Below are 288,358 nucleotides of genomic sequence, written 5' to 3'. Positions count from 1 at the left end.
CAACTTTATCTGTTTGGCCACCATATTCCTCATCACCACAAGCATCAGTGGAACAAAGCAGACGGCCATTCACAGTTTCTAGTCAGGATTGAATTCTTAGCATTCCCCCGTTTGAAAAAAAAAGTGGAGCAACACCTGCGCATAACTTGTTCTGAGAGGTAAAACCTGACAGGTCACGTTGAGACGACGTAACTATGGGAACATGCGGAGTGATGAAACAAGAACAAAAAGTGCAAACATCTTTCCATTCCTTGTTCAATGTGACAATCAGTGTGCTACATCTCTCCCTGCTTTTTACACACACACACACACACACACACACACACACACACACACACACAAACAGATGAGTGCAAGAAGAGCTGCCCATTCATTAGGCACAATTTCACTGCTAATTTTAGGTGAGGCAACATCACATTTGCATGGTGGGTTTTGCATTGCAAATGTGAGATTCTGAGCGTACATCGCTCAAATGTCAGCATTCTTTACTCCTTCAGTATTTGTCTGTTTGCACAGGCTGGGATACAGTGACACACTTCTCTGTGTCAACAGCACAAAGGTAGTAGACTGAAATTAAACACAGCAGCCGAACACAGACAAGAGGAGCTCATATCCTAGGTCACACCTGAATACTCTTTTTCAAAACGTGTTTGTGAAAGCCGAGTTAAAAGTGTCTGAGCTGGGGGATATTCTGAGCTTCCGCTGCTTTCCAAACAATGCCTGTGTCGGACACCCCTCCCTGTCTGCCTTCCTACTGAGACACAATAAAATGTCCCTCTCATTCTTTGTGGTTTGGCCACAATAATTTAACTCAACATTAAAACACTAAAGTACCCAGATGTTTGATTCTGGGAATCAAAATTGAAATACCTTTGAGAGAAGTGATCTCATTTTGGATAGACCTGGGGCTGTCCATGGTCACTTTTTGGCCTCCTTGTGAAGAATGATGATAATGAATGCTGATGTTGACGCTTCAGTATTATTGCCTCCCTCCTGTGTGGCTGAAGTGATGACACAACTGGTGCCTAAGTCGATTCCTGTGTCTCAAGTGTTCGTACGTCTTTGGTCACTTTCCTCCTCTCTCTGCCACTGCAGGTCTGCTGACCAGGACGCTGCTCTGTTTTGGTCCCTGTGATACACCATGTGCACACACACACACACTCACTCACAGTCACTAACACACACCCACAAACATGTCGTGTGTGTGCAGGCATCAGCACAGTGCAAAGCTCCTCCCTTGTCCCCTCCTATTCTTCCTCTGCCTCCTCTTTCACCTCAAACTGGCTTTTCATTCAGTAACAGCAACACAAACACAGTCAGTCACTTAGTTAGACAGCTACCTGCTTTGCTTTTCATGAACCAGCCAATCAGGAAACTGTAGTAGAGTAGATTACCCAAAAAAATCAATCAACTGTTTCATTGAGGCTGACATTAAAAGGGATACTGTTGAGAGCACATATACACAGAAAGCAGATTTGTTGAGCTAAAGACATAGAAAAAGTACATGTTTTGAGTGTGTGTGTGTGTGTGTGTGTGTGTGTGTACTATACATGCAGAGAAACAGAATCCCCTCACCACACCCTGATCCCTGCAGTAATTCCCAGGATGAGCCTGCTGCTTATGCAGAACAACCACAAGCATGCGAGGAGATATAACAACTCTCTCTCTAAATCCTAACCAAACTAGCTTAGTGCTGATTACACATTTACCAGTTGTGAGGATCTGAAACACATCCCTGAGAGAAACCACGGTTTTTCTGTGACAGTAGCTGATACAAGAGCATATTGAAGCAATCGCACAAAGAATCAATGTTCAGTACTCATTTCCTGCAGCATTGATACATGAGTACCAGATGCGCTTTCTCGCTCTCTCTTATTGTTAATGTTTACTACAGTTATTCTGTTCTTTTCTGCTACTAACCAAGAAAAGAAAAGCCACTGTAGTCACGTTATATCCTTGTTGTATTTATGTTTTAACAAAAAAAAGTAGGGCTAGCTCGTGATGCGATTAAGGTCTGTAATTAATGCATTTACTTTTTTAATTGTGTTATTCGCCAACTGACATTCACGTACTTAAAAGGCTGTGCTGGGTTGACTTTTAAAGTTAGAGTGAGGATACTGATATAACATGAAAGTTAAAGACCTAAAGAACCCAGCGATACCAACCATGTCATGGTATCTTGTCAGTAAGGGGGCGTAAAAACGCTCCAAAGTAAGGCGTTCAGAGACGGAGATGCAGGTACTGCACCGCACTGTCTTGGTCAAGAAGGAGCTGAGCCAAAAGGCAAAGCTCTTGACTTAAGCTTTATGGTCATGTGCTTTGGATTTTAACTGAAAGAATAAGATGGTAGATAGAAGCGGGCCCTCCGTTGGGTTTCTGAGCTCAGCCTTAGAGCTAAGGTGAAGAGCTCAGACTTCTGAAGGGAGCTCAGAGTAGAGCCACTGCTCACTAGTGTCAAAAGGAGCCAGGTGAGGTGGTTCAAGCATCTGATCAAGATGCCTCCAGGCACCTCCTGTTAGAGGTTATCCGGGCATGTCCAACTTGTAGGAGGGCCCAGGGTAGAACCAGAACACACTGTAGGAATTATATATCTTGACTGGACTGGACTGGACTGGACTGTACTGAAGAGACAGACGGACACTAGCTGCATTAACTAATTTATACATTTTATGATGTAACAAAGTGCTCACTATCCCAGTTTTTACTAGTTCCAGCAGTCAATGGATTTTTGTTGAAAATAGGACATCGTTCTGCCAAGATTGCTCTATCTTTTCCAAAATCTTCCAGTGTCAATACCAACCAAACAATTCATAGAATGGGATATGATGATATCCAGGTATTTATGGCAGGGGAAAAAACCCAGGATCAGGTTTAAGACCTTACAACTAAGTAAAGAGAGGGGGGGTATGGGTCTCCCCTCCTTAAGAGAATATTACCTAGCAGCACAGTTGAGGCCATTGATCTGCTTATGTACCCCAGATTATTCAGCACGTTGGAAAGAAGTTGAAAATGCCTTACTAGAAGGGATTCCTATTGAAGCTACTATTGCAGATAATGAACTTTTAAATAAACAATTGAACATAAGCAACCCTTGGTTAAATATATTATTGAGAACCTGGCAGGAAATTGTTAAAACTTGTAATTTAAATGACTCAATTAAACTACTGCGATGGTGTGCTTATGACACTGACTTTATTCCAAACAGATCTGATGGCGGATTTAAAAAATGGGCTGCTAAAGGCCTAACAAATTATTACTCATATACTAAGGAGGGGACATTCCATAGTTTTGAATTCTTAAAGAAGAGATACAATCTTGAGCAAAAGGATTTCTATAGATATCTTCAAGTTAGAAACTATTTTAACCAGAATCTGAGACCAAATGTAGGTAAAGTAGAATCAGGAATTCTGAAAATTCTTTTGTCAGTATCAGAATCTCCGTGTACTAAGATTATCTCTAAACTATATAAAGATGTACTCCATCCCAAATCAGGAAATACGTGGTATATAAAAGAAAAGTGGGAAAAAGAAGGCAATTTGATTATAACAGAGGATGCTTGGGAAGGAATATGTCTCATACAATGGACTTCAACTTGCTCGACTACTTGGCGTGAATTCTGTTGGAAAAACGTTGTTAGGTTTTTTATTACACCTTTACAAAAGAGACATGGGGGAGGGGGTTCCAGCTGCTGGAGACAATGTGGGATGGACGACGCCAATCATTCTCATGTTTTCTGGAACTGCCCAGTCATTGTTCCTTATTGGCAGGAAATCCACAAACACATTAACAATATATTTGGAGTCAATATTCCTTTTATTATGAATACAGTTTATATGGGAGATATTCAATTTGACGGATGGAGAATTAACGATAAAAAGTTGGTTCCAATTCTCCTGGCTGGAAGCAAAAAAGTTATTACGAGAAATTGGCTCAAACCCCACTTACCCACTATAGATGAATGGATAGACATTATTTATGAAATTTACATAATGGAGCGGCTATCATATTCCCTTCAAGTCCAGAAAGATAGATTTTACAAAATTTGGAGCAAATGGACTGAGTATATTAAACCTATAAGACCAGATTTCTCTTAAATTATTGGAAAAGGTCAGGCAAACAGTGTTGTATTGACCTAGGTAATTTTTTGTGACCTTTAACCTGAACCTTTTTATTTTGTTATATGGATGTACTGATATTTTGTTTCTATACCTCTCCAATGTGAAGGCCTCCCGTGTTCATGTAAATAATTCACATTTAATGTTTACATAAAGGCTCAAAAACATCTGAAAGAGCAATATGGAGATATACTCAGTTGATCTGTGACTACTTATTTGATAATGTCATTGTATACATATGTTTTATGCTGAGTATCTTACGTGATTATGACATTGCAATTTGAAAATGCTCTTTCTAAATAAAAAATTAAAGAAAATAGGACATCGGTAAACAAAGAAAAGTATCTGTGGAAACAAGCACCAGCAGGAGCAGCAGCTCTGATATACAGGAAGCCTCCAGAGGCATCTCAGACATGCTCATTCAGTAAAGAGCTAATAAAGAGCCTAATGTACCATACCTACATAAACACTGCGGTTGTTTGTCTATTGTGATACAATCCTAGACTAAAGGGGAATAATAAGACATTTTCATATCTGTAGGTATGCTAAAATATATTACAAAAGTGCTTCCTCAACTCGAGGGACCCCTGACTCCTCTTGTGCTCAGTCAAAATATTCACAACAAAAAAGATGACAGCCATACCTGCTGTTATTTCTTAAAGGAGTCTGCCAATTTATTGTGCTCAGTGAGACATGTAGAGCTACATCAGACGAATGAATAACTCTCAGATGAGAATCATTTCTATCAGCGTTTGTTGGCCAAATCACAAATGTGGTTCAAAGCCAACTTATGTGATGCACTGAAAGCATGAATTATTTCCTACAATCTGCTAAAAAGCTTTTGATGTGGGAATGAAACACCAACTGAGAGACGAACTTGGCTCCGTCAACAAACAATCAGTGCCCAGTGTGAACAAATCCAAATATGTCCTCAATAAACTCCTTCCTTTGTGCCGACTGGCTGACTGACTTACACTGTGAGTATGAACATTAAACAGTGATCATCCCCATCATCACCAAGGAAGCCCTGCATTTTACCCAGCAGCACCGGCTGCGGTCAAAGCCACAGGAAATGGATTAGAGTGTACCAAATCAAAATCTAACAAAATAAATGATGGCGAATCAATCCGGCCTCTCATAGATGGTTAGCCTCCGCCTCGGCTCAGACAGCAGGCGGCCTTGTTGCAGAGCCATTATTTAATTCAGCTCTTACATGGCCTCTTGTACATAATAAAGGACGTCTGGCGGAAAAGGACTGACACATTTTTGGCAGCAGGGAAAATGAAAGTCTAGCTGCTCTGCACAGTCAAGGAGAATTCAATCGTGTGTGTGTGTGTGTGTGTGTGTGTGTGTGTGTGTGTGTGTGTGTGTGTGTGTGGGGTGCAGCTTGTGGTGGCCGTCTCTTGAGTACTTCTTGGGAATTTGCTATACAAGAGACGATACTTATACAACAGAATAACACACACACACACACACACACACACACACACACACACACACACACACACACACACACACACACACACACACACACACTTGCAGAAGGACCCAGCTGTGTGTTTTGTGTGCTGAAGTGTTTGTCTGCTTGCTTTGGCTGACATCAGAAGCTCTCTGGACCTCCGCCCGTCTCTCTCTCTCTTTCCATGCCCGACTCTCGTCACTGTGACATGTTCCATTACGGACGGCCAGACAATGCGACCAAGAAAATTAATATCTGTAATTACTTAATAACAACAGACAGTAGAATTATGCACAGACGGATCCTTGTGAATTGGTTAGTTGCTGCAGAAATAGCTAAATCATATATTACATAACTGTTATATACCTGCTTCAGCAAAATGATTACAGTTTAACAATCAATAAAGACTAAGTGATAATGTGAAAGATGAATGGACGTATGAACTGACTGCTGTGTAAATGCAGTCTTACTCCATAACCTGTATGCATCTGCAGAATCACCATTGTATGTGTCTGACTGGAAAAACAGCAACCCAATAACTACTACGCAGAAACCGACTCTCTGACCAGCAGGTTTTAATGTTGTGTCGCTGTCAGTGGTGTTCGCTAATGTTACGGGTTCTTGGATTGAAATAACAGATTAAGAATCTAAATTTATCCAAAGTCCCACTAGGAATGAAACAAGAAAGCCAACAAAACAGCTACCACAAAACGGGCAGGAAACCATGCAGACATTTGCTTATTTCAGCTAATGGTATAGTGATGTTATGAACAAATATGGATGTAACACTGATATTGCTATCAGTAAGAATTATGATTAATGTGGGCTGTAATCTACCTACATTTTAGCTATGCATCTTAAACAAAACTCAGTTATCTTAACAAACAAATGAGAAGGCCTAAATTCTGCTGGATAAAGCACCACTGAAAACGCAAAACAAGGCGTTTCACATCACCTGGCAGATTTTTGATCACACCACAGGCTGAGTGTTTCCAGCAAGGCCAAAAACCATGAAGCTGTGCACATTCCCGCCACTGCAGCGACATAGAGCTGGTTGAAAAAAAGTTAATGAAAACTGGAATTAAATGTTTTTATTTTTTCTTAAAATTACCATTTAACATGACAAACATTATCATGATCATACGTCATAAAACTTAATTTAAAAAAAGTGCTAGTTGATGGTGCATGTACCTCTATTTTTTTTGCAGGTGTTTTTATTAATGACAATTAGTGAACACAAGTGTGTGACGCACCCACACTCAAAAGCTGGTAAACTCAGCTACTGTGTGTACTTTAGTTTGAATAGAAATGTCAGTGAGCATTAAGTCACCTGAAAAGAGAAAATGACTCACTCATCAAATTAGGAAATAAGCAATATGCATCTGTGAGTGTTATTCGCCAACATGACTCATGTTTATGTATTTAGTAATTAACTGATTCTGCAGAGCTGTGGCAGATTTGCCAACACTGTGTGCGTTAATACACTGCCTGCAGCGGGATATTCAATCACAGATAATGCCTCTAATTACAAGAGTAAAATCCTCAGTTAGAGGGATGACTGGAAATCTAATACTGAGACTTAATAGCTGGATGCAATAAGAAGCTGTGAGTAAGCTGTGTCTGATGTGGAGCCAGAGGGAGGTCTGGTTGTAGATTTTAGTCAAATTTCCCCCAGTTGCCCTCTGTTGCAGATTTATTACATAATATGCAAAAATACAGAAATATTGTCATCTCTAAATATTGTCTAAATAAATACGTAGTTTGGCTTAAACTAATGCTAACATGGCAATATATGCACCAGGATGTAACATGTTTTTCACTTTTGACCTGTGTTTGACATTTGGATTGCGCAAAGATTGTCCTCCGTCATCCTTTTCAAATATTTTACAGAGATGTAAAACAAATCTCAGGATGGCAGATGCTCTTATGGTTACATACTGTAACAAACACAGCTCACAATGTCAAACACTAACTCTCCAGCTGCTCGAGGTTACAGGGATGAAACCCTTCAGCCACTAGCAACGTTTCATAACCGGGTCTTAAGAGGCATGAGAGTTATGAGGAGCAGAGCTTTTGTCATGCTAGTCCGGGCTGAGCCGGAGGTATTTGCTTCTGTGCAGTTTGTAAGTCCAGCTCAGACTTATAGCAGGATCCTGCCAATCTACACAAGAGTTTATTAGCAGCAGACAGCCTGTAAATTGCTGAGGTTTATTTGTAAAGGCCTGCTATGGAAATCTTCTCTCAACCTCTTACAGACAGTCAAAGCTGGCTTTTGCTGCGTTTGTGATGAGTATCAGTGCGGAGCATGCCAGCTAGATTACTGCCTATCCTCCACTTTATTACCTTTTTCAGAAATGTCAGAGAAAGAGCTAAGTGTGTGTGTGTGTGTGTGTGTGTGTGTGTGTGTGTGTGTGTGTGTGTGTGTGTGTGTGTGTTTGTGTGTGTGGTTATTTGACATTATGTGTAACTAGCAGTAAAAAAGAAGCTATACGACCATCTGTTGCCATGTTACCAGAGATGTACACTTTAAAGTACTCCGTGGATATTTTGACCATGGAGAACTATGGAGCAATCTTTATAAGAACGACTGAGATTGCCTCAAGTCAAGCTTTTTTTAGGTGGGCGTTTTTTTGCTATTGACATGCAGCCTAGGTTTTTTCCCCACTGTACTGAACTTGCACTGAACCGTGACTCCTTAACAGGAATATTACCTGGTTCGTGACTTTTGTGTACAGACACACCCCAAATATTTAAGGACTACACATCATAGAGCATGAAAGTAATCAATGTTGCCTCTAAAATATTTTTTTTGTTGATTCATATATTGTTCCCTGTCACTGAGCAGCTGCAGATTGGTGCCACAAGGCGCTGTATTTAAAACAGAATTGGTGATTCTTTGATACAGTCACAGACTAAATGCCTGGCAGCCAATGATAATTATCAAAAAAACAAATCAAACCCTATCACATAGATGGGACATTCCGTCCTTAATGTAGCAGTAAAAGTGAATTTAACCCCCATAAATGAAGTTTGCTGTTTCTGTGTTAAAAAAGTAGCACAATTTTCTTTAGGATAAAGCTGCATTTTTTTCTCCATGCTTAAGCATAAGTGTTACATTTGGCTACAAACATAAAATCTTATTATTGTGTTGAATTTAGTAGCCATGTGTTGCTACCCTGTACCACTGCTGTTGAAAATGCACAGCTGATGAGTGTAAACAAATGCTCGCCTCCCTTGTGTTCCTTGTCAACCAAAGCGGCGGAGACTGTGTGTGAAATGATACAAACTGGCTTAAAGGGTTTGCAACATTTCCAAACTCTCTCTATTATTGTTCTGCACACTGCACTAACTGTTCTTTTTGGTACTTTTCACCTACAAGTGTTTCATAGCCCTGCTGGCTCTCTCCTCTGTCGACATCAGACTGGTAGCCCTGCTGTGGACATCCAGACAAAACATTCCATCTGTCTGAGGTCACGCAGCCCCTCAAATCTCCGGCCCAATGTACCGGCTTACAGGCCTGGGCAGCAGTCAGCGGGAGAGCAGCCTCTGCACCAACAGAGACAGTCTCTGTGTTAGCCTGTGATAGAATAATTAAGCCAATGGATGCTGAATACAACAGATCGCAGCCTGTCACACGAGGATGTGGTGTAATGTGAAGAGAAAGTGTTGCTTTTTCGTCACACAAGCCAAGTTTACATTGTTTCAGCTTCCACTGAATTTACTTATCTCATAGTTTATTAAATGATCACTTTCAACAGTTCCATGTGTTGTTCATGTAAACAACGCTTAACCCTTTTAAATCTGGATCAGCATCACATTTCGTGCGCTGCATTCAGATCCCTTCGACAAGTATTTAAACCTTTGAACACTAAGTAAATTAGTGTTCTTCCATAAAACATAGAAAAAGGCAATAAGCAATTTAGCAAGAAATGTCCGGCAAATTGCAAGAAAATATAAGATTAAGAAATTGATTTTTTTTTAAAGAACCAGGGAAAAAATTCCAGATGACTACATTTTTAATTATCATAACTACAAATTTAAAAAACTTTTTAAGCAGAGTTTTTTTTCCTCAGGTCATTTCTTTACTTTCTTTTGGATTCTAGTTTTTTGGGGGTATTTTTTTTTTTTCTTTTTTCTTTTGTTTTTTGCTAATTTTTGGGTAAGTTTGTTGCCTTCCTTCAAAGTATTGAAAGAAATCATGCTCTTTTGCCCTGGAATCCTGAGCAAATTGTCTTTATATCTTTCAAAAAAATGGGGCGAAGGCAATACACAATGGAGGGAGATCCACAATTATCAAGAAATTAGTAAAAAGTACAAGAAAATAACTAGATATTAGTTAACAAAAAAAGGGAAACACAATAAATTAAAAAGAACGTTAAAAGAAAAACAGGGAAATATGCTTGAAAATTTAATTACTTTTGTAACAAAATGTTTAAAAATGTAATTATGATTATTATACATATAAAGTTTTTTCCCTTACTTTTTTTTTCACCTTGTCATTTTCCCTACCTTTTAAAAAATATTTTTTTAAAATTCACAAATTTCTTGCAATTTTTTTTTTCTCCCTAAGTAACTCATCGCCTTTTTTCCACATGTTTTTGGAAGAAATCGCAACATGTTTCTAAGCTTTAAATACTTGTGAAAGGCATCTGTAAGCAGCACAAAAAGGTGATGTCACTCCAGGTTTCAAAGGGTTAAAAAGAATGTCTCCATGTTGACGGGCAAACATGCAGCTGTTGAAAACTTGACTCATTTTCTTACCAGACTGATAAACGCTGGTGAGAATTTCTGGGAATTAAGACAGAAGGGAAACAAGGCATGGAGCAAATGACCCCTGCAATTTTCCTCCCATGCTCCACCCTGCGGGCCTAAGACCAGGTCCCATGGGGGCTTTCAAGTTGTGTGAGGTCCCTGCCTATAAAGAGCCTCCCGTTTTCAAATTTGGATGAATTACAACACAGAGGCGGTAGACACTGGAAGCATCTGCTCCAAGTCACATCCTATTTGCAGAAAAGGAGGGTGTAATTTAGAGTTTTCTGCAGTGGGCAAGGAGCAAAGCCGAGGCCCCAGAGGCCCCCCACCCCACCCACGCTCTGACTCATTGGCTTAAACTCAGAATTGGTTGGAGCTGGACCAAGAACATCACTGGAGAGATGCTGTCATTTCAGCTTTATTTAGACTCGGCTACTGAGAGAGAGGAGGCTAATCCACACTTTGATTAAAAGATGATCTAGGAATCCCCGAAACTGCACTTAAAACTGACCTGCTATTAAATGGAATAAAGTAGTCATCTATTTTAGCTGCCATTCTGGATGGCCTGGAAGTCAGCTCAAAGCTTTTTATCATCCCCAAAAGGTTTTCCTTAAAAGTCCATTCATCTGCTTTTGTGATTGTCAGATCTGTTGTTATGAGGACAATGATCCACTAGGGGCTGTGCTTACCCTGTAAAGCCCAAATAAGCCCAGCCAGTATGAGGAGAGGTGAGAAAAGGTGTAAACAAATTAGATATTATGATCCTCCCAGTACTTCAAGAAATAAAATCATGAACAATGTATGAAAACTAAATGCTTAATAATGTCTTATTTAAATCACCGTACTCCCAAGAGCAGTGGTAAATGTTAGATCAGCTGAACATTAACGGAGGAAAATCCATCAATAATGGATAGCACACTTAGTAAAATGCATACTTAATAAAAGAAACCCACTTCCTTCTTCCATCAGCCCGCTGAGCTTGTGCAGGGAGTCAGAGGCAGAAAGCTCCAGGGAGCAGGGAGCTGGATGCTCACATAATGCTGGAAACACTGTGTTTGCCAAGCACTGCCTCCCATGGGCCTTAAGGGAAAGAACACGGAGCTGGCAGTGTGTGTGTAAAACAAACAAACAGTTGGATGGAAAAGCGTGACACTGCTGTGGGCTTTCATCACCATTCAAACCAGTCAGATTTTATTGGCAGGGCGCGCCACTGGTGCTTAGTTTACTGTTGTCGGCACAGCAGGGAAGATGTCACGATTGGCTAAGAGGCAGATTCTGAAATTTGTAATACTGCTTCTGGGAAGAGAACCAACTGGGAGATGCCTCATGAGCATGTATGTATGATTGTGTTCTATCTGAATTAGGGGCCGACAGATTATCGGCCATGCCAATTATCAGGGGCCAATATTTGGCATTTTGCTGATTATCTGTGTTTTATTTAAATGATTGCAGATGAAAATTAATTATTTAAAACGTGCAAAGAAAGTGTCAGCATGGGAGAGACCTTTACTTTGCTGTATATGATGTTAGAAGTTTCAAGTTTGATTAAGCATTTGCTAAACAAAGTTTTGTATAGGAGCGGATTCTCTTCCAAATTCTACATTGACAGAAATATTTTCATTTTTATTGTAAATGCATATCAGTTCCAAATATTGGTCAGTAATATTGGTCTTCTTAAAAGACCCTGAAAAACTAATATTATTTGAATCCCTATTTATCCCTATTTTTCCCTATTTATTTTCACTAAGATTTTTGTGGATGCATAATGAAGATGAGATGAGATTTTCATTTTTATTGTAAATGCATATCGGTTCTTCAATGTCTGTTATCTGTCTCATTAACTTATAATAATCTCTATCGGTATCAGCCCTGAAAAAACAATACTGGTCAACCCCTAATCTAAATGACAGCTTTGATAAAAGTGAAACGGAGTCAAGTGATCTATATAATACCTAATTACATACTCTAACATCACTATATTTTCAGCAAATCTTTGATTATTTAAATCTTTTAACGTTTATATAAAAGCAATATTTGCACATAAATTGGCAAAATAATAATATACTTAGGACCATCTTTTTGCCATCAGGGCCCCTTGGCTTTGGAACGACCTGCCAAAGGAGATACGACTCGCAGAATCAGTGACTTCTTTTAGATCACTTCTTAAAATCCATTTTTATAGACTTGCTTTGATGTGATGTTGTCTTTTTATTTCTTTTATTTCCTTTTGTTTATTTGTATTTGTTTTACCTATCTGATTCATGTTTTATTCATTTTATTTCCTTTTATGTGTGCTTTTATTGCTTTTATTGCTTTTGTTAGCTTTGGTCTGTTGTTATTATGTTATACTGACATTATTTGTCCTGGATTTTGTATTATTTGTCCTTTTGTTTTAATTTGATCCTAACTCCACCCTAGTTTCATCTCACTTGTGCTCACTGTTTGACTGTTTGACTTTCCTTTGTTGTATTGACTTTAATATTTCCTGATTCTGTTTTTGCTTTGTTTGTCAAAGCACATTATTATCTTTGTTTTTAAAAGTGCTATATAAATAAAGTTATTAATTCATATTAATCTTTCTATGGCAATGCTCCCGCCACAATATAGCCATCTGTGACTTAAAATGAATGTGAGCCTAGGGCAAAAAGTCAGGGGGCAATGGCCCATTCCCTACTTCCTATACTTTCGGTGTCCTTGCTTGGACCACATCCATGTTTATTTGATCATTTTGATCTCAGCTACTGTGAGACCTGTGAAGTATTGTGACTGCATCTTGTCATCACAAGTTAATAAAATCTGTCCACAAATACACTGTAAGACCTTTAAACACTGAGAAAATACTCACAACAGCCTCTAAGATAATTGATAGCCACAGCTTTATGTCAGTTTACGACCATAGAAGACTAAGAACAGTAGAAAATATTCCCACTTGAGAGGGTGGAATCAGTGAACTTGTGCAGTTAAAAAAATAGTCAAAGGATTTATTCCTCATTGAAATAGCTTTGGTAAAAGAAATCTTCATCATAGCGTTGAGGTGTCATGTTATTGAATTAGCATAGATTGTTTTGAAGGCCAAACATAAAACCTCTCCAGCAGTAAAGAGGCCAACCCTGAGAACAGGCCTCCCTTCTCACCTTACACAAATCCCTTCATCTGAACAGACTGCTGCTGAGCGTGCAATAAACCACATACCTGATCAATGCTAAGAGGGGGAAACACTGACACCCTCCTCTCTTTTATGTTTGTGTTTTTCCTTCCTCTTAATTTCTGCTTAGAATCTCTTATTTCATTTTCATTTCAGCACTCTGTCTCCCTACTTCCTGTCTTTCCTCGCTCCCACACTCTCTGAGTGCCTCATCATCTTTTTCTGTCTCTGTTATGCATGACGGGGGGTTTCTTGGGCGCCGCTCTGGCTACTGGCAGCTCTGCTCAGCTCCCTGGATGGGTGGTGAGACTTGTCCTACGTGTCTGACAGATTTAAATTGATTCTTTCACAGACCTTTCAGCCTTCCCAAAATTGACACTGATGTGTGTCTCTGGTCAAATGCCTCCTACCAAAAGACACATGACATAATTAAGCCACTGACTTCACATCTCTTTAATGGCTCTGGTACAATTCAGCAGACATTTCTGTGTCTAAAGGCCCTTTCACACAGAGATTTCTCAGCAGGGCTGCTACTTAGTCCCTTCCACTTTTGCATTTTTACACAGAACCAAACAACAACACAAACATGCCACTCGTGTGAGATTTTAGACAGCATGTCGGCATGGCGGAAGCAAAAGAGGCCAACATGTTCTCATCCAAAGTCCATGTTATAGACTTCTGGGTCTTCATATTATGCTGTTACTATCCCTCTGTGTCTGCTGATTACATTCGAGGATACCGCAACTCTGAGATGTCAGCATAAATACATGGTAGGATTACACTGCACGTGGTTATGTTTAGGCAACAAAAGCACATAGCAACCAACAATGGGATGTCAACAAACGCACATGCTGGCCGTCACTTCAACATAGACCTCAAACTGGCACTGTAAGTACCATTGCTACTGTCTCAAAGGCGAGACAACTCTGTACTCCAGTTTCACGACTGAACCTTTATTACAAAAAGGTGAGGTGACATAGTGGTGCGATATTCCTGCCATGAATAGGCAAAGTTAAAGAGGCTATAGTTAGGCAACTAACTTCATATGTCTTTAATTGCTATAGTACAACTCAGCAGGCATTTGGGTCTCATTAGATTCAAATCATGACTAGAGAGAAATTAGGCACTTTTTTGGCCAAGGCTCAGTAGCAGGGCTGTCACTTTTAACCAAAATCTTATTGTTCAACCAAAAATAAAATTTGGTCCGTAATTATCATTTCAAATTAGAAATTCCTAGTGTAAACTCTAGGTTATTAACTCCAATCTGCCCACATATGATATACTGTACCTCTGTAGTTGTAGTTCAGCAGTGCAACATTGACCATGGCACAACTTTAGGTAAAGTTTCCACGTCAACTGAGAGAGTAAATGTCATATCATATTCACGACGATCAGTCCTGGCCTTCAGCTGCGAATTCATGGAATGAATGTAAACTCCAAAGATGAGTGAAGTGTACCAGAGGTCACAGCATTCCTACCCCCTCATGTAAGCTTCTGCAGCTCTGCTACACATCAAGAGCGTGTGGACTGCCTTAAGTGTGATAACAGCTGTAACAACTTAGTGAGCAAAAGGTAAAAATGACACGCTTGTTTTAGTCCACACAAAATGCACTTTTCAATCCTTGAGGAGATGAAAGGCTGCTGGAGTGTGCTCTTTTCTTTATTTCCCGACAAAACACAGTTTGACTGTGTCAAAGTGCAGCTACAGCCACTACAGGAAGGCCAGAATTAGCAGCGATTTGAACTTTGAGATAAGAAAACAAACAACATGCAGTTTTTTTTTTTTTTTCCAGGGGTTGGTGTTTGACCTGTGGTTAAAGAGAGAATGGACACACCCCTTGGAGACCCTGCCGGTCAATAGACACACGAATGCACGAGAGGTTATGTTTAGTTTTACAGCAGTCTGTCATCTCAGAAGCGGCTTTATTTATGAAACAAATCATGCCGTTATGTAAGTTTGCATAAGCCTTTTTGGTGAAACCCAGGAGGCAGCCAAACCATTTAGGGTAGTTTTTAACTAACTGCGTCAAGAGAACATCTCTGTGGAAGGTATTTGAAGCTGCTAATAAGCTGTACTCCTCCGTCTTTGGTTTCTCTGACCAAAAGAGATTAAGTGATCTGCTAACGGAGGAGAATGTAACAAGTTATTCCTTGTGGCATGTTTGTAGTCAGCGAGGGTGTGTGTGGAAAGAGCGCTGAGAAACTTCATGTCGAATGTCAGTGTGTTTGCGTGAGTGTGCACGTGGGGCGCATTCCCCCCGTTGTCAGCTGTGTGAGGTGACCTGCTGTGACATTCCCGGCCTGTGTGGTGACTGTCACAGCGGCTCCAGTTGCCCTGAATACCACTGAGCAGCAATAAACTCATTGCCTGTTGGTCGGGAAATGACAGGGCTGACTAAGAAATAAGGTGCGCTCTCATACATCACTGCCTGGTAATACACATTACCAAGCATCAGGTCATGTGTGAAGGGGTGTTTCCATTAATACTCACTTCGTAATAACCCTTAAGTCTATTGAAGTCTTGTTGGCAACAAAAAGGAAATGTTTCCACTTGCTCTGGCTTCCAAAATCTGGACGGTTTTCAATGGGAATAAAATTACTCCAGCTATCAAAAAGTTTTTGTCTTCCCTCAACAAAGTGCTCCTTCACAGTGGACACAGACATTTCTATTAACTCAAACCCCAGTGAAACAGATGGTACTTGACAATTACTGTCAGAGTATGTCAAACAGCTGGCACACTGTCAGCTTTCACAGAATTCTGTCCTCATTAGTCTGTTTTCTTTCAAACGGTCTATGAATATTGGTCGATGTTTACACTTGTTAACTGTATTCTGGGGCTTCTGTTATAAAGTGTAACAGGGACTCTCTACCCTGTGTCACCATTTCACAAAATAAAGAAAATGGAACAGAGCTGAATTCAGGGTCAGTTTAAACACATGTGAAAACAGAAAATGGTGACAAAACAGCTTTTAATTAACATTAAACGTTCCATTTCAATTTCTCAATCCAAATATCAACAAGGAGGGTTTTCCAGAAGAAAAGACCAGACATCTGTCATTGTGAGGTGAAAATAGCACATGCAGTGACTACATTTAAGACATTCCAATACCTATAATAAGAAATAAGGATGTTTTTAGACCCGGGCAAGACTTGCATAAACTCAGCGTAAACTACATGTAAGAAAGATTGAAGAGATTAACTCTCTCTCTGTAAACCAGCAAAGACTCTACAAAGTCATTTTATTTTAGGAAATACACTTTACACAAGCTTAAACTATGTCCCTGCCTGCCCCCCCCCCCCCAAGTGTTTTTATTCCCAGCTGAAAATGCAAGGCGCTTGGAGCCCTTGAGAGTGCTCGAGTCTGAGAAGCTTTGGTTGCGTCTGGTTGCTATGATACTGAATATCTGCGGAAGCAAAAAATGTTGGCGCGTTGTGGAATATTTGCTCTGGATGAAGGACGACTGAAGCCTTAGGGAGTGCCGGCCCCAAGAACTACTGAGATAAAGTTTTTTTTTAATTGAATTGAACAGTATACCTCCCTTCATCCTCATATCTGCCTTTGTTTTTCATGCACACAAACACAACTGTATTCATGCACATTAGCAGGCCCCTCAGTCCAGTTTTAATATCATTTGAGAGGGGAGGGCTGGGAAATGAGGGGGAGGGAATGTTCTACAAGCCAGTGACTCCTCTGCTTTTCAAAAGACCTTTCCACTTACAGTAGTATGGCGAAGCAATGGTATGCATGTGTGTGCGCGCGCACGCGTGCGTATGCATATGCATGCGTGCGTGCATGCGTGCGTGCGTGTTAAGCTGTAGTATGCGGGGATGTTTTTTGTTTTCGCCATTACATTTTTCAAAGCCCATTGAAGCCTTAAAGCTACAATCTCAGACTAATAGTGGACTTAATAAAGCACCAGAGCCCTGCCCAGCAGTACAAAGCAGCGGAGACACAGAGAGTCTTTTGTCAGACACAACCCAGGTGTTAGAACCTCAATTTTTTTCCACACAAATGTGTTTTCCACTCTTTTTCCCACTCAAGCCACAAAGCCATGTGTTTCAGCCCCTTGTAAAACTCAGGGAGAGACTCCGCAGGGCTCCTGGTTTCTGTGAAAAAAATGTTTAAAAAAGAGCAGCAGTGAGGCTCCAGGCTTAAGTCCAACCCTGACAAGCTGCAAACTGAAAGGTCTGGTGCTCCGATGTGATGCATGAAGGCCTAATGAACTGACAGCTGCCACTCAATGTGCTAGTTAAGCAGTTATTTTGCAGTTTCAAAGCAAACAAGACGTCAGATTAAATAGGATCATCAGCGCTGTTGGTCGCAGACTCCATCATCCACAGGAGTGCTGCGCAGCATGACGCAGTGAGACAGCAGACACACATCTGTCTGACTCAGCAGTGTCACACATCCAGGCAGGAGCATGACACTGAAAGGTGGAGCAGAGTTGAAATGGGTTTAACCATATGTGTGTGTGTGGTCTGTATACATTAGCATCACATTAACTTGTGAAGGTTGAACATGAAGGTGTATTTAAGTGAGTAGGTCTTAATTTCATATGTTTTACAGTTCAACACGAGAAGTACAGAAGAGGAAAAAAAAATAGCAAAAATACTGCAATGTTGTACATCCTTGAGCCTGTGTTATGCACATCAGTGTTTCCATTATGAATGATGTGACATTCTAGAAACAGCTTTAGCCAAGAAATACTTCACCTTACTGTGATAATAACAAAATGTTAGATAGAATGGGGATTGGAGTTAGAGCTACAGTTGGTAACTTTTATGAAAATAACTGTCATATTTGCTGAAACTGTCACAATATTCTAGAAGAAGTACATGAGACAGTTAATCCATGAAAAACATAATGCCAGCCCTCCTCTTTCCATTGCATCTGATGGCATTCACTAGAATCTATCGAGACGCACCAAAAACAACCAGTCAGTGCATTGCTTATTTCTTGCCTCAAATGTTTACAGGTACATATTTTAGTGCTGTAAAATGAAAAAGTTTGTGATCTGACTGTCAAGCACGGCGATAAAAAACTGATAGTGAAACTAATAATTTTGCAGGGGTTTAAAGTGTATCAACTGACACTTTTTTTACAATGTAAGTCTTTAGGACAAAGTCTTTTTTGGCCCAATGGGCAAAAATTGCCTTTAAAGCCCAGCACACTTCCTGTGGGGCCTGCACTGCCCACTGGCCAGACCAATTTTCATTTTACAGCTAAATAGTACACTAAAATATGTTTTTTAAAACAATGTGAGGTAAGAAATAGGCAATGCAGTGATGTAGTGTCAGAATCTTTACATGATTGACAGTTGAAAAGTGGGTAGAGGAATACTTTAATAATTAAAGTATTTTTAGTAATTTTTTTCACAGATTGTGTCTCTCGTAGTGCTGTGTAGATATGACAGTTTAAGCGAATACGATAAAAGTTATGTTTTACAGAAGCTACCAACTACAGCTTTTAATCCATGTTCAAAAAATGCATTTGAAGCTTTCATTTTAAGTTTTCCCAATCTTAGCAGCAGGAAAAGCATACACAAGAGAAAAAGAAATGTTGACGGCACATTGAATATTTAAAGCTCCAAAAGTGTGTAATTCATGCAACATTTCGACCTACTGTCGCCGTGCTTCGACAGGTCTTCCTTTTTCCTTTTCCTTTGCCAAGAAACAGAACTGTTTCAGACAGGTTATCAAAAGCACTGTATTTGGAAGTCCAACCGAAAATAAACAAACCCAAATTTTGGTAATAAACCCTTATTGCACAGAGAAACTGCGTATACCCAACTACAACAAGACCTTAGCTATTAACAGGGTGTGTGGAATGTTAAAATTAGCCACAAGGGTGACTATGGAAATATTACCAAAGTTGTACAAAATGTTGATTACCCATCAATTGATTATTCACTTCCAATCAGCAGAAAGACAAAGTCCCTAGCAAGTACATTTCCTTTTAGGAGATGTTTTTGGTTTACAGACACAGCATCTCTGTACTGTTTTATGTATCTCAGTATATTACATGGTGTACTCCACAACATCAAACCTCGCTCCCTGTCTCTTGTAAACATTCTTTCCTTTTCTTCACCTCCTTTCTCTCTCTCTCTCTCTCTCTCTCTCTTACATTTCTCCGCTCACACACTAAGACATAAAGCACCAGAGATTCTGGCATAAAAGAACTGCAGCTTCTGTTCTCTAAAATTGCTGAGTGTTTGACAGGAAGGCCGACAGATTTGGGGAGCATCCCTCCGGAGCTTCTCTCTCTGCCATAAAAGGCTCTGAAGGAATCCCAGCATGGCCGCCGTGCTTATCAAGCCCTGCCCCAAAGTAACCTTTGACCTCAGCTGTGTGTCAGTGCTGATCTATCCCAGGCAGCAGGATGCTGACACACATGAAAAAATAAAATAAAATCACAGAGAAAAAAAGAAAAAAGGAACAACCTACTGTCTCTTTGGCTATACGAATGTGTCATTTCTCCCAGTAAAGCAGCAGCAGACCTAAAGGGACAAAGCTAAGCACTTTCTGACCCACACACACTGAGACACACCCTGCACGAGCTCAATGTGGTGCTTCATTTCAGTTGGCGTATTGAACAGAAATATAATAACAGAAAAGTTCCATTACGGAGACTTTCCTGTTTGGTTTGCATGGCGGGTAACTGGCAGCTTAAGCTCTGAAAGGGCACCGTTTGGCTGTGCTCAAATTTGGGAAAAATGTCCGAAAATGTCATGACTGAATGAAGACATACACACACGCCAAATTCACTGATTTTACACCAACGACCTACTTTCCATGAGGGTTTCACCTGGCACTGGCGTCTGTGTGTAGCTGACCTCAGTATGAATTCAGCACTTTGTGTTTGTAGTAGTAGTGGCCAGACTGGGCTCCAGCAAAAGAACAGCTTACTACAGTGGGAGAGGGAAAATAAACGGCACAAATTTAATTGATTTTACTGGCACTAAAGGCCGTGTGTAACGGTCATCATATTTATTTCAGGTTTCAGGTTCTTTTTTAAGCTATGTCATGTGTACAGTATGTGGTACACATTTTGTTCACAGGCTATATTTTTGTTAGCTGAGCAAGCTGCAACAGACTAAATAACTTGATAATTACAGGGTTCCCCCACACTGCTGCCACAAAGAGATTTCCTATTTTTAGAGCTAGACTGTACATGAGCAGCACTGTTGGAATATATGCACCATTATTGGTTATTGATTGCACCACACTCGCGGAGTGCAGAGCAGACTCTAAGCACAGAGGGAGTAGCAAGATTTCAGTCGCATGAAAGTGAAACTTAACTGTTCGTTCTGCTGGGTTTAAACTGCCTCTCGTTTAACTCGCCTCTACAGCTGCTGCTTCAGTCCATCAATCCAATGTGATCAGCTCTGAATGAATCAAATTAATCATCCACCTTGCGACTTACAAAGTGCTGCTGAGGAAAAATAGAGATCTCTACCTGTGCTACGTTGATGGACTCATTCAGATTTATAGAGGGTAGACAGCATGAAACAAAAGGATACACATGCATTTAAAATAAAGAAAAATAGAAAACTAAAGCGTTTTAGAATAGTATGTAGTATGCTATACCAGCCCCCTGTTGTGAGCTACCGCAACACATAGACTCTACCTCTGTGGGAAACATTAAACTGACATAAGCTCAAAGCTCACCGAGTCACTGTAATGGTTGTTGATTCTCAGTCTTATTCAGCTTATTGTTGTTGGAAAAAAATCCTGCATTACCTGGCACTTAATGGAGATGCAAATTCAGTTAAGAGCAGTCTGCCTACAAGTAGCCTTGTAGGCAGACTGCTCTTCAGCTGGGGTGCATAGACCCAAATGCAATTCTGCTATGAGACAGGTTAGATGTACAGTAAGTGATGACCAACCTGCTCTCATTTCCAGGTCATCAAATACAGACACGTAGACACGCCCCTCTGCATCTCATAGCAATGAACAGAAAACCCATCAGTTCATCTATGTGACGCACAGCTGAATCACCACGATTGATGTCACTGCGTGACGACCAAATGAAAACTGCGTAATTTTATATTAAAACAACACTGACTTTTGGTTTCACACAGGACATGAACAGTGGTTTTCTGGGTGAAAGTCTGGTTTCATTTGCCCCACCCACCTCACTTCCCTTCTTTGGAGCTCTTAATACCACTTTGGTTGCTCTCAGTGTCAAGTATTGCCACAGGTGGGTTTACATTTGAGTAAGTTAAAACCCCGTTGTGTCTCAGGGTGCCTTTGGTGTCAATGTCATACACAGAGGGGAGTGACAAAACGATGGTATTTGACGCCCTGAAAAAAAGAACAGACTAAGATGACCCTCAGATTCTTCTACTCTTTATTGTTGTAAATGCCCTTCACAATGCAATAAATCATAAGGTATACTATAAAACTTATGTGTAACTATTTGTGGTTTCCTCTGAAATTGTGAATTATGTGATGTGTAACTTTTTATAATCTTACATGAGTAGTAAGAGCGAGAGAATGGGCACTGTGTGTTTGACATCAAACTGAAACATAAACTAGATAACGAAATCCATTTACAAGAGCCAAAACATCTCTTTTTGAAAGTAGTAAGTAATATCTAGGCCTTACCAAACAACTTGAGTGCATTCACCTCTTGTTGTTGGGGGTTAAGTGCTTTTCTCAAGAGTGCCTCCCAAATTGTTCTCTCTGACCTCTCTATTAACACTTTTCAACCTGTGGCAGGCAGCCAACATAAAACTCAGAGAAATACACGGGAAAAGACAAGAAAAAGAAAAGCTCCACAAGTCATACTGTCACTGCTCAGGAACCAAACATCACCTTTCTAATTGATATTATTTTTCACGGGAACAGGAAATGAAAAGAGCTCACTGGCATTGGTGCCAAGTTCTGACCAGTCACAAGTGTGTGTGTGATGGGAAAACCCAACCTGTCGGTGACTCACACACTCGGCAGCTTTAAACAGACACACACTGGACAGCAGGTTTTAAAATATATATTACTTACACCCACATGCTCAAATGTCTCTCAGCTTTTTCAAGAGTTCACTCATTCACAAATCTGTGTCATGAATCACTTCCCACACCACTTCTCACCTCAGACAACACATACTGCAAATACAATCCACTGCAGTCACTCATACAGATAGCTACACTGTATATGTCTTTTGGACTAAAAGGTAGAATGATGATAGAAGCCTTCAAAATCATTAATCAAGTGATCATCACAGTTTCTATTCTTGTCGTACACTGGACTGCAGTTTGTTTTATCCACATCAAAGCTAGACTTAGCTTAATAATTCACAAATGTTTGATTTTTTTTTTTTTTTGAGCCAAGATGAAACTGGAATTTAAATTACCCATAGCAGACAATTAAGCTCGCCAAAAATAACCATTTAATTGGCCAGCTGAACATGGCCACGTCTATATTTAGGGGTTATTTTAAGCCTTGCGGGGCATAGGATGGGGCCTTGCAGGACACACACCGGGGCGAAATATGGATTCCAGAAGTGGCTGTGCACCCTCAGCAGTCCACCCGACATGAACAGGGCAATCCCCCGCTCAGACCGCCCAGCAACATCGGCATCAGCTGCTATCACAAACTGCATTAGAGGACACTGGGAAGGCAGCCAAGCCTTTACCATCTAGCCTGCTACAATTTAGAGCAGGCAATGAGACAGCAGTGAGTAACATTAGAAAGAGCAGACTGACTGATTGACTATAATTGTATTCAACCCCTTTGGAAAAATATCAAGCCCATTTTTCAAATCAACCCTGGTATTTAAGTTCCAGGTTTTGCTGGTTTTTTTTCAATCTTGAAACTGTTATATCAAATATCTTGCTATTAAGAAATCAAAACCTTACCACTTTAAATTGCGTACATTAATATAGCATTTATAACAAATGACAAGCATAATTAAAGCCTCCAGAGCTGAGTAAGGCAAAGAATCTTCTTTGTCTACAACTAAGCAAGCTAAGCCATGCTCACAGGTTAAGTGAGGCTATACTAGGCACAGTAGTGCTTTTAACTAAATGCTAACATTAGCATACTACTGTAGTATGCTCCAAATAACAATGTTAATTTATGTTAAGCAACAATAATGTTGACAATTTTCATCAACTCAGTTTAATGTGTTAGCATGCTAACATTTGATAATTAGCACTAATTACAGCTGAGGATGATGAGAAGTTTTTGGTCACAAAAAATAAATACAGTATTGGACAAATCAAAAGTTTGACCTGATGATGGAGCCATTAAAAGTCAAGGGATTGCGTACATGAATGTACTGTATGTACAAAATTTCACAGCAATCTGTCTAACACTTGTGAAGAAATAACCAAAACCTCATTGTGGTGCTAAGGAAAAGTCCAAGGATCATCAGGTTCATGGCAATCCAGAAAGTGTGCTAATGCTCCCTTGTGTTTCCTTGCTGCAGATAGCCTTGCTTGCTCATGCTTCCACGCCTCATTTACACCACCTGTCTGCCTGCTTGCCGCCTGCCTGTCCCGCTCTGGCTTTTGGAAATTGTTTGTTAGAACAGAGGACACCATTACCACTTGGAGGACACCACCAGAGCTCACTGCCACTCTCCATTCACCACTGGATCCCGGACACGTCAGCCCCGCCCCTTGCACCTTTGCACTGTATATATTATTATCCACATCAAATGACGTGATCTTTGACTTTTGTGTGGTGTCTTGCATTTGGGTCCTGTGTTCCTCTGAGTCGTTCCCTAACAATGACATCATTAAAAGAGTGCCAGGCAAAGCTAAAACAAAGGAAAACAATGGAAAAATAATGACGAGCACACTTGGGAATGGAAATGGAGTTTTGAACGACTAATATCACAGCTATGTGAATTCTGGTAACAGCCATGTGTGCTTACATAAGTGCGTTAAAACCATCCAGAAATGACAAAGAGAGCTTGCAGTGGGCTATGTAATGAAGGTAGGCCATGAGCGTAGGTTATTAATGTTTTCGCTGAATCCCTTTCTATTAGTCCCATTTGCCTTTAATCAATATACCATCTTTTCCATAAGTTTTAAACTTTTTTGCGATGTATTTAAGGATTTTTTTTTTAACTTTGGGCGCAAAAACTGAAAATGCACATAAAAAGGAGTGGATGGAAATGCACCTATTGCTTCCCTAAATGCATGCTGATATCAGCTGATATCTAAAGAAATGTAAACATACAGTGACATCACAGAGGAGTGATGGGTAAGAAGTAAGACCCTCTTTGCCACAGGTCAGCAATGGCACTTAAAAGAAATATAGAAGCACCAACTATCCCAATAAGAGGACAGCCACTTTCCCTACAAGTTAAAGTAGGCTGGGAGCACCCTGATAGGCAAACATCCACACCTGGAAGATGTGTCCTGTATCTCGAAGGCTTCAGTGATAACATAAGCAAATGATTTCTTTGCAAGGCAGCATGTTGAAGATACCAGCCAGCTTTCTAACGTCCAGTAAAGGTTTTACATATTATCAGATTGTAATTGTAGCCTGTCAAGTACCTGTACAGGAGCTATCTGAAGGCAGGAATATTGGAGCGTTCATTATAAAATGGATGATCTTTAAACTAAAAACAAAAAAATATTAGTCTTTGTATCTGAACTAGTATGTAGGACTTGTGATTTTTCAAATAATCTCTTGGTAGGGAAAATGATGGACTGATCAGCCTTAATCTGTCTTTGTCTCAGGACAAACCAGGGCAATGTGTGGAGACCATGGACAAGGACAGGTATTTAGGACAGCGTGGTTATAATCTGCAAGGACGAAGAAGAAGTGCCTTGAGAATGTTTATGAACCAAATACTTTCCATTGTGAAGCATAGGTATATCCAGGCACACATAACCTATACAACTGTACTGCATGCAGCAATAATGGTGCACACGGAGTCCTTCAGAGTCCCAACAGTAAGAACAAGGTTATTGGGTTCAGTCTGCCTACAGTGTCACACATTCTGCAGAAATGCAGCCCATTTAGAGGGAGTCTGCAGTATAAACCAATATTCTTTTAAAAATGACAAAGAGTAAAAAGTCAAAGACAGCTCTCTGATTGGCTGTGTCATCAGTGTGCCTTAATAAGGAGAGCCGGACCTCTGCGGAGCTCAGACGCTGTTGAGGAAGGAACACAGAAGAACGTCTGGAACATAAACACCTGCCACAGAGCCGGCTCCTGCTTCCCATTACCTCCTGGTACAGAAACAGCACCACAAACACAAAGATCACAAGACACACAACCAGGACACTTCTAGCAAATTAATTCCCATGTTTTATCAACATTTATGTCACAGTTCCAATTAGCTTGATTGCAAATAGCTCAAGAACACGTTGGAAGTCAGTTTCCTCAGTCTTACAATATCAGTCTTAATACAACTGCCAAAAATCCTTAAACCTTTCACGATATTTGCACCTGATAACAGCGCCTTCCTCCTATTTTGTGTCACAAAGCACTCTACCTTGTGTTCTTTGTGTTTCATACTGAATCTAACCCAATGACACACAATGCAGAGCTCAGTAGAGGCTGCCTATTTGGCAATGGCGCTGTTTGTTTACATAATAAAAGTGACATCTAAAATCAATGCACTCGTGCTCTACAGATGTAAAATGCACGACAGTCTTTGAAAAAAAGTGTAAGACTTCCACACAAATAGACCTGCTGAGGAAGAAAAACATGCAAACATGCTGATACACAGAAAACAAGCTATGTGATTCAGCACAAACCCGGTTGGATTCTCACAACACAGGGGGGAGAAGAAAAAAGAAATCTGGGGCAATATTTATAGAGGAGCTCTCCCTCTTCCTGGTGATCTGTTGGAACATAACGGATGAAACATGCAGGAAAAACATCAAGCGGGAGGAAATGTGAGAGAATACCAACACATGACATGCAGACATAAAAAAACAAAACTTTGAAATGAAAGCACCATGAGGATGCTGCGGGCAAAGTGAAACTGGGCAAAGAGATGTGTTTGGGAAAGACTAGCTCTGATTTGGATTTGCTTTCGCTTGAACTTCATCCTCCACATCGCCATCTTTCTCTGATTAATTCCCCACCACATGAAGATTTCCAAAAAAAGTAAAGTATGTCAAATAATCCAACGAAGGCATTCCGGGCTGCCCACTTGAGCAGATAAAGGGATAAAGGGGATCAAATGAGATGAATATTTGGGAAGAAAGCTCCCTGGGCTGTATTAATGAATTTCGCCGTTGCTCGGCAGCACCTGTTAACGTCCTCTGTTGTGACTGGATCGGGGATAACAATCAGCAGAGCGCTGAGAGTTTAAACTAAAGCCCTCTCTTAGTCTCACAGAGGTCAGAGGTCGGTGGCATGGAGTTTGTTGCTACGGTCACATATCAAAGTGAAGCACTCCTGTAAATCCAGCTTGCGGCAGAGAGGCAGCGTGGAAGAGTGACAGCGAGCATGTGCGCCAATCAATAAAACACTCAGCAGTCAGAGATGCTGCTGCTCTGTTACACACACACACACACACACACACAGACACACACACACACACACACAGAAACCAGTGTGATCAAAGACAAGGCAAGGTGCATATGCAAACAGTCACATGCTTGCACCTGTGCAGAGTCAATAACACCAAAAATAGACACGAATACACTCCTCTCCCTACAAACACGCACAGACACCTCGTCCATCATCACATGTAGTTGAGCAGTCACTGTCACCACTGTAATGTAAGGCTTCCCACCTTTGTACTTCTCTCTGACGTTTTCATAAGCCTGGATGAAGTCCTGCTCCTCGGCGTTCGGAGGCAGGTAGGCGGGCTCGTACATGGCCATGCTGGCTGGCACCCCTCTTCTTCTTCTTCTTCTTCTTCTCCTCCTCCTCCTCCTGTCTCGGCTTCTTCCTCTTCCTTCTAGGTCAGCTCTCAGTGTCTCGGAGCGTCTGGATGTGTGAGGCAGCCCTGCCTGTGCTGTCCTCTGTCTGCTCTCTCAGCTGTGTGTGAACCCGCCACAGCTCCCAACTTCATTCCACAGCCCGACACCCCCCCCCACCCCCTCCTCTCCTCCATACCCTCCCATAGCCTGGCTCAGAAACACTAATATAAATGTCAGGCCCCTCCTCTTAAAGATACACAGACTTGGACCAGCAGGCACCACACACTCACTGCTTGCTGCTTGCCAAGCACAAACACGGAGCAGCGAGGAGAGCGGGGCAGCAGCATAAGGCTCTCTGGTAATACTACAACTGAATTAGACTGTGATGGATGGCAAGCAGATTGTAGGAGACCACTGAAGCACAGATACACTTCTCTTACTGTCAGAGCGATGTTCAAATTCAATTTTCCTGTAAAACTCAAGGGTGATATGTATTGCACAATGCATTTGTTGTATCAACTTCTGACCATAAATCTATAGAAAAGCGTGCAAGCCTTGTGAAATGACAGCAGTCCAGCATTTACAAATCGAAGTAGACACCACAGGCATTTGCAGACTTTGATTAGGCTCTATACTCAATGCTTTGGTTATCAGTCAGTTGAACAGGTGTGCAGAGTATATTTCATCATCCTGTGTGTCTGATAAATTTTCAATCAAAACTGTGCTGCCAAGTTTAGTCTTCTACTGTTAGATTTTGCCCATATTTCAGCAGCATAATCCACCATTAATCTTGTATCTGATAGTTTCCAATGGTACACAGTAGGATTTTCATACATGTTCAAGTTACTAACATCCAGAATAAGTTGGCCTCGGTAGTTTTTCCGTGTGCAGTCAAAGAGCAGGTATTTTTTTGATATGTTAAAGCAGCTTTTTTTAAATAAATTATTTTATGTTTCTTTATTTATGCCACTGTTACTTGTTTGAGGGCTTCTGAATGTTTAAATCGTGCTGATTTTGGACAATTAATTTCTCACATTCAGAAGAGCTAGAAAAATACTGATCGAAATGAAGCTTGTGGCAAATATATTTGCCACATACAATTTCACCTCTGCACAGGGTTTTTATGGTTTTGTGGTTTTCGTGATCTATGGCAGATATTCACATTGTATCGTAATGCTCCTACTCCAGTAAGTAGAAGCTGTTTTTTTGTTTGTTTGTTTGTTTGTTTTTTATGTTCAACTTAAACTGCTACACCACCAAAATACTTGATGTGTGCATTGTGCCGATGTATTATCAAAGTAAATAAACGTATCGGATTGGGACTCAGTATCGAAAGATATTCAGTATCATATTGATTTGATCGGGATCTGGGGCAAAAAAACTTGTTCAGGACATCCCTAGTGGCTTTAATGTTGCAACAGCTGGAAATGTTCTCACCTCATGAGTCTGGTTGTGAATGTGGTGCTGAAGACACCAGTTGTAAAAGGAACCACAATAGCTGTTTTGCGTATTTTGACAGATGTTTATATTTCTGTCCATCTCTGTGTCTGTGGACAAATTTTGTCAATGTGATCACGTTGCTTCAGTGCAAGATAGATACACAAAACTTAAGCGGTGCACAGTTGAGATCATAATGATGGTCGAGTTTGAAGACGAGTGTGGTCTGAGAGAAGGCACCAGAAGTAGGGAAGGGGCCACTGTCCCCCCAACACACACACTTTACACCCCTGGCCAACATTCACTTCAAGTCACAGATATCTGTATATTGGCTGGAGTGATCTAGTGTCTATAGTACCAATCTGTTTTTGTTTGACTTAGTTTCCTTGTTTCAGTTTAGTGTTTATTGTTTAAAAATGTTTAGTTTCATTTTTATTGGTTTCAATATTAGTGGTCCAGGGGAAAATTTAAGAAGCTCAAAATAAGTATTACAATACACATACACACAACACTTTGTGAAAGCAACTGATTCATAGTCATGGAGACATTCCAGTCTGTATCCACACACAACTATGACTCATGCTTGTTTTGTTGACACATTTGACAAAATTGACAAAATCTAACACTAAAGATATTTCCTGTATATTTTTTATTCTATTTTTGTGAATTTTATACATACACACTATCGTTTCATTTTTTTTCAAAGTCTAGTTTTTATTTTCATTTCAGGGAGCAAAAGTATTTATTTTTTCACACCTACTTTGAGTTTTATATTTAGTTTTAGTTAACTATAATAACATTGTCTCTGAACTGTAATTTTATTAGTTTCCAGCAAGCTTTATTAAAAATACATTAGCCTTCCCCTGCTGGTGGTATTTGCAATAGTTTGTAAATGGGAAATCTGTCTATTATTTTTGTTTTTATTTTTCCTCATTAAGGTTTTTGGGGAATTGTTCCTACCCTAAGTGAAGGTCTAAGGACAGACGGTGTTATATGTTATACTGTAAAGCCCCTTCAGGAAAATTTGGGAATTGTGATATGGTATATTGATAAACAAATAAAACTGACTTGACAATTATTTTGACATTACTAAAAATGTAAAAAAAACACATTGTTTCTGTGAAAATAATATCACCAAAGTAGAACCTTCTGCATAACCTTCATAAATTAAACCAGGGAAAACTCAGTCATTCCTTATCATATCAAAAATATGGGACCTTACGAGTTATTGTTAAAAATTGCCTTTGTTTAATCACATTTAATAAGGAAGCAGCCGGGCGCTACAGGAAGTAATCTTATAACAGAGAAGAGGTCCACCCTGTTTGTGGCGCAGTGACAAACTCCAGCTGGTAGCTGTTATGTTTCGGCCAGTCACAGACAAGGAGTTGATGCCTGCAGCGCCGTGAATGCATTCAAAGTGCAGATATGCCCTTGACATCCACCGGGAACATCAACTGTTGTAGTGGCCACTGAATATTCAGCAGATGTCCTGACCAGCCACCCTGATGACAGTCCAGACTAAAATACATTTTGAGGAAAAAAAAACAACTGCCAGGCAGCCACACGTGCCAGGACTTTTTAATTAAATGTAGCTGCTTGATTGTTACATAACAAATTTGAAGTTGTGGCATTAAAAATTATTAATAAGCGATGTTGGCAAATAGACACGGGATCATGTCAACTAACGGAAACATACTTAACATCTGAAGCCAGCTACACTGTGTGGAATCTAAAAAATGATGTCTTGTTGGGGAGTTTTATGACAGCATGCCTCATAAAAAAGGAGGACGATATCATCCTGCACTGTTTCCATGCTGCTTTGTGTAGGAGTCTGCTGTAGCACAATATCAGAGACCTGATGTAGGAAAAAGGAAAATCCCTGCAGCTCAGCCCGATTAGCAGACATTTCTTTGGCCAAGGCCAAACTGACATCAGCCAGGACTCTTTCCTGAGAGGAAACACGATAAGTCCACTCCAAACTATCTGTTGCTGCTGCTGCAGAAGTGAGAGAGTGTGCATGTGTGTGTGTGTGTGTGTGTGTGTGTGTGTGTGTGTGTGTGTGTGTGTGCGCGCGTGTCTGTATCTTTGCAATCACTCAAACAGGAAATTTTACTAGCAGAGACAGAGTTGGGCACGCACGCCAGCATGTTTTCTTAATAGCAAAGTTAAGACACAGTTTGGTTTAAAAAAAATAATGATTAAAAAAAAACAAATTTCCAGACATTACTTTATTGTTTTGATTACACTAGGTATTTAGCTATCCTGCCAATATTGGTTAATGTTGTTTATGTTTTGTTGATTATTTTGTATATATTAAGCAGCATTAAGCAGCACATATTCTAATATGCAATTTAATGAACTCAGCAATTATGCACTATATTCCTATTCATTTACATTATCCTTTACAAAGACACAGTGCATGTCCACAATAAAACACTTGGACTTTTCAGAACACCTACTCACCAGAACAGAGTGGGTGGCTGCTGGCTTGGGTGGTATCAAGGTATTATGGTATATCCAGGCTCACAGGAAAGCCGCTCAGCCTTGCAGACAATTTTTCCCAGTGGCCACTTCTCCCCATAATTCTCCCCATAGACCACCATTATGAAAGAGATGTCTGTAAAACTGTTGACAGAACACCCTGAACTGCAAACAGGGTCATTTATGAATCGTTCTTCTGATTCTGAATTTTTAAGCCATCGTGGTTTTATATTTGTAAACTCAAGCTGAGAAAAGTGATTTTAAAAATCTGTGACGTCATCGCAATGCAACATCTATGAGCTGTGCTGAAACTCCACTTCAAGTGGAAGGCACACTACTACGCATACAGTCAGCCAAATACTGCAGAAGTAAACCTGCAGCTAGAAAACCTTTTATAGCATATAACCCAGGCAAATCCGCTGGAATAAATAAATGAATAAATAATAAAAAGGCCCCATATTTGGGAGGTATATATTATTAAAATATAGGTTTATAGTAGTATTTAGAAATCATAAAGGTATACTTTTAAATACTGTCAACTGTCAAAAATACAGGTGCTCCTCTTTCTTTTACACAGATAGGGAAATTAAGTACTGAGGCAATATAGTGCACAACATGTACCACCAGGGATCATTCTCTACTGGTGGAACCACCAACAGAGCAGAGAAAGATGGCGACTGCAAGCGATGGGGATAACGTTACAGGTTTAGTTAGTTAGTTACATTACAGGTAAGTACTGCCACATTTAACTTTCTCTTCAGACGACCTCAATTACAAAGTAGTTTATTATCAACATGTGTTATTCCAACACTCTCCTTTTAGCCCACTAATATGTTGGTATCCGTGACAACAATTCTAGGCTAATTGCATATTAGAAACACAGCATCGTAGGCGAGACAACTCATTATATAACAGTGCTGTTTTTTTTGTTGTTGTTTATTACACAAACAACATCTTATACCATACACCCCGGTGAAATCACAGGACGGTTTGAAAACCTTAATACTGCACAAGCTTAGCAGCTTCACAAATAAGCATCCTTAAAAGCCCATGGGCATATGGACAGATTAATATGCAGTCAACACAACCTCCTCCTGAGGCAGCATCAAACAGCTAAACGCTTACACATTCACTGAAATAGGGAGTGGCACGACAGAAAAATGACATCATCACGTTGATTCCTGCTTCTGACAGATAAAACTGCCCAGAAAAAGAGGCCAGCAGCAGGCAAAGTGAATGCACTCGTCATCTGTCATAGACTGCAAGCAAAACATGATGAAATATAATGTGTAGTTTGGCATGAGGCCATATTCACACAGTGTCCAAGGAGTGTGACATCAATAGTTTCTACTGGCTGATACATGTTGTGGAAGCCAAGTGAGGACATTTAAAACTAAATGTTTAGCACTTCACCCACTATTAACACTCACTGACACTGAAGCTTATATGTTCCTCGACACACACAGTGGTGACACTTAAGAGATACTTAAATTTCTTACAGGGTACTTAGTGGGTCATTCTAGCATGGTGTCCACTCCTAAATAGCTGGACCACCAAATCTGGCCTCAGGACATCTGTTTACTTAGTTGAGCTGTGACTCTAAAAGGCTTGTGATCTGAATGGCTATGGGCAAACATGTGGGGGTGTAACTGAGGGTACGTTTCCCACATCTCATTCAGCAATACTCGACAGGTGCATATAGGGGCTAAAGATCCTGGCAACTATTCTTTAGCTTGCTACCACAAGCTTTCCACATTAGAGGATCTGAATATGCTGATACGTTTCCATGTATGAACCCCTAAATATGTGTGTAAGTGCACTCCTGCCTCATGTATACATGCAGGCTATGTGTGTGTGCATTTGCACTTCATCTGACACTCTGCTTGTGCATGGTCCAAGGGGACCAATGGAACACAACAACCACAGCTGTGAAATGATTGCTTTTTGCTATACATTTTGTGTAGCACACATGTAAAACAGAGGATGTGTTAGTCACTTAGATGTTAACATTACAGATACATCAAGGCAATTGTTTGGCCAATTTCAAATTCCGATTTTTTTAAAAGTCTGACCTGCCGATTCCAATTTGGGCTTTCTCCTCTATAAGAACTATTATTGACAGCATACACAAATATATTTGGAACTTTCCTGCATGTACTTCATGCTGACACTTTCTTTGCATGCAGTACAGACTGCCTTCCCTAACGCTGATTGAGTGAAGTACGCACACTTTTTCATGAATTCATTTAATCGGCGATCATTAAGATAAAATGCCAATACGGATAATCTGCAAAACGCCAAATATCGGCCCCGATAATCAGCCAGGCCAATAATCTGTCAAACCCTAAAATAAATGTTCATAACCATTACAGTTTTATCCAAAACTGACCAACTGTTCGACGTCATTGCCCATCAAACTGAAAATCAGCAAATTCCGGTCACCAGCTGATCAATCAGTGCATTTCTAGTTAATATTGCTTTAACCTTCTCATTAAGATTTCTTTGTCTTATATAAGAATCGTGCAATTGATTGGACTCATTATAATGTAATTTAACATGTTTTTTGTTTTTAAATATTTCTTCCCTACAATACTGTACACTACATAAGCTTTTTCCTCATAACTACATTATAGTTAATACATTTGGAAAGTTATAAAATTTGAACCTACAATTTATGTGAATAATATATTACCCTTTAAAGATATTACACTTTCAATCTATGAATAGGTCCATTTTTGCAACATTCAGTCCATTCATTGCATTTCCAGGTGTTTAAAGAAGCTGCAATTCACAGCTGGCCAGTAAACAGTCTGGCTCTCTGTTTTTCCAGGTGAGTTTCCTTCTGTTTGATATTCAAGTAGGGCCGACTCATGAGACAAGAGCAGATAAATCATTATTATTATTATTATTAAGGCTTTTTTCACACCACCCTGTTCTGAGGAAAAGTTGCCAGTCTTCACAAATCACAGCACATCTTTTATACTCTAGCGTCAGGGGGATTACTGAAGCACTGCTCACCGCTGATGGAAAAAGCCATGGGGGAAAAACAAAACCTTGTGTACACAAATACACACCAGAGTGTACGCACACATGCAAGCACACACACACACAGGCAGGAGTTTAATACTGGCCAACAGCTAGACTGATAGTCTGGCTTCGCAAGATGACAAACCTCTCAACAAGTGTGACGGCTGTTGTTATGAGGGAATTTAAAGCCGGCACAGACCAAAACAGGCCTTTTTTGATGTTGATGGAATGGAAATTATTTTGTCAGCAGAGACATGGTTTGAAAGTCAAGAAAATCTCTCAGTGATTCTTTGCTTCCCTGTGCTTTCACCTTTCCTTGCTATAAATTAGATTCATTTTGATCTAAACTCATGGCCAAATTATGAGACAATGGGTCTCTGGGCACAGATGGGCAAAGGGCCCCACTTCTTCTCCTACAAAGTTGCAGAGGTTTTGCATCTTTTTGTGGTTTTCTGTCTCTTTGTAGTTGTTTTTGCAGTCATTTCGTGTCTCTTTGTGGTCGTTTTGTGTCTCTGTGTGGTTGTTTTGCCATTTTAGTAGTTATTTTGTGTCTCTTTGCAGTTTATTCATATATCTTCTGGGTCGTTCTGTCTCTTTGTGTTCATTTTGTGTCTCTTTGAGGTAATTTTGCATCACTTTGTGTTTGTTTTGTGTTTTTTTTGTGTCTCTTTGTGGCTGTTTTGTAGTTATTTTGTCTCTCTTTGTGTTAATTTTAGTGACATATTGCAAGTCAAAGCCAGAGGGCCCCCAGACACTTTAGGGTCCTGTGTCTGTGCCAGGCAGGCCCGTTATTATATAAGTAATCCATCCATGGCTACACTGAATCTATGCCATGAACAAAAACAGACATTAGACTATAATTTTGACAAATGATTGCTGCTTGTTTTCAGTGTTTCAGCAGTGAAAGGACCTAATTCAAGACATCTCACCTCTTTCTTTCTTCTTTGTCATTGCATCAACTGATTATAACCAGTTTTTAGGCATGATACAGGTCCCTGTCAGTCAGCAGGGCTGGGGCTGCTCTGGCATAGTGCAATAATGTTGCAATGTTGCTGTAATAACAGCAAAATAACAGTCAGGGCAAGCATAGAAACAGGCCTGGCTCCCTCTTCTGGATATCCCAAACAGTGTCTTACTTAAACACACTGATATATACTGATGTTTTTTTCTGCCTTCTTGGCCTGGATCTGCCCTTTTTGCTGTGGCTCATTTACAGAGTTTCAAACTGATGCTGAGGGTCAGCATTCCTTCTCTGCTGCTGCTGCTGCTGCATATAATGGGCAAGACACAAAGGTCAAATCTGCCAAAAAGGAAGAAATAAAGCTGTTCTGTCTGATAGACTGCTTCAACAAGCATAAAACTTTTTGTCTGCTGAAATGAGGCAGAGCACTGAAGGCAAAGCAGCACAAAGAATACACTGTGTAGTCGATGCTATCTGAGACGGGTGTGAGAAATGAGACACATTTTCCAGAAGCTGTGATGACTCTCCAGGAACACTTTAAGGCTACGGCCTCTTTAACAGAAAGTGCCATCTAGTGGACAAAAGGGTTGTTGCTGTCTGAAATGTGTTACCTGCATAGAGTTTGATTTATGCTTAGTTGACATTTAAACCCTGTAACACCTGGATCAACATTACTTTTCTTGTGCTGCATTTTATATTGCTTAAACCTGAGAAAATTGGCTTTATTTCTGTCAAAAACATGGAATAAAAAATAATGAGTTAACTTAACTTAAAAAAAAAAGATCTGCAAACTGCAAAAAAAAAAAAAAAAAAAAAGTAAGGTGACAAGAAAATGACCTGAAAATTCACAGTGGGTAGGGGGGGATCATTAGATATTGTCAAAAATTAGTGAAATATGTCTAGAAAACTATATTTATAATTTTCTAAATTATACATTTAAAATTATGCTATGGAAAAAAAGAAAAAAAAGTATTTATTTGTTAGTACTCGTCTGGCATCATGTTCTTTTTTTGCTGGTTTGTTTGTTGTTGTTTTTCAACTTTTTTTTCTTATTTTCAGAAAATTCTGTTACAACTTGTACTAATTTCTTACAAATATTTGGGCAATTTCTTGTTAAGTTGCTCTGTGCTTCTTCCCCATGTTTTTGAAAGAAATCAAGCCAATTTGCTCAGGTTTCAAAGGGTTAATAAACTATTGTAGCTAAACTGCAGCTGAGATCCAAGAATAGGTAAAAGGCCAGAGTTTGTAAAAACATCATAATCCCAACACTTAGTTTACACAAGACATGTCTTAAACCTGAGAAATCTGATTAGAATCACAGAGGCTTTCAAACTGTAGGCACATCACATCAGCAGAGCAAAATGCAACCCATAATATGATAAAATGCCAATGTATCCAGCTCTAATGCTTCCATTAAATGTGCTTTACTGCACCATTATGAAAGCCGCCGAGAGCATGAGTCCTATGACTGTCTGTGGTACTACTGGTGTAGATGAAGATTTACACATTTGAAGGGGCATTTTTGTTCTGCTCCTGTCACAGTGTAAACTGATAACATGGAGAACAGACAGTGTGTGACTACAATAATTCCCCCATACAGCCTGTAATATACAAGCTACAGTACAGCTGCGATACTTAGAGCTCTGTTCATCTGATTATTTCCACCGTAAATCTCCGCTTACGCCACAGTGTGTGAGAGAGTCCCTGTGTGGCAGCATCTCTGTCAGATCATAGCCTCCTCATGATGAATTATTGAGGAGTACTTTGCAAGGAATTTGGAAGTTTAAGTACAGCTCCAGGCCAACACTGGAACACACACACATGCACACTCACTGACTGTGAGATTGACTGTCAATATTTGTTAAATAAAATTAAATCTCACATAAGTATTAAGTATTTTAACCCTTTGAAACCTGATGATAAGATTTTTTAAAAAGTAGGGAATAATGTCCAGAAAACCACATCCACAATCATTATAATGGCATATTTAACATTATGTTACAGAAAAAAAAAAACTTTTTTTTTTTTCATTTTTGGCAAATTTTTCAGGTAATTTACTTGTTAGTTTTTGTTTTTTACTTGTTTTTTCTCTTATTTTCAGGTGATTTTCTTATTTTTCTAAACTAATGTCTCGTTTATTTTGGGCCACGTGTTGTTAAGTTGCTCATTACTTTCTCCTTGTGTTTTTCAAAGAAATCAAACCAATTTGCTCAGGGGTCAAAGGGTTAAACTAATAGCACAATTAAAACCAAAAGGCGTATGAAATTTCCAATTTTACAACAACCTTTGAAATTTGTATGGCTGCTGCCTGATAACTACAATGACGACAAAAGAAAATCATCTATAACATTTTTATTAAATCGTAGATTGTGTTATATTGTGCATTATCCATTATCCAGGGCTTTATGAAGCCCTGTAGAAGTATAGGCAAACTCTATTTAAAATACGTCTGAACAATTACTTTAATATAATCACCTGAAATTCAAAATTGTGGTCAAACTAATCAGAAAAAGTCTGTCTACTGCAAATGAAAAAAACTTTCATAAATCCTTTAGTGGCTGCAGAGCGAGCTGTGATGAGGTCTGATAAATTACCTTAACTGATGTCACTTAAGTCAGAGTCAGTTTGGGGCTAAAGAAAAATAAGTTAATAATAAGTTACATGCAGTGTTAATCTGTGTAATACTTTCACAATCACGACCCAGCAGATGATTTTATCTCACGTCACAGGTGAAGACTTTAATATTATTCATGGAATTGACATTTTACACAACACTGGTTGATGTGCTGCTGTGGTAACTGTATTACTTCATGAATAATGACTCTTCGTGAGAGATAATGAAACCTATCATAAATTCCCATATTCTGCAAGACATGATTATCACTGGGAGGGTGATGACAATGTTCTTTTTTATATTTTGACATAATATGATATTTTCAGGTTGCACTTTTCAATGAACTCATGCTATTTTAATGAATGATACCACGATGAACACAGGCATCAGTCAGTTCGTAACTTAATGGTGAAGGCAGGCAGCTCTGTTCTCATGCATGTTGGAAGAATATGTTGACTTGATGGGTGAAAACATTTTGCAAACCACTACTAAAGATAAATAAGGCCATGGATGAGATCCGAATAACCAATCAAACCATACCAACCACATGAACAATATTTTAGTAAAATGGAAAACATATTAGGTGACACCGTTTTCACACAGTCCAGATGTGTTTTTGGTGTCTGGTGATATCCAGAGAGAGTTACAGCCTTATTTGCTATGCTGTGGTAAAATTACATTAACCTCATTGCTTTTTAGTGGTGGCAGAAGCCTTTGTGGTGGAGATTTCAAAACCAAGATAAATACTATAGACCGTCTTGCGATGGGATTACTCCAGCCACGATACAGCAATTCACGACTTAAAGCAAATGTCAGCCAGGGCCCGAATGTGAGCGCCCTTGTTTGGACCACTCCCATCTTCGAACATGTATCTCTACGATACATTTTTAAAATTTCGGGACTGTATGTCATGCGGTTGCTACGTTATCACATTGACAAAACACATAGACTCACAAGGTGAAAACAACACCAGCTGTCATGAAGTGTTGTGGCTGGTAACAAGTGAACGTAGTTTTGTGATAATTCTTTTTTGTTTTGTAAAATGGGTTAACAGCCCTTTTAAAGATCTGTGTATCATACCCCACAAGCGAAGGTCAAACAGTTCTATCAACAGTCAACCACAAAATGTGAAGGTAAAGTGTCTAACCTCAAAATGAGATATGTTGCAGAGCATGGTGCCAGTTCTTGGGTCTCATCCTTGAGCCACACTGTGGACAGTAAATCCTCCCAGCAACCAGTCTGACAGCTGACTGACTGGAGAACTTTAAACTCAATCCACTGGTTTGTGATTGGGAGGCCACATGATATCAGCAGCAATTATGCAACTGAACAATTTTGCATCACCTACATTTTCTTAATGACATATGTAATGCACAAGAGAGAAGAGACAGCAGGGATTTCTTTTAAAAAATAATTAGTGCAGTACTTAGTACTTCACCATACAAGCTTTAATGGTTACACTGGTGGGCCAGTCCATTCCTCATGTCATTCTCAATGGAGTCTCCTCATTTCTATTTACAACTTCCTAATGTCACTGCTGGGTAATAAGATCCGATGGTATGTAATAGCTTAACACCAGATCTTAACAAGCTCGCAGTCTCATTTCCCAAGGTCTGTTCTCACAAGTGATTAGAAACATGCTAAGCTGCTTTAACGGGTAATTAGACAGAAAGATGTAATTTAAAAACTAATTTCCTCATCTGCAAAGTTGAGAATAGTCATGAATTTCAAAAGTGGCTGACAAGACACAAAAGAGAACACATGTCCAGCAAAGTCTTAGCTCAAGTCATAGAGTTGTGTTAAATACTTTTTCAAATTTTTTACCATTTCTACCACTTATTCACTTTCTTGCATAGAGTAAAAATAACAAGGTGTATAAAGACTAATTTATGTCAGACTATTTCTTGGCAATAAGCAGTATCTTCCTTGAGTCCCTGCTGTCTGCCTGGCAACCTCCCAGTGACAAAAAGACTCGAGGAAGACTATATGCTCGTCCAAGAAAAAGTCCAGCACATAACTTCTCATAAAACCACAAATCGCCATTTTTAAATGTTGTATTTTAACAGATTAAACGATATAAAGCATGCTAGACAGTGAACTATAGAAGTAATAGTAGGTGCATTCTGGCCTTGCTCAAACTGCCAGCCAAAATCCGTTTTTTGGCATATCTAGATTGTACCCAGATTTTTTTTTAGAAAGCCTGGACCGCATAAAACCACATTACATGCCATTTTTGCAAACTGGATTCAAACCACATTTGGAGGTTGTTTGAAATGTTATTCCCACTAGATTGCTAAAGAGGCGTCTCAGTCCGGCCGTTGATGTTATGTATTTATTTATGTGTTTTCCAAAACAGCAGCTAGAACAAAGAAACAAAGTCCATTCCATCATTTCACATGCTGCTTCTAACAATAATCGATAAATGACACAACTGGTGGGTTCCTCACCCACATGAAGATCTAATGCTTCTAAAGTACCAGAGACACAGTCTATTGCTGCCTCAGGCAGGTTATCAATAACGAGAACTGTGCACAGTCCACTTCTGATAGCCCCTCTAGCACATGCTCATCTATATACAGTCAGGGATTCTGCAGCAGCCAGTTCATCAGTCAGCAGAGCCCACAACAAAAGCTCAGCCTCACCCATGGGTGCTGACACAGCCTGACCTGGCCTTCTGGTGGATAGAGGAAGAGCAGTGCAGGATGTGGACGCAGGCCTATTGTAGGTGCTAAAGTTATCCAAACTTCCTCTTAGCCAGGCAGGAGCACAGCATTCTAAAACAAAACTCCATCAAAGACTTGCTGTGCTAGAAATGGCACATTAAAAATTTGTACTGTACTGTACATTTCATTTTTGCACTGATAAAGACACCATACAAAGACATACAGACTGTTGTGTCCATGATGGCGACACCATTTCAATATGACTTCAAAGACATTTTTGAATTTATGTAATGCAAGTGATACTAATATACTCCATATGTTTGAAAAGCATAGATTATCTAATAATATCATTCTGCTAAGTTAAGCTCTACTGTGTTAGAGACACTGCATTGCAATGTGGTGAGGTATAGGTCATTACACAGACCGTTAATTGCATTGACACCATGATAACAGTTATATCACTCAGGGGTGATTTCAGATATCAAATGACTGGTGTACTATCATATTGTTGCCTCAATCACATTGTGTTATAGTGGTGGCACTCATAATTACATATAATGAGGAATGATTATGACTTGGAATTTCTAATAAACTGATGTTGCAGTCAGTTGTCAGTGCGTGAGGTCTTCACTGGACTGTGTAAATGTACCTAACACTTGGCCTCAGGCAATCAGCACATCACAGCAATGGCACTGCTAAAAGTAGTTTAAATAAATAATGTGTTTCCAGTATCCCCACAGTTGAACTGGACAGGATCCCAGTCTATTGTTTGAGCAAAAAGAACCACACCTTATACTTGGAAAACTACTGTCTCTTGCCGCTGTCCCTGCATTAATGTGTAAAGTGTACAGTATATCCTGTTCAGCTGGCAAAAGGCATTTAAGTCTTCAGGGGAAACAAATACCTTACATATACTCTGTTTTTCTTTCCTTTTTGAGTACAGAATCACTCACAAGGTTAATTGTTCCTTAGTGACCTGACATTTAAAGGTGCACCAGACAAGTAAAGGCTGCTTAAAATGCATAGTAGGGCTACAAAAGAAAAGAGCCTTCCTCCATACCACTAACACAACCGCATGTGATCGTGTCCTCAGCCTCCTCTACCATCAGACTTTATAAATGTCCCTTAAGCTATTTTCAAATACTGAAGTCCACAACTTCTCACGGCCATTTCAAGACACAGAAAGTGCATTTACACCAAAAAATAAGCACAAACTAGTACAAATTTGTTACCTGTGGAATTCAGTTGTCAATATCTCAAACGGAGCTCTCTTCCAATTGATGTCATGTTGTATGACAAGTTCTACCCTGAATGCAAACAGCAAGATTCCCACAGAGGACAATGGCCCTTAATTGAGCTTTCAATTGCTTTCCAAAAGTCAACATTATGAATAATGTTCTTTGAGAGCAGTGTGGTTTCCACTACCATCACAGTAGACAAAACCCACTGATGCATGGATGAAATAAGTTTTACAATACACTCCACATTATTGCTGTAGTGACTTGCTTCCTTTTTTTTCTTGAAAGCACTCATTCTCGTTTCCCAGCTGTTGTCCCCATGTAGAGTAAACAAAAACTAGAATTACCACTTCAAGGTTATATGCCACCGTGCACGAGTCAAGTTTCAATTACAGTTTACATCAATGTCTGTCCAAAAGCTACAAATTCTAAAACATGGACACCTCACACGCAGATCTATACAACAGCAGTTTCAAGTTGGGCACTAAAGAGTAGTGTCACAAATTCAGGTCACAGGGACCTTGACCTTTGACCACCAAAATCTAAACAGTTCATCTCTGAGTCAAAGTGAATGATTTTGCCAAATTTTCTAGAAATATTTCATGCATGAGAATGAGACAGATAGGGTGACCTTGACCTTTGACCTATGACCACCAAAATCTGGTCAGTTTATTATTAAGTTTAAGTGGACATTTGTCTCTAATTTGAAGAAATTCCTTAAAAGTATACCTGAGATATCACGTTAATGAGAATGGGACAGACAATCCAAATCCATATTGTCTCCAGCCACTATCTGCTTCGACCAGTCTTTAAAGGTAACTAAAGTAAACTTCAGCATCACCGAGTTCATGTACGCACTGTATCACACGTGACAGTAACACTGCAGTTGTTAAAGAGAATCCTACCTGCTATACGAATGACAGCCCTCTCTGCTGGATCCAGGACGTCCCCTGAGGCTGACTTGGAGCGTTTGACCCTCTGGTGTTTGGACAGGTTCCAGGGCAGAGTGTCTCCAGGACAGGGGACACTGCTCCTCTCTCCATAGCTTTCCTCCAGTGGGGTTCGATCCCTGCGTCTGTCTTTACGGGTTGCCATCACCTTCCTGAGGAGATTAAAAGACAGAGTTTGAGAAAAGCTGGTGCAGTAACAGTTGTGGTTATTTCCCTGGTTATCATATAATACACAGTAGTTTAAAACCTTGAAATATTCATCATAAGGGTGTCTCTGAAATCAGTCAACCACTGACTCCTTAATCTAATAGCCAAGAACCAAGTTGTTAAAGAGAGACACCCAGCAGCCAGGGCCAGCCTGTGTCAGGTGTCTCCTGTGTGCTGTGACCTCACTCCTGTACTGTTTGACTGCCTTTGAAATGTAAGTTGAGATAAAACTCAAAACACTTTGTGTAAGATCATCATAAAATGCAAAATGTAGGGTGAGACACACAATGTGCTGTGGTGCATGAAGATGCCATGCAGGGTGAGGCTCCATGACTGTGATAACAGCACTGTATAGACCATCACCTGTTCATGCAAAATACAAAAGATGATTGCACCTTAATGGCATATTTTGCTCTTCATATGTGGACTTTGAACAAGAGATGAGAGACGAAAGTGAAACATTTCTAGAAAGGATCATTCTACTGATTGAGCATTGCACTTTAATGACACATATACAATAGCATGACCGTATTCTCATTAAAAATGATTTTCTTCTCGAATAAATCATTCTGGTAATATTAGGATTTTGTTCTCAGAATCTGGCCCTAATACTACTGTTGTACCTCAGCACCAGCCAATGCTGGCTGACTCAAGTGACATGACTTGAGGCAATTCAACCAGTTTTGGAGCCATAAAAATGTTTTATCCATTTCAAGTATGAAGTACTACTTCTCAATACCTCGGATATGTAAAATTTGGTGGAGTTCCCCTTTAAGTTAACACTACATAACAGTGCTTTTACAGAACATTGCTGACAGCCCCTCACTATGCAGTCGGTGTAGTTTTATTTGCTCTGTCTTTGACCTTTGCCCTTAGATTAAATAGTTACCAGGAACATGCACCGTCAGTTACTGTATAAATAGTGACAGAGCAGAATGGAAATTATCTGTGAAATACCACAACTCACTGCACATGACATCATACCCATCCTTCTCTACATTAATGCGTGGCACAGTACATTGTGTAGAGTGATAAGGGGAAATAAATCCTCAATAGAAATGTAAGAATTTGCCAGTAAAATCCAACAATGGCTGAAATCAAGGTAAGTGCCACAACAACAGTTTGCATGACCAAGAACCGTTGCAGGTTTGTGAAAATATGTGCAGACACCATGATTTATAACTGCCCAGGGTAACATACACATACACATACACACACACACACACACACACACCCATGCTTAGAGAAAGTACAGCCTAAGTTGCATTCATAAACCTGTGCAAGTCAACACAGAGTAGTTGCATGAGTCATCATAAATCTCATCTGTATATCTGCCAAATAAGACTGAATAGGTGTTTCCTAAAGGGCCCTCTGAGGTGACACTTTCTGTCACCTCATGACACAAACACTTAACTTTCTGTCAGCAGAAATATTTCAAGAAAACTCTGGAAGTGTGCTTTGACTTAAAGGTCCAGTGTGTAGGATTTAGTGGCATTTAGCTGTGGGGTTGCAGAACTGAGACTTCTCCCCTGTAGAAGAATGACAGTTGCTGATGCGAAAACATATATACCCCAATCTAGAGCTCCATGCGCCCGAGAGAATAAGAATTTATGTGTGGCAGGAAGGGGACGGGGGGAGCTTATCATGGGAGGAGTTTGTGTTGCGGTGTAGATACAGCTGATCACATGGATGAAAGGATGGATGAGAGGCGTAATTAAAAATTACATTTTACTTTCATTGCACCTGACATACTGCTGCTCCACGTGTGCAAAGAGTCCGCTCTGATCTCCGAGAGTGTGGTGCACATGACTAATAGAAAAGTGTAAATATTCAAATCATGCACCTAATTAACAGTGCACCTCCAAAATTATAAAAACAATTCATGGCAGCAGATGATTTAATCGTGGGATGTGTGAGAAACCCTGAGAGCCAGTGTTTGATTAGTCCATTCTTGGTGACTGTAGAACAACATGGCGGAGATATATTATTGATTATGTGCGTAGATATAAACAGCTCATTCTAAGGTAAAACAATTCATCAACAATTATTTTCAGGTGATTATCAACTAATAAAAACATAGTTATAAATATTATACAGCATATCATTTCTGTCATAGATACCCCTAAATCCTAAACACTTGACCTTTAAGTTCAACATTGATGACTTGGATAGCTTATTGACTAATTTCAGTAAAGAAACATTTCTTTTGATGTTGTTATGACAGTGACACACCCACTGCCAGCTATTACAGTAGGTGATAGCACAGCTGTAACATGCCACAGCTGACCTGAGTTCAGAGTACAGTTATCATGCTCTAAATGCAAATATTTTGGCAGTCCAGCAAGCACTGGGTCATGATGTCATTATAAAACAGTAACCACGTTCTCAGCAAATAATATGATCTGTTAGTTCATTTGTTTCCATCCCAACATAGGAAATATTGTCTCTGGAGAATATGTGTACACTGTTTACATGAAAAAAAGTCCTATTGCCATGCCTTATACTGCATTACAGACCACACACAGAAATAAATGGCCAGTGCTGTAGGATTACAGTAAAAGCCGGTCCACTAATTGGCTCATAAATTATATAAAGACAGAGTCTGAGATCTCATAATTACTAGTACTGTGGGCCCTCATCTAAGCCCTCTGTGGTAAGATTAAGTTGTTGTCATGTTGCTGACAGCATGAAATTGTGGCAGTTATCTGCATATTTATGAATCGCAATATGAGTGGCAGCTTCAGTTTGATTGGAACAGATTATGATCAAATGGAACGTTTTATTGAGGATTTTGGTGCAACTGATCTCTGCGTGATTATGCCAGACACCTTCAGGACTCGAGGAACCTGCACCACTGGCCTGATGCAATGGCAACAAACACACTACAATATGATGACTCAGTGAGACAAGTTAACACTAGACTCCTGTCTCTATAACCTACCAGTTTTTCCTGAACCCAAACCAATGCACACACACACGGCAGCAGTAGTGACAGTGTGTATCAGTGTGTATCGCCTTACCTTACTGCTGTGCCGGATCAGTGCGTAAAAGCCCGTCAAACAGCCATGAATGCATGTGGCGGTGCTTCAGTCTGTGTCCTCCTGCAGGTTATCGCTAGCCAAAACAAATAAAGTCGCAGACAGCCCGTGTGTGTGTGGTAGCGCACTGCATGTGTGTGCCGGTAATGTTGAGATAGCCACTCCTTTTACAGGAGGCAGGGCTGGAGGAGGCTGGAGGAGGCTGGAGAGACGACCCGCCGTGCAGTATCCGCAGTCATCTGTAGTGTTTCTCTGGCTCTACCCGCACTTTCTCATCTAACCTCCGTCTCTGGCGACACGAATTTAAAGGTCCGTACAATCATTCATGCATTCGGCGACTGACACCCCCCACAAAACTGCAAAATGCTGCTTCTAATCTTCATTATTGCAGAAACATAAGGAAGCAGGCGTCCTTGCTCCGCATCGCAGACCTGCTGTAGAGCTGCTGAACCGATCGAGAGCAATTAACGGCATTCCGCCACCTGCAGGGACTGGTGCTGCGGTGAAAAGCTGCATGACTCGCTGTTCGATTAGTTTGCCTGGGTGTCCCGGGATGAGCATCTCTGTGTCTGCAGAGCTTTCTCAGGGAGTTGTTGAAAAAATTAATTTTGTTGTCTTAGGTTGTGATGATGTTTGGATTAGTCTATGTATATAATATATACTGTATGTATGTATGTATGTATGTATGTGAGTGTGTGTGTGTGTGTGTGTGTGTGTGTGTGTGTGTATGTGTACAAAACCAAACAACAAATGCTACAAATGGGGTGTCTGGTGACTCAGTGGATAGAGTGGGTCCCCCATGTACAGAGGCTGTGTCCTCACTGCAGCAGCCACAGGTTCGATTCCGGCCTCTGCTCTTTGCTGCATTTATGTCAAGCTACCTAGCAGATTATAAAATAATGAAAATCAGTCCCACCTTCATCAGCTTCAACATTAAAATGAACACCCCATAAATGCACCAATAGATGTATCTATAATGAAATAAATATTCTTTCTGAAAAGGGCCTCCAGACTATTCTATACTTTGATGCTACTTTGATTTGTAATTTTTGGTAAGTACAAATTTAAACACGACTTTTACTTGTAACAGAGTATTTCTATACCTTGATATTGCTACTTTTACTAAAGTACAAGATCTGAGTACTTCCTCCCACACTGGGATCCAGTCACTGTCACTTTTCACCATTTTTGTACATTTGGTAACATTTGTTAGGTACAACCAATATGGACGCATAATGGGCAAATCTTTATGGCAAAAGTCCAACAGAAAATTTTACATTCAAGTTATATGGTAATGATCTCCTCAGGGACCCACCTCAAGGACAGCATGTACTATGAGCAGCCCTGAGTCAGCATTTCTTGCTCCTTTATGCTGTGTAATGTTCAACCAATCAGATTAGCAATTGCAAATAGTTTGGACAAATGGAAAATAAATTGCAGGGCTACAAAACCTTTGTATAAGTTCAAGGTGGCGTGAGAACTCAAAAAACATAAAATGAATTTGATATATCTCTGGTTCTCAAGATCATTTTAGCTTTTTAATGCAAACGCTTTACCATCTTCAGGCCATGCAAGTCATTCAAAAAATGATCAAAGAAAAAAAATACAATCTGTGACAAAGAGTCATGACAGACATTGCTTTCTTTGAAAGGGTCAAATGCCAAAAAGGTTGGGATCCACTGTTTAAGTATATAGAGTATGTCCTACATAAAAAAATATACCTTGCTAGAAATAACATGTGCAAGTAGTCCAGCAATTGATATTTGACTAGTTTTTTGTAGTATCATGTTGCTGTTGAGATTTTGTATTCACTGATGAAATACTGCATTGTATCATATTCAGGTTCTTTGAATAAATAGGGTTATAATTTATAGATTTCTGCAGCATAGAAGCAAAGGACAGTGAATCTAACAAGGACCATTAGTGCAGCATAATAGAACAAGCACAAAGAACAAGTCTAGACATATTCAAACCCCAGTGCAGAGGTCACGTAATATATCTGCTAAGTGAAACTTCTTTTTTTTTTGATGTTTTCAAACAGCTTAATTGCAGATATCTCAAATGCTGTCAGTGAATGTCTGCACTATAAAAAGTGCCTGTCCCAAACATACATCACTGTGATAAACTGTTAAAAAGCCAAACACTCCCTACTTAAAACACTAAGTTAAACCGTCAAAACGATGTTATACCTTACTGCAGCATTACAGTATTTCATCTTAAAACAGCACTGCAGTTAAGGGTGGAGAACATAATGATACACTGTACTTGGGTTTAATTTGTGGTACTCACTTGAGTATTTACATTTTGTGTTACGTACTTCGCTACACTTCAGAGGAAATATTATACTTTTTTCATTCGCTACATTTATTTGATAACTATAGTTACTTGTTAATTTTCAGATTAAGATTTTGCATCCAATAAAATCACGGCTGATGATCTTATAAATTGCAATTTTAAACATTATAACAGTGATGCCAACCCTTGCTTGGTTTGTGTCCCCTCCAAAAAAGCACTGTCTTATTAGGGGCCCCTTGTCACATTTTAGATGTCTATAAATTGTTAGCAGTACCTCCAAACAGACAATTCTTCTCAAAACTTCTCACATTGTTTTGTTTTGTTTTTGTTGGGTTTTTTTGAAGCCCAAAGAATCAAACTGTCCAATATTGTATAAAAAAGCAAAACTTCAGTCCAAAAACCCAAATTTGAGTTGCAGAAATTGCGATGCTTTGAGGTGGCCAACCCTTACTAGGGGACGATAAAACTACCTTACTTTATATAAAGTACCACTCAAAGCTATAAACCAGCTAAATATAAATTGCAAACATACTGATGCATCCTTTGGTAACAATGCAGTAAGGCATTTACAATAATAATCAGTCATAGGGAATATTCTTTAGTAGTAGTAGCATCCTTTTGATACTTGAAGTACATTTGCTAATAATACTTCTGCGCTACTCAAGTTGAATGCAGAAACTGTAATGGGGTATTTTTTCATAGACCTTTACTTGGTAAAAGATCTGAATACTTCTTCCTCCCCTGGTGCCCTCAGGACGTGTTGTTGGTGTACCCGATCACCTCTGCTTGCCAAGGAGAACTCAATTATCTTGTCAGTGACAAATGTCTCACTGTCCCCTCACGGCCAGATGTGTACAGCTCAGTACATGTACCAGACAGTCAGTGACCTGGAAAGGGCAGTTGTGCTGTTGCCTAGAATGATGTGGTGCGGGAGAAGGGATAAATTATATCAACGTACACAATCAACTGTCTAGAAACTTAAAACTGCATTAATTTATGGGATAGTTTTTTTTTTGTTGTCAAAATTTTTAATGTAATAGAGGATCTTTGAGGCCATGCACTACACCAGCTATTTACTGAATGGGCATATTGGGGAGGTTATAATTCTAGAAACAGAAGTGATATGAATCTGGAGGGAAATAGATTGTAACAATAAGAGGATTAGGACAGACATTAAACACTAAACGAGTGCATTTGAGAGATAAAAAGATGTTTCCCATCTTCAAAAGATGACCTTGACTTGCTCACAGCAAAGAGGCTCACTATTTTTTTTTTTTTTTTGCAAGAGTTCCTATCTCAAAGACTCTGCAGCTTAAGATGCCTAACAAAATCCCATTATTGTACAAAGGGTCTAACTTTGCTTGACAAGCTGAAAAATGTGTGGCTCTGTGAGTGTAACAGTTGAATAATGGAATGAAATAATAACCTACTCTCTAAAGCAGTACCACGAAATACCTGGATAAGTGTTGCAAACTGACACCATGTGTGAGGTTAAAACTTTTTTTTAAGGCCTTAAAAGAAAAGTACTCTGTATAAAATAACTGTATAAAATTTAAAAAAAATTAACCCCTAGGGACTGCTTTAATATTACAGAGACTCATATTGCTCTGTGCACAAACTGTGGTTTTCAAAATCAAGCTTTCATAAAATATTCTAAGTATTCTAAGTTACTTTTTGTAACAAACATCAATCCTTATCATAAGCATCAAATATTCATTACTTTTCAGAATTTTATCCCATTGAATGTCAGCTTTTTGTCGATAGATATTTTTAGATGAAATAAAAAGAACTGTTTTCAATATACTACATGAAATGGTGATTTTTATTTTATTTCTTTTAATCATTATTTTCCCATTATCGCAGTCTGCAATATGTCAGTGATTTTGCAGCAGCATTGACTGATTGATTGATTGCTGTGTATGTTGTGGGACACAATCTAAAGCAGTAGATTCCAACTGGTGGGTCGCAGGTGCATTCTAGTATAGTGTATAGTATAGTACAGCAAATTTCTAGCACAGAGCTTTTATTTTGAAGTGCTATATCTGTTTATTCTTTCAATATGTTTTATTTCATTGTGTTCTAAGGCCAAAATGTTGTTTACATTTTGTAAAGCTGAATGCATGGTAATTTATAATATGTGCACCTTGAACTAATGACTAAGGAGAAATATGGACTCCGTGACTGGATCAGTTGGGAACTACTGATCTAAAGCATTATATTATTATATTATTATATTATATATTATATTATACATCGTTGTGCATATTGCTGTAATATTACTGTAGTAAGTGTAATGTAATAAGCTGTAATATATATTTTAACACATGATTATTCTGGAAATCTTACTAGAAACTTAAGCTATGTTTCTTGTTAGGAAACTTCCAGTGTCTCTGTGATCCAGTAACATTTCTTACTCCCCTGTTTGGGGTTTCCTAGCTACCTTTCAGATCCGCTCACTCATTCTGCCAAGTTTGAAGTCTTTATTTGGCCTGTAACTTTCACTTCTTGCCAAAACAACAACAGTACTATTAGGTTGTGCCTTCCATTAGTTTACTGTTTGTGTCTCTGCATTAATTAGTCTTGCACTTACTGTTCTGTGTCTGTGTGGACAAAAGCCAGCCAGCAAAGGATTTTAAGGGAAATGCAAACACCGACAGACCAAAGTTTCTAAAAATATTTACACATACTTTTTTTGCAATGCATTGTCTTTAACATCAAATACATGCATTATTTCTGGGCTTGTTTTCATTTTGTTTTACTTGTTTTGTTTTGTTTTGTTTTGTTTTGTTTTGTTTTTTTTGGGGGGGGGGCAGTGTTTTGTTTGTTAGTTTGTTTGTTTTATTTCCTTTACACTTGTTTACTTGTGGATATTGCATATTTTGTCCTCCAATGGTACAGAATTACGTTAATCAAAACTTCAAATCAAATTAAAATACAGAAAACATGTTCACTAATTTTCAGACTGGTGCGACAACCCGCAAATTATTTTAAAAGATAAGAAAAAAATGAGAAATAAAATTAACTTTGTCAAAACTAACTAGAAAAAAAACTATAAACATGAAAGAAAAAAAACACAGTAAGAGTACAATCCCTAAAAGGGATTTAAGGGTATAAATTGGCAGATATTGAATAAAATATAATAACTATCTTTTCCTTACTGTGTTATGTGTCATGTTTTTGTTACTTTTGAATGAACAGTTTATATTTACATAGGGTGTGGGTCCTAAACCTGGAGATCGCCATGTGGTGCCATCATGTTTCTACAGTAGCCCAGAACAGACAAGCCAAACAGTGGTTCTAGATAGGGCCTTTGGTTTTGCATTTTTCCCATCAGCCACTATAGTTAGCAGTGTCTGGCAGCATCAGATAAACACTGAATTTTTAACATAAAACTACTTCATTCTGGGTTTTTACTTGTTTAAATCACCGGGTCTGCTTGTTTTGGCGAGGAAGAGGCCCCTGCAAAAAAATCAGCTCCCAGTAAAAACCTCCTGAACATCTGGATCTTGAGTTATCAGAAGAGAAAAAAAAAGGTAAGCACACATTAGCAGGTGCTGGGCTAACGGCTCATCTCCAACATGCCAAACAGCATCAGAGAAATACAGATTTGTAATGTGAAACTGCATTATTCAGTGTTTTCACTGGTTTGACTCACCGGGTCCATTCGTTTTGGAAAGGAAGAGACCTCTGTGGAAAATCCGGCTCTTGATACAAATCTCCTGAACGTCTGTGACATGCTAAACAGAGTAAGAGAAACACTGATTCGTAACATTAAAGTGCTTGATTTTGTGTTTTTACTGGTTAAATCACTGGGTCCATTTGCTTTGTTTTTGTTTTGTTGTTGTAGTATATAACAAAATCTGCCAAACAATTCACCATCAACAGATCTGGCTACATCTACAAGAAATGGAAATCTTTAAACACCCTCAAAAAATAAACCACCCATCCATTTTCTGTAACCGCTTGTCCTGTAAGGGTTGTGGGGGGGCTGGAGCCAATCCCAGCTGTCATCAGGCGGAAGGCGGGGTACGCAGGGCTGACACATATAGACAGACAACCATACACGCTCACAGTCACACCTAAGGGCAAATTAGAGTCACCAATCAACCTGTGCTGCATGTCTGTGGACTGTGGGAGGAAGCCAGAGACCCTGGAGAGAACCCACGCAGACACGGGGAGAACATGCAAACTTTGGTCCACGGACTGAACCCCAGTCCAACCGGGTTTTGAACCAGGGACCCTCTTGCTGTGAGGCAACCGTGCTAACCACAATGCCACCGTGCTGCCCTAAAATAAACCATCTAATCTAAAAAAAAAAAGTCAATTGAATTGATCAATAAATGGTACAAGATTTCTTTGTGCGGTCCCATATTGATCCCATATATACAGCATACTACTCGTCTGGACATAGCTTACATGCCTCTGTGTTCCTGCTGGTGACTCTGACCCCAAAATAGCTCAGTGGTGTCCCCCACCCCCATACTAGCTTTCAGAGTGCTGCATCATCATACAGTCCAGTGCTGAACAGGGAATGCTGGGACAGGAGCCAACTGAAGTCACACAGACGAGGTTGAGTCCCTCAGAATGAGCTGACCTGACCTCCACTGCCCGATTCAAACAACATATTTAATATGAATGTCTAAATCTACTTTCTGTTGCTCACGGTGGAAGATTTGGAAGGGTTGGGGATCGTGTGGGCGCATACTAAGTAGGCTGGAGGGAAGAAAACAGACAGCACCAGTTGACCTCTGTGATGCTGACATTGTCTGTGTTCCTATGCAAACACCCTAACACACATTCACCTGCAGCAGCCATGGATTATTACTAAACCAACACTGCCCTCCAGTGGAATTATTACAATTATTTCCTCAAATTCTATTAAAAAGTGGGATTGGGTTCAAGGCAGGTCATGTATTATTCCACATGAGAACCGTCTTATTAAAGCAATTGGAAGAAACTTTGTTTTATCCACAAAGCCTCAGACATAACATTCACCACATCAATAAAGATCATCCCATCCCTCAAGCACTTAACATTCACCAGGCATCTACTTCCTTACCCAACGGAAATACCACCTTAGCCACCGGGAGCCTTTTTCTGTTTAAAGCATCATAAGACTCGTATTTTTTTTCATGTGTTTGTGTGATGGAAGGCACATATTTTCAGAGAGCGATCACGCCAATAAAGCCAAAAAGTAATGACGGAAATCTGGAACGCTACGGGAAACGTTATGTTCACTCTATATGATTTACATAAACAATAAATGGAAAGACTGAACGCTCCTCTCCGCAATGAGTCACTTTTGGAGCACACTGCATCATGGGAGAGTCTGTGCATGGCAATGAGAGGGCAGCAGAGCGCTTTGAGATATGTTTGCATTAACGTTTGACTGTGTATCAACAATATTAAAGTGGATATATAATGTGATTATTACTAACCGCCAAACACACTCGCGCACACACAGTCACACCACACAGGCATGCAGGATGCAACGCTGGGCCAGGCGTGCACGCATGATCCACACACATGGGCCCTACTACTACACCCACGAGTCCACACACACACACACACACACACACACACACACACACACACACACACACGAGTCGAGTGCGAAACCACATATACACACACAGGAGCACTCGCTCGCCATAAACCACATTCATACACACACGCACACTTCTGCAGTGCATACCTCCCCACTATTGGTCCAGACCCAGACACCGCATGCCAGTGCACCTCGCTCCCTGAGCCGCAGGCCGCAGGAGGAGAAGAAGAAACAGATGGGTACCAGCTGTTTGGATGAGAGCCTCGGGTACACAGCTACTGTATTGCAACCCACACACACACACACACACACACACACGCATGCATGAACACAAACTCATTCAAGTTGTTTAACTGTGCCCCTGCCTATACTGCTTCTAGTGTTTACTCACACAGCATTTACAGGTGATGCTTTGTCAGTGCTCTGTTAAACAAGTGTAGATGTGAGTTGCCAACCTGAAATTCAAAAGCAACTACTGCAGATTTACTGGTGTTTAAATGCTACACAGAGCAACTTTAACCCTTTGAAACTTGAGTTAATTGATGTTATTTCTTGAGGAGAGAATGGGGAAAAGGCTATGAGCAAGAACTTAGTTATAAAAGTTACAATAAGAGTACCTTAAAATGAGCACAAAAAAGTCAAAACAAACAAGAAAATGGCCCAAAAAGTGCTAAATATTTAAAATATATATGTGTACTTTTTCCCTGTAACGTAATTTTAAATATCTAATTCTAATGATTGTAAACATGTATGAATTTTTCCCTATTTTTTGATAATAGTCCTGCCCTTTTACAAAACCAATTTTCAGTAATTAAGTAAGTAAAAATAGTTTCAATCATTTTCTTGTCACATTACACTGATTTTACACAATTTGTGGCAAATGTGACATTTTTGCAGAGTTAGTTATTGCCTCTTTCCACATGTTCTTGTAAGAAACCAAACCAATCTAGTTTCAAAGGGTTAAAGAGGATATACTGCGCAGTCAGGAGTGTTTGTACAGGGAAATGATTCTGGCTCTCGACCTAAGCAAGCACACTTTATTTAAGACAAGAAAAAAGAAGACAAAAGATAAAGAGAAGAAACTGTACAAAACAAACATGTATGTTAAAGTCACAATGTCAAGAAAAATCCAAAGAAAGCAAAGGGGTTTTGAGATATGCACTGATATGGCTTCTCTGAGACGAGCACATTGCATTCTAAATGAAAGAATAACTATGAGGTTAAAGTGCTGACTTTGAATGTGTTCGCATCCATATTAAACAGAGTAGGAATGGTACAAGGCAACCAAAGAGGTTTTCAGAGCAAAATGTTGAATGCTCTTGACTTGCCGTGTCAGTCACCCCACTGAACATGTGTTTCACTCTCTAAAGAAAAGACAGAATGTGAAAAGTCCCTAAAACAAGAGTGCTGCACGGCAGGCCTGGCAAGGAAGATACTGAAGTTTCTGCTCGTGTCTGTGGTTCACAGACTTCAAAGAGTTTGTAACCAAATATTAAAGCTGCACCACATGATATTTTCATTTTAACAATTGGCCAAATGACTACTCACTCTCTGGTGGTGACAATCTCACAGAGAATTATCACGACTGCAGGTCTCCTCAGCTGCACGGACAGGTTTAGCATCTCCTAGCTCTTTGTTTTGGATTAAAAACATGCAACTTTGCTGTTTTGGTTCACTCTCGCCACATCTCACCTCATCAGTATAGTTTCCAGCAACAGCAGATTTTGTCAGCAAAAGCTCTGATAAACTCACTGTATGCTACCTGTCCTGCACCAAACCGCAGACAGGCAAAGCTAGCACCTAGTTGGTTAACATAATGAAGCACCCAGCAAGCAGGGAACTTTCCCACAACATTGACTAACGCTACCTACAAGTTGCAATGTTTCAAAGAAAACATTTTGATCTAATGTTTAAAGAACATTTTAAGGATGTTTATCATATCAAATAATGTCCCTATAAGGTTAAATTCTGACTAAGGTGTAACGTTATAACAGCAACATTATGAGGATGTTTTGGTAATGTTTGAGATGTGATAGATCATCGAGTCTTGTTTTATAAAACATTCCCACAATGTTACATGAGAACAAAGGAAGAAACATTTCAAATCAACATTCATAACATGTTATTGAGGACTGAGATAATGAATCTTTATGAAAATGTAATGTGACATGTTAACATTAAAAAACAACATTTGTACCATTTCTTGATGTTTATAGAGAATGTTAGCCCAACTTTAACAAGAGCACTTTGGGAACTAAAAGAAAACTTGCTGCTGAAAATATTTCTTAAACACCACATTGGTTGCACTGAACCATTCTCAGAATGTTTTAAGAAACAGAAATTGCTAGCTGGGGCATTTACCAGCTAAACGGACACAATTTTCCTTCAGAAGTTGGTGCTGATCAAAACAGAGCTAAAAAGGAAATGAATATTGGCACATCAAAATTAAAGTTAAAGTTGCTTCCCAACTGCTGAATGTAACCTTTTGCGAAGACATTTACCATTTAAACTTTATAACACTGTATTCACATGGATTAAGGCAGAGGGTAGTCGGCATTTCGACTCTCATCATTTTAGTGGAGAAGAGCAGGATTGTAAATTAGGTGAGGCCAGGAGGAGTACTGTGAGATGCCATTGCTGTCCGGTGTTAAAATGTTTTGTAAGTTTTTGCCATCCTCCGCAATGGAATTTACTAACTGAGGTCGGGTAGCTTACCCGCACAAGGTGAAAACATGGGTGATCTGAACAATTACTGGATATTACTACAATAATGACATTAATACTAGACTGGAAATAATATTATATGCTTTTTTTATTCCAGTCTTTGTAAGAGAAATATGTCACTATAGTAATATATTGTCATGCTTGTTTCATTTTGCAGTAATCCTGCCATCCCATTGGACTGTTTGTGTGTTACTCCCATGCCGTCCAGAGAGTGTTGTCTGTCCACTATGTACTGTCTACCTAAATCCATTTGACTCCAGCATAAAGCAATAATGTGTGGTGTTTACAGCTTGTTCCACTGTCCCCAAGTGTAAAAGAAAAAGAAAAATGCTTTAAATAAGATGACCTCAATTGTTTACTGTCCAAAACCAACAGTCCACTAAAATTGAGATTATGTATAATAGGGGCTACATTTCACCAGTAAAACCAATTTGATGTAAACATCCCGAAACGGAGCCTTAAAGTTGGCACTCCAATGTCTTAAGTCACTTTTTAAGGCAACACTGCAAAAAAAACAAAATGTGTCTCTGTGCTACGTGCACTGTATAATGCAGCAATGTCATACTGGACAGCAGGTGTATATTGAAAAAGTATCACTTTGGAACAATATATTGAGAGATTTAGAGATTTTTTTAAAGAAGTTATAACATTTATGTTTCAGACTACTGAATTTATCCTCAGAGGTTGTTTTTCTCAACAACTGTGACCACCGTTTCCCAAATAGATGTCAAGTTAACCATCTACAGCAAGGCCATGGTGGATGCTGTTGATCCTTCAGGATTCTTTCTTTCTTTGTGTTTCCTCCCCGAACCCAACAATTTCTGACCCGACCTCAGCTATCAACTTTCTTCCTATGAGTCAGTCGAGGTGGTGACTCCTTCAGCTCATTACAACATGACTTACTGAAACCAAAACTCTCCCTCTAATGCATGAAATGCATGTTTCCTCCGCCTGATGCCATTAGTTACAGCCAGTGGTTGTTCCCTCTTATTACACTCACTTTGAACACAATCTGTCTCATTAAATAAAAAGCACAGCATTGTGTGAAGTACAGTAAAAGCGAGGGCTTAATTCATCAGTATTTGAGGGCTGCTGTGACAGTCCTGCCACTACAAACGTGACATTAAACATCACAGAGCGCCATCTGCGCAGCTTACCGGCATCCTGGAGCAACACTCGCTAACTGCAGCGGCTATTGAACACTGTGCAGAAAAAGACATGACAAATGGAAATGGTATTGTGTGTATGGTTGACCACGGCCGTCCTGTGATTTCCAGCTTCGGCGCTGATGTGGTCTGGCCAGTGTGGGTTTAGAGGGCAGACCGGAGCAACGGTTAGGCTGGTTCGGGATCTTTTTCCCTCTTGAAGCCAACAGGATGTCTTTAATGAACCACAGTGTGTTTGAACTGTCGCATCTTACCATACTGCAGTCCAGCCCTCATCGCTGGCGTGCACAACATGAAAAGGAAGTGAAATAAGACACAAAGTGAAGATGTATCAAATCCAGGAAACGCCGTCTCCGAGACAAAGACCACAAATCAAATGTTGGCCATAACAGACGGGAACGTCTTTGGGTAGCGTATTGTGGAGGTCTCAAGTGACTGGGGCAGCCCTGCTCTTGTTGTGTCCAGGCAAGTGTTTTTTACTTCCCTGCCGCAAACGTCTTCATGTCAGACTTGATGTGACCTCAGAATGAGATTGCAGCCAGTGTTTTTGATTCATTTCTTAGGGTTTTTTTAGGGGAACACTTTTGTTTACCACAGGTTCCACAGTTGACCCTTGCTTGAGTTGTGAGTGAGTTTACCTGTTCTGTCCACAAGATGGTGTTGCTGGTGTGTCATATAACCGGCTCGGCTGCGGTGCCAGCTATTGTGTGCAGCAACAAAGAGAAAACAAGCTCACATCATTATCACGATATCTGCAAACTGTGGTGATGGTTCAGTAACTGTGAGTGTTGATATGCCGCATATTGTTTCAATTACTCCAAACTGTTGTTCCAGACCATGCCATAGGAAAATGCTCAAAATACTCCATGTTTGATCTTGTGGGCTCTTGTGAAACTGGAAATGAATGGTGATTAACTATAATGATGATCATCATGGTGAAAGGTTTTGTGCCACAGGTTATTTGACTGTGTGAGCCAGTCGGCCTAAAAAAGGAAAGCCCCTTAAAACTCTTACAGTTTGCGAGGAATATTGCACGTGGACTTCAAGAACCACATTGTAGGCGCTGAAACAAGTCAGCAAATAAACTTGTATTTAATTGAAAAATGCCAACCCAAATTCCATAAGCGCGACAAAGTTGTTTTCCGTTCCACGTCGCATGGCAGTTGGAAACAAATAGAGTCAGTTTAGGTCTCAGTTTTATTTGTGTGCGTGTGTGGTGTTGTAGTGGGAGGCTTTGTAGTGTTGAGTGAGAAAAAAAAAGGATATGGCTATGATTAAAGTAGGCACTAAAGCAAAGGTGGTAATTGGGATCATAAACACTCACTTTTCCATTTACCCCTCTAATGACGCGTTCCTGTTTATTCTGAGCAGCCGATTCATCCGAAAAACAGCATCCACTCTGAGCTGGTCTCGAGTGTTTAGCACCATTCAGATCTGCTTATATGATGGCGTCAGCATGATGAAGGATGTCAACAAATACAGAGAGTACAGGACTCGACAAAAACAGGCATACAGTAGAGTGAAAACGCATCACACACTGATTTGAGGGTAATGTTATTGTACTGAGGCCACTGCTAACTGATATGATGGGCCAGTTTGTACATTTTATATGAAAAGAATATAAGGATTAAGAGAAAGAACAATAAACTGTCATATATGCCATCTTTCCATCCAAATTCAGTGCAAATTTTAAACAAAGTTCCAGAAAATTTGAAAAAGACTATAGGCATAAATGCATGTGTCCATCACCTGCTGTCATTTAAATATTATGAGTTGAACACTCCAGGAGAAACACTTGATAGCGCTAATTCTTCAGTCGAGCACCATGAAACCAGAAAATAAGAAAATAATATTAAATGATATAATCATGTAATGTGCCCATTTTGAAAACATGATGTATATATGGTATTTATGCATGTTTCACTCATGAGGGCATCTCCTCATCGGTCTACACAGATCTGGAATTTTTGTCTGTTGCAGTGGAGCGAAAGCTTAAGTGGACATATAATTTGTTTCATGTAGGCTATGATTTACTCACTAAGTAAATTTCCATTTGCACCATACTTTTTGTTTTTTTTGCTTTTATCCTTACACCAACTTGTCTACCTACTTAAGTTCTACTTTTTTTAAGGAATTTTCAGTTTCCACTTTTTTACACATTAATTCAAAATGTGTATAAAGAAAACATACAAAGCAGGTGGATGGATACACATGTATAGAGAAATTAAGCCCCAGAGTTTGGGATGAAGTGCCTCTACCCTGGAAATTCAAAGGACTCCTAGAAGGTGATCGGAGGTTAAGATCAGTAAATCCCGAAGACGGAAACTTTTTTGGTGTATTTGCTAAGCAGGCAGTTCTCACTGGACTGGATAAGCACCATCTTGGGGTGCAGTATCCAGATCTAATACTACATCAATGGCTAAGGCAACATTCATATTACAGGGTTTAATGCCCGATTATTTCCTCAGATACAATCTGTTTGCCTTTGACAGTTCACATTCATGTTTGAATTGACATATATCTGACACCAATGAGAACTGATCTCTGCCCTCAATTGCCTCAAATGTAACCTATAGCTTCGCACATCTGGGCATTTGAACAACAACACAAAGCATCATATTTGCAAGCCAGGAAAAAATGAATGGCATTGCAGAGGAAGGAGCAAAAGAATCAGATTTAGGCCAAAGGTGCTTGTAGTGTGAACATAGCCGAAGACATGCCCAGTCACTCCTTCATGCTGCAGGGATCTCTAAATACTTTGTACCAAAATATCAAGATTTAGACCTTAATCCATCAACAACACTACTAAATAATAACCATATAAACTGGTTTACTGTTTTATATAAAAAGTCTGGCCTTTCCTCCTTTCTCAATATAAAACATGTACTAAGTATTTTAAGTTTTGATGGGGACACACTCCACAGCCTTCATGGATCAATGCTAAAACAGATTGTGACAACGTGCACTGCAGGAGGGAGTCAGCCTGCCGTTCATACACAAAAACCTGTGTTACACCCTCTGTTTAAGCCCAATTCAATTACGCTCTGATTCAGAACTGCATCAGTTTCTTGTAATCCGGCATACCTGCTTCCAGGTATAACTGGCCTTAAAATAGTCAAATTCAACTATATCAAGTTCCAGAGGACATAACCTCACTGCGTTTACATGATACACACTGCTCTATTGTTAAATAGACTTAAATCAACTTGAAACATACATCTCTCTCAAGAGAGCCCTGTCAGTGTAGAACTGTGCAGGGCAGAACAGCAAGCAAAATTGGCGTTACATCACTGTTGTAGAAAATGGCAATAAAAATGGACGTTTAATCACAGGATAATATTAAGAATAATTACTTTTTGGCAGGGTAAGGTCAGTTTTAATCGCAGCTTTTACAAACTGCCACCCCGGAAGCTGTTTAACAAAACTGAGAGGCACAAATGTACTCAAAAAGTGAATCTAAATATTATAAAACCAGAATTACTGCCACTCAATGTTATGTCTCCATACACCAGTCAAGTTACATGCACACTTTACATCTATGTTGGTGAAAAAATGGTTGCTTCAAAAACATCTTCCCCCCAGGAGCACAGATGATCGATACAATCAACACAATTTCAAGTTTGGCACCCAAAGTTACTGTCACCAGTTCAATATACAACCAAATGTCTCCCCTTCCAGTGCTGAGATCTAGTGTTTCAGTCATGGCTAGAAAAGTGTTTTTGCATAACATTTAATGTGAAGTTGACTTCTGACCTCTTAAATACAAAATGTCATTACTTCATCATTATATCCTAGTAGACATTTGTGTTAAACTTCAGCATATGAATTCTTGAGTCATGACCAAAAACATGTTTTATGCAGTCACGGTGACCTTGACCTTTGAGTTTCACCCATCAAATTCTAATCAGTTCATTATTAAAGCCAAGTAAATGTTTGTGCAAATTTGAGGAAACTCCCTCAACGGCTTCCTAAGATATATTACGCTCATGAGGATTAGACAGACGCAAGGTCACTGTGACCTTAACCTTTGACCACAGAATTCTAATCAGTTTATTGTTAAGACTAGATGAATGTTTTCACCAAATCTGAAGAAATTCCCTTGAGGTATTCTTTAGATATCATGTTCATGAGAATGAGATGGACGCGAGGTCACAGTGACCTTATCCTTTGACCTATGACCACCAAAACTGAATTAGCTCATCCTTGAGTCCAAGTAAACTTTTGTGTTAATTTGAGCAATTTTCCTGAAGGCTTTCTTGAAATATAATGTTCACAAGAATGGAATAAGAGCAAGATCACAGTGAACTTGACCTTTGATCACCAAATTCTAATCAGCTTATTGCTGAGTCCAAATTGACGTTTGCGCAAAGTTTTAAAAAAAAAAACCTCAGTCAAGGCGCTCGTAGGACATGTTCACAAGAATGAGACAAACAAGGTCACAGTGACCATTTGACCTACGACCACCAAAATCTAATCACTTCATCTTTGAGTTCAGTGGGATGTTTGTGCTAAATTTGAAGAAATTTCCTCAAGGTGTTCTTAGGATATTGCATTCACAGGAATGGGACAGATGTACAGACAACCTAAAAACATATTATCTCCAGCCACAGCTATTGCTGGTGTATCTGCAAGTGATGGATCTTTAGTTTTAGCCTTTCACATGCAAAACATACTCACAGCTTACTAGAAGATGTAATGTCTTTAGTCTTTGGGAAACTGTGATCATAAAACACTATTTTATAGTGGTTGAGATAGGGGAAAGTAAAACTAAAGCTTTGGGGATCATGACAGGGTCAGACCTAATTCTTGGCTAAACAGCCATTTTTCACCTAGTTTCCTGCAATTAATTAACCTTGCAAATGGGACTCAAATTGCTCTCAGGTTGTGTCTTTATAGAGGTAGTCATCACTGGAGGACAGAGCTGTCATACATGTTTTACTGCCGATCTGGGCTCTGCCAGGCTATCTTAGTGGTGGCTGCTGTAATGCAGGCTGTCAGACAGGAGAGATATTAAGCCAAAGTAACTGGCCGCTCATAATCGTAAATATCAGGAGGGAAATTTCACTGTTACTTTAGTATGTGAGAACACACGATGTCACAGAGTCCAAAAAATTATATGCAGCTCATCAGCTTCGGGTGTATTTTCACTGGTTTGACAGATGCTTTATTACAACTGGAAGTGTTTAACTAAATATTACGCCTGCCCTCTGGCTGCTTAGATTAGGATCTGTTTAACATTCTTTGCTTTCCCTTTAAAACGAAACATATATCTATTAGACCATCTGCATTTCCAGTTCAACCCCTGCTTTTAAACCTGATTCTTTTCGACTTTGCCGCTCACCCAGTACAAGGAACGTTAATTTATCGTAATCCTTTGAAGAGGGGACCTGGAGGAAGCTTGCCCAGTCAGTGTGTTCCCTTTGCCTTTCCAAGTCCAAATGCCATGTGGCATGTTTGACATAGCGAATGAAAGGAATAACGCAGGTTGTCAGGTAAGAAAGAGCCAGGCTGTGAGGCCACAGCAATCAGGAAAACTTGGTCCGGCACTAGGCATGACTTCAAAAAAATACCTCCAGTCCTACTTTTAAAAGCATTAGTCCAGGGCAAATTAAAAAGTAGAGTGCAATTAAAAGAAATCACTGTGTAAATGTTAGCATGTGGAAGTTTTTCTTTTCCTTTTCCCTTTCCCCCCCTTTCCTCGTAGCTGAACAAAGAATGCCCCAGAGGCAGAGCTGCGCAGCTGCCGAATATTACTACACCCATGTGTTTTAAATAAGACCCCATTATAATCAAAATCATAAAAAAGGTAATGTGGCTCTCTTAAACATTTAAATTTGAGTTAACCAATGTAGAGTTCAAGCCTTTGTGAGCATTTTTGTAGTTCCTAATTGAATCTTTGGAAGAAACAGATTAAGCAGCCATCAAAGACGCCATTATTTGTAACAAATATATTGCTCTATTGAAAGCATTTAAAGACATAGTACATGTGATTACAAGTTCTAGTCAATCAATCAATCAAATCTTTATTTGTATGGCACTTTTCATACAAAGAGTAACACAAAGTGCCTAACAGAGATTAAAAACAATAACAGAAATGAAAAACATCAAAGAAAATCAAGAAAAATACAGACAGCCTGACCCTCCCACCCCCACATATACATACACAACAAAACACACACATTCATGTAGATATTCCCACACATATTCGCAAAGGCACCCGAACACCCCCCCTTACCACCCACACACACGCACACATACACCAACACACACCAACTGTTACTAAAGAGACATGGCTAGAGAGACATGGCTAGGCACTGAGACCTGAGGCGAGGGAGAAGCTACCTTTGGGGGCCAACCTCACTGAGAGAGGTCACAGTCCAGCACCGCCGGGGCGCCGCCACAGAGACCATCCCAACCCGGGCGGACAGGAGTGCCCGCACCAAGATGCCGAGCCCTCTAGCCACCCGGGCCGAAACAGTCCACGGTACAGCACCCCCAATGGTGGACCAGAGACCACTCCCAGTCCAGTAGGCCCCGATGAGGAAACACTGGAGCTAAAAACTAACACAATAAAATAAGGTACAGAACATAAAAGCTAAGAACGTAAGGGACTAAAACAGTAAAATAAGACAAAGAATACAAGTGCACAGTAAAATAGTTTAAAGATTATAACAGCTAATAAATAAATAAATAAATAAATGGGAGACTAAAACAGTGGAATAAGATAAAATAAAAAAGTAGAATAAATAAATAAATAAATAAATAAATAGTTAGTTAGTTAGTTAGTTAGTTAAAAGCCTGATTGAAAAGATGGGTCTTGAGCCTCTTTTTAAAAACCTCAACACTGTCTGTGATCCTGAGGTTCTCCGGGAGGCTGTTCCACAGACGGGGGCCATAGTAACTGAAAGCCGCCTCCCCATTTCTTTTAGAGCTAACTTGTGGTATGGTTAAAAGGCCAGTGCCGGAGGACCTCAGGGTCCGCGAGGGTTGATAAGGTAAAAGCAGCTCAGTTAGGTAAGAAGGCCCAAGACCTTTGAGACACTTAAAAACAAGTAAAAGAACCTTAAAATCAATCCTGAAACGCACCGGGAGCTAATGAAGCGATTTTAAAACCGGTGTAATGTGCTCCCGCCCTCTGGTCCTCGTCAGCACTCGTGCGGCTGAGTTCTGCAATAGTTGTAAATTGGAAATGCTCTTTTTGGGAAGACCAGAGAGCAGGGCATTAAAATAATCTAGACGACAAGAGATAAAAGCATGCATCAGTACCTCCGTGCTGGCCTGAGAGAGAAACGGGCGGACTCTGGCTATGTTCTTTAGATGATAAAAACCAATTTTTGTTGTGTTTTTGATGTGTGGGATAAAAGTGAGCTCAGAGTCAAAAATCACACCCAGATTTGTTACAGATTGTGATGTTCTAAAAGCCTGTAACTTTGGTAAAAGTCTCTCTTTCTGGCCTTCAAGACCGATGACTAAAACCTCTGTTTTGTCCTGGTTGAGCTGTAGGAAATTTGCTGCCATCCATGACTTTATGTCTGAAATGCAGTTAAAAAGGGCATCAATAGGCCCTGTGTCATCAGGACACACAGCGATGTACAGTTGAGTATCGTCAGCATAACTCTGACAGCTGATGCCGTGACTCCTGATGACGTCCCCAAGGGAAGCATGTACAGATTAAAAGAGTTGGGCCTAAAATTGACCCTTGGGGAACCCCACACTTTATCTCATGGATTCCTGAGGAACATGTATCCATACTTACAAAGAAGTGTCGATCTGTGAGGTAGGAGTCAAACCAGTTCAGAACAGTACCAGAGAGGCCGACCAGGTTCCTCAGTCTATTTAATAAAATGTGATGGTCTACTGTATCGAAGGCGGCGGTTAGATCCAGTAGTACCAAGACAGTGAGTTTATGGTTATCTAAGTTGAGCCTGATGTCATTTAAAATCTTTACAAGGGCCGTCTCGGTACTGTGATTCATCCTAAAACCAGACTGACACCTCTCTAAAATGTTATTTGTGATTAAAAAGTCATTTACTTGGTTAAACACAAGTTTTTCTAAGATTAAAAATTAAAAATGATAAGTTCGATACAGGCCGATAATTATTAAAAATGTTAGGATCTAAATTGCTCTTTTTCAGAAGGGGCTTCACCACCGCCGTTTTAAAGGAGGTGGGGAAGACACCCGTCTGAAGAGAGCAATTCACCATGTATAACAATTGTTCCTCAAAGAATGCATGAAACGTTTTAAAAAATGGAGTGGGAATTGGGTCTAAGAGGCAGGTTGTGGGCTTTACTTGGGAGAAAACTCGACCAAGTGTCCTCGCATCTACCAGGGCAAAACTCTCCAGTGTTTCCTCCGGTAAAATCAATGATCTGGGTGAGTCAACACTTAAAATCTGATGCGGTAAAAGACTTGATCTGATGTCATTGATTTTACTTCTGAAGTGGTCTGCAAAATCCTCACAAAGGGCGTCACTTGGTATCTTGGAGGGTCTATTAAAGTCCTGTAAACATGTTGTGGTTGCCCTTTTGACCAGATGATGCATCCAGGGAAATTTCTCTGTTATGCAAGGCTGGGAGAAAGAGTTTACAGAGAATATTGACAGATACAATCAGCTGCAGCAAAGTGAAAATGTGTGTGAGGTGGGTGTCATCTCCGCCTAAAATGAGAATTATAGAGAGTGTCCTAGTGACCTGTTGTAATCTTGTTATGGATTCCTGGGTTCAATATGGCTGCCAATCTTTGATGCAAGTGATGTCATCCCCCCAAACCGTCTCTTGTTTCGTGTTACTCCTCTGAATCCTCTAAATACGTATTTGCTGTTTAAAGTTAGTTGAATATAAACATTATTTCTAGGAGACAGGACTGCTTTACCGCCAAAAATCCTAAAAGTGGTTTAAATGTGTGAAGATTATTTTGCCATACTGCATATTTTCTGCAATACTCGAAAATCCATTGACAAAATACTATTGGCTCTTGTCAGTGAAACTGGGCCTTGTTAACTTCTGGGTTGGCCGAAAAAAAAAGAAGAAAAAAACCCTGTCATCCCTACATGACCTAATTGTTCGTTTAAATGATCTCACATGTCACTACTCAGCCAGTCAAATCTGTATTCTGGTAAGCATTGACATTGACAAGACATGACAGTCAAAGAAATAAGTGAGTTAAAGGAAAGTGTTCTTAAGAAAAAAAAAGACAGCGAAAACTGAGCTTTTAATTAGGAAAGACTCTACATGTTCAGCCTTACCAATGGCACGTCAAAACCAGTATGTCTCATCATATGTTCCAAGACAGTGGCAGTTATTAAACCTTCCAAACCTAAGCAAATCATCTTGATTTCTTTCAAAAACAAGAAGAAGAATAAGGCAATGACCAACTTGACAAGAAATTACCCCAAAATTGGCAAAAATAAGCAAAAGTTACAAAAAAATTACCTGAAAATTAGTAAAGACCAGAAAGTTAAAAAAAATAAACAAACAAGGAAATGACCTGAAAAAAGTTCTATATATATATATATATATATATATATATATATATATGTGTGTGTGTGTGTGTGTGTGTGTGTGTGTGTGTGTGTGTGTGTATTTATATGTGCATATATATTTATATATATTCTGTAACATATTTTAACATCACATATTTTAAATATAGAACTCTAACAATCGCTATTTTAAAAAAATAATTTTTGAATATTTCTTTCTCTGTAAGAATTTAACTTTTTTGTCCAGGTTTTAAAGGTTTAAACACTTGTGAAAAGCATCTGAATGCATAGCCACTCAAATCCACATTTCACACCAATCTATTAATTTGTGACATACTAGGTACAACACCAGTGAAATGGACTGGTGGCTGGTGGTCCAATCCAGAACTACTTACAAGCAACTGAGCAGGTAGGTAGTTGTTGGGGTGAGATCAGCTGTTACTAGATATTCAGAACTGTCTTTGTAAAATAAACAAAAATGAATAGATAAAAACATGAGAAATATCTAAAATACAAAACAGCTGACTCAGACAACCTGCAGTTGTCAGTGGAGCAGATATAAAGTGGATTTGAAGTGAATTCCTTTTCAAAGAAACCAGAGGACCAAATTGCGGATACATTCTGTGGGGCCTACTGGTCTGCAGAAGTCTGCTGTGCTCAACCCTTTAGTTAAAAGTCACCGAGGGTGTCGCCTCACACCAGGACAGATGAGTTTCCATGGGAGGAACGAAGATGTCTGGCCAAATCCACTTTTCCCCCTTATTAAAATGGATATTTCCGAGCTGTCAGAGGGTGAAGTCTGGGTTTTCAGAGACTCTCGCTGACAGTGGGCTTCCTTTCCCCATAGGTTCAATATCTCCTGTGGCTCTCCCTCCCACCGTGTGGTATAGCGGGTTCCCTATGGGTCCCGAGCCAACGCAGCTCTGGCAAGCTGTTCACTTTTCACTTAGCGGCACACACTAATTTACTGAGACTCTACACTGTTTTGGGTCCGCGGTGCATTTCCCACGTTCCAGCTGAGAAAATATATCATTAGTCCCTCATCGTGTAATGCTTGCCACGTTACGTTATAAAAGCTGGGTGTAAAGCGACATGGATAAAACAGGAGTGATTTCCAGCGTGCCTCATTTTGACCGCCTGCTTGGAATAAGTGGTGGGCGTTAAGGATTTGAAAAGGGGACAAGATGCGGTGTTGAAAAGGCCATTTTGCTTACTAAATACTCCTGGGTGGCTGGAAGACTAAGCATTTCCATTGCAAGCGTCTCCAACAACGTATTACAGCCATACGAGCGGGAGTCTTTACGAGCCTGCCTTGAAAGTTATATGGATTAATTAACTTTCCAGGCAAATTAAGATGCCATGCTAATTGTAGTCTAGGTGAGTTTAATGGGATCTAAACAGAAGATGGGTACCGCACAAACAAGCCCCCCACCCACCCCACCCCCCAACAGCAGTGAAATGTAAGTACAGTCACTCAAGTACTGTACTTGAATAGAAATTTGAGGTACTTGTATTTAACTTGAGTATTTTATTTTCATGCCACTTTGTACTTAAACCTCACTCATTACTTTACAAATTAAAAATCAAAATTTTGCTGAAAAACATAAGACTTTAATAGATGTTGATGTAGATGCTTTTTTGTAATAAATAAAATTATCAAATAATTTACACAAGTGCAGCTGCAACAATTAGTTGATTAATCAGTCGATTTACAGAAAACTGATTGCTAATTGTTTGGATAAACATTTAAGTTTAAGTTTTCATTTTTTATATATATAATTTAGAGGTTTTTGGGTGTTTTTTTCGCTATTTTTTGTTCATGGGGGGGGGCGGTTAAAAATAAAAAAATAGTAATTGTGAGGGTTTTCAAGCATTCTTTTTCTTCTAACAATTTTTAAGTGTGGTTTAAGGTTTAAGTGTGTTTTGTTTGTTCTTCTTTTTCTTCATTAGCTGCTTTTACTTTTAATACTTTAGGTATACTTTCCTGATTATACTTACTTTTATTTAAGTAACATTTTCAATAAAGGACTTTTACTTGTAACAGATAATTTTCACCATGTGGTATCAGTACTTTTACTTCCATAAAGGATCTGAATACTTCATCCACCACTGCCCCCACACATTAACTCTGCTGTAATTCTTAATAAAAGAATAAAGTTTGTTTACCACTCACTAGAGGCTCTCCAGATCTGTCGCTGACCTATGTCTTGCTCTGTCATTATGCACTGAGAGTGAGTGAAGACCCTTTTTTGGCACAACACCACACTTTTCTGGGTTCTTCACTTCACAAACATTTTTACAGGCGTGACAGGCTGCGACCGAGCGTGCCGCAACAGACAGCTCTGTCACCTCAAAACAACCACCCCGCAGGGCCACACTAGACGGCTAAATATATCACCTCCCAGGAAGCCGGGCAAAAAAGACTCTGTTGAGTCTGACTGGCTGTATCTTGTGGCTTAATTAACGAACACAGGACACAAATTAGAGGCTAGTGGAAGCTCTTTGACTGGATGCTTTGTAGGCTTTAACCACATGGCGACCGCAATGCAAATGGCCTCCTCATATCACTCATCAATGCCATACACCCAGTCACCCCGGTTTACTCTCTGTTAACTTACCTGCCTATCCGGAATTACCTACAAACCATCCTCTACACCCCCATCTGTCTATTTCCTTAATCACAAGTGCACAAGTCATTCATGTGGCAGCAATTTGGGACAGCCGACACCCAGTGGTGAATGTGCCTGACCCCATTTCTGCCCCCTCTATTCCTCCCTCCACATCCATCCTGACACAGTCTGTGAAGCCACATCTATCGCAGGAGCCTTTGGGGCCCTTACTGGCAGGCCCTGCCCATTAACGCTGGCTGCATCCACGAATTGGAGGTATTACAGGTTATGAAATGTTCTGGGCATGTATGTCACTTTAGCAATGAGCATGACAGTCCACTGTACTGTATTAACACATGAAACCTTTTAAACATTTTGAAGATCTATAATCCTATTTAAACAGCCTTAATATGCCGTTCGAAAGGCTCTACCAGACTTAGAATGTTATGTTAGTTGAATTAGATCCAACAGTTAAATATGATTATTTGACGATGCAGGGTTTGTTTTTTTATAAAGTTTTATAATTTGAACAAGACATTTAGTGTACCTGCAGTATTCATGTAATATAGTAAACAAGTGAATGTGCCCACGATGGATTGCAAATGCACAACATTTTTTTGCACACACTAAATATCAAACAAAAGCCAGAGACTGTGCAGTATGAACCTGCTGTGAGCTGTAAATTCACCACTTTTTCATCCTATGGTGCGGTCTCTCGCTCCCTCCGAGCCACTGCATTACTTTTGAAATTGATGCTACACAATCAGAGAAAAAAGAGAAAAAGGATGCTTTTGCTGAAAATGTAGTAAACCTACAACTACCAGAATGCACTGCGCTGCACTCAATAAAAATTTCCGCAGATGGGTGATGTAATGCAAACTCAATATGTGCCACAATGGTGGCCAGCTGGCAAGAACCAATCTCACATTACAGTTAACCCTTTGAAATCACTTTTCTCATGCTGATTTCAGACGCCTTACACAAGTTTTTAAGCCTCTGAATCCTAAGCCAACTGGAGCATTTCCTTTCAAAAACATGGGCAAAAAATGTAAGGAGCAACTTAATTTAAAAAAATAATAATAATTGCAAAAATTTAAATTAGGAGATTCAAAAAAGTGCTTTTTAAAAAACTAAGGAAAAATATCTAGGAAAAAATGTCTAAATGAAAAAAGGAAAAAGATTTGACCAAGTCTTGCTTGCCTTGTTTGTTTGTTTATTTTTTCTTTTATTAACTAATTTTCAGGTCTTTTTCTTGTACTTTTTTTTTCCAATTTCTTGCTAATTTTTCTATCTTTATTTTTCTTTGTTTTTCTTTTTTTTCTTCCCATGTTTTTGAAAGAAATCAAGCCAATATGCTCATGTTTCAAAGGGTTAAACAATAAGCTAAAACATGTTTCTGAAAACATTTTAAGTGAGAAAAAGGCAGCTCCATTTAGATTAGATCAGCACTGCTTAGTTTACCATTTGATCGGATTATGGTCCCAGTTTGAGAGACAAAACGGGGGGGGGGGGATTATTTTGATAAAAAACTAGTTAAAAATCAGCAAAGTATCCCTTTAATTTAACCAGTCTGTTATTCATATCTTGAGTGGAAAAGGATAAAAAGAGCTTACATTAAGCCAAAGTCCATTGATGCATTTATTACATCCTCATATTAGGAAATAGAGAAGCAGTTTAACTTTTTCTGGCGTCCACAGTAGCAGAATGCACGTTTTGTTAGTGCAATGGCTCCTGTTAAATTGTTTCATTGCCACAGAAAAGCAGTGCCCTTTGACTCTGCGCAGAAGACATCATCCGCTTACAAGCTCTCACAATAAAACCCCTGCGCGCCGTAATAAGCACCGCTTTGTTTCAAATACATCCAAGTGAAAACATTTATTGGACTAATTACAATGCTCTCCCATTGGATTTTCTTCCTGCGTTACACATGCTTTGGCAAAGTTCCCAGTATTGTGTCAGAAAAATTCACTGACTGCGGTGCAAGCTGCCATTCATGAAGAGGCAAAGAAGGAGGGGAAAGCACAGGACTGATTTTGAGGGAATATGTCAAGATCAAGGGCACCAGAACTTAAAGTTGCACAAGAAGATTACCTGTGGTGTGAAGGAACAGAAATGAAGTGGGAAAGGGAGACAAAAAATGGACAGAGGTGAAGACAGAAGGCAGCTGAGACAGGGACAGATGGGGTCAGTGCCCTGGACTGACAGCAGAGAGGAATATTGATCTGCATGATGACGTGAATCTGACTGTTGTGTTAAGCCAACAGTAGCTTTATTGAGCCAAAATACTGGCAGGCAGGCTAAATGTTTAAGAGACAAACACTTATGAACACACAGTTTAAAACAAGTAAGCTTGGAAAATCCAGACCTACACTGCAAATATTTTTAAATAGAAAAAATAATGGATGTAACCAGGGTTTGTCACACTCATCAGTAAAAGAAAAAAGTTTTGTGTCAATTTAAATCATATAATATCATATATTTTTTATATGATCTACATAACTTACAAAACCAAAATGCAAATAAATATATGGACTGAATATTTAAATCCTTTAACTCTTTAAAGTTTCTCTTCTTTAAAGTTTTTGTGTGCTGCTTTCAGATCCCATTCACAAGTATTATGCCCTTTGAACCCTGAGCAAAGTGGTGTGATTTATTTCAAAAACATGGGGAAAAAAGGCAATGAGACACTTGGTAAAAAAAAAAAATAAATAAATAAAAGTATATCCAGAAATTATAAGAAATTTGTAGATTTGGGGGGGTGGGGTGGGGGGGGGGGTTGTCATCAGGGTGATTCATGTGGTTTAACTGCTGGTTCTTCTGTGTTACGCAAAACTGAAATTGCTGAAATTTCCTCTGTTGATCATTTGTAATTGCACCCTTTACACTGAGCAGTTTTTCAACACAGATTCTCATTCAATGGAGGATTTTCTGTACAGGTCAAAGAAATGCAGTCATCCACACCTGGACCAATACAGTCTTACAGTCTTCATCAGTTTTTTTTTTCTGCAGGTAAAAATACATTGTAATAGTTAAATTTCACTAATTTCACACAAAAGTTCACTGCTGATTTGATGCTGTAAAACAAACAATGTGGCCAAAGGTCAAAAGCTGGAAAATTTCCATTTCCATTCATTCAAGGGATAATACAAAGCCCATTACTGGAAGCAGGTAAGTTCTGTGTGTGATGAAGCAATAATGGCCCCCGGGGAGTATAAATACCAACTCTTTTTACGCACTGAACCATTAGACATAAAGAAGATCTGACAGACAGAGTTACCAACAGATCTGCTCAGCAACTGAACCACTTCTACCCGTGACATGGGCACATGCGCCAGCAAGTTAACAAAAAAATGAAACAGAGAGAAAAAGGAAATGTTCAAGTATTTCTACAGATATTTCAGTTTAGCAAGGCATTTGACATCAATGCATCTCTAAAAACACATCTGTTACACAACAATGATTGAGAGAGTCATAAGGCACCCACTCACACACAAATGCACAGGCACACACTGACACACACTAAGAATACTTAATCATTATACGTGCAGGTACTCACAAACACTATCATTAAAAGGGAACTAGTATGATATGGGTTAGATTTTGTTTTTTTGTTTGTTTGTTTGTTTTTTAAGAAAAAGAAGAAAATAAACATATAATGGGAATTAAACAAGTGTTGAAAATAATGGGCATTTTGACTTTTATGGCAAAAGGAAATATTGAATTTCCTTAAAATATACTTCATTTGACAGTATGGATAAAGATCAAAAGCAGAAAAATTTCCATTTCTATTGTCAGCATTAGTCAGTTGTGATGCAAAGCCCATTACTGACAGCAGGTCTGCCTGTGATGAAGCAACAGTGGCCCCACTGAGTATAAATACCCTGAGATTTTACACACTCAACCATCACACAGACAGAGGACCTAACAAGAGTCACCAAGAGATCTGCTCACCAACTGAACCACTTCTGCTCTCCTAAGATGAAGACATTCAGTGTTGCAGTTGCAGTGGCCATCATGCTCGCCTTCATCTGCACTCAGGAGAGCTCTGCCTTACCCCTCACTGGAGTAAGAAAATTATTTTTTTTTTTGCTTTCTGGTTATTAGTGTTTTGTGAAAACACTTAGATGACGTTCCTCAACATTCAATATTCATCCACAGTTAGAAGAGCTGGAGCAGCCAGTGAACAATAACAACGGTGACCTTCCAGATGCTGATCATCCACTGAGTCGAGTGAAAAGGGGGAAGGTATATTAAGTTAACTGACTGAATTTAGCCAAACATCATGAGCCAATTCTGTCAGAGAACAAACAGAACGAGAGATAATCTTGAAGATCATCACTTCATATCTCTTGTCTTTCACTCAGATTCCAGGGGGGCCTATCTGCTTTCCTTACTGCTACCCAACTGGTGACGGAGTCGAGTGCGGTGTCCGCTGCATTTTCCAGTAACAGACTTCCACGACAACTGCTTACTATGAATTTGTTGTGCTTTTTCTCTTAAAGCAATTTCCACATTTTCAATTGTACATGTGCTTCTTGAAAATCAGAAGATGTTACTGCATTTGGTCATGCTGGAGTTCATATGTTCAGTGATGTGATTCCATCATTGAATATCTGCAGATACCACAGTGTTTTATGACAATAAACTTTTATTTTACCTATATTTAATGTGTAAATGTCTTCTTTTACCAATGTACACAATGAACAAACAGATTTATTAACATAACGTATAATTTGACTAGTTAAATCTGATGTCTACTAAGAGAGTGACCTTGCGTTTAACTGTGTCAAATGCATCTCCTGCTGTAAGTATTTATGTTACACATAAAGCAGAATACTAAGTCATTTTTCAGGACATTTTTGGACATATGTATCTACAACTTTGGCGTGTTTACAGGATTTTAGGATGCTTCTAGGATATGATATTGTTTCTGGGATGTGGGGATATTTCTAAGACTTGTATAGATAGATGTATATAGATGTAAAGAATTTTAGGACATTCCCATGATTTAAGGACATTCCTCAGATTTGAGGACATTTCTAGTATTTTAGGATGTTTTGGATTTTGGGACATTGCTAGGACTTTAGCACATTTCTAGGATTTTAGGATGTTTCTGGTATTTGGGGACATTGCTAGGATTTTAGGATATTCCCTCAATTTTAGGACGTTCAAGAATTTTTGGACATTTCTTGGATTTTATCACGTTTCTAGAATTTTAAGATGTTGCTAAGACTTCAGGACATCTAGGACTTTAGGATGTTTCTAGGCTTTTGGGACATTCCTCAGACTTCAGCACATTTCTTGGATTTAAGGATATTTCCATGAATTGCTTTTCATGAGAGCAACTCCTAAACTCATGGCTTCGTCCTATCCTGTCTTAGACTTCATATCTTAACTCAAGAAATGGTAAGCTGTAAATTGGATTTTTCATTTTGCAATTATTCGGTCATGCTTGTATCTGTGTTTGTAATGAATACAGAATAATTCCTTCATTGGAGTTTAACTACTGGTAGGCCACTCGAGATGGACAAGCCATAATGTCAACAGCTCTCACTCGTCACTTACTAGCTAACTTGCAACCATGGACAAAAATAGATGGGAATTCAATTAGCTATGATGACTTGGAGGCAGTAATTGTGTCAGTGGAGGAAAGGAAACCCCATCTTCTCAGGAACATTAATTTTCAACTATGTGAATGGATCCAAATTGATTTATTAAGTTAATTACTGAAATTTAAAGTGTTGTTGTTTGGTTTGAGTTGCCAACTAATAATTATATTTTGGTGTTCATGTTGTTCTCCAACCACCTTTGTCGCCACAGGCACATTTTTGACAGTTATTTTGAATTTAAGACAGAGTTCATGCTATCCTCACTGAGGATTCCTGGGAAATACCAAAGTTAGGACAGTTGTGAAAGAGCTAAATGTGCTTTCCTGAGACGAAATGGGCATTTTACCTAAATGCAAACATGTTCTTTCTGCAACCATGTGCTGCGTATGCAAGTGTGTGTGATTAACACAAAGTGACCTGAAGTGAACACTCATTTGTTACACAATAATGACTGAGACAGTCGTAAGACACCCATACACACATTTTCACAAAAATGCACAGAAACACACTGACACACATTTCGATACTTATTCATTATATATAGGTACTCACAAACACTATCATTAACAGACTGCTAGTATAAACAGATTTTATATGGCTAAGATTTTTAATAAGTGAAAAAGAAACAGAAGAAAATGAAAACAAATAATGAGAACAGAGAAAAACAAGCATTAACTCCAGCTTAAAATATTGTTGATCTGTTGTGGAACAATTGATATGGCCAAAGGTCAAAAGCAGAAAAATCCCCTTTTTTCCCAGCATCAGTCAGTTGTGATGCAAAGCCCATTACTGGAGGCAGGTATGTGTGTGCTGCCCGTGATGAAGCAACAGTGGCCCCACTGAGTATAAATACCCTGAGATTTTACACACTCAACCATCACACAGACAGAGGACCTAACAAGAGTCACCAAGAGATCTGCTCACCAACTGAACCACTTCTGCTCTCCTAAGATGAAGACATTCAGTGTTGCAGTTGCAGTGGCCGTCATGCTCGCCTTCATCTGCACTCAGGAGAGCTCTGCCTTACCCCTCGCTGGAGTAAGAAAATTACTTCAAAATCATCTCTTTTGCTTATTATTTGTAATTGGTGGTTGTAAAACTGCGATGTCATTTCTAAATATTCCAAATTTCTCAACAGGTAGAAGAGCTGGAGCAGCCAGTAAACAATGACAATGGTGACAATCCAGTTGCTGATCATCAAGAGTGGCCAATGGAAATGGGGAATGTAAGTTCAATTAACTGACTGAATTAAGCCAACCACCATGAACCACCAAAAACAGTGTGAGATAATGCTGAAGATGAGCACTTCATGTCTCTTGTCTTTCACACAGAGGCAGTTTAACATCAGAGAGAAGCGGTCTCCTGTTAAATGCACTCCTTACTGCTACCCGACTGGTGACGGCGTCTTCTGTGGTGTCCGCTGCGACTTCTGCTGTTGACCTCCTCAACAACCACCTAACATTACAATGTTACACTTTTTCCTCTTACAGCTAGTTCACTATTTTACTACTTGCTTTACCGGCTCTTGCAAACCAGAAGATGTGACTGAATTTGGTCACGCTGTAGTTCATATATGCTCAGTAATGTGATAGTATCCTAAATATCTGCAGATACTACAGTGTATTATAACAATAAACTTTTTTTACTCATATTTAACGTGTGAACCGTTTGTTTTACAATGAAAATGCACAACTAAAAAACAGTTCATCATGGCATGATGTATAATTTGTCTTCTAAAATGTTCCACATTTATCTTGCATAAAAAAAGAGTACTACTTTTAAAAGGTTCTGTGCACACTGAACCAAGATGAGATAACTGGGCATCATGCATGAATGTTTTCTTGCAGGTATTTCTGCCACACTATGATACACTGAAGAAACAAAATGGCAAAAGGACAACAGCAGAAAATGCTGGTAAACAACTAAACATCTTCTCTGCTGAGATAAAAATATTCAGCGTTGCAGATGCTGTGGCTGTCGCTCTCGCATACACTTGCACTCAGAAGAGCTCTGCCCTACCCCTCACTGGAGTTAAAATATGACTTTCATTTTTTCTTTGGCTTTTAGGTTCAGTTTGAGTGATTTTATCAAAACACTAAGATGTGGTTCCTAAAAGCACTCAGTTCTCAAATATTTGACTGCATCATCCATGCACTAAGAATCAGATACTGCAGAGCACTTTGTCCATATCTTTTGCATCAGTGAAAAAATACATTGTGTTGTATTTTTATCGTCACAACATGTTGGAGCAGTATTTAATGAAGGACTCAACCCACTCTCACCTTTAATTGTGAACCGGAAATGCTGCAGTTTAACAAAAGCAGCTCAAATTGTGGCATTCCTATGTTCCTCCTCTTCCCTATACTTTTTGATTGTCCGACGTCAGCTCATGTGACTTTCAAGTTTCTCTCTGCTGAAAAAAAAAAAACAATAACAAAAACAAAACAAAAAAGTAGGGCATTCCTTCTATTTTCAGTGGAAAATGCAGTATTGTATCCTCATGTCTTGCCAGAAAATGTTTGAAAAATTACATTTTCTATCACTGTTATGGTCTGTATGGTTGCTGAAATAGCATTTTTAAAGGGCACTATGCCACAATTTTAAGATCAGATAAGTGTCCTTAGCAACCACCATAGCAATGATAGAAAATGTAATATTTAAAAAATTTCTTAGCCAGGCCTGATAAAACTGTCTTAGAAAAAAAAAAAGGATCATACACATTCAATAAGTGAAGACAGGGAAAACAAAATTTACACTTCTCACTAGAAGTTTTATCCAAATGCAATTTAATGTTGACACCATATTAGAATACAACATTTTCCACTGAAAGTAGTGGCAATGTACCCCTCAACCCCCATTTTTTTGTTTTCCCCAGAGAGAAAGTTGACAGTCATGTGAGCTGATCTAGGTCAATAAAAAGGATAGGGAAGAGAAACGAGGGAATGCCACAGTTTTTGAGCCATGTTTGTGAAACTGCAATATTTTGCTGCTTGGACAAACGCAGGTTTTACACAATTTGACATGAGACTGAATTGTTTAATAGCAGGGTAGTTAGGTTGGAGATGTTGCATATGATTTAATAAGAATGAACGCATTGCTCACTGTGATTTAGATTTCCTGCACGTGCACAAGGTATTTTTCAAATTAAAGACTGCGTTAGACACAATTAAAGAATCCTTATAAATAAACTGACTCTTTTTGGCGCTGTACGTCACCTGGTTTTTCAGTGGGGCTGCAATGAGATTTTCACCATACAATAACTGTCTCAGGAAATGTCACAGTTTTACAACATAATATATATATATATATTTTTTATCAGCTTATTCATCATTTACATTAATGGAAGTATAAAATTAAAAAATAACTACAAGCAAAATAAAGGTAAATTCTCCGACCAGTTGCATTTTCTCTGGAGTACTGTAAATAAGCAAATGTACACAGTATCATAACCGTGACTTTTCAGACCAGGGTATACGTTGAAACTGGCATACCACTGCAATACTCCTCATTAAAGAAAAAAAGGCTTGTACTATCATGGGTTTCAAAGATACAAAAATATATATGATCATCTTATAGTGGCAAGCCCTAGGCTCATGGCTGTCCTATCCTATCTTGGACCTTTTATCTTATCTAAACGTAACAAATCCTTACAATATGCTGACTGTAAATGTGATACCTTAATTGGCACTGTCCTGTCATGCCTGTGTCCATGTACAGAGTGTACACAGACTGTCTGTGTCTTTGATTACAATGTACTGGTAGGCTGTTCAAGATGGACAAGCCATTACATCAACCTTTGTTCAGGGAGTTTTCTAGTCAGTTATTTGAATTTATTCACGATAATTAACTGATTTAAAGTATTGAAATTCAAAGCATTATCATATGGTTTGAGTAGCCTTTTAATCATTATACTGTATTTCTGTGTTTCTGTTATCCTGCATATTTTGAATTCAGGACATGACATTCCCGGCCTTGGAAATCCCCCAGTTAGGTCAGTTGTGCAATAGCTTAAATCTATCCTAGGATAAGATAGGGTTTCTTTCCAAAATACCGTTATCAGAAACATGTTTTTGTCGTATGGAAAATCCTAAATGTCGTCCTTAACTGAGAAAAGATTTCAGACTTAGAAAGTTTTATCCACTCTTTCTCCTCTTGTTGCATATGCATACATAGGTTCACACATGCACACATAGGTGTATGTGTGTGTGTTGTTAATGGTCTTAGGAGAAAACCAAGTGATTTGTAATGAAACAAACATCCTCTTTTTTTCTTGTTCCTTTGTATTTACACATAAGATACAATGCATAATTTGCAAAGGAATGTTAAGGAGAATTACAGAAATGGAGTACATACTATTTGTACGTATCTGTCAATAACTTAAATAACAAAAAATAAAAACAAAAAAATGCATAGTTCATCCCAGAAAACACCCATCTGTTACACAATAATGACTGAGGCAGTTATATCACACAAACTCACACACATGCACAGACACATGCGTGGAGGGGATCACCAACACCATCATTAGCAGAATGAATGTAAACTCTTTTGAAAATGAGCAATAAACACAAATGATAGAAACAAACAAACAATAGTCATAATGCCTCTTTTACGGGTATGACAAGGGAAAATACTGAAAACTAAAATTTGGTTGATTTGCTGTTGTGGAACAATTGATATGGCCAAAGGTCAAAAGCAGAAAAATTCCCACTTTTTCCCAGCATCAGTCAGTTGTGATGCAAAGCCCATTACTGGAGGCAGGTATGTGTGTGCTGCCCGTGATGAAGCAACAGTGGCCCCACTGAGTATAAATACCCTGAGATTTTACACACTCAACCATCACACAGACAGAGGACCTAACAAGAGTCACCAAGAGATCTGCTCACCAACTGAACCACTTCTGCTCTCCTAAGATGAAGACATTCAGTGTTGCAGTTGCAGTGGCCGTCATGCTCGCCTTCATCTGCACTCAGGAGAGCTCTGCCTTACCCCTCGCTGGAGTAAGAAAATTACTTCAAAATCATCTCTTTTGCTTATTATTTGTAATTGGTGGTTGTAAAACTGCTATGTCATTTCTAAATATTCCAAATTTCTCAACAGGTAGAAGAGCTGGAGCAGCCAGTAAACAATGACAATGGTGACAATCCAGTTGCTGATCATCAAGAGTGGCCAATGGAAATGGGGAATGTAAGTTCAATTAACTGACTGAATTAAGCCAACCACCATGAACCACCAAAAACAGTGTGAGATAATGCTGAAGATGAGCACTTCATGTCTCTTGTCTTTCACACAGAGGCAGTTTAACATCAGAGAGAAGCGGTCTCCTGTTAAATGCACTCCTTACTGCTACCCGACTGGTGACGGCGTCTTCTGTGGTGTCCGCTGCGACTTCTGCTGTTGACCTCCTCAACAACCACCTAACATTACAATGTTACACTTTTTCCTCTTACAGCTAGTTCACTATTTTACTACTTGCTTTACCGGCTCTTGCAAACCAGAAGATGTGACTGAATTTGGTCACGCTGTAGTTCATATATGCTCAGTAATGTGATAGTATCCTAAATATCTGCAGATACTACAGTGTATTATAACAATAAACTTTTTTTACTCATATTTAACGTGTGAACTGTTTGTTTTACAATGAAAATACACAACTGAAAAACAATTCATCATGGCATGATGTATAGTTTGTCTTCTAAAATGTTCCACATTTATCTTGCATAAAAAAAGAGTACTACTTTTAAAAGGTTCTGTGCACACTGAACCAAGATGAGATAACTGGGCATCATGCATGAATGTTTTCTTGCAGGTATTTCTGCCACACTATGATACACTGAAGAAACAAAATGGCAAAAGGACAACAGCAGAAAATGCTGGTAAACAACTAAACATCTTTTCTGCTGAGATAAAAATATTCAGTGTTGCAGATGCTGTGGCTGTCGCTCTCGCATACATTTGCACTCAGAAGAGCTCTGCCCTACCCCTCACTGGAGTTAAAATATGACTTTCATTTTTTCTTTGGCTTTTAGGTTCAGTTTGAGTGATTTTATCAAAACACTAAGATGTGGTTCCTAAAAGCACTCAGTGCTCAAATATTTGACTGCATCATCCATGCACTAAGAATCAGATACTGCAGAGCACTTTGTCCATATCTTTTGCATAAGTGAAAAAATACATTGTGTTGTATTTTTATCACCACAACATGTTGGAGCAGTATTTAATGAAGGACTCAACCCACTCTCACCTTTAATTGTGAACCGGAAATGCTGCAGTTTAACAAAAGCAGCTCAAATTGTGGCATTCCTATGTTCCTCCTCTTCCCTATACTTTTTGATTGTCCGACGTCAGCTCATGTGACTTTCAAGTTTCTCTCTGCTGAAAAAAAAAAAACAATAACAAAAACAAAACAAAAAAGTAGGGCATTCCTTCTATTTTCAGTGGAAAATGCAGTATTGTATCCTCATGTCTTGCCAGAAAATGTTTGAAATATTACATTTTCTATCACTGTTATGGTCTGTATGGGTGCTGAAATAACATTTTTAAAGGGCACTATGCCACAATTTTAAGATCAGATAAGTGTCCTTAGCAACCACCATAGCAATGATAGAAAATGTAATATTTACAAAATTTCTTAGCCAGGCCTGATAAAACTGTCTTAGAAAAAAGGATCATACACATTCAATAAGTGAAGACGGGGAAAACAAAATTTACACTTCTCACTAGAAGTGTTATCCAAATGCAATTTAATGTTGACACCATATTAGAATACAACATTTTCCACTGAAAGTAGTGGCAATGTACCCCTCAACCCCCATTTTTGGTTTTCCCCAGAGAGAAAGTTGACAGTCATGTGAGCTGATCTAGGTCAATAAAAAGGATAGGGAAGAGAAACAAGGGAATGCCACAGTTTTTGAGCCATGTTTGTGAAACTGCAATGTTTTGCTGCGTGGACAAACGCAGGTTTTACACAATTTGACATGAGACTGAATTGTTTAATAGCAGGGTAGTTAGGTTGGAGATGTTGCATATGATTTAATAAGAATGAACGCATTGCTCACTGTGATTTAGATTTCCTGCACGTGCACAAGGTATTTTTCAAATTAAAGACTGCGTTAGACACAATTAAAGAATCCTTATAAATAAACTGACTCTTTTTGGCGCTGTACGTCACCTGGTTTTTCAGTGGGGCTGCAATGAGATTTTCACCATACAATAACTGTCTCAGGAAATGTCAGTTTTACAACATAATATATATATATATTTTTTATCAGCTTATTCATCATTTACATTAATGGAAGTATAAAATTAAAAAATAACTACAAGCAAAATAAAGGTAAATTCTCCGACCAGTTGCATTTTCTCTGGAGTACTGTAAATAAGCAAATGTACACAGTATCATAACCGTGACTTTTCAGACCAGGGTATACGTTGAAACTGGCATACCACTGCAATACTCCTCATTAAAGAAAAAAAGGCTTGTACTATCATGGGTTTCAAAGATACAAAAATATATATGATCATCTTATAGTGGCAAGCCCTAGGCTCATGGCTGTCCAATCCTATCTTAGACCTTTTATCTTATCTAAACGTAACAAATCCTTACAATATGCTGACTGTAAATGTGATACCTTAATTGGCACTGTCCTGTCATGCCTGTGTCCATGTACAGAGTGTACACAGACTGTCTGTGTCTTTGATTACAATGTACTGGTAGGCTGTTCAAGATGGACAAGCCATTACATCAACCTTTGTTCAGGGAGTTTTCTAGTCAGTTATTTGAATTTATTCACGATAATTAACTGATTTAAAGTATTGAAATTCAAAGCATTATCATATGGTTTGAGTAGCCTTTTAATCATTATACTGTATTTCTGTGTTTCTGTTATCCTGCTTCTTCATTGCCATTGCCATACAGACACATTTTGGCAGTCATTTTGAATTCAGGACATGACATTCCCGGCCTTGGAAATCCCCCAGTTAGGTCAGTTGTGCAATAGCTTAAATCTATCCTAGGATAAGATAGGGTTTCTTTCCAAAATACCGTTATCAGAAACATGTTTTTGTCGTATGGAAAATCCTAAATGTCGTCCTTAACTGAGAAAAGATTTCAGACTTAGAAAGTTTTATCCACTCTTTCTCCTCTTGTTGCATATGCATACATAGGTTCACACATGCACACATAGGTGTATGTGTGTGTGTTGTTAATGGTCTTAGGAGAAAACCAAGTGATTTGTAATGAAACAAACATCCTCTTTTTTTCTTGTTCCTTTGTATTTACACATAAGATACAATGCATAATTTGCAAAGGAATGTTAAGGAGAATTACAGCAATGGAGTACATACTATTTGTATGTATCTGTCACTAACTTACAAAAAACAAAAACAAAAAAATGCATAGTTCATCCCAGAAAACACCCATCTGTTACACAATAATGACTGAGGCAGTTATATCACACAAACTCGCACACATGCACAGACACATGCGCGGAGGGGATCACCAACACCATCATTAGCAGAATGAATGTAAACTCTTTTGAAAATGAGCAATAAACACAAATGATAGAAACAAACAAACAATAGTCATAATGCCTCTTTTACGGGTATGACAAGGGAAAATACTGAAAACTAAAATTTGGTTGACCTGTTGTGGAACAATTGATATGGCCAAAGGTCAAAAGCAGAAAAATTCCCACTTTTTCCCAGCATCAGTCAGTTGTGATGCAAAGCCCATTACTGGAGGCAGGTATGTGTGTGCTGCCCGTGATGAAGCAACAGTGGCCCCACTGAGTATAAATACCCTGAGATTTTACACACTCAACCATCACACAGACAGAGGACCTAACAAGAGTCACCAAGAGATCTGCTCACCAACTGAACCACTTCTGCTCTCCTAAGATGAAGACATTCAGTGTTGCAGTTGCAGTGGCCGTCATGCTCGCCTTCATCTGCACTCAGGAGAGCTCTGCCTTACCCCTCGCTGGAGTAAGAAAATTACTTCAAAATCATCTCTTTTGCTTATTATTTGTAATTGGTGGTTGTAAAACTGCTATGTCATTTCTAAATATTCCAAATTTCTCAACAGGTAGAAGAGCTGGAGCAGCCAGTAAACAATGACAATGGTGACAATCCAGTTGCTGATCATCAAGAGTGGCCAATGGAAATGGGGAATGTAAGTTCAATTAACTGACTGAATTAAGCCAACCACCATGAACCACCAAAAACAGTGTGAGATAATGCTGAAGATGAGCACTTCATGTCTCTTGTCTTTCACACAGAGGCAGTTTAACATCAGAGAGAAGCGGTCTCCTGTTAAATGCACTCCTTACTGCTACCCGACTGGTGACGGCGTCTTCTGTGGTGTCCGCTGCGACTTCTGCTGTTGACCTCCTCAACAACCACCTAACATTACAATGTTACACTTTTTCCTCTTACAGCTAGTTCACTATTTTACTACTTGCTTTACCGGCTCTTGCAAACCAGAAGATGTGACTGAATTTGGTCACGCTGTAGTTCATATATGCTCAGTAATGTGATAGTATCCTAAATATCTGCAGATACTACAGTGTATTATAACAATAAACTTTTTTTACTCATATTTAACGTGTGAACTGTTTGTTTTACAATGAAAATACACAACTGAAAAACAATTCATCATGGCATGATGTATAGTTTGTCTTCTAAAATGTTCCACATTTATCTTGCATAAAAAAAGAGTACTACTTTTAAAAGTACACAGCAAACTGAACCGAGATGAGATAATTGGGCATCATGCACGAATGTTTTCTTGCAGGTATTTCTGCCACACTATGATATACTGAACAAACAAAATGGCAAAAGGACAACAGCAGAAAATGCTGGTAAACAACTAAACATCTTTTCTGCTGAGATAAAAATATTCAGTGTTGCAGATGCTGTGGCTGTCGCTCTCGCATACATTTGCACTCAGAAGAGCTCTGCCCTACCCCTCACTGGAGTTAAAATATGACTTTCATTTTTTCTTTGGCTTTTAGGTTCAGTTTGAGTGATTTTATCAAAACACTAAGATGTGGTTCCTAAAAGCACTCAGTGCTCAAATATTTGACTGCATCATCCATGCACTAAGAATCAGATACTGCAGAGCACTTTGTCCATATCTTTTGCATAAGTGAAAAAATACATTGTGTTGTATTTTTATCACCACAACATGTTGGAGCAGTATTTAATGAAGGACTCAACCCACTCTCACCTTTAATTGTGAACCGGAAATGCTGCAGTTTAACAAAAGCAGCTCAAATTGTGGCATTCCTATGTTCCTCCTCTTCCCTATACTTTTTGATTGTCCGACGTCAGCTCATGTGACTTTCAAGTTTCTCTCTGCTGAAAAAAAAAAAACAATAACAAAAACAAAACAAAAAAGTAGGGCATTCCTTCTATTTTCAGTGGAAAATGCAGTATTGTATCCTCATGTCTTGCCAGAAAATGTTTGAAATATTACATTTTCTATCACTGTTATGGTCTGTATGGTTGCTGAAATAGCATTTTTAAAGGGCACTATGCCACAATTTTAAGATCAGATAAGTGTCCTTAGCAACCACCATAGCAATGATAGAAAATGTAATATTTACAAAATTTCTTAGCCAGGCCTGATAAAACTGTCTTAGAAAAAAAAAAGGATCATACACATTCAATAAGTGAAGACGGGGAAAACAAAATTTACACTTCTCACTAGAAGTGTTATCCAAATGCAATTTAATGTTGACACCATATTAGAATACAACATTTTCCACTGAAAGTAGTGGCAATGTACCCCTCAACCCCCATTTTTGGTTTTCCCCAGAGAGAAAGTTGACAGTCATGTGAGCTGATCTAGGTCAATAAAAAGGATAGGGAAGAGAAACAAGGGAATGCCACAGTTTTTGAGCCATGTTTGTGAAACTGCAATGTTTTGCTGCGTGGACAAACGCAGGTTTTACACAATTTGACATGAGACTGAATTGTTTAATAGCAGGGTAGTTAGGTTGGAGATGTTGCATATGATTTAATAAGAATGAACGCATTGCTCACTGTGATTTAGATTTCCTGCACGTGCACAAGGTATTTTTCAAATTAAAGACTGCGTTAGACACAATTAAAGAATCCTTATAAATAAACTGACTCTTTTTGGCGCTGTACGTCACCTGGTTTTTCAGTGGGGCTGCAATGAGATTTTCACCATACAATAACTGTCTCAGGAAATGTCAGTTTTACAACATAATATATATATATATTTTTTATCAGCTTATTCATCATTTACATTAATGGAAGTATAAAATTAAAAAATAACTACAAGCAAAATAAAGGTAAATTCTCCGACCAGTTGCATTTTCTCTGGAGTACTGTAAATAAGCAAATGTACACAGTATCATAACCGTGACTTTTCAGACCAGGGTATACGTTGAAACTGGCATACCACTGCAATACTCCTCATTAAAGAAAAAAAGGCTTGTACTATCATGGGTTTCAAAGATACAAAAATATATATGATCATCTTATAGTGGCAAGCCCTAGGCTCATGGCTGTCCAATCCTATCTTAGACCTTTTATCTTATCTAAACGTAACAAATCCTTACAATATGCTGACTGTAAATGTGATACCTTAATTGGCACTGTCCTGTCATGCCTGTGTCCATGTACAGAGTGTACACAGACTGTCTGTGTCTTTGATTACAATGTACTGGTAGGCTGTTCAAGATGGACAAGCCATTACATCAACCTTTGTTCAGGGAGTTTTCTAGTCAGTTATTTGAATTTATTCACGATAATTAACTGATTTAAAGTATTGAAATTCAAAGCATTATCATATGGTTTGAGTAGCCTTTTAATCATTATACTGTATTTCTGTGTTTCTGTTATCCTGCATATTTTGAATTCAGGACATGACATTCCCGGCCTTGGAAATCCCCCAGTTAGGTCAGTTGTGCAATAGCTTAAGTCTATTCTAGGATAAGATAGGGTTTCTTTCCAAAATACCGTTATCAGAAACATGTTTTTGTCGTATGGAAAATCCTAAATGTCGTCCTTAACTGAGAAAAGATTTCAGATTTTTTCAGATTTTCAGATTTTTTCAGATTTCAGATTTCACTTTCTCCTCTTGTTGCATGTGCATACATAGGTTCACACATGCACACATAGGTGTATGTGTGTGTTGTTAATGGTCTTAGGAGAAAACCAAGTGATTTGTAATGAAACAAACATCCTCTTTTTTTCTTGTTCCTTTGTATTTACACATAAGATACAATGCATAATTTGCAAAGGAATGTTAAGGAGAATTACAGCAATGGAGTACATACTATTTGTATGTATCTGTCAATAACTTAAAATACAAAAAATAAAAATAAAAAAATTCATAGTTCATCCCAGAAAACACCCATCTGTTATACAATAATGACTGAGGCAGTTATATCACACAAATTTGCACACATGCACAGACACATGCGCGGAGGGGATCACCAACACCATCATTAGCAGAATGAATGTAAACTCTTTTGAAAATGAGCAATAAACACAAATGATAGAAACAAACAAACAATAGTCACAATGCCTCTTTTACGGGTATGACAAGGGAAAATACTGAAAACTAAAATTTGGTTGATTTGCTGTTGTGTAACACACAATACGACCAAAGGTCAAAAGCAGAAAAATTCCCATTTTTCCCAGCATCAGTCAGTTGTGATGCAAAGCCCATTACTGGAGGCAGGTATGTGTGTGCTGCCCGTGATGAAGCAACAGTGGCCCCACTGAGTATAAATACCCTGAGATTTTACACACTCAACCATCACACAGACAGAGGACCTAACAAGAGTCACCAAGAGATCTGCTCACTAACTGAACCACTTCTGCTCTCCTAAGATGAAGACATTCAGTGTTGCAGTTGCAGTGGCCGTCATGCTCGCCTTCATCTGCACTCAGGAGAGCTCTGCCTTACCCCTCGCTGGAGTAAGAACAATCATTTCTTTTGCTTTTTAGTTATTAGTGTTTTATGAAAACACTAAGATATCATTCCTAAACAATCAAAATCCATCCACAGGTACAGGAGCTGGAAGAGCCAGTGAACTATGACAATGGTGACCTTCCAGTTGCTGATCATCCACAGTGGCCAGTGGAAAAAGAGAAGGTATATTCAGTTAACTGAATGTATTTAGCCAAACACTATGAACCAGTTCTGTCTAAAGAACTAGGGAGCAAACAGAATGAGACACAATCTTGGAGACTCACGTCTCTTGTCTTTCACACAGACGCCTTTAAATACCAGAGAGAAGCGTGCACCTAAATGCACTCCTTACTGCTACCCAACAAAAGATGGTGTTATGTGCGGTGTCCGCTGCGACTTCTGAAGATTCCTGCAACCGGATTAGACTTCCACAAGAACCTTTTTTTTTTTTTTTTTTAAACACATTTTCCTTTTAAAGGACTTTTACAATAACTCTGTGGATGTTGCTGTATTTGGTCATTCTGTAGTTCATTTATGCTCAGTGATGTGGCTGCATCATTAAACATCTGCAAATACTACAGATTATTACACAATACAATAAACTATCATTGGACTTATATATAATGTGTGAACAAGTTCTTATAACAATGATGAATGACCTGACCTGTGTAAGCCCAGATAAGATGATTGTATTTAAAAAATTATTCATTTAAAATATGACTGCCTTTAATTTGCCAGGACGTGTCACAATGGTAAATCAAACTTAGAGACCCAATCAGAGATTGACCCAACTCCACAGTCACACTTTGCATTTGGTCAAAAAATGAAATAATCTGCTGGTAATATTATCAGCAAAAGAAAAAAAAATAAATGCTTATATTATCTTGTAGTACATAATACAGGCTTCCACTTCTTTAAAATTTAAGTGGATTGGAAAAACAGGAGATTGGATAAATAGGGCAGTGGGTCGTGGTCCAAAAGCAGCAGCAGTTCCATTCTGACTTTAACTGAACTGACTCATGAATGTGTCAAGTTTATAAAAAATGAATAAATAAACCTGGGAATGAGACTTAACATTCAACTATTCAAAAAAAACATACTGCACTTCTGAGTTATACTGAGAATTCAAATGCATTTTATTTTAATGGTCACTGATAAAATTAATTAATTAAAAAGTGCAAAGAAAGATTCAGCATGGGAGGAAATTTTGCTTTGTACAACCAAAGGGAGGTATTTTTATTATTTTATTTAAATTTTCACTTGACTTTAGAAGAAAAAAGTTGCTGAGAACTTGCTGTATTTGATGTTGAAGTTGTTGATTAAACATTTTCTAAAGGCATTTAAACAAAGTCTCATTAACTACTAATAATCAGTATCGATATAGGCCCTGAAAAACCAATATCGGTCCACCCTTACTTTAAATAGCCATTTAAAAAATGCTGAAGGTGATGCTCCCTTCTCATCTTAAAAAAATGCTACTCAGCTGTATATTGCAAAAGATGTGGAGCTATTCAGGATACTGTTTGCTGGCATCGAGAACTTAGTGCTGAACTAATGGTGACCCGAAAGGGTTATCGGTAAATGGGACAGAGTGACATTAAAAAAGGGATTTTGGTTATTGCCCTAGATATCTGGAAAGCCTGAAGTTACCAAACATTTAAATGGCCCGTGACATTATCAGTGTTACCTTTACTTTTTGGGAACAACCAGACAATGCTAAAAGTAAAAAAAATATAATATTTAGGTGATAATGTTTAGGTGTTTTTTGATGATTTGAATTGTTATCTATCCTTTCAGGCCCAGACATTGACCTATCAACAGTGGGTCACAAATGCCAACACATTAGTATTAGTATTGTAATAAGGTAGCTAAAGTTTAAAAAAAAAAAATCTGATTTCAGTACTTTTGCACTTTGTTGAAGGAGAGTTCACATAGTGCACACAAGGACAGAGTGTGTTTTAATTCCACATTGCATATATTGGAACTGTGTGTTCTGTTTACTGCTGATGTTAAAGACACTGGCCCCTAATCTTAACCTTAACCTTAACCTTAACACAGAGTAAACAGAGAACATCGAACATCCCATTACTTAGGAAATTCCGAAAACAACACCAGGAATCATCCAGGGAGTGATGCAAGCCCATGCCTGGAGGCAAGAAGGCTAAGTGCAGCTGGGGATGAAGCAACGGTGGCCTGACTTAGTATAAATAACAGCATGTTTCACAGACTCAGTCATCAGACAGGACACCAACTCAAAGAGCTGACAAGATTCACCAAAACATCTGAGGTTTAGATGCTCTGCACTTTAAGGACTTTTAACAACCAGTCAAACCCTAAGATCCTAAGATGAAGACACTCGGTGTTGCAGTGGCCATTGTGCTCACCTTTATTTGTATTCAGAAGAGCCTAGCTGTCCCAGTCACTGAAGTAAAAATTCAACTTGAACTTATTTCACAATATTATTATCTATGAGATTTTTTTTAAATGCTAAGACTAAATGTTCACATTTTTTAACAGGTGAAAGAGATAGAGGATCCAGTCGGCACTGACAATCCAGGTGCTGAATATGAAGAGACATCAGTGGAAACATGGATGGTACCTTCTAATGACTGAATAAAAAAAAATCATTTAACATGAGATAATTCTAATGTAAACTGCCCTGATAGTTATGTAAGACAGAATGGCAAAAAAATTATACTGGAGAACACCTGTCTTCTTTCTATGAGTATTTTTTTTAATTGTTAAGACTAAATGTTAACAATTTTTAAACAGGTGCAAGAGCTGGAGGAGCCAGTCGGCACTGACTATCCAGCTGCTGAATATGAAGAGACGTCAGTGGAAACATGGATGGTACGTTCTAATGACTGACTAAATTAAGTCCCTTAGTATGAGATAATTCTAATGTAAACTGCCCTGATACTTCTCACATAAGACAGGATGAAAAAATAAATGATGGAGAACACCTGTCTGCTTTTGTTTTCACAGATGCCATTTAACATCAGAGGGAAGCATCAGAGTGGCCCCATTAGATGCCGTTATTGCTGTGGCTGCTGCGTGCTCGGCGTCTGCGGCATGTGCTGCAAGTGAGGATTCTTTTTCCAGCTAGGGATTTAAACAGCGTTCGCTCAAATTGAACTTGTTTTTTTTTTTGTACTAAATTAAAAATCTGATGACAATGGCCTCTGTGATGTGACTGCATCATCAACCCATTCTACTGAATACTGTATCTGCAGTTGCTATTGTATATTATCAAATTCCTCCTTAATAAATAAACAAAAATATATGATCAAGATGGGTGACAAGTGTCCTGGATGAACTTAGGATAAAATATTACACATTACCTCGCTTTAGTTGTACGTATATAGTCAATAGGACATAGCTGTGACAACCAAGGAGAGAAAGCATAATGGGGGGAAATCCCATCCAGAAGTACGTGGCCATGAGCTGCCCTCTTCCTACTTTCTCTGATGGGTTAGCACAAGCTAACTCAGCAGCAGTAACTAACATTCAACACAGAGCCGTTAAACAGTCCCAACAATCTCACACCAGCACCAAAAGGGCTTGATTCTTGGGTAACCCATTGGGTAATGTTAGCCATGTGATGCTAGCAGTTATGCCTGTCACTTTGTGTCTGTCCCAGTGTCAAGTGTAGCACTAGCCACAAGCTAAACAGACAGAGAGGGGCAAAAAGGGGCTGAGTGGATCAATACTCTGTATGCAGTTTACAATGAATTGAGATATCACCCATTTTAAATAGTAAAATTTTGGTTGAAGTTGCAGGAATTGGACATAATTGCAAGACCCGGCAGAATTCACAGGCACTGGCTTAATTTATGTTAATTGTTGAGATTGAGACGTCGCAAAATCCCAGAGGGACTGAGATATGCTGCAACTCTTGCCACCATACAGGCCCAGATATACTGGGGTGTTAAGCAAGTCACATCCTCCATTGGCCTCTAACAAACAATTCCTCCAGAGGCAACTCCATTTTCCAAGGGTGGTCTGCTGTCCAAGTGCTAACCAGGCCCAGCCCAGCTCAGCTCTGCTGTGCTTTGCTTGTTATCCAGTACAATGAGGGGAGGTATGGCACATGGCCATGCATGCTATTGTGTTACTTTCAGCATGGCTGGATCACACCTCGCAATTATAATGACCACAAAGGTCAAATAAATGGTCCGGTGTTAACTCAGTGCAGAAATGATTAGGGAACACACAGGCTCAGATTGACTCTGTGACGGAGTTATGAATGGTGAAACAACATACAGAGAGGTCAACATATTGAAAGTGACAAGCGGAACAATGGCGAACCTGTGGTTGTTATTTAAACCTGTGTGATTACGATTTAATTGCCTCCACACACACAGAAGGGCATGTACACGCTGAAGGACACACATTTGCTTGCAGTCATACATGCACAGACTACCAGTGTGGAGCCTGGTAGACTCCTACGCTGATCCCACCCTCATGCAGCCTTGCAGGGGGCTGAGCGGCATGCCAGGCCTGCCTCGCGCCCAGACGGATGCCCGTTGCACGCCCCCATACCAACAGAGCTGCTGCCAAACCACACAAGGAGATAGTAAATGAGAGCAGAGATTTCTGTTCAGCTTCCTCACACACACTCACACGCACACCATGTGGTTTATTTTATCTGACTCATACCCACATGCACACTCACTAAACACAATGCATGCAGGCAGGCAGCAATTAGGGGCCTGTTCATCGGTGAAATACAGTATACAAGGTCTATAAATCTTCAAGCTAGCATTTTTTCAAGTGTACAAAGTGCTCAGGCGGTTAACTGGAGAATTTACAGGATGTTACTCTTGTGGAGATAAATGGAATTAGAAGCTAAGTAACAACAGGTAGTTTTAGAGTTTTTTGTTTTCTGGAGATATGTTAGCCACAAGACTGATGAGAAGGTGAACACATATGTCCTTTATTTGCCGTTTCACTACTAAACTAGAATTTGCAAAGCAGTCAGATTGCACTCATAAGTACGTGACAGCTTCAGTGCTTCAAATATGGATGTTGCTGCAAAGCTACAAAGTCTAAAAAAGGGATGCTTCACACACATCTTTAACCCGGCAACATAGAAGATCTATACAGTTTAAATACAGTTTAAAGATTAGTGTCACAAATCATTTCAGTATGTGACCAAATGTCTGCGCTGAATAATGGACATAAGAGTGTTTTTGGATAACATAATAATGTTCAAGTGACCTTTTACCCCTTGGCTATAAAATACCATAATGGGTTCTTTGGATATCATGTTTACTAGAATGCAGTGGTTGGGAATAGAGGATGGATAAGTCGAATGATAAATTGTCAGACAAGAAAGAGCGTGCTATAGTCTCATTCACTTGGTACACGCTTGTTTTGGTTAAAACCAAATATCTGTATTAACAGGACAAAAGTTCACAGGTAATCAATGTAATCCGCAATTTCGCTACTACTGTTTACTTATGTGGGCACTGTGCGACATGTTCTGTTGATGACACATCCTTGTTTATTATGGTTTTGAACCAAACTGGTGGAAATGCGGGCTGGTTCGCTATATAGGACCAAAGTTCCAGTGAAACCATTTGAGGACAGAGGTGATTTGGTGGAAAAGGGGTATACATATAAATATCTAACAGTGTGGAGTAGAGCTCTGGAATTGCTCTCTATTAATGTCCCCCTTGATTGGATGCCTGAGATTGGCAGGGATACTCTGAATGGTCTGAATGCTGCTTTAGTTTAGCATGATAACAAGCTAACTTTTGCTAATAAGCACCACACACAAAGCACAGCTTAGGCTAAAGTGAAAATCATTAGTTAGTGCTGAACTAATGGTGACTCTTGTCGGTCTAAATTAAAATTGAACTAATCAAAATGTTGACCTGTTGTGCTAAATGAAAAGTCAGAACCTAAGTTATTACAATTCATCCTGAGGGAAACATGCGTGTCTGTACCGAATCTCATGTCAATCCATCTAATAGTTGTCAAGACATTTCACTAAAAAAACACAAATGTCAATTACACACATGGCGCCAGAAGTAAAGTCCGGGGATCACCAACGTCATTAGGACACGTAATTTGGAAACCGTGATCTTTTGTGCAAAATTCCATGGCGATCCATCTGGTATTTGCTGGGACATTTAAGTCTGGACCAAAATACAAAATGTTTTACAGACTAATTTCTTTACAGTGAATGATGAATTGTGAGTAATGCTCCATATAAATATCTAACAGTGTGGAGTAGAGCTCTGGAATTGCTCTCTATTAATGTCCCCCTTGATTGGATCCAGAGGGTCACATTACATACAATATTGACTGTAATATCTCATTTGACTGCAATTGTTTCAGACTCTCCACCGACAGATTAGTCATCACTTTCCCCAGTTAATCACTTAAACCAGCAACAGCAGAGAGCAAAGTGTGAACCAGAGGCTCCACCGCAGGTCACACTCCAAAGCAAAGGCTGGGAGCCATTCATACAGACACACACAGACAGACACACACACACACACACACAAAATCAAGTCTGGGAACCACTGACATGAGGTCAAGACCTCCCCGACGGCAGAGTTGATTAAACACGTTTCTGCAACCCACACACTGCCCAATAAAACGTGTTGTGCTGAGGATGATGACTAGTGCTGAACACACTGGGAGCATCACTGGCTCCAGCCTTCCCAGAGAGCCCGGCCCAGCAAGTGAGGTACAACACCCTGCCACAGCGGCTCCACTTCCACCTACTCGCTGTGCCTTGAGGGAACAATCAACCTGGCTTCTTATGAGGGGGATAATGCCAGTTTGTACGTGCGTATATGTATGAATGAATATTCCCTCCACGGACCCTCCAAGTGGAGGCAAAGGTTGCTTCAGAACCATGGCGCTGCATAATCCAGCCTTGAACGAAGGCGGGGGGGAAGATAAACATTCCTGGACAATGAGACCCCTCCTTTACCCCCTGCCGTGCTCATACCCACTTAAAATCTGCTTACCCACAATGCAACACTTGGCTCAAGTGTATAGCCCCCCTGGAACCGGTGCAGTGCCACTACAGAATAACACAGCCGTGCTCGTAGAAGCCACAAGTGTCAGCTATGGCTCGGATACAACCCTTCTGGGCCCTTACTGAGCACATTATATCCAATTCAACTGGTCTTAATATACTTTAATAAGACCTGTTTTCGATTAATTCTCCCTTGAAACCGGTAGTAACACGGCTACTAGGCACATATAAAAATTGAATGAATGGAGCGAGGCTGCCAGAGAGTCAGAAGGGGGAAAATAGGAATCCTTGTGGATTTGTCCTCACCAGCTGGCTCTTGAGCCCAATATAATGGTTGTGCCCATGGCTCTCCGAGCACGAGCAAGAGGAAATATTTGCCCAGCCTGTAATGTGTTTAAGGTGCGCAGTATGAATCAGTTCAGGTCATAAAGCCCTTGCGTGTCACATCCTGAGAGGAAAGGACAGAGCTGCTCTGCTATATTCCCCTCAAGTGAACAGGGACAATGGCTTTGTGTTGCGTTTGGATCCCAACGTAGAAAAAAAAGCCAGAACGACAGGGGTTGAATGAGCCAAAAAAATACTTACAGCACCCATAGGAAACGCCACACCGGGTCGTTATAAAATGCCTGTCCGTTCCGTGCAACAGATGGTGATAAAAAATCCCATGTCCTCCCACTGCACCTGCTGTTATGAGTCCTAACCGCAGAAACACTACCACTGCAAGTGACTCATAAATATTCCCCCATTTGTCAAATCAAGCGCAGCACAGTGATATTAATGCGCAAGGTGACGATTAAGAACATTAATCTTTTTCACTTCCTGTCCAGCAGGTGAGGCAGATTTGGAGGGGGCTAAATGACTGCGATCGGCGTGTACTTCCTTCTAGCACAGCTCGGAAACCTTTTTTTTTTTTTTTTTTTCCCCGTTTCAAAAAACATTTCTGCAGAAAAGCAAATAACTGTCACAGACAGTTAGTTTTTATGGAAGACCATATTTATTTTTGGGATTAACTTGTTACCTAGCAACTCCGACTAAAGCCAAATCCGCACTGAGAGTTGACTTTGGATTGCATTTTTGCAATTAGGAGCGAGTTTAGTAATAAAAGTCACCCATTAATGCCACCATTTAGCGGGCTTGTACACACCATGATGGCTTACATATGGCAAACTTGCCCAAAATGTTAACATCGGCTTGTCCTTTGACACTGCTATGTTCCTGCTCGTTGCTGTTTCGGCCCCTGCCAAACACCATAGCTAACCCATATTAAGATTAATGATTCCAGATTTCCTTCAACTGCTAAGGGCAAGCGATGGCTCATTATACAGTTATTAAAAACTGCAAATTATTACAACATTTATTATCCCGGGCAATCTCATTTGCCCCACCAATGTCATAACTTCCATTTCTGCCATCTGCATTGGAACGAATGTGTCACATGTGCCACAACTACTGCAACTCACAGTCGGCTACAGTATGTGAATGTTGAGCAGAGGTCCCTGTGAGGTACACACAGTGCGCACAATAGATGCATTTACGTGTCATAACGACCTGCCTTAAAGCACAGATTGCTATCACTGATCTACACAGCGTACAGCCCGCTGGGTCATTTCCTGTTGGTGGTTTCACTTGTTGTGCCTTTGAAGCAAGCTTTAATAATAGGACCCAACAGAACTAATGAAAATGCTCTCTGTCAGATTAAAAGGGAGCTTCAGTCTCAGCCACCTAACCACAGTCAGAACAAACATTAAAACACACGCACGCGCACAGAGGCATGCGTGCACACATACAGTTCACAGAAGTGGTTTACACAGGGAGGACCAGCACTTCTGATGTGTGGATGGCTGCTAACCCTCTCAACAACACTGAGAATTCCATCGGCACTTCTGAAAGTACTCAGATCCTTTACTTAAGTAGAAGTACCAATGCCACGCTGTGAAAATACTCTGTTACAGGTAAAACTCCTGCATTGAAAGTGGTATGTAAGTAAACGTAGGTATAATCAGGAAAATGTACTCAATGTATTGTTAAAGTACCCATTCGAAAAAAAATTTTGAAGATACCCCCCAAAAACCTCAAAATAAGTAAATGACTTAAATGTTTATCAGAAATAGTTGCCAAATCTTCCAAACCACGCATACAACCAAAACAAATCTCAGAATTATTAGGAAAATAAAAAAAAAATTAAAAAGAAGGGAAAAAAATCCAAAAAGTCAAAATTAAAGAGGAAAGAAAGAAAAAAACACCCAAAACTTTAACTTAAAAAATGAAAGAAGGAAAACCACCCCAAAACTCAAAATCATAAAAAAAAGTATAAAAACTATGTGCACTGAAGACTGAATGTAACACCCTCCGAAAACCCAATTTTAAAAAAAGAAAAATACTTAAATGTTTCTCAAAATAGTTGGCAATTAATTTGGACAGATTGATTATTCAACTAATTGTTGCAGCTGTACTTGTATAAACAGTTTTGTAGTTTAATTTATAGCAATACATCATATTTAAAAACTTTCTTTATGCAAAAATCTTAATTTTTTAGAGTTACTAGAGCTTTTAGGTGAATGTAGTGAATTTTAAGGTGCAATATTTCCCTCTTAAATGTAATTGAGTAAAGTACAAAGTAGTCTGAAAAGAAAATACTCAAGTAAAGTATCAGCACCTCAAATTCATACTTAAGTAAAGTACTTGAGTATACGTAATAAGTTACATTCCTCCACTGACTATCAGTGTCCTGTTTCTCACAGGATGGTAGAAAAAAGAGACTTTATGTCAAAGGTTAGAGGTGAAGCAGAGTGGAGGTTTCTGGCACAACTTCACCAACTTCCAAGATGCATGGAGAGAGCTGCAGCAACTTTATATACTCTACTTTTAACAAAGTCGTTCCTCAAGCTACAAGTGTTGCTGGAGCTCTTTGAACTTTCATAGGTTAAAGGTGAGCAAAAATCAAGAGACCTTCAAAATATGTGATGTGATTCTCTTTGTATCCCTATTTTTCCACTGTAGACACTGCAATGTGTGCTGTAGTGGTGGTCTTGTGCTTAATGAATCCACTTCAGTGCAGTTCCTCTCCGTAAGCCTTTAGGTTTAATCCCTCAGTCTGGAGCAGTGATAGTCTGGCCCAGGGGATGACATCTGTGAATCGTTCATTAACTTGTAACCAGTAGCAGATGTCTTTAAAAACAACTCACAACATCTACGCCTTATTCCTTTCCCTGCAACAGTCATCTTGGTTTTGCTTCTTTCACTGGTGGGCCAAACTGGCTACACGAAGCCGTTTATTGACCTCACTTTAAAAAGAATATGCAGTTTTTATGACATACATTTATAGCAATATTAAGGCCCCAAACTTACAAAATGTGGTAAAACGTCATGAGACAAGTAAAAAATATAACTAAAGTAGGACTGTCAGCGTTGACGCATTATTTACAATGCGATTATGGTCCATACATAACATATATTGTTAAACTAGAAGACGTGAGGAATCCTGTGGTACCAAACATGCTAGTTTCCCAAAAAGAGGACTAAATAATGCTCCAAAGTCCAGCTAAATTTTGCCATTTCATAGGTTAAAAAAAAGTGATAATTGAATATAAAAGTATATAGAAAATGTATGCATTTATCAGAAAGCTTTACTTACTGGTTACGTCACACATTCAGATTTTTGCATGAAAAGCATGAGAAGGTTGTTTTAAATTTAACTACCCAAAAGTGTAAAAAAAAAAACAGATTTGGCAACTATTTTTGACAAATATTTAAATCGTTATCTTCTCTATTTTTGAGGTTTGGGGGTTTGTTTGTTAATCTCCTTTTAATACCTTAACTACATGTCCTGATTACACTTACTTACTTTAATGTACCATTTTACAAGCAGGACTTTTACTTGTAACAGAATATATTTACAGTGGTATTAGTACTTTTAAGTAAAGGATCTAAGTACTTCCTCTAACACTGGGTGTAGGCAAAAATGTGCGGGTATACTATATTAGCAAGGATTTCTGCTATGCAACATGCAAGCTTATTGGACATGCTCAGACACCTTAAAATGTTTTCTGTCTCTTGGCACTGCAATGACAAACTGTGAGGCAGACGGTTAAAAATTAACTGGCTGGATAAAATAATTATGAATGATGGTAAGTTACATTAAGCTAAGAGGAAAAATGCAAGAGCTTACATATACTGTATTGTGTATGTGTTTTTTTTTTACATTACATCTACATTTTGTAGATATTTGTGATTTAATGTCTTTTTCATAAGGTCACAATGTCTTGCTCACCAAATGCTTCAGCTAATGTTAGAAGAGTTTAAACAGTGCTGCTATGGATGTATAAGGTATGTAGGCAGACATGTCCAAAGTCTGGCCTGGGAGCCAACTGTGGCCCTCGAACCAATTTTAAATGGTCCTCAGATTGACTTACAAAATAAAATATACAGGCTGACCACACAATATTGGCTGCTCAAGCAGTATCACTGCATTTTTTTCCCTTTCACCTCACAATGGCAGGACTATAATACAATTTGCAGACATGCATCAAGTCAGAACTAAGCAGGCAGAGGTGATGACAGACAAAGAAAACAAGCAACAAGAAAAAACAACAACAAAAACAAAAACTCATTACCTAACAGCAGACATGTAGCAGACATTGCCTTCCATCATAGCAAAGAGAAGCAAAGTCATATCTGATGACTGACCCCTTTAGGTGCTGTGGAAAGTTCAATACTTTTTGTTACTGAACGATGTAAGAACCCATTTGATGTGATTTTTCACACACTGATTTTTCTAATCAGGCCCCACTTAACTACGTTCGGACACCCTGTATGTCAGCATTTAACATAACATGCACTGTGTAGTTTGACAACAGTTCACCCAGCTGTTGAGTTTAAGGTTTCTCATACAACATATCATTCAAAAGCTTGCTTCTTTCGATTCTTGCGATTCAATCAATTCAAAACATTTCAAGATGTAGTCACCACAGCCGGTGCTGTCAAGGCCTCTGTCAGACCAAAACAAACAGACAAACAAACAATTTCAGCTTACCTGTGCAGCCCCACTGGAATCCACCATTCGATAATATTCCCACAAAACGGTCCTGATACACGATATTAAGTCCAAACACATTCTTAGATCCAGAAATAGCCAGAGAGTGTTTTTGCATCCTTTTAAATCTTCTTAGATCCCCCAACTTGAAAATGCTCCTGTCTCAGGTGGGCCTAACTGTGTTGCTGAAGTCACTTTCAAAAACGGCAGCTGCACTCTGGGCTTTTGATTGACACCTCACCTGAACCAATAGGATCTCTCATGTCCTGTCCACAGCGAAAATAGCCAAAGAGATTCAGGCAATAGCAAACAGTTGTGCCAATGACTGACACTTCCTATAGCCAATGAACTGCTAGAGTGCCTCTTTTTTTTTTTTAAATCAAAATGGACCATTCTTTATAACTAATAAACAAATTATTTTATATTCTTGAGGGATATTTAGATATTTCTGTTTTTGTTAATTTGTTTTCAACCTCTTTATTTGGATAGCACCCAGACAAACCCTTAGAGAAATGTGTAAAATATTTAATATGTTTGGTATTATTATCTACTTTGAGCTTGGACTAGGTAGCTTCATGCTATGGTGTTTTGCAGCTAATAAGTCTAGGCTATTGTTATCTGCAGGCATCTGTTTTCAAGAGAATAAAGTAGTAGAAATCAAAAAATCTTCTACTGCAGTGTGTTTAATTTTTTTTGTTATTGAATGACAGTAGCACTGATAGTAATTCTAACTGGTGAGTGAACACTAATAAAATAGCCGGTGTTACCTTTTAAGAAAATACAAATATGTATTCCATGTGGTTTAAGCAGCTTTGAGTTTAGTTTGGGTATGCCTTGGATAGGCGTTTTGGTCAAATTGTACAAGAATGGTAAAATAGTTTGACAAAAGTTAGCTTTAGTTATCTTATTCCTTATTTTTGATGTAGTGCGTTAGATTTTTTTTTTCACAACATTTTGTCAGTTTTGGGACTCCATTGCAAGGTGGAAGTGTTAAGCTGTGAAAATGAATAGCCTCCTGTGTAAAATATGTCGTGCCACTTTGAACACCTGTGAAAGATGTTCAGGCACTTAAAACTGTTCCGTATTAGGCCTCAAGATGGACACGGAGCATATAAAGAGTGGGGTATTTCAACACTGACAGCCTCCCTATGGAAATATCATGTGTGATTTCAGGGGGGTTAACCAGAGCAGGAAGACTGTGGTCTGAGTCTCACAGGATGATATATATGTGACACAGCGTGATTCATCTGCTACTGTGCATCCATAAGCTGTCCGGCAGATTCTGCTTTTTTTTCCCCCTCTTTCGGGACAATGATTATACAGTGTGGATCTTGGGCTAAATTAGCCGTGACTTGCATTAAAACATTTTCTCTTTGCCTGTGTACCAGAGATTTAGGCCTAGAGGAGACTTTTTTAAAAATTTTTAATGTGTTTATTTGATGTTTTGAGAACCACAAAAGTGAATAAGTGCGACATGCATCACATAAAGAGGTGATCGAATGTGTGTGCGTGATGAAAGGCGAGTGCGGCAGCCAAATGCATGTTGTTGGAAATGAATGAGCCACCAACAGCATGCGCTGGTTTTGTACCGTTCATGAGAATACGTCATTGTGAATTACAAACCCTTAACAGTGCCGTCATGCTGTTAAGGCCCAATCGACCATATCCAATCCTTTGGCTGGAGGTAACACTCGTGTCATGCAGTGCGACATGATGGATTTTACAAATGTTTTTGAAATCACATAATTGTACACTGAAGTGAGACACGGAAACGGCAGTTTCAGAGTTTAGCCACATATATTATAGCCATAGACAATAATGAAGAGCTTCATCATACAGTCACATGAAATGTATTTTAATAAAACACAATGTACACATATGCAGTCCTATGACCATACATTTGCTGGATCCTAATCATTAAACCTAGAATATGTCAAAGCATAGTTTTGTCTTATTTTTTTAACTTCTTCTTTAAAACATTGAAATCAGTAGATGAGGTCAAATGAATGTAATACAACACTTTGCGCGACATCAGACAAAAACCTTTCTTCACGCGTTAAAGATATGCACTGCTATAAGGAACTCAAAGAATATTTCAGCATATAAGAGTAACAGTATGAGGCAAAAATTCTCACTGAACCAAAAAAAAAGTACAAAATAGAATTAATAAATAAATCAAATATATACCATATAAATGAAATAGCTATGTGGCGGCTATGTTTATTATTTGTTTTTAATCATTTTAATCTGTAGCTTGGTATTACAACCTTTTTATCTCTAAAACATTTAGAACGGTGAACAAGTCAATACTGAAAATACAGTAATAAGCTTTCATAATTAGATAAACTATATACACATGAGTCTGTTGCCATGCTAGTCGAACAACTAAATTTTTTTTTTATCCACACTATACAGTTAGAGCATAAAGCGGTCTGAACGTAAACAGTTTGTGCTGAGAATAAAATACTTTGCAACTATGCATGGTAATTTCTTTAATATTACTCTCAAAAATGTACATAACATAAAGGCCACACATGGGAACACTCCGTCTCCGTTCAGAGGGGGAGGTGAGGGAAGTTTTGACATAAATATAGGAACAAAAAACAGTCTCTTTCAGTTCAAGATGCCATTTTCTTGTCCATCAGCATCATTTGCTTCAGCCGAATCTCTTTTTATCTCTTCATCCTCCCTCTTTTGATTCATCCTCCCTGGTCCAACCCCCACCCACCCCCACCTATTCTGCGAGTTTAGCTTGCCAACTCCCTCACTACCTATCCCATCCACCTCCCTCTATCCGGCTCTCCCGCCTCCACAGTCTCTGGTTTGCCCCTCTGTCTTCCATCACCCTGCACAATTAATGACATTGTTAATGACAGGAAATGAGTTCAGTAATGCCAACTGTAAAGGTCCACAAGGCAAGGGGCGGGGCTAAGAGAACAGAGTCACCTGGCTGGCGCACTGCAGCAGGGGGCGGGGGAGAAGCAGCGGGAGGCAGAGGCATGAAGCATGTGTTAAGTGTGTTGATATCGTACGTTAGACTTTATTTTTTTTTTGTAGTGACGGACTTTGTGAGTCATGGTTGTGTCCAGGTCGGGTGGGGGGGGTGGGGAGGTGGAGGGGTTCATGATAGTCGTCGGTCAGAATATGGGTGCAGCGGCGGCTAGCAGCTTTGCGTTGGTTCTTTGTTCAATGGGAAGTCCGTAGTTTCAGTCCTCACTGGCTGGAACGAGCGGAGGCCAAGTGGTCGCTGTGCTGGTTCTGGGCCCGAAACCGCAGCCTCTGCTTGTTCTTCTTCTTTGGTTCTTTGGTTCGGTGCTTTCCCGAGCCACCTGGGAGTAAACAGAAAGAAAGAGAGAAATGGTGATTTCTTCAATCGGTACTGCACATTTGTTAGGTTCTCCAAGAAAAAGTCTTCCTGTGATTCAACTTCAGAACCTCATAACCTCAGACCCTCAGGAGCCCTGAAGGCCGCAGGTAGTCGGTGTGAAAATTACTTGTGGTAACTTCAATTAACTGTAAATCAGTCTGAAACACAACAAGAATAGAGACAGTAACTGCCCTGAGGTGACCGTTAAGCCCTGTCCTATGCCCCTTACCCCAACAGGTAAAAAGTAGGCAGCAGCATGGATGAAGGTTTGTAAAAACTTTATAGTGGTTCTCTCTATATATCTCATACTTAGTCAGTCTTTCTTTCAAACTCGTTGCAGACAAATCTGGATCGATGTTTTAGCACTGTTCAGGTGGAGATGGACAGTAAATTGTGTCGGTGTGTCATTGCACCTCGCCGGTTAAGGGGCTAAAATAACCGCGTTCACTCGTGTGTTGTTTTTCCACCAATGGGACCAGAGCTAGAGGCAATAAATACCTGTCACCAAGAAAAACTGAAGGGCATGTATATTGATGTATATTGAAACAAACTTGTTATATTAGGTGAGATTCTTTTTTTCAGCCACTGAGCTTTTTAGAAGAAATGCTGTGAAATGTTTGTGTTGCTAGCGCACACTATATATCCTTTGTTCTTTCAACATCGGGTTGTATTGTTAATGTGCTAACTGGCCAACTAGCATCTTGAATCTGAAGGGTTTCAGATTCTGGTTTCCCATTTTGAATGGCAAACACAGACTACCACTGCTTGCTGCTACGGAGAGTTATTTCCTCTCATGCAGGCGCAGAAAGTACGTGCTAGTTTGACATTGGCTGTAGTCTTTGCGGTGTGTTTAAGTGCAATTTTTTGGCCGAAACACAAGCAAAGTAAGGTAACACGACGAAACATTTATTGCCACTACTTCTTTAATGTTGGTTTAGTGTGTGCGGCTCTATAGGCAGACTGACGAGACGATCTGAAGCCTCCATACCATAGAAGAATCCAGAATGTCAACATTTATCAGGTATTTTATAAGTGAAAAGATCCATGCAATCCCACACAGCAAAACTGTTCCATCACATAACCTCATTGACCTGGCCTCACTATAAAGAGATTGTTGGCAACTGTTTGCTGCTGCAATAAGCATATTTGCTTTGAGTGCACCAGGGGCAGGGCTGTAGTAATAATAGTGGCTGCGCTCAGACTCAAAATTGGGAAAGTTTTTTAATATTGTGTTAAATTTGTACCTGATCATGTGGTCAGAATATGTCTTGCCAATCAAACCCCTACGGGATGATGCAACATATTGATGGGCGCTTCTCAAGCAACAGATTAATGACCTGTGAGCTCCACTTGTATTGATTTGACTTTAAAATGGCAGAATGTAAAAGCACAGCCATGAAACAGACTGCTGTGGAATGGATTATGTTGAACTCAACCTGCTTATTTTGGGCTGGAGTACGCAGGATTTGGGGCTCGTGCTTGGATTTGATTACACCATCCAAGAGTTGGGAAAATTTGAAAAAGGTGATGGAATAGGAAGATAACCACTTGGAAAAAAAATCTGATTTAACTACAAGTTTCTGAAAAGAATCAAAGTGCACTTCGAGTACTGATGGCTCAGGAGGATTCTGAAAAAGTTACATAAAGAACCTTATTACATATCAGGTCTTGGTTTGCGTTGATCGTCAGGACTGAACCTCAGTTTTAAACAAATGTCTGCTCAGCCCAACACTTTTCTCTGTCATTGCAATAGAAAGGGGAGATAAGTATGGGAAGTTGCATAACTCTCTTTCCAAGTTGGAAAGGTCCCCCTGCCCAAGGTTAATCCATCCCAGGTTTCACTGGGACGAGCAAGGCATGCTGGGAACTGACTTCCTGCTCTCATGGAAGCTTGTGCGGTGAAGGTTCTGCACCCACGGCTCTCTGTGACAGAGAAAACTCTGGCTACCGAACCGCAAGGCAACAATCTGGCTGCCAAGGCCACAAATAAGATAACGAGGTGTGTGTGCGAGATGTATGTGTGCGAAGGGGGGAGTGAGTGTGAGGGAATTTAAGGGAAAAGAAAATCTAATGGGGGGAAAAGTGGAGTAAGGCTTGGATGATGAGACACTATCTGGATCCTGATCTAGAACACAAAGAAACAAGCCATGCTATGGTTCGCTGAGGGGGGAAGCACGGGAAAACGCACCAAAAAAACAAGTCTCGTTGTTTCGTTGCCTGGTCCTGGATCCTATTACTGCACTTGTTGGAGCTTTTTCTCTCACGAAAAACAGGTAACGGTTTGCAAAATGCTGCATTATCTCTAACTGCCTTCTCATACATTCTGGCATCTCGGTGGCCTTTTAAGCACCCATACTAAAGACATATTTCCCATTGGGCTGCGCTGTGATTTGAAAATATTCACTCGTTTAAGCCGACACGCATGAGAAAGCGAGATATTGCTCTGCTAATAGGGTCTCCCAATGAATAATACAGATGCATGCAAACATCAAACCATCTCAGAGCTATTTCCTGCAATTAATCTAATCTTGTTATTTTGTGTCCCATTGCCAATCTGAGCCATGGCAATAAAGTTTCTCGCACACAGCTCCTAGTTAACATCACTCTTTGAAAACAACTTTCACATCTCTTCCATCAAAATCTCATGGCCCTCATTTTAAAAATTATTACTTTGGGGGACTTTGTACACTTGCTTAGCTGATGCCACTTTAGATTTGACTAACTGTATGATAATGTTTGTTAAAGTAAAGCTGGAGCTGAAAGGCATTTGGCCTATAGGTTCATTTTCCTAATTGCTCTTTAAAGAGGTAATTTTCATTCAAAACAGTGTTGCTAGGTGCCTGATAAACACGGCTTTCGGTGCAATCAACTCAAGATGAATTACTTTTGACGGCAATAAAGTACATGGTGCGGCATTAAACTCCCCGTTTGTAACAGGCAAAAGCCTTTGTGGGCCATTTCTTGGACGCAGGGGCGTCATTTAAAGTGAAAAAGCCTACATTTACAGCAATTGCTTGAAACACAAATACGTATGTGAGAGTTAAGTTAAAAAGTACTTTTCCTGGCTTGCTCAGAACTGGGCAGTAGATCTGTGATTCAAAGAGTGTTACACTCTATTTTACAGCGCTTACAACACAAACTGACATTCACACACTTATTCATACAAAAACTGCAGGAAAGAAACAAATTCAGCAACTGCATATGCAGACCGAGTTCAAGAGGTAAGCTATAAATTACAGATAGATTTTATAGGTTCACTGATATAGTCATCTTAAATTTATGGTTAAGTTTTTAAAACTTAGAAAACAAACATAGGCCAGTCCTATCACTTCCTTACTTTTTATGCTTTTTTTGCAGTAATTGCAAAACTGAACCACAAAAAACAAATAAATAAATGAATTTTAAAAAAAAGAAAAGACGGTACTGTTTATGTATTTTTTGCACCCAGGTGGGAATAGTCACAGTATTGTAACTATTTGGCTAGGCTATTTACACTTTATGGATTTTATGTGATTTGGTGAAAACTATTTAAGCTACATCTAAATCACATCTTCAAATCTTAAGTCATATATTAATCTGTTACATTGATTTCAATGTAAATATACAGTCTATGACATGGACAGACATTTGATCCTTATGGGCTATGAACTTTAGGCTATAATAAAACTAGTTGAAATGGACAAAAAAAAGCAGAAAGAAAATATTTTGTATTCCACAATTTCGAATATTCAATAAAGATTAAATGTAGAGTGCAAAATATATATTTTTAGGTATGTTTAATGATATTTAGGGGGTTAATAGTTTGCCAACCAGCCTGAAGTTTTCACTGCTTCTGTTGTTACTGCTATCAGTCCGTCTAGCACAGTTAGGAGCTTTCTAAGGCTCTTATTCTGGTTCCTGTGTTGTGCCCCAAGTTGATGACAGCTGTCAAGACAGCGTACAAGTCAAATTATCATGCTGCACACGCAATATATTAAAAACATTCTTTCTGAAAGAAAAATAAAGGAAAGTCTTTATAGCGGGAAACCAATAAGTACATTCAGCTGATGCCTGATGCTTTCCAGTCATCCCTTTTAAATCGTACACTTAGAAATCACCAGATTCTGGATATTGTAAAAATGCTGCATGTATTCTTACAGTATCCAGTGTACTGATAACATCCACTCCATATTATTTTGATCAAAGATAATGTTTTGCAGACACAGAATACATCCAATCAGACTCAATAGCAGTATTATGTGTTTCAAGCTTCAGCTCAAACTCCTCAAACTAACTAATAATACACTCACTGACACAACAATCTCAGACCATATTTTATAACCCAGTCTCAGTGCTGACAGCTAGAGGGCAACCAATCCCCACATAAGCCCCTTCCCCCAGCATCTGATACCAGAGAGATGGCCTATCATACCCAAGAACTCCTATTTAGCCTTTCCTCAGGGCACTACGCACTCTGAACAGCGAGCTTTCATCATCTCATATTTACGACCGATGTAATCACTTAAGCTGATTACCAGGGTTCACAGAGGAAACAGTTTAATTTGCCTGGAAAGAAATGATTAAGTCATCTCAATTGCTTTCAAAACCAAGAACAAATTCATAAATCTTCGAGCATGTTAAGATAATTTTGTCTTGGAAGGCACAGCAGGTTTCAAATCATTTACTGTCTTTGTTTTGCAACTGGCACAGTGAGGATCAAATCAAAAGAGCATGGCTTTTATCAGAAAATTATAATCCTTCTTTATACTTTTCTTTCCGTTCTGGCGGCATTTGCTATCACTCCGGCAAACCATAATTTCACCAATGTTTAGTTTTCCCTCATAGATACAATCTAGCCTCTGCCAGCTTGACATTTGTGTTTGAGTTTGAAATGAAAATTAAATCAAACAAACAAACAAAAATCTCAAGAGCAAATCAAAATGTTTTGTATTTCGGAATCAGAAGCAGAGCCTGCGGTGGGATGGTTGTTTACCGCTGTCAAAAGTGACCTTTGTGGAATTCTTTTATGTATCCGTGAGTGCGTGTGCCAGCACTTCTGAATGATACACATGCCCTTTATGCCTGTGCGTCAGTGATTGGGAGCTTCTATATCACCTATGTAAGCTTGAGAAATGCTTAGTGTCATTTCCAGTCTTTTTAGCTGCCAAACCAGTGAGCGAAGAAATATTAAACTCCTCTGCACGCACTGTGGTGGACGTTCCTCAATAACCTCTCAAAGCCAGCCGGGATTCTCCACTTTTTTCTTTTTCTTCTTCATCACTCTCCCCTTTTCTCCTCTTCGATGCTATTTGAGGCTCTCAGCAATAATCGAGACGAAGGCATGAAGGTCCAACTAAGAGTTAAGTGCTATTAGACGTATCATATTATTAGGCTCGCACTCCAGAATAATATCTCCTTGCGGAACGGCAATATGACTACTTGTCCAACTGATGCACTGAAAGATAATCAGTCAAATCCATATCCAGGGGGAAGAAAGCCAAAGCCAAAGCTCCCTTCATCTGTGTCAAAGCTAATATTTTTGTTTTGGAAAAGGGGACCAAACTCAAGAATATGCACAAGTTTACATGACAAAGAGTCTGTGTCATGCAACAGTTTCATTTTCTCTGAAATACGGCTTTTATCTACCTTTTTGTCAACGTGCATATTTTGAAAGACTGTCTTTTCTTTTTCTTTTCTTCTCCCTGAGGCTACAGTGGGGGTATGTATATGTTACCCTATAATCACAGAGGCCATGACCTGCTAAAAAAGAGCAATGTACCGACTGTCGGCACCGGCCAAGTGATTTCATCCACTAACGGCTCCGGCGGCAGCGCAGGAATCGAAGGCCTAATCTTATCTCCATTGCTTGCGGTTTGAGAAAAATCGATGGCTGACCTCGAGAAGGCATTAAGACATACGGTAAATGGGATCCTATACTGCTGAAAACTCTCCCTTTGCTCTCCTGTTACTCCATCCCTCCACTCGACGCAGACGGTCAATTAATAACTTTAGTTGTATAGGACAGGGAGGGGGGGAGTCAAACAGAAAAAAAAAAAATCCAAACAATTTTGAAGAAGATTCGGGTGGACTTAAGGAAGGTAAAGCCGGAATTTTTGGCGGCTCGTCTTTTTCATAAACAGGCCAAGCGGAGGCCATTATTTGTGAGGGAAGGAGAGAACTACTGGCGCCAGTGAGATTTGATTTCAGTGGCAGAAATTGGATTAGCAGCCATTAAGGGCCTCCTCACACATACATTTATAATGCTGTGAAGGGGAACGGATCTGAAGCCAGCCAGTGCTCTCTTTACTCACACACCGACAACTCCTCTGTCTGGGAAAAGGTTATGGACGCTGACACTGCCCTGTGGTGCTGCTGAACTTAGTTTTTAGTTGATTTATAGGTGGGACACAGTGGTGTGACCTCAAGTGACCAATAGTTCATTAAGGCGGAGGCCAGAGGTAGGCCAAAACTTCTAATAACACTTTGTGCTGTTGTCTGCCTGCAGGAAAACGCTGCACAAGGCTGATCTGACATTTGGAACACTGTAAAAAGACTAACTATTTGTTTTAACTTCAAAAAGTTAGTGTCAAGGCCGCCTAAAAAATGTAATTTGACTGAGTTTGAGAAGAATCATTACAAAATTACCTCAACTTGTCTTCTCAGATTCACTCAATTCAATTTCAAGGCAGTCTGGACACCAGCTTTTTTAGGTTAACTCTTTGAAACCTGGAGTGACATCACTTTTCTCATGCTGCTTTAAGACACCTTTCACTAGTATTTAAACCTTTGATCCTGGACCAAATTGGTGCAGATTTTTTTTCAGAAACATGGGGAAAAAGCTGATGAGCAACTTAGTAAGAAATGTTCCACAAATTGCAAGCAATTAGTAGATTTTGAAAATTATGTTTAAAAAGCTGAAAAAATGGCTTGAGAAAAGAGAAGAAAAAAGTGAGGGAAAACTATATTCATAATTATCATAATTACATATTTAAAATCATGTTACAAACTTGTCATCATTTTAAGCAGTATTTTCAGGCCTTTTTTTTCTTAGTTGTTTTGTTGGTGTATTTCAGGTGATTTTCTGTTTACTTTTTTACTTATTTTTTGCAGATTTTTGGGCTGATTTCTTTCATTTCTCATTGCCTTCTTTCTATGTTTTTGAGAGAACTCAGCTTTCAAAGGACAAAACAATTTGGTTTTTTTTACAGTGTAGATACAGATTAAATAAAAATTAAGTGCAAAAAGGAGGAATTTGTAACAAAGTGAAAAAAATACAATATTTGGGAGGAAAACTAGTGCGGCAGAGACACCAGATCATCAGATGTAGGAAAAAAGAAATCAGCCTTTTGACGGAAAGGACAATCATTTACAAGGAGCTCATCTTGCCAACCAACTGACAAGAGGCTCTCTGCACAGCGTCACTTAGCCCTAACAAGGTTACTCTGGATCACACTCTTTCATTCACTTTTTCATTCTTTCGTTCCCTTTTCCCCCCATGCTCTGCTTACTATCACCACGCTGCAAGGCGAGAATGATTTAAAACATACGCATTCCGATTTAAAAAGCTAATGTTGGGATTAGGCTGGTCATTATTTTCTCATCTATGACCCGGCGGAGGATCTGCACAGAGATTAAAAAAGCAGGTTAGCTCACTGCTCGGCTCTTTGATGCTTCGTCTCACTGACAATAAGTTAAAGCGAAAACCTGGCTCGGAGATTAACGTCTCTAAGCAGAGAAGTCCCGGCAAAACATGCATGACTGACACAGTGATTAATACGCCTGATGGTCAGTACAGACAGCGTGTTTTTTCCCCTCTGGAGAAGGTCGATCACACCAGCGAGAAGCAGCCACAACCAGCCCAGGGAGGCTACAGAACAGATGATGACCCTGCACTTTAGAGTTCTTCTCCATCAGTAGACTCAAAGTTCAAAGTCATGCTCTGCTGCATCTCACAATACTGGGACTCAAGCATTGTACTGCTGGGGTTACCACCTCTGGCCCGGGCGCTCAAAGGTAGGTTATCAAGCAAAAAGCTTCTATGACAGGTGTGAAATTAGGCCGATTTCCAAAAAAAGCTCAAAAAAGTACTCTTTCCAGAGCTATTTTCTCTACAACACCTTCACTTAAACACTCAGATGCTGTGTTTGAGAAACGTTGGAAAGTTATGAAATACTTCTTCCTACTGTAATGGGAAAAATTAAATGGTATAATCCATTAGGTCAGATTTCCAAGTTGGAAACTTGGGGCAGGATTTCTCAGGTTTCTGAGACGCACTTTGATGCTGGCATGTCAACATGACACTGTAATCCCTCAAAGACTCCTGGAGTTTGATATAGAGCGTTGCACTCTAGGAATATATTAAATCTCTTTAAACATCTGTGTGGCAAACTGTCTAGCCAGTTAATTGAAAAATGGAATCAATTACTCGTTATTCATTATCTACGTGTACATGCAGACTAATATTCCACAATTATATTATAATATCTGAATATGACAATATTACGAATTTGACGGGGGTCGTGTAAACAACCTATTCATTGTGGATATTCCGAATTGGACCTTTTCCGCATGTTGCATTGTCTGATAAGGACTTGTGGGATATTCTGATATTATTTGGATTTTTTTGGAGCATTCTTTGGATATGTATACCATACACTGAGAGTATGCATCCCAATTTGGGTTTTTACTGCAGTTTGTGACACACGGCCTCTTGGCTGTTTACGATCAGCTCAGTGCATTGTCATGAATGCCAGCTTGGCAACAGTTTGCAAGGCTGCGGTAGAGATTAGAGATGAACGGCCAAAAGGAACTGCAACATTTCTGGTTGAAAGTAGGATCACACCTACTTTTAAACATTATGAAAGACTTGGATATCAACAGGTTCCTCTGATATGCACAAATATCACAACACCAATGGGGGATGAAAGAGGGAGGCTGTGTTTGCACAGTCACACGATGAAGTCCACCACTGATGGAAAATTCCTGTTTGATGCAAAGAGGCAAAATAGGTCGAAGTGGCTCCAGCAGTTTCACTTTACAATTTTTTGATGTGATAAATGACAAAGTTGGGCACATTAATCAGAGTATGCACAGATGCATATAAACGGGAATATATTTTGGAATATTCATTTCCATTAGCCATGTAAACAGCTTAGTAAGTATATTGTCTTTTTTAGAATCAGGGCAGAAACTAGAAGATTTTGTGCATATTAACTTAGTCAGTGAAATGGTAATTACTTTGCATTACTGAAAAGTGCCTTTTACCAACTCCAAAGCCTTCAAACCATGCATCATGTCTTCTGAAGCACTTACTGACTATAAGCAGCAAGGACCTTAGCCTCTGTCACTGGTGGCACTTCGTTTCCAAGCAAAACCATACAAACAAACAGTATAGCTCCTATAAAATGGTATGGAACGTTGTCAGTGGTGTTGCGTTTGCAGCCACTCTGCTAAAAGTTTCTCGACACATTATTGGTAATAGGAATTCCAGATATTTCACACTCAGAATTACAAGTGAGAGGCTGACATTGATGTTTTTTTCCCCACTTGGCTGCTTGTAATTATGGTTTAAACCTAGCAGCTAGGGAAAACACAACACATATAAGACAACTTTGGAATTACTGGAAAGTGCATTCCTTTTTTTGTGCCTCTTTTGAGGAATTATTCATTCCCTACATCACATCACTGACAAAAAAAATATCACATCACTTTAATGCTTAACTAATAAATGCCTCGCCTCTTGACACTGCTGTGAAATTTAAAGTTGCACTTTTAGTACCTAGCTTATTACCAGTGCCAAAAATCACAACAGTAATGGTTGCAAGCAATATAGGATTTTACATGACCTATAGAAAATCTTAAAAGTGTCCACAGTTCTTCACTGGTTTTTCAATCCCGCATCAGTGCAACATAAAGAAGCAGTTATTCTTATAGCTTCTGCGACCTCCATTACTCTGGAAATTAAGAGGCTATACCAAACTAATCTTACAGCCCCCAACTTGCCACTTTTCAGACCTTGCTACTAGCTCAAACAACAGAAAAAAAAGGGTGGTCTTTACTGACAACATTTAGTTGTTAAATTGTTTTCATTGATGAACAGCTAAACATAAAGTTTACTTAAAAAAAAAACACTGTAAAGTGCGTTGACATTTGGTGGACACTTCACCACTGTAACATGACTGCTGCAGCACTATCTCTCTTGGCTGGGGGAAGTTTAAAAAAAGGGGCCCCACACAGGACCAGATGGTTTCTTACCAATCCATGTAAAGTTTATTAGTTTAAAGCTGCACTAGGCAAGATTTATATGGAAAAATACACCTGGCTTCTCAGCTTAAATTGAAATATGGGCATTGAAGTTGGAGTAGCATCTCAACGTTTTAGTGCCCTTTTTTCCTGATTTTTAGTAACAGACCTACACACACACAACATGTTTCCTATAAACGTCACATCAAAATAGAAATGTGTCTCTCCTAAACTGCAACAAGGGCTGGATGTCCTCATCCCAGTGGTAACGCGGTTTACCCATTACTTCTAAATGTCTGGTGGGGGTACCAGACACAGAGAGGGAGAAATTAGGTCTGAGGAGTTAAATGACGTTATATGGTTTTTGGGCTATGACACTCTGCCAACTGTTACGGTTTTCCCACTTCCGCTTGAAGCTGCCAAAATGTAACGACTTGTAGTTTAGCTTCAAAGCAGGAAATCTGTGCGCACGCTGTCGCCCCCTGCAGCAATGACAGCCTGCTGTTTACGTGACTCAGCCACTGCAAAACTCAGAAAATGTGCCAGCTAGTGAGGTTTGATACTCTCTCTTCATTATTCAGTTTTGAATTAGGCCGTATAACTGATCATTATCGACTTTTTTCCCCACTAAATGGAACCTTGCTTCATTGCAGTGGCTTCACACAGCCGATGGTGTCATGAGGGTAACGTCAGCAGCCAGGCAGCGAGCAGGCATCACCAGTGGCCCGCTGAGGCTGATGCGCCTTGTAACCGCAGGACTCAGAGAGAAGTGAGCAGCCCCCTCTGCGGTCTGCTATCTCCCGACTGACTCATCGACACATCTGGGCCTAAGTATATGGGGCTCTCCTGCCCCGTGGGCACTCGGATAAATGAGGGATAATTAGCTTTAGTTGACTTTAATGAATGGCTTAATGTTGTGTTTCATTTCTGATGAGAAAAATATAAAGCTCAGCACTTATCAAAGGGAGGCCCCTGTGCCGATGTTCCTGAAGGCTTGCCGCTGGTGTGGGTCTGTTTGTTTTTGTATTTGTTGTGTGCATGCGGGCGAGGCATGCTGAGCTGAAGATAGCTGCAGCATATGAGGGAGTGGTTTAAAAATGTGACCGCACATGTAAAGATCGGCAAACCTGCAGTATACAGCAGCAAATTCATCACTGGAGGAAGTTAGCACAGATGTGAACTCTGTTTGTCTTCACTTGAAGCTAGAAAAGGCCCACTCCACTTTGATTTCCTTCTATATCAAGATGAGGCCGCTATAGCAGCTTTGATCCGTCTCATAATCCCCACATGCTTTGATATGAAGCAGGAAGTGTCTCACGGAGTTATGATAGTCATTCATCTTAGTTTCCGATAAGTGTATTGCATTGAGCTGATGAAATTAATCATTTTCAACGGACACAAGATCCCGCATGGATTTATTTGTTCTATTCAATCTTTGATAACGGGCTGCTCTCGAGCTACTCCGATATAACTGTCATCTACATTTCTCCTCTTTACACTGATGCACTCACTTGCCGCAGCTCGATATAGTTCATTATCTTTGCAGTGCCGCTAAAAAGTAAAAGCTAATAAAAGCTGCACTTGGCAGATCACTTTAGTGTACTTTTACACACTCTACCTTTTCCTTTTTACAACAAATCTGCCTTGGCATCCTTTGACTAATAGAATAAAACACACTCAGTCCAGACAACCTCACCAATCTTCTGTCTGTGTAAACCAGCACCTCACCAGGATTAACTGTGCTCATCTAAAAGCACCCTCATACTCACAGTGGGCAGAAAAAGCACATCCTGCAACGGAGGTGACCTCTTTGCACCACTATTAAACAAATATTTGGAGTACTTGTTATTTATCTGAGGAGGTGAATCTGCATTTCCAGGATCTGGTGAGTGCAATGTAAGTCTGGGCCTCAGGTAAAGGCAGGGGGGTCAACCCCCAACGGAGGGGATTTACCTGGCTCGACCCCCCTCCCCTGAGCCTGTCTTCACAAACAATCCCTCTGCATTACAGCACCCCACCCCACTTCATGGAGAGGAATAAAATGGTTGTTAACACAGCCACGAGGGGGGCATGCAATAAGGTGCGCTAAGAGTAGGGGGCTTTCTGCATCCCTATGGGGCTATAAGGTGGAGGAGGGAGGGATAGGTGAGGGTTTCAACAAACAGTTTGTAAACACTGTTACCTACTGGCAGGTAGCACATGCCTGAAATGAAGTGAACACACACAACCCCTCCCCCCAAACACTGATCATCCAATAGTAGCCAGGAATTCAAACTAGGCATAGCAAACCCATCATTTTTTCTCTGTATGTACATCGACTGCACAGTTTGGATTAAACAGTGTCTGCCAGTTCTGCCGCTAAAGGGTGGTCAGAGGGGACACAGCCATTATTAGACAATTGCTATATATATATATATATATATATATATATATATATATATATATATATATATATATATATATATATATATATATATATATATATATATATATATATATACTGCACATATAGCCTGACCAGCTAACTATCTTACTATCTAGTGACCTAGCATTACTTCCAAGGCCAAGAATCATTACCTAACAAAATGATTTCATCTCTTCATGGCCAGAATATTCATTGTAAACTGCATATATGTCAGAGCAAAAAGCTTGACATAGCAACAATGTCTAAGGGGCGCAGGGACAGAACAAGATGACCATCTGTGATCCACACAGTCGCCATCTCCACCGTGCGCCATAAAACAATGAGTGTTCGTGCGTGAGTGTTTTTCAGGATGCATGTTCGTGTGGGTGCACACACTCCTCATTCTCTAATTCCACCTGGTCTGCATCCTCCTGGTCTCTGTGGGTCTGTAAGGGAACGGGGAAGGATATAGGAGGAAATTGTCCAGCATGATTCCCGCTTTATATCTCATTTCTGCACAAGTCCTTTTATCCGCCCTTCCCTCTACTGGGAAACCCCAGGAGGAAATCCCTCACATGGACGTGGAGCACAACTGTCCCAAAACAGGACCAGACCCTAACAAGCAGGGAGCCAAGCTAAGTCAGACGGGCTTAGACACTAAAACAGAGACAGGGGCCATCAGGATCATGCCGCAATCCCCGTGCAATGGCCAGTGATGAGGGAATCAAGTCTGGCCGGCGCTTTTTGTTTTCTTTGATTGTTTGACTAACTCTCGAAAGGCGCTGCTGCTCAGCCTCCTCTGATGATCCAACAGACTGCACATATTTTTTGATAAAAATAGTTCATTAGTTCACAGCGGAAGAGAGGGGGTTGGAGGGTGTGTTTGATGTGTTCACGGAGCTCCTGTTGCACAGGGGGAGAGAGGTAAAGCCAATTCAGGAAGGGCTTGATCCTCTCTAAGGCCTGTGCTGCATCAAACACTTGTCAAACACCAGGCGGACAGACAGCTGAGTGGCTCTGACAGATCTGATCACAGACACGGGCAATAAGAGTCATCGCTGCTCAGCTCCTCTATCCAGGCACCGCTCTCTCACTCTTGTCAATAATCTCCCTTCAACTCACTAAAACACAAACAGAGGGCTTTGGGGCATATGGCAGACATTTTCTTGTTGTTTTTAGCTGCGTATGATTACAGTGCAATTTCAACGGTCATTTCAGGGTCTCACCTCGCTGAGGAGAGGTTTGTGTACTCCAGAAGGCAGCAGCATCTGTCAGAGATGCAGCAGGGGAAGGAGAAAAGAATCAAATCAAAGGGATGCTTAAGCTCCCACTAATCCGAAAGAAATGTCTCAAGGCCTGTCAGGATCACGGTCCTGAACCTTGCCACCCAGCGGGAAGGAGCATTTATGTTTGAAAGGATTTGATATGGTACCTGGGACCGGGTTGAGTTTCATGACAACGACCACTCAATCATGTCTCGAGATTTTCCTCTGAGAGCCATCATGTTACATTTACTGCAAACTCCACATCATGGGTGTTTCTCACATAACATTCTGAAAATACAAGCCTTAATTTACAGTATTTTGTGCAATTATAAATGTTGAACAAAGCTGAAAGTTTTTGGCTTCAGTCTAAAATTTTTGACCTGCACCACTCGCATTTTGCACAGTCAGTTTTTTGTTGACCAAATCATAGTTGGAACAATACTATTTTTTTTTTAACTGGCGCTCAGTGATGTAACGTTAGTTCCTCATGATTCTCTCCTGCAACTTGATTGGATGTTGTCAGACTGGGTCAAAAGAAATGGATCTGGGAAACTTATTTGCTGTGAATGAATCATGTTAATGTCAGTTAGAAAAAGAAGGGAAATGGATTCATTTCTGGCACACTAAACAACTTACTTTTCATCTTTGGGCTTGGGGGAAGGTATCAAATATCTCAAAGTCAAAAGGCTGGAGTCCAAGCTAAAGCACGAATAACTGGTGTTAGAGTCCAAAATGAGTTGCAAGTTTGTTTTTTTTTAATTTTTTAATTTTGTCAGATCGAGTTTTAAGTTATCTGTTATGTGACTCCAGTCCACATCTCTGATAAATGTCTTGATGCACAGCTTCTGGCACTAGACCAGTGACTTTTCTTTCACCTCACAGAGAAGCAGTTTATAACTGCAGACAGACTTGTGTCTTTGCTGGCTTGTGATTTTGATGCAGTGAAAAAACATGTTAAGGTCACTAACTGGTGCTAATATTTTCTCCGTTCATCTGAAATTGTCAGGGTTCCCGCAGCTTAAGGCAAGTTAGATTTAAGACTTTTTAAGACTTTTTTAAATGCCACCTAGAATGAAATTTAAATTTTACAGTAGCCAAAACTGAAGGGCAATTTTGCCCAAATATTTATTGTAATATAAAACATGACTTTTTTTTGTCCTGTGAAAACCTTAGATTATCTATACCAAGTGTAAAAAAAAAAACTTTTTAGAATGGGACACATGTCGGACACGAACATATTAAATTATAATATTCTATTTGGGTTACCAATTGGAGTGGGAATATACGTATGACATTTTCTGGCTGGTTTGCTTGGCAATTTTGTGTTTTTCACTCTGCATGTGAGATCTCATTGCCTGGATTCCCGTCATGACAAGTTCAAGAGGAGGAATTTAAGAAATGATTGAACAAAGAAAAATTCCAATGCAAAATCAGGAAGAAAAAGATTTAGAAAATCCTACTTCTCATGTCCCAAAAGACTTTTGAAAGATTGATTTGAAACATTTTAATAACAATTAAGGCTTTATTTTTAGATGAATGAATTCAGTGCCTTATAAGACTTCTTAAGGATCCACAGGAACCCTGATTGTGAACCAGTGACATCACCTCAGTGTTAAGCTGTTTTTGCGCTGATGGGAGTACAGTGCTCTTCAACCTTGGTAAGTTTGTCCTGGCCTCTACTTACCACTATAATGCCACTGCTTTTAGTCTGCACCCTCCCCTGTATTTGTCACTGTTAATTCACACACACGCATAAAAACACCCAGACGTACACACAGCCAAAGGCCGGCAGGTCTATACTTGCTGCTTTGTTGTGTCTGCATGTCTGTGCACCGGGTCCACGACCTGGACATGAGTGGGTCAGAAGCCACAGCCTCTGTCTGAATCAGCAGCTGTAATTAAAAGCTGTGATGTCTCAATAAAGACGCCCGCCAGAGATGGAGAGAGAGAAGATAGGAAGGTGGAAAGAGGAGGAGAGGAGCAGTGACGAGAGGAGAGGGGCTTCTGGTGGCTGAGCCAGCGCAACTGTGCACCAGATGTTCTCAGGCTATCCCGTTCGGCTCCTTGCCTTCCTTCTCCTCTCCTCCAGCCAGACCACTGGAAAGGGAGGACTCCAGTGCACGCAGCGCTGCCTCGAACAATGCGCGCCACGCGAGCACATCCTCCTCTGTGGCATGCACATTGTTGCTCAGCTGGCTCTGCACTGTGATATGTGATACATGAGCGAGAGGGTGTCATTCGAGTGCGAGACAGGAAAGGAGAATGGAAACAGGGACGAGGAAGAGAGTAGATAATGTGGTGACTTGTTCTGCCTGTGAGGTCTGTTTTATTGTTTGGCGGTGTCTATTACACACTTTGGGTGCGTGAAATGTGTGTCTTAAAGTGTGAGTGCATCCTCGTCCTTCCTGGTGTGGTGGAGATGTAGAGATGAAAGTGTTTGCGGCCCACAGGAGAGCTGGCAGCAGGGTCAGACTAGAGGGGTTATTTAAATATGAGGTGAGAAACCTCGACACAGGGGTCTACTCCAACTTAAGGTCAGACGGCTATAGGAACTTGATGTATTTTAACCCTTTGAAACCTGGATCAACATCAGTTTTCTTGTGCTGCGCTCAGGAGCCGTTCACAAAGTATTTGACCATTTAAAGCCAAGTCAAAAAGTCAATGACATACTCTACGAGAACTGTCCCACAAATTGCAGGGAAATTAGTGAAAGGTGACAAGGAAATTACCTAAAAATAAGTTTTAAAAAAGAGGGGAGGATTACTAGAAAATTATCCAAAAATGTCCAGAAAACCATTATAAAAAAGTCTATATTCATAATCATTTCATGTTTAAAAATATGCTGAATGAAACTGAAGCTATTTAACCATTTGAAACCAAAGTCAAACAAATCAGTGACAAACTTGGCAAGAAATGTCCCACGAATTGCAAGAAATGAGTAAAAGGTGAAAAAAAACAAAAACAAACAAAAAAAACCAACAAATATTATCATTTAAAAAAAACCCATTTTATTCTTAAATAATTAGAATAAGTTTTTATGAAAAGTTTTTTAACTTGTTTGTGCTTATTTTTCAGGTAATTTTTTGGAACTTTTTTAACTTTGTTTTTTGGGGGGGGTCAAGTCAGTTTTCTCAGGTTTCAAAAGGTTAACTGGATTGATGCAGAAAACTGATAATATTGGGTGTATGTGATACAGTTAAATTTCACTGTTCCAAATGCTTCCAAGAAAGTGCAAAACTCAGTGTTTTCCTAGAATTTTATGCCTGTCAGGGTGGATGAACGTCTAAAAATTTGGATCATCACAGCACATTCCAAAATCCATACTAATGAAATGTTTTAAAGCAGGGCGAGCAGGTTTCATTACAGGTTTTACAGATTGCCACCCCTGAAGCTGCTCTGTAAAGTCCTTTAGCACCTCAATGTATTGATTTTCCTGGTTGGCCCTCTGATATAAAGAAATAATCATAGACTGTTCTCAGAGGCAAACCTCCATTTTATCACAAGTTGATGTCTCTGGCTGGTAGTCATATATTTTATAGAAGCCCAAAAAGAGGTCCATATATGAGTCCTACTTCAAAGATCTCATCACAAGCTGTTGCCATCCATCCCTGTAAAGACCCAGACCGTGTCTCGTCTGCTGTAAAAAACAATCACAGGGTGTATAACAGCACAAACTGCCCATCAAGGGAGCGTTCACCGAAGGCACGCTTTACAGCCCGGACCGTGTCATGGGCAATATCAGCCCATATACCACTCAGCGGGGGGAAATAGCTCCCGTTTGTGGGGCATGAGAACATGAAAACATTCCACTTCTTTACAGTATCTCCCTCTTCTTCTCCTCCTCCTCCTCCTTCTTCTTCCCCCCTCCAGTTTGCTACCACTTTGTTTGTTTGTGTACGTCTGTTTTTGATGGGGCTGTTGATGTCGGCCCCATATGCCTCATTTCCTCTGCCAGAACGACGACAACGGAAGCCTTGCAACCAACACAGCAGTGTTCCTCCTCTTTGAACAATATGTGCAGGCGGGTTTTCAAGCTGAAAAAAGATCCATTAAGGTCACGATTTCACAAAATGATGCAGAATGGAGTCACGGCTGAGCATAAAACATCAACTTTTGTCCATGTTTTGGTTGTTAAAAGGACATCTGAACATTATCAAAGTGCATATCTATGCCCGCCGGCTTGGATTTATTGGAATAGCGTTGCTGCCGATGCACACACAGCGAGTCAAACAAATAAGAGGACTGCTTCATCTAATGTGTGTACACGAGTCTACAAAAGGCAGCACAGCAAAACCACAACTCAACTGGGCCAAAGAGTGTGAAAAAAAAACAACACACCCTTCACTCACACCCCTCCTCTTTCTTCCTGCTTGGAAAAGACCAGATGACAATAATGTGGAGTACGGAGCCCCAGCGAGCACCGCTGACCCCTCCTCTTCCAGCCTCCCTCCTTCCATCCATCCCTCCACCCCCTGGTCTTTGAAAGGCCTCCACATGTTTATGGCTCATGCCTGTGGTATGACGATGGATTCTCCATATAAAAGCCAGCAGGATCATGGGGTGTTTCAAATATTGCTCTCTGAAGACAGTTGCTGACAAAATGACAGCAGCCATATTTATTTTGGTCAGAGTGCAGGGGCACTTAGTGGGAAGTTAATCAGAGACCCCCCCTCCTTTCTTTTTCTCCCCAAAGCTTCCAGCATAGTCCCCCTCCTTCCTGACCCCCTCCAATAAGGAATGTACCAAGGGCAGAGAAGTCTCACAGACTACTGGTAATGACTTTCTCCTCCGACAGAAGATTTAACGCTGCTAAACTGCGCGACAGGCAGAAAAATAAACCCGAAAGTTTGGTTTGAGGACATCAGTATAAAGCAAGTGTGGATTGCCTGTCCAGACATGGGCCTCGATAATCAATTTTCATCTGGTTAGGAGGAGATATGAAACATAAGTGTAAAGACGGAGGGGAGAAAAGAGAGAATAATCTACGGCAGAGATTTGCAAATATGTTATAGTTGAAACAGAACTTGTGTTAATTTGTGAGTGCGACCGCAGCGGTGACCATAACTGCCATTGGCATTGGGATGCTGGAGACCTGGCCAAGTCAATGACAGGTTGATGTGTCTTTCCTCTTCAGCCGTACTCAGTGCAAAGCTTCCAAAAGCCTCTCAGATTTGCAGTTTCACAGCCGCGTGAGGACATGTTCATTATGTCTCTGTTTGCAGCTGATTATTTTCTCATCATCACAACCACATTTCTGCAGCTTTTAATTAAATTAATGAACGATGCAAGCTTGCACGAAGTTGGTTGTCCCAGTCAGACGCCAACTCGGGCCCTGTGTCCTGAGCCAGGCCATCCATGCTGTCCAGAGGAGGCATGGTACTTCTGAGGCCTTCTCACCAGCTACTGTGTCAGCTCCTACAGAGCGGCCTTATTAAATGAAGATTAAGCTGTGGCTCCCCGAGTCACAACAGGCTGCGGTGTGAGGCACACATAATCACTATGACAGGTCGGCTGCCAATTAGTGCTCTCCTTCTGTCCTGGGAAAACGCTCCTCACTCTGCTCCCGCTGGCGGGAAGAACTGATCCGGATTGTCCATGATATTACCCAGGCCAGAGATCGCCGTTAATCACCACCCGTCATTCCTCTGTGGCAGAAATGAGAGCAGCACTTGTCATCTGTGCACCAGCTCTCTCTTGCAACAGTCCTGACTTCCCGTAGAGCACACCCGGAGAACATTAATTGGAATAATGAGATAAGTACATGAAGTAACAGAAGTGCAAACCTCTGTTCAAGACTCTTTTGGGTCAACATCAGAGTGGTGGCTCGAGCAGGGCTCGATTGTTGTTTGATTTGGACAAACTGCCCCGTGAGCTCTTCTGCTGAGACGAGGAGAACACGCTCCATCAATTAGCCTAAAGTTGAAAGCGTGCATCTGTTTGAGAAAAAAGCTGGCCCGATGGTAGAAGGCAATGCTGACAAAAACACATCCAGAAATGTGTTTGGATGTCGGCTTTCCAAGCCAAACGCAGGCCAGACTCAGATGTGATCACGCTGCCTGCGTAACTAAAACGCTCAGAAGTGAATGGCATCTTTCGCCAGAGCTTAAACCTCTTGGCTCAGTGAGTATAAACACCAAAATTGTGTGTCACACGCTCACACGCATGCACGCGCATTAACTGCTTGCTGGTACGCAAAGACTGCCAGAAACCGGAATCGTTTTGGTGTCCCGAGTAGTGTGCGTTACAGACAAGGCGGTTGAGCTTCCTCCAGAGCGGATTTGAGGCAATCACCGTTGCTCTGTGCATCGTTTTACAGGAGCAGAGACTTAGGCGCAGATGGTTTGCAGACGGTGAGGACCAGGAGGTCCACATCGCTGTGGATTTACCGCAGAACCACACTGGCTTCAGACAGAACCTGGCATAGATCCCACCAGCCAACCAAACCTTTCTTGGGTCTGGTCGATCAGGGGCAGATCTGGCTTCACTTTGGTCCCCTGCACCAGACTGTAGGTGCTTGTGCGGTAAATTAAACAACTGCCCGCCTCTTTGTCATGTCCAAGGCCTTAAATACAGACAAAGACCTCTCAGGGCCTTCAGATGTCACACTGCAGAGGAGTGATGAGGTGGTAAATTGAGTCTAGCTTGGTAAATCCTCCTTCTACATCCCGGCCACAGAACGTGTAACGAAACTTGTTTATCCAGGGTTTCAAATTGATGGCGGAGGGAATAGGCTGGGCATCATGGCTGCAAGAGGTAGTTATCACAGTTACAGTGCAAACACAAACTGCACACAAAAGTTATGACAGACAGTATTAGTGGTGGCTGGAGCCGAGCACTCAGATGACGGATGGGATGGAGGGCTTGGCCTTGATCAAGCCCTACAGCAGAAATGGTTTCTCTGGTTACACACACGGGAGATCAATACTCCCACAAAGGCCTGCAGCTGTCCAAGTACAGGTACATAATCCGATAGGCAAATATAATCATTATTTGCTCCATCTTTTTGTACTTCCTCTTTCCTTTTTCTTTCCATGAGATCAGTAGTGTGGCTGTGAGACTTCATGGGCTTTTAGAGTGTAAACTGAGCTGCATTGTTCTGGAAACCTTAATATGCTTTTGTTATCAGTTCCAAAATTTGCTAAGCTATAAATTTTTACTATTCCATAACTCCATATTGTAAAACTTCTGTTCTTGTTGAGGTTAACTCTGGGCTCCTGCACTACAAATGCCCCTGGAAATAATCTACTTTTACCTACAAATCAAGCAAGCAGAGCTGCACAAATGTCAGTCCTACCCGCTACCATTAAGACTTTTGCGCCGTCTGAGAATCTAAAAGCCGATTTGCGAAAACTGTCGGAAATTAGCCCGAGTTGCAATGGTGCGTTTGTGTTGGACTTTAGTCCCTCTTAAATCCCAAATCGGGGATTACGTTAAGAGTTTGGAGAGCTTTCACGTTTTAAGTTGTTTACACAAGATCTAATGTCGCTGGCAGAAGCAGCTGTTGTTCCAAGATTATAGTAGAGTGGGTGGGCGAGACAGAAAGAAAAAAATGCACAGATGGATTGATAGAGCAGAAAAAAAGCAATCAAACTTGTCACACACGTCACTTTGTAAACCAGTGAATCTAGTGACAGAGGCTGCTGGGAAATCTCTGTGGGGGATTCCTTAATGGCATCAATGTGGAACAGCTGGGCGCTGCAGCGTTATCGCTCTCCTCACCTTTCCTCTCCTCTCCTCCCATCAGCTCACAAGACAGAGTGGAGGCAGTCTGTCAATGGTGATAGCACTGGAGCAGCTATTAATAAAGTCTCTTTATTGTTTATAGCCTTGATCAGAGCAGGACTCCAGGGATCCGGAGGACAGAAGAGCATTTTACCGTCTCAGGGGTACAATGCTGGCACACACGCCAGCCAAGCCACCACGAGACAAGACTTTCTTATTCCACTAGAGATTGTCTAGCACATTTTCCATTATATCAAAACCATCTTCAACCTTTTGAAACCTGAGGAAATTGGCTTGCTTGCAGATTGCAATAAATAAATAAAAAGTTACAAGAAAATGACCTGAAAGTAAGCAACAAAATAAATAAAAATAAAACAATACAAAAAAAGACCTTAAGAAAGTGGTGAAAAATCATTATATATATATAGTATATACCTCTTTTGCCAAGTTGCCTTTTTCGTTTTTTGAAAAGAAATCAAACCAATTTTTACAGATTTCAGAGGTGTTAATGCTTTTAAAAAGTATCTGACCACAGCACAAGAAAACTGATGTTGATTCGGGAGTTAGAAGGTTAAACAGCTGGTAGAATTTTACAAAGATTTTTATCAACATTGCTTGAACGGTTTTCTAATCATCCGATGTTTTCGGAAGTAATGTGATTAATAACCATGGGAACACCAAATAAATAAAGCTGCAGCTGTTTAATCTCAATGCCAAAAACAAACACACAGGTTAAACTATTCAATATGGCGTCCTTCGTGCAACACAGCCAGTGGAAATGCACCAAATCTCAAGTTTATTTTGCCAAACTTCAAAAGTTTGCTTAAAATTAGCTTGACAGTTGGATGGAAAGCACCACCACATATTTTGTCTTTCCTCGCCATTTTGGGGGACAGCATAAGTTATCAGGACACTGCTGTCCTGGCAAACGCGGCCCAAGAACAGCAAATGAATCCCAGCAGTGCGAATGATATACAGTGTTTACACTGATCGGCAACTTGTACGGAACACATCAGACACGGTTTACACAACTCGTCATGTTTGCTGTGAGTGCCTCGCCTCTTGACATTATCTGGGCTTTATACTCTTTCTGCTCGTGTGTGTGTTTTACAGAGGGATTAGATCTCTGCCGACACAGAGGGGAAAAAGAAGAAGATCACTCGCGTCGTCCTTATGCGTCTCAGGCTAAGCTGGGAGACAGGGATCTTTCAGTGACGTCCAGTGTAATTGAAATACGTAGATATGTCGAAATGCAAGCCTGGGTGATCAGATTAGCATTTCCATAAATAGTGTATACCTACATGCTGTGTCCTCTTATTTCCTGTCTCCATTTAATCCACAGCATCTTTGCGGTCTGCAGTTATATAATCCTATGCTTATCCTAAACATTGGTGTCTGATGTCCCGTGAGAAGAGCTGATAAAAATGTCCATTTTTAGACTGTCTTAAGTTCCAGGTGATCATTACAAGCACTTCTTATATTTATATTTCCCTTTTGAATACAAAAAATCCATACATTGAGGTTGCACTTCTCTAATTTTAACATTTTATTTACAATACTGAAGTCCTGTTTTTTTAAAGGAACAGTTCATCCCCAAATCAAAAACTACATATCCTGCACTAATTAGCAGCCAACGCGAATTGCTATTTAATAATCTAGATTGTTTTGTGAGTTGCAGAGTGTTGGAAATATCGTCTGTTGAAATGTCTGCCTTCACTCGAATATAATGGAACTAGATGGCGGTCAGCCTCTGGTGCTCAAAGCACCAAAAAAAAAAAAAAAAAACACATTTAAAAAACTCAACAGCAATATCTCTCTTCATCTATTGCTAGTTTACGTGAACCACTGAGCTAGCTCATGTTACAGCTCACTGGGGATGGGACCTGATAAGATTTTATTGACATCAATGCCATCATCAATCTGTCCATCTGGTTCTTGAACAACACTCCCTTATTCATTTTTGATTAAAAAAAAGTCTATGTGTATAAAAAGTAAGTCTCCAAAGATTTTCAGCATCAATCCAACTGTTACATTATTATGCCTGCATGGCGCTATTGTTGTTATAACATAGGATATTTACACTTTTTAAGCAATGTGCTGCTTGTTTGGGAAGCTGTGGCAGCTTTGCTTAGAGTGTCAAATACATGGCATTCCTTGAATTTTAATGAATATTGTCAGAAAAGGTTTTTCAGAATTTTGTGGGTGTTTCCATCCTTACCTGAAATTATAACATTAAAGATAATACAAACAGTACCAGTGTCATCTTTCTTTGTAAAATGGAGACACACTTTAGACCATTTCTTTCTCTCCCCCATGACTCCTTCTTGTTGTAAGTTTCCAGCAGCGTAGATGCATGAGTTTCACATCGATGTTTTGTAATACACTACTGTCAGAATAAAATAAAATAAAATAAAATAAAATAAAATAAAATAAAGTAAAAACATGCTGGCATCCATCAAATAATATAAATAAGCTTGCATACGATTATGAATCAGACAATTTGGAACCAATTCTCAACTGAAACCAGCTCTCAGTTCCCATTGATACAACTCAGCTGGGGAAGACGCCATTAATGTTTACATCTCATGCTGTCACAAGCACGACCCTCTTGTCATAAGTAGATGCACTCCTTCTGCCTGAGGAGATTGGGTGTGGTTTGTTCAAAAAAAAAAAGTAATTCCACATGAAACTGCGGAAGGTTTGTGGATTATCTTGAGTCACTGGTATATTATTTTGGCACTTTAAGCACCACAAGCCGACATATCTATGACTGATATGTTCAACGCTCAGCAACTCACACCAAAACAATCTATACTGATAAATATTACATCAGGTAGATGGATGAATATTATTATTTGATTTAGGGGTAAACTGTCCCTTCATGTAGTATTAGGAAACTATAGCCTGCAAAGTCCTTCAAATGTGTATTCATTTAAAAGGTCACAAGGTTTTTCATTTTGAACTCAGCCATAGTTTTACCTCCACTTCCTGATCACTTGCATTTCAGAGGGTGGCCTCTCTCCCCATCGGACTATGCTTTATTATCACTCGTGGGAAGTGATTATTTTACAATGTCAGTCGGTCGCGCTCCCATGTGACGGCACTGGATCTCACTTGCGTTCGACTTCAGCAGCTTACATTTTTACATCGTATTTATTTGAACTGAAGAGTGTTGCCTTTCACTGGCTTTTGCCAAGTGGGATTTTTCACTAGCGGTCGAGCAGTGGGAAATTAACAACACATGCCTTAAGTCTGAAATTTACCTTTATTAAACAGGCCACCGCGGCACTTCTCGAGCCCGCAGAGCCCTAAGATGCACACGCAGTGACACGTTTACACACAGCTTATAACCACACAGCCGAGGCCGGAGGAACTGTGCTGAAAGATTTGCAATGGACAGTGGCAGGGAGTCTGCTGAAGATGAATGGTTCTGCTATGCACTCAACAACAACTTGACATCAGTGACTTCATGCTCGGGACAATTAACAGCAGTAACCAGGCGCAACAATGCCAAATTTTAATTAAAGGAGGTCATAAAGTTTGTTGGAAAAGGTCAAACAGACGTGGAGGAGTCATGAAGAGGTGCACGGGGGTTGGGGAGAATTTCCCTGACAAACAGGACAGGGCTTTAGGAACTAAATGTGCCATGGAATCACAGTTTCCAACCCAGAGAGCCTTGGTAGTGCTGAAATATGAGAAACTATCAGGGTTTATTTCAAGTTTATTTACTCTTTCACCACTTCACTAAATGATCCTCCCATCCAACAGTCCAGGCCAAAAATGGAGAAAAATCCTCGAGGTTAGAATATTTTCCTCCTTCTGTTAAACAATGTTTTTCTTTTTTGACAGCCTGAATGATATCTGCCACTGTAATTGCTTCCTTATTTGGTGAATTAAATATTTACACTTGGCCTATCCTAATCCAAAGTTTATGAGAGACGTAAAAGTGCATTAAGGGAAAAGACATTTATTTTAAAAGCACTGCTAACTGAGGCCATCACCCCCAAATGGTGTGTTTGGACCGTCTGAGAGAAATGGTTTACTTTTTGAAAAAAAATATTTCCCTTTGCTGTATTCACACAGAGAGAAATTCCAGATTTGACTTCTCATTTAATGGCCTGACATACATGCTGTGCACACCGCAAATATCTCTCGAGCTGACGGGAGGAAACAGAGACGGCCATTGAGGAAACCTGCAGTTCGTACTTTGAAGAATTCCACTGAGGAGAGGGGAAGGGAGATGGGAGAGTAGGGGGAAAAATATACCTCAGAAAAAGGGCTGGCTCAAACAAGTTCGCCGTGGAAAAATACTGATATTTCATGCATGGGGACGCCACCTCAAAAACACAGACGGTGAAAAAACAAGGCTGAGTGGAAGGTACGAGGGTTACATGAAACAGGTGGAACTGAGAGAGGGGAAGAGAGTTCTCCTATGGGACAAGTGGGCTGTTTTCTTTAATACTCAGTGTAAACTTTAAAGCGAACATGGATGAAGTTGGGACCGACTGACAGACTATCTCGCTCACACATGCCAACATATGGCGGTATCGCATCCTTACCTCTCCTGCAGTGCCTCATGGCCATTTTGCACATCCTGGACTCAGCGATGGTGGGACAAGGTATTGTGTCCTTGGGTGGTTTCTTTACAATGTGCCGCGTCCGGGTCTCCAGACCCCACTTATAGCCACAGGTTTTGTTTCTCCTGGTGCAGGCTCCCCATTCGCTCCACTGGCCCACCTCGCAGCCCTCTGCAGAGACACACAGTCTTCAGTTACATGCATACCAATGTAACCTGTTATTCTGAATTAGGGCTGTTAAATTAATAATTTTTTAATCATGATTAATTGCAGAATTTCAATAGTGAATCACATTTTTTATTCACATTTCCTATTTCATTATTTTGCATTACAAAACAGTTGTGAAGTTGATATTGACAAGGTATTCAGATATCTTAAAGTCGGAGGTCAAGGGGCCACTGTTTTTTCCATAGCCAAAATTTAGCCTTACTTTGGAGCATTATTCTTACTACTTGTTGAGAAGATGATATGACATGGTTGGTACCACTGGTACAGTCTTAAAAAATGGGAAATTTGGCCAACAATTATTACATTGAAAAAAGCATAAATGCGTTAGTTACAGACCTGAATCAAATCGCAATTAACACACTCATGCTGACAGTATTTCAGATATGACAAAATTCTGAATTTGATGCAGATCATATAAACAGTATATTCCGTTTAAATATTCCAAATTAGGCTGTTTTCCAAATTTGGCATTTTCCGATTAAAACATGATATGCCGGTGTTACTGAGGTTTTAGGGGCATTATTTGGACATGTATACAGCCAATTTGGAATGTGCATCTCAACAGGGGTTTTTACCGCAACTTGTGACACACGGCCTCCTGTCTGTTTACGGTCGGCTCTGTGCATTGTCATGGTTAAGTTGTACACCAAGTTGCCAACAATTTGCTAGGTGTGGGGTAGAGGTGCATTCAAATGAAAATCCCATATTTCTTGTCAGAAACACACCTGCTTTAAAACTTTATGAAAGACTTGGGTATCAACAGGTTTAGGATATGAAATATCACAAGGCAGACCTTTTTCGAAAGGGGAAAGAAGGAAAATGGGAGTCTAACACGTCTGTGGCCAGTGGAAAAATGTGAAAAAAATACAAATAAAATAAAAAAAAAAACATTTTGATGCAAAGAACAAAAATGAAAAGCATCTCTTCTCCATATTTTGACATGATAAACGACACGTAAAGGCACGTTAATCAGAGTATGCACAGCTGCATGTAAACATGAATGTTAGTGAAATATTTATTTTCATTAGCCATGTAAACATCTTAGTCGGAATATTGTCTTTTTCAGAATAAGAGCACAAACAGGACTATATTGTGCTCGTAAACATACTCAGTGATGTGCAGTGAAACCACGGCAGAGTGCAAAGACCCCGGGTCAAACTTAAATACAGGGCAAAGGAGCTTTACTGGGATGCTGTAACCTCTTTGTGTGTGGTCCCAGTTCAACTGCTTGCCCAAAATAAGCAGACCAGCTGAGAAGTTATAGAATACTGTTTTCAGGTAAAGCAAGGTTTTAAAGAAAAGCTTGTTTACTTTCTTGACACTTTTTTGCACATATTTGTGTTTGTTGGACGTACCTCCACACTCCATGGTGTCCTCCAGCGGGGCAAAGCCCTCGGGGCACTTATCAAAGCAACGCCCTTTGTGTAGGTAAAAGCCCGACTTGCACTTGGTGCAGAAGTCTTTGCTGAAGCAGGACTCGCAGTTCTCTATCCTGCACCCTGGAGAAAGGGGGAGAGAAAGAGGAGAGTCATCAGGGTCTGAGCAAAACCTCTCATCTGGTGTTGATCGAAAGCTAAGGGGTTTGGGGAAGGGGGGTTCTTGAAAGGATTATGCTGTCTCTCCCGCAAGAGAAAAAAAAATGCAGTCGATGCCCTGTGAATCATTTCTCTCAGGGCCTAAATGTATTTCAGAAAACTTGTTTGGCCTGACAGGTATTTTATTTTTCATCTTCCTGTTCTTGTTTAGTGTGAGCAAATCAACACAACAGCCGAGACAGCGAGGGATTATGTCACGGTGACTTCTTTCAACAAAATGCACCAATATTCAACAGTTTGAAAAGAAACAAACAAGGGCGTTTGTTTCGTTTCAACATTGGGGGACGACACTTATGAAACAGGGGGTTTGAAAAGTGTGTAAAATGCACCAAACAGTCCTTAAGGGTTAATTTGTTATGTTATCACGCTGCATAGCTCCAATCTGTGTCTGCATCCATAACTGAGAACTATTGGGAAGTCAGGTTTGCATTAAAGTGTAAATGATGGCTCATCATCATAGTGCTGGCCAGCTGTGCGGATCCTCAAAGTTCTGGCTTACGATATGAAAAGGGGGAGGTGGGTTAAGAAGGGGGACACATGGGGGAGCGGGGACAACAACATTTTCACACTGCCTTGCCAAACAAATGCTGATGTGTTTAGTCAGCAAACACAACAGCACACTTATCCTCCCACGCCACACCCTGCCGCTGTGCATGACACACAGCGCCGCACTTGCAAAAAGCGAGGCACGGCAATGTGTCATCAAGTTCTTACTCTGCAAATAGCCCGTCAGGCAGGGCCAAATTACAACAACCACACCAACAGGGCGACGCACAGGCCCACATGATTAGAAGGAGCCTCCCAGAGCTGGCTAATTTATGACGTTCCTCAGAAGCTCTGTGTGGCTGTGTTACCCAATAGACTTCCAATATATAACCTGCAGACACTGCTTGCAGAGGGCGTCCCAGGTAGGGTGTCATCTGCTCCTCTGATTGTGTCTCACACTTCTTCGCAACCATGCATTAGCCTCTGTGTGCATTTCTCGGTGCATAAACCTGCGTTACTGTGATTTTCCACATGTGAGAGCGACGGAGGCTGAGGGCTGCTCTTTTATCTGTGACCCTTACAGGGCCCGGGGAAGGGAAGGTTCTCACAATCACACCCCTTAATTACACCATCTCCAGCTAACCATCAGGCCTACTCCTCGACATTCCTCCAAAACGAGGGGGTCCCTCCCCGCTTTACTTTGAACCCTAAAGTATGGCCTCTGCCCACTCACTCTGGTCTCACGCTTTCCCGACCAGTCTAAACAAACCATGGACATGCACACACGAACATGCACAAACACACACATACCAATCAGATATGGCTTGAGATAGACCCGCTCTACAATGAGGCTGTACTGCACACTCATACACTGACCATAAATCACTGATCTCTTTGGTAATTTCCTGTGTTCTCGCATCGTTTTCACAACATAAATTCAATCATCTGATTTGATTTATCATATCTAGGTTTGTATTTTGCTCAATTTTTATCTCATATATCAACATATGTCTTGGATCTCCACAGTTACACGGAACTATAGAGATTTTGCTATGGAATACGTGATTCTATGAGAAGTTATAAATGCATTTTGCTGTCATTTTTTAAGCTCTCTGCCTCTCCTCTACTTCTTTTTTGTAAAACTGAATCAGTCAGATGTGATACAAGACAAACCCAATACAAGGAGCAGGCTAATAAATCACCGAGCTAATTGGAAAGCACAAAGCTGTCTTTTACCCTTCAAACTTCCCAGGCCTGTCATCACCTGAGAGACTTTTAGCTCCCAAAACAAAAAAATAAAAGAGTATGAGGGGGAACAAAAACATCTGGCAGTACTCTGAAACACTGTTGCGCAATGCTCAGTTATTGACAGTAAATAGGAGCGACGCAGATGTGTGAAATACTGTATTGTTGCAGCAGCAGTAGCGCTCTACAAGGTTTTTGATTAAAACATCACTGTCGTTTTGGCGCAACTGCTTGGAAATGTTTTCTAAATAGAAGATAAGTAATAGATGGATGAGGTGGATGACACATCAATGCGGCTCCATGGGAGTTAGAATGCAGGGAGGCAAAGCCGGAGAGGTCAGAGGTCATCACAGAGCACAGCGGGTAGGAAGGGATCACTATGACAGACATTTATCCCTGTGTCCAGTTATCTGGACACCGTTATCTGGGACAGCGTGGGCTATCTGTGACACTGGAGGAGCTCCCACAGCGATCAATAGCCGAGTCGGCAGTTGGGCAGCTCGTCCAGCAGCTCCAGAAACTGATACAAAGGGGGAGCGGGTTCATTCTGCCTGTAGGATTAACCTCTGGACCACCTTTAAAATCTTCATCTAGGTGCCTCAGGGAGACTAATGAGAAGTAATGAGGTCATCAGATCCCACTGAAGGCCCGGTGTTCTTGGGACTTAAACGTATTATCATCATTATCTGCCGGCCTGGTTCTGGCTGTGAGTTATATTATGAAGACAGGAGGAGAAGCCTTGTGTTTCAGCTCGGAGAGGAATTTCAAAAGCTGCGGGGAAAGTGGCCGAGTGCATGACATGGGTATCAACTCAGGTCACAAATTTGATGACTTTGGACTTAACACGAAAAAAAATCCAAAAGACCTGCAATTTGACTTGGATTGTAACACCAAAGACTCATAACTTAACTTGGACTTGAGCCCTTTGACCTTGAAATACTTGATACTTTCCCAAAAGCCAATTTGTGAAGAGAAAATTATAAATAATAATATAGTGTTTCCATTGTAAGATAAGTTATATACAAGAGGACAGAACAGAAACATACAGAGTGCTATATGCTATGAAAATGCAATGTCAGCACTACTTTTTATTTTTATCAGTTGCACTTGTTTGGTCTATATCGTTTTAACAACGTTGTCAACAAATAAATATAAAACTTTCATAATGTTTATAAATGTAATATGTACTTGCCCCTTCCTTAAAATGGCATTACATTCGGTGAAGAGTGCATTTCAACTTGCTTAAGACTCGAGAATCAAACTTTAGGACTTAGGACTCGAGTTTGGACTTCATTTGGGACCTGCCTGTCATTACTCGGGACTAGGATTTTACTGTCTTGACTTGGGCCATGACTCAGGACATTCCTGTCTTGAGTTGGGACTTGCCTGTCTTGACTTAGGCCATCACCCAGAACTTGCCTTTCTTGACTTGGGACTTGACTCAGTGCTTTCCTATTTTGAGATGGGACTTGACTCAGGACTTTTCTGTTTTGACTTGGGACTTGACTCAGGACTTTTCTGTTTTGACTTGGGACTTGACTCAGGACTTTTCTGTTTTGACTTGGGCCATGACTCAGGGCATTCCTGTCTTGACTTTGGACTTGACTCAAGACTTGCCTGTCTTTTCTTGGGACTTGACTGGGCGTTTTCCTGTCTCAACTAGGGACTTGATTCAGGACTTGCCTTTCCTAAAGTGGGACTTGACTTGGGACTTATTTGTCTCGTCTTGGGACTTGAGAACAAAAATATGAGCCATGCTTTTAACTTGCAAAACATTGACTTGGTCTCACCTTCTGTTCCTGATTTGAAGTGATGTTAACCAGATCCACGGTTCCCCGTATCTCTATTACACTCCTTTTGTTGTTTGTTTGACTTGACACTTGAATTTCATGTGGTTTGCATGTCAAGTGCATTAGGAGCCGGGAGATGAGTCACAGAGCGTCACTTGTGATCTAATGGCGCATGCTTGGCAGCAGCCGGTCCCTCCGCTGCGGTCTGGACAGGGAGCCCGCCGATTTTATCACGGACACTCAAAGCCTCAAGTCAGCTTCAGTCAACTGCTCTTCCCCCGCAGGCTGACAACACCATGTGTAATCACTCTATTTATTTACATGAATATTCACTGTGTCAAGAGAGGGTGCTAAATCATTTTGTGAAGATGGATGAATCTCTCGTGTTCCAGACGGGGTCTTTTATGTTATCTGAGCTGGAGGCGGGCTGCAAGACCACTCATCAGTCTACCAAGAGAGCCTCAGCCTCCTCCAGAAAGCTAACCAGACCCGATGTTGCGCAGCAGGAGTGTCCATGTCGTAAAAGGCCTGGCAGTGAGAGGGGGAAAACAAGCCCGATTTTTCCATCCTTTGCCTCCAAGCTGAGTCGAACAGCTCTGACCTACTCTCTAGGCTTCGGGTTTGGCTGACATGGAAGCTTTGGCTTGCTCGCTGCCACCCAGCCATGTCGTGGGGAGCTGTGGATGGCAGGAGTTCATGGCAAAGGCCAGAGCTGCCATGTTCCTCCCAGCTCCCTCAATGCTGTTTTTTCCACCTGGGTGCTCCTCCGTGCGCCAGCGTCGGGCTAGGTGAAGCAGAATTGGTGTTCCTGTCAATCAGCATCTCCCACAGAAAGCACAGCGATGACAGATGTGTCAGCGGCCCTCCTAGCTTCTTCACTCCAAGGAACACACTCTGTGATATACTGCTTTTGTATCTGCTCAGCCAGCACCAGCACCAGCACATGCACACACACACACACACACACACACACACACACACACACACACAAACACACACACACACACACAGCTCAAGCCTCAGACAGTGGTCAAGCACAGACAGCCCTTCCACTAACACTAGAGTACGCACAGTTACGCAGAGTTGTGAGAAATAACCCGATTCAACTCTGCGTCTGGCTGTAATGTCCTGGGAGCAGGGCTTGGTTTGGTGGGTCCATTGTATTGTCTGGCAGATGTGAGAGTGCAGTTAGTAAAGCTGTGATGATTAAATGTCCCTTGGTAAGGCTCAAAGGCCAAAAGCAACTGGTCTTTTTGTTGGTTAGACTGTGCAATGGAAATACCCACAAGCTCAGAATTAGAGCGAGAAAGAGAGAACTTGAATGAAAGACACGGAGAGAGGCTGCCAGCACTGCCAACTTAAGGTTGCAAAACCCACGTAAGTTCCTTTATACAGCCTCAGTACCAATTTGGCTGAGGCCCATCACGCATGGCTGTTATCCACCTCCAGCCCAACAAATTCCCATGATGTACTTTAACTCTAAAACGATCTTGGAAAAGGCACATCCAATCGCCTTCTACTTCCAGCCTTAATGTGATGTGACAAAGCAGCAAGAAAGACAACAATGGGATTTGGTCACATACTTCCTCAGTCCGAGAAATGCAGTAAAAAATAAATCACAATTGGCAACCAAAAAAAATTACCTCTGACAGAGGAGTCTCTAGTGGCACATTAGGCTGGCACTGACTGAGCTGTGATATTTAAACCACGCTTCCAGGATATTGGCAATCCCAGGCCTCCATCAGACTGGTGGCTGGCTGGCAGCGGACACAGCTGGGGTTTCTGTGTGTTTTTAAAGCCTGCTGCAGTGGGATAAGGCAACAGGGTTGGTGGCTAGAGTGTGTGTAGCAGTGGGGGGTCTGTAATACACCCCAAGGGAGGAAGTTTTGAATGCAGCCGTGCTCCCATGATGACCCTCTCAACACTTTCTCTTCTAAATGACAGCTTTGATAGTCGCCTTTCAGCTCATAATTCTTTCAGCCCGAGAGCTTCCTTGTGATACAAAATGACAGAATATGCTTTGGCTTGGGAATGTATGTTAAAACCGAGGTATTATGAAAGAGAGTAACCACATTCCCGCAGATTTGGCTGTACATAAAGCAGCACACTATGTGACCATTGCTACAAATCTTCCCCACAGAGCAGTGGGTTGACACCCTCAGACATTGGTGTGGGGCCTCTTCTGGGCGGCTGATAAGAACTCCTGTGGACAACACTGCAGTTACTGCATATGGTGTATGGCTCATATCAACATGTCCATTAGCTGTTGAAAGAAGTTCTTGCAAAGCAGAGACCCGGAAACATAATATATAGACATACAGGAAGGTATTATGCAACAGAAAGGCATAACTAACAAACCAACTACATCTCAGTAATAGTAGCTTACACTGTGTCTCCAATGCTTCGGGCCTCTCTGGAGTCCAGCTGAAGTGTAGCTGTAAATGGTCCCCCGGTTATGTTATGTTGCGGAAAGTATAGTTCCCATTGTTGTTGGCTCTAACTACGGTGTTATTTTCTCTGCAATGTAGGAGAAAAACCTCAGAACAGTGGACCTTAGACCCAATCCATAAGGACATGGGTATTTTTGCAAACAGAGCATTTAGTTTATACGTACTGGCCTTCTGTCCACACGCAAAGTGCGTCTTAGGTCACTAAATCAGCCTTTTAGGTTGAGGATGTTCAGAAATTGTTTTCAGTGCTGCTGTGTAGACAGGAAAAATGGGTGTTTTTGGCCTGTAACGGCAGAGTTCGTGGGGTTATCTCATTTGTAGGTGTCACAAATGAGGTGGCATTTCGTGCATTGGCAAAACAAAATAATGCTGGTTCTAACCTTGCCAACAGGTCTTTTTACATTTTTACACATAAGTGTGCAGTTACTTTTCCACTATATTGAGGAACAGAGGTGTCAGAGTGTGCCACGAAGGTCACTGCTCCAGGTAGCCATCCGATAATAGCTTTTTTTCACACTGTCAACATGGATTTTTAATTTCACATTGGACACAACAGTGTCCTTGACCTGTCCACCACCCTGACCTCCTCCCTGACTTTCTCACTTTTTATACTACCTATAAGGGTGCATAATTAACCACTTCCCATGTCGTGATATTGTTGAACCACAGAATTTGTATGTCCACCACTGCTAAGGATCCTAATTGAATTTCCATTGGCACTGTTCTCGTAGTGCTGGCATATCATTTCAACACCATACATGCCACCACCATATAATGAGTCATAAATGTCCAAGTTTATGACCAGGAAGTTGACTTATAATGAAGTCTGAACTATGACATTTAACTTTAACACATTACGACTGTCAAATATATTGCGAATATATCACAAAACTAATATTTTAGCCAAGAACTGATGATCTATCCAAAGTTGTCCAGTGCATGCTGAGATAAGCTGCAGCCCACCCATGGTGAAGAAGAGGAATACTGCAGAATACTTTCTAAATACTCTTTCAGAAGTGAACATCCAAATAACATATTTGCTCATGCTCATAAACAGATTGTTTCAGTCTAAAAACAGCAGAGTAAAAAGTGTTGGACAATTCATCACTCCTCTTCGCCTGTGGCTCTCTCCATCACATGCCTCGGGAGGCCCTTCAGAAATATTAAAAGTGAGGTTCCAGCCAGCGAGTGGCTGAATGTACAAGCTGCTTGCTTGTCTTGCTCTTGTTTTCCTTTACCCAGGCAGTCCACAAAAAATTCTTGAATGAGATAAGATCACACAGACAAACTCTGGTGTAATAATAAGCAGCTGCTCCCTAAGTGATTTCAGAGCCTGTGTTTAAAAAGCTCATGATAACAGAGACGTAATGCCATGTTCCAGGCCTCTTTGGAAGCCAGGAGCACCCGGCAGCCCCGACCATGTCGGCGGAGAACCCCCTTACCGTCACTCGTCCACTGTGCCTTTGAGCTCTTGCATACCAGTTGCCTGTGTCAACTCACAAGCAACATTCACTGACCCGACAATTAGCTTCCAACCCAATAAAATATCTGCTCATGGAGGTTGGATGTGAACTGTTTAGTGACATGCGGAGCACAGCTGAGAATGGGGGTCAAATAGGGAACTGGATTAGAGAGCAATGACTGAAGCAGCGATCACATCAAAGTAGGTCTTGCTCTAAGATCTGATGCTACGTGACAATACAAGATGTTGTTCTATGAGCAGTTTGTACGGAGAGGGATTCAGATTAACTTGCCGCAAATCAGGATCAGTTAAAGTCAAAACTCACCCAGCATGGGGATACAGCGGTTAGGATAGCGGGGTTAAAGATAAATTAAAAAAATGAGTTTTTAGCAAGATGTCTTTCTCTTTCAATTCTCTCAGTCTTGAAAATAGGGTGAAGTGACTGTTACTGGTTAAAACTGCAGGAGACAAAAAAATGATCTGTGCCCAAAGGACACAGAGATGCAAAATAGACCATATTTGTTATAATAGAATTTTGGTGTTTTATATATATATATATATATATATATATATATATATATATATATATATATATATATATATATAGATATAGATATAGATATATATACAGTGTCAATACCAAAAATCATCAACATCATGTAAATCAACAACATGTAATGGTTAACTTTTTCTCTATTTAATATGACTAAATATTGGAAATGGGAGTTTAACATGAATTTAGCTGAAATTTTTGAGGCATTTACTGACCATTAACAGGTAACTTAACATCAGTATCTGTAACATCTACGAGTCCCGTCCTCCCTGAGGAAGTGTGGGTTCATTCACCCTCCATCTCTGAACAAAACTACTGGCCTTTGGATTATTGCATAAAATAAACTCTGTAGTGAAACAGAAGTATAAACATGTTTTCCTCAGCAAGATAATCCTCACAAATGAACTCCAATTTTATGATTTTTGAAGCATAAATGCAAATAAAAAGCAAATGTTATGCCATAAACAAGGTACACCATTGTTGTATGACTTCAACATCACCAATACAAGGGCTGTAAACCAGTGTTCTTCATGATGATAATCTATAGTCTACCGTCTTTTTTTTAACATGTAAAAGCTTAAAAATTCACAAGTGGGGTATTTGCTGACGTATTTTATGTCATAGAGCAAACTGTGAAAGCCTCTTCAGCTTGTATGAACCACAGTCCTAATTTCAAGCATCAAACTAAAAACTTAATCAGAAAACTCCTTGAATGCAAGACCACAAGATTGTAAGGGCTAAAATGCTTGCCCATTTCCATGTTTAAGGACTCATTCATGCCCAACTCTATATACACTTCATCTCACTCCTGGTGAGACAGTTAAAAAGCTGACCCTCAAAATGTCAAGGTAACAGAGCTGTAATTGAGCTGTTACACATCTTCTAAATAATACAACTTGTAATTTTTAAAAAAGCATTAATTGTAGCATGTCACTAATCAATGCATTTCTATCCAACACTGATATAGAATCACAGCTTGTCCAACTTAATGTGAACATGCTTGTCAGATCAATCAATCTTCTGAAACCATCTAAGGTACCAGTATCTAAAGTTGGATGGTACACCTTTAAATTGCCTTTCATTTTCATAAACAAATGCAGCCAGTGGATGTACTTGCATCTAGGTTGGCAGTGACTGGCTGAGAAGATTTTTTTTTTCTTCCTGCGGTTCCTACATGTTCTGAATTATTGGGCCTAAAGGTCCGGACACCCTCCTCTGGGGCTTGCGTCTGTCAGGAGTTTGGCTCAGAGAACCAAATGAGTTCAAGTTCCTCTCTGTTTTCATATGAAACACTCAGCCAACACCTCAGGCTTCGTGTAAAGCTATAAAGGCTCTCTCTCTCTCTCTCTCTCTCTCTTCCAGCATATTCCATGTTAAAAAAAGGTTATGAGACCGGGGCGCTACATGCAGAGGAGAGGGAGACATTTCATTAATTGGATTTTAGAATTATTCTTTAACGAGAATCTTGAGAGCATATCAATACTGCACTGTTATTGTTTGGATTTTTTTTTTTAATGGTAAAACATAATTCAGAGTGTGTGAGACAGAATGGGTGGTCTTCTGAGGGAAAACAATATGTTCCACAAAAAAGTACGATAAAAAATAACATTTACTGCTTTGACTGCAGACCACAAGAGTAATATGTGCAACAATGAGACTATTATGAAGCTTTTAGCGAAAAAAAAAAAATATTGCTGAAACAATAACTAGAGTGAGAAAAGTTCATTTTGCCTACCTTGTGAATACATTACTGATCTTAAGGGCCAATGCTTTGTTTTTTCTTATCAAACGTTATTAATGCACAGTTGTTCGTGGAGGACAACTGTGCATTAATTAACGTTTGATAAGAACGGACACTTCAGTTGCGACTGGCTTTCTGTTTAAAGTCAAAAACTACTTTTGCTGCCAAGAAATTACACTGTCTGGTGGAAGTCTAAATCCACAAGCCCTTGCAGGCGAAAAACAAAAGAAGTTAGTTTCATGCCCTAATGCGAATATATAATCATCTTTGTAGTTCAGATGATATTGAATGACATGACCAAAAGGGCTGGTTTTTACATGTTGCCTTTAATGCAACAATACAAGTCTCTGGAGGAGGTTTGGCCGAATCTTCAGTGCATCTTGGTTGCATTTGCACCTGGATTTCATGCCTTTAAACATCCTCGTGACTGGTATTGTAGGTGTAAAGGGAGTGTTAAAGAGAAATGGGAAACAGCGCTCATTCAAGCATTGGAGTTCACCGTTAAATCCCGAGGGAGACGCTGCTAAGACGAGGCTTCACTACTTACATCCACCTGTGTGAACAGATGAGCCGTTCAAATCGCGAGGTATGTGTGTCTGGTCTGGATAATTGACAATAAATCATGTGTTGTGGGAAAAGGGGAAGTTGAGGGAGTGTGTATGTGTGTCTGGGGATGATGGGGTGTTAGGGGTGTTGGGAAAAGGAGGGGAAAGTCAGCGGTGTGGGAGATTGAGGAAGACTGGATGGGTTAAAAACTCGAGAAGACTTACTGGAGCACATGTTGAGTTCAGGGCTGCGCATGCCGTAGTATCCGGCTGGACAGTCGTGAAGACACTCCCCGTACTGCCTCATTCTCTCCCTCCGCAAAAACAGGAAGAGTTTGGGCTGGCAGTTTACACAGCCGTTGTCTCTGGAGCACACCGAGCAGCCTTTGCAGATGGGGTACGCTCCATAGCTAGCTGCAGGACAAACACAGAAGTAAAGGTGATTAATAAGATGGAAGCAAATGCGTAAAGGTGTCAGTATGTGTCAGCCGCAGTGCTTGTTGAATAGTCAGACAGTATCTAAAGCTTACTTCCCACACAATTTTTTTATGTCTGCTTCCTCCAACAATTTTTACAACTTTCTAAAATGACAATAAACACGTCTGCTCTATGCAGCAATTAGTCTGATGTTCAGACGTGAGACAACTGTCTTCAAATTTTTGTTTCAAGGCCTCTTTTTGCAATTCTCATAACACTATTTCTGTCAATGCCGTATAAATGAGTGCAATTTGAGTGCTGAGAAGCTAAAAGGTAAGACTGTCCAATGTGTATGCAGTTAGCTGCATTTCAATGATCATCATTGCTCACCTCCATGTCTCATTCCCTATAACAGCAGGATTCTCACCCTTTTGAATGTGGTTGCTCATCACAGCTTTACACACTTTTGACTTTTCACTTCTGACTTGCATGGTCGGACATCACACATCTTATAAATGAAGCATTGAGAACTCAAATAAGTTGACCTACAGCTAAAATATACAAGCTATCTGGCTTCTAACCTTCGCTAAGGCCCTGTACACAGTGGCAAATATGCTTTTCACTGGTTTCACAGAGACCAAAGATACCAAATCTCTTGGCAATGTGAGACAACACACAATGCTTACATTTCACACCTCAACACTACTCAATATTCATTTGGTTTCCACATTGACTTTATGAGTCAATAACCTTTCAATGAGCCACTGATGAGTTGATCATGAAAGCAACCAGTTATTGGCAAAAAGGTTTACAACAACTCAATGGACCCATCTCTAAATGATCTTTGGATTCTATCTATCTCTTACTCTGAGGAAATGTGATTGCCAGTGCCTAGTTTTGTGGTAAATGGAAATACAGAATTCACAAAAACTCCTTCTTAGGCTCATTTTCTTTTTCAAATTTCCTGGCAGTTTTTATGTTACCTGGTGTATGATGGTGACATATACCCAATTAGGGTCAGGGTAATGCTATCGTGTGCATGGCTCCGTCATGTGTCAAACATCTAACTTTGTTATACTTATGACCCGTGAGCCAAATATGGGTACTGGGTGGCCACTCAATCATTTTCTAATTCACCATTATTCACATTGAGAATCTGATTTGTTCTTTGAATGTAAATAAGGTGCTGGTGTTCATGAAAAAAACACAAATATGGACCTTGTTTATCAAAGAAGTGCAAGGGGAGGATCCTTTGGATATCTCGCCCAACAGAAGTCTGGGCTAAGCCCCTACTGTCCTCAAATCCTAGTTATGGTCTTGTATACACTTGACCTGTGCAGGGCTGCTGCATTTGAATTTGCGTCGTGACAAAGATGGACAGCAAACAGTAAAAGGTTAAAATGTGATGAATATTATGAACGTTTGAGTATTAATTGGCCCGTGGCCTTCTGTCATTTTGCAAATTAGCCTCTGTGCAGAGCAAATGAAGTATCCCTGGCTTAAGAGAAGCAATAGCAATATGAGGTCAGTACTATTGTTAATCTTTGCATCAGCCGCACTGGAAGGTCCTTCAAAAATGGTGGTTGAGAAAGCTGTTTATTCTGCTCTAGTAACAGAAAGCAGAATCCTCTTAGATCTTTGTATCATCCCTCATGTGTGGATGACCCTGACTTCACCCGATGACAGGGACAGGGTGAACTGGAGGCAACAGACTCAACTGTGGGAGGGCTGACCAGCAGAATACAAGCCGAGTACAAGAATAAAACCAAAACAACCATAATAGATATATCAGCAGGATATTCTCTAATTCATAGTAAATATGTCCAATTCAACAATTTGTCATTCATGCAAACTCTGGCTCCCCTCTCAACGTTCGAATCCTGATTGGTTATGAATGTGAATATTGCATTAATTCTGGTCAGAGCTGGCCTCCTGAACGATTGTGTTGAGACAGCCGATGAAAGCCCCCAAAACCGCAGTGGCTCTGGCCTCGGCTCGAGTTGCCTGCGGAAGACAAAGGAGCCAGTAACAAGACAGTCCATTCCACAATAAGTGACTTTCAATGTAAACTCCTTAGCGTCCCGTTTACAGGAAAATGTCCTTGGGCGAATCCAGTCTCTCCGAACGAGAGACACTTCAGCTGATCTAAGCCAAGTCTTAAATATCACAAGCAGGGACCGGGTAAGAGCGCCGCTCAAACTGAGCGACCTACCACAACGCTTCATAAAACACTTTGCAGCAAACTGGACAAACCCTGAGAGACAGAGCAAAGCATGCCTGTGTTACTGGCCGTGGATTCGCATATTAGATTTCGCCGAACAGATTCACTCAGACAAAAGTGAGCGCTAAGTGAGCCCAGTGCAAGCATCAGTTTGTAATCATGTGAAAATCAGTCAGCAAATGTCAGAATTATCTTTTTTCATTTCTTTTGTTGGTGTGCTGGGAGACGGCCTTTTGAGAGGTATGCTGGCTCTGCCAAACTACGCTCATTCTCCTGAAGCCGGGGTGGATGGAAGTAAGATTAAGTGCTAATCAGAATGTGTCTCCGATAGTCTTTAGGGATGAGGTTTACAGCGACACCCCATCGATCACAGCAGCGCCGGGAAGTGCGCTCCAAGCCTATTCATCACACAGACTGGTGATTGTTCATCTTCAGTCGGCACTTGCTCGGTAAGACATGAAGGAGAAAACTCAGAATTATGACTGGCCTTCGCTCTTCCAAATCTCAGATGGAAAACTGTGTACTATGTTCAATTGTCAATCCAATGTCTCAGATATTGTTATTTCTTATTGTAGTGGTGCCAATGCCGGTGGTCTCTCAATTTGGTACAACATCTATGGAGTCAGCTGGCTCTACTTGGTGGACACAGGTGCTGTTTACCAAATTTATAACTGGCTTAAGTTCAAAAGATCAAATATGCAGCTCTCTGTTTTTACTTTTTGATATAGTTTTAAAATCATATGTCTTACAGGAATATTTTAAATATTGTGCAGCCACTTACATCTTGATGTATGTTGTCTCTTTTCAAAAACAATCTTATAATGTAGCTGAAAACCTTAGTTTTTGGATTTACTTCCTCAGGTTTAGTCAACAGAAGAAGTTGGTTATCTTTAGAAAAAAAAACACATCACGGTTTGGCTTAAAATAAGCATGTTTGTAACTACTGTGACATAACGTATGGTATACTGCATGTGTGGTATACTACATGACACATCTCACGTAGTATACCACACATACTAACACACATGACATTTGGTTCTGCACAGGAAATGAACAGCAGCCTCCCAGATGCAAGTTCAGAGTTTATTTAACCCATTCATCTCCACTCCCACTTATCCTATTTCTTGATCTATACTATGGTAGTTTCCTGTGGCGTCAAAAAATGCTGCATTCTTTGCATCTCGTACCACTGCTAAAGGGCACTTCTGTGCATTGGAATGTGATGCAGAGGGACACTGATCAAGTGTCAGTATTTAATGACTTGGGAATGAGAATGGGTTGGTTTTCACACATATACAATTAAAATACTAACAATAAAACATGCTAAAACATAATAAATGCCACTTTAATTTTAACAAAACAAATAAAAAAAAAAAAAATAAATAACAGATGAAGCTGTATTAAGTGTTTCAGGTAACACAACAAATTGAATTTCTAATATATATATCTATATATATATATAATATAATATATATATAATATAATCTAATACATATATATAATAAATATATCTCGCATTTCATTCTGTCAATCCTTCCATTCAGTAAAACTAAACTGCACCATTAGACCAAACGTCATACTTAACCATATATTTCTGTGGAATATACAGACCGGATGTGTTTACAGCAAACTGACATTCACATTAACTTGGTCACATTTACTCCCTCTGCCCTCACCAGAGTTAAACACAACACTGACAGGAAGGGAAAGCTTACTTGGCAAAAGTAAAAAACTGTAAAGCTGGAAAGCTTATTTCTCCAGCCCGTTCTGAGCGAGCTCAGCTCAGTCACTATTAACAGAGTGTTAACAATACTATTCTCACACTAACAGAAAAAAAAAATCAGGGCCTGGGGTCTCCTTAGATCACTGGCCGATCAATCAGCAAAGAAATTATAGTCGCTGAAAAGTCTTCTCTTGACTCTGTCCTAAAAATCCATCTTGCTCTTTTGTTGTCAAACATTTGTTTTGCTGGTTGCTAATCTCGCAATGCGTGCTGATTGAGGGCAACATAATCACACGCGGGTTGAATGCAACAGATCCCACATCCTGGAATTAGCATACGGTTTCGGGGGAAAAAATGGGGGGGAAGGAAAGGCTGTGTACGATGCAGAGAAACTCTTTTGGTGCTGATCTTGGGAGATTAGTGTGTATGTGTCTGTGGAAAGGTTTGGAGGTTCAGGCCACAGGTATGTCAGGAAGGAGGCCACAATTCACAGTGTCTGGAGCAGTGCTGTCCAACTCACGTCCTACACTACCGGCATAATGTCTAGCGCACTTTACATCAATCTGTCGACTGCCAGCAGGTTTTAGCCATTCTTAAAGAAAACACTTATTCATATGAATCTGATTTTTGAGACTAGAAGAAATATAAAAGTAGCTCCGTTAGAGCTGAAGAAAAAAAGTATTTGGAAGAGCCTTGTCTTTTCTTCAGCGTGCTTCATTGGCATGAAAATTGAAAACAGTTTGCCAAAGCATGTAGCGGCAATGTTTTTAAGTGGCACTAAGGAAGAGAAAATCAAAGGGAAATGGGTTAAGTGTTAGTTCTGAAGTCTCTATAGATCATTGCAGCTTAACCTAATTTGGCAGGAACACGAAGCCGTATGTTTAGTGTGCAGGGGGATGTGTTCTGAGTTATGGATGTGGTTTTTATTTTGCAGATTGTGTCTTTCTCCTGTTCTCAAACAGCAAGCGCATTCAAACCCAGTCCATCCGAATGACGACCGTGTTTTGACACATGCTCGACTGCCCTCCATGGCTTCTCCTTTCCCCCACAAATCATATAATGCCTCAGCTCTTCTAACGTTTCTTCTGTCAATCACGTTGTAACCGAAGTGACCCAGACATATAGAAAAGCCACACAGAAAGTGGTCATTTTGAAATTATGGATACCCGGTTTACCATACATGTTTTTTAAAACAAGAGTGGAGCATACATGCCATTCAAAGTGCCAATAGCCGCGCACGATAAACCGACACCGTTTACGGTTTCAACCACAGAATACGTATTACGTGAAACAAAACAAATCCACAGTCCCCACTTCTGACAGCTAAGTGAAGATCCTCCTAAGCCTCAAGTATTATATTTACAAAAGCCAGGGCCCATATGAAAATCACTGAAGAAGCCTCTGCAAGAACTTTTAAATACAAAGATTTAATAAGAGCCTCAATGTGTCATGTTTACCAGGCAGAGGGCAGCTATAAAGCTGCTGCTCCCACATGAAGGATCCGTCATGTACTCTTCCACACGCACCACCTATATATTGTGGAAGATATACTGAGGATGATTTTGTGTAACACATAGAGAATGCATTTAACATTTCAAGGGAATCCCATTTTTCACTGGCATTAACAAAGGGAAATTTCCCTACTGTATGTGTTTAAAAAGAATACTTTGATATTTTGGGATCTGTGCTTATTAGCTTTCTTGACTAGAGATGATGAGAAGGTAAATCACGTGTCCGTGTGTAAATATGAAATTGCATCCAGCAGCCTGTTAGCTTAGCAAAAAATCTAGAAATGGGGTCTAGTCTGGCTCCTTACAAAAAAACAACTTACATAACAAAAAATATAAAATGTGTTTTTAGAGAGGTGCTTATACATTTTCATGCCATCTCATCAAATATTGCCGCTTGGTCAGTACCATCTGTCAGTTTACGCCTGCCAAATGCATTGCATGTTTTCAAAATGCACTTCTGTTTTCACAATAAATCTACATTTTCTGCAGTCTTTTCCTGAATAAATGTCTGTCTGTAAAACACCTCACATCCATATGGGAAGCAAACCATGGACTCCCTAGTGAAAGTCTGGGGTCTGTTGGACCCATCCACCTCCCACTCCCTCCCTTAAGACCTTCTATTTCCTTATATTACGTCGTCACTGGCAGCTTTTCATACTAACACCATCCTATAGCATATTAGACCACAACAAAAAGTGCCTTCCATCTGTGTTATAAACAGATGCTGACTGTATCTATGAGAGTAGTCTTGACCTTCCCTCTAACTTTAACTCTCAACAAAAAGGTGAATAACTATACTTCCCCAAATGTCAAACTCTTCCCAAACAAAAGTAAAGACCATTCCTTTATTTGGCCATCATCATCTTTGAAACTATTGTACCTGACAATTTGAAAAATCACAATTTCGGCCATAAAATCAACATTACATGGGGAAATGGCCTTGCAGACATTCATTGATAAATATCTAGCTTTTGCAGGTGAGGTTTTGGCCTTTCATTCATGTGAAACAGTCAGACTCACAACATGAAGAATGACGGCATGTTTGGAGCGTAGCACTTTCATTCTACAGCCGTAGGCTTGCTGGGAGGTTTGCTCTGAAACAGCTCAAGAGCAATTAGGGCCGCACTGAGATGCAGCAGAAACCCAAACTCTGTCTCAGGTACGTTTTTATGAGTCCAAAGCAAGCGTGACAGACTATGCTTGAGGCTGCCAAAAACCTCCACATATACAGGGGGTTCCACCCACGGCCGGCTCACTTCCTGCCTTCCACTCACCTACCGTTACCCATGAAATCATTCACATTGACCCATTCCAACTTTCTGCAACCCGAAACTCTAACAAGGCAAATTGCACATAATTTTTGTGTTTCTTTAAGAGTCCCGAACTTAACATTGAGAACAAGAAGACATTCTTACGTGGGGTTTCACTGATGTGGGCTCTTGTAAGCTGACTTTGATGAAAAAAAAGGACTTTACAGTCGGCGCTGCTGAAAACTGATACCTTGGAACCATTTTCAGCTCTTAAAATTTGACAATTTTATTAATGCTAAAAAATAACATAAAGAAAATGCATTAGAGTATTAGATGTATAGTGTAATATAAAGATCATTTATCATAGCCATTGTGTCAGTTGTGAACCATACAAACTGGACCATATCTGATTTTTAATAAAGGTTTAGTAGCATTTCCCTTATGTTTCCTGTTTTATGAACAAAATGGGATTCAATGCTATCAGATGTGGGAGTTTTACGGTCTACCATATATGAGAAATGTTTTAAAAGTGGTTACATGCCCTTTTCTTACCTTTCAGCTGTTCACTTCAAGCACAAACTTGTCAATTGAGCAGCTTCAGAGAGCACATAAGATATTTTCTTGAAGAGAAACTCCATCTTCTTATCACTTCTCTACCCTGCTACCAGAGGTGTGGACTCGAGTCACATGACTTGGACTCATGTCATAATTTCAGTGACTGACGAGAGTCAGCTTTACAAAATAAAAGACTTGCAACTTTACTTGGACTTCAACACCAATGACTCATGATTCAATGAGCCTTTTGCCTTAAAAATATTCGATACCTTCCCCCAAAGCCTGAAGCTTAAAAAGTATGTTATTTAAAAAGTGAGCCACAAATCGATTAATTTCCGTTTTTTTTCCAGAATCAGTTCACTTTAACGCTATTCCTTCCCAGCAAGTCAAAACTTAAAATGATACTACTGTGGGTAGTGTGTGTGGGTAGTGTGTGTAAATGAAGTGTGGTGAACTTCCCTCCATCTAACCCATGCCTGGAGGGAAACCCTGCTGGATGATGCAAAAAGGGTCACTCAACAGAGTTTTGGTGGCTCTCAGGCTGTTTCTCATACTACAGACTGTAATTCCACATTTTCGTATTGCCCGTCACTGGTGGCGCCACCCCGGACACAAAAAGTATAAAAGTTGATCAAGAGACAGACACACCCCTCTCTCTCTCAAACTCAGAGAAACTCAAATCAAACTGCAGAACTAGGCAATGCTGATAAAATATGAACCAAAATTCTGTCACTGTGCTGCCTATTTCTCGCCTCTGGTGTTTCTAGAAACATGTTTTAGCTCACTGTTAAACTGTCATTTCAGATCAATTGTTACCAGCTGGTTGCCATTGTTTCAAACAGATAAGTCTGCGTTACTTCAGCCTAAGTGAGAGCATTTATTGGTCCAGTGTGGTGAAGTGCATTCTGGTAGTTGGAGGGTTTTCTATCACTTGAGCAAAAGTGGTCATGTAGCATCAATTTCAAATGTATTTGCATCTTCCTATTGAAGTGACAGCCCAGTTTTTATGAAAAGACATTTTTTCTTGCTATGAAATACTTATTTCTTCTTCCTTTCTTCTTCTCTAATTTTATTCACATACAAGAAATACACGTTGGTTAACAAAAAAAATAACTGCATCATGCAAAATGTAGGGGTTGTAAATTACAGACTAACAAATGTTTTTAAACGAACAAGTACAAATTTTGACTTAGGACTTGCCTGTCTTGACTTTGGGCTAGAGTGCAAAATCTTGAGACTTCCTTGTGACATGCAAAACAATGACTTGGTCGCACGTCTCCCTGCTACAACTACTTTCACATTGATTATTAATTTTAATTGATATTGTTCCCCCCTAAAAACCAAAAGAGAGTGCAATGGCTCACCCATATACATATCCAAATTAGAAGTCAATTATAACAGGCACAGAGGTATATAAAAGATGCTTGTGATAATTTTTTATTAGACCCTATAATTAACATATAATTTTCAATTATGAAATAAAGCGTGAAAGGATAGGATGCATGCATGAGTCTTGATTAACCACTAAATTGATTTAAAAAATGCAGCAGACTTGACACAATATCATAACTCAGCAGTGAATTCCAAACCCAGCAATGGGAGGAGGACAAGAGCTTATATTAAAACACAACTGTTTCTATTCTCACAGTTCTGCTACATTTCTCCAAGGGCCCCTGGTATGTAAATCTAATAATGCAGCCTGTGAATGCAACTAACCAGCAGCCACACTGCCCATTGTTTGGAAAAAGCACTTACAGTAAAGTCTATGTGAGAAAGCTCATCAACAAACATGACAAAATACTGATTCACAACATCTATATTAATTGAAAATGTCCTACAGTGAAGAGGCAGCGATGGCAAACCTCAAGTTTTGGTGTTGCGAAGCAGCAGCAGGTCAAGAAGATTTGTGCTCTCATGTGGAAAGCATCACATCCACCAACAGAATTATACGTTTTCCCCGTGGCACTGAGAGAATTATTGTTTATTGTCCGCCTCCCTTGTTCCCCCTAAATGATGGTATAAGCTTACTGCTGCTCCACTTTAGAGGAAAAAGAGAAAGCTTGAGAGAGAGAAAGGGCACGTATGGGACAGAGCAGCACTGCAGTCACCGGCCGATGGGCGGCAGGCAGCACCATAAGAAGCAACAGGCGCTTTCTAGATCTCTGTTCAAAAACCACCAAACCATCCAGGCTTAAACTTTGTAGCTGTAAAATACAGGAGAGCCAACAGTGTCAACCCTTGCACTCAGAGTTCACCAGCCGTTGTACCGTCTCAACATTGTTCAAGCTCGTTAAAAGCTGGTACATGGAAAATGACATCAAACCGCCTGCTTTTCAGGCCCGTGACTTCATTTGTCATGGAACTGGAAGTTGCACTTAGCTTAGAAATTGTGGAGAAAAAACAGAAGGGGTAAGAGGGGGGTACTTTGGGCCTGTGCGCTGAAGGCACATTTCTGTTCCAATTTAGCAGAAAATATGTTGGACTTGCCTCCGACTCTTTTCCAGCTGGAAATAGTCAGGTTTTAGGATCTACGTTTTTTTCCCCCCAGTTTACTTTAACAGATCATACTGTAAGCACATGTTTATAATTTAGGACAGTCCTGCTGCTTATAATGATTTTGCAGCATGAGACTGAGCAAACACATTTGCTGTCAGACATATTAGCGCGGCCAAAGTGTTCCTGTGACACAGATCCACCCGGCGAGGCGGGCAGTGTACAGATTTGAACCTTCACTTGAAAGGGTGGTGGTTTATATAGTGAATGGGTAAAACAGGCAGCCGCGGTTCAAACAGGCAACTGGAAAATAGGGGGCCAATTTAAAGCTGCTTTTTAGTGCTCAATAAAACAGAAGCTCAAGGTAATTTATTTTGGTGTGATTCAACAGGTTCAGACACACACATGCAGGTGAGAAAACTACATTTGACTCATTGGATGACCACATCTCCATCATACAAAGTGCTTGTTGTTAAAAGAATACGTCAACATTTTGGGAAACACTCTGATTTCCTTTTTTGCTTAGAAACCAAGTTGCTTTACCAGTCTCTTTAAATGCAGAGTTTTAAACAAATTAAACAGTTAAGTTATATCCTATTGATCAGTGAGAATCAGAGGTGCTGGTAGGCAAATTTTATTTCTTAGTTTGGACAGAGCCATGCAAGTGCTTTATGCTAAGCTAAGTTAATTGGCTGCTGGCTCCAGCTAGGCTTTATATTTCCGTACAGATGTATGGAAATATACAGATATCAATGTCCTTGTCATAGACTGTATACTTATTATCTTATTGTTCTTATCTAACTCACAGCAAGAAATTGTATACATTTCCCAAAATGTCATCTTTAAAACAGCTACCACTGCAGATACAAATGACAATTATAAGAAAATGCTAAATGCTAAAATAGTGTTGAGTACTAGTAAGTACACTACTACTAGCTTACTTACTAGCTACATTGCTAAGCCATTGTAACAGCAGCAAAAGCAAACAAAAGTCATAAAGTCAGCAAAGTGACTCAAAGATGTTTCTTAGACAGCAATATTAACCTGAAGATTGCTAATATTAGCAACATAACAACCATACTAACCGAGTAAGGCTGCAACAACAAACTCCTTGAGTGCACTGAACTGAGCAACAAGCCTTTTACTGCTTGAACTAACTGTTAATTTGTGAGAAGTTTAACCCACAACAAAATTCTTTGTCATTTTACTAAAATGAAATCCATTCAAACAAGTGGTGAATGCACTTATTAGCTCCTTTGCCAGCACATGCAATAATTCATCACCACAAAATACCATCCATCCCCATCCAAGAAGCACTGGAACATCATTCAAAATTTTGTCGGCATAGTTTGAGAAAGACACTGAATCAGTAAGAAATTCTAAAAATGAGTAACCACCGTAACATTTTCACTTGCTGCTTTCTACTGTTTACTAACCTGTTCTCCAGTCCTTCCGTGACATTAAATGTGACATACCAGAAAAAAAACACACAACTGTAAGGCACACTCGTCTACAAAGCCATGTACACAGCTCTTATCACCAGTTTATCACCTACTTTTTAACCGGTTTTCCCACTTTTAAGAAATCTGAATACATGCGCTTAAGCTGATGGGAAAAGGGTATTCACTAACAAAACTATAGACGACTGTATATATCAGCAATCTGCAAAATGTCACCTGTACGGTGCAGGATAACCTCTGTTCTATGTTTCTGAACCTGCAGCCAGTCAAATAGAGACATTACCTTATTGAGTCAATCTGGAAACGCTCTGTGCACCTTTCACCCATCTGTCCAGCTGAACTCATCATGCCTCTCACCCCTGCACTCTTTCCAACTCTATATGAAGACCCTTGGTTAGTTCACTTCCTTATTAACATCTTTATGATGGATTATGACTTAAATCCCATGTCCTGGGTCAAATCCCACATCTGGATTCCCTGATGTGAAAGAGCCCTCATAATTCTGGTTTGAGGAAAATTAAAAATAAAAGGTGACCTAGCTGACCTAATCTCACGGTATGTTTTAAAGTCTTTCTGCCATATTGATGGACACTTGACACGATAGCACCCTTGACCATAGTAGACATGTGACCGCAATGGAAAGCTCCATGGTCACACAGGAGGGAAAAAACTGAGAGAATAACCTTGATGTGGTGGTCAAGTAAAAGCATTGCCTCTTCACTGTGGGTTGCGGTCCCATAAAATGTTTTACAGCTTAGTCGGGCCTTGAAGACAACGGAATATCTGTTCACAGTTGATGTCAACATAAGCTTAAACAATGCCTTAAAACAATGCCGACCAACATTAATCTTAAACTTTTGTTCCAGCGAAGGAAAAATCCATTCTAGTAGACGGTTTAAATACTTTTAAAAATAACTACGATGCTGCTTTATTTTTGATGGTGGATAGTGGCACAGCTAGTAAGTGGTTACATAAAAAATCATGTAAATGGCAACACTTTATCACAATATAGTGCATAAAACATCACGCATTTAGTGAGAGCTCCCCTTTACCTCTGCATGTACTAAAGGACTAAAACCAAAAACCTGTCTCTCTGATCACTGCTTTAATTTCTTCCCCTTTTATTTAAAATCATTGTGGCACTTCAGCATCTGCCTTTGAGTCTTTCATCAGTGATACTGCTTCAGACATGGTTGGTCAGCACAGGTGCAAAACGACTTCATGACACTCAGGAATGGAAGCACTATGGGAGTTCAATGACTCATGGAGATGGACTTTATCGCTCTCTGGGCAGGCACCAGAAGATAAGCATGTGGTTTATGTTTCTTGCCAGCTCTTTCTCTCTCGCCCATCTTTAGTGACTCTTTCAAAGAAAAAGGTTGATGTTCTTGTGAAACGCTGCAGTAAATTTCAATTCATCTTCACCGTTTCTCAGCAACTCGCAACATACCTACAGTGTTGTTCCATGAATGCAACATGATACAAGATCTGTATTTTAGCATTAAAATACAACTGCAAATAGAAATTGGCAGGTTCCAAACACCATAGCAACTATGGTTAAACTAAGTTCTAACACTTTGCAGATTTAGTCAATATGAAACTTATACATACACATATACAGACATTTGTTGGATTTCTGATAATTAGACATGATAAATAATAGTGTCTTTGCAAACTTGTGCCAAAACACATTGGCCTTAAACTGCAAAACTATATAGAGTATCATACATATTTTTACAGCTTTTGGCTGTGAGATTCCAGAGATGATGCACGCCATGCCACATTTGGAAATGATTAGTTCAACTGTCCAGAAGGTGTTTTCAAAATACAGTTCTGTCAGGAAATTCAAATTCAGAGAAATATAGGAATCCATCATGGCACAAATCTGTGCAACTGATTGAACTTATGCCTGCAATTGAAGAAAAATAAGAACTTCGTCTCAGTGACAAGGGAGTTTTCAACCATCTGACAAACTACAGAGGCAGTGTTAATGCTGTTCTTTGAAATTTAGCTGAAATGTTTTACTTTATTGTGAAATTTCTAAATATGTCAGTTTTTCATCCCACAGAATCTTTAAATTTGTGGGTAAAGTGTGCCTCACTTCAGAAAACAGAGGGCAGATAACACTAATGGATATTGACATGATTGTTTAGTCTTTGTTATTTCTCATATTAATCTGCCAAGTGCGGCAACAACACATCAGCCTGTAGCTACAAAACTCCATGGATTATCATAAATACTCTAACAGCTTTTAGTCGTGAGAGTCCAGAGATGCACGCCACATTTGGAAATGATTAGTTCATCTGTTTAGAAGGTGTTTGCAAAATAAAGTAGGTCTGTCAGGAAATTCAAATTCAGAGAATTCCAGAAATCTAACATAGCAAGCATTTTATGCAACTATGTGCAACTGATGGAGCTTGTCCCCGAAAATGACGAAAAAAGAAGTGGTCTGGACTATTTTGCAGCTATATCTTAAGGTTTTATATCGACTTTCTGAAGATAATCTTTGCATAAACCAGGGATCAAAATGAAATTACCTTAGTCAACATTATAGCAAGACACCAATAAAGTAAGAAAAACAAGACTTGCAAAAAACTATGGAGGCTGGAATACATTTAGCTGATTTTTTTTTCACTTTTGTAAGAAATTTCTGAATATTTCAAAGTTTTTCATCCTAATAAATTATTTAACTTGTGGGAAGAGTGTCACTGCAGAAGACAGAGAAACGTTAGCACAGATGGGTGTAAATACTGTAAATTAGTCTTTGTAATATCTCATATAAATCTGCCCGTAACACCTTATTTTTTCCCAAGTTTCCAGGTCTTAGTAGTAACCAATAAAATACAAACTGAAGATGAAGCACAAGAAGTAAGAAATGACCTCGAATAGAAAGACAAAAGTTTGGGCCTTTGAATATTTCAATATTTACACTCCCTCAAATCCACTCAAGCTGTGGAAGAAATGTGATTCCCCCCAACAGAAAAAGGGAAAGGGAAAAGAGAAAAAGGTGGGTGGAGGAAAAGGTGGAGTGGCTCCGATTAGCCCACATGTTGGTAATTTATCACACATAAACCTCACACCTAATTTTCACACCTGTAGCTCAACGTGCTGGAAGTCTAGTAATTCACTCACTCACTCACTCACTCACACACAGACGCCCACCACACCTCCCACACATACACACGCACACGCACACATGCTGCTATGTGGGAGCTGGCCGTGGGTTTTCCTCAGTGCGAGAGGAGAATGAGGACATCACAGGCAAGGACCAGTCAAGTTAGCGGGCATGCTTGGCATATTTTCACCCCATGTAGCATTGCTCTGTCTCTCCCACGCAAGCCCGTTTTTCACTCTCCTTTCCCCATTTGTCATCACCTTGACTAAACTCATCCCAGCTTCCAGCTCACACATCTGAGAAACAGAAGAGTTGGATGTGGATTTTTCATATTTTTGCCAGAAAGCACAACATACTGTAGCTGCAAAGCCAGATGGGAGATACTCATCCTTTGCTAAGTGTCACACAAAAAACAGATTGTAAACTAAAACACTATCAAATGTGAATAAAAAACAGTGTTTTATTACTTCCTGTCACAGACCGATGGCTGGAAAAAGAAAACAAATCATTCATTTACAATCATATCAGCAGAATGTATTTAAAGTTTCCAAAATAGAAATATTTTGCAGCAAAACTTTAATCATAGTAAGATCAAGAATTAATCAAGAATAGCAAATTCATGATATATTGTTATAATGGTGTCAAGGAGGGGCTATGTTTTATAATGTTAACGTAGCCTGTGCAGTAACCCTGCAGCATATTTTAGCAACTGATGTTGTTATTTTTGTTTTTTGTTTAATGTAAAATTGTGATCATAAAGTAACTAAAGCAGTAACTATTACTGTTAAATAAATGCAGCGGAGTAAAAGTTAATGTGAATGTAATTAAATAGAATTATTAGGTAGCAGAAAAAGGCAAGTACCTCAATTAAGTAAAATACTTGAGTAAATGTAATCAGTTACAGTCAACTGCAGACTGTTGAACAGTAAAACCTAAATGATGTAGCTTGTAGGCAGGTAATTTTAAGCTTTTACATTTGATAATGATACTTTCATGGGGGTTTTCTGGGTTTTCTTCTATTTTTTTTTTTCAAATAAATAGACAAACCGGGTAGTTAGTGCGAGCAAAGCAGCGCTACTTAAACAAACTTAAGTTTCATCATTGACATGTGATGTATGGGAAATACAAATCTCTTTATTAAAGCTGGAGACTAAACAATAAAAAAGGGAAAGGAAAAACAACTCACTATTAATATACCCTCTGCTGACTAACTGCCTCCATCTCCCTTTATACCGATCTCAAGCAGGACATCTGCTACAAAGTTCTACCTCATTAACCCTTTAACAAGATACAACCTCACAGCTCTCCTCGCCCACCGAGCACAACAGGGAGATGTGAGGTGATCGCCAGGGTCAAAAGTGGAGTGCACCACAGGGGACGGCAAAGACATGGTCTCACTTTCACACATGGTGCCTGCCACAAAAAAAAACAACAAAACCCTAAACATCAAAGCCTTATTTTTTCTCCCAAGAAAAACTGGGCTGGATCCAATATCTACATAACATGTCTCACAGGGAAAGAAGACAACTTATCTTGTTTTCTCCCCTAACTGAAATCTGTTTTCTACTAGAGGCACTGCCACAGCATTATTTAATCATTGTAGACTAGTATTTTTCAACCTGAGCTGTCATCAGCAAATATGTTGTTTCAGTTGTCTTTAAATGTGACCATATCTTGATTAGTAAGCATTATCCCAAAAGTGCAAGAGCACAAAGACTGCAGAGGGAAGTTCATCTGAGGTGTTCCACAGGCCTGTGATATACAGCTTGTGTTGTATCCAGATGAGAGCAACCACTCTCTTCTCTAGCAGGTGTCTGGATTACATCTGGCCACATGTTCTCACACCACCACCAAACTGCACCTGAATGGCTGGCACTGCCCGGGCTTCTTAAAAGGAATCGGCTTGTGTTGGCTCTAAAAGAGCCACGCTCAGCCCTACGAACTACGCATTTCTTTTTCTGCAGTGCCCTTTGAGGGAGAACTTGGAATAAATGCTTTCATAAAGTATGAGTGGCCTCCACAGGCCAAAATGGAGCACATAAAGCAAAATGACTGTGGTGCAAAGATAATTTCCTCTTAGTAAAAAGTACTATGTGTGCTTCTGGGTGTGGAAATGTCATCTGTTGCTGCAGAAAAAAAGGTGAGCTTTGGTATGCAAGTAAGCTACAATCTGACAAAGGTGTTAGATGTTGTATTAAAAGTAACTTTTGGATGAAGAAACAGAGACCTACGTCCAAAATCTGTGGGTGGCACGAGGACGCGAAGTGTATCATTACATGCAAGCAACAGATGCATGGAGCTGTACCTGTCTTGTGCCTACACGCCACAGTGTTTACTGCTACAAATGAGCAAGCAAATTGCGTTGTCATGTTTTGGCTGCTGTTACAACAAGCGCTGATGTGCCAAAGAGCTATGCAATAACTCAACCACAGGAGTTGTCTCCTCTTTTTTTAAAAACAATGTATTATATGCAATCTCTTATTCTGAAAAAGATAACCCTTTGACCTTTAAAGTTATGTAACCTCAGCTTAAGAATATACTGTTCTAGCCACTCATATGCATATGCATGTGTGCCCTCGTGCTGGTTGATGATGATAACCAGCCCCACGTTGTCCATTACACTTCTGCCCATTACTGCACCAAGGCAGTACCATCTCTGAAGCCATTAGCTGGTAAACACGTAAACTACATGTGACCCCTGTCTACAGATACCTATTAGTTATGGCTCCTGCTGGTGACAGCTGTTTACACAGTGAAGGCGGCTGCTCCTGAGACCTGGCCCCAGTCCAAATAAAATAATATCCAGTTAAGGAGAAGTCAGCCAAGATGTAATACAAGTGCATAACTAGAGTGGAGAAAAAAAGGAGCAAAAGAATTTGGGAAATGTTAATGGACTTCTTTTTCTTTTAAAGCTTTATGCTTTTTCTGTCTAGCATTTGTCTCTACCGCAGCCTTATTTCATTGTCTGGACCCTAAAACAAGATTAGTGAGAAGCCCTGATGGAGAAGGAAAAGTCAAAAGTAGTCACCACAATTGATGTCCTCTATGTCAGAGCGCAACGTAAAAATGTGATGATTACAAATTGACTTCCAGTCTTTGTTTTTACACTGTGAGTGTGTGTGTGTGTGTGTGTGTGTGTGTGTGTGTGTGTGTGTGTGTGTGCGTGTGTGTGTGTCTGTATGTCTATCCCAAGCTTGCATGGCGTGCAGCCAAAGCAAAGCATAAAAACATACATGGGCTTAAGTCAACACAGACGACTGCAAGACAAACAACAACAATGACCACAACCACACCACAACTGGCTCAGACATGTATATAATGTATAACAATGAACAGGACTGGACCCATTCTGGTGGACATCTGGCCCTGTGGTGGAGAAACCAAAATCAGCTGAAGAGAGCTGGTTGCAACTCAAATACTCTCAGTGACAAGTGAACTGAAAGCATCATCCCATGTGTTGGACTGAGCCGTGGCAAAAGTTCAAATCAGTAATTATATAAGGAGTGAAAGACTGCCAACCAATTACACCTGAGATATGTCATGTACAGTTTTAATTATAATACATTTCAATTAAAATGTGAAATGTTCCAGCTCAAACTCCTAGAAGACAAATCTCTTGTATTAACCTGCACATGGGTATCAGATTATTGCAATAAGTGTATGGCGACTGAGATCTAATTAGTAAGAAGGGCAAAGCCTTTGATTGACATTATTTTCACACTCATCAATGACCCCACTGCCCTACATGTATGCATCTGCATTTGTTGGTTCGTCACCCATTTCTTCAGATGTTTCCTTTAATTTGTCACCCATCTGTATTTTACTTATGCGACCCAACTGCAACAACCATGGAAGCAAATTGCAAGCTGTAATTGGACTGACAAGATGTTGGATCCACCCACAAAAGGCTAATTGTGTGAGGCGTCAGCGAGGACGCCATTCAGTCTGGCTGTACCCAGACTGTAAAAATCAAACGTTTTTGGTAGAAGTTGCAGATCTGAATAATTCAAACTTAAAGTTTCCTCTCCGGACACTGATTGAACCTCTAAGAACTCATCTCTGTTTATCAAAATGACATATTGAGAACTTTTTAATGGAAAAACTTCTAAATATGTCTTGTAATGGCTTAGATATAACTCTAAACTTTTCCCTCATTTAGTACGCACAGATCTATGAATATGCAAGTAACCCCACCCCCTAGCCATTCACCTGAAGCTTAGGTGTACCTGCTCAACCTTGACTTGCTCATCGAACATACAACTCTCTGCTTGTAGACGGTGACAAATAAAATGAGCATTTGGAGAGACTACATTATCAAAGAGCTACTAATTTGTTGCTAATTTTAGATAAATGTAGTTTCCGATCGCTTGACAAATTTAAATGAAAATTAAACTTAACTTGCAAAATAGCTAATACCCCTCATTTCGCCTCCGTGTTTTGGAAAGCCTGATCGTGCAAGTTGATGGAATTGGTTCCTTTGGTTTGTGATGTAAAAAAAACCCAAACAGGATATCTGAATATGCTTTACTAATTTGGTTATTTGAACACTGCAGTTCCAGGCAGAAATGCTAAGCCACAGTGTCGACTTATTAGTTTGCTCATGATATTTTCTTATTAAAAAAACCCACATGGACCTGTTAACAACATTATAACTTGATTTCAGGGTCTTTAAAGATTCTGTAATAAATACTTTTGGATGAACCATGGATCACTAGTGTGAAACCCACATACAGTTATCACAAAACTTCTGTTCCCCTCAGATCTACTGCGCTTCTTAGCATCTTTCACCTAAAGCTTTGGTTTTACGTCTTGCAACTTTGGTTACTGTTTTGGTTCAGTCTTACCACTCGCATTATTGGTGCCTGTAGACAAAAGCAAAATGCCACATATTTCCCTCAGGAGTTGATGAGACCAAGTCACAGCAAAAATTGATTAAAAAATGGATTTGCTTTTGTTACGTAGCCAAAAATACAATGCTAACATTGCTTCAAATCTGCTGGATTCATAAACAAGCAACTTTTTGCTCACAGGTTAGCCATAACAACTTTATAGGATGATAATATGTCAGTGTTGTGTTTAGCTTTTTTTCTACTGCCCCCAAATGACCAAGAAATTAGTGCAGGTTTAAACATCTCTAACATAAAACGCTGTTATTTGGGGCGAGGCTAATTTATCACTGCTTGACATCTAGGATGCAAGCAAGTTAGTTTGAAGTTATGGAAAGACAGATAGAGGCCCCGTCTTGTCACAGGTACAGCAGATGAAAATGAGCAACAGTTACTGTGGTGTGAGCTTGAAATGCTCTTCGCTGCCTTGAGGCAAGATATTATGCACTGTTCCATTACATGATTGATCTACAATCTTATTGCTTCGCTCTGATAACAGACAGATGTATGTCCCATTCAAGCCCTCCACTGTTCTGTGCATCCTCTCTTCCCATCCCATTGCTGCCTCTATTCTGACCGCATAAATCTTCAGGGGATGACCCTCTAAGACCTCTTTACATCTGACATGCACGCTACGTTGCCCTCCCTGTCCCCCCCCCCCACCACACTCTCTGTCTTCCCCTCTCTCCACAGAGGGAGTCAGAGAGACAATGAGCTCAACATCAGGGCCCAGTAATGACTCCCAGCCTTGTTCCTGATTAAAAACACACCGGGTGCTTCTGCACTCCGCAGGCAGCCATGAGGCCTTCCCCTCCTCACACCACAAGGGCCTGAGAGCAAGGAGATAGAGGAACAAGCCAGCCTCAACACAGCTCCATGCCCAAGAAAACAGAAAAAAATCCAGTGTAAGCCATACCCACTGTAGCATTCAAAGCTCTTGCCCTGACTAGTCCAGGCCTAATTCCACAAGCAAGTCTTCATTTAGTCTAAGGGTGCCCAATTACCATCATTAAGCCCAACCTCAGCCAAAACCATAACAAAACCATAACAGAGGCTGCCTGCAGTCCCTGGCTCGGATACATCACGGGTGGGGCTAAAATATGCTGTCACATATTTGCACGTTTTTCAAAGTGTGTTGGGTTTATCTTTCACACTTCTTCATCGTTATTTTGACAGAAAATAGGGAGAAAAACTCTGATCTGTAACTCGATGGACGCGTCAGTCAGTATGTGACAGTGGGGGCAGCTGCACTTTTACCTTTACCTCTCAATATCCATACTTGGGCCACCAAATTACAGGCAAGCTCCATAGAGACTCTTTATTGCATCTGACCAGCTCACTTCCTCTCCATACCAAAGGCATTGCATGCTGAGCTTTATTTTGATGTGGCATGTAAGCATAATTAGAGGTCCCATAAAAGCGGGGGGGGGGAGTCTTGTCCATCTGTCGAGTGTTAGAGGGTGGGCACGGGGGTAGTGATCAGAGCCCCATGGCTCGCTGCTGTTACAGCAGCCATTCCAACAGGCATTGATGCAAACAGTCTTTAGCGCCACACTACAGTCAGTGTGTGTGTTTGTTTCTGCACATGTCCGCGTATTTTCTCAAGGGGCCTCCTTGAGTTTCAGATTTCCAGGCCTTGCAGATCGATGCAAAGTAGGTACTATGTCGGCACGCACACAGAGGAACACACTGACATGGCAAACAAGAGCAGATACAGAGCGTGGCCTTTTACAGAAACGTTAGACATTAAACATCCTTCTAAGGGCTCCAGGATCCATGAATCTGTACGCCTATTTAGGGCAGGTGACTAATCATATTCATGGCCTGTTAAATAAACTCTGCATGAAAAAAGTTGTTTAAAGGGGCAGTTCAATCCAAAATCAAAAATTCATATTTTCCTAGTTAGCTGTAGTGCTGTTTATCAGTCTAGATTGTTATGGTGTGAGTTGTCGTGAGTTGGAGATATTTGCTGTGGAGATGTCTGTCTTCTCTCCAATATAATGGAACTCGATGGCACTCGGCTTGTGGCACTCAAAGCGGCAAAAACGTGCTTTTGAAAAACTCAAAAGCAATGTCTATCAAGAAATCATTGACCCGGTTACTGAAGATAATCTACAGACCTTGTTGTGAATGGTTTCATGTGGAACTGTTTTCTCTCTACCAAACTATGCCAACCAACTGTATCACTGCGCAAAAGAGTGTGTGCTCCTCCTGCTAGCTCATCTAGCACCACTGATGGCTAACGTTACAGCTTAGCAGAGGAGGACATCATTACCTAACTTCAACATCTTGCACTGTCACGTAGACCACATGAGTGGATGCTTGTTTCCTTCTGCGCAGTGATATGGTCGACAGGTGCAGTTCATCAGTAACAAAATAGGTCCCACTTGAAACTGCCCACAACAAGCTCTGCTGGATTATGTTGAGTAACCGGGTCATGATATCTGGAAAGATGCACTGATGTTGAGTTTTTCAAGTATATTTTTTGGTCAGTTATATAACAGAGAAGGCAGAAATCGCTACGGCTGATGTCTCCAACACTTGGCATCTCTCACAAAAAAGACCTCGATTAATAAATAGCACAACACGCAAGAGGAAAAATATATATTTTTGATTTGGGGGTGAACTGTCCCTTTAAAGGAAATGCAATTACTTTCTTGCCGAGAGTTAGATGAGTAGATGGATATCACTCTCACATACGGTAACCATGAAGCTAATGTCAGCATCTTGTTAGCTTAGCTTAGCATTAAGACTAGAAATGGGGAAAACAGCCAGCCTGGCTTCATCCTACCCACACTTGAATGAACATGTTGTTCACGGTTTTAAGGTAAATTATGTGTGGGACTATGTCTCAGCTTGGATCCGCAACTGCTTAGAGTCTCAACTGGTTGTCTCATAACTGCCAAGCAGTAGGCTTTTTTTTTTTTAGCATTAAATTAACAAGATGTAATGCTGAATTTGTGAACGTTGGGATGTGCAAGTAGATAGATTTTTTACACTTTTGATGGGGCCAGACAAGCTGTTTTTCCTACACTAAAAAGCTGCTGGCTTCAGCTTCATATATACCGCACAGACATGAGAGTTGTGTCGATGTTTTCATGTCAAATATTGGCAAAAACTGAATAAGTATATTTTCCAAAATGTCTGAGTTTGATTTACTTTATTTTGTAAACAGCAAAGGGGAAATTGTTCATTTTAACAATTCCCAAGATTAAATTCACTGGGGAAAAAACACAATGGATGCCTATTGTGCCCACATCATTACCTCTAAACAACTCTTCACTGAATTCTTTTAGAGGTGTGTATTAGTAATGTGAGAGGTAAGTAGTCTGGAAGTACATTTCAGAGTACGCCTGAGGGGCTCCATCTCCGGCTCTGGGCAGCTCTCCTACCTGTGAAGCTGCTTGTATGAGTCATTTTTTCAAAAAATGCTCCTTTTGTGTTGTTGTTTTATGTGTGGCACTCAGAAATGATTCCCACATTAGAATTTTTACGGCCCAATAAACTTGAGAGAATCGGACCAAATTGGCTGGTCATATTTAGTAGCTTTATAAGGAAACATATTAAGGTGTAATTGCTTTGGAGGAGCGCGCAATTGACGGAACGGGCATAGGTGAGGGTTACAAAATCGCCCTCGCACTCTGGAGGGACACTGCACTTTTTGTCTGGCTGTTCGGAGAGTTTCCAATCACCATGAGGAAATATGGAGCGTATTATAAGATTTTATATAATGCGTTTGTTTTATTTCACATTTCCGAAAAAGTGAAGTTTTACAGTGTGGTAAAATGTAGCTTGAAATAAAACCATCTGTTTGGCATTTAGTTTTGCCAGCGCATGGGATCCTCTGATGACAGTGATTGAGGGTGGAAGAGAAGATCCCCCTGTGTATTCCCCCCGAACCAAAAAAAAAAAGAAAAGGAGGGAATGAATGTTTCTTCGCTGTGATGTGATAGATTTAAGTGTGCAGAAGTGTTACAAAACAAGCTTTCCCATCTATGTGAAACCCTGAAACAAGGAGCAACACCCAAAGAGTTGATAGATGAGTATGAATCCAGTCTCCCAGCTCCTTGCATCATTCAGTTCACAAACCCGCTACATAAAAGGGGAAAAGGATTATTTCCCCAATTAAATTAATTCGGATTTTCAGATACAGAAAGACGGGAGAATAGATTGAGGGTAAAACAAAGAAAAAGTGAAATAGATCATTCCCACTTTGTCACGTGGTGCCCAAAAGAATCTCTCTCTGTGTCTCTCTCCACAGCAGAAAGTTCATGCCACTGCATGTTTTTTTCCTCTGCTGGGGTTTTTCAGCAGTGTAGCATGGCATGAGCGCACTGAGGAGCCTTTCACCGGCTTCATCTGATACCGCTGTGACTCGGAGCAGGAGCTGCGTTACAGGCCAGGATCGACATGCATGGGTTAGTAGGTCAAACAAGGAGCTAGTCTTTCGACAGAGTTCGGAGGCTGGGTCAGACTAATGTGATTTATCAATACAGCGCATAAGTGAATCATTGTCCTTAATGGCCGTGATAATCCCCGAGACAGACCGTGGATGTGATTGGTCGAGGAGTTGGGGGTGGTGGTTGTTCTGGATTTGATGTTTTCATTAGAGCATCGGCAACATGCACCTGCAGTGTGTATCTCCGTGTGCTCTTTTTCTCACACACACGCACTCAGATTTACACTTATGTATTCTTGGCTGATGGGGCCTGGGAGCGAAAAGACAGAGCTATGTTCCTTGACGCCGGAGCTCAGGCTCAGGTCAAGACTCGGCTCGCTATAATCCCTCTCAGGTGATGCTGTTCACATTCAGCCGTTTCCAGCTGATCTGCTTAAATATGCCTTCCTCATCCCCCCTGAAAAAGCCCCCGCTTCTCCTCAACCTTTTGCATCCTGTCAAACCTCAGATAACTTTTCCTCTGAGTGATGAGTAAAATAAACAAACTCCCTCTGTTTTAATGGAAGAAATAAAAGGCTCACATCACCTGGATTAGAGTGGCATCATGTGAGAAAGCCTTGTTAACAGACGTGCCATTGCGGGCGCTTTCTTTCACTTTTTCCAAAGAGTGGCGAAGGCTGGTTTAAAAGCAGCCTCTTGGAGCGTTCCCTCTCCTCCCCGTTAGGCACTTAATCAACGTATTATATTGCGCCGAAGCACCAGGTTCCAACATTAACACTTACACCCACAAACCTGGGACTTTGTGTGAGCTTTCAGCACGCTGAGGCCTGATTTCCAGAGCTTAGAAAAGAGGGGCCGCTGTGTTTGAATGACTTATCTGCACTCAAAAATGCTAAAATTCTTTAATTTATACAGCCCTGTAACTGCTTTTGACTTCACATTTCTAAATCATTTCTACACTAACACACCACAGAGTTAATTCACATGCTTCAAAGAAGTTCCCACACTCTTTTTTCATGGGATCCATTGTTGAATTACGACTATTTTCTTTCTGTTTTGGCGTAAAAAATCAGCCACACACACCCTTGTTGCAGACTGTCACGAGCGGTACAAAATGTCATGCATCTCTGACCTCACTTCCCCCACCCTGCTCGGCTCAGTGGTTTCATCCAATCACTTTTGTCTTTAAAAAACCAACTGCTGCTAAAGAACCAATTCACAAAGTCGAATATGACCTGAAACATGCTTGCTGCAAATTTCAAGGTATGACATGGAAGGGGTTAACGGTATCACATGGCAACTTTTCACCACTCCTGAGTGCTATTACCTATTCATTACCTGTTTAAACGTCTCAGGGCCCCTCTGTGTGGCTCTATTCCTTCAGGCAGCACTGGTACTCCAGCCGGATTTTATGTAGTCAGCAGGTGGCATCATTAGCCAGAGAATAAAAATGAAAAGTAATACCCTTGTGTCTAGCTATGATATCATAGGAGGACTCATTGGCATCATTTCCCCTGTTTCTAGTGGGGCAGGATAGGGGGTAAGGAGGTGTAAATTTAATATGTTTTGTCATCTGTTGGGGGAAAAAAATGTATATGCACAATTACCGCAGCCGAATGGGAGGTTAGGTCATGCCATGCAGAGAGTGAGCAAGACAAGATCAGCCCAGAAACCACACAAAGATCCCAATCTCGCCTCTACTCATACATTTCGAGTCATACCCAATGACTGCTTTTCTCCATTGACATCCCCTAATTATAATGGCCATCTCCATCCTTTTTACACCTCAGTTGCTCATGTGGCTGCAGACGTATAGTATACCAATGGCAAAACTTTTTCATGCATTTGTTAAATTGTGCAGGGTGTTTTGTTACCCATAAAACAGTTACGCCTGAGCAGGAGTGTGGCCCAAATTGAGTTTCTAACATATCGGGGTCTCAACACTCCTGAACGGTTTGGATAGCTCCCCCGTGCATGCCAGACATGCTGTGTGTATAAAGCTGTCACAGGAACCTTGAGGGTTAGAAAAATATTCAAGCATTTCTGGGCCTATTGGACAATGATCTCTTGCACATGCTTTTTTCAATATAACCGTGATAAATAAAGGAAGGAAGCAAATACCGAACACTTGGCCGGCTGCCACCGCCGCTTGCTAGAATGGCACTTTTGGCCTGAAGTGCTGCCCCCCTCCCACCAAACACACAGACTTTCAACAACACTGTAAGGGCAAAACCTGTACATATTTGCATGGGATTAGTTTGACAAGTGTAACATCCGCTCTGAGAGCTGGGGAGGGAATGTTGTGTAGCTTATAGTGCTCAGCCTAAAGCAGTTCTAGAGGTCAAATGTGTAAGTTAACCTCTTGATCTCATCCCCACTGGTTCGCACACCCTCCACCACTCCCCTTTCTCCTTCTTCTCTTTCTCTCACACGCCACACAGAGACAAATGTAAAGACTGGATTTTCTGCTTGACCATCCAAAATACCCTCCAGTTTCAAGCAGTTCCAGAAAAACATTGGTCATACTATAAAAAATGCATTCTATCTTGCGTATACTATCTACAGACACACAGTCCTCATAGGGAGAAACACACAGAGGAGCTGAAAAACGTGTGTGTGCCAGTACCCCGCAGTGATTGCCTGATTATTTGCAGATGGGCAGTGGAGGGGTTGCAGAGTGTGGAGGTTCCCCCTGGCACGCAGCGCATATGATTAAATCTGTGATTGCCTTACGATTTACAAGACCCCTTCTCTCCCGACTTTAGAGTTTCAGCTGTGTACTGCCATACTGTTTGCGCTACCACAAAAGACATTGTCCCCGTGCGTAATTCTCCTCCTCCTCTCATGGTCACCTCTGAAGTATCTTGGTAATGTGTTATGTCACAAGTCTCGACGGGGGCCACTTTACTAATCCCACTGTCTCCTCATTCATTCAGACTATAGAGTAGTATTTACAAAGGGGGGTGATCCCCTCCCTCCTCAACTCCCGCGCGCCTCCGCTGAGCGATTGTTATGCTGGTTTCCTACCAACTGTTCAAAGTGGTTATGAGATCAATTAAAACCAGCTTAAGGGGCTGGAGTGGAGATGTGCAATTCATAAGTCAGGGGAAGGGGTATCTATTCATTAAATAACTCCTAACAATACAAACCCCCTCCTCCCCTTCCCCTCCTTTAAGCCGCCAGCTCTATAGACCGACCCGCACCAGCAGCTTTTTAGCAGTTTCACGTGTAAATATTATATGGAGCTCTTTGTTGAGGGGGCACCATCGGAAAGTAGCGCTAATAGTGCGTTTGAAAACGTTGTGTTAAATATATTTAGAGATTAAAATGGCGCAAAGTGTTTTCTTATTAATTTTGGATACGCGTGGCCAATTTTGCGCACATTTTACGCATTAGCTACCGGCTCTTAAATCGTTGCATATTGTGGAAGATCATATTTTAAGATGGTAATAAATTACACCAGATGCCGCAGGACTAAATCTTTCAGTGTGAATTTGTGGAATTCTCCTGATTTACAATCTGGATCGGCTACTCTCACCTGTGCGCTTCAAAAGCCAAAACAGATTGTTATCAGTATTGGATGTCCTTTTTTTCTGACTTTCCGCCTGCTCTGTGCGCACACGCGGTCAACTGAACGTACGAGCAACCTTGTTTTGGACAGTTGCCTCCTTTGACCCACACAAACTCTTCAACCATCTGTTAAAGTCACCCCCTGGATGCTGCTCCAGGCTACAACCCTCCCGTCTTACCTCTTTTGTTTCTCCTCCAGCGGTGCGACGGCGCCTGACAGTTGCTGTACTCCATACAGTTCAATACGATCAGGGCAAAGGAGAAGAGTCGAAACTGCATCTGGACGGCGATCTGTTGTTCGGACTCCAGTAAAAAGGTGCCGGCGGGGGGCTCGAGATGAATTCTCTGACTTTGCAGTGTCCTCCTCCAGTTCTTTCAGTCGTTCCTCAAATGTGTCAAACATCAGACGAGATGCGACATGTTATCACGCCGCCGATTGGGATCATTTTATGAAGCGCGCTGCTGATCCTCCACTCACTGAAAAGTGTCCGCTTCTTGGTGCGCTGCGGAGGAGAATGACAAAAGGAGGTTACTGTGATAACAGTGTAATGAAATCAACACCTTCCTAAACAGTGATGCGTGGGCTGATAAAAAAATAACTCTGTGTGTTAATGTGTTGGAGCAATCACAGATGCGCGCTGCTCAAACGCCCCTTCCACAAAAAAATAAGCGCAGCCGTGCGTAATAGTCGCCAAGACGCTCCGTGAAATAACGTGTCAGTGTATACCTTGCATCAGATGGAGTGTAATTCCGCTCCGGTCCACTTTTTTTTAGGTTCCCTCTGAGTGCAAGTGCGGCTCGGGGACATGCAGCATCCCTCTTTTGTGTGAGAAACTTGTGTCTCCAAAAGAGAACAGAGGTCCGAGGAGGAGGAAAAACGGTGGTCGCGATGAAAAGCGGGGGGATTTCCTTTCCTCCTTCTCTTGAAAAGCTTTAAATTCCGTTTACCTGCGTTTCCTCGCTCGCGCTGGTCCTGTACGCGTCCTGGAGCGCAGCACAAACAGAACTCACATGTGTTGCTTTCTTTAAAAACGGAAAACGAGAGCCGGTAAGTGAGTGAGTATATGCGTATTGCGCGCTGTGCTGCTGAGGTTGAACGGTGGCTGACTCCAGAATGGTCCTGATGCTTGCTGCCTTTTTGCTCATATAGCCCTGTGCCGCTGTCACGTGTGGAGATTTCGAGTTTTGTGTTTCCCTTCTTATTTAAGATGTTGAAGATGACATTAAGTGTAGTCTCCCCCCACCTCTGCGCCCCCCTACGCGCGCGCACTCACCCACACTGGCCGGCACGAGGTTGCCTCTGGGTCCTAGTGAGCGCAAAACGCTGGAAAGGAAACATCCAGGGGGAAAAAAAAACTTCATGTAGTATATTTTTAAGGGATATGTGATTGCAAAAAGTTACTTTACTGTAGTCTACTTTAACATCCACATTCTTTTTTTTTTCCAATTTTTAAGGCAATTTCATTTTTCCCCTTTATGGATGTCTTCACATTAGTTCCAAATTAAAGTATCTCAATTGTAGATTGAAAAGTGTTGTGCGTAATTGCGCCAATCTATCTAATTTCTGCTTTCTTCCGCTGACGATAGAGCTATTGAATAATTAGAGGTTCGCCCCCCAAAAAAGCAATTATCTACATAATGTGGGCCCGCAAGTCAACCATCCCGTCACGCCTCTTTTATTGCGCACCCAGGACTGCCCTCCTTCCCTTCCCCCCTCCTCTCAAATTAATGATAATCGTTGGGGAGGCTGTAATTGTGGGACATGAATAAATCATTCAATAAATTCGGAGTTTTCCAGACTCCGGCTTCTCACACTGAGTGACCTACGCGACCTCATCAGCTGAGACATGTGAGACTGTCAATGGAGGCAGAGATTGTCCTTCAGTTATAGAAGCAACTTACCTTGTGAGGGGGGAGACAGGAGAGGGCTGGCAAGCATCCACGCCACGGTGACATTCAAACGCTGGCTGCTCGTCAATTACAAATCACAGAGGAGACGTGACAGTGACTCGGTGGACGTTGGTGACAGAGGCTTCTGGGACAAGAAACAGATTGCAAAAATGCATAAATATAAGCAGCTAAAAAAAAGACATTTCTGGCATTATTTTATCACTCTCCAAAATAACTGCTCCCTATCCTGATTAGAGTTCAAGTTGTGAATGCTCTACCCCCTTCAGCCACTAGGTGTGGCACTTAATCTTTTATTTCAGGAAATTATTTACATGTGGGAGTTATATTGCCCCTGTCAGGGATTGTACATCAGCCAAACTAGTGTGAAGTCAAGAAAAACAGACGTTAGACAAAAATATATAAGGATAATGTAGGATTCTGTGTAAAAATAAATAAATAAATAAATAAAAAGTGCCAAAGAAAACGTTTTTCCATAAAATCTGGTACCCTCACAGACCTCCCATCTTAATATTACAAAATGTCTTTTACACACTGGCTTTACACTTTAAACACCACCTTTAAACTGGTGAAACACATTTCTACCTTCAGGCAGTAACTCACTTAAACACACACAAGTTTCCATTTCGTCACTAGAACTGATTGAAAAAAATGTGTGTGGGGGAAAACCTCTAACAATACGTAAAGAGAAAAAAAAGGAGGAATCGTGGTCATTTCCTTGCCAAAACCTATAGTGACCTTTGTCCTGCCTTTGTTTATTTATTTATCCAGAGAGCAGTGACAGACATTGTGGTCAGGAGGGCTGTTAGCCGCAGGCAGTGCCTTTGGTTTGGATTCCGCTCTAAAAAAACATGTGAGAGTGCACGGTTAAGGTGAATGTGATAATTTAGGCCTCCGGCACTTTTTATTTTCATGATGTGTCATGGAGAAGGGGGCCGGTAAACCAATCACTTTATTCTCTCCATCCCTCCTCTCCTTTCCCTTTTCCTCACCTCCCTCCCCTCCTACTCAGTTGCAGTGCACATAAGTGGAGGTGACGTCAGCATTTGGATGGTCTGGCTCTGAGCCCTCAGTGCCATAACAGCAATGAGGGGAGCTGCTGTACACCCTGTCCATCACGCACTCAGGCTGCAATGGGCTTTAGCGTGGGCCAGTGTCACGGTTTGCTAGGTAAAAGAAAAACAAGTCCCAGGCCACAGTGGTCATCCCGAAGTCGCGAAAATGTCAAGCAGAGGACGAGAAAGAGGCAAAGTGGGAAAGTTCAAGTTATACTTAGCATCCCTCTATGTCTGTGGCTTCAAAATGTCCAGAAATAATCTAACATGACATTCACAAACAAAGCTGTAACCTTACAGCCCACATGGACAAATACAACTTTATTGTCACCAGAAGTCTGACTGACAAAAGTATCTCACCTCAAGATACATTTAGAAGCTGCTCTAGAGCTTGAATTAGGAAAAAAGGGGGGGATTTAAAGATCTATAATTCCAAAACAAACAAAACAAAGTCTCCATCTGTTGAAGATCATGTGATGGTGACAATGTTTTGTCACCTGCTAGTTAAGAATAAACAATAAACCTCACGCAACTTTAAACTCCTGTAGGCTTGAGAGGAGGCTGTAAAAAAAGTTGTTTTTGCTGTTGCAGTAAACGGAGGCTGTAAATCAGCTTGAATCCACAGCAGCAGCAATAGATTTTTAAGTTTATGGTCCTTAAAAAAATAGTTTCACAAAAAAAAAGAAAATCTGTGTATCATTTACTCCACCCATGTTATGCTGAATTTGTAAAGAAAACTGGTTTTCTTGCATGCCTCTATTGTAACTGATGAATCCAGAAACTGAGAATATTTTTAATGGTTTGAGGTCACAGGAACATGTTTAGCATTAGCAAAACTATATCAAAACATCTGTTCACAAACTTAACACAATTTGAATAGTCATTTCCAAGTCTTATTTATCCAGTAATATGCTTAGTACCTACCAAGCACATGCATTTTGGCTAAAACCTTGCTATTTCAAATACTTCTGCATTGACAATATCACGCATGGACAAGCGCTTGCCTTTGAATTTTGACTTCAAACACAGCTGCTTGTCCAGGCTTGCAAGCTGTATGCAGATGTACTCTTAACAGTAATGTTTTAGCGAAAATACGTCTGAAATACTGAGCATACGACTAGGTAAATGAGACCTGGATTTTACTGCACTGTTTTTAAACGTGGCCCCCTTTTAACCCAATTCATCAAGAACTTTCTTCTCGAGGATTCGTCATTCACTAAAGGCACACGATAAGTTTTCATCACAAATTCAATATAACGTGGGGTGAGTAACTGGTGGTGAGTAACCATTTATAATTTTGCAGCTGAAGTATTCCTTTAAATTCATCTAAAGGATCTGAGATAGTAAAATGAAGACATGCAATTCCTGATTTTCTCAATCAGCTTATAAACCATTGGGATCAAGATGAGCACAACATTTTTTGCCAAAGTTGGAAGAATTTTGATTGCTTCATATTAGAGATTTCTATTTTTAATGTCTTCTTTTCACTAAATTGAAGTGGGCGGAGCTTTGTTGAAAAAAAAGTATTGTCACAAACTTTGGTGAAACTATCAGGATTTAAACCAAGCAAGGGTTTTTAATGTTTAACTATCAATACCATAATTAATGTGCTCAACTCCTATATTTATTTACTATAGTTATAATTCATGTTAAAAAGAAACAAAAGATGCAAGACCAAGTTTTCAGGGGCTTTATGTAAATAGTATGGCCAGATTTCTTTTTTTTTTAATAATAAATAACATTTTATTCCTGAAAACACATTTAGTCAGCTCCACCGTTCAGACACGTTGCAGTTACCACCTTGAAGCGCTGCAGTTGGCAGCCGGCTCTGACTTATTATAGGTGAAAACAGAACAAATGGAAACAAAAACAGAGCAGTGCTAAATGACTGGAGCTTCATGCTCTCTGTCCGCAGATACAAACTAGGTTCATAAACCACCTGCATGTGAAACAGTATTGACAGACATAAAGCTTCATTACTTCTTAAAAGATGTTTATGGCTGAAGTTTTGGACATTTTTTGAAAACGATGTTAAAATTTGTCTTGTAGTCAGTTCAGTTTAAGGGCTAAAAAACTCTTAAAACCTTAAAAGTACAGAGAAAATACATTGTACTTCTATGATTTACCTGTTTGTTCTTGTCTAAACAAAACAATGATGCTTGTCTTTGTGGGCTGATATATCACCGAAGTGCACTAACAGGTGCACTTTCCAGACTTTTGAATTATCCTAATAAAGCAGGTGTATCTCTACATAAAATCCCTGTTTGGTAGTTAAATTAGACATAAGAGGAAAATTAGAGGCATGTGAAGGAATGAAAGCCTGTTAGTGATAGAGAGGGAGGGACAGAGATGCAGAGGACTGAGTTATGAGAAGGTCGAAAGCAGAGAAGAGCGGGGGTGGGGTGGGACATTAAAAAGATTGTGTCCGTCTGGCTAATGGTTCTTTATGGCTCTCTCATGTCCTCAGATGGGCAGAATGACTGGCAGAGAGTGTGACCACTGCTAACTGTACATCACCTCTGTTTGCCCCCTTCCAGCTGACGTCCCACTCAGCGAGACTGCCTGCCACGGCGCAGTGAACCGCTGAAACACCATAAAACCAACAGACTAAACAGCCATTCATCATTACCGCGCACACATGAGCTCTGCATCACACGCAGCAGTCTTAACTGTCCCACTCGGGTGACTCAATGCACACATTAAAACTTCATCAAGTATTACCGATACAAAAAAGTCTGACCACTCAAACCTCAACCGCCGTTTGTAATGTCCAGAAATAAGGCAATCATGGGTGAAAATGGTTTTGTTGGTCACTTTTTATTGAACTGGTGATGACTTGAACCAAGTGCAAAACAGCACTATGTTCCGTCAGATACAAGTGTGGAAAAAGGATGTAACACAATGAGTCGGATGGATCAGTCTTCCACGTGTGGCTAAAATCCAGTTTCCTGACCTGCCCAGTTTGGTGTCTGGAAGAAAAAAAAAGCGTGAAGAAAACGTCAAGTTAGACCATTTGTAGATCACTGAGACTGATCAAAACAACATTTTGTTGTTGATTGTGGGAAATGTGAAAAAGTAACATACATGTGCAAGCAGTTAAGCGCTGACGTTTTTGCTGAGAGCTGACAGGGACCCTGAGCAGCCGTCCCAGATGGTAGGCAGTAAATGTTCTCTATATGTAAGTGATTTGTAGCCTTGAGGACAGCAGGATGTAATGGTTCTCTGTGAGTTGTTTGCAGCCTCTTCTGTCTAATTACAAAAACTCCTTAATGAGGGAGGCCTTTGCTTTTTTTTTTATAGGACATGGTTATGGTAGCACTCCTGCTCCAGATATGCAAACAATAGGGAGGAGGGTAATTGAGCACATCAAAAGATAGCCATTTGAGAGCTGCGCGGTTAAAAAGTGAACATTTAACATGTCTGTTGAAACTCCCATGGTGATGTCAGGTGTCGGGGCCGATCAATCTCATTTGACAGACGTGCGTGTCTTCAAGGAGCGGGGAGTTCCAGTTCAGTGCGTGACATTCTGTATAGCTGTAGCACTTGAGCAGTCTACATACCACTAAAACACACAAGGTCAACATCAAAAACACTTAAATGGGATGACTGGACCCCGAGCCAGACATCTGCAACAGGTCCTAAGTGCAGTGAACTCCAGGCTTTAAGTAATGTTCACCAAAAGCTAGTGTGAGGGTCCACCTTATTTACGTTGCTGAGCTGAGTCACAGAGCTCAGGCATCGTTTTATGGTTGTTTGGAATCTACCTTGTCATTAGGCCTTTGAAGAGCCATGGAGGGATGAAAGCGTCAGCTCTGTTAAACTTGCTCTTACTGGCTTATTTCGTGTAAAGAGAGCTTTTGTTGATGGTTGTTCATCAACATTCTTTAGCCTTGTTCTTTTGAGCTGATCATTTGAGACACTTTGAACTGCGCTGAGCTCATGTTGACCTTCTAGCAGTCTGATTGGTTCAGGGAGGGATGGCTGCCTTCAGTGACAAGCAGGGAATGGTGGTTTACGTGCATTTGCATGTACAGTATGTGTTCGTCACCTCGTTCTTGGTGCTCTGGGCCTGCTTTTTCTCAATGTTCATGGCCAACATTTGGCTGCGGAACGACAGGCTCTTGGTCTTCTCAATCACTTGCTGGTAGGGTGATACAGCGTTGTTCCCCATGACCACGTGGCCCTAGAAATCCGGACAAAAAAGGACAACAGCTTCACATAAACAGTCAATAAGCCAATCACATTTGGTCTTGCAGACACACCATCCTGCAAAGACCAACCAGAGGCTGCTCAGGTCCTATTCACATCTATTGTAGGTACATCTAGATAATTCTATGTCATTCTGGAGGACTGGGCTATGATTTGCTGATTACAGAGAACTGTTGTGATGTGTATGCCAAAACATGCAGGTTCAACCTGGAGCCTCACAAAGGGGACCAAAGAAGGGTGAGATATTATGGTTACAATGTCCTTACAATCTACCCTTCAATTACAAAATCAGGACATAAATAATTCTTCTTCCCTCTGAAGTCACACAGGAGGAGCATCTAACAGGGCTATATGACTGTCACTGCTCCTCCCAATTTGCAAAGGGCTGTTTAAAAAGCTTTGATTAATTAGTTAAGTGCTGAGCCGATTGATTGAGGGCGAAGACAGAAGGTCTCACCAGTTTGGAGTCTATCTTTGCATCCAGCCTGGCATTGCGGATAAGATTGACGATCCATCTCTCAGCATCCTCCGGCGTCATGTTCAGCTTGTCTGCCAGCATGCTGTTGAGGAAATGGAGAGACATGAGGCTCTAACCAGGGTATAAGGCAACAGAAAAGGTAGGAAGGTGCTGAGCAGATTGTCCCGAAGATAAAGAGATCGCCTCAGGATGACTAACCTGGCAAAGGACTCGGTCTGTAACACTGCCGGCCTGGGAATAACTATATATGAGGATCACATATAATTAGGTAATCTTCCAATGTAGCAGATCAAAACCTGTCGTATACACTGAGCATGCATTAAAATTTTACTAATCCACTATATAGTCTTATGTTTTTTTTAACTGTATGGATGTCAATGTTTGTTCTTTTACTGAAAATACCTTGAGACATACCACATGGATTAGTGCAATTATTCTGTACAGCCATACATAGTTGCAAGACTATGTGTCCTAATGACTTTGTTGATTCCCCACTTTTTCCTATAGTGCCAGCACCAAATGCGAAATTTCAATCAGTCTTACACTTTGGTTTATGACTAAATACCTGCAAAACTTATCAGCCTCAGCTGTACTTTGGTGGTTTGGTGCTAATAAGCAAATGTTAGCATGCTAACACACAGATTATGGTGTACTCCATCTGTACTGCAAAGTCAGATCTGCAGAATTTTTGGACTCAGAAATTCAGAGAAACCTCACTCACGCTGACCTCAAAGTCCAAGCTGGCTGGTCCACGCAGAACCAGTAGTGAAAGCTGTGGTAATATACTGTTTATTAGCACTTCTGCCATACATACAGCCCTGTCCAAAGTCTATGATGTCTTGCTACGATGTTTGCATGTGCAAGATACAGTGTAATGTGTTGTTATCAACTGGTTTTGCTAACAATGGCTAACCTGGCTAGAATTGGTATTTCTAACAACCCCTTGGTTTTCTGCCTTGTTGTACTGGGACGTGGTCAACTCGGGTGTGACATCATTCCCAGTTCTGACCTCCGAGGTAAATTGAACGCATCATTAGTCCTTTACAAACAATGACTTCAATTAAACTTGGGCTGCTGCCTGAAAGTGTTAATGCATGTATGAAATATGTAATAGCACCAAATAACTCCCAGTCGACCGTACGCTATTTTATGATGGATGTTGCACATTAGTTGCCAAATGACTAAATGTCATTATTTTCATTTGACAGTGCTAATTAACGGCCACCATATTGTGCTCAGGCAAAAAGGTGTACAACATGAAACACACCCCAAAAACACTTCTAATGTTCCCCCACTAATGGAAGCTTGATTTACAGACTTGTACAAATAACTCAATTAGAAGTGCTGGGACTACCCCATGTTGTGAAGCTCTGTGGTTACTTATCCTTTTATATGTTTTTCTTGTACCTTAGTCAGGGACACACTCTCTTCCCACCTGGCTTCTAAAACTTGTCATGGTCAAACAGTTACTGTCCCTCAAAATAAAATCCAGGTTGGAGAGCGGCTTGCTCTTTGAAACAGCTAGACGTGGATGTGTCACAGTAGAGGGAGGGGTGGTACGAGGGTGGCTGGCATTCTTTGATCCAAAGCTTTCCCCACTGCAGCTGGCTTCCCTTGTGGCTTTCAAAATAACTAGACCTCCCCTCGATACCCCAATCTAGACCCCCTTCCCCCTACGTTTCCTGCCCCCTTCCTCCTGTCTGACCCACACCACCCTCCACGCCTACCGCATTTCATATAAGGGCCCCAATAAATATCCTCAACCCTTGTGTGCACTGCCCACAATTACTGCGGCAACCCTACCTCTCATTTAAAAAGCAAGACCTCTCCAACCCCTCAAAACCCTTACCAACACACATACCTAAAGAAATACTGTAGGTACAAATTTGTCATTGTGTACAGCCTGTGTCTGTGTATGTGTGTATGTGTGTGTGTGTGTGTGTGTGTGTGTGTGTGTGTGTGTGTGTGTGTGTGTGTGTTTGTACAAAATAATAGGGGTTATATAAAAACCATTTACTCTACTAATTATCACTTCCTGGTCCATTCATCACGTTTTGTGAGACTCCCTCAGTGAGTAAGCTCGAATCTGCCTAGACCACACCACTTCTCACGCCATAGTTCTGCAAACACACAACCCACCACCACCATTACTGAGCTGTCCCTCTTAGAGTCAGACTTATTCAAGACATTCTTTTGGGGAAAACTAATCTTTGGGATTGGTGATAATGTTAGTCTTACCTCAAGGTTTAAAAAAAAGACTACCACTGTCTAACCCATCAACGTTGGTCAAACGGTGGCAAAACCACATAAAGAGGGGAAGTGAAATGATGTCAGTGTCTGAGTGAGGCATTAAAAGCATAAACAACAAATAAAAGCATTACCTCAGTATAATGAGCTAAATAAGGTTTGGCCTCCAAGTGACAGTGCACATCTCTCAACACTTTCACCGCAGTGATGTGATGGAGGAGGTGGATAATGGGATAGAAAAAGCTCCAGTTGTGAGTTGATTCATAGTATCTCAGCTGCCCAGAGGATGGGAAAGGGATCCAGAGAGACTGATCAACCTGTCATTCACACCAACAAACTGTTAACGTAGCTCTGCTGGACAGCTGATTACACTTCAGCTCATCAAAACCTGGAGAAAATGATGCTTGACAATGAAATTGCTCCTATGGATCATTATTGGGAACCTAACAAGTTTGGAAAAGTGTCAGCTGTCTAATGACGCAAGTTTAGGTTGTGATGGATAACACATGTGGGCCATCACAGAGACACTACTAACATTGAGGATTTTAGTCTGCAGGCCTAAATGTTGCTAATGTGGAGTGAATTGAAGAATAGTGGCATATTGAAGAATAGCATATTGATAGCTGAAAGGAGGCCTATTCAGCTTTTACACATTTTGTGTTTTACAAACAATGATGGACATTCATATTAAACATCGCCCAAGTTTCAAATAATGAGGTAAATGTATGTAGAAGTAATTCCTGTCAGCAAAACCTCTTGTTTTCTACATTTCTGAATACTCTGGTTTTAACAGTCTTTTAGTCTGTCTGTCAGACAGAGTCAAAAAACGATGGCTTTTATAAGCCTCACAAATAAAGCATATATGTTTGTGTTATTATGTCCACGCCTTGTATTGTGCTCAACACACAGCAGCAGTAGTCAACACCTGTTAAGAGCACCACTCCTCCACACTCCCTTCCATTCAGACTCACCCTTCACTTATTTACCTAACAATCAAGTAATCTAAGGCAAATCTGAATGAAATTTGTTATTGGTTTCCATTTTACCCGTGAGATTAAGTGATTGCTGCGTAGCGGTACTGGGTGTTTTGTTTGGCAATTCAGTAAAGTGGGGGCACATGTCAGTCAAGTCCAGGTCAGATATGATGATCAAAACAAACATGATCTGGTTTCCTTGCCGGGGAGTTAAGCTAACCCCTAACCCCTCTAAACGTGATCTGTGTGGCAGCATAACAGGAACACAGAGTGCCCCAAAAGGCCCAGGGCCTTTGGCCTGTACCAGCCAAAGTCCTCTAATCTAATTTATAAAGGAAAGTCTGGCAATGTTTTCCTCCCAGGAAGGACATTTGTATATCAGAGGAGGGTTACTTTATCTCATTGCGCCTCTGAGAGGTGTACAGCAGCTACCCTTACTTAAACCTTGGGGTTAAAGTAGGAAAGAGGAGGAAAAAAAGAAAGAATGAAAAGAGAGAGAGCAGGGAATGCGTTGGACTTGTACAACCTACACTATTGACATCCTTTGGCCCTTAAGCCAAGCAGACAGCCTCTATGACTGGTTTTATTTTACACAACCATGATCCTGTTCCTTGGGGGAGAGGGGATCACTTTCATTTCGACCCCTTACTCACTGTGGCTCCTGAGCTTTCAACTTCAGGCTAAGGGACTCCTTTGGGTCTCAATACCAACCTCACACTTGAGGAGAGGGGTCAGGCACTCTGTTAAAGGAGAGAGGAGGATGGGGGTCCTTCTCAAAAGTGCCCCCCTTCTTAACATGGCTGGCCTAAAATGAATGCATTGTTAAGCACTAACATATGATAGTGTTTGGGCGACTCCAAGCCATTTGGAGCAACCTCGCTTTCGGCTTGGGGTAAAATTGATTTTTCGGGGAAACCGAAATGATCGTGTGGTCTTTTTAATGACTCAATTGTGAGGTGGAAAGATCTTCAGTGTTGCATCCAAATACACAAGACGCTGCTTCCAACTACGAGTGAGCTGTTGTGTACAAATACAATCTAGTGATGGGGGGGAGTCAAATGATCATGTGTCTGAAGCATTTACTCGAAATGTCAAAGGACAAGTGTGCATTTGAGGTCAAAGCAGGGTCTTGCCGCTAAAACGTTCATGGAAGGACGAGGGAAATAAACCCTGTAAATCAAACAAGGAAAACAAAGCTAAATTGGAAACACACACTCGGGACACTGAAAAGTCTAGACAAAAGGATGTGTGTGACTTCAATTATGAGAGCAGCCTGAATCACATTTTCACTGCCTACAGTAGGTTTTACATAAGGCTTTATTGCATAAAATAACTCAATTACGCCAACTTCTGGTCTACTTTTGTGTCCCAAGCTGTAGGCAAAAGGCGAGCTAAATATCTGTGAAACCATCATGGCCAACAGCTGTAAAAATGTCCTCATTAAAAACAGCCATCAAATTCATTTGCGTCCACGCTTGGGTGCAGAGGGCTTCTGGGTAGAGGACTAATGACTTGGAATTTGGGTGTCTTTCAAAAATAGACATGTTCTGTCCATCGTCACAACGCCACCAAAAATAAACAGAAATCCCTCACTGGTGCTGATATGTGTTCCTGATTCAGAAACCTCAACAGACAAGAGCAGAAGACACTGAAAAAAAAGGTGAAAAGTAGAAAAATCACCGTTCGACTTCCTCTTTCAGTGTTACCACTAACCTTTGTGGTCCTTAACAAGTAAATGGATCCAATTGCAGTAAGTCTGCCAAAAAGAACCAGGACTCCTAATCAATTCCAGACAATCTGCAACTGGAGATTTCGACAGGGCCTGATCATGTTCCACGGTTCAACCTTGACTACAGACCTCCACGGCTCTATATAACAGGCAATGCAATCATTTTCGTGTCAACGGGAGTAATTCATTCCCTCTTTCCACTGAGCATCATGTGTTTGTGGACCGTATTTGAAATGCAGACGTTCCTTCAAATCTTCAGCGTTCTCAGTCTGCCTGAGGGGCAGGATATTATGAATACAGCCTGCTGAAAGCAGTGGTAAATCTGCACTTTAAATTAGTGAGGAAAGTAAAAAGAGTAACAAATGCATTTCAAAATATCAGAGATTAGATGCAGCAATGAGAACAAATCCACTGTTAAAAAGACAGGGATTAATAGCTGAGGAGGGTGAACGCTCTGTTTTTATCTTTGTCACTCTCTAAAATTGATGTAAAGAAGCAGCCAAATCCTATAATCTCTCTTAATTGCAGACAATTACTATAATCTTTTTTTCTTTCCACTAATGCTCACTATAATTAGCATTGACTAAATTTCTTGGTTTTGGGGAGGCATCCAGGGTCAATTTAATTTTAATGTAACTAAACTGGAGTTTGAACTAAGAGTCAGTAGAGACTTACAAAACCCTCTGACCTCCCTTCACCCAAAGAAAAGGAGCTGAAAGGTTCCTGGGTCTAACAGCAGCTGGGAACGTCTTAACTCGTCTAAAACCCTGACCTCTACCTGAGAGAAAACTGTCCATGAATTGGCCCCGGACAGGTGGTCTTAAAAGTTTAGTGAGCAGAGCAACCTGTGGAGACCTGGAAGCACTTAAACCTCCGTATACTTAATCCTCAAGATGTGTGGGGTCAGCATGGCTGTGTGTGTGGAGGGCGCAATAAACACTTATCTGTGAGGAAAATTCCACTAATCACAAATCCTGTGCTCTTACTTCCTGTTTACAAAGTGCTTACAAAGTCTAGTGATAGCAAATAGGACTTCCTGTTAGTTTTAAGGGATGTGTGCCTTGATCTTGCTATGCAACATGATTTAAAGCAAATTCAGTGTCCCCATATAGCATCCCCAAAAAACAGAGGTTCAACTTCCAAATGTTAGTTTTACTTCAAGGGTTCCAATACATTTTCATGGACAAAATTTCAAAAAAATTCCCATGACTTTTCAAGGACCCCTAATAAAATTTACATTTTGGAAAAGCATGAACATTTATTACCTCCACATGTGAAATTTCAGTCCCAAGTCTGAAAAAGGGCATGGGCCCGAAATGTCACACGTGGAGGTAATAAATGTTCAATGGAGCATTATCTAGTGTGTGGACTCTATTTTTGTATTTTTGTATCTACTTTTTTTTCTGTCCAGCACCTAGTATTTTAGTGCTTTTGGATGTGCATGCTGCTAGACTTTTTTTCCTCATGGAAAATGAGAACCATGCCAGTTTTTCTTTTGTATAAAGCAACACATATTCTGTTTAAGTTAATTTGGATGACTTGACATCATATATCATGCAATGTGAATATTGCGGATCACATTGTTGATGCTGATACGATGTATCTTGCTTTAAGTCTACACATATTAAAGTCATGTCAACAGTTAACTTAAAAAAAAATAAAAAATTGCCATTATGTTACATTTAGGTGGAATGTTATTCCTGGAAAAATTACTATTAATTTCATTACACACAGCAAAATTCCATGACTTTTCCAAAACTTTCAATTCATTTTTATAATTGCATAAGTTTTCCAGGCCTGGAAATGAGATTGGGAATACGATGACTTTTCCAGGGTTTTCCATGAACACAGGAACCCAGTACTTAGTTTGTATTGCATTGTGTGACTAACCTGATGCTAATGCACTGGTGAATTCTGCAGAAGGTCTCAAAGATGAAGAGGCGGGCGTTCTCAATGAAGTCCTCCAGACAAGCAACCAGGAAGAAGTCATTCACAAGAACCTAACAGAGACAGTAAGCATGTTACATAAGAGCATTGTAAAAAAACTACACAAAGACCTGTTTCTGTGTAGTTATGGGTCTTCTTTAAAGTCTCTCTTACTACAGTCTGAGGTACAAGTGAGGCGAAACAGCTAAATATGTACATACATCAGAGGTTTGCTCAGACTCATTAGGACAATCAAGCTGAAACCTTCCGATTGAACAGCAATGGAGAGTCATGAGTGTAGCATTACAAGTTTCAATCGGTCAGCTTCTCTGAACTTTATGTCTCATTCAATTAAAGAGAATATTTATTCACTGAAACCAGATTCTGATCCAATTTTGATTAACAGTCAGAGTAAACAGGGAAGGGAGAGAGAACCATACTGGCTACATATACATTAACAGAAAGTCTGAAAAAGCAAAGAAAGCTCCCTGTAGAAGGTAGTAAATAATGCCCGGCCCTATAAGATGCTTCAAACAGAGGTTGAACAATTACCAATTACCATGTTTATCAGTATCATTGTAGTAGTGTAAAAATGTGCTGAAATGCTCAAAAAGTGTTGATAGACACACTGAAATAATTTGACAGAGGTTTTTTTTGTTGTTGCATAAAAATCAGCCTCTCTTTGAAATTCTTGCTCAAGTGCCTCTGCCACGGTAGATGAGGACAAGTAAAATAAGGTTGAAAAATCTTGGATTGAAGGTTTGGACTTTTGGCCAATGAACTGGACTCCAGTTTGACTTGAGTCACAACTCTGATGACTTCAGACTCAACTTGACAGAATCAAAAAAAAAGACTTGCAACTCAATTTGGACTTAAACACCAATGACCTCACTTCAACTAAAGTCTTTAGACTTGAAAATACTTGATACCTTCCACCAAACCCATAACCCATTAAAAAGTATGTTATTTAATTATTTTCCCTTAATTTCCTGAATCAACAAATGCTATTCATTGGAAAAAAATGACATCAAAAATCATTCCATTTGCTTACAAAAACTATGTAGTGGTAAACAAACGCAGTAACAGTATGCACAAAATGATGCAGAGAAACAAAACAACTTCCAGCAATTTTTTTTAAAGATTATTTTTGGGCTTTTAATGCCCTTATTTGATAGGACAGCGTAAGTGTGGAAGGGGAAGAGAGAGAGGGGGTGACATGCAGCAAAGGGCCATCGCTGGAATCGAACCCGTGGCTGCTGCGGCGAGGACACAGCCTCTGTACATTGGGCACCCGCTCTGCCCACTGAGCCACCAGGCGCAATACTTAGGACTCACGATTTGACTTGGGATTTGAATGCCAAGACTAGACTTATTTGTGACTGATGACATTTTCGAAATGTGATAATCACATCGGACGTAGATGGTGATTAAAATTTTAAACAGTAGTACTAATAATCAGGACTTTAATTGGGTTCATTGTTAAGATGGTAACCATTTCATCCCTAGCTTCGGGTCAACCACAAATCTTCAAATTCTTCAACCACCACATGATGACGTCAATACAGTAAGAACAGAGCTAACCACATAGGTGACCACATTGTGACTTATCACCAGTCATCTAGAGCGGTGGTTCAGTCTCAACTCCTCTGTGCCAGATTGCCAAATTTCATGGCCAAAGTAATCCAACTGCACCACCACCAGTTCAAATACACTCACAGATGAGAAGTTGTTTCAGCTGTCCACATACTGTATCACATGTGGCTTGTTACGGTAAGAAATACAGCCTTGCTCAGAAACTTTTACACTACTGCATATGGTCAATTCATCTACTGTAAATGTTCATGACCCAACAATGGCCCCAGAGGTATGACTGTGTGAAATGCTCCTATTTCTCACTGCTTGCTGCATTCCAACTCTCCATTTCACATCACAGACCTCCATCTTCAAAAGTTCTCCAAGAATTACCAGCACTTTGTTTGCTTAAACTTAGAAAGCTGCTATCTGCCCAAAGTTCTGCTTGAATAAATCCCAACTACATGGCGCTATCAGGCAATGCACATTTCAGCTATGACAACGCTTATCTAAGGCTGATAAACTTTGAACAGCTAAGTGCCCTAATTACTGTCATGTGGGATTCAAACCACAAAGCTTCAACAAATTTCGAAAGGGGCTTGAGGAGCCCTTTTATGCGCAATCTGAGGGCCTGACTATAGGTAGGCCTATACTTTTCAATCTTTGACATGCATGCATCCAACATCTGACAGTGATTCCAGATTTGGGTGGAGTGGGAAAGAAAAAGAAAAAGAACTGTACAGTCTGAACAGGACAATTTAAACCAAGCTATAACGATTTGAAAGCACTTGGCTCAAACTATTGTAGAGGGTACAGAGAACTGAAGACAAGAAAGCTGAAAACAATACCCTTATCTTGCCATTACAGCAATCAGTTAATAGATGGGTGCCACTCTTCTCAATGGCTCAAAATTGATGCATTACAAATGCTCATCAAGAGAAGAGTCCACCCCAATGGGGTATCCGTTTACCTCAGTCACTCCACGGTCTGTGAAACATCCCTTTACCTCTGAAATAATGCGTTTTAAAAGGCTTGCGTGTGAATTTCTGCAGGGGAAAAAAACTGCATCACTGACTTCAAACAGGACCATTTTGGGGAAAATGTTTGCAGACCATCACAGGTAATGCATTAAAGGTGCTGTTAAACATTTTTGGAACCACCCACCTCGCTAGACCTGCTTGTGAACTGAATGAGGTCAATAGAGGGCTTTTTGTGCCTACTGGACATGCTCTGATAAGACTGACAGGTAGGGCAGTGATAAAAGCACCTGGGATAATTTAGGCTCTGACCTGAGAGGTAGTTGGCTTTTGAGCATCTGTTTCAACCACAGTAGAGGCTTTTGTAAACAGAACCCTATGAAGTGAGGTCAAGACCAACCCAGAGAGTTCCTAAAAAGTGCGTGCAAGTGTTTAACAAGGTCTGTGATTGAGGGCGTGTGTCACGTCTTAGTTGAAATAGGATACAGCTCTAATAATGTTGATAGTACATGTCATCATTTGGAGATGGCCCCTGGAGGCCTTTGCACAGGAAAAATCTCATTTTCTCCTGGAACATGCTTTAGATTTTTTCTGACCATGAACAGATTTTTTTCTGAGGGTCTAACCGAGTAAAAACAAATCTGCCCAATTAAGTTGGGTTATAACTTCCTCATCTGTAAAATAGTGATTTGGGAAGCTGAAGACTCTTTGTATTAGCTTAAAAATAGGTTAAAACAAAACGGAACCGGCAGTAAACCGCTGACATGATTTATAAACATTTACTCCTGGGAAAGAGCCATTTGATCAGGCCAGATGTTTTTCATTTTGAAGGTTTATCGTCGAGAGGCAAAAGATGAAAAAGGGGCCAAATAACCCAGAGTTTTGCCTTTTATTCCTCTGCAGGTCCAAATTATCAAATCCACAGGGAAAACCAAATTACAGTGTGTCCGCAAAGATTGAACTAAGAGATGAAGTTACACAAAATATACATATAGCACCAGTTAGGACACCTGCTCACTGTTGAAATCCGGTTACTGTACACTGATTTTGCCCCCAGAATCTCACCAGCCCCTCAAAATAGCAAAACATGGTCTGCTGGACTTATGCCATCAACACATCATTTATCATTATGTTGTAATGGCATTCCTGTTATTGTGTCTACCTGATGTATCTAACTGAATGAAAATTGTAATGTAACACTTACATTGCAATATACCAAAACGTGTTGCAGAGCAAACCACGATGGCAGCACTGCAGAAGATTTATACAAAAAGAAACTACATTTACCGCCTTGCAGTTGTATGCCTCTGACAAGCAGTCAGTTTCCACTTGGTGTTTACATCCATGTGAGTCTAATCTCATATATAGCCTTGATAGTTGACAATGGACATCCAAGATTAGTGTCACCAATTAAGTATCAGACCAAATTTCTCCAATTATGTTAGTGTATTATGGCATTAAATAATGGCCAGAAAAGTGTTTTTGCAAAGCATTATGGTGTCACTTTGAAGTCGACCTAGGGGTTTAGATATAAAAAGTCATAATTTCCTAATTTTATCCTATTAGACATTTGTGTGAAATTTTGCCATAACTAAGGTATGAATTCTTGAGTTATGGCCAAAAATTTGTTTTGTGTGGTCACAGTTACCTTTGAACACCAAACTTTAATCAATAAACCATTGAATCCAACTGAAAATTTGTGCTAAATATTAAGGAAATTCTCTCAAAAAAGTGTTGCTGAGACAACTGTATTCATGAGAATGGGATGAAGGTAAAGGTCACAGTGACACTGACCTTTGACCACCAAAATCGAATCAGTTTATCATTGAGTGCTGGTGAACGTTTCTGCTACATTTGAAGGAATTTCCTCAAGGTGTTGTTGATACTTTGCGGTGACAAAAAATGGGACGAATGGATGGGTGGAAAATGCAAAAACATTATGCCTACAGCCACAGCTGTTGTGGAGCCAAAAAAAGGGGTTTTTGTTTTTGTTTTACACAACTGAAGATGAGACAAGTCTTGAAATTGTTTTACTGACACCCTAATCGACAACACAAATAAAATTGACCTTATACAGTGAAAGATTTATCTTCACATTGTCTAATGGTTTCAGACATGCCACATTTTCTTGATTGAGAAATAAAGACTCCATCACTTTAATTTTTCAATACTGAATCAAAGTCCAAAACAAGTTTTTCCTACCTTTTTCTCCTCTGTGCCTTGTATAATATCTCGTTTGAGGTCACTAACTTATCAAATCGCATCACACTGTTCACTGTGTGTTCAGCTTTGCAGGCAACATACAGAAAGGACTTTTACAGTACTATCACAAACCAAAATTGTAATAACTGCTCTAAATGGCGGTGCTATGACCAAGCTCCTTCTTGAAGCGAGTGTCTGCATGCCTCTGCGGAGACTTTTGCATATAAAGCTTTTACTGTTAACTACTTGCCTGATGGGTCAATTACAGGCCACGGTAAAATCTGACTGCAGCCTGAGTCATACAGTGTCCAAGAGGACCTCTATATCTGACAGCACGATACAAGGCACAGACTATCACTGTTCTGTCTGAACTGGACCCACGCACAAGTCCAGCAAATAGAAATGCTGTGATCAAGCCCAAGGTCAGACAGAGATCAGATGATTATGATGTTTACGACGTTACTCTGTGTGAAAGTTCAGAAGCCTGACCTGTAAATCTGAGGTCTTCAGAAGACTTTTGTATTGTTATGCAGTGGCACAACAAACCAAGGCCAACTGCTTCTCATAGTTTGGGAACAGGGGGTTGAAATGAATGTCGCTGAGGTTGCTGAAGTGGTTACTCACCGACTCACACTCCCTGAGTTTCTTCTGGGCACTGTCAAAGTCAAAGTTGACATACAGGCACTCCACAAACTCTGTGATTGGATCCTTGTAAGTGTAAGACTCCTGAAAATAGAAATACAGTTAAATCAAGTCTAAATTGTGTAAGATAAATAAAATACAGCAGACACACACTTCAACAAACATTGTGAGATGCACATGTGATTCTGGTTTCTTTTTTTCAGTCAAATAGCAATCACTAATGTCAGCATATACACATTCAGAAAATTCAACTTTGGTTTAAGACACTGACAATAATAACCATTTCATCAAACCATCCACCTGCTGGGCACAATAGCTAGAAAAACACATCAATTCACAGGAACTTGAGTGAAAACACATTCTGAACTCTGAGCAGTTCCCAAATCATGCTTGGAGACAGAGACCCAACCTGAGGCCACAGAGTAGATAGCACTGGGCACATGTTTTAGTGATTACCACAACCCACCAAGACAGTGCTTAGATCTTTAAAGTAGCTACTGTCATGGGTAGAAAAGGCATCGGTACACTGCGGTTGGTCACTGCACTACCATTCATCAGAAGTAATGGGTTCAAGGCTTTTCCAGCTTGGACCCAAACCCATAAACACTCACTGAGCTTAACTGGAAGCGTTAGCAATGCTATCGGGTTACATGGTCAGTAACTCATCCTCCAAAGTCTGTATAGTTTATGAGCAATGACCTAATACTGTAACTGTGTGCAATATGTAAACACCAACGGATGAAAATAAAAAGTGTGGTACCTGCTGGATGACCTTCACCAAATCCTTTAGGACCTGCCGGCGCTTGCGGACATCCTTGTTTGTAATGATCGCTGTGGTCAGGTAACGCAGGATGTGTGGGCACATCGTCTGGATAGCATTGAGGTATCTGGGATGAAGGAGGATAAAGGTAATCATTTATCAGACTGATGTTAGCAAAGACATGATCTTTACAAGGACACATAATATAACATTTTGGCTGCCTGTTGGGCTCCTGGCATTTAGAACAGAGGGAAAGCCTTTGGAGCTAAAACAGATAAATGTCCTAAAAGGACCCTCACTTCTGGACATGGGTCCCAGCTTTAAGCCGTCTCTTTCATTAGTGTCCTATGAGAGGGAGGAGGAAAAGGAAACCCTGGCACAAAGTTACAGATCAGTGAGCAGGGACCTGCCCAGTAGCTGAAATCAAATCCATCAGGGACTGATGTTTCAACCACAGGTCAACTGGCTAAGGGCTGAACACAAGAGACAGGACGCTGTTGCAGGCTGACTCTAATCCCACACCAACTCTGGAGACAGTGTTCTGTAGAAGCAGCATGTAAGGTCTGCACACACACACACAAACACACACCACTCTCCTTGTCAAGATAGCAATCAATCAACAGTAACTTTGTCGTAAGAACTGCTTATTGGTTTCTAAATATCCAGTAAGGTTGGGCCAGTGTGAAAATTTTCAAACCGGACCAAACTGGTTTACCTAATTTCCACGATTCCAAAGTCAGTCCTGAGTGGAACATAATGATACGGTGTCTCAACAGAAAAGCATCACAGAACACTGGAGCTCTCTGTCCACGCTGAATCTATAAAATATGCACCTCTGTTACTTCATGTAAACTAACAGTAGCTATCAGCTGTGCACTTGAGATCAGACCAGAGACGTGCACACTTAAAAGATGGATAAGAAGCCCACTTTCAATCTTCCTACGTTTGAATCGTTACTTTTTAAATCAGAAAACGCACATTTTATGTTGTGATATTTACAAGAAATTACATACAAGATAGCAGCAGAAAGTAATGTTAGCCAAACTTGTTCTTAGCGATGCTCATTCACTTTAGTAGAAACTTCATGGCAATCTCCTTCCAGCCAGCTGACACTGTGTTACGGTTTTTGTATTGAAAAACATAGATTGTGTAAAAATAATTCCTCATTGTTACTTCATGAATCAGTCGGTCCTCGTCCACTGTGCAAGCATCAGATATAAATAGAAACACAGTGTCCTATGAAAGTTCACCTCACAACAGCGCTTGCATCCAGTAAGGACAGCTCTTTTTTCTGCTTCAAATTCAAAATGTTGTCTTATTAGCCTACTTTTAATCTTTTTCAGAGAATAACTCCATGTCACCGTGGGTCCTATCATACCAAAAAGCCAACAAACAAACGTGCACTTCTCTCCCCCTGCTCCCCACTCTGCTGAAATTTGATTTTTCTCATGTTTGACACCATCAAACCAGTTTAAGCTTGTACACCAGATCAGACCAGCAAAACCGTAAATCAACCCAACTCTAATATCCATCTTTGAACTTCAAACCTCCACTCAACCCCAAACTGGCCAAATTACATCTGAAAAGAGGAAGTGGAGTGGGCCCTTTCAGGTCTCCTATAGTCGAGGCCAGAGGAACACATGGTGTTCAGAGAAAGAGTTTAATTAGCTGAAACAATTAAAGGGACAGGGGACCTGTGGCAGCAGTGATGTTGAGTCTAAAAACAGCAGTGGGCTGCTTGGCAAAGCTATCGTCATTCTGGTTTTAGGAGACCCCTCTCCCTCCCTTTGTAGCTGCCTGACTCCTGTAGACAACCGCAATGCTCCGCACTGTGTTCCTGATTAACTTACACCTACTCACTCTCCAGGGGGGGCTCCAATAGCAAGCAATCTTAAACGAGTCACTGTACCATATCTGGGGGACATTCACCCTACTCCACTTAGGGGACTTCATTTTTTCCTCTCTCATTTTTTTCACTTTTGAGGCAACCTGCGTCGCTGCACTGGTTTGCTGAAGATGCTACTGAGGCATGCAGCCAAGAAATCAAGTACGAGTTCAAATTTCCTCCATTCAAGGGGGGCTGTGGGAGAACACAGGAGACGGACAGGGGAACAAGGTCCCATTTCACGGACTGGAAAAGAAAGTCATGTCGAACAATTTCACGAGTGATACAGACAATCAAGCAACTCATGATATATTACAGCTGTAGCATCAACCCAGTTTGCACCTGCATCATAATTAGTTACCAAGCATTGTTTCCTCTAAAATCAGTGCAAATTCATTGTCTGTCAATAGTACACAAACAAGGCTTTGGCTTAACATGTGCTGACTGCAGGGGTAACAGAGGTCATCTGTGGAGCTGAAGGCCAGCCACTGGTCACCGACTTCAGCCAAAGGAAGTACTGGTCAAAAGATGGGAAACAAGAGCCAAGCCTCAGTGGGGAAAACATGAGGTTTCTCGACTGTGAAACTGCAAAGCACACAAAACTACCTCAGTTTGTCCACACAGATGGTTGGGTGAGCTTTTCATGAGTAATTATTGGGCAGGCCTCCTTAATCATCCACAATAAAATTAAAAACTGAGTAAAATTCGGGCAACCAGACATTCGAGTATGCTGTGTTGTGGTCGCCTGTCATACTGTCTGTGGAGCCCAATCATCTGTACAATTATACAAGCCTGCAATCAGAACAGGGGGAGGGAGCAAAGACATCAAAATAGGCGGTGCGCAAATTTTAACACAGTGTATAAAGTTTCCGATCTGCGATACACATGGCCTCGTTCTCGACTTGGAGAGTAAACAGACCGCATGAAAACACACACTTCTGAAACCACTTTAAAAATACCAGCGGGGTTCATGAAGAAGCCCACCACCCAAAAATGTCTTATTACCAAATGGGTTTCTCTGAAACAAGTTAAGGTTAGAAAATGACTGAACTTTTCTCCAAACCCTGTCAGAATCAAGAGTTAACTTTGTGCTTCACTATGTTTAATACAATAAAATTTTATATTAGCCCACAGAAAAAAAGAAAATTTGAAATATCAAAACCAAACACACTGTGTCTATCACACAGCACATCAGAAATACACAAACAAATCATTTTAATATAACAGCGCAACTGAAGGCAAAAACTTTTGTCACCAAAAGCCATTATAAAAACAAGAACACACAGTCTCCAAATTGCTCTAGGTTCTCTTGGAAGTATAACGTGGCAGGTTTTTGGTTGAATTTACCAAAACATAAACTAAAACGAACCACTGTAAGCCCATTTCCAGGCCTGTAAACTCCTGTGGGATGGAAAAAGGCAACGCTTCTTTGTGTTGCTGCTGCCGCTGGGCCAAATAAAGCTACAGCAGTTAAAAAAGAACTACACACAAACAAAATGTTTCAATGTAGATATCACCACATAAATTCTAGCTTGTTAATGCAGGTGATATTCCAAACAAAACTATTATTGTCTTTAAAAAAAACTCCCTAATTGTTGAAGAGTAAACAAGAATCCATGGTCTATTACATATGTTGACCCCAACCACAATGCCCCTGACTGTGGTAGCAGTTGCCACGGCAAGTATAAAAAACTGGGGGGTAACTGTAGCCCCAGTTTTTGCCTCTCACACACAGCCGCTGATGCTCTACCATCAGCAAGACTGTCAGACAACTCTAGAAATACATCGAAACGAACTCTTCCAATCAGTGCAGTTCTCAAGGGTGCATATTTTTCTTTTAAAACAGCAAATTTTGCCAAAAGGTGACGAGTTTGCAATTATGGATTTCACTGTATCTTAATGGGCAAACAGACCAAAGGTTCAAAGAGCTTTGCCTTTCCTGTTGCTCTTGTTTTGTGGAAATGGTTCTTATCTTTACAACTACTTCCTGCTATTCTTGCCAAAGTTTTGCAATTTCCTGGATGTAAAAGCAGGGGTTAAAACAGGAATTTAAATAAAGTACAAATGTTACTTACTGTGGCTGATACAAAAAGAGCTCAATGATGTTGTCTCTGCCCTTGGGGTGGTTGAAGAAGACAAAGAGAGACCAGTGAATGAGCCATGTCCTCTGCTGCAGAGACTGGAGAGGGGAGGTGACAGACTGGACAGGACAAAGACAGAAGTGCACATAGGAGAGAAGAAAAGGAAGGAAGGTAAGAAAGAAGCTAAAAAAGTCTCAATGTTTTATAACAGTTTTGTCACAGTCATATATAAGCTGCCCTATCCTCCAGTTAGGCACAGGAAAAAAATCAAGTGTTCCTGCCTTTAAATGGCCATCAATCAAATGCACTACCACTTCATGCTCAAACCCAAGTTCTTGAATAGTCAGACAAGAGTGTGTGGGTAAGGAGTAAGATGCCACAGCAGAGCTCTACTGAAAGTGAAATGTCAATATTAGAGTCTATGTAAGAGAATCTAAATGTGGTATCAAATTCTGAGAAGTGGGGCATTTACGTTGTTATCGATAGTCTCTCTCAGGCGGGTGAGGTCCTCCATGGCAGCCTCCCAGTTCTGCATCAGGATCTCAGAGGCCAGTTTGCCCCAAAGAGAGTTCAGGGCATTCCTGTCGGTAGCTGGGACCTTGGGAGCAGACATGGTACACTCTTAAAATCTGAAGAACACAACACCACAACATACAAAACAACAGTTTTTCCACATGTTCCTTACACAGGTTGGCGGACTGTTCGGTAACATCTGCATCCACACAGTGAGACTTAGCTTAAGCTTGCCACTACTTGGTTGGTTTCTGTGGCACTGCTGCGTAGTGCAGTCACTTTTCTTATTTATACTGGATAAATGGATTAAATTATGTCATCTTAAGGGAATGGAACTTGACAGAAAAAGAGAAATGGATCATGAAAGACTGTTTAGCTTCTAATAAAACCAAATTTGCTGCACTTTTAGATACTACAACCACTGCATTGCAGTTGACCATACAGTTTAATACTTTCAGATTACCACACTGAGTAAAGGCATATTTGGAGCATGTGTGTCACTAAGCTGTCTGAATAGTTTACTAGAACTCAAACATTGTGGTTGTGGTGGAGTTTACTTGATTGGGTAATGCTGAAGGTTCTCAAAACTTATGGTGTATCAGCAGTGACGCACTTGGAATCAATGTCTGTATCATAGGTGATTATTTTATAATATATATATGGTGGTGAGCCAATGCTAATTTGCCTCTGACCTGGGCCTTTTGTTGGGGAGCTCCAAAAACTGTTTGTGGGTGGAAAATCAGGGCTTAAGTCATGTAGTGTGAATTCAGCATAAAGAACAAGCTGGCCAAGTCAAGTCTCATTTAAGAATCTTAATTTGAGTAAAGTTTCTTGAAACTGCTTTGGGATCTGGTTATAGGTATTTGTCATTTTATTTTTATTTATCTTGTTGGCCAAATGATTGTAAATGAAAAAAAAAAAATCAATATATCGATTGATAATTAATATAACTAAATGCAGCTTTCGTGATTGATTAAAATCCTAAGAAATAAGGATCACCAAGAAATGTTCTGGGTTGGTTGTCAAACAGCTAAACATGACATTAACTAACCTGCTAAATAGTAGTGCCTCATAAATAAATGTGAGTACAATGTTTCCAGTGAGATTTGCTTTGTTCTTTTTTTGCAAACTTTACTCCACTTCAATCGAGAGCATGATAATTGCAATAATCTCCATCCATTTACCTTCAGTAACTCCGGACAACTCTGTCGTTATCACAAGGTAATTATGCTGAAATATGAACTGACGCTAACAAGACACATCTTTGTGAGGATAATCACTCTCAAAAATGTTGCAGGCTACTGTTTCTGATTTCCACAACAGACTAAAACAAACAGAAAAGAATCAGATAATGAAACACAGGTTGAGAATGCCTCTGAACCTCAGCAAGGCAATCACTGTGTAGTGGACACTGGACTACACCCTAGGGCTCATGGGAAACTCTGTGCCGCAGTAGTTCACGATAACACCGAACACCAGACGCAATGACATGAGTCAAGCAGGAAGTCAGGGTGGGTGTCTGCTGAGCGCCCAGAGAAATCTAGATCCTAACCACACACCCCCGTACACCGTCGGACAGCCGCTGAAGTGGACTGTGAGACACGACAGATGCACAAGCAGAGGAAACACTAAAAAAGATCAGGTATCCGCTGGAACCCCACAAATTGGTAAGATTATTCAGATATAGAGTAGTTTTTTTTTTTTTTTTTACAAAGAACACTCTGATAACATTTCAACTAACTGCCATAAAATGAGATGGTGGCAGGTAAAGGGGGAAATATTTGGAAAATCTCCTGTAGTATTTCCCCAAAGGAGAACACAGTAAGATGTGTCCGTCCATTCAGTAGAGCAGCGGAGTTTCTTTGATCACAGAGCAAGACTCGGGTCCATTATGAATGATTTTTTTTCAAGTGCAGAAGTCACAAGAAAGATCAGTATTGTAACAGCGAGAGAAAAACTTGGCACTGCTGCCAGAGTAAAGGTCAGCGTTTCATCTGTTGAAGTGTTTTGTTTTGTTTGTTATTTTTTTTCCCTCTCTTGGAAGTCCCTGCCTGCTACGTTTGGCTGACCTCCAGGTCATTATGGCAGCTTTCTACACACACACACACACACACACACACACACACACACACACACACACACACACACACACACACACACACACACACACACACACACACACACACACACACACACACACACACACACACACACACACACACAGAGTCTGGCTTTCACCAGTGGCCACGCTAGAAAAGTTTCAATACCTGGGTTTTTCCAGCAGTTACCTTAAGTTTCCATTGGTTTGTGAAATGGGCACATTTTCGCTGACTGACCAGCAACAATAAATTTACTGTGCTGGGGATCCGTCGGGATACTCAATCTTTATTCTTAACATTCAATCCCTGCATTAAGTGATGATATGAATAAGTTGCTCTTTTCGGGCTAGGCCACACTGTAACAAGACCTGAGGCATGGATTTTGCAAGGCTGGCTTCCTTCATTTAATTGACTGGGTTTCCCACGTTAAATGACTTTATGGAGCCTCACCTCTCCCATACGGGGGAGGGAGCGACAGACAAGGGGCCTGTGAGGATGGGAGGTCCACAAAACACCGAAAAGATGGGAGGGGGAGAGCGGTATACAGACTCCCACTAATGAAATCCATTTCTACCTTTTGCTCGACTAAAAAGCCCCTTGCATTGTCAAGAGTAAGCAACAGATATCTAGTTACAGAGCCTGATCTGCCTGGAACTCAAAATGAGGGGTATAACGATTTGAGGGGTAAAAAGAAAAAAGAAATCTGTGCTGGACTTCGAACAACATACCTCAATTAAAGCAATTTTGGTTTATTTAGACTGAGTTGCAAAGCCATAAACAACTGTTGTTGGAACAGTGAGACATATCCGTTGCAAGCTTTTGAAGACTTTTCTTAATGCCTTTTTTTGGTAGGGAGTGGAAGGGGAAAGCTTGGGCGAATTACCCGTCATCTTGTCTCGGATGCAACTCTTCCTTCTAGCACATCAGTGAAAAAGCCATCAAATGAAGTACCCAACTGCTTTGGGTTAAGAGGGTTGTTTGTAGCGAAGAGGGTTCATCATTGCTCGAAGTCACTGCCAAGTTTTTCAGGAGGGGACACTCCAGCATAGTGAATGTGCATGACTAGCCAGAGTCACTGACATCCGAAAGACAAGAGGCAAGGCAGTGCAGTATCAAATGCCAATTAGAATAGGAACAAAAGATGGTCTTAATGTTTTTCACTCTAATGAACAGACAAAATGTTGATCTTATTCTTGCCCATTCTTTCAGGGCTGGCTTTGGCACAAGTCCTTGCTTTACCGCAAAGCTAAATGCTGAACCAAAGACAAACAAAAGCAGGAGGACAAGTGAGTGACACTTGGAAACCACCGACTATGCAGACTGGTTCCACTGGTCATTATAGGACATTCAGTCGAGTTGAACTTACTAGCACTTGATGCAAGATAACACTGAAGGAGTCAAAACAGAGCTAAATTTCCACTGGAAGTTTGGTTTGATTTCCATTGGAACAGTAATCTAGGTCAACAGGGTGGAAGCTACACACTTGAAGATGCCCTACATGTGACCTTGAAGGCAGCTTCAGAGGAGGCAACAACTGACGCCACTCAGGCAGTTCTGCTTGCATAGCTAATGATGGAAACGCTGAGTTACAGAGATTTGTTGGTAATTGATTTCTCCCTAAGATCGGCACCTGCTAGAAACTTGTAGTGTGAAAGCAGGGCTGGGCAATTAATTGCATTACACTTTCAATTTTGGCTTCTAATTATTGTAATAACAAGATTATCAAGAAAAAACAACTATTCAATAATGCCCTCATTTTGTCTTGTGTTTAAAAAAAATCCAGACACCCCTTTCCTTTACAGAGGTGCACTGTTGCCTTCTCTAAAAACCACCACTCCCTCTATGCCAGGCTGTGTGATGTTAAGAACATATTAAGCTTAGATTTTTTTTTTTAAAGTTCAATAAATGCAAGATGTTTTAAAAGTCAATGAGCAATCATGTTAAATAATCATGATCTCAATACTGATCAAAATAGTTGTTATTATGATTTTTGCCATAATCAAGCAGCCCTATGTTAAAATATCTTGTATCTAAGTAGTGTCTTATAATGTTCACCACTCTGGAAATTATCACCTCAGTAGTATTATTGATTACTGTAAGGATGCTGCCTGGAATAGTCTACCTCTTTTTCTGTAATCAAAGAAAAGCCTGGAAGAAGGTAAAACTTTTAAGCTAAACATTCAAGGAACAATTGTTTAGAAACCTGAAAAAAAACTCAAAAAAATTAGGTAAAACGTCAAATTATTTGAAGTGATTGTGGCAAAACTCTTCTTATGGCCAAGGCGACTGAAAAGTTTTCATATCTTGTGAGAGGCAGCACAAAGTCCTTACAGTGAAGTTGCACCTAGCCCATTCACTGTCTAGTTCATCTTTCACTCATTTCTGAAGGCAAAGGGAGAGAAGCCACAAATGCCAGAACCACGGCAACAAGTCTCTTTGTTTATAGAGGAAATTGGGAGTGTGCATGTGCCCTTACAAGAATACTGCCAGTACTCTGTATGAACTGTAATTATCCTCCTCTGCAAAACATACTTTGGCGTTATTTGATTTTTATAAACATTTATCTTGAAAACTATTTAATCAAACTCTTTTTGCATACATTTTTCTTTTTCCTCTGGCTCATCATCTTAAATGTAGGAAAGACAGAGCCTCCTAATATAGACAGCCCTTTGTAAGTACATTTCATTTTTGCCCACCCCCACCCAAAATAATAAATGCACAGCGTCCTTGAAACACCTTGCAAAATTGTGTGTAGCCCTCTCAGTGCTAACTAAGAGACGTCTTGCATAACTTAAAAGCACGCCATAAGCTCAGAAGTCGTGACAAGGGACTCTCTGGCCACAGCACTCAAATCAATAAGCTGTCTACTGAGGCCCGCCCCGTGAGAAGACTACAGACAGATTATGCAGTCCACCACTGATCACTTGGCCCAGTAAAAGATCCTACTCAAGTCCTAGAGCAGCAGTCTCCCCCTAATATAAAAGACGTGCAGGGAATTGAATAGGCAATGACGTAAGCTTTTCACATTCAATTACTTCTAAGTGTTCTTTTCCTCTCCTATGCGAGCATTGGCCATCTGAGGAATTAAAGCAATCTGGCAAACATAATGTGATGTTCAATTTTAATATGTCAGAGAAATGCCTTAAGACAGTGTATAAATGGGGACAGTAAATACTACAGACACTCTGTTAAGTGAGGTAAGGTGTACAGTTATCAGTGAACATCATTTGTGATGTGAACCAGTGTTGAATGTCAATGACAAACGCTGAAAACTCACCAAGACGCGGAAGAAGTAGAGGTACTCTGCAGCACCAGAGTAGTTTCCACACTCGTACTGGAACTTGGCATATCTGTACAGCGTGTCCAAGTACTCCTGACGAAACTTCAAGAGGAATAGCAGAGTATCAATATCACTGACAGAGAAAATGTGAATCGTTGTCAAACAATACATATTTTTAAATCAAACATTGTGCTTGCTCTGTAATTTTATGCAGCTGTGGTGCCTGAAAATCCCAATTTTGTGTCATATCTATGGATTTTTCAGGGTAAAGGCCTTTTCACACCGAGGATAAAAAAAGTCCAGATCTGTTTATCATATGTAGGCTATGTGTTTGTGTACAAGGTTTAATGGTCAATTTACAACAGTCATCTTCTAACATCAGAGCTCAGGTGAGTTCTGAGGAAAGACATTCAGCTCATATGCTTAAATTATTGGCCATAACAATAATAATAAAATTAATTTTAACATAACACTGTCACTTATCCTATATGGTCAGTTTTTATGCCTTTCACAATGACGAGGCTCAATGTTAGACATGACACATATAATATCTGCAGCTTAACATCAGCTAATACACTTGAAAATTACTGATTATAACCTACATTATTTCAACAGCGAAATATCTTTGCCCCTCTTTTATCAGCCTCTCGCCATCACAAAAAGGTCGCTGCTGCACTTCTCCGAGTGATCTCATCATATTTGTTGTCTTTTTGGGGTGGAAATCACCAGACGCCCCACAATACAATTACATTACAATTAAGTCATGATACAGTATTAATGGGATTATTAATGTTTTGCAAAATGGTGAGTATAGCAATGACGTATATTGCAATATATTGCGATTTATTACCTTCTTCAACTGCAAATTATGTCCTAAAAAAGAAAACTTTGTAAACATCTGTTTTATCTAATAAGATCAAGTTTTCAATCTGTTTATTTTACTTTATCCTTTTTTTAGTGGACTGAAAAAGAAGCTCTACTGAGCTACAAAAAGTTTAATTTATGCTTGCAATATTAATAATTTATAAAATTTTTAAAAAATGTTACTTGGGGTCAATGTAATAATACAATACTGTTACGCAAAATAACGCATTTCTATGCTATATCAATAATTTCACCCCTATTGTCTTTATGATCTATTTTTAGTTGTCAAAGAGGACACTTTTCTGCAGGATCGATGTCCCAGAAAATCTTTTGATTGAGTGGACAAAAAGTCAGTTTATTGGTTGGGTTCTTTTTATTGGCAACCTAAACTCACAGAATTGAAACAGCTGAAGAAAAAAAAATCCTGCAGGATTTCAGATTTGGTGTGGATTTGCTCATAGGGATAGATGGGCTCAATTTTTTAAATTGCTTGCTTATGGTGTGAAAAGACCTTATGGGTGTTGTAATCAATCAATGTAACAATATTACATCTCAGTCATCTGGGCTAAATAAAATATCTTTTAGATCACCGTAACTAAATTGCACATCTAATTTTAATTCCATATTTATTTGGAGCAGTAACATGTTTTTTTTTCCTGCTGTGGTGGCACACCACTGCTAAATGAATATAGAGTAAACACTGCTGGAGCATATCAGTGGTATTTTGCCATGAATGGCAAGAGAATATTTAACTTTTGTAACAAATCTGCCAAGGAGTGGTCATGTGAACTAAATAAGAAATGCACATGTATATATAGGACTATCATTTCAAGCCTACTCCTCTTCCTATATTTAACTGTTCCTCCTGCTGTCCAGTATCTCACAGCAGAGTGCACTGACGTCAGGCCATTCACTAAGATTCAGTACAACTGTGACAGCCAGTGGCTGCTCCGGGCTGCTCAAGCCTTTCCCACAGCATGCAGAGGGGCCCTGAGTCTGGGCTGTGAGGAGGTACACTGAGGACAGCATGCAGGTCAGCGGGATACCGGAGTGGGAGGGGACCGATGGAGGGGAGGGTAAGAAGCCAAACATCACGGTAAATATAGAACCTCCGGCATTCTTGCGGCTCTATCCACGAGTCCCGAGCTACTCCGTTTATTCTTAACAATCCACCACAGAATGTAAATGTCCGCAGAATTTGTGCAAGCCATACAAACCCCGAAAATGAGTTAAGGGTTTTGGGAAGTAATTCTGCATTTCCCTGCTCGGCCTGCCCCTCCTACTTCGCCCCTAAAACAACCATGGGTTCACACAAGAGCCATGGGAAATGCAGTGGAGAAGTGAGATGTCAGCAGATCAGGCCAACTTACGTTATGTTTTTCTGCCAAATAGTCGAAGAGCATTCGTCCATCTCTGCAAAAAAAAACAGAAAAAGAAAGAAAGCAAGACAGTTCCTGCAGTTAGAGGCCATTTAACTTGAGTCGCCGTTTGGCTGACATCCTGGTGTTTGGAGTCCCATTCAGGTATATTTTTCCACTTCTGGTCTAAATCAAGAGCTGTACATAAATGAAGACCATTTCACTTTTAAAACAGTGTGATGGGCTGTTTATTACATTTGGTTTGGCTACTTTAAATCTATGCTAGCCATGTCTAACAAATTATGTCTGGTGAGGAAAGTAAATACTGATTTCTCAGCACAGCCTTTGAGTCTCTATGGCTTTTTTTTAAATGAAGGTATGCACTGGCTCCTCTAAACTGTTGTACCCCAACAATATTTTGTATCTTTGCCCGTAACCTAAAATCTTTCTAAAATGAAACTATGTGCGTTTCTCGGCTATGTCCACTTCTATGATGTGAATAAAGTAGTGTATATTTGCGGCCATATGCGTAAAGTGTGTTTGGTGAATCTCATTGTTCATTGCAATATCCTCAGAAACGCAATGAAGTGTAACAAACAAAATATGCTGTGGAGTGTCACCTGAAGAATGTTACCAGATAAGTCGGCTTAACAGGGGACATGAGGGGTCAGCAAACACCCCTCTTTAAACTAATGTTTTTGGGGGTCAGTGAGTATAGCGCTGGCAGAACTTGTCATGAGTTCTTTGTTTCCTCAGCAGTAGTTTGAGTCACTGGGTGGATAATTAATCTATTCCTTCACAACTGATCAGATCAATGAATGAGAGGAGCAGCTGCTGCAGAGGGAGTGAAAGCAAACGTTTAGACTTTACGACGCACTACTGCACCGTCTGTGCCCAGAGTATGCTCTGAATAACCAAATGGTATATATGTATTCCAATAGCAGTCCTAATGAACGGTCCAGCTCCAAAAATATCAAATCAATATGCGGCGGCAGATATTTAGATTGTGGCATGCTGCCAAAAAATAACTGAATACATTGGAAACCCTGAACTGATGCATTCTTTAAAGTAGAAACATTTTTTACCACATTTCCCCAGGTCGCACACTCATTTCACAAGACTGTTTAATAGCCTAAAAAAATTCAGAGGTGCACAACCAAGCAATGCAACAACTTTTAGAGTATTTGCACTCCATGCTAAAGGGGTGATTATGTCATTTTCTGGCACACAGGCCCTCACAGGGACACTGGAGTGAGCATAAACCTTACTTAACATAGGATGGTCTACATCAGCTCCTGGGTGACTTTTTTGGTGAAATGTCAGCCTGCTAGACATTAAGGGAACACAGATCCTGATGAGTTATCTGGGCCACTGGCTATAGCATCTATGTCAGTATAAAAATGTCTTTCTTTTTACTTTACTTTTAAACTCTGGGCAACAAACTCATGGGCAACAGAATATTATGCACACGATGTCTTAAAATTGATACAAAATCTTATATTTTGCTTTGCACTTGTTATGAGATTTAAATGAAAGTCAGCTGTTGAGCTGTCCAAGAGGCAACTGTTCCTGAAAAGTCTGCACAGCATTACTGCCACCTTCTGCACTGAAAAAGTCAAGGAGCCATCAGCAGCATGTTGACTTAAAAACCCCCAAAGTGGTTTTCATTGCTTAACAAGTCCAAATAAATGAGAATATAAATCATACATCACTCTAATGGTTATCATAATCCACAGTGTGTGTCTTATAATGACAGATTGTTTATAGATATGGTACTAGCATGATTTATTAGAATAGCTGGGCTTGGTTTCTGGCTTCAATAGTTGTCCAAATAAAGCCTGGTAAGGCATATAGGCCTATTAGCTAACTGTTCAATAAAAGTACTTAGACCATTAGGTTCTATTACCCTGTAAAATGCTTTGTAGATCTGTGAGTATTAACCCGACGGACAGGGCACTGGGGTTCAAATATCAACTCATTTCTCATTTCCAGCGCTGGATGATCCTCTAATGCAGAAATAATGTTTAAACGAGCAACTGCATCAAGCATAATTTAGGCCATAATGGTGGAATAAAACTGTTGCATGTCCTTTGGCTAGAGGGAGAATTCTTCATTGACCCCAGATGAGTTTCCTATTGTTTTACAAATCCAATGGTATGAAGAAAAAAATAATGTATAACTTAAGACAGACACATGATTCCTCATCCAAAAGGAAGAGTTCCTCCTTACTTCATCCTGACAGCAAACTAACAATAACACAGACATGTGCTAAGTCGATGTTGGTATTATCAGGCTTCAGATCTCACAAACAGTTCCTTTAAATCTATGTCTTAAATAAACACATGTCTACAGCCCAACTAAAACAATATAACAAAACAGTACAAACTGAAAAGAGATGGAGATGGAAAATGCTTTTGATTAACTGTACACACTCTCGCCAAGAAACAAAGGAAAGAATAAAGGCTGAATGTGACCAAACTATTTTAATCAGCGTAGACGACAAAGCAGTCTTAATAAAGTTAACCACAACATCTTGTGTCTGCCTCTTTTTACGTCTGTCTTTGCTGACTTTGCTCAGAGAAAGCCCTGCAAAGCCTTAATACATTTTTCATTCAAAATGCAGTTCCGTGGACTCTACAAAATCCCTCAGCAATGCTGCTGTGCCGTCTACTGTTTCAAATAACCGGTTTTACTAATCCGAGAATCACGGCAAGCAAAACCAGAAATAAATTTCACAACCTCACTAAAGCTAAATGCATAAAAATCTGTTTTAGGATAATAATTAAATCAAGTGAAGACAAAACTATTGATTTTTTAAAAAAAGGCTTTACCTGGTGGATTGCATCTGCCTTGTAGTCTCTGGGTCCTCAAACATCTTCACAATGGGTTCTGTCTCAGACTGCAGCTGCTTCAGCTGGGCCACAACCTCTGTCCTCTTTTCCCTGAGAGCTGACACAAGAAGGGTAAAGAAAGTCACTACTTACAGCAACACCATATACCAAGATGTACATGCACTGAAAATGCTATAAAAATTAGATTATTGCTAAATCAAATCTGAATGGAGTGAGTACTGCAGTGCAGTATCCCTTTCTGATTTCCATCAAGCAATATTAATATCTTCCTTGGTTTTGTGTGTTGTATTGCTTGAGAAATGAGGACGGGGAGTGTGTATCTACCCCTAGTCAACACTTACTTTGTGGAATTTCCTTCTCAGAAAAAAGGCTTCTGTACACATCCATGGCAAAATCCACCATGTTTGTGTCACTGAGGAGGTCCAGTTTTCCGTGAAGTAGCTCCTGCTCATTGTAGATCTTCAAAAACAGGGCAATAATGGAAAACAGAGATGAGAAGGGGTGTTCTTGAACAATATAATGATCTTATCATGAGGTTCAGATGGCAATAAAAAAAGCCTTCCCTAGACAAGTCAAAACTACTATAACCTATGATTTGTGTTGCCAATTGTGTTGCCAATTATTATTACACCAATAACAACGTTCATCTTAACTAACAAATGACAGCCACTGTCAGCCCATTACACTTAACATTTGGTCATCTGATACAGTAACAGATGTTAGCTTTCTGGTTTAACCTAAAGGGATGCTAGCCAACGCTAACGTTACTTTCAGGGAGCCTGATAGTGTCTGCTGTCCCTGGTAGTTGTATAAAGTGCTGTGAACATTGTACTTATGTTTTGTTGCAAATTGACCCTTTTTTTAGCTTCAAACTGTTAGCATCTCCCGCGAAAGCTCAGTTATGAGTTTCACTTCTCAGTATATATATGTAATGTATATATATATGTATAATGTTACCGAGCAGCAACACCGGTAACCTGTACAATGCTACCGTGTAAACTTATGTGGGCACAAGCGAACAACTGTCTGTATTACAACAGACCTACTAATCCTAGTTTAGAAAAGCCGCACATACATACAATAGAAACTAAAACAAGCGTGGCTGACTTGAATGTAAAGTTAATGATAATCAAAAGACGGCTTCCGATACTTTATTTTCAGAGTAAAATGATGCGGAATATTTTATATCATGTTTTCGTTTTACTAACTTCTATTTACATTACATTCATCGGTTTCATCACTAAAGCATCCCTCTGCAGATTCGTTTGTTCAGTTTTCCCCGACAGTTCCACGTTTTTGTCACAAGCGACATGTTGTTCTCGCTTTTATTGTGAAGTCAGGAAGCTACATTTGCCGCTCTTCTCTGGCTAATTGTGGCTACTTTACACAGCTACAGAAAATGTGACCAACTCCTCGGCTTACACGGCTTTTAAAACTGTCCACAAGTCGTAGATCGTTTCTTGAAACAACGAAAAAATGCACCGGAATGTTTACGTGAGAATATAGTTCGTACCTCTTTGACAGACAGGAACTCCAGTAAAGGAAAAACGAGATGACGGTCTAAAAAGTGGGCAATTTTGGTGGTGAGGTCGTATTCCGCCATCTTTGCACTGGGGAAAAGGAAGTGGGAGCGTGATGATGCAGCTTTCGACAGAGGAACTGACCAATCAGCGACGTTCTCAACATCCTCAATAAGAAATAGGCTACATGAAAAAGACTTATTAGGCTGATTTTACAGTGTTATTTTATCCTAAATCCATACATACTAGTATAATTTTGTAATCTGTATGAACTAAATAACTATAAGGCACTTTTTGTCACCCAGTATATAGATATAGACAGAAGGACATGCATTTAGATAGATAGACATATAGACAGAGAGACTGATAGATAGATAGAACACTTGTTGAGCTCTTGCACTGTGCAAGTTTATTTATTTAAATTATTTGTTAAATTAATTTTTAATTTAAATCTATTTATTTCCAGTATTTACTGTTAAGTTTTGTTATTTTTGGCTCAGTTTTCCCAAATGACAAATTCCATAGTTTCAAATCACTGTCTGATTCCAGTCATGTTTTTTTCATGTTGCAGGTCTTTATCTTAATGATAATATTATTAATAACCTAATAGTCTTCATTTCTTAATGACAATATATTTTTAAAATTTATTTCAATACAGTCATAAGTTCAGGAATGTAAAATTTGGGTGAGATGTTTTGTGAAGTATATATGACATATTATTTTGGGCTAACCTACATTTTAATGATTATTTGATACAATGGCTTAATTATCCAGTGCCCAGTTATGGAAAGGGGGGTTTTAGGGCCACTAACATTTTTATCCTTTTATTCTTGCACATGTATGGAAATAAAGATGCTTTTTGTGCTTAATTGGTTTCTCAGAAGGAGGCATGACTGTGACTTGTAAACCTTTCAAAATTCTCATAATTTCCTTGTGGTGTTGATACAGTGAAACATTTCATTTATAAAGTGGAATCCAAGTGAACGTTTTGTTGAATTTCAAAACATAGGCTTTCCTCCAGACACCACCAAAAATTTTTCTAAAAGCCTGTGTGCGACTGTGAATGACATCTTCATTGGACTAAAACCATTTGAGGGCAAATACAGTCATGATGAACCCCCACTCACGAGCGTGCTAAATTTGAATGAAAACAACCAGATCATTTCCAATCATTTGACTTTTCCACACGGTTAGAATGTCTTCACTGTGCATCTGAACCATCCTCTTTTCTCCTCCTCCTTCACTTCAGCAGCTGCCTCATAAAGGTGCCCATGTGTCGACCATACACAGCCGACAACAGCCAATATCAGCTACTAAATGGACCATTTCTAATAGGTTACTCTCCTACCGTGTTTTCTTGACAACCGCACGGCACTGTCTTGTGTCCTCACACAAGTCTTCCCTTGTTACCGCTGAAGTCTCACTCTTCCACTCCCACTTCTCCCTGCCGCCTGATGGCAGGTAGAAATGAGTCATAAACAGACACCACTCACCATGGCCAGTTACTGTTTTACTGGGTGCTTCTGACACAGTCAGCTCTGGCTCAGTGGCAGCTCCCCTAAAAAAAAAGGGAGAAAACACAGCGCTTACTCTGCTGAAGCCTCCTTTGTGTTGTCTGCCTAATTTCAGGAAAGGTTTTGCAGTAAAAAGAGTCACCTTTTGGTCACTCTGACAACTATAATTTAGGACTTTGTCTCTATTAGATCATTCATAGATTTATTCAAATAATTAAATCTCCAGACAGTTTGGCTGCCACCAAGTTGGCTTTATAAGGTCACAATGAAATACTTCCTCCTCTCCTGTTTTTTACTACAGTTTTCACTAATGTGAGCAGCCAGCAAACGCACTGTATGTGCATTTGTTCATTTCTTCTTGCTGTGTGCACAAGATTATTCTTTCACTTGTGCATTCCTGCTCAGCATTTGCTGGAAACATTTTTGTTTTAATTTTTGATTATTAAAAAGTTGTACTTCTTTTTTACTTTTGTGCGTTGCATTATCATGATATTTGATGTTTAAACCTCCTCCAGGATCCACTGACAGTTTTTATCTCAGTTTTCTTGACAAAGTTTTATAGTTAGGGACCGTGCAAAAGTTATTTGGGTGGAAGAGGGAGACATAAAAGGTGGAATGTACTGTATATTTCTTTCAAATGAAGGTAGGGTAGTTTGGGTAGGGGAGGATTTTTTATTTTATATTTTGCCCTAAATCAATAATGTATTTCAACCTGTTACATGGAATAAAAATACTTTTGAGTGCACCAATGCTCATATAGGTGTACAGCCACAATAAGCAAAGGACAACAGTTCTGTCTTGATATGAGACTTTTATTAATGTGCTAATGTCCCTCATTAGAAGTCTCAGTATATTATAGGAGCTACAAGAATATACGAATGTATAACAATAATATGAATAATATATTGAGATTCAAACTGGAGTGCATTTTTAAACAAGGAGATGGAGATTAGTGAGCGAAGCCATAACATCATTGTAAGTTTGTTAGCTGCCAGTTAGTTAGCCAGTGCAATGGTTAGCACAGGTGCTAGGGGCAAATATTTGTGAGTAGCAAAATACTTAAAAAATACTCCAGCAGCTCTACATGCACAAGTAACACAACATGAAAACCGACATTGTGCTCGGTGTAAACAAATTGTAAGGCAATATCAACAACCAAGGGGAGGGCCTTCAAAGGTTCAAGCCCCCTCACTACATCAATCATTTTTGTGCAGTCCCTTACCGAGCAGGAAAACCTCTATGTGTCCTTCCAACCTTTAGTGTAAAGTGATCATATCCCAATAATTTCTCCTCTGTGTAACATAAACACATGTACTACCATTTTCAGTGTAATATGAGTTGCACTTGATGTGCAGTGCAGGCAATAATACTTATTATTACACAATATTAAATTAGGAAACAGCGGGAAGAATCTTCACTGGTCCAGTCAAAGCCAATGAGTATTCTCAGATAGGTTGAACACCATAAGTTTAATCGAAAATGACAAGAAACCATGTATTTTAAACACTGATACGATGGCCAAAGTGCTTTGGTTTCTCTTATTTCAACTACACAGTCTTTATTTTTAAAAAAAGGTGCTTGGGAGGTGGTATTTTGGAAAAACTTGCATGCAGTTCTCTTCAGTTTCTTCTGATTTTGCTCTGTTTTCTTTCTTGACACCACACTGTTATTTTGCTGACAACATGCTTAAATAACAGACTTCCCTCTTTGAATATTCACCACGCAAAGACTTTCTCTGTATAGAATAGTGAGAGTATATTGTCTTTTTATTGAAAAAAAAAATATAAGTGTCAGATATGCAGGAGTGTGCCTGGAGTTTATATTTGCAAACCCGACAATCCTAGCCACTGAACACCATTGAGGCCTGAACTATGCGCAACCCATGTTTTTTAAAAGGTCCGGTGCCAGCTTGCTCATCCATCCCCTTAGAGAAAAGCAAAGCCAAACCCATGAATTGCAGAGAGTTGGGAAAATGGGCAAGGGGTGATTGAGAAAAACAATAAAACAATTCAGAGGGATGGATCCAGGCAATTTCCTGCTGGACACTCAGTAATATCTTGAGCATCAGCTCATATGATGCTCTCAGATACTGTCTCACGCTGACAAAACAAATGTAGGCTCCTTTTCTTTGACTTTATTAAATAGTTGTGGCCATCACACAACAGTGGGATCGATATGCATCATGTCTCCAGAGGAGACGTGCAATTTACCCATGTGGCACAGCAGTAGCAACTTCATTATTTAAATCCTCTGATGTGGCATTGTGATCTTTCTTGAAGAAAATGCTTTACTGCACGGCAAACAAGCTGTTGCACACAGACTAAAATGAAGAAGTTTATACAGTGAGATCAGTGGGAACAGGTTGAGTCTAGTTCCATCAAAGCTGTCGGGACATCTTTATTTTACAGCAAAAGTCCAATATTGGACCCCATACACACATGCACATTCATATTCAACCTCAACCCACTATCACCACAGCCACCCTTTTTTTTGCCATTTTGCACGAACTGTTGCATGGAGAAAAACCAAGCAACAATCTTAGAGGCTTAGAAATTAAGCCAACATGGAAGTAACAATAATTGCAGCTCCTAAAATGGCCACTTGATCCTAGCTCCATGAAGAGCCCACATTCTAAACTTCAGAGAATAAATAAACATGTTTACAGCCTAGTACAAAAAATGATTTTGGTCTCCTTCGCTAATTTCAGCATTCATTACATCTGTATGGGACTGAACTGCTGTATAGGTCACCTGTTTGCATTTTTTTTAAGTCCCAAAGTTACGCATCTTTAAGGGCGGGGCTTCTTGAGTGACAGGCTGTTTGTGAGATGTTGCTTCAGTCTGTGAGTCACATCCACCCTCACTCCTCCACAGCTCCACCCATTTAAATATAGTCACTTCTGCTTCCCATAACCAAGATGGGAATGTCCTGACAAACCAACCAACTACTGGACTGACCTAACAAAGCAACTAATAGAGTGACCTACAGAGCTGCTGGTTGCAGCTAAAAGTAAGACTATAGAGTCCCAATAATGACAACCCAGTTTATTATACTAAGCCTATACATTATTGTAGATGAAGTTAGTGCCTCAGAGCCAATATGTTTAATACTGCACATGGACAAGACTTTCAATGTTTTGTGAATTATAAATTTATGCAAAAAAACCCCAAAAAAAAACGGGTGTTGTTTTTTGAATTAAAGCCTACATACATGCCGTGTTGTATTGCTGTCTTTTGATTCTTCACAGTGCTTTACAGAGGTCAGCTTTTCCCCTTAAAACCAAAAGACCCTAATAGACACCCAATATAAAGATGAAATGTTCTCTCCTCTGCCTTGCGATATCTGTCACCGGAATTTCACCAATACAATGGAGGTATACAGAATTGATTTTGTGGTACACCATTAAAAAATATGAAATAAACATTTATAAAATTCAACAGCAAAATCTCTTTCCAGAAACAGTGCCATTGTTTCTCTAGACTCTCCACATCCACAGACCACAATGTTTTCATGACCAACCCCTAACTTCATTGGACAATTGCTCACTCCCTTCACAAATCCCAAATCAACCTCTGCAAACATGATATAACACGTTAGTGATCTTTTTTTAGGTGCTGGGCAGACTTTTTTTGTTTTGTTTTTACCTTCGAATAGAGCCAGAATAGCTGTGCTGCTAGGCTAAGCTAACCAGCTGCTGGCTGTAGCTTCATATTTAGCGTATAGATAGGGTGCTGTGGGAGTTGCTGGGAACAAATCATTAGTTACATTCACCCTGTCGGTTGGGTTGACTGAGAAGCACCTTGGCAGGAGGCGATTGCAACGTTGCACATTGCCAAGTCATAGTTATGTTCTAGAGCAGACCACCGTGAACTGTATCCACACAGAGGTTGAATCTGACAAACAACAATCAGTTTGCAGTAACTGTGCACAATTAGTTTGACATTTTGGGGAAGTACGCTCATTTGCTTTTTTGAGTTAGATGAGAAGATCGATACCACTCTCATATCCAGCCAGGGTAGTGAATGAAGAGGTTTGGGCTAAATGCTTATCAAAACTTTAAACAGTGGAGTAGAAATCCACCATTTCTGTCTCTGTAAATCAAAGCATGTGTGTGAAGGAGGAGCGGGTGCAGGCAGTGATGGCTTTGACCGTTCGATACAGGGATGCTGTCAGGAACACAGACACATTTCAGCATGCAAAACAGTTATCCATCATTCAACGTGTTTGTCTTGCAGAAAATACTACTCAGCCTTAATGGGATAAACTCAAAGGGCGCTGGAGTGATGGGCCAAATATTCCATGAAAAACCTCAGCTCTCCAGTTCCCTGAAAGCTTTCTTGGTCAACAAATGAATCCAAGAGAGGGAGAGGAGATGACACTGCCAAAGACACCCACCACTGGCCTCGTTCTAATATCTGTCAAAATATAAATCAATAAGACCTGAAGACAAATGACTCGCCGCTGGATGCTGCGAAGCCAAGCATCCCCGCTCTGAATCCGAATTCCAGCGTCTCATATGAATTTCAATGATTCTTTTGTAAACTTTTTAGATATGCATCACCTCGCTCGGAGTGCGTGTCAGGTTATAAATCAGCAGCCCACGCTCCTGATTCAGAGCCCAGTGCTGACTTCAGCATTGTCACACTCGATGGCAAGGGGATGAAGGTTATCGACCAGACCTATGGACCAGAAAACGATACAAACTTCCAGCGAGCACCCAGTGGCACCAAGCATGGCAGAACATCTGGGCAGCACATGTCTGCAGCACAGACAAGGAGCAACTTGTGCTCACACACATCGGCAATATCACAGAGGGCTCACAGGGGAGTCGATCAATATCTGACCCCTCTAATCCTTCCTCGGCGAGCTCTGCTCCCATGCTCGCTCCTCTCGTTATGCACAACTTCACTTTTCCTCTGCAATTTTCTTTGCAAACATGACATTACAGAGAACATGGCGCTATCTCCAAATTTGCGGTGAGCGAGCGTTCTTACCAGAAAAGAAAAGTGAAATCTGATAACTCTAGATTATTCTGTATAGTTACAGGCTTCCACTGCATGGGGAATGGGATTTGAATATTCCTCTTCCTGTGGATTTTAAATTTCTGTAATAATTGCTATTGTGTGTATTTATGTAGCTAAGTGGAGGCCTCGGACTAAAACCGCTCTTGAAATAATGGAAAGAAAGTTAGACCAGTGAACAATAGCCGCGACTTCTATGAATGTCAAACCTCAACTCAGACCCCCTGAGAGGTTGTAGAAGTGCTGTAGACTTCAAGTTGGAATCATGCAAAAAAAAAAAATACGGCTGGAATGAATGAACTTCACCAGCTGCCGCAACTTAGGATGGAGATGATGTGATTCTTGGATTGGAGGAGGAAAAAAATTTTAATATTTGGCTCGGAGGTGTCAAAATTGTCACGTCACTGCCAAATACTCTCATAGCAATCAAACTTTCTCTTTAATAAGACTGCATGAGGGTTATGTAAGATTAGGCTCCAATGTGGAGTCCTCCAATATGGCTTTTTTTTTTACTGTAATAAATTCCAGGAGGAGCAGAGGAATGTGCTCATGTGGAAATCAATTTATGGTCTCCAAAGCTTGTAAGGATGAGTATTTCTCATTCTAAATTACCATCACTTCTGGTGATGAATGTGGCCATCACCTTCAGCCTGTGCTGAAGTCTTCTGGAGGTAAACTCATGCATGGCGATGTTAAATCCTTGTTGGAATTTAATGAGAAAGGACGATTGGCTATTAAAACCAATCTAGCAACACATAATATACTACATGTGGTAATACTCCGATCCACAATAAGCAATCACGCTACTACACGGGGTGTCAGGGGAGCAATACATCCTACGCTTCGTACCATGTGAGTAATGTCAATTACCAGCGTGGTGCTGCTCTGACATGGGGCTGAATATTGTTCTTGGCACTGAAGCCAAGAGAGAGAAGAGCAGGAGAGTGAGGAAGCCTAATTGTGATGTGCCATAATTTCCCGCTCAGGGCCTCTCACTCAGGATATGGGTGAGGTCAAAGGTGCAATAGAGGGAGTCCATCAGAGGCAAAGCGTGCTGAAGTCATCTGTACAGAGTTATTCGCGGTGAGGTGAAAGCAACTTGGTCAGACAGGGGACCTAATCAGATTTCAAAGTAAACACGGTGCCGCCGGCTCCAGAAGGCTGAGTCCAAACATTGTTGCTAATTGCATCTGTCTTCATTTTCCGCAACTCACTGTACAACACCAATGAAAAAGAAATCTAGATGGAACAAGAACTATTTCGAAAACCGCAGAGAGCACCTCAAACTTACCTCAATTTTTAGTCCATAACTGTTCATTTTAGAGATTGCCAACTCTGATTGCTTCTGTCAGAAATCAAAATATAATGCCTGTGAAGTGTTTCTACTGGAATAATTTTTTTTTTCATACATGGAGACTGAAAAGGAAAATATATATATGCTTGTCCTGTGTGCCATATGTGGGGGCTTCCAGAGCATGGAAACCTACGTAAGCACCAGTCAAGTAGCACAATTTGGGTTTTCAGATGGCTGCAATTGATCTCCCATATTGTGACATTTCTGTTCAAGAGAGCAGCTCCAAGTTAAACAGGCGCCTTATGTCAAGAGGCTTTTTTCACCACCACCACATCCAGCTGCATCTCAAAGTTATAGACAGCTTGTTCACAGAGCGCTTTTACCATCCTGTCCTGAAATCCCAGGAGTCATGCTCGTTGCATGGTGTTTATTGCAGGTCACTGTTAGGGCCCTGGCCTTCAGTGGCACCTTGGCAGACAGGGGAAAGACCTCGAACCCAAAGGACAGTGTATGATTGTTTTAATGTGGTTTCTTTGGTATTTGGTGTTCCAGCAGAAACCCAACCACATATCAACTGACTGCCATGTGCAGACTTGAAAATTACAAGTGCACAGAGATCGCCAAAGCGGAGCGTAACTTAAACTGTACACAGTGTTATTGTTTGCATCCCTGACAGAGATGATGACATTTCATCGTCCCCTTGTGCACTTGCCCATTACTGATGATGCTGAGCTGTTTTAAATATCAGTGTCCTTGAGGGAAAAAAAAACAGCTCTCCTTGTTGTCCTTTCGGCAAAGTATGCATAACAGTAGGCTGTGTGCAGCGAGCGGCACTGGATATGACATCAGATCTCTGAAATGTCTCTGTAAGCAAGTTTGTGCTGAGTCCACATCAACAAGTGTGTAATGTGGTAAGAGAGAAGTGTGTAAGCGAGCATACACAGCCAGGGGATGAGATTCACAGAGGCTCCTGAGGGAAATCAGGATAAAATGGTAGATGTGCTTGGGAAGCACATTTCATATTTTCGGATGAAACTGATAGATTCTAGGCTCAGCCGACTGTCCTACCCAATACTTAGCAGGGGAGTTATATAAAAATGGAAATGGAGCATGAGAACGACATCATCTGGATTGTAAGTGTCTGCTGTTGCCTGTTAACCATCATGCTGCATGATGCTGACTGCTGAACAGTGCAAGTGTAGGTTAACAGTGTAGTGGAATCTCATTATGCCCTGTGCCTAAGCCAGAACATGTGCAACTTTGGCTTGAACGTCAAACTCACCAGTCTTAAAACCTGAACATGAAGTCACTGTTGATATAAATATGTAAGGTTTTTAAATTAGTGTCACATCTCATGAAATTAAAAAACAAAGTGCTTCTACTCAATAATTACATAACAACAACAACAACAACAACAACAACAACAACAATAATAATAATAATGATTATTATTATCATTATTGATGTGTAATAATTATTTGATTACTATTATATAATCATTAATTATATTATACAACTATTTATTATTAATTTCACATCCCATAACATTAAAAAACAAAGCACTTTTACTCAATAATTATATAATCATAATCATAAAATTACAACAACAACAATATGATGATGATAATAATAATAATAATAATAATAATAATAATAATAATAATAATAATAATAATAATAATAATAATAATAATAATATTTCAGTATATATTTTAGTTTATTATATTATATTTTATTATCAGCATCAGACACGCCTACAACTGACAAAACGTGACGTAGGCACGGCGTATGTTGTCAAAAAAGAAAAGATGGCGTCGGTGTCAGAACTGTACGATGTAGGCTGGGAAGGTAAGAAAAAAGATCAAATAGATTCTCCTCCAGCGCCCTTGAGACCGGTTTGTGTCTTTTTGAATACATGTGGTGATTTCTTGATATTTTTCTTGTGCGTGAAACCTACGATCGGTTGTCATTGTCTCAGACACGAGCAAGTCGGCGTATAGCTTATAGGAGTTAGCGAATGCTAGGTACCATGGATAGCTAATTTATCGGGTTAATCCACATAGAGGATCCATGCAGTATATACTAATGACGGAACTGTTCACGGTGTTGTAACAGCGTTTAATGTGAAGCAGAAGACGATGTCTTTGTACTTTCATATAACCTTAAAACGTCTGTAGCATGCTAGCTAGTATAACTAGACAGTCATTGCTTCGGCTAACGTCAGCTATAGCTACGTTGCAATAGAGTCCTGGCTCTGCAAGACACATATAGCGTAGTAATAATAACGTAATTGTATTGTTTGTGGCGTTTTATCATCTTGCGAGTGCACTAGTAGCACTAACATTGCCGTTGCGGTTTTGATCAGTAGATCCACTTGTCATCATTAATAAAGAAACGGTAATTTGATGAATTGATTGCAACCTGTCGCGTGTCTCATTAGCCCCAGTAACGTTAACCTCAGTCCCATCGTCCACACCGGTTGAAAACACGCTTAGGTAATAAAAATACACGTGACTACACATTTCAGTAAAGCTTAATATGTCTTGCTTTTCACGATTTCATTCCAAATGGTATATTGCACAGTCCCACGGTTAAAATACCAGTCTTGAGACGTTGTATTGAAAACTGTTGTTACTACAGATTACAGCTGTCTTTATGGTTAAAACTTTTGTTCACAGAGATGAGAGACAAGCTGCGTAAGTGGAGAGAAGATAACAGCAGAAACAGTGAACAGATTGTGGATGTTGGTGAGGAGCTCATCAGTGACCATGCATCTAAACTGGGAGATGACAGTAAGTGTGTTAATACAAAGAAATCATAATTTTACATCATTTCAGGGATTTCAGGGATTTTTTTTAACAAGCATACACTTACTATTTGGCCAACATAGATAGTGAGTTGTTATTTTCAAATGCACCATTTTAAATGAGATTTAAAACAAATTAAGAATGCTCTTTTCATGCACCAGTCTGTAGATGATTTAAATCATCAACAGGTGACTGTAAGCACATTGAAAAGGAGAAAGCAGTGGCCTGTTCTCTAGACTCTAGAAAGCAAGGGGAAAACACTCCTTTTTCATCGTAATATAACAGACAGCTTGTCATCATTTCCTTGTGGCATCATCATATAAAGAAATAAAAGATAAGTAGAGCCAGCAGGTCTGAGTAAAGTTTTAAAACATCTTTTTTAAAATGAGGATCTCCTGCTTTGTGGTATCAGAAACCACCGAATGTCCCTCTGTAAAAACAGTCAGGCTAATGTTATTGACTGTGGGTTCATCTGTACAACTTTGTGAGATGTGATTGATCTAAGTGGGTGATTTTCCCGCTAGCTAGATTTTTTTTTCTATCCTCTCTCTTGTGGTATATATTTTTCTTTTGGATAAATTTCTAAACAGGATCTTAGGTTTCCTGTGATGTGGAAAACACAGATAGACCAAATCATTGGCTGAAAACCAAAGTCCAGAAATACAAGATTGCTTCCATTAAACGGAAATTTAGGAGGTTTGAGGTGGAAAGTTAAAATACTTAACTTGGAAAAGCATCAATAGAATCAGGTGACTTAAGCCCTGTTCGCACGGGACTAGCATTACCTGGGGATCTCTGGTTATTTGTAATAATTGCAGAGTTTTGTCTGTCATCTTGATCCTGTGCAAATCTGCTGAGACTGCAATTTGTCAATTAAAAATTCCATTGCAAATGACTTGCCAAAGTTCGCCAAACACAGAGGTGGTGTGACAATATTAGTCCAGTGTGAATTTGCATCTTGGTGATTTTGGGTCATGTTCAGGCTTTCTGTTTCTTCTGCGCCTCATTTCTGCCTCTTTCCCGGTCAAGAATTATGGAGGCTCTGTTGGAAAATATAATTAAAAGTTTTGACAGCATTTTGGGTGCATCTCGCTACACCGCATGGAGACCCATTTGCAATAAAAGCAAGCTGAAATCCATCAGATGAGATGCATCTTGAAAGATGATGAGATCAATAACATGTAAAAATGTGTGGCAGAATTGGCTCTGGTCGTTAAACCCACATTTAAAAGAAAAAAGGGAGGTTAACATTGTACATCATAGCAAGTAGTGCTGGGGAGTGTTTCCGTGTTGCATAGAGAGGAGTTACAAATGACTGCCTATTTTATCTGGGAAATAATGTAAGTAAGTTTGAGTAAAATACAGACTTGACTTGTGTGCGCGAATGTGCATCACAAAACAAAGATGTGGTTGTGGATGGGGATAATTTCTAAGGTACATGAGGTCCCAGGGTAATACTAGACCCGTGCAATAGACCTTTAGGTGATGAGGAGGAAAATTCACAAAGAAGAAATAGCAATAAGATTAGAATATAACATTAAAATGTACTATATATACTACTATATTCCAGACATACTTTAAGCAGCGATACAATAATTTTAATAGTGTGAAACTTGCAGATAGCATAGTCCATTGCCTGGTATTGCACTGTGCAGTGTTGATTTTGTGAGATTTTATTCCAGAAGCGGTGGTGAATTTGACTTACATAAACATATCAAAGGTCACGCTCTCCCTTACAACAGCACTGTCCTGCTGCATTTCCCCGTAAAACTCTCCCTTTTCCCCTCATCATTATGATTCATACAGTCCTCAGAAGAGGCGGATAAACACTTAACATGCCATGGTTTTTATTGAAACCAGCTCTTAAATTGGCTGTGAAATGAGATGGCAATTATCAAAACAAGAGCTGGAGTCATTAAAGTCAAGAAAACTAGAGGCATTTGTTTGTTTTGGCATGACCTGCCAGTTTTAGGGTGGAGCTGGATTTTATTATTCTTTTCAATTAACATGGGGTGTTCATTTGGCTGAACATGTCCAGTTTGCTTGTCAGAGCTGTCTGTCTAACATGTTGTATTAATTCTATTAATTGGCTTCTGTAGCCAGGCTATTAGTCAGAATGTTATAATGTTACAGCTGACTGAGTGAAAAAACATTTTAATAAACTGTTTCATTTTTTATAGCTAACCACCCAGTGAAACATGTATAAGGAATGGTTGTGCTTGTTAATGATGGTGCTCAACATGCCGTGCTCTACAGGGATATAAACATAACTGCGGTCAAATGTTCAGACGTGATTGGTTTTATGTATCTACATATACATGTTTTTGACCATATTCAACCACACTGCACACAAAATTTCAATACATTTTAATAAACATTGAGCAGTAAACAAAGCAGAGGTGTTTAATATTGGTACGGTTGTTGATATGATTAACTACAACCAGTCTACAACTTAAAATACAAATCAGTATCACGGTAATTATGTCACAGAAGCAACACACTGTGTGCATGTAGCCCCTTTATATTAAATAGACAAGCTGCAGAGGTGTGCAAACATCATTTTTTTAAGAACTGACTATTGTGAGAGCCTTCTGGAGGATTCTAAAAAATATAATCACGCTTCAAAAATGACTAGCTAATTTTTATGATTCTCTTCGTGCTGAAAAGGGTCGGGATATTTTGAACCTTTGCGTAAACATATTGGGAATGCTTTAACATCACTCACTCATCTAATAATTGTTATATTGTGTTTACGTTAAAACTGATATTCACGTCTCTATTTTTAGTGAAAACAGACACATGTTGTTAACCCAACCGAATTTAGCTGTCGAAACTTGTTCTGGCATGCGAACTACAGAAGCTGTTAACACTGTCACACAACCCAGAGTGGGGGAAGAGAAACAGCATGGCATGTACAGAAATGTTAGTTCAGCTACTTTGGTTTCAAATAGCATCGCCAGGGTTTTTTAACAGTGTTTTCCTTTTAATAAAATGTAGCTTTGCTGTCATTTAAATGCTCAACCTGCGACTTTGTCCCCTGTTGTCCTCTGATACCTGTAAAGAACACCTTCACATGTTTCTGCTCTACTAATACACAGTGGAGAGAAGACATGTCATAATGAGGAAAATGAATTATGAGTGGGGGTGTAGGGTCAAACTTTTCAAACTTCAGTCTGAAATTGAGAACTGATCGTAACATAAAAACTTAGTTTCCTTGATAATGTTACCCCACATTTCCTCAAATGTAACACTATGACTGAAATTGAATTTGTAATTTACTACCAGCTCACTGCGGGGAAATGAATAACATGACTGTAAAGCCTTACACCAGGGCGTTTGCTTGAAATGATCCCGCATTCATGACTGTAGTTCTGTCCAAGTTTTAAATGAATGTATGGCTTTTGAACACTATCTTTAATGTATTCCATACAGAAAACAGTAAATGTAGCAGAACGTATTAAAGGGAATGGGAAAGTTCTTTGAATGAACTCTCAGGCTGCTGGTTCACATCATGGAAGCTTGTTTGTGTGAGCAGAAAACATGATGTGTAGCTGCTGGGGACAGCCTCGTAAGCTGGGACGTCAAGTGTACAGTTCAATATATCATTTTTTCATGTTACACCAGGCAGTGGAATGGAAAGGGCGTTAACACAGTCTTCTTTGTCCGTGTCTCTTCTGCCCAGTATGGATTATTTATGAGCAGGTGATGATTGCAGCGCTGGACTGCAGTCGGGATGACTTGGCTCTGGTAAGTTTTTACCGCTCTTCCTCACACGCCCTAAGAGCTTCAAAAGCCATCGTTCACTCTCTCACAGCCATTCCTACTTTGCAGCTACCCCCACCGCCATCTCTGCCAAATGTGAAAATCTGATTTTTATTTGGCCAAATAGTATTACTCTGTCTGTACTTTGGAAAAACAATTTGCTGAGAGTTGGAATTAGAGGGTGTAGCAAATGAGAGCAGGAGCATGCTTCAAGTGTTAGCTGAACTTGGCCATCATTTATGGAGTTCAGCTGCTCCCCCCGCCCCCCTCGGGATTTATTTGCCATCCTTAAGCTTAATGTCATGTTTCTGACTGCACGTTTTGAAATATTCATTGTGCTGAAGATGGTCAAATCTGCACAGGATTTAAAAAAAAAAAGACAAGAGATCATGGTTATTGAAACGGTTAATCTCCAATCAGTATGGATGCAACGACTCCCTTGGCAAAAAGAATGACTCACTGAGTACAGAAAAGGCAGAACTCAGTCATTGGAATTAGTTGTCTGTTGGCTATCCTTTCAGACCCGCTGCCAGACTTAAAAAAAAAAAGCAGAAGGACCAGCCTTCAGCTGATGGATAGTGCAAAGGACTCAGATCACGCTGCAGACAGATCTCATTGAGGATAATGCTGAATGTGATAATAAGCATTCCTCAGCTCCTTCACTACGGTGTGTTCAGACGCCCTGTGGCAGAGCACCCTCACTCCCCTTTTTATCGCGGCCAGTGTGGTTGCCTAAATGATTAAAAGAAATAAAATACACAGTAGGATTTTGTGCTGTCCCATACGAAAGATGACCAACGTGAAAGAAACATGGTGATTTCTTTGATCTCGGCTACAAAAGGGCGGTCCTGTGTCGCACAGTGAGAGAGGTTTTTGGATGGCCATTGTCACGGTTTTGCGATCAAACACAGCCTGGGATAAACTTCTGACGGTGTCAGAAATTTTGGACGACCTTCTCGCTGCGTGACTGCTGTTATGACCTACGTCTAAGCATGAAATGATGCACTGATCAGCACAACACCGCTAAATGCTACTAGATGCTAATACTTAGAGCTCTCGTTTGCAAAAGTGGCAGCCGCGACCACGTCCACATTCTCCTCCTCCTCTCCTTCAGACTTTATTCGACACACATAAATGGCATGATAGCGAGAGCTCGACTCATGTTTGTTTGCATTTTCGTCTAAACACTACAGTGGCGTAGATAACGACGCACGCTGACAACACTTTGTTCTTGTATTGATGTCGATGGACGTATGTCATAGCCTGCGATTCAGTAGGCGTTGTCTTCGGAATGACTTGCAAACATCAAACTTAATGAAAGTTAATTAGATCCACGACGCATAGTCTAACTGCACTAAACCTAAATCGCACAGTCTGTAGGAGGCTGAAGGCTGTGAAATTGGCCTTTTGACTCTGATCTTGAGTCAATGTATTCATTTTGTTTAGCTTAAACACAGGCAAAAAATCTGACATTTTCAAGACAGGTGGTTTGTATCTGTAGAGGTATGTGTGTGTGAGAGCAAGAGTGTAACATAAACTTAAGTTACAGCCAACTATAATTGGTCTCTCTCCTCTGCCCACATCCTTGCAGACCTGTCTACAGGAACTGAGGAAGCAGTTTCCAGATAGCCACAGAGTGAAGCGATTATCGGGCATGAGGCTGGAAGCTTTGGAAAGGTAAGCATCGGGCACCGAAAGCTCTACAGACAAAAAAAAAAAAAATCTCAGCCTCACTATTACGTGTGGTACTTTTGGAGGCTCGGGTCGAGAAACTGTTAGCAGATCCTAAGTGGTACAATGGTCTGGGTGTGTATTAAGTGCTGTGTGTGTGTGTGATGTGTGTGTGTGTGTGTGTGTGTGTGTGTGTGTAGGGTAGGTTGTGTTTGTGTTGGATCACCCAGCATTCCTTTTGGAGATGAGGGGAACGGAGAGAGGAAAGGTTCAGCGCTGTGTAGTCCTGTGGCCCTTTTAGCCTGAGTTAGGGATTCCCGGGAAGGAAGTGGTCGGATCCCAACTGTTATTCTGGGGGTCCCTCAATCTTCTCTGGTTTCTACTCCTCTGTTGTTTCCTTATTTTGTTACTCCTCATCTCTCTATTTTTCTCTCTCTTTGCCCTTCCTATTTTCATGCTCCATTTCTTGTCCTGTTCTGATCTCTGTACTGCGAGTATGTCTTGGCCCTGTAAATATTGACATGAGGCATTTGCGGGATCATACGGTATACCAGGGTATTTAAAAATCCTGACATTGTGATTTTTAAATACTGTCCCCTCTTCTTTGTATTAATTTCATACTGGGGAGGCTGTAATGAGGATGCTTGTGCACATCACATGCCCTGGAGGGTACGCCCGGGCCACAATGCATACGTGAGCAGTGTGTATTCACATTGTCCGCGTTTGTTTTTGCGGTGCTGGAAGACATGAAGAAATTGAATTGTATGTACTTAATTTCGAACATTCAAAAAAATAAATGAAATAATCTGCATATGAAAAAAAACACAGTATTGTTCATATATAACAGATTTTCAATCAGTAAAAATAGCTTCCGCCCAAGCCTAAGTTGCATGTCACCACAATCTCAGCGTTGTCACCCTCCCTGCAAAGCAATGCGTTTTATTTATGAATCGGCAGTTCATAAAAAAAAGTAAGCAGAATGAAGGGCGTGAGCAAGAAAGATAAACAGCGGGTATTTTAGTCTGTGCTGAGCTAAAGTAAGTGTAATTCAATCTGTTTACTCACAGTCCCCACCCAGATCACCATTACTGGTTTATCGGTTATGTCAGAGTTTATGTGATAATTGAGAGTGATTGCTTCGGCGCTGTCAGATTAAATAAACGACACACTGGGATCTAATTGGCAGCAGACAGAGCTCCACTTGAATGACACAGCTTCAAACAGCAAGGCCCCTCCCCCTCCACACACGCACACACGGTTCCTAAATAAATAAGGCAAATCAAAGTGGCTCGTGAGTGGTCGCCCGGTGCCATCTGAAATCTCCTAACGTGTGGCTGAGTAATAAAGTGAATGTGAGGGAAGCAGCAGCGCTGGAAGTGGGGCTTCTCAGTGCTAATGGGAACCAGAGTTGCTTCTGTCTGTTGCTGGCGGTGGGCGGGACAGTTTCTGATCACTGAGTCCTGTCTTTGGCTGCCGAAACATCAGCGTTGCAGTTTGCCCCTAATCGAAAAAAAAAGAAAAAAAAATACCAGAAATCATCCTTCAGCGCCTGATTTGACATGACAAGTGAAGTGAACATACCTCCTATTTCCAGATTTCTTTACCGTATGATTTGATATTTACAGCTCATAAATTTCCCCTTTAAACAGAATCATGTGGGCTCAGGCCAGCAGTTTGAGGCACGCTGTGTTGGATATTGTTGCTTATCAGGTTCACATGTGTGTTTTGTGGTTTTATGTACGGGCCAAGAGACAGACAACTGAACCAACAACTTAGCTGCAGATCTGGACGGATGTTAAAGCAGCAATTTGATTTTGTTTAAAGGTGAATCAAACTGGATACAATCAGAATGAAAATACAATATTCGAAACAGCGCTTTGTTTGTATTGATTTCATGAGTCACTGTGAACCGATATAAGCCTCTCGCAATGTCAGCCGTGTGACCGGCAACCTAAACTTAAGCGAGTGTTTATTTCTTTCTTTAGATCACCACTGATTTCTGTACAGTCTCACTGTAATCACAGGAACCTGCCATGCTGTATACAGAAACTTGATTACTTTGAACTGTGTTTGATTTCCCCACCACCTAATTTTACCCGACTGCGGACTGGGATTGGTTAAAAAACAAATTTGTATTCTTTTTTCTCTCTCTCGTTCTCTCTCTCTCTGAAGGTACGACGAGGCCAACAAGCACTACGATGCCATTCTCCAAGACGACCCCACCAATACGGTAAGACTGAGGAGTCGGGAAAGAAAGGGGAAAAATCCCTCAGCTTAGCATTCTACTTTGCTTCACTTTGTGGTCTCAGCTTTTTGGAAGGCTTTAAATCTGCCGAGGCACTTTGGTGTTAGCAGTGTGAGTTTGCTAAGTTAAACTCCCCTTGGCCTCTCTGACCTCAACCACAGAGCTCATCAGCCTTTCACCCACACAACTGAGAAGTGTTCAAGGGAGGGGGGGGGCTGGGTGGGTGGGTGATTCATGGTCTTAGTCAGTGGCAGACATGTTTGGTGGAAGTAAAACGTAAATAAAGGTCTGGCCTTTGAAGACGGTGATTTACAGCATCTTTCAGACCCCCATCCCGAACAAACGGGGCTGATCTCTTGTCCCACCTTCTCCATTGCCGTCAACGAGCTTCAGGTGCAAAGTCTGCTAATGTCAAAGCAGACAATGACCTTTCTGAAGCTCTGCTCTTGCTATCTTCTCAATTTCCTATTCATCTCTGTGAAATGACTTGCAGAAGCATGTCTAGCCCATGTCCTGCCAATCCCACACCACCAACCCAAAACATCATGTACCTGCTGTTAATTGTTTCCATAAGGATGTGTGGCCATGCGAGAAAATAAATCTTTTTAAGGGGTTTTTCAAAAGAAACCATGACCTTATTTATTTTGGCTAAACCCCTCACCCCTCACCCCAAAGATGTTCGACAAGTTTCATGTGCCATGCTTGACATATGGATCGCTTTAGATATATGAAACATATTCTCTCAGCTGGCAGAGTGCAGACACAGCACAGACATTTGTGCTTTGGATGCCATATGAGGTTATTCACATCATCGGTTGTCTGCCTTAAACAAATAGAAAACTACAAAAATAAAACTAATCTTGCTTTGATGCACACCACCCCACCTCCTCTAAGAAGCCTTTTTTACACAGAGATGGAGCAATAGGACTGCTATGAAGTCACATCTTTATGCTACCTTTGTATTTTCACACAGAACCAAACCAAACTATCAATGCACTCCAGTGATTTTAGACAGCATGCCGGCATTGTGGAATCAAAAGTGTCATCTGCCCCCAGTGTGACATAACATAGGCATGTGCAGCCATTTATAAATAATAACAATGGCACAACCTGGAAATAGCAATCATTTATCTCCTTTATTATATTGCAGTCAGTTTTGTCCTTGGCTTGTAGTAAGGAACTCCCGAATTTTAATGTTGTTCACGACCACAGTTCTCTGTCATTCAGGTAGCTTCTAACTTTTATTAGCTGCTTTTTAATACTCTATTTAATACTACATTGTTTCAGCGCTGTTAATACCTCCGTCCCCCTATTCCACAATTGCACCTTGTATGTAGACTGGCAAGGCTGTATAATGGTAGGAAGTTCTCCCCTTGAAGAGGCTTTGTAAATGGGGCAACAGTGACTGCTCCCTTGTCTTTATCTAGCCACAGCTGCTGCCTCCCACCTTCACTTTGTCAGGAACATCTCTGTTTATTTTCTGGTTTTGTTGCTGTTGGAAGTTTGCAAGTCAGATTGGCATGTCAGCCTTAAAAACAAGAGACAGGACTGTTTTCATGGGCTGCTCTCCTCACTTATATTTCAATTTAAAGAGCGGTTTGGGTCACGGGATATAATTTCTTTTACGGCAAGGGATACGCTGAATTTCACAACAAAAGTGTGCACTAGTCGTTAGAGTATTTTTGCCCAAATTATAACTGAAGTACAAATAGAATTTCTTTTGTAATTGGTAGCATACTGTAAGGGTATACGGTCCCAAAAATGATGCTGCCTGAATCAAAATACTACTGAACAAACAATGAATTACTGGCTGACTTCATTATAATTTCTCAGTCATGGCTCTTGCATCTCTGGCGACACAAATAACAAGCAGAAACATTTGCATGATGGTCTGCTTTCCTAATTTCTGCTGAAGTCTTGATCCATGTCTGACAAGGCAATAGCACAGGGAAGATTACAGTGAATACTTTGGGTAATATTGTCCGAGTTATGCTGTTCAATACAAGATTGGAATAAAAGCCATAAATCCCGTTATTTTCTTGTAACGCTGTCATTTTCATGTACAAAAAAGGGTGTTGTTCTAGCAAATTTTAGTTTAAGTAATTGGTGTGATCTGCAAAAAAAAAAAGCTTCACATTTAACCACTGTTTTGACAATGGGAGTTGCAGTTTCAGTGAATCCCAGGGCACCTCCCCGACATGGCACAGGTCCTCTGGGGATTGCAGGGACATCCTCGGAAAGGGAATGGTCGGTTTCCTGATCTCTGCATGCTGGATACTGCCACCCTAGCGAGTGAGGCTGTCAGTCATACCCGGGGCCGGGAATGGAACAAAACAGACAAATAGCTCTTCTGTGCATGGGATGTTAACCTTAAACCTCTTTCCCACAATCGTTGTGGGACTGACTTGGGCGTAGTGGTGGAGGGTGGAGCGGTGATACGATGGCATCGTTTAGGTCACCTGTCTTGGAGTGAGGGCTGTCTCCTCCCTGCATGTTCTCCAACATGCTCTTAAGAATCGGGCAGGGGACGGGCCTGAGAAATGGCGGAAAATTGGCGACCACAAGGAAGACTTGCGAGGCATCCCAGCATGCGAAGCAGAGATTGGAAACTGAGCTGTTGTAATTACAGGCTGTGGAATAGATGTGGTACCCATTAACCAAAATTGTTGAATCAACAAAAATTGCTCAAGGTTTTTTTGCCATGGCGGCGTCCAAAAAATGTTTCAAACTCTTAGCCCTTCCATTGCTTGCTATGTTCCAATACCTACAGCAATGATCTGGCAAAATTCTTGTCTGTGTGCGTAGATGCATTTTTTTTCCACCTTTTTATTTCTTCATGTGAGTATTTTCGATTATGCAGAACCCTCAACATTTGCGTACAAGGATTCACCAGTTTATTATTGTTTTTAACACTGAGTTGACTCAGTGATTGCATTAATATTGGATTCCAACGCTCTCATTTCACCCTAATTGTTCGATATAAAAAGCTAGTATTTCTTAAACAAGCCACTGAGGTCACATAGACGACTCCTGAGGTTGACCCGCAATCATATGCAATTACAGATTGATTGAAGGACAAGATTATACATGTTTGAGTCAAGTCTTTTGAAATTTAAGGCCCTAATTCAGAATTTTTTCGACCGCATGAATGTGAAGTATATCCACAAAATAACGTTGACTTGCAGTTAAAAAATATTATGTATTGATATAATATATTGATATATGAAAATACACACCTCTTTTGCTGTTATGTACAGATGTAAATAAACCATAAACAGCATTATGAAACATTAATATTTGTATAGACCTGCTCTATCACTTCCCATCCCCTTTTTTCCTCCATCTAATTTCACGTGTGTACAGTGCTAGGTGTGCCACCCTCGCTGTGATGTTTCTTATTATAAAGAAAGGTTGCGGTAGGTCGCAGCAAAGAGCCAGGGGTGATGTAAATAATCCAGTCCTCACTCCTGAGGTCTCCTCAGAGCGCTAATTAAAAAAGAATCACGACAACAGAGGGATCAGACCCACTGCCAGGTTTTTCTGGATCATTAGTTAGAGAAAGGAGGAGAGAGAGGAGTGGTTTGGAATTGCTTCTCGTTTAATAAAGTGCCGTGTGACTCTCTGGGCTACCAACTTCCATATGTTCCTTTGAGCCCCAAGTGGTTCTTTATCTGGAAAAGAAAAAAAAAAGCTGGGAGAGAAGAGAGGTGGGTGTGGTGATGGCGGGGAGCGCACAAGTGCAAAAATCCACATTCAACATGGCTGTAGTGTTTGTTTAATTTTTTTTCTGCTTCCCTTTTTTGGTATTGGATGAGGAGAGATCCCACATGCTTGTAATTTGGTCTGAAGTGAGTATAAATTCCTGAATCGCAGAGCTCTGGTGAAATGCACTGGATGTAAAATGGTGTGATCTTTGTTTTATACACGTAGGACATGCAGAGTAAGGGTTGACCTTTCACACTGTAAAATCTGAAAAGTTGATTTTACTTGTAAAAAAATTTGGAAAGCGATTGCGTTAAAAATTGTAAGTAAAAAACAAGTCTTAATTTATGCTTGCTTTTTATCTAATTGTTATGTTTACTTACATTTAATTATATGCACTTAATTTTGTGACGTTGTTGCAAGTTAAAAATGACAAATTTGATGAAATTGTAATGATTTAGAACAAAACTGGGACTCCGATGCAGAGAAAAGCACCAAACACCAGCCACAGTTTATCAAATCCAAATCTTTACTGAAGGAAGCAGAAATCATACATATGTAGGCAGAAAAGTACATTCAGGGAAATCACAGAAGTAAAAAAGTCAGAAACCAGGTGAGCGAACACAACGAAAAAAGGCTGGAGAGCATGAACACACCAGGCTGACATTGACAGTCTGGCAACTAAGTGGAAGACACACTGGGCTTTAAATACACAAGAGCTGATCACTGATGCACTGATGCACACAGATGAGTGAAATAAGACAGGTGAAACACATGAGGCTATCAAAAAAGCGGGAAAGCTCAGGAAGTAAAAGTAGCACTAAACACAATGAGAACACATTTCAAAATAAAACAGGAAGTGGACACAAACACATGAACAGAAACTTGACACAATATCACATAAACCCATCTTTCTTAGTTTTAGCAACCTCAGTAAACCAAGTTTACAGTGCTATATATATATCTGTATTCTGCTCGCAGATCTCTTAACTTCATCACTGGCAAAATCGTCTTTGTTGTGATCAAGTTAAGTCAGACTTAGAGAGAAATACATAATTTCACTTTCATTTTTAAGTTGCAAAAGCTTTTTTGTAAACTTAACACCTGTATATAAAGTAAACATAAGATTAATAGTCACGTTTACTTTAATTTTCCAAGATTATTTTAAGTAATAATAATTTGTAAGATTTTACAGTGCACTTTTCTTTTATAACTTCTTGACATTTTCCTCCATATGCCTTTAGACCACCCTGATACTAAAAGTACCTGCTTCTTGATATGTGACAGTGTGTTTGGGAATAACGTACGTTGTGGTGTGGGTAGAATTCTTTACTGTTGTTGTCAGAAACCTTCTTTGTTTTATCAAGATGTTGTACTGTTGCCTGCTCACTTTTTTTTCTCTCTCTGAGAGACTGAAATATTGCTTGTCAGTTGAGGCTGCAGCGTCTCTGCAGGTCCCTGTCCCGGCTTGATGGATAAGTGGATTTCTTGTGATGGCAGTGTCAGAAGGGGCCCAAATTTACAGCACCCTAGACATGACTCATGCACAACCCTCAATGGCTTTGGTTAGGAGAGCAAGAGAGGAAGCCCTACTCAATCAAGTGCCAGTCCATAAATAAAATAGGCTGTGGCAGGGCAGTGCGCTTCTAATGGAGCGGCAGCCTCCCGTTAGGGTTTTCACTTACTACCGAAAGCAGGAGGAGGAGGGGGGAGTCTGGGGGAAGTAAAACATTTGGAAAAGTCGCAGCAGCAGGAGTAATACTTTCTAATTCAGATTGATGAGAATCTAATCCACCTTAAGGTCACTTCAACATCAAAACGAAGCGGAAAGCAATTTTCAGCTGATGTAAGTTGGGCTGGTGCAGTGCTAGATGCGTGCCGTGCCGGCAGGAAGACAGGGGTTGGGGTTTGGGGGAGTGTGCCATTTTCCCCACTTGGTTAGAGGATGACTCACCGCTTTATCTCAGCCACTGAGCTCATTTCTACTCCCAAACACTGACTCATAATTTGTGTGTCCATCTCCTGTCGGACACGGCCACTAACTATCTCCAATTACGTCGTGATCGGCTTATATCGATTTAATGTCCCCATTTAGATATGAGTAAACTTGACAAACTTAACTGTCGAACGTGACTTTTGTCTGTTTATTTTCACGCCTGCAGTTGCAATACACCAAAGTGCTGATTCATCTTATAAAAATGATTCAGTCTCACAGCGAAACTTGGAACAGGATTGTGATGTACACACTTCAACTCACAACTCTTACACTCACTCATCCTCTCACCCCCCTCCAGACAAACACTCGAGGAGCTGAGCTCCTAATCCTGTTTACTCTCTGCTCCACAGGCAGCAAGGAAACGCAAGATCTCCATACTGAAGGCCCAGGGGAAGAGCGCTGAAGCCATCCGGGAGCTCAATGAGTATCTGGAGCAGTGAGTGTTTCTACAAGAGGGGGAAAGGGTCAGACACCCCCTCCTCCCCTAGCTTTTCATTTTAATTAAAAACGAAGTTTGCTTTCAATCGAGCTGGCACAACTGCATGAAATGCCAGCAAAGTCTGTCTCCTACCTTGACAGTTGGATGGCTGTCATTATTGTAATAGCTTATTTTACACGTACATTTTTACCTTGCTGTGTTACAAATGCATTCTCTGTTTCAAAATAACTGTTGTGATTTAATGTGTGTAACTATGTTTGAGGAAGATTATTTACTGTCATTTTGTGTTTACAGGTTTGTTGGGGACCAGGAGGCGTGGCACGAGTTATCAGAGCTCTACATCAACGAACACGAGTAAATGCATTTTTATAATTAAAGCAAAAATGTAATTTTAGTATTTGCTATTTTTTATGCACCGTAACATTTCTTTTATATCAGTTAGGCTAAATCTCAAGGATGATTTACTTTGCACAGAACACAAGAGCCGCATTTTCAGATTTAGCCCAAAAGAGTTATTCATCACCATAAACAAAGCTTGGCAAGTGTGATTTAAAAATGTTGTTATGAAGCTTTAAGAGCAGAATTTTGAAAAAGGCTGAGTCACCTTTTTATACTAATACATCCATTTAGGAGTGCTGCTAGATGTGACAGGAGGGCTACATTTTCTCCATTATGTACTTTTCTGCCTGCCTGCTCAAAACGCAGCTTTGAAGCAATAGCTCACAGTCTTTGCTGTGATGCTGTGACCCACCTTTGCCATTACAACCCATTTAAGTCAATAGACAATTCAAGCAAGACATTTCCACCAGTTGCAGTGGGTAAACTGAAAATTGATTTTAATACAGTTGGAAGACAAAATACGCTCCCTTTTTCATTACAAAGATGATCTAGTATGTATTGTTTGTATTTCAAAACAGCATCTTTGATGAATTGCTATGACAGGGCAGACATGGTACATATCTCGATGGAGTAGAAATATCAGAAAATGTATAATATAATATATATATATATATATATATATATATATATATATATATATATACACACACCTAGTGGACTGAAAAAGCACTTATATTGTTCTAGTAGGCTACCAAAAGTTGAATTTGAATTGGCAATTTTACAATTTACACAAACAAAATTGATCTCTGGCATCCGTGTAACGATACGATATTGCCACACAAAAAAACCTGCAATATTGCACTGTATTGATGTTGTATTTAATTCAAAAACACACTTTACGTAAGAAATAATTAAGCCAAAAAAGAAACATAAGTAATTTTCAACAAGTGCTTAAAAAGTTGGCATAGCATCACATTTTTTGCCACCAAGACGAACAAATTCACGTTCATGTCTGTTGCTTTTGGATGAACAGGCGATTGCTCCAAACATCCTGCATGGCCAAATAAATACTTTTTGAAGTGAGTACTTGAGGTGTATCTCCTGGGTGTTAAGTTGCTGTTTTAGGGTGAACGCTTCCTTAAATTACAGATGCTAATCATATAAGAAAGTGCCTCAGAAAGCAATGATCTGTTTCCAGTAAGGCCACCATATGTTGATGATGTATCTGTCAGTTTAAGAGAGCTTCACATCAGACTGATGGCTTGATCTCCAGAGGGCCGTTGGATGGCCACAATGGAAGGCGGTGAGATGCCTAACTCAGCCAGGGGTCTGAATGGAGCTCTGTCCATGTTTGTCACATAAGAGTAGTTTAATAGGATTTCAGTCTTAAGCCTCCTCTCCTACATATGAGAGTAAAAAGACTCCCCGGCCTCCTGCTGATATCTCAGTCGCCAAGGAGAACTGCCAGACAGACAGGAGCATTGTAAGAAAAAATTATTTTGTTTGTGTCATCTTTTATCCCTCCTTAATTGTCTGCGGCTCAGAAGTTAGTGAAGCAGTGTCTGTAGTTTGGTTTTATACTTGCATGTGTGTGTGTGTGTGTGTGTGTGACTCTTTGGCTGCTCGGTTGCTCTGGTACGAGGGCAGCGGCTGCAGGAATGTGCAGCACGGTGAGAAGGCTACTTATTGGATATTTCATGCTTTTGTCTGGGAGGCTTTATTGCTGTAGTAGCCAGAGGAAATCCAGGGGTGAGCGGATTATCTCCCAGCTTATCCCAACACTTCTAATATCACACCATTCACTCCCACAGCCCCTTATCTACAGGCGTGTCAATTTCTTTTCTTTGTTTTCTTTATTTTGGGTTACAAACTCCCCGTTTCCCCTCCTCCTCCTCTTCCGGATAGCCAGGCATTATCGCCACTCTTTTCCAGAGGGATAGAGCAGAGAGGGGGGGGCAGAAGGAGAGCGCACTTGCTGTGAAATTCCCAGGAGAAGGTGGTGGCACTTTTCTTTCCCCCCCAAGCCAGAGAAAACACAGGGTGACGGAGGAGCGAGGAAGAGAAATAAACTCTCCTCCCCTCACTGCGCAACACCCTGGGAGCTAAAAGTAAACAAAGCAGTGTGTCTCCGCACTGCCATTGTTGGGGTTGCAGCAGACATCGGTGTTCACACATTAAAAAACGTAATTAATAGCCTCTGAGTTGACACTGTTAAAACAATCCTTTTTCCAGCGGTGTTTAGACAGGAGATTATTTTGTCTGTTTGCAACTATCGGAATCTGCTGCTGGCTCTCATTCTAATGCAGCTTACCAGACTGACAAAATTGGACCGGTCATCCAGAATTACAGGATAAATAGTAATAATTTTTTCAAACATACTTTGCCCAGTCTGAATCCATTTTTGTCTTATATGCAGTCAGAATGTGGTATTGAAATGGGGCGAAAGCTGCTGCTGATGGTTTTGCTAACCTCCAAAAGAAACAAATACGATTCTTACAGTCTCGCACATGATGGTGGCTACAACCTTTCCTCAAGCACTGTGGTTTAAGAGCGAGCTTAGGAGCTGCCATAGAGAGCCGCTCGGTGATGGTGGGGTTAGATGGCTTAGAGGGAGAGTAGAAGAGGTAAGGGTCTGGCTCGGGTACAGGATTCTGGCTGATGGCTGATGGAGCGGGCTCTGTTGCAGGCCATGGCCACTGCATGAGCACATCTGAAAGTCTTTATGGAGAGGAAATGGTAATTGTAAGCAGCCCCCCCCACCAGCCTTCCCAGCCCTCTGATCTCCCCCCTCTACCAAACCCCCTTCCCCCTGTTTATTCCTTTCTTTCTCTGTCCCCACCTTCCTTTCCCTCCTATGCTGTTAATCTTTTAGCTAGTTACCATGGCAGACTTTATATAGACTGATTCTTCATGTTGTGGCGAGCAACATTTGGATATTTAGTTCCCGCCTGCATTTCCTTTGATTTCACAAGCAGTAAAATTGCTCCCCATGTAGCCCGGTGCAGAAGTCTGTTGATGCAAGCAACAGCATGCTGTTCTGTATAAAAGCTATGATGGCATAATTGGGGGACGGAGTTATCTCTCCTTTGAGCCAGCAGCAGAGGTATAAACAGTGCCAAATAGAGGTCTGTGGTCAAGGGACAGCCAGCAAGACAAGATCATGGGCGAGGTGGTTGTGACGATTTGACGGCGTGTTATGTGTGCGACCCACAACAAGAGATTTAAAAAAGAAGACAGCAGAAGTTAGCTGCTAACTTGAAGAATAGTAGTGGTTGTGAATGTCTGCAAATAAGGGAAGCAGTGGGATTCAGGGGCTCCTTACTGTCCAAGCAGAGGACAAAAAGGTACATGATTGATATTACCATGCCATGCCATTGTTATTGTTTAGAAAACGCTGCCAATGTGTATGTTATACGGCACGCTAGTGGTAGATGTTTTTGTGGTAAATCTCATGCCCCTTTCACCTCTTTTGCTTTCACAATGCTGGCATGCTGTCTAAAATCAAACACTGGAGCGGCATGATGCTGCAGTTGTTTGGTTTTGTGTAAAAAATGCAAAGGTGGCATAGAGAAGGGGACTTTATAGCAGCCCTATAGCACAACTACTGTGTAAAAAATGTGTAGAATCTAGGGCTGTACCTGACTTTGAATCATGCCAGTCAAAACGGATTGGGCAGTTCAAAACGAGTATTTAGCAAGTTATTTGTTTTGTTTTCCAGTTTCAGATTTTATTTGGGGCTCCTCGAGAAGTTCAGTGTGACAGCAGCATTCATGAGACTGTATTGTATTAAGCTGCGGTGAGCTGTAAATTCACCACCTCTAAAAAGATGGTCTCTCCTTACTCCTCCTCTGTGCTGCTGCCTGCATCTCTGTGTATCAAAGAGCAGTGTGAAAGTTGAGAGCACTCACTCCGCAACAAAGTTTGGGAACCAAAACGTCCCCAGAAGAACACTACACAGAAAAAAAAAGACTTGACGACTTGAAGCTATCTCAGCCAACTGAGAGTCTGCGACCAGACTGGCGGTCAGAACTGAATCTCCAACTTTCAAGGGGCAGCTTTTGTAAAATCTTGCAAAGCAAAAGGAGAAATTAGCATTGCTTAAGAGGTGAAGGCTTGGCTACAAAGAATGACCTTCATGGTGCTTGGACGTGTTGATAGACACGCAGAGCAGCCCCGTTTTCTGTCGGTAGTTGTGCTTCTGCCTCTGTCTGTGTGAATTGGCTTCTGTTTTGTTAGGTGCACAGCCGTTTTATGACTTTGTGTTCAATGATATACTGTATCTCAGCTCGTCTTGGCCTGGGCCCGTGAAGGGGAAACTGTGTATTGGAAGTGGAGTGGCAGCAGATTAGTGTGAGGTCAACAGCTCAGCAGTCTGCTGCTGAGAAGTGATCTCATCTGAGTATAGGCACAGTGTGCCAGCTCTTACTGTAGTGCTGACCTCAGGAAGGTAGTTAACTACACATTAAAGGCTGAAAAAACACACAGACGGACAAGATTGATCCTCAGTGTCCCCAAAGGAGGGAGAATCACCACACTAGATAGGCTCTTACCTTTGCCAGCTGTCTGGACTGAGTAACCTTTACAGCAAGTGTGTAAATAAACATCATGTCATGTGGTGGATCTTTACGGATCCCCACAACTTGAAGTCCACTGCATGTCAACTGACCCCACGTCGTTTTCAGCTCAAATTTATACCTGTGAATTTATTGGGCATGGCTGTTGTGCTTCACAGTTGAGCAAGCGAAAGGATGACACATCCACAGCTGTATCAATCGGCTGACTGTTTTTCTTGTCATTTCCACAGCTATGGAAAAGCCGCGTTTTGTCTGGAGGAGCTGATGATGACCAACCCTCACAATCACTTGTACTGTGAGCAGTACGCTGAGGTAGGTACCCGCCTGGACGTCCGTCATCAAGCACGGGGGCAAACTGTGGAATAAATATTAGCTCTCTGTGAATGGCGCCTCTCTGTAAAAAGCAAGAGACACCAACACGCACTTAACGTCACTGGGAATACGGGCTCATGAAAGGAGATGTGTTTACATGAGGTTGTCATGTGTTGCTTATTCAGATGTCATGCTGTCATTGCTCAAGCTGCCCTTTAGCACAGCTTATTGGCCATGTTTTAATACCTCCTCACACAGGTGAAGTACACCCAGGGGGGGCTGGAAAACCTGGAGCTGTCCAGAAAGTATTTTGCCCAGGCACTGAGGCTGAACAACAGAAACATGAGGGCATTGTTTGGTCTGTACATGGTGAGTACTTGCTTTGCATGAAGAGAGAGAGAGTGGGAGAGAAAGAAATAGGGAGTGGAAGAAAAAAACAAAAACAGTAGAGCCTTTTTTGTAACCCTGTGGTTTGTCAAGGTTGAGGCTGGCCACTGAGTGTGTCAAGCCCAACTGTACTGTGTGTGTGTGTGTGTGTGTGTGTGTGTGTATATATATATAAGTGTGTTTTTGGGGGGAGCAAAGAAGGGGCTCTCAGACAGGTCAGCTCAGTGCTGACTCAGACGGTGAACTCCAGCATCGGAAAAGTCTGCCCCTCTGGAGCTCTTTATTTTAGTAATAATACCCCTTTGGTGAGACCTTTTTTATGTTTATGACTTAAATAAATAAAGTAGTCCCGGAGTAAAAAAAGGGAAAGAGGGAGAGCGGTACCACTGCTGCAAGCATTTTGTCACTGGCAAATTATCCGACCAGGTGCCAGTTTGATTGTAGTTTTGGCCCAACGGCCCCTTTCATCTACATATTTGTTTAAACAGGATGTTGTCTGCAAGTGCCAATGCATCATATGTAAGTCGAGACTTGACATAAAAACACAAACGAAGCAGCGCAGGGAATAAAAGGTGGAGAGGGGAAGCAGGTCGAACACAGAGAGCCCCAGTGTTTTCTCTCTGTGCTGCACTGGGATTCCTCAGGTAGTCCAAACACCTCTGAAAGTGCTCCGAGGTGTAGCACAGGAGGCGCAGGGCAGCGTCAAACCCAAGACGTTCGCTTCTGTTAACTCTCACGCTTATGTGGAGACAGAGCAGGCCCCAGCACGGTTTCCTGACAAGTCATCCGCTGACACTTGGCTCTTTAATGAATACTTCAGGTGGGAGTTTGCGCCTTAAGAGCGTGTTTTGCAGATTGTCAGCAAGTCTCGGTGGTCTGCGTCTTGACAGGTGCAAGAAGTTCAGTGAAGGGACAGGAAACTTTCACCATCTCATACCATCTGTGGCGGTTCGACAGGAGACCTGGTAGCACTGACCACAGTTGGGTTGTGGGTTGGTTACTCACAACACTTGCATGGGGATTCCCCTCCATAACTGGGATAGCCTGCCTGGGTTGATATAATCTAAATTAAGATTGCTCTTGAGTTAAAAAAGAAAGAAAATGCTTACTAAAAAATACAGAAGCCAAACCATTTTATCGAAAAAACAGGGCCAGGTTGATTAGTGTGTAGTTAAAGTTTCAGCACACTGGTAGGGAGCGCTTTGAAGTGCACGCAGGGTAAGCCCTCTGGGGTTTGCTGTGTGGAGATGATGGCAGGAACATGGGAAAGACATGGGATTTGTGGTTCGAATGGGAGCAGGCAGAGACCGTGATTCACATAGCGCTCCTCTCACTGCGCGCCGCTCTTTTTTCTTTTTTCTTTTTTTTTTTTGTAAAGACATACAAGGTCCTTTCATCGCAGTGAATCGATGGTGTTGGAGAAATTAGGCCCCGTTAAGTGACAATTTACGTATGAAGCATTAAAACACTCACTTTTTCCCTCCCCATAAATGATTTCTCCTGTGTCATCAGGCCAAGGTCTGTTTTTTCTCTTCCTTCTGCCACAATGACTAGTAGAGTGGTAGATGGTAAGAGTGGTTGCACATTCATCTCAATTACGCTTTTATTGCTGTTTCACCAAGTTTTGATATAAGAACACCCCCTTCATCTGTTCTCCCCTTTTGCTACTCCTTCCCGTTTTCTGTTTTCCCTCTAGTCGGCAAGTTACATCGCTGCCAGTCCAAAAGTCAGTGCCAAGGTGAAGAAGGACAATATGAAGTACGCGGCCTGGGCTGCCAATCAAATAAATAGAGCTTATAAGGTGAGTCACATAACCATTGTCTTTAGGCATGATAATAGCTTCACTCTATATGTTATTCTAGCCTCCATATCTTTGGTGTCCCTCCAACTGAAAGACATCTTTTTACTTTTTCCCACATCCCCAATTCAGTCCGCCAGACACTGCAAACCACCAATCGTTTCTCTTCTGTTGTGTCTCAGCTTCCACGGGACATTTGCACACAATATCCAGACATCCAGAAATCCCCTCATTTGCATAGTATGTGAAAAGCATTCACCACCACCGAGTGACCCCTGAATGCACAGCAGTCCTGAAGGATGCTTTCGACTTGCAGTGTTGTAATAACAACCCCGGTGTCTTTCAGTGTGTCTGGGTACATTTACTGTTAATGTGTTGATTTAAGGCCACAACGTCTGCTAAGACTTTATTCCACACCCCGGCCTCACAGATGAGCTCCTCGCAGAGCCACAGGCTGACTCTCCGAGGACCACAATCACGCTAAACTGTAGCAGAGAGTTGTCTAGTTCAGTGGTTCTCAAAGTGAGGTTCATTGACCGTCAAGTGCCTTTGAACTGAATCGAGGAGAAAATTCACAAGCCTAATTGTAGATTTTAATGTTTTTCAGTTGCATCTTTCCTTTAAAGGATTCTTTCTTGAATGGCAGGCTATACCTCTACATTTTTGTATTGCCCACCACCCAAACCGCCACCGTGGACACAAAGAGTATACAAGCTGACAGAACTGCCCCTCCTTCACTCTATCTGTCTCTCAAACTCGGACTGAAATCTGATCAAATGGTAAAACTAGGCAGTGCTGATCAAATATAAAGGGAGAGTTTGTTGCTGCACTGCTTATTCCTCTTCTAAAATGTTTTCAGAAACATATTTTGATGCCCTCTTTAGCTGTAATAGCGAAAGTTTGTGAACAGAAAGTGGACGCCATACTGCTTTCTGCATAGTGAAAATGTATGCCCCCCCCAAAAAAAGAAAGAAGAAACGTCAAAACGTTAAAACTAAGCAGCAGTAATCAATTATAAAAGACCATTTCTCACCTAAAATTTTTTAGCTTACTGTTAAGCTGTGATACATTGTTTGTTACCAGTCGGCTGCCAATGTGTTAAATGGACGAGCTCGCATTGTGTCACCCACCAGCTGGGGTGTTTATTGGTCTGGTATGTTGCTGTGCATTGTGGTAGTTGAAGGTTTTCTACCTTTTTGAGAAAAAGCAGTCCTTTTTCTCTGTTTTTCTCTGGTCATTTAGCTCCAATTTCAAAAGTATTTGTGTCTTTCTACAGCATAGACAGCCTAGTTTTATGTAAGGCAAAATACGTTTTTTAAGTTGATGAACATTTAATATTATATCAACTTATCTGAAAAGTGATTTGAATTAGACCTCCTGAAATTAAATCTGACTATTGCTGGCCAGTGAACCCGTTTGTGTCCATTTGTGGATTTTTTGAGAAGATTTTTTTGAATGACTCTGACCCATCGCTGTACAGACAGTAGCAAAGTGGACAAACTGGGGGCATAAAAGTATGCTCACATATTAGTATCTGCACATGCACACTGCGCAAGCAGGGGAAAAATTGAAGAGCTACTCAGATGGTATCACTAAAAATAGTTTATGCTGTTGTCATAGCAACCCAAGTATGAAACCATATTCAAAAGCAATCTTATTTGCCATGTCGGCCATATGTGTTGCTTATTTGGGCATTGATGGTTAAACATGTAATAAGCGGTTTCTTGCTGAGCATGTGTGGGTCCTGTTGAGAGAGAGGGGCTCCCCACTGAGCCTCTAAAGACCTCGTCTCACCGCACTGGGCTGTCCTTGCCATATAGACACATTTCACATGTCGAGCGCTGAGACAAGTTTGAGGGCTCTATTGGAAAAAGTCTGCACGTGAGTAACGCCACGGTGAATGGCTGCTCTCTTTCAGTGCTCTCATAGAAGTGTCATGGAGGAGATTTAAGCTTTTATTTTCTTCTGAAAGTGGAATATACTAACTGAAGAGGTGCAGCTTGTTTTGTTTAGGTTAACAGGTTTAGATCTTAGATCGAGATCTTGATAAATAGAAAAATGCAGAGGTGGTTTGGTCAATAAGATTAGTCAATCAGATGCCTCGACTGATGTCAAGTCCACACTACTCGTCACTTTGATCACGACGCTTGCTGACCTCACCTCATGTCTTCGAAAGTCTTTGATCCCAGCAGGAGACAAGATGAATATCTCAAACTGCAAACGTTTTTATCATAAATCAGAGGCCCAAAGAGAGGGAGAGGGACAAAGTGTGAAAAAAGAGAATCATATTTTGAGGGAACTCAGCAGTGTCCAAATATCTGAAGAACATCAGTGGAACTTGAGAGGGATCTGAGGCATCAGGCTTTGACAGGACCGCCAGAAATCATGATACTGTCTGTAACTTCACCTCCTTTTTCTGTTGACATATTACACAAAACTGTTTAAACTTTTTATTTATAATTCAAACTAGTTATGTACGGCCTGGCAATTGCCAATAATGGATTCGTAAGTACATCAGATAAGCTTGGAAACAGACCTATTATAACATTACTTTAGGACTTCATCTGAAACTTGTTACAGGGATTAGACAGTAGCCTAACCAGTAGTGTAGCACATGTTTTTCTTGCTTAAATGTTTTCATTGCCAGGGAGGTGTGGCAGAGGGTTTACCCACAGACAGGGAACACACATCTGTTTTTGGTGATGTTGGCTTTAATAAATCAAATAGATTGCTATTTGCTACCCAAACTCTGCCTTACATAAGACAAGACTATACAGTTCAATAGATCCTTTGTATTAATATCTTGATGGGCACAGATCTCAGATGTGGAATCAACACTTGGCAGTGATTTTCAGGATTCAGGATTACCTTATTTGTCCTAAGGGAAACTGAACATAAAGGCTGCCACATAAAAATACATAAATAGTGCAGAAACAGGGGTAAAGTGGTTAACACAGACAAGTGCAGACATTAAGTGCATTCAAATAAATGCAACACTACCTGTCATTTTACATACTCCCATGTCCTGAGTTCAGGAGATTCACTGATTTTATACCTTTTTAAGTATAACCTTCTGTATTTAATTACAACCCTACTGCATTTACTTTCCACCACCAGGTTGGTTCAGTAAAGCTCAGTTCATTACCATTGTGAAAAGTTGTGGATGGTACCTTTAATACCTTTGGAACCGTCCTTATTTTTCGTCACCCTTCTGCTTTAAGGTACCTAGCACACTGATCTGGCACTAAACAAGGAAGCTAGAAACAGTGCAGTCCTTTGATTGGTCATTAGAGAATTAACACTCTGCTCATGCCCGAGCCACCACTGTTTCATATCGTGACAAGAGTAAACTAAAACTTTAAAATGAAAGGATGTTTGCAGCCTCTCGCAGCAGCTGCAGACTGAGAAAAAATAATTTAATTAACTGGAGCAACTGCTGGCACCTTTTAAGGTGGAACTTTAACTTGTAATGTTTCTCAGTACATGAGATAATGACGTGAATCAATCAGCACACCTTAAATTTCAATATGACATCTTCGACCACTCCATCTGTTTTTATTGTCTCTCTTGGATGACGTGTTTAAAAAATGTATGTTATTTGTGATTGGATAATGTGACGACACATATTCTAATCTTTATTTGGAGAAAAGAAGTGTCAGAGCTTCGTTCAGTGTGCTCGGGCAGCACTAAAACCCTGCTTTCGCCTGACAATTAGTCAATGCACATAGCTGATATTTCAAACATCCCATTGAGAGAGACTCACTCCAGCCTGCAGCCCTGTTCTGTGGATGATAAAAAGGGTGGAACATGGGAGAGATTTTGACAGAAAAATGTCCCTATTTCTTATTTAACTCATTATGCATCAATTCTGTGTTGCGGAACATATTTATCTTTCACACCTCTAAATGGATTTACAGGACTGAAGTTATATTTCAATCAGGAAGATTATTTGGGCATCACTATTATAGGTAATGATGTATGGCTCAGAGCAATTTTCAGTTGATTTGTCATGACGAAAGACTGAAATACTGAAAAACTACTAGAGGCCAGTGAACAAAGCTTAAGTGTTAAAACGTTTGACCCTACGTTGCTTTGACCCCCTGGTTACGATAATGAGACACCTCAGTCAGTCACACCTTTGTCTTCCAGGGAACATGATGTGAGTTTCATGCCGCCCCTCTGCTCCTGCCCTGGTGTTTTATTTATTTAAGTTGCCTGGTAATAGTGAGGTTGTGCTGGGATGTGTATGCACAGTATGTGAAGCCTGGCACTACGCACGTGTGCCTGTAGATGTTGTTTTTGGTTGCTGTGTGAGACAAGTTAAATGACAAGGCGTAAGGTTGCCTTCCCACCTCCACTTAAATGACTCCTGAGATCTTTTAAAAGGGATCGGGCCATCGTCAGACAGCTGCAGGCTGCTGCGAGCTTGCGCTGCTGATTGATGGCCTCTTTAAAGCGTTGCTCGTGTCAGTCGTCCACTTTTATTAGGCCCTGGTACCTGGTGATTGTCATACTTCAGTGTGAGAAAAAGGTAGGCAGGTGAGTGCAAGTGGGAGCAGATGTCAGCTAAAGGTCACGATGGACTGGGGGCCCATTTAAAAAGAAATGTAATTACTTTGGTGGGGTCGGCTGACATGTAAAAGACATGGAGATGTGTGGGTCGTAGGTGCAGGGGGCTTCAAAGCAGCACTACATGGTATGCCCTCCTGCCCTAACTCTCGAAACAGATTCTCTGATTAGCTCCTCTGTCACGGACCACAGGCTTCCACTGCGTCATGACTCTATTATCAGATGCTCTAAATAGATGTGGAGCTGTCTGGTTTGCTCCCACTGTTGTAGAACAGGGCAGAAGTTAATGTGGTGGTCTCACCTCAGGCTGAGGAGATAATTGACTACCGGCCCGGGGTAATGGCGCATTAGGCAGCAAGGCAATGAAATGCACTGATCATTATAGCTACCCCACCACACACACACACACACACACACACACACACACACTCTAAATGTAGAAGAATGAGTCACACTTGGAAATTACGTAGCAAATTGCACACCTTAGCCAATTGCCCTAAGATGGAGTTTGGCAAAAGAGGAAGGAAAAAACTTTAGCCATGGAAATACAGTATAGGCTAGGTTTAGGCTACAGTTAGTTCCTGTTTGTAGAAGCCTGAACATGGCCAAAGGTTGAATGAATAAATGTCTCACACCATTAAAACGTTGCTTCATGTTGAACATAGCGTTGATTGTTGTCTGTTTTGCTGTGTTATTCCACCAAAAGATAAAACACAGAGGAAGGACTGTGTGGTTTTGGAAGAAAGCCAAGCTGGTCTTGGTGAGGGCACAAGGCTTCAATTTCGTCAGCCAGCTGTGCGTGTCTCAAGTATAGAAATTATTATGTTTACGGTGAGCGTGTGTGCTTCTGTTTAACCAAGTGTGCACATGCTCTCAAGGGCCTCATCTCTCTCCTCGGAGGACGTGCAGGATGTGCTCTCTTGTCCAGAGGCAGCACTGAAACTGTATCCCCTGCCTGTGTTTCACTCGGGGTAATGGTGTTTTTATAATGATTTAATTGAAAGGATTCCGTGGTGCTGTTGCCTCCTGCTTGTCCTTTGTTGTTCCACTGTGTTGTAGTTGTTGGTATCATAGTTGCAATGCTTTTGCACAGCGGCAGCCTTTCTTTAAAATGTTTTTCTTGATTTTTACCATGTTTGATTTTTTTCAAATTCTCTGTTGGAGTTCACTCCAGGGTTAAATTGGACCGGTGCTGTCCAGCACATCGACTGTACTTGGGGGGGGGGCTCGTCCAAGTAGATAAAATCCGAATTCCAATTTAACAGCTTAGGCCTGTCTTTGTAGCCCTTGTCTAATCTGTGTATTGGCAGCAACAGAAAGTTTGCTGATCTGGTGGGTAGTCAGGGGGGTATGGGATCAGAGCTCTGGAGTTTTTGCTGGCTGAATCCCAATTTAAACCTGGCAAAGCATCTTTGGAAACTTGTTCCTGTTTATAGTATTTTTAATCTGCTTCCACTTGTTACTTTTACTTAAATGTTGTTTGTACTGTACTGATTAATCTGTGTGTCTGTAACTAACTTTCATGTTGTATGCTGTCCGAAACAGGTCTCTATTGAGAATGAGACCCCGTGTGTCAATGAGATTACCTGCATGAAGAAAGGTTAAAAAAATTAAAACAACAAAAAAAAAACTAAACTAAACTAAAAAAATCCTGATTTAACCCTTGCTTTTACCTTTCCAAGTTTAGGGATGTGTGAAGTCTTAAAAATGTTGTTGTCACATGACTACATATAACTTACATATTTCTACATACATTTGCAAAGATATTCTTTCGACAAATTGTACTAACCTTTATGATCCCTTTGACTTTTTATTTAGTTCTATCAACAGCTTTAAATTTTTTCCAATACATCAGACCGACGCATGGCCACTCAACCTTGTGGGTTCTAGACAGCCAAAGCTGCTATGGATGTCAAGACAGTGTGTTTGGATCATTATTTTTGACACATCTGTATGCTTTTATTTCTGTTAAACACGCGTTTGTCTGATGGACATGTCCAATAATTCTTCTGCAACCTTTCCTGAGCCTGTGTGCTTGTGACACCTTAATAAGTAAGGGTTGAGCTACCAGCCTCATTTAGCGATTCAGCACACTGACAGTGAATTATGAGATTTATCATGTGCCTCAAAGCTCAATGTGAAAGCCTTCATTAATCCACTGCACAATAGCTTCTCTGCATTTCTTACTTTTCTCTCCTCAATGTTTAAGGTAATGTTTTTTCTCCCCGAATGGTACATAGAATTGGTGATAATGCAGTGCCATTCTGGTCTGTAGCTTGAAACAAAATTACGAGTTGTTATCTTCTAGCGACATGGCAGGGAAGCAGTTTTGTTTTTTTATTCATTGTTTTTCCAACCATCTACACAGCAACCCTATTAATCGTGTTATGAATTTAAACTGCATATTGCAGTGTATATGCATGTTGTTGCCATCTATGCAGACTGCTGGACAGTTTTCCCTCAAAAGGGTTAACAGGTGACGAGAGCCTCATGTGGATGAAGTATTGCCTGTCTGATGTGTTTATGACAAAATACCCACAAAACTAATGACGCTTCCATCACCCTTAAATGTTAGCATGCTATCATGCTAAACTACGGTGGCCACCATACCAGCTTAACATCAGCAACTAGCACTAGGCTAGTATGCTTGTACATTAACAATAAGTAATAGTGTTAATGTGGCTTTATTTTACGTCTCATTGTAGCTCAGAAGACATATTTAAAAGCATATTTCTAACTTCCTTTAGAGATTTCATAAAGATTTATGTCTGTCTATAAATGTGGGTGAAGTGAGGTTAATTAGACTGATCCCTTTATTATATCCCTGGTTCCCTGCCCAAGGTCAAGGAAGTTGTCTCTCTCACTGATATTTTTTCAGGGGTTGCCTCAGCTGTTGCAGTGTGTAATTTGGTAGAAAAAGTGTGTGCCTGTATGTGCACGCATGAGTAACCCTGGATGTACTAGTGGATTATAATTTGCGGCACTTCCTGTGAAAGCCTTTGGACAAAGAGCAGAAATTAGAGCAAAGTGTTACATACTCGTGTACTAGAGGCCATGGAAGTGGACTAATCATGAGGGCATCCTGTTTCAGAAATCTCACACACACAGAACTAAAATGTCACTTATGCAACAATTGAGCAACCTGCTGATTTAGAGGTATTTTATGACCTGTTTACCAATTCTATCCAGTGACCACTGTTGTTATTCTCTGATTCTTTTTGCGTCTAGCTTTGCAAACCCTGTGAAGTGTGATTCAGGGTGGATGAGGTTATCATGGCCTCTGTGATGCTGCGTTCAAGCGTGTTTGGCTCTCTATTGCTTTAGTTGGCGGAGAGACCTAATGAGCTGATGTTCTCTTTTCTTCCTCCTCCCTTTCTCTCTCTGTCCGACTCTCTCTGCCTTTCACCCCTCTTTTCTGACATGAAGCTGGCCGGCCGTGGAACCAAGGAGAACAAATGCTCCGTGAAGGCGGTGGAGGAGATGCTGGAGTCCATGCAGATCACCATGTCTTAGATGCCCTTCGTCTGCACCTTCCTCCTTCCCTCCTGTTCACACACAGCCACTTGGAGCGACATGGCAGCTCATATAGCCTTGCAATGTGACCACAACCGGATCTTTAACACATTTCTTTTTTTTTTTATCCCTTCAACTTCAGTTCTGTAATTAATTGAACTCGACATGGACAATGGAAGACATTTGTTTCCCTCAAGTGCAAAGATTTCCCCACCCATCTGGAAGCGACAAATTCCAAGTACTCCAACTTATTTTAACAAGTTCTACTTAGTATTAACCCAGATGCAATTCCACATGTCTGGATTACTTTATCCATCCCTATCTCATACTGTCTTTTAGGTTAATCTCTAACTGATATTAGCACATCCACATCAAGGCTATAACTCTGTGACCCGGGAAGATAACAAGCTGTACAGTTAAAGCTATTTATAAAGACTGTGGCGATCCCACCTGTCTGCACTGAGGTCCTTTAATGTTTCCGTACTATCTGTAAATGAAACATCTTTATCTAATAAACTTGTTTTTTCTTTTGTCTAATCTATCAAAATGTTTTAATAAAAGTAGGACTGATTGCAGATTCATATTCTTATTTGTGGCATCAGTAAGTCGGTTTTTTGTGGGATTGCCATTAGGGATGCGTGATAATATTGGCATGTCATTGGTATTGGCAGCTAACCTTTTTTTTTTTTAATTGACAAAGTGAAAACATCAAAACATCAGCTCGAAGTTGAAGTATTTTTTAAATTTTGCATAATGAATGAAAATGATACACTGAAAAGCATCGATGTCTCCATCTGTTAGTGGGCCATTACAATGAGAGAATGCATAATATGATGTTAATTCCATTTCAGAGGAAATCTGATGATCATTGAATTTAGTTGGGGAAAAAAAGTGGATATATCAATATCGATATCTGTTATTGGCCAAAGGAGTTGTTTTTATATCAGTATATTGGATAGAATTGAAAAAAAATACAATGTCATGAATCCCTGCTTTCCATGTATCTCAACTGTGGAGGGTTAGCAAACTTCTGTTTTTAAACTTTAAACTTTTTTTTATCACTCTGTGTCCCCTATCTAAATGTTTTTGTGGGTCTGTGAACGTAGCGCAAGTGTAGCTTCTCATGAATTATTTTTTTCCTCAGCAGCACTGTGAGTCGCTGGGTGGATAATTGATCCGTCAATCCAGTCAGAGCTAAGATCACATAGATGGATGAGAGGAGCAGCTGCTGGAGAAGCGAGTGAAAGCAAACTATTACACCCAGCAGAATGAACGGTTAAGTTTAATTTTCACTGCGCCTGGCATTCTGCTGCTCTGTCTGTGCCCAGAGTACCCTCTGAAAGGTGCAATGAACAACCAAACATTCCAGTAGCGCTCCTAATGAACAGTCCAACTCCAAAAATATAAAATCAATACGTGGCAGCAGATGTTTTAATTGTGGCAGGCTGCCACAAATAAATAAATGTGTGGGAAACCCTGTACTGAAATAGTCATGTTTTACCCAGTAATGGCACTTACTGACACATATAAACCTTCCATAATTATCCTGGAGAAGGATGGGAGGCATATGTCTTTATGAAGGCAGAAGTAGTAACAACAGGGGCATTAAAAAATGTCATCTTTTTTCCTAGTAATTCCAGCTGCAAAATCCTACTTTTCACTTTGCTTGGACAGCAGCTGAACATACTTCAGCACACTGAAGAACACCTCTGTCATTTCAAATTTAGAGAGCCCCACAATGCTGCCAGTAATTAACACGCCACAAGTTGGAAACGAAAAAAAAAATGTATTCATGAATCTGGGAACTGTCATGACAGGCGGGAAAAGAAGGATATTTCAGTGCTGTGAGAGGCAGCGCTGGTCTCCTCCACTGTTAAAGTGGTACACTCAGTTCAGTGGGTGTAATTGTTCAATCTGAATTGATCCAAATGATCATCTCAAGTCTTCACTCACCCATGCAGGGTCAGCTGTTCCTTCCATCTCTTTTGTTTATTAAGTCGTGGCAATTGTCTCATAATTTCACTCTTCGGCTGATGGAAAACTTGAGCGTTGAGTTTATGGTCTTTTTTGGACGCCTTTTAAATTGACAGAGGTCACCAGCTCAAAGCTCAGAGTGTGGAAAGCTGTTTTCTCAAGTTTTTTAATACTCTCTGGCCTTGGTCAGTGGATGAATGTGTCTGCATTTGATTTGCTTCACCAATCTGGCGGAACCAATGAAAGCCAGGGGACATTTGAACATAAACTGACTTGAGTTATTTTTGCAGGAAAAAGGGCTGAGGTGAAATGAAGCTCTTTTTGAAGAGTTACAGGATGAAAGCTGTTTGATTTGAAGCAGAGTGATTCATTTCTGTTGTAGCTCCCATGTAAATATTGCTCTATTTGCAAAGGTCATTCATGAACTAGTAAGAGGGGAATAAAGGATGTCAATCAGTTTGATGGTCCTTATTATGAGATATTGGTAGCCAGTGCCAACTATACTGAGGCAATAGTGCCATCTGTAGTCTAGATGAAGAACTCTGACTTTGACTGCAATGAGTGACAACATGCACCTGGAAGTGGGCTATCGCTGTCATGCACTAAACTTAACCTGCATGTACTGTTATTTCCAGCCTGTCTGCAACTCTGATTTGCTGTGCAAGAAAAAAAGTCTGTTACGCATAATTTCTCAGTCATGAATTCCGATAAATCTTATCCTTGCGCTCAGCTGTGCAGTCCAAACATATCCTTGAAGAGTCAAGAAAAATAGCATGTTGGCCCTGCTGAGTTTTGTAGTCTACATCACTTCTCACCTCACTGTTGGTAACACCTCCAGCTCCTGAGAGCCTTTTAAACCTCTGTCCAAGTAGTTCAGAGTTTATGAACGTCTCATCAGTCCATACCTGGACAACAGAGCCAGAGCAAAAGACAGAGGAAGGCGAGGAGAGAACCCTCTAACCCCACTAAGCTGCTGGCTCAGTTTAGTGTGTGTAGGGGATTCGCTATTAGTGCTGCCCATAATCCTGGATTCTCCAGGAGATTAGCCCCTGGAGAGGGTTTGCTTGTCCTCGGCTGCTCTGCAGTAGCCAGGTTAGTTGAACAGGATGAGCTACGGGATGATGAGCTTACACCGGGATAGAGCTGAGTTTTCTGATCAGTCTATTCATCAAAAGCAGCTGTGATGACGATGATTTACAACTGTCCAAGGTGTACGCTGAGTCACAAATTAAAGTTCCCATATTTTAAAAAGTCAGATTTCCATGTCTTTAAAGAAAGTTTATGTACTATAGAAATACTGTGAAAGTATCGACACCGTCAATCCACAGAGAAATGCCCACAGTCTGTATTCAGATATAAGCCATCACGACTTTCTTGAAGTTGTGATGTCACAGTTACGGACAGAAACTTCTGCTACATTCACAGTCATTCCCAAGCTACAATAGAGTGCTCGAGGGATGACATTTTTCTGTATGCCAACGCGGAAGTTAGCATCGCTCTATTTCCCTTGTCAAAAGCCCTATGGATTTTTTCATTGGATTTTGGATTATTGCAGAAAATAATGATCTCTGTAGCAAAGAACCATTTATGATACTTAAACATTAAGTATCATAAATCACAAATGAACCACAAATTAATCACAAATCACAAATTAACAGCATTTATCACATATTAACACCATTTATAGGATTATTAAATCCTAATTGCAGTTGGCAGAAGTTATCATTGCCCCCATCAGAGCAAACTGGTAAATTTTCCACCGGGTGACTTCAAGAGACAGGCGCTGGAACGGAGCGTTTAAGTCAGAGAGTGAATCCAGGTATATTCAGGTAGATCATATAAGAAAAATATATAATATATAATAATGTTTTTTGAACATTAAATCACGTTAACGTGTTCTAGTAAAAACCCAAAATATAAGTATGAACCTGAAAATGAGCATTTTATGAGTCCTTTAAGCTTCAAAGAATTCCTAGCATGACTGTGTTTGATACAGAGGAGGGTGCTAGCAGGTGGGTAAGCCAGAGGAAGAGGCTGCAGGGAGTTTTTTGACGTCAGTGAGGGTCAGAGAAATTGTTGAGGACTGTAAGACAGAGGGAGGAGCAAACCGCTCCATGATGCTCAGGACCGAAGCAGGGGGGAAGTTTCCCAAGGTGAGGGAGTGAGTGGAAAGGCAGAGCAGGGCTGCAGCTATAGCTCATCCATCTCTGTCTGTTTTAGGGGGAGAGGCCGGGAGCGCTGAAGATGGATGAGGCATGCAGCGCTAAATCCTGCCCTGTCCAGTCACACAAACCAGGGCCTGGTGATGAAATAGTGTTTTGGCTACGAGCAGGGACGGATTGACCCACTCCCTTTTTTTCTGGGAATGGAGATGCAGGGTTGGACCAGTGAGGATGGATCAGTCAAACAACACCTGATGCGAGAGGAGAGCTGTGAGGAGATAACTTCCTTACATCAAGGAAAAAGCTGAAAATGGCTGTGCCCTTTGTTCTTATTGTCTAGGGTTCTTACAGAGTTTGGTTAAAATACCTTCATGTATGCAGCTCCTTATATGTGGAATCATTTGCAGACAGACTTAAAGCTGCACTCGTTGGTTCCTCTAGGCGATTTCAAAGCACTGTTGCTTGACTTTTGTGTGTCATCTTCTACATGCCAATGTCAGGGTGTATCTTAATTTTTTTTTTTTTTTTGTTTTTATGGTTGACTTATACCATGTATTAACATACTTTTTAGTCCTTCCTTGTAGTAACTTCATTTTGTATTCCCTTTTTTCTTTTATATTGCTTGTTTTGGAGTTGCTTTTGTGACTTTGTCTTTTTTGTTATATGGTTGTCTTGGCCAGGACACTCGAAAGAGAGATTTTTCCTGGTTAAATAAAGGTTAAAACCTGCTTAAATTGCCATCCAGAACTTACTAAAGGAAATCCCAATAATATGCAATTTTTGATGCAAGCTTTGGATCCGTTTCAGTTAGCTTTGAATATTAAAACAAATACATCATCATAAATGCACATTTATTCATTCTGGTGTGTTTGCATAGATTTGCTTGGCTTGTCATGTCAAATTAACTCTGTTTCCATGATGAAATTCATTTTGGGGAATATAATGTTTGACAATTGTGCATTCATCAAAGTAAGGGTTTTTTATGTCTTGGATACAGTGTTGAACACAATGAGAACATTTAAACTTGCACTACATACTGATGATAAGGAGGTGGGATGCTTTGGGGAAATTTGGATTGCCTAATAAAATGCAATCGTTGCATATGAAGCAGTAAGGTCATTTGGCAAAGTGATATTTTTGGTTTCTGGTCATTGCACAATATCTCCTTGTTGGTTTTGTATTATTTTTCTCCTACACAATTGCACCAGCATGAATGCAAACTTAGCTTTTTCTCCAAGGGGCACCGATGCTGGGAAATAATTTCCTCTCAAGGCAAGACAACATCCCTGAGAAAAGTGTGTGTGTGTGTGTGTGTGTGTGTGTGTGTGTGTGTGTGTGTGTGTGAGCGAGTGGGAGAGAATGTGTGGTTATGAAAGTGTGATTATGAATGTGCAGACAATGTGCAGGCATGCCTCTGTGTCAGCTCGAGTTTGCGTGTGCATGTGAGTGAGACGATGTGGTAATTTCAACAATATGAAGAGCTTTTGCCCGTGGAATTAAAACTATTGGCCTCGGGCGGTGCTTGTACTCCTAAACCTCTTGACCAGGAGGCTCCAGACTGTTGCGATCTTCTTCCAGAGGATATTCTGCAGCCTCCACGGGCCGTTCTGGCTTCTCAGCTCCAGGGCTCGCTGGCAGTAGCCTCGGCCGTGTGCTTATAGAGGCTGCATCCTGTCTGCAGAGCTCTTGTCACAGCGTAGGGCATGTGTCAAATCAGAGAGGGGCAAGTTGCTGGCTCCGATACACAGTTGTTCTTTCCAGCCCAGGCTTCCCAAACCGCAAATCCCCTCTCAGGGCGTCTTCTCAGCCAGAATGAACGGGCTTACCCCACACAAGGCCTGGGGCCTAATTACAAAAAGGAGGGAAAACCAGAATTGGCTACTGATTGAGCTTCCTGGGTGAATGTTAATGGCAACCACAGAGGGATATTTTATACCCTGAGAGGGATACAACAGAGCCTGGGAGTATGGGGAAGCAGAGGAGGTTTGGGGTTCTACAGAAAAAGCTTTACATGGGTTTCTGAATACATACAAGCTGTTACATGTTTCATTTATTCCATAGGCATTGTGAGACATCTCATCTGTGTACACTGGCATGTCACCATCCAGGAATGGTAAACATGATTTTACAACAGTGCTGGAGTCAAATGAGTTCCAAGGCATGGTGCCAAACCTCATTCCAACTGGGAACAATGGGACACATATAGTATTCCTCCACATTGTTGCTTTGATGAGTATGAACACTTCCTTCGCTTGATTTTGATTACCCACACATACCATACTGACAATTATAGAATATAACTCAGCACACTCCCTCAAGCACTGTAGCTACTTAAAGGGGTAGTTCACTCCCCAAATCAAAAATACATATTTTTCCCTCTAACCTGTTGTGCTATTTAAGCTATCAGTCTAGATTGTTTTGGTGCGGTTACTGAGTGTTGGAGATATTGTATGACTTGCATTTTTACAAACTGAATAAAGGTTTCACAAATCTGAAATGTTTTTTTTAATAAATGGTAGCCTCTCTGGTATAATCTAGTCCAGATTTGGCAAGACTAAGTATTGTAGTTTTTAATATGGACCTGGTCCAGTTTGGTCGATGTCAAAAACACAGTAAAGTCTCCCTTTTTGGATTTTCACAAATAGAATAAAGGTTTCACAAATTTGATAGTTTGGTTTTGGGTTTCAGACAATGCTGAGGCTCTACTTAAAACGTCTAACATGCTTTCATCACAAAAGGAGGTGCAAAAAGCCGAGAATCGGTCCATGAGCATTGCAAATTACGTTCCCCTTAACTGCTGAATCGGAGGCGGCAAATCAAAACTTGTTTACTTCAAGTGAGTGCACTGCACTTGAGATTTCTCGGAGAAAGGCTGGTCTGTTGTTCTGCCTCTCTGTAACGTTATACAATGTTACACTTACCTTGAACACACAAATGAACCAAAATGATGAATTCATCAAAAAAAAAAGGCAACTAACTGTAAAGTATCCCAAGGCCACGCAATAGCATCAGGTTCACTTGATTTAGTAAAATGTGGCCTTGATTTGTTTATTTTTTTTCTCTCCCTGGCAACTCCCATTTCCTCACTTTTTGTCTTTGCGCTAGGCTATGCTAAAGTATTAAAGGACATGCTTGTGCGGTCTGTCTATGGGCCCTTGGATTTGGAAAATCCGGGTAATTTTATAGGTGGGAGTTTAACTTTTTTTTGCTTCAGTGAGAAACTTTATAATAAAGAATAGGCCCGGCCTCCAACATTAAGTTGTTTCATAAATTTCAATTTTGCATTGCTACTTTTCCTTCTGTAAAACATCTGAATACGTCTTCCACCACTGCATGCTGTTAATCCCTGACTCAGCATCCCTGTACCTGCTACAGTATGAGGCACAAGGCCGAGCGCCTCAGCCTAATTCCAAAGCATTTTGCTCAAACTCCAACAGCATGTTTTCCTATTTAGTAATCTCCAGCAACATCGTTATTAATTACATCCATATGTGCTCATAAGAGCTGCAACCATGCGTGGTTTAATTCATCAGTTGGCTGGTTCCTCTATCCTCATGGTAGCCATTTGTCTCTTCTGCTGTCTCTGGGGTGGTTGGTCACTGCTAATTTCCCCAACTATGATAACTGGCAAACACTGAGGACTTTAAAAAACACAAGGCTCCCCCAGTGAAAAGCCTGACTCAGCCTAGTGTTGTTTGATATGTGTAAATTATGGCATCAGTGAGAGATTCAAGCCCACATCTGCAGGACATACTGACATGCAATGTGGTCTACTGACTGTATTTGTTTCCCAACTGTTCGCTCGCCGTCTTATTTCGCAGCATAGTAAGGTTACCATATTACATCCTTTCTCACATATATCCAGTCAAGACCCATCACTCTCTTTGCCCGTGACATGATCTGTAATAGACAGAAAAACACACAGTGCAGCCTCAGTTGTGGAAGATAAGGGGGAATTTTCAAGTAGCCTTTCGCCATGGATGGGAATGAACTCTACCGTGTTATTGCCACGTACGATTTTATGTGCGGTCACGTACACACACATACACCAAATGGATACTTGTGTCACACACACACACGTTCTCGTCAGTGTAAACTTGGCAGGATAGCGATGCTACCATCTGCTTGTGGGGAGAGGGATATGGCAGGCGGACGACCACAAACAGCCAAGGTAATAGTGATGGGTTCCACTCAGTCTCTATCTCCCAGACAGCAGTAGACTCCTCATTCCACAGCGCTTGGACTTTGTACAACATGGGCCACGGCACAACGACAAAGTGCTTCTCCAGTTCGCTGGCAGCTACTGTAACATTTCTCAGACGTTTACGTAGTTTTGTGTAAACCAAACAGAATATCTTATTCATACAGTTCCTTCACATGTAAATCTTGGAGCCAGTTTCCGCCAATACTTCCAGGTAGGGATTTTTAATAAATGCTAATTGGGGGAGAGATCTGTTTGCGGAGGATTGCTCATAGAGACACATAAAGTATGAAACAGAAACACGCAGAGAGAAAAGCTTGGACTGTGAGGTATATCCAAGAGAAAAACAGAAAAACAAAATAAAAGAACTTTTATGAGCAAGAAAATGACTAGTTAGAATCCATGCCAGAGTATAAAAAGCATAGGCTACACATCTATTATCTATGGCAACCTTTTAATGGACATTTTGTTCATCTGGACTGTGGACAGCAAAGAGTCTTAATTATGAATTTCTCTGTTTCAGGAAAACATCCATGTACATAATGATACTTGTTAAATCTGTTTTTTTTTTGAGTGATCACATTGAAGTTGCAGGCATTCATCCAACATTGTTTCTTCAATACGTACAGTAAGTGTAAATGCTCTCTTATAAATCATTACATTTCCTATATTAAATGACACAGTTGATCAGCTAAATTGCGGTTGCCCCCTTGACCTTCCCCCAGTATTAGTGTTGGCTAAAGTTTGCAGGTTTTTGCTTCGGTCTCCCAAAGAGCCAAACCATAGAGTCGAATTTCACCACATATTCCTCTTCGGTCAAAGTGGGATCTTTCACATAAAAACATCATTATGTAGGTGCTTTGCAGAGGATCTCCACAGACAGTCTTGTTGCAGATAATTGTAACTTGTTCAACATTGCAGATTGTATGCAAAAAGTATAATGCATTGCAATCAATATTGGCAGCGATCCACTTTGTCCATTCTTAATAATTCATCAGTTATGCATCAGAGGGAGCACAGAGAGGGAATAATTATACTCGCCGTGGAGGCAGACAACAAACATACTTCACATGGATGCTCGTGATGAAGAATGCTTCCACAGGTAAGTTTGACATTTAAAGGAATATAATTAGAAATATAAAAACAATACATTGTATCAAACAACAATGTGAAAAACAATGTGAAAGGGGATAATCTGCAGATAATTTTCACCTGAATCTGCACCTCCCCTCAGAGGAGCAGAGTTAGTTAGAGCTTATTGTTTAGCTGTCTGGCCCACAACTTTACTGTTTTGGTTCAGTCTCACAGCTCTTATGACCTAATTTTCAGCCACCAGTGAAAGAAATAGTTGTGTAACAAAAGAAAATAAAACACTTGAGAGAAATTCAAACCTTGATTATTCCTCACCTCTGCACACCTGACCAATCGTTGCGTAAAGGAGGCATTCATTTCAGATTGTCTATGTTGCCCCAACATGGCAAGTTTTGGAAGTTCTCTAGGCATCTGATAAGCAACTCTGTTCAAGCATACTCAGTTAACTGTAATACATTTAAAGCAACAGCAGGTGACTTTGAAAAAAATTGTTAAAACTGTCCCTATCCTGACAGTAGTACATGAGACAGAAAGTCTCCTCCTAGCGCACCTCATGTCATTTACAAGGATAAGTAAGTACCGATAACCAAAAGTATGCTTCAATAGAGTTGGTCAAGGTGGTCAAGCAGTTTCTGGTATCAGCCCTATACTAGTTGTTCCAGATTTAATTTAAACGGTTGGTTTAGGCAAAAAATAAATAAATAAACAAATAAATAAATACAGTATTTATTTCATAAAAAAAAGAAATATGTACAAAATAACATTTATTTTCTTTAATACGCTTCATACAACTCCTCAGATTTATCTTGTGAGCATTTTGTGTGATATACACCACCAAACTGTGTAGAATATTTCTACATACTAAGGTCCCCAAAACAGTATTGGAATTGTATAAATGGTGTATGTATTAGCCTACTGGAAAGCGAAGGCTTTTGTGGATTCAATGAGATAAATTTTATGATGATGTCAGTCGTAACTATTACATTGTAGTGAGACCATTTAAAAAAAAAAAAATAAATGGGCATCACTGAATAAAATGACTTTTTGTGAACTATAGGATAATCAGAAACTTTACAGCCACAAACTAGAGGCCTCGGGCTTTCACATGTTTTTTGGCAATACAGGAGTTTCTTAGCATTTTCCAAAACAGAGGTACTCACCGTCCAAAAATTGCAATTCTTACAGAAATACAAATCTTAATGTCAAAAGTATTTGATATTAAATCACAGCATGGATTTTTCTTTGATGTTCACCGTGATCTTTTTGACCATTTTCATCAGTTTTTGAGTGGTCAAAAAAAAGCCTAATTTTAGCACTAAATTTGTATATCAAATGGCATCACGACAAACATTGCTGCAACAACGTCTGTGACATAATAGAGTATTGGGATGGCCATCATATACTTCTATGTTCTCAGCCCATATACACGCTAAACTTTTAGAACCTGAATAGGTGCCAAACCAAAACACAACGTTTTTTTTACATATTTATGACTAGGAATACATGACATGCAGTGCTGAGCTGCACATCAAATCTTAATCTTGAGGTCCCCTGCTTTCAGGTGATGTACACCACTTCTTTGTGAAATATACTGTCAACTTGCCATCTTCCTTTAAAGTTTCCCTGTCTCCCCTAAGAAAGACAAAAATGGGCCCATGGTGGGTCTCTAAGATATGGACCTCTGTACTTATTGCACCATTGAAAAACAAAAACATCCAAGGCTATGTTTTCAAGTAATATTATCACTCAGGCTTTGGGTTGAATTACTTAAATGACACCAGTCTGGATATTGTAGCTATGTATCAGCACATCCAAAGGAGCATCAACAACACCACAGTGAACAGACAGAGGAGATCAGGTTCTTCTTTAAGCTATCAAATTCTGCAAGGTCTAATAAAGTTTACCTTCTCGTCGGCGACTGAGACACTTAAGTCCAGCTCAATAATCTCAATTGCCGCTGCCCGCTCACATTAAGGCCACTGTATTGTACAGCAATGCAACACTTGCAAAGATCTGGATAAGTAATGCATATCACATGCTGAATGATGCATACTTGTCAGAAGGGTAGGGTTACCTTTGTGGTGACTGTTTGTCAATAATTGCGACGTTTATACCTCTGGAAAGTTTCTGCAAGATTTTTCTCCCTCCTTGGAAAAATAATCATTGATGCAAATTTGTTTTGTTGTGGAGGCTATGATTCAGTCCAAGATCGAGACCGGTCCGGTTTCCTTGCAGCCTAAATTGGGCTATTTTTCCTCCGAGAGGTCTCAGTGAGTGGGATTAAAAAACCAAAACTATTAAGTTCCTTGACTGAGCGCATTACTGTTTTGCCCTCGTGCGTCAACACTCTTATGGTTCTTATTTTCTTTTGATACATTGTTGGAGCGTTATCAAGCCCTTAAAGTAGTAGAGTCTGCAAGTCTACCTGAATGCTTGATGGGCATACTTGAACCAGGAAAGACAGAATGCCTTTTCCTCCTCTTAACTACAATTAGAACAGATGGTAGGATTGACTTGGACTGCGGTATTTCTGCATTTGAAAAACTGAGTTTGACTGAATTTAGTGCCAGAACATTTTTGAGAGAAGGGGGAGTAGATTGAGCTTCATTGGCACAGAGGGAACGAGAAAGAGCAGGGTTGAATTAAACTTTCTTACCTTTATATTCGATAGGGAAAAGAAAGGGACCCTTGCCGGTCCTTTTGGGCTATGGCTTGTCCCTGGAAATTAATGTAGCCAGACTACATCCCACAGACACACAGAAATCGCCATTATTCAAACTGACAGATCAAGGGTTGGCACTTTAAATATATTTCATTTGAATAAATACCTCTCCTTGGTGATACACACTATCTCATCACTTATCCTCACTGCTACTGCTGAGGTCACTACTGTCAACCACCCCTGCACCCAAAATAAGAGCTACAGGGGTTAAATATTATTAAGTCTTCCTCTAGGTTTGGATCGAGCGTTCCTTGTCTGTTAACACTAAAATAAGGAAAGCAAATGGTCCATCATCAAGAAGCAGAGAAGTAGTGATTTGTTTGTGGCTGTCCATTCCAGCCTGTACCAAATCATCCAGAACAAATGCCCTGATCCAGCTCGCTGGCATCTCAGCCCACCCTCCTCACTCTTTGCTGGCCGGCTCTGGATTCTGGGAATCAGGGATGCTGTCACTCATCATCAGCAAGTCAAGTGGGAAGCCAGAGCTTTATATGGATGCTGAAGTGGAGAGGGTTAGAATGCCAACGAGCCAGCGGCTGTGAATCCCCAGCTGCTGGTAGGGTTATTTTTAGTAGCAAAAAGTGCAGAATAGTAGTAGCAGTTGCAGCATTGTCTGAATAATATACAGTATATATGACTGATAATATTGTTCTTTTTGTTGTGACTGTATTGTCATTGACACTTTTTCCTACAAACTTGAATGCAAGAACTGTTCTGTCTACATGTGTCTTTATTTTTCTCCACATGAATCAGGCTAACCAGTAGGCTTCCAGGTATCAAACTGGAGGTGGTAAACTGCTCTGACAGCCTCCATATTGTACTATTCTGCTAATAAGCTCATGTTCTGAGTAACAATGCAAACAAAGTCTGTTCAACTTTCAGAGCCAGTGTGTTGGAAGTGATACATTCCACACTATATTTGTATTTTCACACACTGAAATCAAGCATTAACCCAGCAGTATTGCTTGCTGGCACATTTTCAGAGTTTTGCAGTTGGTGATTCAAAGAAATGGCACATTTCCCCTCACAAACTGGTGTCATTCTTGGGAATTTTAGACCAATGCTGACTGATAAAATGTAGAAAAGCTTCAAGTGAATTGTATTTATTACCTTAATAAATAAAACTACAATGGATAGACCAAAGAACAATAAACATAAAAAGATTTTGCAAATAAATGCACTCATATAAGAAGACCCTTTCATTTATTTCCCATTGCACATAACATGTTGACCACAGTCAAAGTCAGATTATTCAATCAGCCTATAATTTACTTTTTGATTTTTACATGTTTTGCACAGAACAGCATTGAAATGTATTAATCAAGTCTTTCTTTAACAGCTAGAAAGCACACATAATGTTGTTTTGCTTTCATTCAGCAATCCATCCTCTTGACAATACCTTGGCGAATGCCTGTTCTTATTAATGTAGACACAAATCTAAACTCTGTGTCATGGTTCCTGCATTCTCCTCCTCCCCTTCACTGCTAGTATTTTTCCATTCACCTCTCTACCTGCCAGCCACGCCCACTGCTGCAGCCTGCTCTCTCCCACAGCTGCAGCTCATCATCAATCAGTCCAGTATTTAAGACACTCCAACACGTTCACTCACTGCCAGATTGTTCCTCTGCGATTATGCATGACTCTCCAGCGTTTCTCTGCCTGATTTCCTGTTGCCGACCCTGCCTGTTCTCGACCAGCTCTCTTCGTCTGCTTCCCTGTGTACCTACCTGCCTTCTGTCCCCGACCACGTGTTCCGACTCGGCGTTCCGGAAATCTGACGGCTCCTCTGGCAAAGACCTCACCGCTCGACCACGACGATCCTCCTGCCTGCCCCTCAACGGTACCGTGATTATTTCGGACTGTATTCCCGGCTATGGATCCTCTGCCTGTCCCCGACCACGATTCAGCGTAATCCCCGACAACATTCCCACACGTGTTGTCGCTGCCAGCTTCTGAGGTTTCCTGCTCTCCAGCCACAGGAGGTTCCTGCCCGTGTCTTAACCCGTGGGATACCCAGAGACATTGTTTGGGTTAAACACCTGAAGAACGAACTGAATATCTGTGAGCTGATTTTCATTTATGTTGGTATAAATAAAAGTTATTACCAACTCAACTTGAGTTTTGGCGTACTGCATCTGGGTTCATACACACCCCGTTTCAGTACAATCTGGCCAAACATGGACCCAGCAGACTCCAACACTCTCCAGTCTCGTTTAGCCCGTGTTGAGGGAATGCTCCAGCAACACGAGGCTCAGCTTTTTCCTCCAAGCAGCGGCTGAGGCTGCGTCTTTCCGCCTCGGCGTTGGAGCAAGCTTTAACCCTGCTGGCGAACCAGGTTCAACAGATGGCTACCACGTTGACCCAGCACGCCACCCCTGGTTCGATTCCTGTTCAGACGGCTCCCAACCCGGTGCCACCTCCCAGTACCGCACCCGAACCCCGGGTTGGGACACCCGAACGCTACGCTGGAGATCCAGAGGGCTGCAATCCGTTTTTGACGAACTGCTCCATTCTGTTTGCTCTGCAGCCGCTTTGCGTTCGCCACTGAGGAGCAAAGTGGCCTTCGCTGTTAATCATCTCACTGGCCGAGAACACGACTATGGGGAACAGCAGAATGGGAGAGAGAGTACACCAGCCTGTGTTTCGTTTCAAGCTTTAAGCTGATGAACTACGGAGGTGTTCGGTCCCGTGCCTTTGAGTCCGGGCGCTACCCGGGGACTGTCGAATCAGCGACAGGGAGGTCGGACAGTCGCTGATTTCGCTATTGACTTTTGAACACAGGCTCTTCAAGTGACTGGAATTCTGCAGCCCAGTGTGGCAGCTTTTTCTTAATGGGCTAGCGCCATACATCAAAACCGAACTGGTTTAATTCGACCTCCCCATTAAAGCAGCGGTCTCATTGAACTTACCACGGAGACTGGACAGGCGGATTCAAGCGAAAGGAGGAGGGAGCAGCGCCTGGAGGAGAGTTCTCACGGCTTCCTGTTCACCAGCGGGACTTTCCACCCACCACTGCGCTTCCAGCGGACCCGAACCAGGGTGGGACGGAGCCAATGCAGGTGGGCCGCACCAGGTTGACCACAGAGGAGCGTGAAAGACGGCGTCGGGGACGGCTCTGTCTCTACTGTGGGCAAGCTGGACACTTCGTCTCCTGTTGTCCAGAAAAAAGGACAGGCTCAGCAGTAGAGAGGGGCATCCTGCTGAGCCGTTCCCAGAACTCTGCCTCCAGTCTCCGTCCCTTGTTCCATGTGCAGCTCCTGTTGGGTGAGAGACCGCACACCCTCGCCACTTTCATAGACTCTGGGGCGGATGTTAATCTGATTGACGAGGAACTTCGCACGTCAGCTGGGCCTAAGACTAGTCCCACTACCACGACCCGTCCCAGCGAACGCTCTGGATGGTCACCTCCTGGGAACTGTAACTCATCAGACTGCTCCCGTCTCCATGCTCCTGTCCGGAGAACACTATGAGACCATCCAGTTCCACGTCCTGAGGTCTCCTGAGCTGCCATTGATCCTTGGATACCCTTGGCTCCGTCGTCACAATCCCCACATTGACTGGTCCACCGGCTCGATTGTGGCGTGGAGTTCTCCCTGTCAACAGACCTGTCTGCAGTGGCACAAGCCTCCTACGTGACCAACCACTCCAGGCGTCACCCAGATCTCTCAGGGGTGCCCACAGAGTATCACGACTACGGTGAGGTGTTCAACAAGGCCAGGGCTACCTCCCTGCCGCCCCACCGATCCTACGATTGTGCCATTGACCTTCTTCCTGGAGCGGCTCCTCCTAAGGGTCGGCTCTACTCTCTATCCGCACCAGAGAGAGAGGCCATGGACACCTACATCAGAGACTCCTTGGCTAGCGGTATCATCCGACCATCCTCGTCTCCTGCGGGGCGGGTTCTTCTTTGTGGGGAAGAAGGACGGTTCCCTGCGGCCCTGCATTGACTATAGGGGGTTGAACGAGATCACTGTGAAGAATCGTTACCCCCTCCCTCTCATAGCGTCAGCATTCGAGCTACTACAGGGGGCAACCATCTTCACCAAACTCGATCTGCGTAACGCCTACCACTTGGTCCGCATCCGTGAGGGGGATGAGTGGAAGACGGCCTTCAATACCCCCACTGGACACTATGAGTATTTGGTGATGCCTTTCGGGCTCACCAATGCTCCTGCAGTCTTCCAGTCCCTAATTAACGACGTTCTCAGAGACTATCTCAACAAGTTCGTGTTTGTCTATCTGGACGACATTCTGATATTTTCCCGGTCCAGACAAGAACACGTCCATCATCTTACAGACTGTTTGCAGCTCCTCCTCAAAAACTCCCTGTTTGTAAAGAAGGAGAAATATATGACTTCCACCGCGTCCTCTGTCTCCTTCCTTGGCTACATCGCCGGTCACAATAGTATGGAGATGGATCCTGCTAAAGGTCTCTGCCCGTTGCCTCATGGCCTGTTCAGATTCCCATAAGCAGCTACTAAGATTCCTCGGTTTCGCCAACTTCTACAGAAGATTCATCCGGGGGTATAGCACGGTGGCAGCCCCTCTCACAGCACTTACCTCCTCCAAGATTCGATCCCGCTGGTCTCCTGAAGCAGACGACGCCTTCCAACACCTCAAGGGGTGCTTCAGTTCTGCTCCCATTCTCCTCATCCCCGATCCTGACGGGCAGTTCGTGGTGGAGGTTGACGCCTCGGATGTCGGGGTGGGAGCAGTCCTCTCACAACGCTCGAGTGAGGATGGGAAGCTGCATCCATGCGCTTTCTTCTCCCGACGACTGTCACCAGCAGAGCGCAACTACGACATCGGCAACCGTGAGCTCCTGGCGGTCAAGTTGGCGCTGGAGGAGTGGCGACACTGGCTGGAGGGTGCCAGGGTACCATTTCTCGTATGGACTGATCATAAGAATCTGGAGTACATCAGACTGCTAAGAGACTCAACTCTCGCCAGGCTCGTTGGGCTCTCTTTTTGCTCGATTCTCTTTCACCCTCTCCTACCGGCCAGGTTCCGTAACGTCAAACCCGGCGCCTGTCCCGCCAGTTCCTGGAGGAGGAGGAGGACCGCCTCTCCCAGACAGCATTCTTCCTGCCTCCCGACTCCTGGCATCCCTCACCTGGGAGATCGAAGCGCATCCTGTCAGCCTTGGAACAGCAGCCTGGTCCCAGCTCCTGTCCTCAGAACACGCCTGTTCGTCCCAGAGGGTTCAGATCAGAGGTTGCTACAGTGGGGCCACTCTTCCCGTCTTACCTGTCACCCTGGGATCACTGCATTGCCAGGAGCTCCTGCAAAGACGGTTCTGGTGGCCCACATTGGCCCACGACACCAAAGACTTTGTTAATTCCTGTCCTGTCTGCTATCAGTACCAAAACCCTGCATGACTCCTGCTGGTCATCTGCACCCACTTCCTGTTCCTCATCGCCCATGGTCCCCTTCGCCCCTGGACTTCGTCACCGGTCTGCCACTGTCGGGAGGCAACACCACAATCCTGACAGTGGTAGACCGGTTCAGCAAGATGGCACATTTTGTGCCCCTACCAAAGCTCCCTTCTGCCAAGGAGACAGCGGGGTTGCTACTGCAACATGTTATCAGGTTGCATGGCATCCCTTCTGATGTGGTCTCCGACCGGGGCCCCCAGTTCCCCTCAGCGTTCTGGAGGAGTTCTGCCGTCTTCTGGGGGCGTCCACCAGTCTGTCCTCGGGTATCACCCCCCAATCCAATGGTCAGACAAGCGGATGAACCAAGAGATGGAGGCAGTAGCTCTGCATGACATCTGCTCACCCTGCTTCCTGGTCGCCATGGCTCCTGTGGGTGGAGTTAGCCCCAACACCCTCAGGAGTTCCGCCACTGGGCTCTCTCCCTTCCAATGTGCCTATGGTTACCAGCCTCCTCTGTTTCCCGCTCAAGAAAGGGAGACAGCCTACCCCTCAGTGGAAGACTTCATCCGTCGCTGCCGCCAGACCTGGACCCGGGCAAGAGCCACGCTGCTACGGACTGCAGGTCGCTACGCCTCGGCGGCTAATCGGCGCCGTTCCCAGGCCCCTCCCTACGGGTGGGTCAACAGGTTTAGTTGGCTACCAGAGATCTTCCGCTGAGGTGGACTCCGCATAAGCTGGCTCCTAAGTTCATCGGTCCGTTCCCCGTTGAGAGGGTCGTCAACCCTGTGGCGGTCCGTCTGAAGCTGCCTCGTGCCATGAGGATACACCCCACATTCCATGTCTCCAAAATCAAGCCGGTCCGGGAGAGCCCTCTGCAGCCTGCCTCTCCGCCGCCTCCTCCTCCTCGGATCATCGAGGGAGCTCCAAGCTTACAGTCGTCGGCTCCTTGATCCAGGCGTCGCGGCAAAGTCTCAGTACCTTGTTGACTGGGAGGTATGGTCGGAGGCAGTCCTGGGTTCCGGCTCGTCAGGTCTTGGACCACCAGCTCATCGAGGAATTCCATCGTCTTCATCCGGATGAGCCGTCCCGTGCTGCTCCTGGTGGTGGGTCTAAATCCGCTCCTGCCCGTTCTCCGTCTCCTGTCCCTGGACCTTCTGGGTTGGGGTCCTGCTCCAGGGGTTCCGTGCCGCCGCCGGTGAGGGGTCCTCCTTCTGATGATGACGGCAGCGGCAGCGACTACGGCGGCAGCGGCAGCGAGGTAACTCTGCGGGTCGAGGAGTTCTGACCCTCCTTCCGAGGGCCCCCTCCGCCCACCCGGCTTCTGTGACTTTGGGTTTGGGACGTCATGGGCCGTCCCTTGGGGGGGGGGTTCTGTCATGGTTCCTGCATTCTCCTCCTCCCCTTCACTGCTAGTATTTTTCCATTCACCTCTCTACCTGCCAGCCACGCCCACTGCTGCAGCCTGCTCTCTCCCACAGCTGCAGCTCATCATCAATCAGTCCAGTATTTAAGACACTCCAACACGTTCACTCACTGCCAGATTGTTCCTCTGCGATTATGCATGACTCTCCAGCGTTTCTCTGCCTGATTTCCTGTTGCCGACCCTGCCTGTTCTCGACCAGCTCTCTTCGTCTGCTTCCCTGTGTACCTACCTGCCTTCTGTCCCCGACCACGTGTTCCGACTTCGGCGTTCCGAAATCTGTGGCTCCTCTGGCAAAGACCTCACCGCTCGACCCGGCGATCCTCCTGCCTGCCCTCAGCAGTGTACCGTGATTATTTCGGACTGTATTCCCGGCTATGGATCCTCTGCCTGTCCCCGACCACGATTCAGCGTAATCCCCGACAACATTCCCACACGTGTTGTCGGCTCGTCGAGCTACGGGGTTTCCTGCTCTCCAGCCACAGGAGGTTCCTGCTTCGTGTCTTCGCTTCGTGGGATACCCAGAGACATTGTTTGGGTTAAACACCTGAAGAACGAACTGAATATCTGTGAGCTGATTTTCATTTATGTTGGTATAAATAAAAGTTATTACCAACTCAACTTGAGTTTTGGCGTACTGCATCTGGGTTCATACACACCCCGTTTCACTCTGCTGTATATTTGTGAAGTAGCTCAGACCCTTGTTTATAAATGCCTTGGTTTCTTGGTATCCAAATGTGTTAGGTAATATGTTCAATGGCACATTTAACAAGGGCTGGAAAATATTTATTTAATCTTGCAGGGATTATGTAATATTGCAGATTTATGTTTTTCTGGAACTGTGTTTATGTTTGAAACAAACTCATAGCAGTAAAGGCATGTTTGGTCTGCATGAGAACGTCTGACATTCACTTCCTGACCACACAGAGAAATCAATTCAACGGCTGTCGTGGCCCTTCAATAAATCTTATGGCTCAATACAGGAAGTGTCGAAGTGCTGTCTGAGAGTCCAACGTAATTTTACTGCTGCTCTGTTGACATGTTCTCTACTAACACTTTTACTCAGCACCGGCCCAACCTGAGGATATTGTATTCATAGATTCTCAGAAACGCATTTGATATTTCTGAGAATCAACACATGGAGTCACGATTTTTGACCATATGAGCACAGTGTTCTGTCTGTAGTTTTTCTCCTTTTTTGCCCCTTTTCAACTCTTTACCAAACCCTGATTGACTGGCAAAACTCGCCCACTGTTAACCTCATACACCATTGGATACACTTTCATTAGCTTTCTTTCGTCACTAAGGCTTGGCAGTCCTGTTGCACATACAGAGAACACAGAGTGATCTTAGTGGTCCTATGGACAGATTGTCCTTTCACTAATAACTATAAAAACAAACATGCTGGATAGGCCTAGAGACAATTGTGGTGTGAGTATAGGTCCAAATTTTATGAATGACTAATAATTGTTTCAGAGTTGGCCAAACCTTAAACTGTGTGCTGTTGGCTATTTACGTGGTAGTCACATTTTAGAAATAAAGTCAATTGGTATTAAAGACAAGCCAAAAGCAGATAAACATTTCAGTTGAGCATACTGTGCTTTGCTATTTAATGTTGACTAAAATAAAGTTGATGTGTTGACGTTTCAGTCATGTCATTTACTATTCTGAAAGAGAGTAGAGTAGAGTAGAGTCTTTCTGAGGCTTTACTTAGGAGCAGCAGTGCTTTGAACTAAATGCAAACATCTGTTGGTGCATGATCCTAGAGGGAAAAAAAACAGTGGATCCCCTAAATTATAAGGAAACATTGTCTAGAGACCATAAATGTTTGTACACATTGTTGGGCAAAGGCATTTGGTCGATGTTTAGATATTTCACAGGATAAGTCAAAACTTTGACCTGCGTGTGGTGCCAGAATATGACGTCTAGTGGTCATCAAATTGATAAGGATTCATCCTCTGGGGACTTGGAATGTCTCTACAAAATATCATGACAACCCATCCAACTGTTGTTGAAATGTTTCAGTGTGGACCAAGGTGATGGACTGAAGAAACAAATGGACAAATCAACATTTTTATTTGTAGAACCTTGTTTTAAGATTGGCTAGAAATAGAAAATTGAAGAACTCTCAACTGTTTTTCAACTATTTCTTGCTAAAAGCCAAAGGGGAACGCTTAAGGGACATTTGCTTGTTGTCTTGCATACTTTAGTGGTCCCCTGAGAGTCCCCTAGAAATTAGGACCACCCATATAGCCTTGTTAAGGTCACCTTGCAACCTGAAAGCCCTCTGTAACAATTAGCTAGCTGGTGAGTAAACAGACTGTGGTGGAGAGAGATGCTAAAGCAATCTGACCTGTTTCACTTGTGTGGAATCTGTGAGAATATGCTCCAGGTCTCCAAGTCAAATCTAACTCCTGGAGAGGGCTTGGCTCAACTGCGAAAAGCTCTGAGTTACTAAACAGAGCCATTAGTGTTGGGTAGACGAGTGGTCTGGCCTCAGGGCCTCGCTGAGCGGCAGGGGTCCTGTGGTAGGAAGTCGTGGTCTGTATAAGGCAGGCAAGGGGCTTGGGAAGCGTGAAGCTCAATACACATGGCCTGCTGGCTGGACCAGAGCACGAAAGAGATAGGGTGTCTGGGAAAATATGTGGATATTTTGGATTCATCACATTTAGAGACCACAGAAGACACTGAATCGCTCTGTCCATCTTCCTCCACAGTCTCCTGAAGAACATAACCAGGGACTTGCTTTTGTATAGTGTGTAAATGTTAATTCATCCACCCCTTTGTTCTTCTCCCAAAATATGCATTGTGAAGAGAAATGGGAATTGAGACTTTAACAATGACGCATGTATGTATTGTATATCATCCAGCAGGATATGTGAGTATTGGTGTGTCGGATGTCAGAACAGATTGATTAACTTTTTGGATAAGAGTCATGGCCCAAAACACAACAGGTCAATGCACCACCATTTCCAGTAAATCTGAATGTCAGACTCTGTCATGAATGTGGTGCAGGTGGACCCAAAAGCAAGAAACAACAGAAACTCAAAAAGATCACAATTTAAGACAAAGCGGCAGCAACAGAACATCATATAATCAAATCAAGGATCTAACAAAGACTGACTTGAAAACCAGGACTTAAATACAAACAAGACTGATAAGAGGATGAAGTGCAGCTGGAGAAAAAAAGGGGGGGGTTGGGGGTTCTCAGGTGAGGGGAATAAGTTGATGAGGCAGAAGATCAGGCAGGGAGCTGATTGACTGGGAGAAACTGAGGAGCAGAGAAGGACTAACCAGGCAGATGTAAGACAGGTGTGACAGAAAACAGGCGGGAAAAAGACAAAGGCAGGAAGTCACACTAGACATGACCCATGAGGAGATAACCTACTAAATAAAGCAGGAAACAGACAGATGGAAAAACACAAACAGAAAACCCCAAAAAATTAAGTGCAAAAGACAACAGAATATTGAAGAAAAAAACAGGGTCGTGGCAGATCCCACTATACCTCATGGTGAAAATGGTTTGGCTGACATTGAATTTTAGTTGAAAAAATGTATTTCATCATTGTTTGCAGTCTCGGATTTTGTGACTCGTGACCATCGACCTTGGCTCAGCATTGGGGAAAAGACGCAAAAATACATTTTTTAAAGACTTTTTTGTCTGTTTGAGAGCCAAGCCATTTCAGGTTGTTATAACCTCAGACCTGTGACCACTAAAAGTCAGTCTACATTGTTAGAGCATCAGCTATGAAGGTTCATATCCCAGCTTTAGATTTCCACTTTTCTGGAATGAAACAGTCTGATGTTTTTTATAGATGAAACAGGAAAACATATAAAAGAGAACTGCCAAAAATTTGGCATTTAAACACTAGAAGTTACAGCTTTAAATAGCAGACAATTGCCATTTAGATTCTAAATGCTGTCAGTACATTACAATGATGCTGATAGAACAGAAAAGACTATGTGAATATATATGTTGCTTTATGTTGCGTGCGTAGGTATTTTTTGCTAAAATGCTGTATGTTGTTGCTGTGCTATAGTTTTGTACTATTGTTCTGCTGTTTTCTGCTGCTATTTGTTATAGCTGTTGCTTTCTTTATGGTGTCCTGCTTATGTGAATTTGATCATTTTACAGGTTTCAAAACATCTTGCCAAAGGACTATAGTTGAAAATTAGCCTGATGGCTAACACTGGTACATTTAGAGAAATGTTATTTAATATGTGTTAAAAATAAAATAAATGAAATGAAATCAATATAAAATATATACAGCACTGATATTTGACCTCAGAGCTTACAGGTGGCTGTTGGCTTGCTGGTGGAAATAACAGCATGGCTTTCAAGTGAGCATTGTAACAGCAGACACACAGAAAAAAGATTGCGTAGTACACTGCCATGGTTAAAAGGGAGCTTTGGATATACATGTTTAGCAGATGTACAATAATCATCTTATCTATGTAATAATTAAAACAACTGTACAATATAGGAGCAATAATTCCAAAAAAGGCACTATGTACAATAATTTTGCCATTTCAATAAACCAACAAGTTGTGCTTGTGATTTAAGAGCAACATCAGTAACCGATCACACCTGCAGCTCATTCCCTCTTGGCTAAAGGCTTTAAATGAGAAATGACACAGTTTTCAGATCTGGAGCTCTTATTTTGAAGGGTAAGAATAGAAGGAGTGGCTGTGTAATGGGTTTGGACTGAATGTGTGTAACTGTCTAGTTCAGACTACAGAGCCTCTGTGTTATCTTTATTAAAGATCTTGTATGCGACTTTTAGAACATTAATATAGCAGCAAACCACTTTTTTTCTGTGTAAAGATATAGTAATGTAATGGTGTCCTGAGCAAAGAATGAAATGTGTGTGTTGTAATCAGAGTTTCTCTGTGTTTTGATGTAGTAAGCAGGTCGCTTTGCATTGTGCTCACACGGAGGTTACCGCTGATATCAGGATGGCGTTGTTGCAAAGGCATAGCACCCAGCCTCCAGTTTCCCTGTCAGCTCTGTCAGTACTGTTGCAGTTGTTTAGCGCTGTTTATGGAGTTAGCACCTCCATGTTAAGAGCCACGTGCAGACAACAAGTTAGTATGCTGGCCCCCTCCCAGGCTGTTTCAGTTTGATACTTTTTGTTAAACTACAACCATTTTAAAGTCACAGTACAATACAAATCAAGTATGTCATGTGAGTGTTCAACATGTTCTCACTCTGAACTCGTCACACGGTGCTGCTCTGTCAGGACTTTCCGTGTCTTCCTATGACATTTTAGGTATCCTTGTGCGTCAGCTGTTTACGCTCCAGGATGCTGTTATGGTGATGTCAACAAATGCACATGGTGGGATGACGTCATGGTGGAATGACGCAGCCTATTACCATGATGTCAACAAATGCGCATGTGATGGCATAAAGCAGCAAAGTCCCTTACACAACAGCAAGGACTGTCACAATGGTTAGGATTAAGCACCAAAGGGACGGATGGTTAGATTTAAGCAAAAGAGGCACATGGGAACACACAGACACACACACACCCACATAGGAAGCCAACTCCAAACTCCTGCATGAAAGTCAGTCGTTTGTGGGACCCATCCACCTCCCCACCCACATGCCTGCCCTATAAGCACACTCTCCCTCCACTCTAGTGGGTACTGGCAGCGTTATTACCTGACTCTGTCTTTCAGCATTTCAGGCGCATCCGACTAGTTTTGTCTGGCTGTATTGTCAAGTGATGCCGCCTGTACGAGTTGCATGTGGACGCGCCTGCTACCATCTGGGTGTTCGCCAGCTTATCATAACAATCCCGCCGGTTCTGTTTGAGCGTGTTATCATCTGACGCATCCATGCGTGTTGCATGTGGATGCAGAATGTGACTTTTGGCGTCATACTTGTACGCTGAAAGCACTGACAGGGCAGCGCTGTTTGACGAGTTCGGAATGAGAACGGGTTGGAATGTTGCAGCAGATTTGAAGCTCCATCAGTGAAAATGGACAGAGGAAGTGTGATGTATGACAAGAACGCGTTTGCTGCCATTGCCATTGAGTGAACAATGAACACGCGATCACAGAGATTTGGATTTCCAAAATCTTAAGCTTTAATAAAGGGAGTATACTCTTTATGGAAATCTCTCTTTATGCTAGTGGTTCTTCTCCCTCTCGTGTTCTTTCTATGTATGAGCTGTGGGTCTGAACAGTCTGTACTTGTTTTGGAGAGGCCCAGCAGTTATCACTTCAAACACATACCACATCTTTTTGCATCCAGGAGGATTTTTACCTGTGGTTGCATGTACTTCCAGCTCTAATGAAATCCCACAAACCTTAGGGCAACATAAAAAGCCAACTGCTAATTTGTTTACTTTCAACAGCTCTGTTCCTTTCATGCGATCTCTGTGTTTGGGGAGCTTCTGGCACCTGCCGGGGGTTTTCTTTGAGGTGAGGGTCAGCCAAACTATCCCCATCGCCCCTGTGGCTCACTTCAGCCACACTGGACTGGAGGAGGGGGAAGAACTTGAGCTGTGGTTCTGTATAATTTCTGGCTCGTTGAAATGGTGATATCTTTGGAATAACGGCTGTGGTGAGTGGTGAGATGGTGCCATGTATCAAATCCTGATTGATTTTATCATTACATCAGTCTTCCTGATTGTTAATTGTCAACTCATGATGGAAGTCCAACCACTCACACTCTTGCACACACACACACCCTTTTACAATAACTCAAAGTTGCTGAGTGAATAAGGCAGTGCTTAAGTGTATCTCTACCTTTGACAAATCAAATCAGTGGCATTAGTTCAGGAAGCAGTGGATAAAATGAAACACCGCTGGCCTTCAGGAGATGACTTATTCTCCTGGTCTCTTTTTCCAGTTCTTCACCCTTGCTCTGCCCTCCCACTGTCCCTCAGGGAAAGGACAAACATCTGAAGACGATCAGAAGGTAGATGCAAACCTTGTCTTGCTGGGGGCCCAACTAATGCAGTCAAAGTACAATGTAGAAGGTCATCATATCTGTGGGGTCTTGGCAGGATGACTCATACTGCGTTATATATTGGTCACAGCAGGGCTTCCGTTCCGGAGTTTGCCACTTTTCTCAGAGGATCATCTTTCCAACCACCATAGGGCTAAATTACACATGTGCGTGTTAACTTGTGTTACTTTCACCTAAAGCAGCAGCAGGTGTTATCGGCTACTTACAAATGAAGATGCCTTACCCTCACAACATGACACGGATGAATGGTTTAAGGCAAAAAAAGGAATGAGCTGATCAGGGCCGAGTGTAGAGAGTAAACAAGTTTGAGGTTTTACACGTGTTCGCAGAAATAGAGAGGATGATTTTATACAGATGCAACTGTGAACTTTAATAACCCTGAGGATGCTTTTTGCTGTTATTATGTGTACTTTGGTGCTTCCATTTTTGAGCCAAATCCTCCTTGTACACATAATGATAACCATAAGTGAAGAACATCCTCTTGGGTATACTTTATTTTCCACCTGACCTCAGAACATCCACTCTGAGCTGGCTTTTGATCAACTTCAAACTACCATTAGTTCATTGTTAGTATACAAGACATTAGTATAATTTCTGTCTTCTCAAGGGGAGGCACTTGCTTAAATCACATCAAATCAGATGATGCACCACTTACTGGATGTAGTACACCGATGTGTATTGGTCTGCTGGCTTCCCTGTCGGAGGAGGCCGCAGTGCATCAGATGAGTCACCCTTCAATAACATCAATGAAATCTTCATTTTCATACTGGCATCAGTACGAGTTGCAATCTCTTTGCCTTCCCTGTGCAAAAAATAAAAATGTTTGCTGCTGTAATAGATGCCATGACCGCTACACCAAGGACATAAACTCAGCACATTAAACCATTAGAAAACACATCACAGACAGGTTTTCATGTGCATTTAAAGTAACACTGAAATAAGGAACTACTGCAAAATGATACTGCAGATATTGTGTGCATTTCCAATATTAAAAAGAGTATAAAACGAAAGTTTTTTGGACTTTGGTTGGGTGTGAAAGAGACGTCTCTCTAAATTAGTGGAAGTTTTTTCATACATCAACTTTCCAGTATGAACACTTAATAGCCCTTTTACAAATCATTAGGCAAGTCCAGAGTTATTTCCTATTGTCATTCATATGAACAAGTCTGAGACTTAGTGGTTGGGAGGCAGGGTTAACACCAGTGCACTTACTCTGTGGTTCCGTGGATGCACAAGATCCAGGTAATTTTGTACCCAGAATTCCAATTTTTTTGCTTTATGGAATATAAGGAATCATTGGGCCAATTATGTATCCAGTCCTCTTTGTATGTCTATGGTCACAACTCTCAGCAACAGGTAGTCCGTATCATGACATAGAAGAAATGTAAAGCACAGAGGACGCAAATCACAGATAAGACTGAACAATTGCAAGTAATGTATGCTGGTTAACTGTCTGTCTTTTGGAACTGAAGTAATACTAAAAACATTTTTTTAGTGATCACCAGTGATGACATTGACCTGGATACCCATCGTCATGGAAAACTTAAAAAATGGTCATAGAATTTCACTATCACATTTTCCAGGCCTGGAAAAGCCATGGAATCTTTAAAATCTTTGAAAGTCTTTGAAAAGAAATGGAATTTTGATGTAAGTAATGAAATCATTACAAAGATCTTTCTTATATAACCTTCTGTGTCATGTAACATGTTGGCATATTTATTTTTTGCAGCTGTTGACGTAATGTAGCTCTAATATGCATCAGAGTGTGACTGTTTTGTTTACCATCACATACATTTCTTCATATTCTCCCCACCTCTTGTCCCTCCCTTTATGTATTCAAGCATTTGTGTTTGAATCTGATATGTTTGAAAACCGCCAGGCAAGTTTTGCAAGAAAAGTCATGGAAAAGTTTCGAAAATTTGTCCATTAAAATGCGTGGTAACCCTGATTGACAGTCTGAACCAAAAGTTCAACCGACTCCACAGAGTTGACTGATTCTCCTGGCATTGTTACATGAAACAGAGGTTTCTTGGTTGACAGTCCACTAATCTAAAGAGCCCCGCAGGGGGAATAGCTATTAGCCAATTCATGCTATGGATGGGAGCTGCAGTCAAGCAGTGCACTGAAACCAATAAGGAGTACAACAACAATGGTGACTGGTAGACAAGATAGATGCTGCCATCAAGGCTTTTTGATATGGCACAAAGGAGGAAGTGGGAAGGAAGAGGGTGCAAAAGCGGCATACAGAGGGAACAGGGATGAGCAAGCGAGCTAGAGCAGCTTAAATAAGGTGGCTCGAGTGAGTTAAGCAAACCAGATGCTTAGAGGCGAATCAGATGAGGCTTGCATGATATCAGCTGATATCAACAGAAGCAGCGCTTGACACCGTGGCCTGCCTGAACTAACCCTATGCTCACTTTGTTTTGACATTGCTCTGCACTTTTAAAAGTCTGTTGGCATGCCTACACATCATAGTCGACTTTAAATGTTAGATTAAGGTGAATACATTGGTCCATAGTGATTGCCTCAGGAAAATCAAACCCCCCTTGTCAGTCTGACAATAGAAATGGAGTGTAACTACATGACACCAAAGTAGCAGGTGCTGTCACTACATTGAAAATAAATTCTTACAATTAAAGAAATAAAATTTAAACCAAAAAGTACAGTAGAGTACAAAAAAAACCCTTATTTCTAAGCAAGCATGAACTTTAGTATCAGCTCGACTTTAGAGCTGACATGATTATTTGACTAATCAATTAGACAAATCAATCATAAAATCAGAACATTAATCTGCAACATTTTTACAACTGATGAATTATTACAGTCATTTTAAGCAAAACTGCCATACTTTCTTCAGTGTAAATTTCCCCAATCTAAGGATATTCTGCTTTTATTTGTTTCATATAATTTTAAATGAATTATCTTTGGGGTTTGAATAAAAGAAGACATTTGAAGATATCACCTTGGACCCTGGGAAATAACAGGAGTTTTATTTATTCTTAATTTTTTTATTTTATTTATTTATTTATTTTTTACAATTTTCTGAAATGTTTAAAACTAAAGACTAAAACAAATAATCAAGAAAATAATCATCAGATTAACTGAAAGTTAAAATAATTGTTAGTTGCAACACTGTTCTAACATAATATTTGCAAATATTGTAAGCAAATAACTTTCATCACTGTGCACAGCTGAAGAGGTTGAGGGAAATTCCAGGCTATGATTTTGTGTTAAGTTTTATAGACAGAGAAACAATTCTGTTCTTACGTCTATCCACACTGCCCTGAAGCACGTTGTATCTTCTCCAAGTGATTATCTTTTACCACTCACCATCTTTACTGGCTCTTTATATTGCCTCTATAACACCAGAAGTACTGGAGTTCAATTCTCAAGCAAGTGCTTGAGTCTCCCCTGAAACTCTGCAGTTCTATACATTTTGTCAGTCATGTAGCTCCGAACTTTAACGTCCCCCCTTCAACACTTTGGGATTTATGGAGGAGCCATTCTAACATCCACAAGAGGTTTATGAACCCCAGTAAAATGTTATTTTGTTCAGTCTTCCAAATGGTCAGACCACAAACCATCCAATCGTGGCATTAACAGTCAGTATTGACCTGTTTTTCTGCTGTGGCCTGCTCCCATGGCATCCAGTCAAGACACTGAAGACAGGCCTCCAGCCCAAACCTTTGCTTGGATGGAGGGAGCAAACTGAGCCAAGCACTTCTTATTCTACAATAGTCCAGAAATGTTGGACATCTTCCATGGTCTTTTATTGGTTCAGGCCCTTTGGACTCTTGCCTTGATCACAGCGTCTTTTAAGTTTCTGGGATGTTTTCGTGTGAACCAAGGATCACACAAGGTCAGATATTTTTGAACATTCCATGTGGTCTATGCCATGTGTGTTTGTCTATGATACAATCTACGTTCAATACGCTGTGTTGAAGGCATGTTTACCCTGATAGAGGTAACTATGGATATCGACAGACAATCTTGGCTAACCTGCTCAGTTTTATGATTTTAACATTGAACAGAGGATTGAACTCTATGAAGTTCTCAGAATATTACATTTCAAAAGTAATAACTTCTGCACTGAATATGATTATTTAATTTAAGTGCAATGCTCTATCAGATTGGACAATAAAAATTATATATTTAACTTGTCAATTTGAAGTCCTGCGTGAGTTTCATAGTTATTGACTGTTACTTTTGCCCATTATTATTGTCTTACTGCGGCACTTTGGTTATTACTTTGGACCACATAGAATCATATCTAACACAAGTCTGGCTCTTCCGTATGATTGAAAATGACATGGATGGAGACAAAATAGCCCTATGTCTCCATTCGCATCAACTTCAATCATTAGGAAGAGCCTGTGTTTTAGATACAATTCCATGTGGTTATTTACAAAGACGCACTTGGCGATATTTCTTCTTCTCCAGATAATTATTTACAAGAGTGCTCTTTCTATACCTACCTTGTAAAATGTACAAATGTTACATAATGAATTCAACTTTATTTTTATTTTTATCTTGGGAAAATCCCAGTCTATTTTTGTCCATTTTGAATGGCATCAACAGCATATGCACTGTTATCATTTCCAATGAGCGATAAATCCTACGCCAATCCTTTGAGTGTGGTGTCCTACAATTTGGTGGAAAAAGCACAACATCTTAAACTGTACAAGTGAGAAATACATTTTCCCACCACAAAAGGATTACATGAAGGAGACATGACTAGAAACAGGCAGTGGTTTGACATAGAAATAGCACAGTGGAAAGTAAGGTCGTTGTGGTTGGGGTGGTGGAGGGCTACGTACTTTTGCCTTTAACTGCAGTGACCCTGGTTGAATTCTCAACTCATAACAATAGGGCTTCCAGTTTTAGTAATTTTAATGAACAGGCTTTTAACTCTTACCTCCTTTTTAGCTACTTAACCTTTACCAAATAATAAGATGCCGAAGTGTGGGTTGTAAGAAGTATTTATCCATAGTCAGCGTATTACTCAGAGTAGATAGCGGTAAGCATGCCCCCAGTTTGGAGAAGCAGGCAGGAGAACTGCCGCAGAAGGTTAGCAATTAACTGCTATAGATGGATGCAGCAGCAAAACATATTTTGTCCATCTATGAAAATCAAACTCAATTGTATGTTATATTTAGATTGTTTTATTTTGCTGTCAAACAGCCCTTTCTGACTGGGAACTGAAGCCATTATCTATACTCTTTTAAAAGCCACCAGACTTAATCGACAAAATTTTTACCTTGCAGAACATGGGAGTTGCTGGTCTATTTCTGACCTTAGTTTGTTTGTATTACTGTATGACTTTGGTGTATCCAAACCAACCTTTTAAAACACCACTCACACAATAACACATACAAATTTACTGTAGCAATCAAGGCAGTGGTACATCAGCATCTTGTGTTTTCTGCAAAGGTTAATTACCTGCTTTTGTCAAAGGAGTTTTGTTGGGATTTTTTTAGCATCTTTTAAATTTTGTTTTGGTTTTACAGCCCACAACTTAAATGTTTTGGCTCAGGGTCACCACACTTATCAGCATTGCTTCCAACAGCATCAGGCCGGCATTTTGGGAGAAAAAGCCTTGAGAAACCCACTGACACTACCTGTCTAACATCAAACAATAACTGAAAGCCGAGGGATGGTCTAGAGACTATGCAGGAGGATGGATATAACGCAAAATGTATGGTGCTGAGTTACGTTTTTGTTTTGTTTACAAAGCCAATGTAAGTTTTGTTATAAGTGATGGAGTCCTTGCCAATGTATCTGATGACTTTGGTGTCTTGCAGTAAATAACTCTTATTTGAAACCAATGGGAGTTTGTCTTCTTCTGTCACGATAGAAACGTCATCAACATGCCAACTTCCTTGCAGTCAATTTTTCAGACAATGACCTGCTCCATATTTGGGTCCCAGCGGACATTATATGGACTTTGTACTAGGCAGAATAGAGTCTGTTTAATATATGGTCCAACTGATTCAGACATTTGCATTCTCACATAAAGGTCCTATGGGTAATGTTAAGATAGGTTCAGGTTTGCGATGCATGTGTATAAAGGGCTAAAGTTAACGACAAGTAGGTGAACATAGTGGATCATTTTGTGGCTTAACAGATAGCCATTTTCCTCAGGTGTTGGTGGAGACCAAAATGGAGCTAAAATCAGAGTGAATATTGGACATTTGTAATAATGGCCATGTTTTTTGAGCCTGGTTCATTCAAACAAAGCCTGATCTGAATGTTGCTAACTAAACAGCTGATACTGTGAATCAGCTGTGAAACAGACTTGTGTTTTTTCTTTGAGATGAAAATGCACGCAGACCACCCTCAAACCATTTAGACAGATTTGTGTCAACTCATGCCCACATCTAATGATTTCCATATTATCTCCTCAGACCACCAGTTAGGAATAAATGCAGTTAAGTGAAAGATGATGTTATGTTTGTAACCTGAATTAACCTATCTCAATTATATATGACAAGGGACGGGTAACAGGACAGGGTGATGATGATGAGGATGTAGGCCCCTCATATACAGGCTCATTTCATTATGAAATTCATATACTCTTTTCTTGTCATTGGCCTGACCACAGTGCACATCTGCAGTGCTTTCTTTTTGGCCTTCCTGAAAATCTGCTGGAACAGGAAAAGAACATTTGAGCTGTATCATTGTACTCATGGGCTTTCCCCTATTAATAATATCTGTTATTAAACAGAATAGCTTGGTAAAATGGTGACAAATCATGATGAAAGACAAGTGGCAGTGTGCCTGGTCAGAGCTGATCCTGCTGTAATTGGAGAGCTACAAGATTTTTATTTTTTTTAATTTTCTTTTTATTTAAATAAAAAAAGGAAATCATCAGGTACAAAGTCACTTACACTGTACACTTTTGTAGAACTGACAAAACAAACAAAAAAAAACAAAAACAAAATAAACAAATAAAACAAATACATAAACAAATTAATAATAATGTACAGAAAAGTAATTAATAAATGAATAAATACATACATACATGCATACATACATACATACGTACATACATATGTACATACATACATACATACAACTTTAAAAAAGAACCCTGGAGTCAAAGTGTAGCAGGTCACCAGGACTAATAACAGTAATGCTGGGTGATATCAACTAACAGCTGCATCTCAACACTTTTTAGGATTTTGGCAAAATGACTGGTTTTGGCATTTTACATAAGCTGCAAGACAAGAGCAACAAGAATTAATCCCACAGGTGTCCATATGTGACTACAAAATGACACGGATCACAGTCTTGCTCAGTCAGTTGCATTGACCATAATTTCCATTTGATTTAAACAAAGTAATCTGAACTGAAACATGAAGTGCAATGTAAGAGTCAATGTGTAAGACTCACACCACTGATACTCCGGTGGCACCTCTTACCTTCCATGTTTCCTAACTTCAGACACTGGCGCTGAACAAGAGAGGTTAGTCCTTGGAAACTGTGCTGCCATGGTCACACACACACACACACACACACACTGTCACAAGTACATTTCCATGTGTTCTCTCCTCAAGGCAATGAATCAATCAAGCTTACATGCTATAAAAGCAAAAAGGGGGTGTGATTATTATTGCACTAAATACTGTGTTGTCAGAGTGCCATTTTTTTTCTTTTACTGCTGGTCACAGATGAGTGTTTTATGGCCCCACGGCCTCTCGCGCATGGTCCTGATGCAGTAATGGGGCCCTCACATTCCCGTAAGACTGCTCTTTAAACAGACTGACATTGTAATTAGGCCTGGCAAAGGGCTATGACGCAGCATAAAGCGGTGCGGCTATCTTCGTGCAGCCTGTATAAAAACTTTTTTTAAAAATCACATGACTGCAAGAGAGACCTCTGCACTAGAGCTCACACGACCCTCACTGATGGCTCAGCCAGTGAAAACCATCCTGCATGTGTTTTTTTTTCTTAAATTTTAGGTTCTGAAATAACAACGAAGAACAATGAAGGCGCCAGGCCGCAACCCACGCTAATCTGGACACACCTAGTGCAGTGTTCACGCTCGCCACCCTGGTCCGAATACTATTTAGGAATCTAAAAGAGCGAGGAGGACAAATGAAAAGAGTGTTAGCGAATTATGGGGTGGCTTATTGGACCCTGGTTGGAGACACTGGCCTGAGCAGAGGTCCGAGCTGTGAGGTCATCCAGACAGAGGGTAGGGTTTTACAATGCTAGCGGGCGTCGCTCTGTGGGTGGTGCACAGCGAGAACAGGGGCCAACTTATTTGCTGTCATACTTGTACCCACATATTGGATTTCTGTGAAATAATATTTGGGTTTCCCTGTGACTCCTCCTGCCCAGTGTTTGGTCCAGACTGGCTGCTTGGCCCCAGAGCGCAGGAAAAGCATGTGAAAATATCAAAGATAGCGCCGCAAAACCAGCGAGAATGTGTAACAATACCCAGAGGCTAAACTTGTGTTTCCCTCTATTTCATGCACTGAGTTTCTCCTGCAGCCTGACAGAGTTTGATTTATCTGTAATTTATTCTGAAATGACAGTCAGAAAGGATTTATTGTGTTTTCTAAGTGAAATAAACCATGTCAGGATGATGTGAAAATTATAAATGACTTCAATAAGAAGTTACTTGGGAATAATATATGTCTGACTGCAGTGCTGCTACCATAGTGTAAATGTTCTGCTTGTCCTCCTACCTTTACAAATTGTTTATGAGGAGAATAAAGTGTAAGCAAGGCACTAAAGGTGATCTATGAGGAGACTTCCTCTAAGGCAGAGGCAATAATGGAAGAGGCGCTCCTCCATAAGTCTGTAACAGATGTGATCAGGCCACTTTGGGCATTCACGTCTCGTCTTACAGCTTCTTCTACTTAGTGGATTGAGTAAAGACGAGGGACATCACGTCTTAAGCGAGTCCTCTTCAGTGCTCTAACTCCCAAGAAACTACAGAGTACACTCCAGGGTCCCTCTTCAGTAAATTATTGTCACTTCAGCAGCTGAGAGTGGTAACATTGCCTCTTGGATCATTTATAATTTCTAATGCATAAATCTTCCCGGAGGAAATGTCAAGTTGTCGATGCTATGGCAGTCATCTTCCTAATTTGCTAACTTTGCTCTCTGATATGATTTGCTCATATTTGCCATGTGAACTTCAACTTTTTATTGCAAACTCCACACTTCTGCTGTTTTCCAGCAGCTTAGCTTCCATTAGTTTAAAAAAAAATCCTGCAGAAAGTGTTGAGTAGCTTAACATGAACAATGCATAAGGATGTAGAAATAAATTAAAATAAGCAGTGTGTCTCAATCAAGATCTTACTTTAGCTTGTAGGTAATAAACATTAGATTCATAGGGGGCTTTGCGAAAACAACTTGTAACATTCAGGAGTGGTATTAAAATTCACCAATCAAATTTTACTTTAAAAGGTGGATTCTGACAGAATATGGGGGCAAGTGACATGATCATAAACAAAGGTAATGGAAAAACATTAGTGGGCACAAATATGCCAGGTGTTTAAAAAACTGAGGTGAAAAAAATGTGTCTCAACTAAGTGAAAAATTCACACTTATTTTTGAGCCTTATAAATCTACTTCACAAGTTTACAGAGACGGGAAGAAGAAAGGACAAAGACAGGAGGAAAGTAACAGAAATAGTTGGAGATTCTGGTGAGTTTCTGAGCCCATTTCAAGGCTGAGCTGCCACCAAGCAATAATTTCCTAGGCTAAAAAATGAAAGCCAATGCAGCAGTGCCAAAAACTGCAATTCAGCGAATGGCCACTTGAGGCTGGCTCCAAAACAGAGTAAATAGATAGATAGATATACATTTCCATTTAAAGACTAGTAAAATAATTATTTTTTGTCGCTGTAGCTTATTTCAACTAAGCTATAGAGCCCAAAGTTACGAATAATTAAGGGCGGGACCACTTGAGTGACAAGTAAGAAGGGTGTCACAACAGCGTGTGTGTCTCATCAAAATATAGTCACTTCTGACTCCAAAAAAACAAGATGGTCAAATATTGAACTTGACGCTTCAAAACAGCAGTCCATAAACCAATGGACCTAAACACTGAGCCAAGACCTTGTTAGCAGTCAGAAGAGGAAAAGTGGCCAAAAAAAAAAAAAAAAAAGTTATTTGGACCTAGGTGGATTATTTTTCACTGCAATATCACGAGTGGCCACTGGGGCAAATTGGCAGGCTTAGTGGTGTTGTAGCAAACTGTATTAAAGGGACAACTCACTCAAAAACAATAGTAATTATCTAGCCTACAATATTCACCTCTCTCTGCTCTCTGTAACCCCCCCCCCCAAAAAAAAAAACAACAAAAAAATATTTTCCATGAAATGACAGTAAGATCCCAACACAATTATTTTTGGTAAAGTATTGCCAAAAAAGGCATGTTCCATGTAGAACAAATTCCTTCACAGGAGGATAATGTTTAGTTTAGTTTATTTGTTGTCTTTTGTCCAACCTCCATTGAAGTCACTGATATGCTTTCAATTTTCTTGTGCTCTCACTCATGCCTTTTGTTAGAACATTTTTTGGGATCTGTAGAGTCAAGGTGAGTACTATTTATATTTAATATCAATTTCTTTCTTTCTTTCTTGAGGTGTTTCATGATGCTGGCTTACTGTCACCTTAACACACACTAGAAAGGAACTTTTGAAAATAGCATGTGATTACAATATGCTACTGGTAGAGTGCCAACAAACTTTCAATATGTTCTTATATACCATATAGCATACAATATTGAATGAACTGTCAAGAAAATGATGTAGCAACTCATCCCACTTCTCACTAGCTTCTTTTTTAAATACTACAAGAAATTCCAGCTGCAGCCTCATGAAATGAATTGCCTCCATTACTGGAGCCAATGGCAAGCTCCAGAATAATTTTACATATTTTCTGTCAATTTTCTGTTAATGCTGTCCAATTAGCGCTTGCTTATTCACTGCAGGAAAATTTCTAAAACATGGTCCTGATTTCACTCATTTGACAATGCACCACAACACAACAGATAGACCTCACCCCCCACCCAGTAATAATATAATGAGAATTACCACATTTCTGACTGTCTGACTGTGAAAAGAGTCATGGTTAGCAGTCATAACAGAACAATAGCGAACCTCCGCAGTCATAATTCTGCCTCAGAGGCAACATAGGCACTGGCACGAACGCAGCAACTGAAGTTGAATAAAAACGGAACACCATCAAGGTCACAGTGCCACAATCCACTCAAGCACATTGCTATGGGAAGTGGGAGATGTTGAACCAGATGTTTTTCATATTGGTTTTGTGGCGTGGACTTGATGAGTGCTCTGTTACATTAGCGCAGCATGCTGTGCTGCTGTAGGAATCGCATTCAATTTCATCTCTCCCTAATTACAAACAATAAGCTCTCACTCTCTCAGCGTAGATTTACACGAATCCCTCTCAGGACCTGCACTGCCATAAGAGTCGTCAGTCGACCCGTTCTTTTTTCAGACCTAATATTGCTGTGTTTCAGTATCCTCTGAAGGTCTATTAAAAATCCCCATTCAACAACATCATTTAGACAATTTACATTTGAGGATCAAGCAAAAGCAGCATGTGTTTCATTTTTTGAGCACGAAGGTTTCCCACGAGAAGTAGAAATGGAAACCAAACACTGAAACCCCTAAAATAAATAGCTTTTTATGATTAACTTTATTGACCTAAACCGGAGGTGGGAATATTTAGGACTTTCCGACCTGGACATGGTCAAAAGCCCCTGATTACCAGGATATTTTATATTTGTCCTGCTGTGGCCTCGGTGCACCTGGCTGTATAAATAAAACAGGATTTGTGCAGGGTTTGTTAATGATGTTTGGAAGCATGCTATGGTCATGAAAGTAATAAATAATGAGCAGATCCTATCCAAAGTATGCACTCTTATGTGGATGGATCTGACATTGTCCAGCTCTGCCGGATAAATTTGTGTTTGTCCTCTGTCTCCTTTCTCTACCTCTTTCCTCTAACACATAGTACACACACATACACACACTCTGTGCTGTTCCAGTCTGGGAACAAATGAAAATGGACATGGAGTTAATGATATTAAAAGGAGTCCAACATTGGCTGTCTCCATTACCCTATACCTCTGTCTCCCCCGTCCTGTCCCCCAGTTTCAATGATAAAGAGGGTTGTTTCACCATTACACCATTGCTTTGACTGCAGTGAGGCCAGAGAACATGTCTCACCATTTGTCTCAGTCAGCGCAGAAGGGCACATAATATGCAACACCTTGGTTTAAGAAATGCCTTTTGGCACTATAACAAAAAAGTGGTTCAGTTTCAAACTGCAATTAGATTTTTATTTTTATTTTCTGAAAAAATCCTCTGCTGCACAGAAAGTGAGGGTAAATATTAGGCTCAAAGTTTTGATAACTGAGTGCCATTTTATGGTGCAGGCTTATACATAGGAACAGTGAAAGAAAAGTGCAAGGATTATGACTATTTTTTTTATAAGGGTGTGTGCCCCCTTGACTGCCTTGTATGTAGTAGTGTACTGTCTAGAGTTGAGATAGGTGATAAATAATACAATTGTATTTATTCAGAAAGGACATTTACAGAAAGAGTCACTCAGTTTTTTGGTGATTTATAAGAGGTACATGCACTATGCAGAAATTGTGGGTTACTGTTTGTAAATATTCTCGCCAGCAAATATGAATCTGTAATGATTTAGTACAAAACTGGGACTTAGCTGCAGAGAAAAACACCAAAACCACAAAACACCAAGAATGGTTTATCAGAAACAAAGTCCATAAATCCAAACCCGGTCCAAAAAACAACAGGTAATCAATAATGAGGAAAAGACTGCAGAGCATGAACACACTGTGGCGACAATGGCAATCTGGCAACTGAATGGGAGAAACACTGGGCTTTAAATACACAAGGGCTGATTACTAACTACTCACAGGTGAGAAAAACACATGAGGTCATCAAGGTAGGAGGGAGAACTCAGGAGGTAAAAGTAGCAATAAACACAATGGGAGCACATTTTAAAATAAAACAGAAAGTGGACACATGCGCAGGAACAGAAACTTGTTATATCCCAGAAAGTGAAAGCCAGTGTCAGATTCACACTTGGAACAACCTTTACCTGCTTGGCATTTTGCTTTGCTCTATTTGTGTTTTCAGCATAGTGTCCACAGTTTTTGTAGCTTCCTCTTGGTTGCCTGCTGCTTACAGTCTGGCACCTGGTCACTGCCTTTTTATAATGTCCCCACCTCACCTGCGTGCTGTGTGGGGCACACAGCTACAGCAAAATAAGAAGAAAATAGGCAGAAAAGAAAAGGCAGAAGACAGTCTAAAATAAATATACTGCCACACACTTATAAGAGTCATTAAATGATGATTGAGAGGGATTACTTTTGTACAAGTCTATACATTGTTATTAGGAGAACACTACAAAGTGTAGCTTTAACCCTTTGAAACCTGAGCAAATGACCCAGAAATTAGCAAGAAATCTGTAAAAAGTACAAGAAAATTACATGAAAATTAGAAAAAACAAAACAACATAAAAAAACCAAAACAACCCCGTATACAAACACACAAACAAAGGGAAAAATACAGGAAAGTTAAAAAAAAAAAAAAAAACACAAAAGAAAAACAAAGTGTTTCAATAAATAATTTTGAATATAAATATATTTCTCTGGACACTTTTCCTTTACTTAAAAAAATAGCAGCTCATTGCCTTTTCCCCATGTTTTTGAAAGGAATCACACCAATGCATGGGTTCAAAGGTTTAAATACTTGTAAAACGTCTCAATGCAGCACAATAAAAGTGATTTCGATCAAGGCTTCAAAGGGTTAAAGATCTTTTAAGGAATGCACTTAATCACTCTGTAAAAAAGAAAGCCTGGTTCTGTCCAAAGGTAATAAAATGTGCCTTCAGTCTCCTCTGATGTACACTTATATCTTGTTAACTGAGTCCAAATGTATAAACAATACGTTGACGTTTTATGGGGTATAGACTATTTCTTGGTTCAGAGCAGCAACTTCCTGGTGTAACAAGCAAAGACTCCAAGAAGTCAATGTGCTTGACCTAGAAAAGGTCCAACACATAACCCTTTACTGTATACAGACATGAGTGATATAGATCCTCTCATCCTAACTCTAGGTAAGAAAGCAAATGTCCCAAAATAACAGGTTATTAATTTTTCATTTTCTTTGCAAATGAGATGACTGTTCAGTGATTAGATGTATAGAGTGCTCTCAACAAGGTCATTTAGTTGTGTTCTAACATTCAGTTGAGACTTGTTCATGGGAAAAAGTTACTAAATTCAATCTACATAGTACGATAGACATTGTGAATTTTGCGTAAAAGTGACTTAAGTGACCAAGACCAACAAACTGAATTGTTATCACATATACATATCAAGGTGCAAGTCTGAAATGAGCTACTGACAGTTTATCACAGGGAGATGAAGTGAAGAAGCAACAGATATTGAGGTGATCTAAAGAAGCTCAATTCCACTGTCCACTTTAGTACAACACACACACAGATACAAAGAAACAAACTGGAGGCGCAGTGGAAAATCTGCTGTCATTTGGTATCATTTTCTGAATCCTGTCTGGCCAGTCTTTTGAATAGGAGGCCAATGGAAACAAGTGCTACCTCGGACTCCCAGAGATCCCAGTGCTGCTGCGCTTTTCGAAATAAAACAGGCCGAAAACTGCAACCAACCAACCTATCATCTTCATCTTAAGTTACACATTCTCTTTATCAAGTACATTTGCAGTAAGCATGAGTGACTCATCATATTCACAGAGAGCATCCCCAGCACACGTCAGAGCTCTCCTCCCCTTGCCATCACCCTTTCACCCCAGAGGAGGGTTTATATTCCAGTTCAGTGCAATACGCCAACATCCCTCAAGCCACACAAATGCTTCTTATTTTCACTGCAACCTCTCGATGTCTCTTTTATGAGGGTTTTGCCAGAGCAGGACGGCTCTTTGGGTTTAGGAAAGAAAAGACCCGACAGCTGCCAAAAACGATCGGTGGTTGAGAAACAATGGCACGCCCTGTGTGATTCTCACTGCTCCTCGAACCCCAGACGTTCTCCTTGCTGTAATCCTCTGTTCCTTTTATTTGTCAGATCATGGTTGGCTTGTCCAATTGGTTGTGTCAGCTTTGGCCCAGGAACACTGAGACGACCTGACCAACATGGTCGTGCATGTTGCCAAAAGGACAGAGAAGAAAGGAAGAGAGAACGAGAGAAATGCTTTAATTGCTGCAAGAATCTAGACAGTTTGGGAAAATTTGTTTGAGAAATGTGCGGGTAATAAGACAGAGGCGAGGCGAAAAGTGGCAGTGTGATCCAGCGGACTCGAAATTTGCTGCACTTCCACTCGCGACTTGTGTGGCAGACACTCTCCGGCTGGGCCCAGGCCATGCTGGGACAACGGCAGAGAATCGAGAACAATTATAAAAGTGTGGGTGCGTGTGTTTGTCGCAGCCACGGGGGTGGTGGTGGTTATGTAGATGCAGGGGAAAGCCATGGGTAATTGACGCTGACAGATGTGGAAGGGGTCTACTCGTCCAAGACGCAATGAGAAACAATTGAGGAAAGATGACTGTGCGGAGCCACTTCCCATAGACATGAAGTCAACACACCGCAGCCTGCTGAAAACACTCGGAAGTATGATTTATTTTTTCTTTTATAGACATAAATAACTGTAACGTTATTTGGTGAAGGGTTTAATGCAGTTAACAAGGAGCTTTGAATCGTTGTAAGATCTTTGGAATATTACTGATTCTT

General features: G+C 40.7%; 6 protein-coding genes and 1 long non-coding RNA gene across 13 annotated transcripts; 4 read left to right on the top strand and 3 right to left on the bottom strand.

Annotated features, from left to right (window-relative positions):
* Window positions 1–51,403: 51,403 nt before the first annotated feature.
* On the bottom strand, window positions 51,404–100,526 carry LOC148188198 (uncharacterized). Its single transcript, XR_015777888.1, has 3 exons — window positions 100,338–100,526; window positions 51,880–51,961; window positions 51,404–51,729 (listed from the first exon to the last, which is right to left on the bottom strand). It is a non-coding gene; the product is annotated as an uncharacterized LOC148188198 (long non-coding RNA).
* On the top strand, window positions 73,655–77,010 carry LOC121945740 (hepcidin-like). Of its 3 annotated transcripts, none has more exons than XM_042490053.2 (3): window positions 73,655–73,815; window positions 73,909–73,995; window positions 74,115–74,412. In XM_042490053.2, the coding sequence occupies exons 1-3, from the start codon at window positions 73,729–73,731 to the stop codon at window positions 74,196–74,198; spliced, it is 258 nt and encodes an 85-aa protein (XP_042345987.2). In that variant the 5' UTR covers window positions 73,655–73,728; the 3' UTR covers window positions 74,199–74,412. The 3 variants fall into 3 exon arrangements, with proteins under 3 accessions (XP_042345987.2, XP_042345986.2, XP_042345985.1); XM_042490052.2 differs by lacking the exons at window positions 73,909–73,995; window positions 74,115–74,412 and adding exons at window positions 76,498–76,584; window positions 76,691–77,010 and having other exon boundaries at window positions 73,678–73,815; XM_042490051.2 differs by lacking the exons at window positions 73,655–73,815; window positions 73,909–73,995; window positions 74,115–74,412 and adding exons at window positions 76,238–76,397; window positions 76,498–76,584; window positions 76,691–77,010.
* Window positions 80,200–80,972, top strand: LOC121945808 (hepcidin-like). Its single transcript, XM_042490150.2, has 3 exons — window positions 80,200–80,359; window positions 80,460–80,546; window positions 80,653–80,972. The coding sequence occupies exons 1-3, from the start codon at window positions 80,273–80,275 to the stop codon at window positions 80,758–80,760; spliced, it is 282 nt and encodes a 93-aa protein (XP_042346084.2). The 5' UTR covers window positions 80,200–80,272; the 3' UTR covers window positions 80,761–80,972.
* On the top strand, window positions 84,156–91,598 carry LOC121939493 (hepcidin-like). Of its 4 annotated transcripts, XM_042490147.2 has the most exons (5): window positions 88,152–88,313; window positions 88,405–88,491; window positions 90,826–90,903; window positions 91,081–91,158; window positions 91,294–91,598. In XM_042490147.2, the coding sequence occupies exons 1-5, from the start codon at window positions 88,227–88,229 to the stop codon at window positions 91,393–91,395; spliced, it is 432 nt and encodes a 143-aa protein (XP_042346081.1). In that variant the 5' UTR covers window positions 88,152–88,226; the 3' UTR covers window positions 91,396–91,598. The 4 variants fall into 4 exon arrangements, with proteins under 4 accessions (XP_087940107.1, XP_042346081.1, XP_087940106.1 ...); XM_088083981.1 differs by lacking the exons at window positions 88,152–88,313; window positions 88,405–88,491; window positions 90,826–90,903 and adding exons at window positions 84,156–84,341; window positions 84,442–84,478 and having other exon boundaries at window positions 91,121–91,158; XM_088083979.1 differs by lacking the exons at window positions 88,152–88,313; window positions 88,405–88,491 and adding an exon at window positions 88,709–90,735.
* Window positions 100,527–102,115: 1,589 nt separating the features above from the next.
* rspo2 (R-spondin 2) lies at window positions 102,116–172,417 on the bottom strand. 2 transcript variants are annotated; one of them, XM_042490723.2, is made up of 6 exons: window positions 171,491–172,417; window positions 169,768–170,091; window positions 142,214–142,402; window positions 131,477–131,620; window positions 129,876–130,064; window positions 102,116–103,666 (listed from the first exon to the last, which is right to left on the bottom strand). In XM_042490723.2, exons 2-6 carry the CDS (start codon window positions 169,865–169,867, stop codon window positions 103,551–103,553), a joined length of 738 nt encoding a protein of 245 aa, XP_042346657.1. In that variant the 5' UTR covers window positions 169,868–170,091; window positions 171,491–172,417; the 3' UTR covers window positions 102,116–103,550. The 2 variants fall into 2 exon arrangements, with proteins under 2 accessions (XP_042346657.1, XP_042346656.1); XM_042490722.2 differs by lacking the exon at window positions 171,491–172,417 and adding an exon at window positions 170,316–170,819.
* A 2,932-nt stretch (window positions 172,418–175,349) lies between these two features.
* On the bottom strand, window positions 175,350–206,847 carry eif3ea (eukaryotic translation initiation factor 3, subunit E, a). Its single transcript, XM_042490077.2, has 13 exons — window positions 206,713–206,847; window positions 205,541–205,658; window positions 205,179–205,296; window positions 202,360–202,402; window positions 200,123–200,227; window positions 194,706–194,831; window positions 194,228–194,352; window positions 190,268–190,394; window positions 189,490–189,591; window positions 184,079–184,188; window positions 177,218–177,320; window positions 176,600–176,734; window positions 175,350–175,520 (listed from the first exon to the last, which is right to left on the bottom strand). The coding sequence occupies exons 1-13, from the start codon at window positions 206,800–206,802 to the stop codon at window positions 175,485–175,487; spliced, it is 1,338 nt and encodes a 445-aa protein (XP_042346011.1). The 5' UTR covers window positions 206,803–206,847; the 3' UTR covers window positions 175,350–175,484.
* Window positions 206,848–216,308: 9,461 nt separating this feature from the next.
* emc2 (ER membrane protein complex subunit 2) lies at window positions 216,309–247,243 on the top strand. The gene is made up of 11 exons (XM_042490376.2): window positions 216,309–216,396; window positions 217,227–217,340; window positions 221,038–221,102; window positions 222,709–222,794; window positions 224,961–225,018; window positions 231,082–231,167; window positions 231,465–231,524; window positions 236,314–236,395; window positions 236,654–236,764; window positions 238,479–238,583; window positions 246,576–247,243. Exons 1-11 carry the CDS (start codon window positions 216,357–216,359, stop codon window positions 246,660–246,662), a joined length of 894 nt encoding a protein of 297 aa, XP_042346310.1. The 5' UTR covers window positions 216,309–216,356; the 3' UTR covers window positions 246,663–247,243.
* Window positions 247,244–288,358: the final 41,115 nt, after the last annotated feature.

The sequence above is a fragment of the Plectropomus leopardus genome, chromosome 11 (genome assembly GCF_026936395.1).
Source record: "Plectropomus leopardus strain MGB_pleo_1.0 chromosome 11, ASM2693639v1, whole genome shotgun sequence".
Lineage (NCBI taxonomy): Eukaryota > Metazoa > Chordata > Actinopteri > Perciformes > Serranidae > Plectropomus > Plectropomus leopardus.
This window is presented reverse-complemented; position numbering and strand designations above follow the sequence as displayed.

Excerpts from the sequence above, each read along its gene's own strand:
- LOC121945740 (XM_042490052.2), top strand. The coding sequence starts at position 73,729 with ATGAAGACATTCAGTGTTGCAGTTGCAGTGGCCATCATGCTCGCCTTC. Across the intron at positions 73,816-76,497 it reads CTGCCTTACCCCTCACTGGA|GTAGAAGAGCTGGAGCAGCC; the intron begins GTAAGAAAATTA and ends ATTTCTCAACAG. Across the intron at positions 76,585-76,690 it reads GGCCAATGGAAATGGGGAAT|AGGCAGTTTAACATCAGAGA; the intron begins GTAAGTTCAATT and ends TCTTTCACACAG.
- emc2 (XM_042490376.2), top strand. The coding sequence starts at position 216,357 with ATGGCGTCGGTGTCAGAACTGTACGATGTAGGCTGGGAAG. Across the intron at positions 221,103-222,708 it reads GTCGGGATGACTTGGCTCTG|ACCTGTCTACAGGAACTGAG; the intron begins GTAAGTTTTTAC and ends ACATCCTTGCAG. Across the intron at positions 231,525-236,313 it reads CTCTACATCAACGAACACGA|CTATGGAAAAGCCGCGTTTT; the intron begins GTAAATGCATTT and ends TCATTTCCACAG.
- LOC121945808 (XM_042490150.2), top strand. The coding sequence starts at position 80,273 with ATGAAGACATTCAGTGTTGCAGTTGCAGTGGCCGTCATGCTCGCCTTC. Across the intron at positions 80,360-80,459 it reads CTGCCTTACCCCTCGCTGGA|GTAGAAGAGCTGGAGCAGCC; the intron begins GTAAGAAAATTA and ends ATTTCTCAACAG. Across the intron at positions 80,547-80,652 it reads GGCCAATGGAAATGGGGAAT|AGGCAGTTTAACATCAGAGA; the intron begins GTAAGTTCAATT and ends TCTTTCACACAG.
- eif3ea (XM_042490077.2), bottom strand. The coding sequence starts at position 206,802 with ATGGCGGAATACGACCTCACCACCAAAATTGCCCACTTTTTAGACCGT. Across the intron at positions 205,659-206,712 it reads AGTTCCTGTCTGTCAAAGAG|ATCTACAATGAGCAGGAGCT; the intron begins GTACGAACTATA and ends CTGTTTTTGAAG. Across the intron at positions 184,189-189,489 it reads AACTCAGGGAGTGTGAGTCG|GTTCTTGTGAATGACTTCTT; the intron begins GTGAGTAACCAC and ends TGTCTCTGTTAG.
- rspo2 (XM_042490723.2), bottom strand. The coding sequence starts at position 169,867 with ATGCAGTTTCGACTCTTCTCCTTTGCCCTGATCGTATTGAACTGTATG. Across the intron at positions 131,621-142,213 it reads TGAACTCAACATGTGCTCCA|GGTGCAGGATAGAGAACTGC; the intron begins GTAAGTCTTCTC and ends CCCTTTCTCCAG. Across the intron at positions 103,667-129,875 it reads CATGAGGCACTGCAGGAGAG|GTGGCTCGGGAAAGCACCGA; the intron begins GTAAGGATGCGA and ends GTTTACTCCCAG.
- LOC121939493 (XM_042490147.2), top strand. The coding sequence starts at position 88,227 with ATGAAGACATTCAGTGTTGCAGTTGCAGTGGCCGTCATGCTCGCCTTC. Across the intron at positions 88,492-90,825 it reads GGCCAGTGGAAAAAGAGAAG|GTGAAAGAGATAGAGGATCC; the intron begins GTATATTCAGTT and ends ATTTTTTAACAG. Across the intron at positions 91,159-91,293 it reads CGTCAGTGGAAACATGGATG|ATGCCATTTAACATCAGAGG; the intron begins GTACGTTCTAAT and ends TTGTTTTCACAG.